This window comes from Crassostrea angulata, chromosome 7, assembly GCF_025612915.1.
Source record: "Crassostrea angulata isolate pt1a10 chromosome 7, ASM2561291v2, whole genome shotgun sequence".
NCBI classification, from domain to species: domain Eukaryota; kingdom Metazoa; phylum Mollusca; class Bivalvia; order Ostreida; family Ostreidae; genus Magallana; species Magallana angulata.
Window position 1 is genome coordinate 42,407,761 of NC_069117.1, and position 274,880 is coordinate 42,682,640.

Consider the following 274,880-nt stretch of genomic DNA (forward strand, 5'->3'; position numbering starts at 1 on the left):
AGGATTTTTGGGTAGCATGCATGCAATTTCATCTATTTAATTTGAAACGATTTAGTAAACTGGTACGTACTGTAATAATTATAGTTTGATGCCCAAGTTTTCCTATTTCATCAAGTTAATCAAGCTTGATTTTCAAGAGAATTTGAGAAATTTGAATCATTTCATTATGAGGATCCTGCCGCCAATTTACGTCGATTAATTTCTCAAAAGTCCCCATTGTTTGGTTATCGCGAAATGTGTATGTCTATGTCTATTAATGGATGATTAGGAAATTGAGCCTTCTTATAAAAAAAAAACTTCTCTTATGGACACAATTGTTGTACCATAATCACATAAAGTGAGGTCTCTGGGCCGGAACAGGAAATGTTCAATAGATCTGCAGAACTCGACTCCCAATGAAATAACCCATTACCACTTCGCATCGAGTTTCTTTTGTGTACAATGACTCGCACAATAGAATTGTGTACCTCTCTTCCGTAAAAATAAAAAAATTAATCTCCTAAGCTGACAAACATTATTCTTGTAAGCATGCAGTTTGAACTGAATTTATGAATTTTAAAGTATAATAAGGTTCGTCTTCTGAAATCACATCTCCTATTTTGTGAAAGAGTCAGACTACGGACTTTATAATGTATGGAATATTGATTACACCGAAGGTGAAGGTTAACAGGTATTTTTATCCATGCCTCTTTGTCCTTATCACTATTTTGGCAGTCAAACTAGCTGTTGAAATTTTATTTTCATCAAATAATGTTGTTAGATCCACAGTGAGTACCTATACTCAATATACCATATAGTGTTGTTATTCAAAATATCTAACTAGGTTGTCTCCATTTTATACATTTCCTTTATATATGAATTAACAAATTAAAATAATTTTCTTTTAAATAATATATAAAAAAAATCATTTGGTGTTTTACCTAGTCATTCAGCATAAGAAAAGTTATTAGATATTGAATAGAAATTTGGGTAACCTGATAAAAGGGTGAACCCAAGAACTTGAAACAATTTAATGATTGATGATCTTCATTTCAAACTTAGTGAAATAAAATCTTTCGTATAATTTTTAAAATGTAAAAAGACACGCTATTAGACTACCTGGTTATATAAGATTTACATGTACATGCTTTATAACATATATTATACATTTAATTAAATTTAGCTATAAGTGTAACAATTATGCTATAATTAACATAGAAGTATAATCATAGGAAAACTCTTGTTGAGCATTAGACAATTTTAAAGAAAATTGTCAACTGTACCAGCTAGCAACTATACGTTGGGAAAGACAACTCTCACACCTGAAATAATATTTGATGAAGAGTCATCCTTCTTTAATCTGGACTATCCTTATTATGATTCGAGTCTATTAATGTTGTGTGCTTTTTAAGATTTTAAAATTTTAATTTTTATTAAACTAAAGGGATCAATTACCTGATAATAGATTTTCTTAAAAATAAATGAAGTTGATCCTAGTACATGTATACACAAACCAAAGTTGGAGACTAAATAAAGCTCTTTGTGAATCTCAATGTAGCTAGGTCATAGTTTGAAAGATACCATCTTCAGATCAGTAATAATATTGAATTTAACAAAAGTTCTTCTAATTTTGTATAATACAGGGTTCTTACCATAATAAAACTCAAAGCTCACAGAGGATCACAAAACCTATAAATTCACTTAATTTCGAAACTCCCATGTTGTCTACTATCATGATCTGTATTCAAGATTCTAATTTTTTTTAACTGTCAAACCTTTATCAATATCAGATTTGGTTGAACCAAGAAATACTTCCAAATATCCATAAATTCATGATATAGAGGATAAGTTCATAAAGAAACTGTTGTTTAAGGACTTCCATCTCATGTCAACAAATGCATATATCCATAGTATTTTGAGGTATCAAATGTTCGAGATATTCAAGCTTAATTAACAAAGTTGCATGGGCAAAGTTGCACATCACACTTAGCAAAGTTGGAGAACTCTGTTGCATTTCAAAGGTTCTATAGCGAAAATATGTGTATATGCTTCAGTTTGATCCAAGTCCTTTTCTAGTTTTAACAAGCTAACATTCTTGTCGGTACAATAATACAGTTAAACTTCGGCATTTCAAACTTGGCAGGACTGAGTAAAAACTTCGAGATCTCCGTATTATACCCTAGCTACGCAATTTATATCCAGGAAACTTCATCTCTTTACACAGAATAACAAAGGCACAGAGAATTTTCATACTTTTATTACTTTTTCAGAGTTCAGTTGTATTACCACATCTGATATTTTTTCTAAGCGATGTATTTTTTTTTCCCAATATTAAATACTCTGTTGTACTGAGAAAAAAGAAATGGAACATATAATTTCTGACTGTCTTCCTAATGCTTGTCCCTTTCACAGTCAGAAATACATACTGGGCATTAAAGATAGAGACATTTTCTTTTTAAATTAAAAAATTCATATTTCAAATTTGAGAAATTGCGATTCATGTGATAACATTCTCTACAAGTATCAGCTGTCAACAATGACATATGATATTCGGACAGAGCTAAATATAATTGCAGGCAATTTTTTTTAAGGCTGATTTTAAAAAACATTTAAATTAAAGAATGGCAGTGAAAAAAAATTATTAATCACCGATTACAATCTTGACTTCATGGAGATAGTTAACAGAATATTTTGCAATATTGATGAAAACTTCTTGTTTACACCACTGAATAATAATACTGTAAAAGAAAATTAACATTGCACCAATTAAATTATCCCTGCCTCTATATATTTAAAGCAACTAGTTCCAAGTGCATATATTTTTTCATTTGGCAAACACAAAATTGCAATATTTTTGACTTGTGTCAATCTATACAAAAAAATACTTATGCACTAATTCACATCACAATATTTTTTCCTATACGTACCATACAAATTACATCCATACAATCTACTGGCATGAAATAATATATTCCACACAAAATATATTGCACAAATAATTTTTTTTGGATTTCTGTACAAACTAGAGTAATGTCCCTTGGACCATATCTAAATACACCAAAATACACAACCTTTTTCACTTCTCATCACAGCTAGATTCATCATCATCATGTTTACAGGAATATTACAGTAAACAGCATTTACAGGAATACTGTAATCCTGTAAACAGTGAGCACTATATGTAACTACAGCAATTCAACACACTCTCTGTCTTATATGCCATTTGTTCAACACATATTAATAATAATAATAATCATAATATTCACATCGAGTCACAAAAGCACCAATGCACATCACAAGTAATCACATGGGAGCGACCATGATTGAACATAATTTTTTAAAGCCACAGAAATTTTTAGCAGGAGCTCGTTTTGAACTCTGCCACATCAGGCGAGATGAGGGTTGATCGCAGTGGTCCCAACATAGAATTGTTATTGGTCTGCGAGACACTTCGAAGCTGATGAAGAGCGGACATCAGTTTGGCATTTGCATTGTCCAAAGTTTTAATGCGCCTCTCCTGGGCTTCGATCACCTTTTGCTTCTGTTTCACAATGCTCTGCATTTCTTCTTGGTCATGGCGAAGCTCATCTTCAACATTCATCAACCTATAAAAAGCATTTTGAATTCTATCAAATCAATACAATATTTCAAGTTAATATAAATCGACTCATTATTTACTTTTTTCTCTCTCGTGCAAACACAAAAGGCATGCCAAGAACTTTAAGCTTTTTCATGCAAAGGATAAACATTGTTGATATAAAGCACATCTTAAAACAGGAATTGTATAATATGCAAGCTTTTTTTAGTTGCTATTTGGGGAATACTTAATCTTGGAAAAATCAAACATATCCTCCCATGCAATTAGAACAATGATGTTAACACCAAACTTGTTTAATTGAGGCAGAAATAACTTAAACTGCAAACTTAATTATTATTTTACAGTTGAAAGGGCTTGATGGAAATGAATGAAAAAAAAGTTTTACAGTGCCTGACAAAAGTTTTGATAAAGTACAGTTCAGTAGATGTTTATGAGTTTCAATTCAAATGCAGATCTAGAGTATGATAGGCTGTTTTATTTTGGTGATGTGTGTGGTGATGATGATGAGAGATTACAAGGGATGTGCGTGTAATGGAAGGAAGATTTAAATAGAGACCTGTAATATTGTCACAGAAAGGAAAAACAACAGGAAGTTAGGGAGGGATAGCTGCGCTCTGACATGCAAGCATGACGAGATATATGAAAAACCCAACAATTCCAAACTCTTTTATATGAATCATTTCAGTCAATTGTCTACAGCCATTTTTATTTTAATGTTTTGTGCTCTACCTTTAATCAAAGCGCTGAAAACAGACATACTGATTTGTATGTAGGTTACAATGTACACTTTTGAATACAGATGTACTAAATGAATAAAATTGTTCATGAAGAATTTTGTAAATCTCTATGTAAATCTCTATACAAATGCCAATTTCTCTGATTCAATTACACCAAGACATGAAAGAATAAAGAGAGAGGAGATTATTACAATTATGGGGTATTCAGAGTGTGGAATTGCCGGATAAAAAAATGTGAATAACTAAACGTGACTAAAATTAGTTACCAACACCCAGGCTGTTACTGCCGTCGGACTCGGTTAGTTGAGATCGGAATGGGGCACACCATTAACCAACCTTGTGATAATATTCTTCATTTGGTCGTCTTTTTCTGCTTGCTGTCGACGCATTCGCTCTTCGCTCTCCTCCAATCGAAACTGCCAATCCTCCATCACTTCGTGAGAATCGGCCTCGTGTTTGTACAGCTTTTCCTCCGCAAACTGTAACCTCTGCTGGGCCTCGTACAACTGCTGTTTTAGCAAGGTCACTTCCTGTTCGTACTGAAACAAACACACAGAACAATTAGATAATTTATGTCCTTGCTGATGCAAATAACCATGGGAAATAGTGAAAAGTGAAATCCTAATTAGAAATGTGCGGTAACTTCCGCCTATATCAAAGTTCAAGCTTCTTTGCTCATTTAAACAGTGTTTCATTTTGCCCTTTGTTATTGATGTTCAGAAAATATATAACTTTTTTAAAAAATACATAACATTCAATATATAAATTGAAAAACTAATACAAAAAACATAGAGCCATTTGCTGATACAAGCTGAATGTGAATACATTGAATCATAACAAAACTTATGACAGATTTACCTCTTGTTTTGTTTTTTCTTGCTCACTTATTTTTCTTTGCACTGAACGAATTCCCATATGAACAGCGTTTTGAGGAGAGAGTCGGCGATGCGATGGACTATCTTCCGTCGACCCTTGACCGTCACTCTGACTAGAACTGCAAGACTTTGAGATGACGGAGTCGGTGGCAGTCCGCCTTAAACCATCACCATAGCGATTATATTGCCGTAACTGTGAGAAGTCCATGCTTCCTGTATGAGAAAGTTCACTGGGGCGAGTAGGGGCACGACTTAATGAGTATCCTTGAGTATTTTCATAATTGCTGTTGTGTAAATCGTCAAACACATTAGAGGGACACGAACTGTGAAAGTCAGGCTCTTTTTTGTGAGAAGAGTCTCTGCCATTTGAGTACATTCTGTGTCTCTCCACTTCATTGAGAGATTCAGAGCTGCTGGAACTCGAGAGTTTGGGTGCAAGGTTCCGTAACGGATCACAGGGTTTATCACACACGTTTGGACGACACGGTTTGGGATTTCTACTTCGGACTACACTGGCATCCTCCTCACTGCTTAGGGACCCCGAGCTGGCCGACCCCTGGGTCCCAGGGGAGGGAGTTACACACTGACTAGAACTACTGTAGGATGAGGATGCCATGTGTTTGTATCGGTACATGGGATTGGAGAAAGACAGTGGCTGAAGACTGTTGGATTGGGAAGGTCTGGTGCTTCCTTCCACATTATTGGACGAATCGACGGGAGAACTTGATTGGCTGTAGCCATACGACTGGTATCCAGACGTCACATTGGACACCTGACTAATCGACATCTGACTTCCGTTGATATCATGCTCCAGCTCCATGGATGAGTTTTGGTAGTCGTCATTCAAGAGCGACATGAGGTCAATGTAATCGCCTGAACTCCCTTCAGCTGCGTTCACAATATCGTTCCATTTCTGATTTACACTGTGATGACTGGTGATCGTCTGGGAGTTGGCCGAGACGTTGGACACATTGTCCGTGTGACCGTGCACACGCTTGATTATCACATACTCGTCGTCATTGTCATTATAATCACTCATCGTGCTCTGCCCGCTGCTGAAGTGACTCCCCTGACGCGAATGTCGCGCTCCCAGGACGGGGATGTTCTCATCTTCACCGAACTGACGCAACATGTTGCGCACAATTTCTGTGGGGGAGGATCCAGTCTGAATGCTTCCACTGACATTGTCATATATCTGAGATTTCCTCTTGTTTGGCACTTTAACACTTTTACCGACTTCAGGATCATCTATGGATGAGGTGATCTTACTAAGAATGCTGGGTAATTGACCAAGTTTCATCTTCGCATCCTTAAAAAAAACAAAAATCACAACATATTTTGATTGATCATAATGATAAATTTTATGGCATCCTTAAAGTAAACAAAAATAACTTATTTGACTGATGAAAGGATAAAGTTTATCTGAGGGATCGAGCTTTACATATTGACTCTACTGAAGAGAAATAGAAGTTAATTTGGTCACTGTCTTACTTGATTGGCCTTCTCCAAGTTTTCTGTGAGCAGAATATGAAGAAGAGAGAGCTCCTTGCCCAGATCTATATAACCATCGTAGTCCAATAGATGGTTACCATTGCTGTCACCCTACAGTAAACAATTTACATGTTATTAATGTTATGATACGTAACTATAATATTCGCTGCTATAATAATTTTATTTTAATAACTAATGTTTTTTGCTAAAAAACAACCTGGGAAAGGCCTACATTAAGGCAGCTACTATATATAAAATATTTCTCACATCTGTGATTAAAAAATTAAAGAATACAGATTTTATTGAAAATATAAAATTCAACATTAAAGACATAGAGACAAAGGACATTTTTTTAATTGGGAAAACTAACCGAGATTTGATCCAAGAAATCTTTCATACTCCCGTCATGCTTCTCAATGAAATCATTCATGAACTCCATGTACTCTTCTTTCCCACCAAATCTGCCGAACATAAACAAAAGTGAAAAAATGATTTATTAGAAATTTATACAAAGGAGAGATCCAATACGTCTTCTTGTTTTTTTTAATGTTTTGACAGAAAGGCTGGAAGCACTCACTTGGTACTGTTGGCAAGAGTCTGGATGGTTTTGGCAATGAGGGTCAAATTTCTGGCAGCTTTTTCTGGAGGGAATTCTAGAGAAAAATCAAATATTTATATATAATACACAGGTTTTTTTCTTTCTGACATCATAAAAAATCTTCACTTTCTCTACACAAAAAAAAATTTCTTCTGACATTTGCAGCCATTTTATTCCAATGCAGTTTATTTCAAGCATTTTGCACCCTGAACATTAGATTTTTAAAAACCATGGCTCCTTTAAAACTTAAGAAACAGAGAAGGGAGCAACATACCTTGGATGAGATTAAAGAGACTAGGTGATAAGATGGCAGGGCAGAGAAACCGTAGGAATATGGAGCCGCAGATCAACGTATCTCCACATTCTGTTTTTCCATTGTTGTCGCACCTTGATCGGAAGCTGGCAAAAACTTCTCGCAACTCACTGAAATAATCAAAGAACTTAATTATTTGCAAGTGTGATACAAAGAGAATATTGTCATCCTATTAAAGAATATACATTTTAGCATGCAATGAAATCTCTGTAATTTCCATTTTTAAAATAATAATAGATGCAAACCTCGGAAAGTAGCAAGAAGAGCTAATGATTTTGGTCCACACCATATTACAGTACATGTCCAAAAGCTGTTGATGATTGTCAATGTTGGCGGGGTTGGTCAGTTTCCCTGGGTCCACCTCACAGTCATCCTCAGTATTAACCATGGTGAGGACAAAGTCCCCCAGAGTATCTCTCAAATACTATAAATAAACCATAATATTGTACTTTAATCTCAGTCAAGTGTCCCCAGTATAACCATTGTGAGCACAAATAAATTACACAAAGTAAAACCTGTCATGATTTTTTCCAGCAAATATTAATAGACTGTGTGTCTTAACATCGACTTTACAGGTACTTTTCTTTTTAATTTAAAAATATATGTACTGATAAGGGGCAAAGTTTTGTAATTAGATTGAACTACAGTATACAAAAGGCTTAATTGAAATTTTCTTCCCACAGCTTTTTCACACATATGCATTTTTTTTTTTTGACTTTGAATACCAACCTTTTCTCCCACTAATTTCATATAGGCTTCCATTGCCTTGGTACCAATACTGTTCCCTCTGAATGTTAAATGCTGATTATCTGTCAATAGACACATTATAACCTTGTTAGCGTCCTCAGAATGAAATAACAACTTTGTTATAGAACTAGCGGCAGCTTATCCTCCATTTACATCATTTTTCTTCAAACATTATCTCTTTATAGTAATGTATGTGTATGTATTTCGTGGTGACCATCCTTTATTTGTAAAGTGTATTTGTGTATTGTTTCCAATTTTAGAAAGATCTAGAGATGCCGTTGCAAATTACAGACAAATTATGGCTCCAAAGAGATTAGCACCAACTCACGGTGCAGGCTTTTGTTTGAAGCTTCAGCAACTACAATATGTATTTCCAAGAACAAACAACTTTCCATGTTTCAGTTGTTCAGTTTTAGAGTGGCAGGGAGAGTAAAGCTGCCATAATTTACCCGACAGAATGGAGTCTGGCACGGCATACCTTGTTTAAGCACCTCTCCAATGATTACTTCAGTCAGGAACTCCTTGGCTTTGTCAAGCTTCTGCATGATGTGGACTAGCGTGGAGGCAATGTCCTCCTTGTCGCGTACACTCACAAGACTCTCCATGACCTCGCACAGCGTATAGTAGTCCGTCGTCAGATACTACATTTAACAAAATTTTCACATTTTTTTATGAAACGTTTACAACTTCATAATGTTTTTACTGGAAAATTAATGAAACAATAAAGATTATCTTTTGTAATCTGCTTAACTTGGCTGTAATAATACTTTGACAGCTGTTTTTTTTCTTGCAAATTGGCAAAATACATGTAATTGACATCAACATATATCTATGCCTCTGGCTGAATTGTAGTACGTAAGGATAATGCTTTGATAATATACATACACCAAATGACAACCAGCCCTGTCTGTACCTGTGTGAAATCTTGGTATAAATCTTTCGGGAGTATGTGAACTGTCTGATATCGCAATCTGAGGCGGACTAATGGAAGATCACCCTTGCTCTCCTTTCCTGTTTTGCCGACAGTTCCAGAACTTGCAGTGAACCACTTCTCAACAAACTGTCGGCCATTTATTTCTTCTACGGGTATATTAATATATCCTGCAATAATTCAGAAAATAATTTTCCTTAAGATACCCTGATAACACGACTCGATTCATTCTTACATATGAAACTATACATTTCATCCCCCCCCCCCCATCTCTTTCAAAATTTATATCAAGCAGTTTTTAAATAAACTGATATTTGATTTTATTAAATCTTTTGAACTTGTGACTATATAATTCAAAACAACATGAACACTATCATTTTCTTGTCAATTTCACCTGCCAGTGTTTTTTTTGTACCAGATAACCCTAGATGATTAATCAGAGAGATCTGTATTCTGACAACAGATATCTCCTCTGGCCCTGTTATAGCTAGGCTGCTTTATCATACCTATTTTAGTATTTTTGTCCTTTTTCTTCTTCTTTAGGTCTGCCTCTCTGTATAAATTTACAGTCACTATTTGCACTGGGTCCAAATTACTGACAAAGAAAAATTTTCATTAATTTTTTTTTCTAACACAATTTGAATTTATGGCTGCCAATAATAAGCATTTGCTCAGGTGACGGCAAAATATTTCATGACGAAGTAAAGTGTCTGCAATATTCCCTTACTTGAATTCAAAATGTTCACCCCAGAACAGCATGTCTGACTTTGTCTTGCTGGATGTGCGTGCATATAGAGTCTGATCAAGGCATATCTCACAATAATATCTGCAGAATTAAAGAAAACAAAAATTCAACTGAAAGCATGGTGAAAAATCATGTGAGCATTTTGATGGTGTATTACAAAGCATGTTTTAATTAAGGAGTAATGTAGTGCATAATATAAGCCATTTAATCAAGTTATGTATTCTTAATTTGAAGATGTGGATAAATTATACTGGCTTGTAATCTGTAACAACACCTTTGATTTTGTTCTCAGTTCTGTTATCTAAATGTTATGTTTCCCCTCTTCTCAACACAAGAAATCTAGGTACATTTAAAAACTCAGTCCAAAGCCAATCTCTCTCTCTCTCTCTCTCTCTCTCTCTCTCTCTCTTGCCCTTTCAAATCTTTGATTGCCCTTTATATCAGTTTTATAATGGTCTGCCATACATCATATATATGTTTCAATAGGTCAACGGGTTTTTTCAAGTACCATCAGCTTCTTTGGGTTTCCTGTCTACACTGACGGTAAACATGTTAGAAACATCCCTCTCTTACTGAACCAGCTAAGCCCTCCGTAGCACAGTATGACTGTTGTTGATGAATAATTAACGTAAACAATGTTAGATAAAATACATGCTCAGGTGAACCCACTTCCTCTATAGACCGATCGAGTGACTCACTCTCCGTACATGACTTTTTTTCTCTCTCTCTCCCTTTAAATACCTATTGTTTCTGCCAGATATTTTAGGACAAGATAACAGTTAGACCCTAACAGATCAAACGAGTCATGATTTCTGAGCTCTGGTTGTCATCTCAAAATGCCCCGCAGTAAGCCCTAACCTCTATAGCTAAATTGCGAGAGAGGGCGTAATTGTTATGATAAATTTTAAAAGGTTTCTGTGTCTCAACATCAACAAAGCCATAGGAAGGTTTTTAAGCCGTTAAATACATATATCCTCCATAATCTTTGACGGCTCAACTTTCTGAGAGGAAATTGTACCAGGTGCCTCACAAACTCATTAATCCAATAGTTTTATTTTGGTATCACCATCTTTTTTTTCCCCTTCAAAGTCTTCCTCCACACAGCATAATCATAGATCAACGCGTTTCCTTTTTCCCCCTTAAATGTTGCCTGTTCATATCCATTTTCATCTCCATCATCTTATTACAATCTTAAATTCGGCTTTAAATTATCTCTTTAGGAGTTCATATTAACATATCAGGTATCAATCTTCCACCGGTACATATTAACAAAATGAATACATCAAAAAAACATTTCCTGCTTTATACAACGAACATTTGGGGTCAGCCATTAGAATGACTTTGTGACACTGTGTAAATGAAAAATACGTGAACTTACCGTTTTTTACATGGTACATTTTTGGCCTCCTTAATCCACAGCTTTAGTGAATTGTCCGTCCTCCGCATATTCTCTTGATTTGGCTGAACTGTTTTTCTCAAACTGTAAAACACCATCATAATTTTACTCCATCAAATGAAAGCATATAGCTACCACTCGGTCAAAAGTTGTACATTTGATTCAACTTTAAGACACACGGATACTGTCCAAACTCCAAATGAAACACGGAGGAGGCTTTTTATATAATTGCCGTGAATGAATCAAAGGATGTTTTTGAGGTGTCCTAAATGTTCTGAAGGAACTGATTAATGACAGGAGTGCTATTGCGCGATATGAATTAATTGAACTTCCAACATTATCATAATAATAGTGTCAGTAGGTTCCACTTGACAGCCGGGCTAGCTTAATCCATTAAAGGTTGTAAACTCGCTAATGGAAATGGGAAACATTTTCATTCTTGTTTGTAAGTTCCAGTAATGGGATTAATTGATTTCTAAAACATTGATAAGGAGGAATGGATTTTTATGGCTACAAGTGGTATATATGGTTAAAATGTCAATAAAAGCATGAAATGATTTTACTAGAGTGAATCATTTGAGTGTATGTAATTATGACCTTGAAAGGGTCTTGAATTTCGCACCATGAGCAATAATATACGCTGTACACGAGTAAGGTTACCTACATCCCACAAGGTGACCTTTATCAAAAATAGCGATCGCCATGAAAACTGCACGATGCCAATTAGGTGTCACCTTTGAAATATTTTTTATCAGATTAATTCAAATTCCTTTCCCGCACAACCCTATCATATTCCCTTTATCCAATATTGGCATAGTTCAAACCTACACCATATCATATAATTTGAGACAATGTGTCACCCCCCCCCCCCCCCCATCATCAATATACAACATGCAAAATAAAAATTCTCTTACCTTCCAAGCCATTTCTGTCTTTCCTCGGATGTCCGACAGGAAATATATTTGCTTCCATGACTGGTGGCCACTTGGAAACAGTGCTCCTTGCCCAGAACACTGTTGTGTAGGGGCTTCACATCTATGTCCTGGGAAGTCAGGTCGATAGAATGCATGGTCACTGAACTGGTCAGCAGAGATTCATGGGATCTCGAGGAACGAATCCGCGAATTAATGATGTTCCTGAAAGGATATACAAGCACGTCAAAAATAATGTCCACCCTCTCCCTCCAGTTCTCGCTGTTTCGCTCCCGCCAAGAGTCGGGATTGGGGCTGCTATTTGCGGGAACACTCAAAAATCGCTGAAAAATGGCCATGCTTGACTCTGGCCTTCTGTTATCATATAGTCAATTAAGATTAACTTCGGCAAAAATCAATAACAAAAACACAGGCAATATGGGAAAATCTGATTCCAATGTTTGAACATGGATGTTTACACAGTAATCCACAGTTGTTCTCTCCAAGAATATTCATGCAAGATCCTTGTAACCATCAGAAAACTCATTCACTAGCGGTTTTCCCCAGCATGCAAAATCAATAACTATGTTGCATGTTCCACATCATTGTCTTTTTTTTTGTTTTCAGTTTCTTTAGATTTTTTTCGAGCTCTAACTGCATGTAGCCAATAAGATCAAGAGATTTTTCAACTAACGATTGAACGGAGTCATTAGCACAACTGTTTACCCATGTGACTTTGCATATTAGTAGGTACGGTGTAGGTGTGCCGGAGAATACAGCTAATTACCATCAATATTTAATAACGGGGAAAGGTGAACACTGAGCTAGTGACACTGTGAACAAGAGGCTTGCTTTCATTCAATTCCACCTAACAAGGTCCATCTTTTCCCAGGCCGTTAATCCCCCTTGTTTTTATGATGCTGGCGGCAGACTTATCTAGCTTTTCCCACTGATACAGATAAAAAAAAAACTTTTTTTTTCATCTGGCAATAAATTCAATCCATCCTTTCCTCTGATTAAGACACTTGATGTAACACAATACAAGACTAGAACTGGTGCGAAATAATAAACATTGGATCATCAGGGCAGGAGGAAATATCCGAGCACTTTCAACGAGATTTCAAATAAAGTTATGTATCCCGACCTTTTAACCATACATAATAATCATGGCCAGAATGAAACTGAAAATCATTCAAATCACAGGAAAAAGAGTGCAGGAGACTATGATCTTCCTCAATTAAAAATGTACCAACGAGAGCTATCTCAACTGAATGCTAATACATGTACTAGGAACACTACGACACACACTTCACTTCCATGTAAATACGCTCACACTAACACAAAAAAAATCATGTGTGAATTAAGAGTAAAAGAATGACTTAGAAATCAGTGTTCAGCATGGCAGAAATCCAGCTTACATTATACGCCATAGACTCTCCCATTGTGAATCAGACAGACAAAAGTTCCCTAAAGCCATGAAAGCAGTTACGAGATTCGCTTGGAGAATATTTCACAAATCGGTCTGGACTGCGATGGAACGTCCAATCTACACTAAGCACGAACTAGTGATAGAAGACAGGACTAGATGAGTCAGTTTGATCTCTTTTATTTTTGGCCTACGTTATTGGGATCAGTGACCAGACAGTACGGATAACACATCCATTATTCACAGGACAAAATATAAAAAAATGCGGAACACACAAATCACAATCGTGGTGTAGAGCTCTCAATATGTATCTCCTCTCAGCTCAAATTCCATACGAACACCTCGAAGAAACGAAACAAATCTCGATAGTTTAAAATCCGAAACCTGATCTCAATGTCATATCTTAGATAAATTTACACAGCAGTATGTCCTTCATACAAAGTGTCTCATATATTAGACACCGCACCATATGACTACAGATAAATTTTGATAAATTCATAAACCAATTAAGATGTATTATACTGAGAGTTACTGTACATGAAAACCGTAACTGTCCACAAACAGGAAAACCATTAAAGACTGAATTAAAAATCCATCATCATTATGACACACAAAATGAAGGGGAAACAGAATGGTTCTACACACAAGATCCGAAGTAAACTATATGATCTTGCAACACACATCTGCTCTTCTCCCTCAAAACCTTGTATTTTCTAGTCATTGCACACTCTGTCATTCAGAGCTTTTATGTTTTTGGCATAAAATATCGTAGCCAGGCCAAGAATATGGCAGATTCATGACATGTTCACAAAGAAAAGAATCCACTAAGACTTAGGTACGCTTATTAATGGAAGTCAGGTTTTGTCATTACTCGGGGCACATTTTCTCACATTATTCACTGAGTGAGACAATCATGGCCATGGATATTAATCAACATGTGAAACATCTAGTTTTTCAAAAAACTTCTTCAAAAATTATCAACATAAGTGCAAAAAACAATTAGGAAATTCCTGTAATTACCATATAACAGCTGATGGATCTTAGAGAAATCATTTTGTATCAAATTGCAAATTTATCTGCTAAAAACCTAATGATGAAAAAAGAGTGAAAAATTGCTTTAAAAATGAAAATAGCTCTTACCGTTTAAGAAACTCTGTGTAGGCAAGAGAATTACAAACATTCATTGTACATAAATACTGGTATAATAATTTCCAAACATTGTTGTAATCAACTGTCAAAGCAAGTCAACAATCAACATATAGTGGTCAAAGTTTTCCTTCGGAAGCTGACTGCTCTATATTTATTCAACAAACTGCATCCTGAATTAAGGTCCTTTGGTTATGTAAGATGGACAATTCACTCCACACCACTGAATGACAACCTAATCTGCTTATGTACATTATAATACTCTAATCCTGTAGGACCACCATGAAGTATTTAATACACAAAATAAAGAAAATATGTAACCGCCATTATAGAAAGTTTGGCCCCCTGGTGCATCGCTAGTACTGTGTTTACTGGACCGTGAAGAAGAGCCCCGCCAGAAAGACCACGATTTCACGGCTCAAATATACCTTACAGACAAAGTTTGACATATGAACTCAATACAGCATGACTAAGATGACAACAAATTAAGTAAACAATGTAGCAAATCAATAAAATTACTCCTGAAATATGTATTCATTTACTTAAAGCTGTTTCAATATTTTTTTAGATTAATGAGAAAGATAATTAAAGTCTTGATTTGTTTTCACTCTTTTTCCATAAAATAAGTTAAAATTGACATAGGTATTTAAAGGCTTAATAGATCGATGTAACTTTAATCGCATTTTCTGTGTTATTAGTCATTTATTTTTTTGTGTGATCAATTCATTTTTAAATCTCCTGTGTACCGGGCTGACACGATGACCTAATTAGAAAAGCATCTCTCAATCTATAGGACCACTCACTGCTTTGATGTACTCTGTGTATGTATAAACACATGATTATATGTACTAAACAATTCAAGCACAAGTACCTGATAAAAAGTTTGTAAAGGGCACTTTCTAAGTAGAAACCTACTTTCTCACAAATAAATGAAATGTTAAGCTTGAAAAAAAAAGCATGCTTCAAGAACAATTGTAATTATCCCTACCTCCACATTATTTTGTCCTTAAAAATCTCCAAAGATTCACTGCCAGCAGTGAGAAAAGAAAATCACACAATGTTACACATTTTCACTGTCTGGAAAAAAAAATGAAGGCATCCTATTCTTAAGTTCAATGGCTTTCTTGGGATGTTGCCTGCCTTGCCTTTGAGGAATAATAATGACTATATAGCTACATCCCACAATGAGAGAGAGAGAGAGACTAAGCATCCTGTCCAGAAATAAACACAGTGGATGTGTGTTTACACCTGCCCTTCAATAGAGTAAATCATCTCTTCCAAGGTGCCAGCCCCATCCTAATTGTGGCTACATTACAAGATGCAGACTTTGCTGAGATCAGAACATTTTTTTATGATAGTAAATGCAGAAGTATCTCTTTTTTTTACTTTCTTTTCTTGCGAGTAAGGTGGAAGCAATAAGTTGCATCATTATGTCAGAGGGAATCTGTATTTATATACAGGCAGAAGAGGGAACATCTGTCTGAAATGGAGCTTCCGCCAAAGAACTTGGGAGAAAAAAAAGTATGAGATGACAGAGAAAGAAAACTGAACCCTCCCCTTCCCCCTCCCAACCACCTGTCTGACATTGCATAGTGTGATACACAGCCTCATCCAATCAGAACCCACTGTCAATTCAAAAGCTAGTAACCCTTCACAATAAAAAATTGTAAATAATGAACAATAACTGCCATCAAATCTCAAATTTTCTTACTTGTTTTTCCTTTTCCTCACTAGAGTGTCCATTTTTTCTGCTAAGCTCTTACGACGGTTGGTCATGATTATAGAAAAATGACTGATCAACCTATTAACACCTGAGCACACCTGCCCTTCCTCTATACCTCCAGCTACCTGGCGCTTTACCTTCCATCTGACCACTCATTCACTAACTACACCTGACAAGCTCGGCCCAGCTGTAATGGCCTTGACACCTTTTAAACTTTGTCAATAAATAAGGCTGCCGTTTATAATAGTGTGCTGCAGAATTATGTAGCCCCCATTGTACAATATGTCAGTTCTTTCATTGTGTCATTTCTTAGGGCAGTATTTCAGCAATGTAATTAATGACCATTGGGGCATTCTAACAAATTAACACTTCCAGGTATCCCTAAAATAACACATGTTAAGCTTTCAATTAACTTTCTAAACAGAACTAGAAAAGTTGTTGATACAAACTGGTTAGGTTCACTTAGTGACCACAGAAATACACAGAGCTTAGACTACCAAACTATGGGAAAATACAGGTATTTTTACATCTATCGGAGTCAATCGAGTAGTTGTATACATTGACTGTAATGTATATCAAAACATCTTGTTATTTTTCTCTAAACTGTTTGAATATGGCCATTTGAAAAGTTTAAATTGGAAAGGGAAGCAATAATAATTAAATTAAAATGGGCAAAATACCAATAAAATATCACAGACAATTTTAAAATTAGGAGAAAATCTCAATTTCTCTGCAATGAGCATTCTGAGCAACTGAATTTAAAAGATATGACTAGAAAATAAAGTTTTCCTTGAAAAAAAAAATGTTTATCAACACATACATTTCGTTGTATATCAATACATACCTTACTACACTCTTAAAGGAGGAATTTGGCATGGCTTCTTTAGAACAGTTCAAAAATATAATGTCTTTTGTTCCTCTATTAAAGTCACCCCAAAAATTAGGAGTATATCAAAACAATGATGGCTCCCTTCATGCTGTCATCCTTTACAAAATATGTTACGACACACCGAGAGGAAGAGAATTTATATGCGAGCAGAGACAAACAGGAATTAACAGATAGTGCACGATGATGATGAGCTAAGCGGCAATCACATGGAAAATATGTATCAATAATGTGCACTGAAACTCGCTTAACACTTAAGTGGTTCACACCGAGAAGAACAGTGACGCCTTTCTGAAGTACTAAAGGCCAAACAAGGAGAAAATGGTACTATTGGGCAATACATGCATCGGAAATCAGAAAAAGGTCATGAAATGATGACACTAAACAGAGATTGGAAGTAGGAAATGATGATCGACACTTTCAGTTCTTAACACACAAAAACCTCAACTTAACCGAGAAAAGAACGTAATTTACCACATTTGTTTACTCACCCCTGATAAAACAAACCCTGTTTACGAGCATTCGTTCAGTTAGGAAATCCAGAGTTCTCTATAAAGCATGCGTAGCAATTACATGCATGTATGATGCACTTTTTACAATGACACACTTAAAACGAAACCAAGAGGAATGAAAAATTAGAAAAAGCATGGGCATAAATACCATGTTTGTTGATTTTCTGCAGTTACAATGGTACATTTACACACGCTAAAAATATATACATTATATTTACATATTCTTATGAAGCTTACTATAAGTATTAAGGTTTTTAAAGTCTGAAAATGGGAAAAAATTATGAATATTATGTAATATCATCCTTTTTTTAGTAATTAATATATTCATCTAATCTCTAGCTAACACTTATTGTATGAAGTACCATGCAGCACCAATTGTAATTTATAAAACCCAGTCGGAACTCTCTCAACATTTCATCCTGATCTTATTCAGTCAAAATATGATTTTTTGTAGAATAATGGGGGTTGACCAATTAAGTTAGTAGAAATTTTATTATTTTATGAGCTATATATGATGATCATGTCTAAATTAGTTAGCATGCAACATAACTAAAGCCAGCCAAACTAAACTTGAAAAGCTAGTCCATTTGTGCAACCAAGGAGGCAAAAATAAGCTACTCACAAACTACTTTTCTGTTCAGAAAGTTCGCTTTGGCTGTCAACATTAATTTCCCGATTGCGTTTGCGACTTAAACGTCCCAGACTCATGGTTCTCTTCAACGAATTGACGAAGGTGTTGCTATATAAATACAAAATCAACGTGCATCAAAATAAAAACATTAAGCACAGAGTATATTAAAAAAAAAAAAACAACAACAATAATGGATAATGAAGCAACAAGCATTACGGTACAGAAAGAAAAAAAACGGATCCCCAAACAGAAGCACAAGTAAATCCGAGAGTATAAACTACACTAACAGTTTGTGAGTGTCTGTCGTAATAATAAGCAAAATAATGTGTATACAGTATAGCATAAAGGAAAAACAAAAATCTGCACAACAAAAAACCACAAAATAACTTAGTGTGATAAACGTCTTACTCCATGATTGCAGCAAGTATTACAACAAAGCCACCACCATCAACCAACTTTTGTGCCCAGTATGTTAAATGTTTGTGCATGAAATATAGGTGCATGAGGTCATTTCACCAGTCCGGAAACTTTTCAAGTGGCTCTACATTCTCCTAACAAGTAGCTGCTTTGTATAAGGGAGTACAATAGCGGAGGTATCCCTTGATAATTGTTGACCTTCACTTGGTATTAGTGAAAGGCGTTGCTCAAGTTGCATTATTTTAGAAGAGACTATATACTGTTTTGACCAAAAAGGATCATGACTTTTCATGACTTTGGGTTTTAGTTATTTTTATTTATAACATTACCACACTCATGCAATCAGAAATTGCTACATATTTATAAGAATTAGGCATATCCAAGTATTAGTTGACAGAACCAAAACAATACAGCCATTTAGACTGTCCAAGTCTCGATGACCCATCGATGTGTATGCAACACAATGGTTATTTGTGTATGCATAACGAGAAGACAAATTTATTGGACAGAGCAAGGTAACGAGACATGATTATTATATCAGAAACATGACAAGGCAAAAACATGAGGGGGCCGGGGCACACCAGAGTCAGGATGACCTAGCACCAACCACTGCAGGGACAAAGTACCTGCAGAGTGTCATTAACATCAATACACTGTCTGATTCATAGCAGACATGTAGAACTTATACACTACAGCAGAAATGTAACTATAAACTGATCTTTATCATATGTAAGTAATGGCTGAACAGGTGGTGTAGATCAAAAATACACTACATCTCTATAAACCAAATACTTGAAAGTACTTGCATGTAATATCAAGCTGATCAAGGTATATTGACAAAATATGGCCAGGCATGATGATAAACCATTGATCTGCAAAGATCTGAGAGATTAAATACTCTCCCCATAATGGGCATGATTAAGGTAAGAGTATAGGGATACAAGTCAGTATCAGGAACAGTTAAAAGGTCCCCTAGATCTCGACTAATGGCCCATCAATTTAGTTCAGATTGGTGGTCAAGATTAAAATCAATTCTGTATTATACGGCAAATCGGTCATTACTGGCCATCTCTGATTTACAAACTGGTAAATGATCATGCAGCCCTGACCAAGTATTCCCATACTCTCTCCATCTCCTATTTCTTCTTCTATTTCCAGCAACAGAAACATGTCTCCGATTTCATTTTCATTGCATCAATGAAACAAGTACACCTCTGTTCTGTCTCCAATAATAAACCTAAGGAGGTTGGTCAAGTACAATTGGTGTGGGTGTCAAGGGGTCCTTTTCTCCTCAGCCAGGCAGTGACACTGACAGATGTACAAATAGCCTCTTACCTAGGTTAGACTGTGTGTCCATTTGCCAGGTAATTGTGGACCGATTTGTGCACTTCACCAAATCTCCACCGGACTTGTGTCTCCACCTTTGAAGCAGAAACTTTGCACAAATCTAGCGGCCATCAACAGAAAATATGACTATCTGAATGGGGTCTCAATTCACTGTGATACATAAAAGAGGAAGATTCTTGTCCCCGCTTAAAGAATAAATCTGTCAGGTCATCCCTCGAAAGATATGAGATATGTGTACACAACAACACTTAGAATAAGGCCTTTATTTCAAGTCTTTGTAATCAGGAACAAATAAAGCTATTCTATAATAGCTGTTTTTAAAAACATTGGATATATGCACAAAACAACACCCACTTCTATAATTGAGGCACTTCTGAAGTTTTGGTATACATGGAGTAATTTGGAGTTGCGTGTTGGGTACCGATGTTTCCAACTTCCCTTTTGGCAGTTACTTCTTTTTACCCCCACAATATAAAACATGTTAAACAGCTTAAAAGATATGGTAGAAAAGGGATGCAGCTGCAGTGGTGACATAACTTGAATTATCCAGAAGGAAACTTTTGCCTATACATGTACAAAACTTTTTTTAAAAAGGGACATACCATACACATGCATTATTTTCAGGTTTAATTTTTCTGTTTTTTTAATGCCAACAATGATTAACTTGGTCGTTTTTAATCATTCACCAAAATTTGAATCCATTACTCAAAATACAAGAAAGATACAAGGTTTCGCATTAAAATCCGGATAAAAAGAAATCATTATCTGAGTTTAGATTCTGTTCAAATGATAAACTAACATCAAACAGAAGCTGAGGTGGAGAAAGTCAGCGAACTCTTGGCCTGATGTAAGAGAAACTGGAACTATCTGTAAACCTCAACCCCAGATTGATAAACAAAACTTCTGACTGAAACTAACCCCTGCCCCCTTGATTTGTGCCCTGTTAAGAGATTTCGCTGTATACAATACAGTAATAAAGCCTGTCAAACCAAAGGATATTTCATTACTCTCCGATTTCTGTCTGCCAGAAACACATGGTACAGACTACATTGCAGGGCCAATCAATCAAAGAACTCCGGAGTTTGATACAAAACACCTTTTATTCAATGGTACAATTAAAAATGTAGGCCCAGAGATCAAAAAACTCTCCACATGAGTTCTCTTTAGAGAGGACTTCTTGCCAAAACAGTTTCCTTTGTGTGGTGATTAATATGTCAGTTCTCTCAAACCCTTTCATCCTGCTTTTTTTTTTGTAGCTCGATTGGTCCACAAAAACGTTCTTACTGTTTATATTCAGACTTTTACCTTTCTTACTTCTTTATGACAGTACACCACGGGGGATTAATGAATGCAACGGTATAAAAGTTTCTTTTTATATCAAGTGTGGGCAGGGTTCCAAACAGAGGAAAGAAACAAGCGGGACATGAATATATGTTTGAGTGACAAACTTGATGTTAATTTGTGCTCTAGCTGTTGCTTTATAACGATTGCACAAGGAAATGAAAAACTATAACTATACATGTTAATCCGTGCTCCACATCTCATTCCAATATAGAGCAAAATATGGTAATTTAAGGCGGAAGTATTGTTCTAATGAATGTATAGGAAACACCAGGCAAGTTTTGAAATTGAAACTTTCCATAAGCTTGATAGCAAATTGAAAACATGCAAGGATAAAAGTAGAAGGAAATTGCCTAGGTCAGGAAGTTAGCCAATGCTAGGGCTTGTGAGTAATCAGTGGTTTCACAATATTTGTCAAACTTGTGTCAATACAGAACCCAAGTAAATGGAATCCTGAGGCAACATGCAAATAATCTCTGTGTTCACAGGTATCAAATCCAGAGGGCAGCATTCCAGCGATGTCCAGCGTACATTGCACCTGAGGTACCTAAAGTTTCATGGGGGAGGGGGGGGGGGGGTAAAAAAAATCCCCCCTCCTAATTTACAAAAACTCTCTCATTATACAAATATGGCATGCTTTATCAGCTGTTTTGCAAAAATCATACCCTGACATTCCAGAGATGTCGAAAGTACATTGCAACTGAGGTCCCTAAAGTTCAATGGGGGGGGGGGGGTGTTAAAATCCTATTTTACAATGATAGAATGCTCATTATAAAAAGAAAATACACCATATTATGTTTCAGAAAAAAAAATCATATTACAGCAACACTCTTCCAGAGGTGCCCAGGGTATATTGCACCTGAGGTTCCTCATAAATGTTTTAAAAAAAGGGGGGATGTTAAAATCACCCCTGTCCTGATGTACAAAAAAGCTGCTCACTTTTTACAAATACCGGTATTACAGGCATTATCAGCTGCTTCATAAAAACATTCCAGAGGTGCCCAGGGTACATAGCATATGGTCATGTTTAAAGGACTAAAACCCCCCCCCCCCCCACCTCTCCCCCCCCCCCCCCCCCCCCCCCCAAATCACTGTCCAGCATACTAAGTATAGCAAAACTGTCTTATTACGCAAATCATAGCAGGCTTAATAGCTGTTTTACATCACTTATTCATAAAAATTAAAGGCAATGATGAATCATACCGCATGTAATGGAATCTAACTCTGTGAAAGAGAGAGAGACAGAGACTAGATCTGTAAAGTCAATTACTATTTCATATCATCAAATCATGCATCTGTTGCAAGGTTTCCCCTTAAGCTGATGCATCAGTAATTGGCCAAGGTCTAGAAAGCTCTCTCTCTCTCTCTCATGAGCTATGCAAATTGAGTTTCCCAAGGCTTCAACTGTTAGCATGCACCATATTGTACTGAACATAATTCCTCCTCAACAATGGCTTCAATATTTAATTATCTCTGAATAAATTAAGTCAACAACGCTCCTCTCCAAATAAAGGAATTCCACATCAACCCAGTGCATGTCTATGCGTAATCCTTTTCAGAGAAGCTCAGCTAGCATATATCCACAATACTTATATATGGATGTCTTTCTTTTGATGGATTCAAGCATGTATACTTATACTTTACATAGTACTTATTTAGCATGATCGAATCATCAAACATTCCTTCAATCTCTAGATAAAATCCAAAAAAAAATTCGATATCAAATTCCAACACCCCCCTTTCCCTCCTTGATTCATGCATAATAAACTCCCATTATCAGATTTATCACTTTTCCAGCCTGTCCTAATCTCCTTATCCCTCCAAGCTATAATTAGACTGATAAGCAGGGCTTGAGATGGTGCAGGGAGAACTATTGTTTTCCATGGCACATGGCATTGATTTTTTTTCCCTATCCATGAACTTCCAATTGGCGGTTCTTTTACACCGCCACATGCTACTGTGTCTTTAATCAATGACATTCCATTATCAATGTCCAACATGTTTCTCAGTTGTTAGAGGTTTTTTTTTTTAAGTTCAACAGTTCCACTATTTCAAAGAAATTAAGATATGCAGCTATAGTTGTGTGTGTGAGTAAGATACACAGATAAACAGAATATTTAGCATTGCCAATATCTGGCCTCAACAAGTGTATATATAAATATGTACACACAACCACTGTTTAAAAAGATTCTGCATGCAAGAAGCCTTACCTCACACTTGTCCTTTTGACCCATGGTCAGTGGTACTGATGAGCTAGTCTCTATGTAAAAATACTACTCAAGTCTTTTGTGAATAAAGCTCAAGGGAAAAAAGACACTGTACTGTTGAACTCAATACTCAATCAATATAAAACACTTCCCTTAGCATTCTCAAACTGGTTCAGTCCACCAATTGAAATCAATTTGATGGCTCAGTCTATTACTTACTATAGAGGGGTTGAAGGGTTATGCTATTTTTTTATGCATTCTCCCCCCACTATCAGCAAGTTGAGAATTCTCTACAAGCGGTTTCACACAGATTAACTTTCTGAACGGATTAGAAGAAACCAGCATTCGGAGAAATTAACTTATGATTATGGCAGCGATAAATGATTAACGAGAAGATAAACACATTAATTCATTTTTTGTGTATCAATTTAAATAATCCTCTCCAGTTAATCTGGAAAATATGCCAAACTTGAAGATAAATGATTAACGAGAAGACAAACACATTAATTCATTTTTTGTGTATCAATTTAAATAATCCTCTCCAGTTAATCTGGAAAATATGCCAAACATGAAAGCTGTTAAGTTCTAGCTGTGTACCCAAACTGATTGCAAAGACAAAGGTCGATTCTACGTGACCAGGAGAATATTTTGACTTGGAAATTTTGAATTGCGATCAATATAATATGGCCTTTACATATCTCTTTAAATCTGAATTTTTTTAGAAACTTAAACAGTTATTGCATGATTCCAACTTAAATTCATCCTGAAAACAGCCTATTAAAATATTCCTTTAGTGATATTTCATTTCATGAAGAAGTATGTACCGGTAAATACCACACTGTCAGGCACCTTAAGTATAAATTCTCTCTCTCTCTCTCCTGTTTTTTGGGGGCCCACACTCCTAATGATATAATAAAATTGCAAGACCTTTTTTTTTTCGTCCACTAAGAATAGGACCCCCCTCTTCCCCCCCCCCCCCCCCCCAAAAAAAAGAATAAAAATCTAATTTTGATGTTTTATAAATTTTTCTAGCAATCTTTACATGATATCTTGAGTCCACTGACATAGGCACCTTAACTTATGGCTATACTCTTTTCTATTCACTTTGAGCATCAAGGAGCACCAATGTACATATATGCTAAGGACTAATTAGTACTCTAATTTTCTGTACCTTAAACTTACTGCCACCACCACCCCTTTTTCAAACAAAAATTTTTGTTATTTAAAACCCAAAAAACTTGGAGCATAAAGTTTTTGATTACTGATTACTGGTTGGTGTTTAACTTCAGGGTTTAAATTATATAGTCATACAAAATATATATCAGACAATTTAGAGGTCCACCCATTTACATAAACAACTCATCTATATGCATGCACGGATCTAGAGAGGGGGTTGGGCCCTCCCTTCTGAAAAATTCAAATTTATTGATTTCACACAAAAATTAAGGTTCCCTTGCACTGCCTCCCTCCCCCCCCCCATATTTTCTAGCTATTGAATAGATCAATATAAGTTTATAAGTGCACTTCTTACACTCCTTGTATATTATATAATATACAAAATTTGTTTAAAGTACGTCATTTTGTTTCGTAAATAGAAAGTTCATGGAGTGCAAAATTTAAAATAGGTTGAGCATCCTTCGGTAAAAGTATATATTTTTATGACACATATCTTAAAACAAAAAAGATGACGGTTGGACGGTAGGAAGTACATCTGTACTTCCTCTCAAACCTCGATCACCTCATCCATCAAGAGTGCATCAGTCCTCCTTTGTGACTTTGTCCATTTTATCGATTCAACAAAAGCAACTCTTGAAAACTTGTCACGAGATAATGACATCACAGTAATAGGTACTGATATATTTATTTATGAATTTTAATGGGTTTGGCTGCATGATCTTGAGTCATTATCTAAATTAAGAAAAAAATATACACATATGATGTAATATTATATAAATGGACACAAAATAATGTTGAATGAATTCGGCTCATTTAGTTTTGATATGATTGATTGATTGATTGATTGATTGATATGACTATTTTGGTTTTGTTCTTTCAGTTCGCATTATTTTTTTTTATGCTGAAAGTATTTGATAATCTAGCTATGTTGTAATTTGATGATCATTTCTGAAACAAACTACTTACCCAAAGTTTCTAAATATATATTTATTTCAGCTTAATAACAGATTTTAACCACTAAATCAAACAAGCTACATGAATAGTCATTGTAATGAAGAAGAATTCAAACAATTCTGCCGCAGAGGAGAAAAAAAAAAAAATCATCTACACTATCTGGCAGTGTCAGCTGTCACGATTCTCATCTTTACTACTGAAAATTAATTGACCACCTCCCCTAATGACCTCTTTCTAAACCTTTAGCGTATAAAAGTTGAAGTGGCCCTTGAAATGAAGATCATAGCAATTGTGTAGGAAAGAAAGACTCAGACACCAACGGAAACCCTCCGTTCAACGACAGAAACCTTTGTTCAGTGGCATGGACAAGAAAGCTAGACCATCAGCAGACGTTATAAGGCAGACCTGAAGGAGGTTTTTCCTAAAAACAGTTTGTATTTTTTTTATGATTGCCGTTAAAGTGGACGAAGATGCTTTAATCACCTTCTGCATCAGTGAACAGCTTACCGGTACATACAGCATTTTATATACATGCGCCGTATACACCAACACAAGTTGTTATCTGCCTAATTGTGTACCGATATCTAAAACAAACCCCTGGTCATCTGCATCATTTCAAAATGCTGGCGATGAAGCCAGAACCATCCAGTCATTTTTCAGGAAGAACATTCGTACTGAGCTTCCTCCAAGTGTCATGCTCTTAGACGGATGTTTTACAACAGTTTCTGGAACTCTGACAGGTTGTAGGTAAAGAGAGATAACTCTGCAACACTCTGTCTTTCCAACTACTTACGATTCATTGCTGTCCATCACGTGTGACGCTGACCTCTTCCGATTGTCCAGTTTGGTCACGCTTTTTGTTCTTTTCAGATTGCTGGATTTAAACCCCTTCTTCATAAAGAAGTTCTAAAAAATGAAATATTTTAAAAAAATGTTTTTTAATTTTTCGGAATTAATTTATCTAAATAATATATATTTTATGTCAGATATTAGCTTTCTTAACACATTTTTAATTACAGAAAAAGCAAAAATTCAAATATAAACATGTTGGCAGTTCGTCATGCAAGCAACATTTTACAGTCAGATTTCATGCTGCATAGGAATTTGCAGCTGAATCAGCTAACAGATAAATGAAACACATTGTTCCATGAACTGGCACTGAACTTATTGCTCCATCTAATTCAATTAACTTTATCAGCCTCAGGAAGAACCTGGCAGTGTCTAATGCTAGCTCCAAGAAGTGCATGAGGATCCCAGTGACACGTGTTAGGTGAATACACTAAGAATATAAACTATGCCTGATAATATTTTTTGCCTAAATAATTGTCAAGATCAACCCCCCAATCCCCCCCCCCCCATCCACCCCAAATTTTAATCCTATTGTTTTGAGCAAAATATAAAATTTCAAACATTGAATTAAATGACACAAAGGATCAGGAATTTCACCAATCTGCAATGTTTTGGGAACAAATCCCCCATGAAACTTTTCAAAAATTGGCAATATACTATTATATTTTCAGAATCCATGCCATTCTATGCTTTTGTACTTAATTTTTGACAAAAGAAACTCTTCCATAAACTACCGGTAATGCTTTATTCTAATAACCAGTTTTGCTCTTCATTTAGAAGTTCTGATAATTTGAATGGGGAGATGTCAAGGAGTGATGTGGATGACACTTACGGCGATCTTGGAGGGAGTGGAACTGGTGTCCATGGCGTCTGCACGGAGATCTATCGAGGATGAGGACACCAGCGGCTCACTTCCTCTTCTGTCCGACAGCTTCTCATAGGAAGTATCTATAAAAAAAAAAAACGTTGACCCATCAAACACCATTTTTTTTTTTTATAAATTGCTGTTGATAAAAGGGTGTATAGCATTCTCATAGGACGAATCTGTTGGGAAAAAAAACACTGACACCTTAAAAACTTTAATTCTTAAAGATATACAAATACATTACTTGTATACATGTACCTATATAACCCAAATGGAATTTAACATGGTCAAAGTTATCCACATAGATCACAATCCCGAATGTCTACTCTCTAGGAATAGAAACTTTAAAATAGATCTGTGTATAACTATTTTTTCCCACAAGGAAAATATTTTGATTTGTCCTGGATGAGGACTCCTCTCATCAGTTTGCGAGCGTATTCTAAGAAAATAATCTTACATCTTAGTTGATGGCCCTTGACTCTGATGACCCTTCACTCAATGAAAATTCTCACTGTGTATTCTAGATATCTAAGGAACATCCTAGTAAATGGATTTCCCTCAAATACATTTTAGAGAAATATCTCTGAGGAGCATAACTTTCTTGTCCAAATAAAAAATAAGAAAATTGGTTTCTACCCTTAAATTTTGACACGCAACTATGGTATGCTGAAATTGCATGGATTTTTTCATGATTCAGGCTATCTCAATGCAAACCCAGTTTATTGTGTACAAAAGGGTCATTGTGCCATAAAAGTACAATTCCATTTTCTTCAAAAATTCTTTAGTGGGGTATATTTCAACCATGCACTTACCGGTAATAAATGCAGGTTGAAATTCATCAACATTTATCAACAATGTATTTTACTTTTAACAATTTTTGGGGTGGGGGTGGGGGTATAAGGGTAGCAGTGGTGGGGGATTAGGGGTTGGAACAAAATCTATATATATAACAAGTTCTTAAAACCCACAAGTTATGCATGGGAATGTTGAGCTACTACTACAGGGTTGCCTGATCCTCTCATTATTCACAGGCTTTACCAATGGAATTCAATTCCTAATTGTCCAATTACAAACAGCATATTTAGTGGCAGCTAAGCTAGGGCAAGTGATAGGAGATATTCCTAAGGAGATATTCCTGTGAATATGCAGAGCAGATCAGGGGGAGATGGGACACTTTCTCCCAGGGTATGAGTCACCAACGTATAGATCAATACGACTTCCTGGCTATTTGTGTGGAGATACGGAGAGAAGACTCAATCCCAGCTTCCTCCCGATACCAATTCTACGATTAAACAAGTGGTTTGTCCCCACTGAAAAAAGGTTAATCCACAAATACGATCAAGTTTGTTTATACCTCTGGGTATCAAATGGTAATTAAGTTGAGTTTTCTTTTTTAGGAGGGAGGATAAAAGTGATCAATTGAAATCCTGATTTTTTCTTTTTTTTTTTTTTTCTTGCTCTATGAAAATTTGCTTACTGATGCATCAAGTCAGAAATACCAATGGATCTAGGTTTTTGTTATTCTACTGTGAACCATGCAATAATGATATACTTTAATTGACTGAATGACCACTGAGTTTCTGTCATATATCTCTAGTTGAGCATGCTTGATGTACATGCATACACTGTGTTTTCATTCCACATTCTGTTCTTCAAAGATTCACCCAGTTTAAAGTATAATTTAACTACAAGTACTTCATATCCAACAACTTTTTCACAATCTAAACTTGAAGTGTTTAAATTTTGAGAAAAGGACAAACAAACAGATGTCATAACAATCAAAATGTCAACTTCAGCAAACTTCATAATAATTTAAAACAATTCAGGTCTGCATAAGATATTGTTTTTTCTTATAAAAGAAACTTGATTTTTGGAAGTTATTAAAAATTGACACTGATAAGAACACTTAACCCCCCCCCCCCCCCACAAAAAAAAAAAACTTGGGGGTGTATAATACACATGCTTTTTTTTCAATGAAAATTTTTTAGGATTACTAACTTCAAAAATTCCCATTTAACAAGTTCCCACTCATACGGTAATAAACTGTACATTTATTTTAATTTGGATTGTTTAAAAGAGGATATGATGGATGCAATGTAGTTTTTCCTTAATATTCATTTCTATAAAAAGAAATTGCATGAGCTGATGTTTTAGTGGGATATTTAAGTGTATTGTACTGAATATGTAGAATCACGAAAAAAAAAAGGCGTGAACAGATTTCACTAATGCACTTATTGTAAAAGTCATATTTAAGATGACATCTTAGATATTTTAAAATAAGGAAGCAAGACAACTGGGAAACACTCAATTGAGCTGGTAATATTTACATCACTTAATCCCATTTAAACATTTTTCTTTTAATTTTGATTTTTTTCCTGGGATCGAAAGAGAAAATGTTATGTCCTGATAATTTTGTCATCAGTTCAACTTCTAGCTGATCTATTAAACTCATTATTTAGAAAAAAGGACAATTATGTACCAATAGACACAAAGTATATTGACTATGTGTTTCAAACTTTAATCTCCAGATGACTAACGCAACATATATTGATTTTTTCAAAAGTCACTGACATCTTAATTACATGAAATTAACTTTATTTGAAGCTACTTTCAGCATATTTACAGTCTTACCAGTATATTAATGAAAATTTAAAATATTATTCAAGGCTGTGTAAAACTGCATTACCACCTCCCCCCCCCCCCCCCAACAAAAAAAAATTTCCTTGCATATTTTGCTACCTATAGCTATATTGTCTAATTCTCAGGATAACATTAACATATTACCATTGTGTTGACAACTGGTATCTGTAGCACTCTGACTTGAAAACACAAGGGTATACATGTACCACATGGAAATACCTTAGGGTCCCTCACTGTAGGCCCCTGAATGATGAAACGCTTCTATACAAGGCCTACCTTGATTATAGCCAAAAGAGATATCCCCTATCCCTCGGTCCTCCATCACATCCTCTAAAGACCCAGTAACTTTAGTCTCATTCTCACTGTTTGTCTGTCTATCCTCATACTCATCCTGGCTATCTCGAGACAAATCCTCGCCATTGAATTTTTTGTATTTCCTCCCAAAAATTCTAAACTTTCGTTTTTTCTTATCTCCTTCAGAATTGCAGCAGCAGCACAAATATTCCATTTCACCCCCCTACTTTTCAGCAAAATGAGAAAAAATTTGACGACTGTCCTAATAAAGATATTTCTGATATGTTCAATGATGAGGTTGACCCTTTACGATTGATCACCATAGATCATATGGATTTGTCTCAAAAGAGCTTGCTAAATGCGACCACTTTCCCCGCAATGCTCAACAGAAGCAAACATCAGTCCATAACTTGTTCCACTAATAGTAGTAGCAAAAGTAGCACAATGCCAAATCATTGATCAAATGGAAAAATAAAATATCCATGGATAAAAGTGTGATTCACCAGCTATGAAGCTTCACGTAAAGAAAATAACAAGATTATTCGGTGGTAGTGCCCTGGCATATTACAAAGGAATAGAAAAGTGATCCAAGAGTAGCACATCTATTCATCATCTTTAATCCAACATAAAACTGGCGACAGAGCAATGCACCCGTTTTTTACGCTTTTTACGCTACACTGTCAAGTTTTTTTTTCTTTTCGGTGTGACGACAATCTCCTTTTTGTAAAAAGGTGCAGTGACCACGGATAGGTATTTTACAATCAGCTATTACCGGTAGATTGTAAATCCAAAATGACGCCCAAAAAAAAGTTCAAGGAGATATAAAACTATCAATAATGTGTGGGTTTTTTGTCGTTTTTAATGATAATCCTCAGTCAAAATTGCTCTTTTTTTTCCATCGATATTTCCCTCATTTACAGTTAAGACATCCTATTTATCAACAAATAGAGCTTCCACAACACATACACTGTATATGTAGTTTTATTTTAAGCCACAAATGACAAATTTACACTTTCCATGAGAATAAAAATTAATGAACTTATTTCCTCGTATCTCAACTCCCACTGAAAAATTCATTCACACACTGATCAATACAGACATACTACATGTATAGATCCCGAACAACGCAATATTTTAAACGATGTCACTCTCATACGAAGCGTTAATACGTAAACTTCCTTCAGGTGATTTCTCATCCTCATAGGAAAGTGTTATTTCATTTCCTGTATTTTTCCTCTCAATTCATTTACCCATTTAATCAGAAGATACAATGTTTACCCCAGTAATCACTCTGTGTTGAAGTGTTTAAAGCGAGCAGGATGAAAGTCAAATATTTACGAAAATCAATAGACACTAAGAGATAGGGATCTCTTTGAAATAAACAAAGAAATTTTAAAACTAGACTGGCATCAAAATGCGTATTTAATGAAAAATCAAAAGAATCTATGAAAAACACAGCAAGTCAACAATAGAATAGAGACATTCATCCAGATTATCCCTGTATTTTGTGTTATCTGTATAAATCTTAGGTTAAACCAACTGTTGCTTCATCCCAAAGCTTGTTCAATATAAATAGCTTTTCAATACGCTTTTAATCCCCAAACCCCATTCAATTATCTTTTCACATTCAGTTTTAGGGGTTTCTATAATCAATTATCATTTTTTCATAATTTGTTTTTTCTGACACACATTAAGATATCTCATTTTTTTTTTAAATACTTTCACAATTTTGTAAAGTTTGAAAATATTTTAAGTTCAAATTTTTAAATTCGATCAGAAAATGAAGAAAAATCTTAAAAAGATCGACAGGAATGGATAAAACAGATGTGAGCTTTTAGTCATCCCAGTACACAGCCATTGATTGTTAGAACAAGTTGTTGTCCTCATCCATCTGTTTGACGCTAATCAGTCGGAACTGTGCAGGTAACACAATGCCACGGAGACAAAATCAATTTCTAATTGGTGTTCAATTTCTGATAATTGAGGGGTTAATGGTCATTTTATTACACTAAAGCCAATAGAATGAAGTGAAGGGTTCAATGATCTAAGTCTATAATGGTTCAATTCAACCCCATGCTGCATTCATGTGAATTTTATTTCATTAACCAACGTACCTGAAATATGAGTAATTTCCCCTGGTGAATACAATAATACAATTAATTGACACCATCCTGGATCACTGATTTAAAAGTCAAAGAACTTTCATAGTCTACAAATTCTTTTGATGTTACGAGAGAGACACTTGCGCAAATAATGCCAACATATGTACCATACATGAAATGGTTATTAATAATTCAGTTTGAGAAATAAAAATGTGTTATAGAAACACATTTGACTACCCAGAATATTAATCCCTCTAAATGGATAAAAATATATATAGGACTTAAAAAATCATTCTATTATGTGACATTGGGATACTTTTAACAAAAGTATTTTGAAGTATTAACCTATAAATGAAAACAAAAATGTCTTTTTTTACCAAAGTATATCAGTTTTAAACCTTTATATGTTTGCAAAGTTTGAAGGGAAAAAAAAGCATTGCGTTTCACCTACCCCACAACTCCCTGAGAAAGCGTATAATCCACATGACCAGCTCCCGTGGTCACTCAAAGCACAAACAACACACTCCTGTCTGAGATAAAAGATATTTCTGTCCTCTGTTTCCCTGATATCACATCCGATCCATTATATAGAGATCTTCCAAGGATGATACACAAATGAATATAAATGATTCAGATCTGGCACTGCTCCTGATAGACTTTCATCTTTTTTTTCTTTTTCTTCCAGTTTCCTTTTTTTCTCTCTCTCCTGTGTCATTCATACACTTTTACCTTAGGTGAACTTGTACTAAAGAGACTGGCTTGTTCTGTTTGCTAAACCCCATTCGGATGACTGTACATTATTTTTCTACTCATTGTTCGATAAGATCTTTAACTTATTTACATTTCTGAAACAAATCTACCTTTTCTCCTACTCAATAAACAAAACCGTCAATACACAAGAAGAATAAGCTATGCGGGGTAAATCTGTCGGCTAATTGGATTATTGTCAAGATTAACCAAAAAAGTTTACGCCACTGTTTACAAAGGATTACAATGGGTAGGCGCCTTACTCCTTCACGCTAACTTATTTGACAAAGGAAAACAAAAACAAAAAGAAAAAAAAAGACCGAACAACTGTATCAAAAAATAGATTTGACTATGACCAATGCATGGTGTTGTTACCACAAGGTCTGGAGAATTCGAATAAGCTTTATAACGTATATGATGATAGGATCTTCAGAACATGCAGGTATAATCAAGAAGAGGAATCTGGAAAGGTTCGAGTGGTGTGGAGCTCATCCAGGCATGTAATTCCATGTCATTAAGGAGGTTCCTATCTCCTCCGTCCTGATACCATCTCCTCAATGTCTCCTCTTGGGGGAAGGGGATTTCCACATCCCTCAAAACCGATTATTTCTCCCTTTGGTGCTGGCCATCAATTGGACAAACTCAGCATGTTGGAACCTTTTTCGGAGTACTGGGTATATTTCAGTTTGTTACCTTTTTTATATAATCCATTCTGTAACAGTATCCTTTTAATAAAATATCAAACGTTTTGTCTACTTTGAAGAAAATGTCCTGTCACATACAAGCAAAAAACATGAACTTCCTTTGAGACAGAATGACAGACAGCAATCCTCTACAGGAAGCAAACTCAATCAAGTCACTGTCTCCAAAAGGTGCCGGTCTCCTCAAACTATGCCAGTCTTCATTTGCAAATCTTCAATTAACATTTGTTTTTCTTTCTCTTGTTGATGTTCCTTCAGCTTTTTAATTTACACCTTTGCTGACAAGCATCGACTATCAGGTGCAAAATATGACTTCTAGCCCATGGAAGAGTGTGTGTGGCACAATAAGTCTTCAAGAAACAAATTGAAGTCTATCTAGACGTAGGAGTGTTCAAACCAACCAGTGGCAGCTAGATGATGAATGGAAGACCCTTAGATCAATCAGGAAAGTATACTTATCCAATACAGGTGAAAAGTGCAAAAACATGAAAGGGGCCAGAGAAGGGGGGGAGGTCTTCAGAGATAAGACGACTGACATGGGTTTACTTTTACGTACATGTGCAGATTATCTTCATGATTCATGGGAAAACATTACACTTTACTCGTGAGGATACTCACACATTGGCCAGAGAATGCATGTTTATATATTCAGATAAAAGGAGACTTTCCCCTGACCCCCCCAGGGTTGCCCCATGCAATGATGTGCAGATGGTTGCAGCCAGATGTCCATTGATTAGACACAGGGATTGTTCTGATTGAAAAAACACATCTTTTCACTTGACCCTTCCTCTTTTTTCTGTTTGCTTCCATTATTATCTTATACATGACAATGCTCTTTCCAATTACGCATTCAAAATTTTTCAGTTTCAGAAAATTTGATGGGGAACGAGTTCTTCTTTTATTCTTTTTAAATACTGCATGGTTATATAATTTTGGAAAGGGGGACGGTGGGCGGAAAGTTGAAAGGGAAAATCATGTGAGAGCTTTGTTTGCTTGAAAAATCAAATAATTATTGATAGTGGCTCCATTTGTTTATTGTTTATCAAAATAGTTTTTTGAGGTTTATGGAAATCAAGCGATGTTAAAGAAAATACTACAGCACTGTATGAATGGACCCACTTAAAGACATTTTTTAGCCTTTTAGATATGCAGAAGCATCACAGAAAGTTTCTGGAGGTTTTGACAATGAACCCTCTTAGAGAGATTTTTTAGCTTTTTTAAAATGCAGCAAACATCATAGAAAGTTTTGACTACACTTTGTGAATGGACCCTCTTTAGAGACAGCTTGTAGACAGTTGTGGTGATCTATGAAGAGATTGATTGACAGTAAGCAGCAGCACCCCCCCCCCTCCCCCTCCCCCTCTCCCTCCACCAGATGCTCCCCGTCTGGTCAGAATCATGGTAGACCTATGATGTCCATCTGCTACTATCATTGCCTCTTGTTTTCCTTCAGTACATTAGAACCTCATTCAAAATAAACAGTAACAGCTTCTATAGACTTTAATGCACTATCCTAACTGTTTCCATAATTTATTCTCTCTATCTTTGAAATTGATCTTTGTTTCCTCTGCTAGTCTTGCTGTCACAATAAATTTTCTACTTCTTTAGCAGCTACTTCTAAAGTATTGTAAGATTTTCTCTTATCAGCAGCCAGTAATGTAACTTACATCTATTCAGCTACAGATACTAATTAGCATCTGATAAGAGGAACTATTATTCATTATCAGGGAACTATACTGCGTATCTTCAGTCATTTACCCCCCCCTCACTTCCCTGATCAGTAGTTCTCACTTACTTTCAATTACTCCGAGTGCAGTACTGTCTATCTTTACAGTATATTCTGGGTGTGAGTTAATATAAGCATAGAATGTGTCCAAATCATAAAAAAATGTAAGTCAAATGGTGTATAATTCTGGGAGGAGATCCCACTGATCACATTAAACACAATGTTGACATTTAAAAAAATGTCAAAATTCAATTCATAATTAAAATTCACCCCAAAATTTTCCCTCCCAAATCCTTAAGATTCTATGTATCAGTGAAAATTGTTTTAAAAAACACTGTGGCAGGGAATAGCTGGATAATTTGCATTATCATATCACAATATTTCATATTATAGAGCAATGAACTTCAGCATAAAAATAATCCAGTTGATATATGACTGTGCCAGATCCCCTGTGGGTTAACTATCCTTATAATCTTTTTTCAAATAAACTTGATTGCTGCATCTTCTAAGACGACTGAGGTATATGCTCTTAGCTATATAATGTTGATAATGACAGATGCTCGTATGCAAACATTCATGAATTTATGCGTCTTGTTAACATTGATGAATGATTCTTTGTTTTTAACATACCGGTACTAAATAACTACCACATAAAACTAAAAAAAAAATTATTATTGATAACGAATACATGCAATGAGAATTACATATTACGTGCAGTTTTATATACTGTAGATACCTTATAGTACCCAGGAACTTTAATCTTTTCCAGGATTCTGCGAATTTGAATATAATATCACAAGCACCAAATTTGTTACACCTTCATGTAGTTCACAAAAGGCAGCAAAATAAAATTTGCAAAATTTGCCTTTTGAGATTTATTCCTCACATTTAATAAGGAATCTACAGTACTAAAAAATCTTGAATCTTTTAAGAAATGAAGCATACACCTTTCAGCTGAATAAGGCAGCTATAGCTGAAACTTATTAAAGTTGGAAAAACAGATACATTAGATTAGGTTATGAGAGGGTAAGTATATTGCAGTTACATGGGAAATACCTACTCTTAAACCTTCGCAACATAGGTCTTCGTTTGGAGGCAGAGTCATAGAAGTCAGAACCATTTGACAGGTCTACAAAAGGAAGACAGAAGGAAAAACATAAAGGAGTGAATGACAAACTACAGACAAAAAAGACACACAAGTACACAGGCAGAGGGGAATACATGCATCACAGAAAAAAAAAAGACGTAGAGTTGCTTCCCTTTGTCTACAATAGATTTTTTTTTAAAAGCAACAAAAAGAAGATTTTAAGAAATCTAAAAAGATACTTACCTTTTCTATCAGTAACGTAATGTATAATTCTGCTCATTTTATCGTTTTCATTTCATAAGCAAACAGCTAAAATATATCACTAAAACTACTGCGGCTAAATAATACAAGCTTCGATCTAAATGTTCACAATGTGGACCTAGAAGCACCGACAGAGTTTTGCTTTGACAAGCAAAAACAGGAATACTTTGGTTAAAAGATAAAAGTCACTTAGTTCAGATACAATCTAAAAACACAAAGTAAAAAAAAGGAGAAGATGGAAATTAAGCAAGGGTCCAATTTCAAATCTATTATGTCACTGCAATGCTTGGGTACCCCATGTTAAGTTAATCACTTTCACTGCCTTCTCGCGTGTCTTAAAATCTCTTTATTCCTACGATTTATTTCAACATACATTGTCTTTATCTTTTTTTTTCTGTAGATTAATTTTTCTCCTTCAAGAAAACATTTGTTGCGTGCACTAAAACACAATGTGGTATTTTTCATTAAAAGTTAAATGGTATATATATATATATATATATATGAAGCCCCTTTCATTGTATTGCGAACTTATTCAATGTACACCAATTAGAATTTTTTTCTCATGATCGAATCGGAAACCTGACTCACTGTTCTCATGCTACATATGAAATTATTACGAGTTTAGGCGAATTTAAGTTTAAATATCTATTAATTACAAATTTCACTGCTTGTACACCTGAACGTGCAGGTGTTACATTATCACCGATGTGGACAGTCAAACAAAGATCGAATGACTGGGAATTTCAGCCTGTTTCTCCCCCATCTAGATTGATCTCTGATAATTATAATGCTTGAATTTCCCATACAGTTTTTACATGCATGGCTCTCTTTCACATATTTTCCCTTTACACAAATGGGGTACACCCCATTTTTTTTTATTCGGCACACCTTCAGAGTATTACCAGCATGTCTCATTTCTTTGAAAATTTTATTGCATTTGCATTCAATTAATTCATTAGGACCAAAACGCTGTTACCCGGCTATGTAATTATACAAATAAACTGCATACTTTATTGAGTTCTGCTTCAAACAAAAGCAAAATGTGAAAAAAAAATTCTTATATTCCCATATTCACTAAATTGTTTCTGACAAATGATAACAAGAAAAAAAATTCCATCCATAGGTGAGTCTGTAAGAAAGATTATCCGAGGTACAAGTCTTAATAAATCTTACATGTGCAGAAAAATCAATTTTATGTTTATCCCTTCAATTATTGTACAGAATTGTGAAGGCCGGGCCGCGCCCGCCCGCCAAGCCCTGATAATGTACCACCCCTACCTCCACCTCTACCCTGATTTAGTTATCTCTATCAGCACTGACAGCCCATATATCAAACAAATGACATAATTCCATTGTGCAAATTGTTCAGCTGTTGACCCTCCATTGCTGTGAAACAAAACCTTCCCAGCTTTCACCCTCATATCTAGGGTATGATATAATAATCATATTCATAATTCACTGTTAGTGACAATTATGAAATATTTTTGAAAGACCCACCTTGTCTGGCTGTCTTCATTTCTCAGGTTATATAATGACTTCACCTTTGTATTTAACGACTTACCTATTTTCTTTGCTTGCTATCATAAACCTCATTTCATTAAGGTGTGTATACTTTAAAACAAACCAATAAATCATTTTTACTCTGAGAGAGAAACTAAACCTTCAATACTTTTTATGTAGGTCGAACACACCTTGCAAAATTTACCTGCCACAGATTATAATCAAGACAGGTACAAAATAAATATGGCGCTACTGTCCACTAGAAACATACATAAACACAGTCTCACTGAGATTACAAAATTTCTGATACAACCTTTAAATTAACAGACCTATAATGATGTTATTAGCCAATGTATCTGCATGGCTGTGCATTGTGTACATGTAACTGGTATTAAATACAGTTAATTTGTAAAAATTGTATAGTAGGACTAAAGTTCATGCTTATGGAACAACCCACATAATATCTTTAACATTGATATCAAATCGGGGGAAGCAGGACACAAACTTCCCAAATAAAAGAAAAATGCATTGTCACCGAGTTAAGATTACGAGCAAAACAAACTTCTAGTACGGTAACTTCCCCGAAATCCAGATTTTTTTGCTTGTGTCAATTAATCAACGCTTAAAATTGGGAAGTGCAAGAGATAATCTTACAGATTAATTGAACAAAATACATCACGCTCAATGAAGACATCTGATAGGTACCGTATCTTTGTTCTGACGACATCCGGATTTAAAACATAATCCATCAGAGCCATGTTGCACTATATCCACTTTTGAGACTTTGTGAACTCCCAAACAAAGTCAGGAGGATGTAAAGATCTAGTACCCGTTTACCTTTCTTTTGTATGTTACACTTCAAATGGCCAGTGAACCATTTTTGTGATAATCACAAATTCTGCATGAAAAAATATTATATATGACACAATATTCTTAACAAATAACAACAGTATATCCGACTGTTGGAAATGTGGACTTTTTTGCAAAGACTTCATGACCCATAAGATATGGACCCCCCCCCCCCCCCAAAAAAAAAAAAGTCATTAGCGGGGCCATTTTTGTGATATTTACAAATATACTACATCATAACTCAGGATTTATAAATAGCATGATTGTCACGACATAACTTTGCAAATTTTTAAGGCAATGACTTCATATAACACATGATATATGGACCCCAACTTTCTGTTTCAACATATAATAACTGTTTATGTATTTCATATGATGATAACATTTCAAAAAAAAGTTCTAACTTTTTAAAGTTCATACTAGAGTGAGCTTAGAATTTAAAATTTAAAAGATAAAAGGTGCATGACATCATCATTACCTTTTAGTGTTGATATTAAACATCCAAGCTCCAAGTAGAATTATGAGTCTCCAACATCAGACCCCAGATAACACTAATCTCCTCAAACTTGTCCTGAATTAGACTCTATTTACCTGAGTGACACACATATATTTTTTTCCAAGTTTAGGAAATCACCACACGTAGGCGTTTGTTGTCAGTTCAAAATATGTTATAGAATCGTTACGGTCCCTGCATGCTCTAGTTTTGTCTCAGTCAGGTATATATACAAGGGTATGCGCTGCCGATCTTAAATTACCAGGTATAGACTCGACGTAAGAGACATAATGCTTTGTAATACATGTCAACAAAGGTCCAAGATTACATATAACTCTTGCCTGTAGCTAGCTTATCTTTGATCCTGTGACCACATGATATATCCACATATTAGCTTTGACAGACAATCATGCACCATATATATGAATAAAACCTAAAACAATGCTCACCTTTTCTTCATTATTTCAGGTGACAATTAATTCATAAATTCTCTGTATTTGATAGGTACTCAATCATCGCAAATATCATCTTAATTGAGTACAAACAAAACTGAACTGTACAATACACTGCTAGTGGACTCTCTATGAAAGATTAAGAACTGGTAGCCTTTATCCTTGCTTATCCTTTCTTATCCCGAAAAAATCCCAAGCAGTTCCTAATCTGACTAATGATCAATGAATCAAATTTCTTTTGACAGTCCCGCTTTTATAGATTCCCATTAAAATGACCACATTCTCAAACCGTATAAACCACCCCATTTAACTGAATAAACATTATTACTTACCAAAGCAAAATTAAACTTCAGTAGGTATGTGGACATCATTATCTATATAATACCCAGGTTTGGCATTTCGGCAACAAGGTGGGAAAAAAATTTTCATTGAAAAACTGGCCGCACCAAGGCTTCAAATGACCAATGATTGTTTGAACTTTACATACGTGGTCGAAAAATAATGGGTCTAAAATCAAGACTGCAATAAATATTCAAAGTTCAAAGTGGTCTTTTCAAATGAAAACTTGTTTATCCGTGACTGATGTCACACCTTTTGATCTTCCATATCCTGTGGTTCCAATAATGTGATAATGAATCTCCTTGACACAGTCGGAAAAACTGTTGAGATTGTAATACCAATCAAAAATGAACCACTTAAACGGTCTTTTGTGAATTTTTATCATTTTATTTCAAAAACTTTCTTTGGAGTTCTTGGGCTACGATATTGCACATAATTACAAATAAACTTTCACTTATTGAATTGCCGGACCCAAACACTACTTAGACAAAGACAGAATAGCGAGAATTATTTTCAACGCTCCCCGTTGTCCAAATTTCTTTAATATACAAATACTTATCAGTTCTAAGCACCTACTCTAAATTGGGAATGTAAACTCTTTAATGGTTTCAATAATTCCAAAGGCCCTGTTGAGGGTCAAAAGATACAAAATATTAAATTTTCAAACAGAAACATTTCACCCCCTGATATCCTAGAGCCAAGGGTATGCGACAGGGATTGTGTCAATTACAAATATCTCATGGACCTTACTGTGTTATCAAGTTTCTTAAATTATTATCTGAAGTACATATCAGGATTATGAACACCCATCAGGGATTTTGAACAATCTTGATAAAACATTGTAGAATATGACTTACCAAATCTGCCTGCAGAGTATAATTCAGTGTGTAGAGTATAAAATTTGTAGAGCAAGATTGTCAAAAACAAAAGAATATTTTTGTGATTTTGTGAATGTATATCACCCCCCCCCCCCACCCCCTCTATCTACGACTGACATCGGATTAACAACAGCCCTTATTTCTGAGGAACAAACCATCCTTGTACAATTAATTCAAAGAGATGGCCATCTTGGCTTCTGAGGCTTTCTGCACCCATTTGATATTTTGCAATATTTCCATTAGCTTTCAAACCAATTCATGCTGACATCAAAAAATGACTGTATGCAATAGATTGTCAGATGCCTGTACAAATCTCCGAGTATTCCGGGAAGAATCTACCAATTTGTCACAAGCCCACGCTTAATTGTTGTAGTAAATCAGCCCTTAACTGATGGGAGAGGTATTATCTCCATTTTCCAGCATACATCTGGCAAAACTGCAGCTAAAAAACCCTCAGAGCATCTAATGTTGCTTTATACATATTGCTTCACTCATTCCCCTTGGTTTGATTGTATTCACAAAAAAGTATTTTTTTGTTGCATTTCCTAACAGTAAATATGCTTCACATATGTGCTGCATGAACTAAATAAATATGTAACAGCATTTTTTACATTATAATAAATAAGAATATACGAGATTCTTCAAAAGCCAAAAGTGTTGTTAAATATTTGCAGCTACTCCCTCCTCCCCCCCCCCTCAAAAAAAAAAGAGAAAAAACAAGATATCTGTGAGCCAATGCTCACTAGTGATACCCCCGCTCTGATGTGAATATGCAAAATAAGCAAAGTCGACATTTAACAGAAAGCTGGCATCCGATTGGTACAGAAATATATCCCACAATATGGCATGCCTAAACAAATAGTGTGTTAAAATTTCAAGCATCTGCGATAAATAGCTGCTGAGAAATCTTTGAGGAAAATTTGTTTGAAAATTTTGGCTAAAATAAACAAAGTACTCATTTAACAGGAAGATGATGTCCGATTGGTAAAAAAATATATCCCACAATATGGCATGCCTTAAAAAACACTGTGTAAAAATTTCAAGCATCTCCGATAAATAGCTGCTGAGAAATCTTTGACGAAAATTTGTTTGAATATTTTGGCTAAAAGTAAACAAAGTCATTATTTAACAGGAAGTTGACATCTGATTGATACAAAAATATATCCCACAATATGGCATGCCTAAACAAACACTGTGTACAAATTTCAAGCATCTCCAAAAATAGCTGCTGAGAAATCTTTGATGAAAATTTGTTTGAAAATTTTGGCTAAAAATAAACAAAGTCGTCATTTAACAGGAAGTTGACGTCCGATTGGTACAAAAATACATCCCATGATATAGCATGCCTATACAAATACTGTGTAAAAATTTCAAGCATCTGCGATAAACAGTTGCTGAGAATTCTTTGACAGAAATTTGTTTGAAAAGTTTTGCTAAAAATAAACAAAGTTGTCATTAAACAGGAAGTTGACGTCTGATTGGTACAAAAATATATCCCACGATATAGCATGCCTATACAAATACTGTGTAAAAATTTCAAGCATATGCGGTAAACAGTTGCTGAGAATTCTTTGACGGAAATTTGTTTGAAAAGTTTTGTTAAAAATAAACAAAGTCGTCATTTAACAGGAAGTTGACGTCTGATTGGTACAAAAATATATCCCACGATATGGCATGCCTATACAAATACTGTGTAAAAATTTCAAGCATCTGCGATAAACAGTTGCTGAGAAATCTTTGACGAAAATTTGTTTGAAAATTTTGGTTAAAAAATAAGCAAAGTCGTCATTTAACAGGAAGTTGACGTCCGATTGGTACAAAAATATATCCCACGATATGGCATGCCTTAAGGTTCCTCGACACATCAAAATTTTATTTTATGGATCGATAGAGAATCTTTTTTGAAACATGATTCCACAAAACAGAGATCAATATCGGCTTTCAGTTATTTTATACGAATTTTTTTGTATTTTTTCAGTGAAATAGGAAAAACTGTTTGGCAGACAAACAGAATATATTAGAGCTTTAAACTTGTTGTCAATTAATGTGTAATATAATTATAAATAAATTCATGCCAAAGATCGTTTGGTCAAGTGTTTAATTTTTTAATTAAAAAAATATTTCTGAAAATCAAAATTGTAATTCTTTAATATCTTTTTAATCTATGGATAAAATTTTAAAAATAACATATAGTCACATAAACTATTTACTAAACAATGATATTTTACAAAGAAATTGAAATGAAAATGCGAAATTTTGGAAAAATTGCTATTTATCAAATTTTAACCGATCCCGATTGAAAAAAAACTGATCCTGATCAGAATTATTTTAAAATTTAAATTTCACAAATAAACTGCAGTTTTTTTCTAAGTAATTGATATAAATTATAAAGTTAGTAAATGACGAAACCATTTCACAGCTAAACAACCTGAAATTTTTGCAAAATTCTGATTCATTCTAACTTTATGTGATTTCGTTCGGGATCAGTTTAATTACAATCGGGATCGGTTCGATTTTAAAATTTTCCATTTTTTCTTTAATTTAACTATTTGGTTTCAATTTCTTGTTGAAATATGATTGTACAGCAATTGTTAAATGCGAGTAACAGTTTATCTGCAGTTTTTATCCATAGATTTAAAAAATATCTACAATCCTTTTTTTTCATTTTCATAAATATTTTTTGTACAAAAATATTTCAAAGTTTATCTGGCCGTTTTTGATATATATTTATAGATAATTGCATTGTGCATTAATTGATAACAAATTTTTCGCTCTAATATATCTTGTTCGCAGCTAAAACGATGTTTCCGGTTTCTATCAAAATATACAAAAAAAATCATATAAAATAATCAGAGGCCGATATAGGTGTAATTTTTGTATAATCATTTCTCAAAAATGATTCTTCATCGATCCATCAAATAATGCATTGGTGTGTCGAGCCACCTTAACAAACACTGTGTTAAAATTTCAAGCATCTGCGATAAATAGTTGCTGAGATAAATGCGACAGAAATTTTTGTTACGGACGGACAGACAGACGGACAGACAGACAGACAGACAGACAGACGGACGGACAGACAGACACACAAGGGTAAAACAGTATACCCCCTCTCCTTCGGAGCGGGGGTATAAATATAAAAAACATAAACTCACCAACAATTTTAATACTTCTTAATATGCTTCAAGGGAAAAAATAACTATCAAAAGATCAACTTTTCTCAGCTCAAGTTCCATAGTACCAACACTGGATATTAAATAAACAGGACATCAAGAATGTAATGAGATCCCCCTCCTTCCCTTACCCCCAATCCTATCCTGGGTGTTTGTTTTTTTTCACATTGTTCTCTAGCACTTGCCCTATCCTTCATTTACCAATACCAGTACTACTTTTGAGGTATTTTCAAAGATCTTGAACCTTTCAACGGAAACTTTTCGACAGAGTCAACAAAAAGTTTGAAATATTTGGCCACCAGAATTGCGGAAACCTTTTGTATGCTCAAGCACTTAGCCTTAATATTATTTCACCCACACCAGCTTCGCACGAAGAAGTGAAATATTTATTTCCTGTAATTTTGTTCACCTTTGAGCACAGCGTTTTTATTCAGGTATACAAAGGTAGAATTTCACACTTTGATATTACCACCTGTGATCACCCACCCCTGTGTGATCCATTTGTTTAACATTCCAAGAGAGGTCACTTTGCAATATGTTAAACGGTAAATTAGTTTTAATGACCTACATTAAACTATGAGTAACCCTATCTCTCATCACTGATTCATAGTGCATTTTTTTTTGTGTATTTCATTAAATTAAATGAGTAATTTGACTATAATATATGTCTAATAATTGATTCATCATAATGTGTTTATTGTACACGTGCATATACCACGTATTTACAGGACTAAAGGCGCATTTGTATTTCAGGGATGAGTTAAATACTAACAATTAATAAAAAAAAAAACAAATCAAAATTTTCCTTATACACTTTAGGATGGGGAGGGGGCTTATATTGGGTTATTGCAGTTTGAAACTATTTGCAAGGAATCCACTTTCTCAAATTTCATTGGTGGATTATTAATTTCTACTCCTGTTTAAAGTTAACTTTTTTAATTGGCAAGGCCTCATAAATTGAGTTCCTTCATTTATGAATAGACACCACAGTGTGGAGAGGAACAGGTATGGATAGGTACAAGTAAATTAAAGCTAAGAATTGCTTATTAATAATTAAATTAAGCCAAAAATTAGAACGTATGGCAACTGAATGGTAACTTAGCTACAAATCTTATATAAACAAGTGAAATCATGTTCAGTATGACATGTATTACATCTAAAACTTCGGAATTTCATGAATACCAGTAAAGATTTCTTGGCAAATTCATACAGACATATAAAAGTATATTTGACATGGCAGTATCTGTGTATCTTGTCATGAAATCATAGAGGCCCCTCGAAGAATCTGTCCCTTCATTTTCAATCTTTTTTGGCTTTTAATCGTAACTCGATCTGCCAATAATTTTTTACGTACCAGAAGTTTATACATGCAAAAGCAATTAAAAATGCATGCTGAAATTTCCCATGAAACAGCATCAAATGCATTAATTACCTTATCCAAGTTTGGATAAGGTTTAGACCTTACAGCTTAGTTCATGTTAAATTTACGCATAACATTTAAACCAATAAAGTTCATATAGAAATATGAAAAAAGTGACCCTATGTATTAAAGATCCAAGCCATTTTTACATGTTATGATTTATGTATAAACCTAAGCAGTATCTTTTTTATGATTATGATAACAAATTCTTACCCTCTTCTGCAGCACTAGATAAAATCTCGTAAGACCGACTACGATTTTTCATTTTCATCGGCATTTTGGTCTGTTAAGATTCAGACACTATCAGGACTAAACTGATGAAGAAAAATGACCAAGGAGCAATTTCCGTCAACCATCGGAAGGCACCAAGAGAAGTTACGGGACAACTTCCTGTATCGTTAAGTCACCCTGTTTACAGCAGCCATTACAACTTGTCATTCCGAACATAGGGATTTTGTCTTAACATAATCTTGCTAGCCTGGCCCGCCCTTAAATCTGCACTTTTACTTCTTACTGTAAATATATACTTAACTAGCTATTGAACTGCTAAGTGAAACTTATGAAGTGGAAGCTGTGTGTTGTCATGCACTTCAAAGTCAATTAAAAAAGTACATTTTATACCAAGATCATGTATATAAAACTGAGACCGTATTTGATAAACAGGATCTACTTATTGAGATGCGGTGACCGTGTAAACAATCCCTACAGATGGTCTATAGCTACGTGTAATAGTTATGAAGTGTTGCTATCTTTAACTCTCTTCTACATGATCCTTCTTATTTATCATTGTTAACATCTCATGAACAACATTTTTTTAATGGTCTAGCTCCCAAGTCCGCCTAAGGGTAATTCAACAATAATGGACTATACTAACTAAGTCACTAATGACCTTCACAGTTTACCTATCAACCTGAGCTAATTAAAATAATTGAATTTTTTGTGAGACATATCTTACAATGGAATTTGCAAGAACTGTATAATTCAATAAATACTGAAAATCATTTCTACCACATTTATCAAAGGTCTTTTTTATCTTCGTGCATCTTGCCTATACTGGTAAGTAAAATACTCAATATTATATTTTACTCTTCTAAAGAAAATAAGGTAAAGGATAATCAAGATCACCGTATATGTCAAGGTCAAATTTTCAAATGAATCCACAAGCAGATCTTTACACAAAAGTTATGCTTGGCCATGTTTTTCCCCATAGAGATGATAAATGGGTAACCAAAACAATACTCTGTACTTAATACATCATAAAAACTACAGGGAGAAAAATCAAAACCATTAAAGACGGTATACACATGCTTGATTCCAATTTAACACTTAGCAGTTCTAAAGGTATTCATTATTAGGACATTATGCAGTGAGGGGCAACAACAAGTGAGATACCTGTAGATTCTCAGTTTGATTTCCCTGTGGAAGTGAGACACAAATATTAAAAGGGAGCTCATTTTGTGTTTTTGAGGGGAGGATGGCTCGAGATCTGCAAACAAGATGATCTAGCAGGCATTGCTAATAGGCTGCCATGATCTAGCTCAGTATATATTACTCTCGCAGCCTCCTTAAAGATGCTTGTAAGATGTGACTCACCTGGCATGCTGTCGTTGAAGGTGTCCAGTATAGGGGATCTGCTGAACTTGTCCAATGGACAGGACACTGAAAAAATCAAAGTACTGATAAGATCCAAGAGAAAATGTTGAATTTAGAAATTATATATCTTTGAAACTATTTTTAGCAGCATAATTTTTAACGACAATAAATAAATATATGTAATGTTGTGAATCTTTTCCTGAAAGCTGTTGATTATAAACAAGTATGATATATATTAAGATTGTTTGATATATGGAAGAGTGTAAAAAGACAAGTCAGGATCAAGGTCAAAGTATGCAAAAAGAAAAAGTTTTAAAACAATTTCAATTTGCTAATACAGTGTATATATAATGAAGGAAATACAAATTTTGTAAAATATTCTTCTCCTTCTTTTAAGTCACACAGAAAATACTAATGCCAAATAAATATGCATATGTATGATTTGGAAATCAGTTGGATCAAGATCTCAGCATGTAGAGCAATTTACACATGAAAAAAAGAAACTGATTTAAAATAAGAAACCCACCCACACACTTATATTTTCAATCAATGTTGATTCAACGATAATGATTAAACATTAAGTCTACTAGCTGTTTTAACAAATTCTGCATCTTTTGATTTTGAATTCATCCTATTTTCAGAATCCTTGTTTTATTTTGATGTAGTAGCTAGCGGAGTCTATCTAATCTAAATATACTAGCTACATGCTCTAATCATTTATAAATCAACTGAATCCATTTCTTCTTCTGCAATCAGAAATCTTTCAATGTCACCTCCAAAAATGATGTATATTTATGAGAGAGAAGAAACCTGAAAACAAGTCTATTACATAAAACAAATCATGTAAGAGTAAAAAAAAAATGGCTAGCTATTTGGAAAGAAGCGTAAGCATTCAAAAATCATTAACGTGCTTCCATCACAGAAACACAGTGTCTGTTCTTAATTACTAGGTAACAACTCAATTTTCGTGGCATGTCTAATATTATCACATTGAATGGTTTTTTAGATGAATTATTCAATTAGCAGCTTTCCGTGCATTTCTTTAACATTCAACACATGGTAAATTGCAACTGTCTGTCAATTCTAACTTTCAGAGATAAATGGATCATTTGAATTCTGTAATGATAGAAAAACCAAAGGAGTATATGTGTATATAAAAGAGCTGCAGGGTCCATTAAAATCCAAGTTGTATGGTAGGTTTTGTGGAGAATATGACTCATTATTTACAGTTTCTTGCAGTAAGTGAAAGGTATTTGGAAGCCAAAACTTCGATTTCTTGGATGACTGATAAAAGTTCTGTATAGCATTTGGGATAAGGAAAAAAAAACCAAACCAATATAGCCCTTAGTTTTTCAGCATAGAAAAAAATTATCTTTGGCATAAAACCATAGAATAAAACTCTAATTAATACAAAGTAAACATTTGTGAAAAAAAACCTCAAGTCGATGAAATGAAAATGTATTGATGATATATTGCATAACTTAAGCCTGCTAGACATTCTAATTGATTCAGTCTTTGGAATAACTTTTATGTAAACTTAATTAACTCTGAAAAAGACCTTTCAATTAAATGTCAACTCGCTTTTCTTCATAAAACATCAAATCTTGTCTGACTGAGATGCATTATAGATTTTTTAGATGAGATAAAGAGGTTCTAATTATATATATGTATTGATTTTAAATCTCTGAAGCATATATACGTACCCAAGTCAAGAGACTGTGTCAACTTGTACTTCTTAGATCGAGTAAAAAACATTTTTGGATGTGTAAATGTCCACAGCGATTATCCTTTAGAACTACTACACATCAACATAAAAAGAACTTATTTCCACAGAGTTGATCGAGAGAGATTAGCAGCCTGCAGTTCTCCATTTTGGTCCTGTTGTCCAGCTTAGTGCTATGGATTGAGAGTTACAGTATTTACTCATTATGTTTTAGTTCTCACCCAGGTGTTCAAAGTTTCCTCCAGCAACAAAAGGCTCAAAGTCCTAGGCAAACAGAAAACTCCAGCCCCAAAATAAAACAGCTTCCTGTAAATTCTGGAATATTTTACCGTTATGTCCCCAGTCTGTCGATATGTTACACATTCAAACGCACACACTGCTCAATTTAAGTCCTACTTCAGGTACAACAGTTGCAGAGCAAAAACTTCAAAACATCATTTTTCAATGGTTGTTCACAAGGAGATAGACCCTTAGCTGTTCAATTGGCAACATCTGTATATAAATACAAAAGCATCATTCAGTTTGAAGCAATACTGGCATTTCACCGGCATTTCACTGCATCCCACTTCCAACCGACATCAAATGTCAAAATGCACAATTTTTAATTGTTTTCCTCATAATCGTGTAGTGTCATGTTCAAGTGTTTGCATAATTATTATTCAATTTTGTTCGGTGGTAAATAATCTCCCTTCTCCGTCTGCATACAAATGATACAATTTTTTCAGTATTTTTTTACGTTTATCAAACTTTGTACGCACGCAACAGCACTAAAAGCTGTGATCGGTTGTAATGAAACTCACACCGTCTCTGATAAGTGATCCTTATAATCTCACAACAAACCCTCACAGAAACGAAATGAACTCAGCTAATTCATCAACAAACAAAAAACAATGTCTGCTGTCTCACAGTTGTTTTGATGTAAACACTGATTGTATTGGTTTTGAAAATTGATCTTTCTGTCTTCAAACTTTCTTTATAAATCTAATTCACTTGAATTCTTTTGTTGAAATGGTTTTCAATTTCACAATAGGGTTTTTAAGGCAATTGTACAGATAGAAAATAGTAAAATTTTGCCCTATTTAATTGTTATTTTTTCTCTAAGACATTAATTATTTTCTCTTTCAGTTGGAACATTTGAGACAAACTTCATTATTATTAAATAGTCTGCACAGATAAACAGAGCTTTTAACCATTCGTTTACTTGGATTTGAACTTAGATAAACCCTAAAAACTTAACAAAAGGATCAAATTACTACAACTAAATCAAATGACGCATACTAATCTCCAAAGTTCTAACTCAAGCTTTGCAAACAAAAATATCCTCTCTTTTATTCTTATCTTTCCCTAATTCCATCATGAAACCAAGAAAATAACTTTTGCCACAAAGTAAAGAAAAATCGTGATCTACAAGCACACAGAATATACAGCTTATATAACATGAAAGACTACATGTCACTTCTCTACAACACTAAAGGTTAATTCAGCACATTTATCCAAGTATGCATGAACATCTATGAATAAATCCGACACACTTCGAATGTTGACAGAAAGTATATATCCAATTCACTGCTACAGCTTTCCATCAAAATGTCACACCAGGGAAGTCAAAATATTCGATTTGTTTATCTCTCTATTTTTTTCAAACTTACACATCAAAAGTTTTCCTTCTTACACATTAAAAAAACTTCCTGCCTTTGCAACTCTCTTATCTACAGAGAGAGAGGGTTCCTTTTTTGACTCCACCCTGGTCCTAATGCATGACTGCGGATAATGCTCCCATTGTCAATTATACCTCTGCTGTGAAATTTGTCATTCAGATTTTGGATGCCGTCTATTTTGTTTACTTGTCACACAACAGATCCACAAAAGACCCATCCATTGTCCCAGTGTCTCGCGGATCACCTCTGGAGACCCTGATTTGTATCAATTTCCTGCTAATGACCCAAATTTACACAGGTAGATCAAAATTCTTGCACTCTATTTCACTTTCATGTCAGCAAATGAGTAGAGAAATTTTACACCTATTTCTCCTCTAATAACTTAATTATATACCATTGACTTCATGCTTTTCGGTTTTTATAATGATCTCTTAAAATAATGTAGCCAGAGGGTATAAAAATTAGCAGTTGTAAATAAATGTGAAATAACGGTACTGACAATTGCAGACAGAACGACAGACATTGCATTTCAAATACAATATACCAGTAACTAGAAAACTATCCAGTTTACTTATCACGTAATAGCAAGTTTGTGAGCCTGAGTAGAAATTTTCTTGAACAATAAATTTTGCACAAGAAAGATCAAATCTTTTAAGATACATATTTGACAATAAAGACATTGATCATTCCATAAGTGAAATCTAAGCCATGATTACTGGTGAGTCTAGTTATTTTATTGTATGTGTGTAAAATTATGTGCAGATATCCCCCCCCCCCCAACAGAAAACTCAATTTTATTGATTTTTGTTTGTTTGATGAAAAACAAATTTAAAGTCTCAGACGCAAGTTCTGAAAACTTAAAATGCACTTTTCTCAATTTTATTAAATATTACCTAATCCCTCAGACCCTCCCCCAACCCCTGGGGAAAAAAATAATTTCGAGATCCACACATGAAGATGAAGATGGGACATTAACAACTTACAACACAGACCTCAACACATTAGTAGAGGACTACTGTCATTTGATACTATTTGTACTATCTAAAGGTAAAACGATGACCATCGTGTCATTCAACCATGTACAGAATGAACGATTCTGTCATAATTAAGATATACGTTTTTGTGTGATATTTTCATGTATAATAATTGAAATAGAGATATTAACCGCCATGCCATATGATGAATAAAATGAGACATGACATGACTCTTAGAGAATGAAGGACTATATTAAATCATAAATTTCAGTATGTGAGTGAAAAATAAGATCATGTGTGATGTAGTCAATTTACATTGAATAAATGATCTTATTTTATATAGAGAAAGATAGGACCAAGTATCATGTGATCTTTCAGGGTTCAATAGAGGAATACTGAATGTCCTCAGATCAATCCAGCCATTAGTTACCTAGGAATCATGTGTCTTATGTTCATGTTAACTCAAATTTTAACAGAGGGAAACCTGAACCATCAATCAAGAGACTACCATTATAGTACTAGCTGGTACATGTATCATGAGGTTCTTCGAGATAGTCAACAAACCCCATCCCTTCCATGTGGCCATGTATTGCATTGTGATCACCTTAAAAAAGGATAATACATAAGTACTAATGTTTTTAGAATCTTCATCAAATAAAAAAAAAGAGAGAAGAATATGATTTAGATCAGAAGATAAAGATGGCCTATTGTAGCAAACAATAGTTATGAGTCCAAAAGCTTCCTCGAATCATGATAGAGACAATCAAAGTGAATCACATGTGGGTTACCAACGATAAAGATGACCATACTGGTATGGAGGTGCCCATGCAGTGACTATTTAATATGTTACTGAGTGCTGGCAAACTATTTTAATCATCACGAACACATACCAACACAAACCTTTGTATTTTGATAATACATGTACCGGGTATTGGATTTCTTTTCCGAGCCCTGGATACTTGTGACCAATTACAAGATTTATATCAAACAAGAAGCACCAAAAAGACCTCATTTTCCAGTTTGCTGTTTGATATTAGACATTTCCTTTGGATATAAATATAAAATCAAACATTTTCTTTGTGCAGAACTGCTGAGTATATACCCTTCCTAGGGAAGTATTTTTAAACTTCAATAAACATTTAATAGGTCAATGGCCAATAGTTGAAAAGAGAGGGTTATGGGCAAATTTTGGTCAATTTCATTCATTCAAAAGGAACATATTTTGTTGTAATGTTTACATGAGTCTGGCCCATGAAGTGAGATCACAGAATTTTAGCAGAGAGGCTATAAGATATAGCAATTCCTATACTAAGAGAAGGAGGGAACATTCTTTGACCTAAAATATGACATTTATTACTGGCTTACAAAAAATCTGAGAAAAATGCGGAAAGAGAAACATAAGTGAGCAATTATGGATAAAACTTCTTACATACAAAAAATATATAGGCACAAAAAATGAGAAAAATATGTTCCAATAAATAAGAGAAAAAGAGAAAGTGCTAATTAAGAGAGAGTGTTTACAATTTCAAAAAAAGCATCTGGGCCCAAGATGTGCAGAATTAAGACATCTTAGTGCTCTTAAAAAGATCTTTGAAATCATTCAATACTGTCAAGACTCTTTGAGAAAAGGGTAAAAAAGCCAAAAATCGTGACCAAAGAAAACTGCAATGACAACATATATTGAGATACTGAGGAAGATACAGGGAAAGTATACACTAAATGAGAAGAGGAATTATAATACATGTACTACATCGAGCTGCAAACCTCCAAAGAACTGCGTAAGTCTTTGAAGTCGTCTAGCGGGCTTTGGCGAAGACCTTTCGATGTAAAACAGTTCCTCTGCACTCTGACAGTTACGCACTAGGGAAAAGCATCGAACAGAAAACCACTTGTTAAAGAACTGGCATCAAAAAACTTTGGTTAATTTTGTTAGTTAATTAGCTGAGTGGCTCACTTTTAAACATTATCATCCATTTTTTTGTCTCCTTAATAACTGGCTAATTTTCTTAAATGGTTATTTTTTTATTTTTTTTTTAATCATGCAAATTTCCCTTTAAAAAATAGATTTAAATCATGCATTCCCAACATGGTACCAAAGAGGAACAGAAATATTAGGAATCTATGCTGCAAAGCCACCGTAATGCTGTAATGCTGCATGGTTTTAGTCCATTAGTGTGTTTACAACTGTAAGTTTAAGACATCGCTTACTGCAGGCCTGTGGAGGATGCAACAAATGCTCATCCTGATGTTGTCTGGCATTTTCTTGGATGCTCTTCAGAGTTTCAAATCCCCATCTCTTGTCAAATTCCTGTTTCCCATCATCTAATCTCTTTTTCCTCAGGACCACTAAACCAGGCAATTCGTCTGCTCCCTATGATACATCAAAAGAGAGCATCATGTGTCAAGAAAGATAACTCTAAATTTTTGCTTATTTTTTTCACATATAAAGGAGCATAATTAGGCACTAGTTACCTCCTCCTGTTTGTGGAATGTCAATGTCTTGACGTCCTCCCTCAGCACACAGAAGGAGGGCTCCCATGGAATGGGTGGTGCAGTGGTTCCAAAGAACCGTAATTTTTCGGTCTGATCTTGGGAAGCATCTGAAATTAAATCAAAAGAAATAATCTTATTAGCCACAAGCTTTGTTTTAGTTAATTTCAATAGGTAATATAGCTGGACGCAAGACAAAAAGATACTTTGATCGAAGAAAAAATAATGGAAAGATCATAAATGTACTGTGTGGAATTTACTAACAGTGTTTTGACCACCATGAAGAATGATAATAAAACTTTTACTATCTCTTAACTTAAATTGGCCCTAAAACTTTATTAAAAGTTCAATGTTTAAAAATTGACATATTTCCTTCACTGGCGCCATGTCCCTTGTATTCCGGTACAATAGTAAATAAATACATTTATATGTTTATTGTAAGTAAATCAAAATAAACTTTGATATCAATTTTAAGGAAACGTAAAATAAAAATAGATGACATATTAGAAATAGAAATAAATGCACAATTTCTCATTCAATACATTTTCAGGACAAGTTTTGCGATGGAATTATTAATTATGCTTAAGAAAAATATTATTTACTTTATATATATCATCATTAAAATTATATCATATGTATTCTGATTTGAATTTTTCAATAATGAGTATCTATCATGTCACATACATGCATGTATATGTACTTGCAATTTCATTAAAATACCATTTTCAGAGAAAATCCATATCAGGCACATTCTTGGGTTATATAAAACAAAAATAATTTTGTTCTATCATTAGCAATCTTAGAAATGACTGTTCTTCCCAGATACATAATTACTAACTCTGCAGCTAGCAAGATGAGGTAAAATTTTACTATTTATGGGTACACATATACATTGTACATGAATGTGTTTCTTTAAAGTATATATTTGAAGTTGCAAATTACTTATAATATTAATGTAATAAAAAACAGGCAGATCTTTTTTCTCTATTTTCATGTAAAACCTTGCAGTAAGACAAATTTGCTATAAAAATCTCTCTCTCTCTCTCTCTCTCTCTCTCTCTCTCTCTGTTTTAATCTGTTTTGAATTTACATAACAAAATGAAAAAAAAGAAATAATTATCTAATTTAAATGTCAGAGACAATTAAGATGTTTTATTTGCGTTGTTGTGCTTCATATTTTGCTTGCACTATTTATTTTCAATTCATAAGACCATATAAAATTTTAGTGTTTATATATGCACCTGATAATGATGTCTGCTACTCGATCTCTTGGGATCTGAATTATAGACAGCTTTTGCAACTTTGCATAGTGCATTATAGTACAAACAATCGGCATCTACATCTGATAAATTTATTTATACCCACAGATCAATGACCATAGATCAATGATTCTTTTGTGAGAATAATTGATCCGAAGATTTCTATACAGAGGTGTCATTAATCACCGGGCTGTATTTATGACTACATCCAATGGCTGTCACAGCTAGAACCGGGCAACATATTGTCCATGCATTGTCACTTCGCTGTCCGTTCTCTCATTATATCTTTACCTTTACCAAGGTTGTTCATTATACAAAATCGGTACAAAACATGTTTACAACTTATCCCAATTTTTTTTTCATTAAATTTCCAATTACATGCATTCCCTCTTGTAACTGTACATCATTCTAGCCTATAAACAGGTAGTTATAGCCAACATATACAAGGGAGTCCATCATTTATTATGCTTTGCAAGTCAATTTCAGAAGGGATTAAGACTTTCATGATGCAATATTTCATTTCAAAAGAAGCATAAACCATCTCGATTTGCAATATCACATTTTACTCTGTCATTAAATCAAGATCATTTTGACAGAAGACTTCTGTGCATCTACAAAAACTTTTCTAATAATCTCAAAGTACTCTGTCATTTTCATTGGCACACTAAAAGCGTGCACAGCCTTAAACTATAATCAGAAATCAATTACTGCATGCTGCATTTATAGAATATAATTCAGAAAATGGTAAAATAAATTTGTGTCTGCATGTACTTAGAACCATTTTAACAAGACCTTGGACTTTTAGTAGGGCCTAGCTAGCTATCTAATTCTTGCGTCAAAACAAGTTAAAAATGACGCAGTTTTCAAGCGAAATATGCACCAATTGCTGTGATAGTTTTAGCTCAAAAGCAAAACAAATCTTGTTGATTTCAAAGAGCCATGGCTGAGTGGCCAGTAATGAAATAGATAGGCCTACGTCACATTGTTGTTTTTCACAACTACCCAAAGTCCAAACTCTTGTTAAAATGGTTCTAGTTTTCAGGAATACATATATGTGATATTTCAATTCATTATAAGCTTGTTTGCTATAAGCATGTTTTTTTTGTAGAGTTTGTGATTGATTGTTTGATGTTTGACATCCCATTCAGATCATTTTCATTCAAAATTACCCTTGTAAGCAGGGACCATCATTTTCAATTTGCCTAATATCATTTCATTGGGGAGCAATTTCTTTGACATATTGTCCAGCTTAATTTTGAATTCCATCATCTGATGACTTCAAACTCCTCATCAGAAGAAGTGTATGCATGCAGGAAAAAACTGGTAGGGATTTAGTTATACGAGAGATCAAAGCGTCCAAAGGCTGAAAAAGAAAATCCCATAATTGTGCTTGAATTCTTTGTATATACCGGTAATTACATTGTTTCAATCATACACACTTCTAATGACATTTCCATGTAGAGATAAAAATCAAAGGCTCAGATGTGATTTTCCTTACTTACTGGAAAATCGTTTGAAAACTCTCAATCCATTTACCAGAACAAAGTATGTGTCTGCTACCCACAGGCAATGTGCTAGACTTTTGCAGAACTTGCCTTCTATGACACATATATTTTAAGTGATTATAAAAATTCACAAACATGAAAGCAACTAATTTTGACCAGAGTAATTTGCAATTACACTAGACAGATCTACAAATATATGTCATCTTCCTGAAAAAAAATCTTCTCAGTTCAGAAAATCAGGATGAAACAAACTTAATCTCAAAATAGCAATATTAACTTGTCAGATCCTTGTAAAGCTTGCTAAATACCAGTATGACACATTTTTTTAATTCGATGAAAGATAAAAAAAAACTAAACCAAAAACGCAATTGTCTCAGAGTAAGTTCTTCCATACAGATCTACAAATATACAATTTTCCCCAAGGATCTGAAATCAATTAAAGGACTAGAGACAAGAGTCGCAGAGCAAGAGATCTGCGTAATTACTGCAGCTATTGCTTTTATGACAATATAATCTGAATTAGAGGCCAGATTGTACTGGCAAAAGCGCCCTCTGTTAACAGATAAAAGACATTTTGTGTCCCCAAGGACAAAAAAGTGTAATCAACTTTTTGGCTACTGACAATAGGAAAACAAAACAGTATTAAAAACTGGAGAGAGAGAGAGAGAGAGAGAGAGAGAGAGAGGGGGGAAGAAGAACCCTTTGAATCAGTTTTTCAAAACCTGATTCAGCTAAACTGCAAGCTTTGAGATCAGTGGAACTTTGGGTAATTAGTTGATTATTTAATGCACATGCACTACATTTTAATCAATCAATATGAAAGGTACTGCATGCATTGATGCACAGTATGATTGAGCACTTAGGTATTTTATATATTAATAATTTAGTACAGATCAAGCAAAAATAGAGCTTATAAAGAAATCCTAGCTAGCTGCTGAATTTTAAGTATTTGGAATATGGGGGAATCAATATCATGAAATATCCAAGGTGAAAAAACAATTTCCTAAGAAAAATCCATTTCTTTAACTATCAACAAATTTTGTTCATGCCGCCATTGAAACACATCAAAAATGTGTTGAAACCAACTTTGAAACAAATTTACAACCATTAGTGTACAAAAACAAAAATCCCAGTAAAACAAATGAATCCATTTTATTTGCAGAACTGAGATCATTTGTGGTTATCTGAATTTCAGATCATACAAACTGGTGAAAAACATTTCTTTGAAATTGATTTTCAAGTGCATTGTGGTATAAATTTTTTTGTAACTACGCTTTCAACATTTTTGCCACACTTTTGAATGTATTAATAGTTTCTATCCATAGGTCAGATCAATCAGAAAAGGACAATAAATGCTCTTATTTGGATGAAAATGGCATCTTGTGTCCCAGGAGATGGCTTGGTAGGACTTCATTGTGGTTCAAGAGTTGATAGAAATCAAACTAATCACATCGACAAAATCAACTACCAACTACGTACCCCACACGCTATGCTTCTGTGGCTAAATTAATCAAGAAATGAATTGAATGAGCTCTGGAACTTATCTTCAAATAGCGGTGAAGGTCTCTCTCTCTCTCTCTCTCTCTCTCTCTCTCTCTCTCTCTCTCTCTCTCTCTCTCTGTTTGTCTGTCTTTCTATCTGTGTCTGTCTGTCTGTGTCTGTCTCTCTCTTTGTCTGTCTGTCTGTCTGTCTCTCTCTCTGTTTGTCTGTCTTTCTATCTGTGTCTGTCTGTCTGTCTGTCTCTGTCTCTCTCTCTCTCAGATGGAAAGGAAAAATGGCTTTTTTAAAATCATCATATCAGTATCTATTACCAGTAAACTGAATGAAACAAAAAGTAAATATTCTGACAGTGTACATTGTAGATAAGCTAAAGGGTCAAATAATTGCTTACAACATATATATGTATATATCTTTATATATAAAGATAAACTAATATAAAGTCAAATTGTTTATCTTCTATCATATCACAACTACTAAAAACATTTCACAAAACTGGATAGGAAAGTTATCTGTAATTGTCAAGTCATACTGTTACAGAAAAGCTTTCTAATGGGAGATGTTCATTACAACTGATAGTAAAAAAATGTGGCAGACATACGCACATTCTTCTTTGAAGAATTTTTTTAAAATTCAGGGTTCAAACAAATTTTTTGTGTAAACACTGATTTTTATGAATTGTGCCGCTAAAAATCGTTGACCTGTTAATTAGGAAACGTTTCATCAATAGTATCTTTTTACAACTCCACAATTTTCTGAGATTAACAGTTTCCTGTTTAAAGAATCTTCTTGGTTTTATTTTAAAAAGACAGTATTAAAGGGCTTGGGGTAAAATGCTGACAATGGACCCTCCACTTTGGAGGGTCCATAGTGGAGGGGGTAGAGCTTGGTGTGTCAATTTTAATTTAGAGTCTCTTTGATCTGCCATTCCAATTTCGTCATGCACCTAATAGCTAAAACATTGTGAAATAAAAAAAAAATAAAAGGGAGGTCCTAACATTTAATGAATTTGGCAACTTCAGATGAACTTTATCAGGATACATAAATTACTCTGTGTTTCGGTAACAATTATTCTGAGTCCAATGAGACAGTGAACAGGAAGTTAACACACCTCAACGTTGAGAGATTATTTTTTTCCCTGAGTAACAAATGTTAAAAAATTAATAGTAAAAAAAATGCTATGGATGTGGACAATTATTTACAGACAAATTAAGAAAACCACCCAATGATCTTGTTCTCAAACAGTATGATTATCGGAAATATCTGAGTCCGAATTCCAAGTCATCAAGAAAGTCAGCTTCGTTGCAAAATACGTATTAACAATGCAGTTGTTGTCAGAGACAATGTCCAGTGTTAAAAATGTCTCGCCATGTCATAGTGCATTCAGAAATTTCAGCACAATTATCTTCAGGACATAGGGACATTTAAAGGAAATGTAATATAACAATAAATTATAAAAATAATTTTTACAAGACTTACACTTTTGTAGAATAAAATTCATAAGCTGTTATAAATTTTAAACATTTTGTCCATAATAATAATAATGCAATATAATGCAGCTGTAATATTTTTGCAACATACATCTTGTGCAGAACTAATGAACAATATGTACTTTTAAAATATCTAGCACCTAAATGAAAGTGCCACCATTCATCATCGTCAATTAGGGGAGAGAAGTTTTATGTGATTGTGTTTAAGTCATATAAATAAAACAATGTGCCCCATTCCGTTTCTGATAACATAATTGGTTAGACAGATTAAACGGACTCTGAATTAAGACTGACACACCAAGCTCCACCCCCTCTACTATGGACCCTCCAAAGTGGAGGGTCCATCGTCAGCATATTACCCCAAGCCGTATTAAAGAACACAATTCCCTTAAACAATGTTAAAAGCTCATTCACCGTAACTATTGTCTATTCTCTCAATAAATATTGGTACCTCAATATTGGGGGAATTATGGTACATATACCCTTTTACATGGGAGATAACTCTCATTAGGTTAAATGATTTAAACTCCCTTTGTAAAATTGCCCAGATAAAGACTAAATGGATGCAAAAATTGTTGCTATGCAGAAACTGTCTGCATTATAACTGTAATTCAGACATTTTATAAAAAATCATTATGATCATTAAAGCAATATTTTATATAAGGAGTGGAGAAGGTTGAAGCACCTTAAGAGGTTTGAATCAACAGTGATGTTTCAGCTTATCAAAATACAGCAAAGGTACTTCAAATAATGGCATAATAATCATTGTTTCAGATAAATATTTATCACTATTTCCTGTTAGCTAGGTGCTCTGGATTTTTGCATTGCTATATACCAGCCCTGTCTCAATTTCAATGCATTTGTGTGTCGTCAATTACCAGGGCGATTTCTCTTTTAAATTGGTCTTCATCTCAAATGTGTCATTCTGGTTATCACAAAATACAGTGAATACACTATAATGCGCAATACACGTCCATGAAGTGTTGGAGACAGCATGTACCATCCTGACACTGTTACCATCATACTATGTGATCAGTTTGGCAACCTCTTTATAAACATCAACATGTTACATGTGCGGAAACTAACAGATATCGTCTTCCTGTGTACTAGGACTAAATATAACAATTTATCCTTCCTGGAGAATCCTTCATGTGTAAAAATAACACATGCTACCTTTATCATCCTAAAATCATTCAGTGTTCAATATTTTAGTCAGAAATCTTGAACATCTGTGATCTTCAATGTTTGACAATGTCCACTATTCCTTTTAACATGAAGATTTTTATTAGAAAGCAAGTAAGAAGGTGATTTATTAGAAATCGGAAGGTTGGCAAACAACTTGACCTCAATACCCACCCTGTGGGTGAGGGTTATTATGAGGTCCTAAGGGGTCTCTCACCTCATGAGAAGATTCCATAAAACAGACGTTAAAGAACAAACAACGATAAGCCATGATGTGTCATCACTTTCTTCAAGGACTTAATACATCTTAAAATATCCTAAACCACTTGATTTTGATTTGAAAATATAAAGAAAAATTTACTTGTTCAAATGTTCAAGAAATTAAAATTTTAGCTACCAGTAGAAAATTATCTTTTTACTTGCAAAAGCAGAAGTCTTTTACAAAATAGTCTATCACTATTAAAACTGACCACCTATCATTATAAATATATACCATAGCTATTTGTGCCGCCTACAGTTCGGCATTTACAAACACTATATGCATACACATTATATGCCTATAAAATATGATTGCACTTAACCCCTGTTACCTGAGTTAAGTAAAAAAAAAAATCTTTAAGGTTTTATATTTATGAAGAGTAACAATCTCTCTCTCTCTCTTTCTCTCTCGATCGAGATAAGACTTTTCCCTTTGAATTTAAAAAACAACAAATCTAAGTCACCATCAATTTGTTAAATTTTAAAAAGCACATGTTTTTCCTGGTCTTTTTATCTTAATTGTGAATCATCTTGATTTAAAAAAAAGGAAATACAGCTGCTCTTGGTGTCTTTAGTTGGACAGGAAGTAATGTTTTCATGTTGCTCAGAGATCCAACAGGTTTTTTTTTTTTAATTACTTTAGAGTTATTAATTAGCAAACACACTCAACTCGCCATCACTGTGTAATGTTAAAAACAAGGTTACTTTAAAGTTTCGTTTTTTTAAGCGAATTTTCAGTTTTTACAACTTTTTAACGATAAGCAAGCTGTTGCATTTAATGTTCAGAGTAAGCATGGTAACACGAATATCGATGGTGCTACATGTACAACCTTGAATCAGAAAATCGTTTAAGTTTTAAAGAGGATTTTAAATAATGAAAAAAAGTGGACCTACCCCAGGTCATAAGCCATCCCTCTATTCTCTGGGGTCCTCCTCCACCATCAGCAAGTCCAGTGTCATCCGACATTTCGGTTGCTATTTTTTTCTCTTGCTCTCTCTCTCTCTCTCTCTCTCTATAAAATTTCTTCAGTTAAAAATAACACTTGAAGATCGAACATAGACCGAACAACCACAGATCAGCTCAAATTAAAATCCGTAAAAAAAAAACATGTTTCCTGTAAACACAAATTTTTCCACTTTTCAAGCACACATCCGTCTATTTGCCCGCAAACGGTGAACACACATATAAAACCACGACAGTCCCTCTTCGCCTGTCACTCATTCCGCGTAGGCGAGATATAGATTGTAAAAATATTTCCACAGAGGTGTTCGATTATCTATTCACGTGCATTTTTTAATCGTTTGATGGCCACACGTTTTCTACAATCTTTTTTTCATTTTCTCTCTTTTATCGAATTGAAATCGATTAAAATCTTAAAAAGTTATTTTTAAATGTGAATACATGCGCATTCGGTTTTATCATTTTAGTAAACAACGGTGTTCCTGTGTTGTAATTCTTCCGCATTTTTAGACGTCAGGTTGACACGAATTATATAATATAGGTCATTAATCAGTAAACTACGCATGTCCCGAGTACCCTTGTATGTACCGGTAACGCTTAGTTCATCCTATAACGGGATATCCACTGGTGTACATTGATTTTTACCTGTAGGTGCTACCTGGATGATCCCAGAATAAATCTGTGCAATTAAACAACAAAAACCCAATTTTTTTTTTAATCCTTTTCTGTTATATTTCTAAATAGAATTCGCACAAGTATCCTTGTGATGGAAAATAATATAAAGGTTTTGTGCGCACAAGTATCCTTGTGATGGAAAATAATATAAAGGTTTTGTGCAGGCAGGTGGCATTGTTTTTTGTTTGAAATGGGGGGGGGGGGCTGCCTTATCCAAAAAATCTTGACAAGAAAAAAAAAAGTCGAATTCGCATACTAGTATCATGAAAATATTCATTCGTGTTAGGGGAAGCGGGCGTATATAATACCAAAAACTTCAATTTCACTGTTAATATTCTTATTTTTACTTCATTTTTTTTTTTACATGCACCCAAAACAATAGGGGAGCAAGCTCCATTTTTATAAGTAAATTTAAGAAAACTGTTTGCTGCGAGAAGAAATTTGCATGGGGGGGGGGGGGTATTATATATTTTATCTGGTCAGCGACATAAATGTAGATATAGTGTATCAATCGTTTCATGTTCAATCAATATTTAGTTTGGAAAATGATACTCTTACCGTTTCTTGAACTCTAGATAAATAAGTCACCGTTTTTTTTTTCATTATTTCCCAAACAAGTCAATATGTACTGATCACAAGAAACTGACACTTGACGTTTTGAAAGCCAAAAGTGAAAGGAAAAAATTTGGTCAATATTCTAACGAAAAGTTGGCTTTTGTTGTCTATATATAACACCCGTTTTTGCTTTATGTTCGAAAATATATGCTAAGTGCTATAACACCATGCATTAACCAAACTTTAAAGTCCTAATCCGTGCGGAGGGGGGGGGGGGGGTGTTTACTCGCAGTTTCAATTTTGATGTTAGTTTTTTATTTTCTTTCAGTAATTTCAGCCCCCGCCCTTACCTGGTCATCCCCCACAAATTGGCCACGATGCTACATGTACGTACCTGTGATAAACAGTATACCAATGTACATTCTTTAATAATCTATTATTTATATAATGACAACACATATCTCAAGATTGTTTGATAATTGTCGTTTTAACACCAATATGATATGTACATGTATATATCTGTAAAGAAAATAAGAAAGTTGAAATTCCCCATAAAAAGTTTTTCAACTCTCACCTTTTGACAGACACGTTATTGTATATTTAAACATTGTAAATATATTTAACGTAATGAATTATTCTTATTCATTAAGCCAAAGGCGTTGAGTGTTGTCCATTTTGAACACCCCTTCCACAATGCTTTTTGATCCCCTCAAAACTTATAGTTTGAGACTGTTACTTCGAGCTAAAATGACTTGATATATTACACACGCACAAAACTATATATAGTTGATGTAACACATACAGCCCCTCTCTCTCTCTCTCTCTCTCTCTCTCTCTCTCTCTCTCCACCATGATCTATATTAGATCATCCACTTGTATAAAAAGTTTATATTATACCCAAACTAAGTTAATTAATGATTAAGGGCCTAAAATATATTTGGCTTAATTTAATTTCATCGTTGTATTGGGTTTAATTTTTGTTGTTTTTATTTATTTTTTAGAAATGTTATGAAAAAATATGCAAATCAGACACACGTGGGAGTAAAGTTTCCGGAATTAAGATGTTCGTTACCCGAGGAAACGTATTGAGTTTCATTTGCTCATACTGAAAGAACCAACACCCCCCCCCCCCCCCCCTAACTTTCGTTTGCTGAAGAAAGAACGATAACTCTAATTGACAATGCAGGCAATGGAAGCATTAGTGATGTAAACGGTAACTCTTGCAGTCTTATTTTGATTCACTGCGCAGTACCATCATTACGCCGAATTTTCTTATACTTTCTTGCTACAACTGTCGATCAACACAGAAGATAAGATAAAGCAACCTTTATTCAGGCATCCCAAATGTTTGTACAGCAGATTCCTTGCAAAAACCTAACGTTAGAGCCAGTCCCAGTGGATTAAAACAAAGACAAGTGCATGAGAAAATGGAACATAAGCGGTACGTAGCTTTAAGTAATTACAGTACTTAAATATTATATCAATTTTTTATTTGAAGTTTCAGTAGAGCTTGACCCTTAAATCCCCATAAATATGTTGTAGGCACCTTGATTTTTGTAAGGTGTCAATGGCCTATCAAGATAGCTTGGTGATAGCTAGCTGTTGTTTTTTGGAATTAAATAGATTTTACGGTCTGTCAAAGAAAAGATTTCAAACTTGATAGATCTAACACTGGAGTGTAAGAATTAACATTTCTGCAGAATACTTCTGTATTCATTTTATTCAGTGGGTGTTTAAAATTGTAAAACATTCCTAGAATTGGCCTAAATTTTCTAAAAAAAAAGTTGCCAGTTTCGAAGTGTATCTATTTATTAAGGCATACATAGTATATAGTTGTACATAAATGCACTTAAAATCCATTTTATGTCATAAGATGAGACATTTAGGGTTTAGAATTACTGTACACAGAATTCCCATTGTAAATAAAGACTGCATCATCTAAATGGAATTTAGTATATTATAAATAATTAATTGAATTAAATAAAGAATAATTAATTTTAATTAGTATTAAATATTTGATAAACAAAAAAATGACAGCTCACACAATAATATAGATTTTTAACATTGAAGATGATGAACGGAATAAATTTTTGACGTCAAGGAGACTTTGATCTGGTCAACAAATTGCATGTACATTAGTCCTTTGATCATATAATATATACTATAACAACATTCAGTTATACGTATATATTACATATTACTCAAGCATTAGTATGGGTGGTCAGTATTGCGTGTCACATCAGTACTTAGTCAAACACAGACTAGTTACACCATCATTGATGTAATCAAGCCAAATCTTGTCAACAGATCACTAAGATCAGAGATCCTGTGGCCAAATTAGAACTTCTTCTTTTTAAAAATGTCTACCGTTGAAAAACTGTTATCCTGTTAAAATTTAGCCTGAAGGGTTTTCAAAATAATGATTCACTTGAAGAGTTTTACAACAGTATATTTCAGCCCAGGTAAACATTTTGTCAGGTATGGCTCTGTGCATTTTCCAGTGACGAGCTAAATTCGCCTTTAGTTTTGTCTTGCCTACCATACTTTATAGCAAGCGGTGTATTAGCTAGCTAGGTTAAAGTGATGGAAGCGAATTGGTCTTGTCAGGTCAGAGTTATCAGCCAGTGACTTATGGAGGCCTCTCAGACAATGGAGTTGTTCCCCAGAAGTATATTCGCCAAGACTTTGAGTGGATAAAATTCTTTTCAGCGGAGTTTATATTGTTTACATTGCGTGATATTCCTCTTCAAAGGATTTTAAGTGGGGTGTTTCGTTTTATACAAATTCTTCATAGCATGACAAGGTAAATTTTATTTTAGAAATCCATTTAGAAGAGGTAAATTGACTTAGTACGGTATTAATTCTTTATTGGATTTGATATCTGTCTCAGAAGGAGATTTGAAATTTACAGAAATTGCATCTTAATTCCTATTTAATTGGATAATCATTGAAGATGAGTCATTACAGTTGGAAAGATCTACTTGTCGCTTGATTCTCCAAATTTCTTTGTTGTGAACAGCTAATTTAAATCTGATTCAACAAATTTCCATGAACCAAACCATCTAGTGCGTCTCATTTCACAAAGAGGATGTCGATTCCAGTGTCAATGTAATTTTCGTGCGGACATAATTTATTATTTTTGTTATTAGAGGAAGTAAAATCTAATGAAATACATGCAATTAATCAATGCTGGTAGGTATGTGAAACTTAATTTTTAATTGTTTATGAAATCGCATGAATTATTGTTTGAAATTCACTCTTATAATCATTTCTGATGGAGATTTTGTGCACTAATTGACAGTAATTGTACACTGTTTCAAATTAATTTACAGTAACAAATAAGTCCTTAAGACATTAGCTTATCTGTAAATGCACATATTAATGAGTAACCCCTGTAATTAATGCTGTAAAGATATTGGACTTGCATTGGTGCGAGATATATTCTGTACAAATTCGTGTTTTACCTCAAGGCAATATGCATAAATACTTTAAGGGCATGAACAATTCCTTTTAGTTGCCTTCTAAAAATACAGTGTGTGACAACAATTCTCAAGCGGCACAATGTATCGTGCAGAAGATCGGATAAGTACATTGTTCATTGGTTGTCACTGAAATACATGTCTATATAAAACTATTTTTTATTCTCAAGGAAATTAGTTTAGAGCATTATCATTTTTATATTGACAACATTTGACACCTATTCATAGCCATAAGAAAGAAGGTCTGCCATTGCAGACTATATTGGATTTTTCTATAACCTTCTTAGTTTTGGGTCAACAATTCATACAGATTTGATAAGAAACATTTAAAAGGTCATTTTTTCCGTTTCAACCCCATTTTGTTCTTTTAAGGCCACTGTGTAATGGATCAAAGATGACATTTATTGATTTATGGACATATTTTAGATTGTGTGGTATGATGTCTTGAATCAATCCTTGTCTTCGAAACAAGGAAAAAATGCACTTAATGGGGACAAAATCAAAAGTTCGGAGGAATCCGAGATAGGCGATTGAGAAATTTATGTATATATACAAACTTTTATGATACCTCCCAGCCATGTTAGATCTTAACACCTGCCCTTATGTGTATTCATGAAGTAAAACTTCTCTCTCCTTCTTAAACATACCTTGTAGGGAATCTCTGCCCATTACACAACATAATGACAGGGTACTTTCATAGGGCAAGAAAGAGAGCAAGGTGTTAAATTCTGGGTCGATCATTATATGGATAGACGGAATGTTAATTACAATGAAAATGCTGAATGGAATTCTCGAGCTATAGCTCTTGTCTTCATAAGACATTAGCTGTTGGTGAGGTGTTTTTCTAAACAAAATAAAGGTGTCCTTCATGTTTTTTTTTGTCCTTCATGTAAAAGCATGTGGTGACTCTAAATCTTGTGATGGCCCTAGATGTTGAATGTTGTGGCTAGTTGTACATCAGTTTTTTATGTGTGACAGACTAGCTGGTCTAGATATGGAGTATATCATATATAAGACATGGCAAAGCCATTTATATGCCATTATCTTCAAAGGAGTAGTAAAACTATATGGTAATAGTATGTTCTAATATACCTCATCAGATCCATATTGTTTTATTACCATGTCTTAATCATAGCTAGGGTCCATTGGTTTTAATTCGCAGAAATTCAGCATTATGGGCATGGATATCGACATGTGCAGAAATTAATGTTTGGTACCACGTTAATTAATAATTCATCATTGATATTTTATTTACAGGTAGATTATGCAAATAGTGAGCAAGATGGAGTCAAACAGTGAGAGCAACATTGAGGAAAAATCCTCAGACAAAGAAAAGGTAGCAAGCAACGACGTGGATTTTAATGAGAATTTGTCTAAACAGTGTAACGGAAATACCATGACAGATGTCAATAAAAACATTGCAAAGAGTGAAAGCCTAGAACTCAGTGACAACGCAACAACAATGTTGAAACAAAATAAAAGTGAAGGTGATCTGAGCGAGACCAGTGAAAACTGTGAGCTTCATATTTCCGAGGGTTCCGACGTTGAATGTGAAAAGACTGAAGATGACAAAGACTCGGTAAAACCGAATGGAGAAGACAAAGTGAAAACTGATTCTAATGTCTCTGATCAAAATGATATCAAAGAAACAGAGAATGTTGATTTAGATATGGCAGGCAACAATAGCCAGGAAACTGGCAAGGAAAACAAAGTTCATCAGGCATTGGACGCATCTGATATCGGTGTCGAGGAAGGAACTGAAGATACCAAAGACAAACAAAGTGAAAGTGCTAACAAACCTATCGACATGGAGGTCCCTGTTGATGGAAGTGGTGAAAGTCCAGCAGACGACAAAATGCATCTTCAGGAGGAAAATGCAGAAATGAACTCAAGTGAAAACGAGTTATTAGAGCCGTGCAAGGAAAAAATAAGTGAGACGTGCTCAGCTGAGTCATCACCTGATGAGTCTGGTGAAAACTCAAAGGAGTCCGTGAAAGGTGAAGATACAAACAGTGTTTGTCATCAGAACAGTGAGAGCAATGATGAAGTTGCTTCAAAGCATGTTGAAGAAGAATCTGATGATAAAGGACAAGATAAAAAAGAAAATGATACTGATAAAAAGCATAAGGGAGAAAAATTAGAGAGTGATCATGGTAATAGTGACTCATCCAATGAGAATGGTAGTGAAAGCATTCCAGACTCAACAGAGAGTGAAAAGGACTTAAAGGTTGAATGTGATGCACTGGACAATGAGGATTCTAAACTTGAAAACATTTCTGAATCAGAAAATAAAGATGACAAGTCCAGGGAACATTCTAAAGATATCACTGAAAGTGGTTCTAGTGTAGATCCAGAGTCCAGTTTAATTCAGTCATCAGACAATGTGGATGAAAATGTCATTGAATCACAAAGTAAAAATGACCAGTCAGGGGAACATTCTAATGAAATCAATGAAAGTGGTTCAAGTGTGGATCCAGAGTCCAGATCTGAAATGACCCAGCCATCAGATGTGGATGTGGATGATTCTGAAGGTAAAAATGACCAGTCTGATGAACACTCTAATGACAAAAGTGAAAGTGGTTCTTGTGTAGATCCAGAGTCCAGATCTGAATTGACCCAGCCATCAGATGTGGATGTGGATGATTCTGAAGGTAAAAATGACCAGTCTGATGAACACACTAATGACAAAAGTGAAAGTGGTTCTTGTGTAGATCCAGAGTCCAGATCTGAAACAACACAGTCATCAGACAATGTGGATGATTCAGAAGGAAAAAATGACCAGTCTGATGAACACTCTAATGACAAAAGTGAAAGTGGTTCTAGTGTAGATCCAGAGTCCAGATCTGAAACAACACAGTCATCAGACAATGTGGATGATTCAGAAGGTAAAAATGACCAGTCTGATGAACACTCTAATGACAAAAGTGAAAGTGGTTCTAGTGTAGATCCAGAGTCCAGATCTGAAACAACACAGTTATCAGACAATGTGGGTGTTGAGCCTAATGATATCTCTGACAGTATTTTGAAAGAGAATGCCTCTAAAGACTCTGAAAACAGCCTTGAATACACAAATGGTGACAGTGAGAGTGCACAAAGGGAAAGCGAATCAATAATTGAAGCAAAAAAGGATATTGGTACTGAAGTAGACACAAATCTGTCTGAGAGTTCTACCAGTGTCAAGCAAAAGATAAATGATGACATTTCCAAAGAAAATCAAACACTGGATAGTGATCAGCAAGTCCTAGAAATGCAAAGTGCAGATAACCAAGAAACAGAGGTCTCCAATGTTGACAGATCCCAAAATGATGGTGTCATTTCTGAAACAAACCAAGCAGATGCACGAGAGAATGATATTTCAGAAGAGAGTGCAAGTACAGAAATTAATGCTACACAATCTGAAACTGTCACAGAAGTTTTGAGTGAAAATGATGATAATGGTTATGATGAAACATCCAAAGTAGAGAGAAAAGTAATAGACAATGATCAGTCAGTTCAAACTGATGAAAGAGAACTGGAGACTTCATCAACACAAACAGTGATGAAAGAATCAAAAGACCAAAGCAGTGAAACACCTGCCAAAGAAGTTGGCTCAATGGAAACTCAGACTATTGACCAAAAGGTCCAGTGTGAGCACAAAGAGACTGAAACCGATGTTACAGAACATGTTCAGAAGACTGAAGTGTGTGATAAGGAAACCTCTATATCTCAACCTGAGAGTGCAGAGCAATCAGTCCAAACAGAAGCAGAAAACCTGAACAGTGTTCAGGAAGAAGAAGTGCTAGAGGATGAGGAGGAGGAGGAGAAAGAAGAAGATGCAGAAGCATCAAAACAACCTACCCAGACACCTTCCACAGAGCAAGCAACTCAAACAGATCTACAAGAATCCGTTTCTATGATGATCCAAACAGACAACCAAAAACCCACAGAGAAAGAACAGGCGGTATGTACTTTACATTCTTAAGTAACTTCAGTCTGGGTCTTTCCCTTCATTCTCTTGTTTTTTTGCGTCTTTAGCAAGACCTTGGTTTGGTCTTGCACTGAGTTTCCCTCAATGAAATCTCTTGTGGAATACACATTAACCCATGTCACCCTTGTTTGTTGGGGAACAATGTGATTCATTTTTTAGGCAGTATGTTTGGTAGCCAAAAAGTCTGCTTGTCCTTTGATCCAGAAAGAGGCACGAAGCGGTACAGGGGTGATGAAAAATTGTCTTCTGTGTGATTTCCTACAAATCATCAACGTGACCTGGATCTGTTCATTAATATGTTTGTACTGATTAGTTTTTAATGGTTTTCAAGGGCATGCTGCCACACAAGTCTGGTCTGTTGAAAACACAAATAGACCCCCTTTAGGTAAATTATTAAATTCAAAAGAAAACAGATTTATCTGTGTCATGAAAGGTGTATCATCTGTCGACCTAAATTCTCTGGGGTTTTTTTTTAGAGGGGGGTGGTTTACTTCCAAATAAGGTGTGTTCATTATCGTTGCAAAATCATAGTTCTTCAAGGACATGGATTTAGTATGAAAACATATCAAATGATAAAATGTTCTTTAAATTCTTTAGAAAATCTTCCCACATGCCTTTATGCAAAAACGACCCCCAAACAAACAAGAGTTTTAACTATCCAATAACTGTCAAAATGTTTTCCTCTTCAGAAAACAAGTGGGTTCAGAGATATTTTAAAGTACAGGTTCTGAAATGCAATCCATGTCATAAGAAGAGTCAAAATAATTGGTGATGTTGTGTTATCTCAAACTCTCAGTTAATTTTTGAAGAAAAAAAAAATTAAGGTTAAAAAAATTCCTGTCAGAATATATTAGACTTTCTGTTTGATGTTGTGTGTCATAGAGTAAGACTTTGACAAGGTACTTCTTTGTTGCATTGAACAGTGTATTGTTTTATTTGAAAATTTGCTGTGAAAATGACTCATTTTGCTGAATGTCTTTGACAGTCAGTTGTTTTGCTAAATGTAATATTCTTTGACAGTCAGTTGTTTTGCTAATTTTATCTTTGACAGTCAGTCAATGACTCATTTTGCTAAATATCTTTGACATTGAATTGTTTTGCTAAATATCTTTGACAGTGAGTTGGTTTGCTAAATGTTTCTTTGCTAAATGTATCTTTGACAGTGAGTTGTTTTGCTAAATGTATCTTTGACAGTGAGTCAGTGACTCATTTTGCTAAATGTATCTTTGACAGTCAGTTGTTTTGCTAAATGTATCTTTGACAGTGAGTCAGTAACTCATTTTGCTAAATATCTTTGACGGTGAGTTGTTTTGCTAAATGTATCTTTGACAGTTAGTTGTTATGCTAAATATCTTTGACAGTTAGTTGTTTAGCTAAATGTATCTGTGACAGTGAGTCAGTAACTCATTTTGCTAAATGTCTTTGACTTAGAGTTGCTTTGGTTAATTTCTTTGAAAGTGAGTTACATCACTAGCTATTGTGGACATCAAACTTCATTAAGATGGTGTCTTTGTTAGTGAATACCGGTACCAGAATCTCTGATAAAGTTCTTTGATTTCAAATATTTTCGACAAATTTTGACAACATTGAGGGAGGAAATTGAAGGTTTGAAAAGGTATCCCACATCATGAATTGATTAAAATCAGAATAAAAGATTTGTAATTACCACGGTAATTAAAAAACTGGTATTTAATTTTTAAATGAACTTTATTGAGGCCATTAAAAAATAGGAAAAAAAATTAAGAAAGGATGAATCATTTTGGCTAATTTTCAGACCTGGTGGCTTTAAAGTACATGTACCATATATACATTACATTTTATATCATTGAAAGTTAAATGTCTTAGAGAAATATCATCTCTCAAAATTAAATCCCCTTGATGTGGGAAACAAACATGCATGATGCGTAGCAATGTCAAATGTGATATAAACAAACAATTTTTTATCACATGTACCAGTAAACATTATTTTTATGAGTTTATAGCACAATTCATCCTTGAATGCTACCATAATTTCCATATTACTCACGTTTTTCTTCGAAGCACTCTCTGAACTCTGATATTTCAAAATGTTTATCCAAAAAAAGGTTGAATGCCTGAATTTATTCAACAGTTTTTGTTTGTCTTCTGTTTACTTAACACCTATGTAAGAGTGCAGTAGAATATTGACACCTCTAACTTGGGGGAGATGATTTTAGGCACAGGATTTAATCCTGATCAATGTCAGAATGCTGCCTGTTTTCCCACTGTTTTCGACAACGGAAATGCTCAGGTTTCTCTTAATATGGCACATTGTAGAGCTTTGTCCGCAGTTTTTTATGCTAGATTCAGGATCTGCTACATGTCTGTTTGAAGCACAGGGTTCTACATTTACGGCTTCACAATGAATTGTAGCTCACTGTTGAAATGATACAGATATCTTACGTCTGAGAGATAGTGAGCCTTCTCTGAGTGAAGGATGGTATATTTTGTCAGCCAGGGTTAGAAATTCAGTGAGTGAAAGCACGTCAGTGTGTTTGGAATCTATTTCTGTAATCACCAATGAATTGATTATAATCTAGAAGCATTACATCATTGACAGTTAAAACACAATCTTTAATTATTTTACTGGTATTCATAAAGAATTTATGGTAATAATAATAAGTAAAACTCATGCCAGAACTTCATCTTTTGTTTGTCCTTCCATGTTTTCAGTGTTTTTGGATGAAGTAGTACAGCATCCCAGACAAAGATGAACCTATGTTTTGATAGCAAATGTCAAGGACTTATTGTTAAAGGTCAATGCCACTCAGAATTTGGAGTGCTGAAGTGCAAACGTTGCAATTTTTCCAATAAGTACATTTTTTTGTGCTCTTTGGTAATTGATATAATCTTGCTGCACATTGTTTTCTCCATCTCCCAATGACAGATCATGCTGTGGTGTGATTTCAGTAGGATGATGTCTGGCAAAGCTCAGTGACTCACTGCCTTGTGTGTGCAAGGGGCTGGTTCCAGGTTTTTTGTTTGCTACTCAGATAAATGAAATCTTTTGTTGTTCAAGAAAGTATATATTTGTGGGTGTCCCAACACTAAAGGTACGTAATGTAGCAGTTTAGGTTTCAAAATAACTTAACACAATGTACACACAAACAAAAGGTTTGATGGCAGTTTAAGATGGCAGAGTTTGGGGGTATATTGATGATATCATGGGGAGTAATTGAAGTGAGCTAGCACACAATGTAGATATTATCTACGTCAGCAGTGAGCTCACAGTCTCTCCCTTAGAGTGGTACATGGGAGTCAGACACCGGAAACTATGAATGGTAGCTAGTAGAAGTCATGCCAGCCAGAGAGGGGACATGTATGAAGGTATTTAATAATATATCAAAGACTTTGGCCAAAGTTTCTTGCTCTTTTCCAAACTGATTGGAGGTAATATATTTGGTACAAAAATCAAAATTTTAAAGTGGCCAATTTTTTTTTACTTTGCTGACAGAGCCCATGCAGTTCTGTTACTTGGCCAAAGATACATGAAAGCACTGATTGAATATCTCTTATGTAAAGATCGACATACTTGTGTTTTTCATAACTAACTAAATTATAAGGTAAAGGTGCAATTGTGCATATATACTGTCTGTAAACTATAGTGGAGACATGGGCTCAGTTCCTCTTTTAACTGACTGTAGACATGCCATGTTTGATAGTTGATATCTTCATGATTCACCTCTCCTCCCCCAGACATTGGTAACAGATTGAAACACTGAAAAAGGTAGTTTCTCTTCGGGCATTGACACAGATGGGATGAGTGAGTTTGAATTTTTGAGTTGATTTTTACCTGAGGTACTGAGGTCCTTCTTTGTTCATGTCACATATCGTTTAAAATGATAATTTGGAAATGTTCAAGGCTATAGGTATTTGACTTGTTTCAAATGTGTCAGTAAATTTAGTCTATTTTATCATCTAAAACATCTGGACACAAAAAAGAACTTTTTAAATGATATTGACGTCAAATCTATATAAATAAATATATTAAAAGCATAGGGAATTAAAGCCGTGGGTCTGTTTTCATAGGTTTAAACTACCATTTTAATAGATTTTGAGAATTTTCTTCTTTTTTTTAGGATTTCAAATTATTCGAAGATATTCATAAATGACCAAAATGTTGATATTGTTTACATAATGCCTGTTAATCTAAAATTCAGAATGGCTAATTTCAAATTGAAATGCAAATTTAAGCACATGAAAGACCAAGATAATGAATATGAAAATTGTGACCCAAAATTTTGCCAGACATGGTGTCACCACATGCTAATGCACTTCTCCATTAAACACTGGCTCCAACATAGGTGTATACAGGTATTAGCTATAGGTACAAAAAAGGTGCAGGTCATTCATCTGAACACTTCTGGCTCTTTTTGACTTGTCGTGACATATATATGGTCATTTTGTTGATTGGGGACATCTTGGATACAGCAGAGTCATCATTGGAGAGAGGAAGTGAAGAGTACACTGTCTGACGTCTGGGAAACACGACTGAGTGACCACTTGACCACCCCCCAAAACCACCGAGTGGGGAAAATCGGAGCCAAAGGAAGCCACACAATGATTTGGCATGTTAACATTATGACAGCTTTGAAGAGGCTCTTGACCTGTAAGGCTAACTGATGCATATATACATTTACATGAGGCTCCTCTGTAAAGCTTCTTCCATTAAAGTGTTTTTATAGCATGGAAATATAACTTTGAATTAAAATTGGGGAAATAATGAAAAAAAAGACAATTATGTACCGGTATATTGAGAACTTTGAATGAAAGGAGAAAATTTCCTGCATGGAAGTCCACACTTTAATGTCCATCAACTTCCACTTATTTGGGAAAACCTCAATTGGTACATAACAGGAAGTTACTACAGATACACCAGTAAATGTTATCATGGACACTAGCTGATGCATGGTTCTTCTGGACTGTGACAATAAAGGAATATTATCTAATCTTTTGGGGCTTGGGGAGTATGAATTTGCATCTCCTTTGGTAACCAAACAATCAGCTCAGTTATAATAATTTGGTTTTTGGTCCTTAATATTGGCCTACTTTACTTCTGGTAAGCCATGGAGTGTTGGTTACAAATCATTGCTTCTAGTTCATTTAATTTGCAAAGATATTTTCAGCAGTTTTGAATGTATCTGCTAATTTGTATGGTTTAAGTTTTTTTAGTCTCAACAAAAGCTGTTTTCAAGGGTGGCAGACAGTAATTTCCTTTTTATTGAAGTGTTTAAAAGGTTTAAATACAGTCTGTGTGACCCCCTCCCCTTCCACTTTTTTATCCCAAATGAAGCAAGGTCATTAAAAAATACACACTATTACACTGCGGTAACCTTAAATTGTCTAAGTTTCTCAGGGTCTGCATCATTAGCCATGTCAAATTGTAATGATGTGAAAAGCCCCTTTTCTTGTTGTTCATTATACTAATGATTTTTTCTTTCTATTCATTTGTTGCTTTTTCTTTTGAATGTCAAGTTTTCACACTTTTTTTTTTTCTGTTTTTTTAAATATTTAATTGGAAGACACTTATATGTAGGCCAATGTCTAAGATGACAGATGATCCATATGAATAGAGATAGACATAAAAAAAATACTGAAATATAATGGTGATCTACAAAATTTTGAGAGGTGTAAAATTATTTTAACTTGGTTGCATGTAGATGTATCCTGCATATCCTTCATATGATTTAGTTAAAGCAAGAAAAGTCTTAACTAGCCCCACCCTTCACCCCCTCTCTACTCCACCCTTTGATATTCACCTTGCAGATATTTTTGATATATCCCAGAATTTGATTTGTACATTCATTGTTGTTAATACTGCCCCCTCCCTTATCATTTCAACAGTTTACAAAGTGATTGGGACTTATCATATTGAACCATGGGATGAACAAATTGCCCTGGAGAGGCTTGTTTATAAAAACAGTGGTTTAAACACAGGAACATATGTTAATAAACAATCTGGGAAGTGGCAGTCTTTTATATGGTCTTAATGACAAAATGACATACTATGTCACACCAAGAAAGAAAACCTCGAGTTGACCCAACCCTTACTTATTCATAGTAGGTTGATATACTAAGTATAATAAATTGTAAAGAGAGATAAAATGAAGTAATGATAGCTTCGGGGATGGCATCAGTTAGGGCCAAACTGTGGTATACTTATATATATAGACAGAGATATAATTACATGTGTAAATATATATGAAGAGCTCCCATCTGTTTATTACAAGGCAGTGTACACAAACGTGAGACCTAAAATACATAAATGTTAATTACTTCATCGCGAGTCATCGCGTTCTCTTAATTCTTTATTCTTAATTTAAAAAACCACATAACGTAGTGTAAGCTCCTTAGTGTTTTTCAATTCTTTGGGAGAGAACCATCGGTCACAAACATCCTCTGGTTTGGGGCATTATAATGATCGCAGTGACCCCGGTGCCTTATTCATGAATTTATACAAAAACAGTTTTAGCGGTCAGATTTGACGATGTGGGAAGAAAAGGGCCGCTTATTAGGAAGTATTTACCCAGTGGCTTTATAACAGAATACCGACCGTTCTCTCTTCAAACCAATACTACTGTGTGTGTGTGTTTGCTACTCAAACATTCTAGTGACTAGGTTCAATTATCGATAGGCTTGTGTGTAGTGTGCTTGGATCGAGCAAGACCTTTTCTTTACCTGGACTAGCTGGCATAGAGTGATATTATGCTTTGGTAAAGGTGAGAGATTGTTACCGGTTGCTTGACTGTCGGACGACTTACCATAGCGTATTAAACAGAAGACGGAAATTATAGATGAATTATGATTATACAGTGTGCTGTTTCAATATCTGCTGATCATAGTGAACTTTCATTGTCAAGGATGAAAAAGGAGTTAGTTCAGTGAGGATATTCAGTATGAGAGGATTTATTACGTGATTTTTCTTTTTCTTCTCAAAATGGAAATGAATGACAAGGTTAGATTCAATGAATTTGTTTAATGAGGCAGAAAAAGAAAATCTATTTAGCTTATAACACACTGGTTAAGAGAAGTGCTGAATATATTTGTAATACAATCTATGGATATATTGGCAGTAAAATTCAGGTTTTGGATCAGGAAACGACTTGATCAATGTTTCGGCTTGTTTCATTTACATATATTGATCAAATGATTTAACTGTTGCCTTCTGGCAATGATAAGTAGATTCGCCAAACATTTTGTTCATATTTGTATTGTTAATGCAAGTGTTCTGAGGTTGCCACTACATTTAATTGTAAAGGTAAATTGATTGTGAGGATCAAAAAGGTCATTTTATGTTCTTATATTAGAGAGAGAAAGAGAGAGAGCTTGGAGGGGATTGTTCCACGTAGTAATCACAAAGGAAAATTCTTTTCAATATCAAAAGGGTATTAAAAAAATTTATGTCTGATATAAAGTGGATCCAGAGTATGTGTCAGCAAAATTAATATACGTCAGTCACATTGCTTCCTAGATAGTACATTTAGTGGAACAAAGATCTCTCACTTTGGTAAGTGGATTATATACCCCTAGAAAAGCATTAATAACTCTCTCTCTCTCTCTCTCTCTCTCTCTCTCTCTCTCTCTCTCTCTCTCTCTCTCTCTCTCTCTCTCTCTCTCTCCTGTCAGAGGATGATCTCATTACAGAAATTTCATTTAAAATCACAAACATATCAATGAGGGCCCAAATGAACAAGAAAAAAGTCAGTGTTTACATTGAATCATGCTTTCTTTCACCTAGTGCCCTAGTAAATTAGCAGACTAGTTCGTTAAGCAGTCAATGGGGACATGTGTCTCCTTGACTTCTATCACATTCTTCCTAATGACCGGCAAATCTTTGGTCTGTTAAGTGGCTCCAGAGAAGCGGGCACTCAGAGTTTTTGGACTGTTAATGCTTTTATGGCAATCAGACAAATTAGGGTCCAACAAGAATAGGGTCAGTAGTTACCACTAACAGTGCAAACCTTACAAACTGAGATTGCATGCAGGCTGGCTGAAGCATTTACAATGTTTGAACAGTCTGAAAATCAAACATAGCAGGGAGGTTACACCTTCTGGGGCATTTGTAGAACTTGGAAAAACTATTTTGGAATTCATGCAAAGCAATAGAAGATTGTAGTACCTTAAGTATAACAAATGCAGAGAAACATGTGTTGTCTGCAATGGTGCTATAGTGCAATCTCTCTCTTAAATCGGTGAGAACTTCAGAAAATGTAAAGTTCATTAGAATGCATGCACCTGTAGCTGCAATAATGAAAGTATCGCCTTTTACTTGGTGCTTGGTTCAGGTGTAGCAAAGATTTATTGACTGGTTTCATTCTTATAATGAAGGCAGGAAATGGTGTTGGCATATATAAAGGACATGTATAAATTGTTATTGGTTTTATAGAATAAATATTGTATTTAGGGTGGTCCAAAATCTAGATTCTACATTGGAGGCCAATGATTAGTATCATATTTTACTACATAATTTGGGTGTATTTAAAAGTCAATCAATTTCAATGATTACATTATCTCCCTGTAGCAGCAGTGTGTTACACTGTTAATCAAACAATAGGTCTTTGACTTTGTTTTCATATTTCCTGATGCAGTATTAGTGAGGGACTCTCTGTCAGGTATTAGAGAGGATAATTGTGATTAAGCACCGGACTTATCTCGGAAAGCAAATCCTGCATGCAACAGGCCAGTCTCATTGTGATTGATGGGCCGTGTTGCTAGGTAATTAGAAATCTTCAGTCTCCTTCCTGTTTTGATCATTTCTGTTTTTGGTGGCTTCTTTCTTTGATCCAGTTATGCAAACAAACACTTCTCTTCTTGTTCATTTTTTATTTATTTTTTACGTAAAAGCACATGATCATGACAGTGATTTTTTGCATAAAATTAAACTTGCTTCCTTGTGGTTTGTAAACTTGTTAATCTTGGTCAAATATTCGGTGTTTTATGTGCTGCGTATAGCACTCCTCTGCCTAAATGAAAGTTTATATATTCTTTGTATTAAAAAACAAAAACAAATTAGGTTTAAGTAAAAAAAGTTGGAATTGTGTTTGAAGAAGGAAATTCTAGTGTCAGAACAAGACTTTGTTTGAGAGGGACTGAGGGATCCTCTATCATACTCTGACAGGCCAGTTCGTTTTATGTTCCGAAGTTCTTTATTGCCATAGGATGACCCAATGTGACCCTCCGGTAACTAGAGCGAGGGTGATTAGTAACATATTAATTATCATAATGGATGTTCCGAGCAATAAAACTACTGGATAAGGTGACCTTTACTCTAATATGATAGGTGTAAAGAAAAACCAGGTACTTAATACTGTGTGTTGTTACTCAGCACTTTTGGAAAACCATCTGTTTTAGTCGTGGCAGCTTGGTATTGGCTACTGTACATATATCGTAGGGTTAGGATACAGTAAACACACCAAAAAAAGTCATTTGTCTCCATAGAAAACAGATCTTGACATCATGTGTCTCATTAAGCTTTGTAGATTCAGGTGTTTCAGTGTTTTCTTTCTAAACATTGAAAGTTTCTTGCTTCCATGTGCTTTAAAGACATTTATGGACACAATTCGCAAGAGACTTTTAGTCAGATTTTTAACCTTTTACCCTAGTCTTTAAGTCTTTTTGAGTGTGGTGGACTACTTGGGTATTATGTAAACACATTATTTCCTTGAACATGTTTATAGATCTCTGTAAGAAAATTATGTTATTGTAAATGTTGAACTCTGATTAGAAAAAGTTCAAACATGGTCTGGCAGTTATGTTTAGTTATAAATTTAAATCCACTTAACTCCTTTTATGTTGAATCAAAGAGAGACTGGAAATTGTCCAAATTCTGTAGATCTTTTAACTGTTACCCATATTGATTACATAGCGGTTTGTAGTCCCTTAATCTTCTGTATTTCATTCCGGAGACGTTCTGTTTGCATTTCATCAATACATGTGAACTTGGTGACTGTTTAAATTTATTTTGGGATATCTTATAAAATTTGTGCATAATTGGAAATAGAACATAGAAGACTCTATTGATTGTAAGGGTAAGGTGTTTTCAAAAAGATTGCCGATTTCTATAAATTGTATTATATTGATTGAAATTTGGTGTAATCTTTAAATATTGTTGTATTTAAATGTAACATTACAGATGTTAGAATCACTGTTGTATGACGCAGATTATATGATCCAGAAATAACAGGAAGTGCAGATGTAACACCTCAATTCATTCCAAGATGGTTTTTGTTTTTGTTCCGCAATATTTTGTCTTTCCATCCGCACTGAAATATTTATCTGATTGCGCTATTGATGATGAATGTCGGCAATGTAATAATAATTACGGGAGATCAATACTACAAAGCCTCATGTCAAAAACAATAACGTAACAGTTGTAATCGCGATTGGTGGGCCCTCTGCATATTGATTGGACGAGAGTCTTATCATGAATAATGTAACAATACAGGTGCTTTATTCAGGGGAGTTGAACGGTGGTGCAGTTTTGAGGGGTAGGTCACGATTTTCTAACACCCCAGTTACTCATTCCTTTTATCTTTATGGCAGCAATTAAGAAATACCCCGTGTCATTTGTGGTTCGGATTTGGGAGGTCTTAAGGGGAATTCCTAGCTGTGACCATGCAGTCTTTGTAAGGGGAAGTAACTTGATTATGGGACTGTTATACAAAGGAGTCCGTATTTCTGGGTAGCTTTTTTTCCCCTCTCTTTGATGTGGTTTAATTGATTGATCCTCATGCTACCAGGTTAAACTATTTTTATCCGAAGTATAACGTGACACACACAGAGGTTACCATAACAACCTACACCCTTTGTGAAAGATTCCGTGTTATTTTTCTTAAATTTCTTTATGTATTGGGTGGCAAGATAATTGCTATGAAAATTTAGGCCACATACTTTCAAGAATCTCCTTGGGTATTTTTTTCTTCGAATAGTGACATTTTTTACACTGCATGCATGCTCTGAGTCTCTTTGTGTTTTTTACTTCATTATCTTTTGTTTCACAATAATATTCGTAATGACATAATTTTCCTCAGCAAGCCAAATTAGGGATGTATGTACCTCATTTTTGCTGGGTCTTTTTCCTATTATCTGGTCATTGCAAGTATAAAAAATAAAAATGTCATGTTGGATATTATATAATACACTGTAGTATCTTTCTTACGAAAAAGATAATAATCTTAAAAATCTGTAACACTTCCTCTTGGGGGGTTCATTTCAGTTGAGGGGGTAAGATTTAAAAACCCATTGAAAATATATATATTTACAGTGTGCACAGGGCTGGAAAGGGGTTTCTTTTCACAATAACAATAAATCAACTTTCTCAGTAATCAAGTGGAAATAAAACACAAAAAGCCTTGAGTTCAATGTTCACCAAATCTCTGTTACAAATTACCTACATTTCTCTACGTTTTGAGATCAAATGCTTGGAGCTTAGGCATGTATCTATGATCTGATTTAATTACCACACCGCTGTGTTTAAACATTGTTCAATGTTTCAGATATTTGTTTTTGTTTTTTCCTTTTACTTCAGGCCAAATGTTTTTTTTTTATGGACATCATGTGGTTCTGATCAAATTTCACATTAGCAAACAAAAAAATTAGGAAGCTTTACTGTCTATTGTCTGGTCTTAAACATCAAGGAAACAGAAATAGAGAGAAAGAGAGAGAGAGAGAAAGACTACATGATAATATCTATAACATTCAATTTCATGGTCCAACAAATGCGACCCTGTTTTCAACATTGACATTACATAGCAGTTTCTTTTGCTTTATTTACTTCTACTAAACAAAGAGTAAGGGCTTCTTACAGGATCTGAGCCTTTCTACCTTGTAGTTCAGATTGATTTTTCAATATCAGTGGCTTTTATTGTAGAAAGTAACGTTACCTACGTCACACGGAGTAATAATGGGTTTTTTAGCATCGTCGTATTTATGAAAAAACTGACAGTGATTTTTCCCACTCATTATAACATGATTTCTTAATCTAGGGGATATTAAATATTGATTGTTCGTACGGTGGTGAGTGTTTTATCAAATATAAGGCTCTCTCTCCGTCTATTATGATACTGATATTGATGTATCAGTGAATTGGATTGCTACTTTATTGCGATGATCATTTTGTATGATTTATTTTCAGCTGGAAGACGAAACAGACATGCTGAAGGATGAGCTGAGTGAAGCCAAGAAAATGATCCGCGACCTGCAAGCTGAGCTGGCCAAGAGCAAGGCCAGCAGTAACTACATGGTGACCACGCTCAAGTGTCAGTTGAAGAAGAGCCACGAATCGCAGCAGGCCCAGCGGTGCCAGTCGGACCGACAGATGGGCGAGGTGCTGGCTCATCTTCTCTACCTGGAAGGACAGTTAAAGAAGGACAAAACTCATATCAAATTTCTATTAAGACAGAAGGACGACATCATTCAAAAACAGAAGTGTGACATTGAGGAGTTAAAGAATACGAACCAAAGGTTGATCGAAGCGGTCAGGGAACACTATGCAAGAAAAGGGAAGAACGGACTGTCGAAGGAACACAGTGAAAGCTTACAGAACGCTGAGGCAGAGGTGCCGTGTAGTCCAAAAGTGAAAGTGAAAAACAGGGGTGCGTTCGGTTCGGTGAAGGACATTATATGGAAACATCGAAGCAGCTTAGATCTATCAGAAGCAGGTATGGAAATTCAGGGGAATCTTAAGAAAGATCGACAGTATAGCAGTCAGGAGAATCTATTTTCATTGGGCAGGAGAAGCAAAGAAGCAAGAGAAAGCAGAGACAAAAAGTGTAAAAGCATCGCTGGCTACCCCGATCATTCTTTGGAATATCTTATTCCGGAGGAAGCGGAACTGCGTGATATTTCTTTGCATGGAAGTGCTTCGTCCCTGAAAAAGGGTCAAAAGAGTGGACGGAACGTCAGTTGGGGAAGTGATAAAAGTGATGTGAATAATTCTTACGACAGTAATGGCCATCTCATGGTATCCCCGATGATGTCAGCGGGATCCATGCCAATGCTAAATAAAAATTCAAACTTGGATCTAGTGACAAAAGATCGGCCTCATTCCATCTCCAGCATCGAAAGTTTGTCTCGCGAGAACTGTTCCTCTCTTCCTGGGACCCCGAAAATGGAAGAAAAAGTACCGCATCCAGTGCCACAAGAATCTTCAAATCCATTCAAAAACCTCAAGACTATCCTGAAGCGGAAAGGAAGTAAAATGAAAAACAAGAAACGCACGGTTTCACTCTCGAACAGTGCCAATCCGGAATACGAGGAAGCTATGAAGAAACATTTTGAAAAGTATGAGATGTCATAACTCTGGTTCATTTGGTATAAGGGTACCTGTTCAGCATCATTGTGCATTATTCTTCTATTTACATTACTTTCTATAAACTCTAGTCTATCAGAAAAAAAGCAATGAATACATTTAATTATATGTGTAAGAAACTGGAATCAACATAATGAAAGGTTTCAATTTTTATTTTTTCTTTGCGTTACTTTTTGTGTCAAGTTTAATTAATGCTGATTTATATGCTACTTTTCGTTTCAATAGATCCACAATTTGCTGGGTAGAATTTTTTTGGTTCTTATTTCTCTGATGCTCCATCGTTATGGCAAATACTCTAAAGCTACTCCACTCTACATTAGTGTTCATGTAGTTTATAATTGTACGATATACAGGGCTATTTTTGCCCTATTTTGGCTCTACTATTCTCCCTAGTTGTCATTTTGAACCATATTGTGATTGAAAACAGTAAACTATATCTCTCCTCTTTAAATGAAACTTTGTGAAGGCAAAATTGAAACAGGGCAAAATCTTTTGGTGTAATTGTGCAAAAAAATTGGGGTCAAGGTATTCTTTTTTGAGAAGTGGCCTTCATCCAATGCCTGTCCACTTCTCAGAAGAGAATAGGGGCAAGGGTACCTTTGTATAGAGTACAGCTTCCCAAATCAGATCAGACATTCTTCCCCCCCCCCCCCCACACCCCCCCCCCCCTTACCCCCTCTGTATTGTTTATACTGAACATGTACAATAATTTTATTTTAATGTAATTTTTCAGAATTTATATTATAAACAATAAATTACTGACTTCCATGTACTTTAATATATTACTGGGTTGGGGGGGGGGGGGGGTACTAATATGTTTTGGTTCCCATGCAGTAAGTAAATTGTTTACTTAAAACTTCAGAAGTGTTCAACAAAAATGTACATAAAACCAAGGAATAATACCACACTGTATACACCTACTGGAGTGATATCATAAGAGGGGGCTTGCTCATTCAACGCATTTAAAAACACCAAAACCTACCACAGAAGTGTTGATAGTTTAAACATATACGTGTAAACTTTTTTTTTGAATTGTGTGTTTATATACACTTTGATGGTATACATTCAATGACTTTTAAAATTTAGGACTAGAAAAAACCCTTTAAACTCCTCCAGCCAGTAAATCCCAACACATTTAGAATATATCACTCTTATAAATTTCAAAGCCAACATATGTCAATTTTTTCACACTTTAATATCTTAATTGTGTTTTTGTAAATGTTTTTTTTTTTTCAAAATCTAAGAGTGAATTACTTTAATGTTTAAAATACACGTTAAGTATATAAAAGTTTATCGCAAACATTCAAACCTAAAACTAAATATTGATCGATACATTTATTTCATATATGGCTTTAATAAAAATGTTTGATTTTATTCAAATAGAGACAAATTTAAGGAAACTGATTTATTTGGGTTTTGAAAAATTTCCTGTTCATGTATTAGAAATATCTTCCTTGGTTACTGACAGTCAAATGCGCTCTGTGACCCCTTTTATATCAACCAACAAAATATATCATGCATGTTTAAATTTCTCGTTAATTAAAAGTGAAATTCATATTTACTGGAGAGACCCCAACAAAAATTTAAACAGCTGTTCTGCTTTGTTAGACAGAATTTGTCAAATTTATCAAGTTGTTCAAACATTTTTTTTTGGTGATATGATAAATGGCAGAAAGTATAGAGATGTAAGTTTCTGTGGTTTAAATTGTATTTTTTTGTTAAGAAAATCTAATTTTATGTTTGACTTTTCTCCTGTACCACTGGAATGTTAGAATATGAAGGTCTTCAAGTTGACATTCCTGATTTCTAAATGTCTTTGTAAACCAGAAAGGTGCTAGCGTGTTCATTAAGATATTCCTGGATTACGGATGACAAGAATTTAATTCGGTTTTTTATTTTCTTCTACAATGGATTACGTATATATATGCTTGTTACGACATTGTACATGTATATGTGATTGTTATATGCTTTGTTTCTTAATTTTTTTGACTTTGAGCTTATTAGTGCCTGCACACAGGATTTTGCTGTGGTGAAAAATTGTTTTGTACAGTTATATATCTATATACATGCATAATGAATTCATGCATACATAAACCAGATCTTCTCTCTCGTACAATCTTCGTTTTGTTTTAACGTTTCCTCGACTAGGAATATTCATTAAGCCGTAACAGCTTAATTTGCACAATGATTCATCGGGCCTCTTAAAAAATGTTGGCATTAAAAATCAACGAGCGCAAAGAACTGTATGTGTATTAGATATATGTTTAAAATGTTTGAATGAGCTAGTACTTAATGGGTCCTATATATTTCTACAACACCACGCATTAACTTGGTTTTAATTGAGAAATATATGACTTGGATGTTCCGCCCTTCATTACTTAGGATACACTTCACTTTTAGTACTGGTTATAAGCATACAAAAAAAGTACTGCATATAAGATCAGAGTAAATGCTTGTACTTTTGAGGCACTCTTCTTGCAGTTTGCTGATAAAACTTTTGATAGTGAAATGCATCAAACAACTGCATACATAATTTTCTCTGAACCTCTCCACTTGTGCATGAGAAAAAAGAATTTCTGTCTGTCCATCTTCAGGGTTGTTTGCAACTGTTTCCATGATATAGATTTCACCTGCATGAAAAATAACCTGTCATATATTTATTCTAGTTTAAATGTCCCATTGTTTCAAACAAATATTTCTCATAGTTAGATCTAGATTAAATATACATGTGCTAAATTTATAAACGTGCATATTTTGAAATCAAGATTAGGCCCAACATGAATTGGTTTAAAATCAAAGCATAGCCTGGTATGAGCAATCTGTCTGTAATCTGTCTGCAGGGTTTACCAGTAGTTGTGTACGGTTCGCTGTTGAACAGGTGATCTCGCAAAGCAGGTGTGATACTAAACACAAACAATTTGTAAGGTCCCAATCCCCTAGCCAATAGTCATATTCTACTCCCCTTTGCAAGATGAATCGAGTTCATGCAATTTATGATTGATGTTTTAAAATAGCAATGCTCTTATAGCTTTAATAACGCATACTCTGTGGACATTTTTAAAATCAAACAATTTATATGACAGAGAGTGAAAGGCAAAACTTGTTATGCAAATCTTGTTCAATTGTGTTTTTCTATATAACAATGGCGAAACATTAACCAGAAAGAGTACTAGTGATCTTGAAAAATAAAGAAGCGACTCTGACGGGATCAAGGGGACAAAACAGCGCTATAATGAATTAAACATTTAGAAACGCTGCGTGTCAAAAACAATTAACAAGAAACAGATACACAGACTGCATCAGAGACTTTGTTTTTTTTAAAATGTAATCTTGGCAACCCTTTATACCATTTATTATCAAAATAAATGTATAAACCCCTCCTATTGGTTGATGTTTGAACCAGAGTCGTTCATTTTATCTCGAGGAAAATTACTTGAGACGAAGTGACAAACACCTGCATATATCAGGGTCTTTACACATTGCACGTTTTAATTACACAAACTTAAACTTGCAGATAACAAGAGGTGTGGCCAAATTAACAACCAATTCAACGACTTCTTCCCAAAAAAAACATTAATGAGCCCCGACCTTCTTAAATCACCACAACCACAAAGTACATGTACGCGGCAGTACTAAAATCCCAGAAGGCTTTGTAAACTTCCTCCCACAAGATGTTTTTTTTTTCCCTAGGGACTTTGGAATTAAGACATTTGGGTGGGTCTGGACCCATAGGGAAGTGATAGGGCGCCTCATTAACCCCCCCCAGAGAATAATTAATCTGTGAAAGTCATCACTCACACTTAATCTATTCATCAGATTCTGTTTTATGTAAATCAGTCTTGTGATTGATAGTGGAGAAAGCACCAATATGTTATGTTTTTGTTTTTTAACAACCAAACACAATGTAACCACAATACACATGTATTGCTGTATAGTTCTTGCAGAATGTTGCATAATAATACAATAAGTACCGGTATACCATTCCAATTCCTTCTGTGGTTATACAATGACAGTGCCATTATCATCATTTTAAATACCCCAAAGACTTAGAAAATTAATTAATAAAAAGCCTTGACCTGAAATAACATGCACCATGAAATTTAATGCAGTACTGAGGTTGAACAGGCATTTGTTTCTCCCCATAGTACTACATGTATTACATTAATGGTTGGATGGGGGCCATAATCGCAGTGGTTTCAAAAATGAGCTAGTCGTGCTTACCAGAAGAAACGCTCAATAGGATGAATACAGTTTTCAGCACAAACATTATTAAGTTGCCCAAAATAAAAATAAAAAATTATAGTTAAGTTTCTTTCTTTGAAACTTTGAGAATATTATACCGCCTTGTTCTAAAAATAGAATATGAATGAAAAGATTTTGGTATCAAGTTTATGAAATGTACGTTTAAGAGTGGTGTTCAGGTTTCAATTTAATCAGAGAAGAGGTCAATGTTTTACTAGGACAGGAAACTATCTATCTATCCCTCACTTCCCAGTAGTAAATGTTAGTATGCATCCGGCATAGCAAAATCTAGACGTGTCAGTATGACACAATTGTCACACCTGCAGGCAAGTTTAAAGTATTACAAGTCAAAGTGAATTCATCAAAATAGAGAGATGCGTGCTAAAAAATCTGCTCAACTACATGCGAAACCTTTGAAATTTGAAGAAGAACAAAAATTTAAAAGTCCAAGGTTAAAAATTCTAATGAAATTTGATATACCCCTATGAAACTCAAACTTAAATTTGATTTGTAAATCACGTATACTGTGTAAAGTTAGATTGGTGTCTGCAAGAAGTTGGTGAAACTTTTAAATGAATTTAGATATTTACTGTTAAAGTCAAAGAACCATAACTTTGCTGAAAGTGTATGACTGTATAAAACTAGCCAATTCATCTTGAAAAAAATCTGTTAATAAGCAAAGAAAATTACATATTCAAATTACAAATTAAAATTACACCCATGTATCATGATGGAATAATGAAAAGAGGCGAACATAAAGATGCCACTTTGGCAGTTTTATAGTGCAGCATAAACATTTCACTTGCACTATTACATTTAAACGACTTAAGGAAGATTTCTCAAAAAAAATTGTGGATGGCATTCCAAACTTACAAAAAACAACTTATTTATTCAATTCAACCCCTCACAACATTTAAACAAAGTAAAAAAAACTTAATATTGAAGTTGAGATTCTAACAATGATTTATTATCTTAAAATTGAACACATTAATTTTTTGACTCATCAATCAAGTGTACAATGATTTGTTATTCCACACCATGAGAGTCTCTTATCAGTCTCTACTTTGTTTTGTTGGAACTATTTTCTATCCGTTCAGGTCTACAGAGGAGCTGGTGTAGGTACACTCATGAGCGGTGAGTCGAGCTGTTCCTGCGGAGTTGCTGGACTTGGCTGCCAGGCATTGATTTTGTCTGTCAGTTGTTGGTAAATAGTGTGAACACATTCACTGTGCTGTCAATGGCAATGGAGAAAAATTGTGAACTTGGGTCATACAGTGATTCATCACTAACAGAAAAAGACAAGTACTGGCACATCATCGGAAACCCAAGGCCAGTCTAACACACACATTGACTGTTGGCCAACTCCCTTAAATTTTCTTGGTTTTCATGACATTCTGATATTTATTATTCTTAATCAATCAACAAATGAAAAAGGGAAGATATTTAATTTTTAGAGTTGAAAAATAAATGGAAATCAAAGTATGAAAACATGCAGATGTTAATAGATGCTTGAGGAAAGATGACACAATTGGAAGGATTTACTTCACAGAGATGGTCTGAAGCCAATCAAAATTCCAATCAAAAAGAAAAATTCAGCTAGGCGGCCCAGAGTCATTAAGTATGTGCAAGACTGGTCATAGGTATCTGATAATTGACCAGTATAACAATATGAATTTAATCACACTGCTATTTGTAAGCTATAAAACAGGGAATATAACTCTATATCATAAAGAATATTCTACCTCATTGTTGGGCAGTGTGCCATCCAAGATGGCCTGCAGTCGACCCTGTGGAACTTTGGGGTGTATGTACCACAGCAGACGAAGAAGATGACGGAAAACATTTTCTCTAGATATGCCAGGCTAGAGGATAAACAATGAATGAAGTTAATATGTGTCATACTGCTATACTAAATCAAAATTCTATCTTTAATTATTTCCAACCAGCTGATTATACTTGCTAGAACATACTGATTGGACCTTGCATACTGGTATATATTTTAATATTACTTTTAGGTAATCATTTCTTTTTTTTTTCTTGATTTCTTCTTTTTTATCTTAAGTAAAAAGATGACAAAATTCTTATTGTAAAGAAAAAATGTTCACAAGTACAACTGTTTGAGCAGCTATGACACTCTTTTTTGGGACATTAAAAATGCAATTAAAATGAATACTCATTAATCAGTTTAATTGTTACGTCTTAATTATCCAAAGATTAGAACCAAATAAATGTTTTTCAACCTGTGTATATGCATATGTACGTACAAGGAGATAATCATCAAACACAACACTGCAGAAATCGTCGTGAGCGAATTCATCAGACATGGCGATGAGGAATGAGATGAGAGAGTGCAGAAAGGTATCTTCGTAAGCACGCTCGTTTTCACAATGTACAAGAACGGGGATAATGTTACACGCTGCCACCCTGTCCTTCATCCTGGTCACCTGGTTCAAGAGGAGAAAAGAGGACATTTTAAAAATTCTTGATATCTGTCTTATGTAAGGGAACTAACTCTAAGATAAATGCATAAAGTCAAGACTATTCATTGTTATTTCCTATCTAAATTTGTTTAAAAATAAAGGTGAATTTTTTTTTTCACCTGCAAAGAATAGTAGAGAGTTGTGAAGCTGGCTATGGGATTCTCTTTAACAAAAGTCAGAAACAGATCAGAGGGAGGGGTGGCACTAAGGGGTGGCTCCTCCGGTAGCTTGGCCGACAGGACCCGTGTGTGGTCCTCCACCATTAGCGAAGATATCATGGGCAAGAACTTGGTGAACAGTGATGATTCCTAAATACAGGAAGAAAAGATGGCTTTCATTTACATTTTTAAATATCATTTCAATGATAAAATATTAGGTCAGCTTGGTTCGGTATAATAAAAACTCTCTTGAAATTCTAATAATATTTGGAATTTACTTGAAGAAAAAAAGGTTTAAAAGTCTCATACTCTTTCTATTTATCTGGTGTTTTTTACTATTGTGTTAAAATTTTTAACTAAATTCAACCATTGACATTACTGGCACATATCTTCAAGCTTATTTGAATAAACAATCAACTGCAGTTGAGAAAACTCACAAAACGTGTGAATTGCAATGCTGCCAGCTCAAATATAGTAGCAAGATTACAAACTTTGATTATTGCTTGTGTTTAATCAGATAGTATCCAACATTTTCCAGCAAATTTCTACAGGTGCACAAAAGTAAGTCCTACCAATTTTGGTTCCCTAAAGAGCTGGCTGTCAATCATGTCCCAAGACCCTAGACCAAGTCCCATCATCCTCACCAGCAACACAATCTCAGAGCTATCCTGAAATTGGAAGAATCACTTACTAAGGGACATTTCGGTACCTTATAAGTCACACAAACTTTTGTGAACTGAATGTTAAAAATAAAATCAATGAAATATTTAGTAATACAGACTTTTATAATATTTTCAAAATGTTGGATGAAGTACAGTTTACATGTAATTTGATTTTCTTTGTTAATTCAAGAGATAAAGACAAAATAAAACTTATGATATTCATCATTTGTTAAAAGTTAAGCTTCTAAATGCATACCCTTGGCAAAGACTCATTATTTAAACAGTGCTGCAAGTTCCTCATCATCGAGAGCCCAACTGTATTCATGGAGAATGGGTCACACAGCACCATGGAAAGATCCCTAAAACACCCATATTTTTCAAAACTTTACACAAATGATAATAGTTCATGAAACAAAAACATTTTCTCAATTTTTACAGAGAATAATATAGTTATACCAAAACAGAAGTTTCATACTGTATTTATTTCACTTTTTACAATGACTACAGTATTCATTTATTACCCAAGAACAAATTCCTGTCCTCTTCTGATTCCATCCAAAAAGCCTTGCAACTCTCTGGATCTCTTACTGTCAATGAATTTATCTCTAATGCATGCATCAACACACCAAGTAAACTTATGACAGGGGTCTATAGAACAGATGTCATTAACTTCCTGGTCATGAAGAGCCATCAGAAGTTCTGCTCTTAGAGTACAGTAATGCATATTTCTTGTTCTTAGAAAAAGAGTTCTCAAAAACTGCAAAACCATATCATACAATTTGACATTTTTGCCGACCATATCGGCAAGTCTTTGAACTACTTCACTCTGTCTTCTTAATTTTGGAGATGCAAGGTAAAATGTCTGAGCACTATTTTCATGCGAGAACAGGGAATTTTCTTTTTCTTTGATATATTGTGACAACAAAGGTGAAACTTCGTCTCCAAATAGCGCCTGATTGTCCGACCAAATTTGTCTTTTCACTTCTGTAGCTGCTTCTGCATATAATTCCTTATCGTCCAGAATCTTCTCTAAGTATTCATCCTTAATTTGGGGGAGATGTTTAAGGATTGCCATAACTACTGGTCTTAAACTCTTCACCTTTATCACTGGGAAACTTTTCTCCAATAAACTCTCCAGTTTTTTGTACCTTTCTTCATTATCCCCAGATGCTACGTCCGATATCTGCTGGACTAGTCTTTCCCGTAACTCTTCAAGAACCGAAGAATGGAAATCAAGTCGCTTTATATCATGCAAGTCCACGAAAGGTAACGCAGGCCTTAGCGATGGCAATAATATGCCATTGTCAGTTTGAAATTCCTCTATCGCTGCAAGTGGGTCAGCACAGTTTGTTAACGACTCGCGGAGAAATTCTCCACCAGGTATTCCGAGCTCTTCCAAACCAGCCATTGTTTGGGAAATGTTATCAAAATTAATTCACTGAATTTTCTTGGGCATTGGCAGCATTTCATTCAGATTCTTCCACTTTCGATATCATGCAAATTCGCGATTTTTAGTACCTCTGATTTTAACTTTAACATCTAAAGAGTTCTTGGTAAGGGACGTCACTCCTATGAAATACCTTTATTACCGACGTTTTCTCTCTCTCTCTCTCTCTCTCTCTCTCTCTCTCTCTCTCTCTCTCTCTCTCTCTTGTATGTTTAATCAGAATAAAAAAAAATACATAAGATTCAAATTTCTTTTGTTATAGGTGCTGATTAGAATTGTGATAAAGGGGATGGGGAGTCGATTGGGGGGATTCGTTATTAGCACAGACCTTTTTTCAATAAGATTATATTAAGGTATTGAATTTTAATCATCTTATTTCGATTTTTTTTTTATTTGATAATTCTATTGCAATGCATTTCTTAACTTTAATGTATAAGCTGATTCAATAAGTTCGATTGTATTCCTCGTAAGAATCAAAGAATGAATCCATAAATAAATATATACTTTGAGAAAAAAGGAGAATTTTTTTTTTAAACATCTGTTCTATGACATTTTTAGCGGCAAGTCCTCAGTTGAAATTTTTATCAGTTTAAATTAAAATGCTTTACAAAATTGATATGCTTTAAACAAATTCGTAGATTTTCAAAGTCAACCAACTCTCTCTCTCTCTCTCTCTCTCTCTCTCTCTCCAGCAAACAGAATCACTAGTACCATATTGAATTCAATACAGTTTGACAAAAGGATGTAGCTCTCACATGGGAAAGAAGAGAGAGGAATACAAAGAAAAACTGCCCTTTTCCAATTTTTTTTGCAAGTGCAACAACATATCTATATACATGTATTCTGTTTTACCTATACAATAAAACGCATTTTTTTTTGGGGGGGGGGGGGTTCATGCAGACTTGATGGAAGCATTGCATTGGAAATAGTACATAACTTGCGTCAAAAAGAATTAGTATACGATAAATATTTTTTGTAAAATTGTTCATGGAAAACATTGTAGATTTGACATGCACAAATACCATATGCATGGTAAGATTCCGTTTAATTTTTTTTTCCTTAAAAAAAATAACAATTTAAAACATGTTATATGATTCCACAGAGTTTGGCATGAAACTAGAATGCAATATGAACATACATGCATTTCGCTTTGGTTTAAGGATTACTGATGTCGAAAAACAGGCATTTTGTTGCATACAACATTTTCTGGATACACCTAGCTAGCAAAGGCATCAAAATGGATAGTTGGAAATTACGCAGAAGTAAAATGAGTTGACGCTATCTGCTCTTAAATTGCTTTGAAATACATTTCACTAGCATTGAAAAAAATGTCATTTTTAATCTTTTGTTTGATTTGGTTTACATACATGTATTATGTAAAAATTATAATAGAAATTATTAAACACTCGTGATTTTTTGCTATGTCAGTAAAAATGTTTTGGACAGAAACCCCAAAACATTACGGAATGTCAAAGTTTGGATTTGACTAACCATGGAGAATTAGTCTTCATGTTTATCTACATTCTAGGAGAATTGCATTTTATTTAATACACATGTATGCAACTCATGTCAGTCGGCAGACACCTCATTTTTTATTTACCAATGTATTTTTTCTCTCTCCTTTTCCTTCAACAAATGTTCATCCCAAAGTCCCATAAATCTGCTTGCTATCTTGTATTCTTGCTTGCTTCTGTTATGGGCGTTGAACCTCTTTTTACAATTTACAGAGCTTTTACCAATGACTCTGTCACTCAAACAGATTTTGTTGTTGTTTCTCTGTCTCCATTCTGGCCCCAAAATTATAAATGTGAAACATTTGCTACATTCTGATATCTATCTCAGACAAGTTTTCATTGCTCGTTCTTTTTCCATTGCAATTGTGTGGCTGTTTTGTCAGAAAGATATTTTTTTTCAGGGAAAAAATTGATAGCCTTTTGGAACAAAAAATCGTAAATGAAATCATTTATTGGTGGGAAAAATTAGGCGTTTTTACGAAAGCCCATTGAGCTCATTTTCGTAGGTAAAAAAAATATTTTTTTCGCGAATAAACGCGAAACTTTCGCGATTTAACGCGTAAGTTTCGCAAATAAACGCGAAACTTTCGCGAATAAACGCGAAACTTTTGCGATATAACGCGTAACTTTCGCGAATAAACGCGAAACTTTCGCGATATAACGCGTTACTTTCGCGAATAAACGCGTAACTTTCGCGAATAAACGCGTAACTTTCGCAATTAAACGCGAAACTTAAATATAAATATTGTTACTTCATAGAAGAAACCCTATGAAGAATAATTACTGAAAACAAATATATTAATTTAAATAAAGCAAAATAATATTATATAAAGATGTAAATGAATTAGATTTAACCTTATACAAATTAACATAAATTCAAACGTAGGAAATCTTTAAAATCTTAGTACTGATTTTCAAAGAGCATACTGCATCGTGCTTCTCGCATTGTAATGGGTGCTGTATTATTAAAAATGGGGCAGCAACATATTTTAATTATAACCATTTTAATTCGAATTAAACGTTTAATTAGGTATCATTTTAGAATTTAATTGATATCATTGTTTAAAACGTTATGATATATATTATATCGCTGCAAGATAACTTAACGTCTAGTTTTATATCAGAGAGATAAGTCAAGCTGTGAATTGAAATTTTCAAGCTTTTGTTCAAATCTAGATGACGTAAATTCGTCCACCAAATTTATCACATATATCATTTAAAAATTAATACTAAGATTTAAAAGGTTTGTGACGGTTAAATTTATATCAATTTTATAAGAAAAAGATCATCAATGAATGCCTGTTCGAACACAGGGTCGGCGAACAACTGAAAATCGTAATATGATGCTCAAACTTATTATCTACTTTGGACATATAACATATAAAAATGTTATGATAAAGTTTTATCAGATTTATTAATATCTATATGCCAAAAAGATAATTTTGTCTTCATAAATCAACGTAACAAGGATATTATAATAATGATGAATAATAAGTATTTATTATATAAAACTTAAAATGTGTTTGTTTTCCATCGTTTTTCTTCATATGGGTTCTGTATGAAATGACAATATTTATATAATAGTTTCGCATTATTTCGCGAAACTTACGCGTTTATTCGCGAAACTAACGCGTTTATTCGCGAAAGTTACGCGTTATATCGCGAAAGTTTCGCGTTTATTTGCGAAAGTTTCGCGTTATATCGCGAAAGTTTCGCGTTTATTCGCGAAAGTTACGCGTTTATTCGCGAAAAAAATATTTTTTTTACCTACGAAAATGAGCTCAATGGGCTTTCGTACGTTTTGACATCTAAAACACACTGTTCGATTTTTTTCTTCGGCATGGTCAAAGTGTCACTTGTATGTTTCTGAAGCAAGTGGCCCAAGTGTCACTTTGTCGTCCATTTAAAGAAAGGTACGTCTTTCCTCTCTTTTGACAAGAGAGATAACCCTTTTTGAAAACGAATGAACAAAAAGTATTTAGCTTACTAACAAATTTCAAGCAAAATTAAATTGAGTTGAAGTTGAAATACGGTAGCAATGAAAAAAAGGTTATAAAATGACAGAATAAATAAGTCAACAATAATACAATGTCGTGTAATGTTACGAAACGATTCGACGTTCTACTGAAATTGAGCTGGGATGGGAGAGTTGAAATATACGGTGTCTACACAGGTAAATGTGTGTACCTGTGTTTTTCACGTGCCCATTTGTACTGATATGTAATATTTACCTATTACAACGAGAAACCATCTTCATAATGGCTGTAGTCTAATTTATCACCGTGTTAAAACTGCGGAGGTGTAAATTTCACGTTATATTGGCCCATATAACTGCATCTGTCATCCTGATTTAATTTTATGAATGTAATGGTGACGTAATTAAAGGTCTTACACACATGTTGCATAACAGTATTTTAACTGTCTGTTCACATAGTGCTGACTGAAGACCGAACAATCCCATATAGTCTACACTCCTGCCCAAATCATGGAAAGGTAAGGACTTCATTTTTATTTTTTTCTTCTATCGATAATATGATATATACAGATAATAAATACGTGGATAAGATTAGATTAACTATACATGCGATAAGCTGTCAATGTCAGACCCCTCTCCCCTCAATAATCAGGTGATTTACAGAGATCCTGACCCCCATAATGCTTTATCAAGCCATCAGTCTTTGGAGGGTTTTTTTTTTACTTCTTTTATTAAAAACCTTGTAAACATTGACCCCCATAACTTTGTCACTGATATCGGGGGTAATTCTCTAAGTAACCGCTTGGTAATCAAACAACTAAACCATCGACAGTTATTCACTTCTTGTAAAGCAACATTCCTTCAGTTTATGGATTTTTTGCTATTGTTGAAACATCTGATGAGATTAACATGGGTTGGAAATGTACCATATCGCATACACAAAATCATCCCTAAATCCTTTCTCTCTGAATTCTACCAGTCAACATTTGGTGTGCAAACTCATGGAAGTGTGTTATGTACAGAACTTTATAGGACTAATGTGCGTTTGTTCGTTTGTTTGACTGGACAGAGCAAAGAGTGGAAAGTAGCATGTGTTATAGGAAATTCCCAACACAGACTTTGGAGTTTTGTGCCTAGTGTCAATAGAAGATGTTTGTTTAGCTGAAAGTTGGACACAACGATACATTAGCCCAACTTCTTATCTTGTTTACTTTCAATATCTAGCACTAAATTTATGAAGTTTAAGAAAATATTTGCCTCTTCAAAAGCCTTCTTTAATGGCAGAGACCTTTGAAGAGTTGTTCAGTGTATGTCAAAAAAAAGAAGGAAAAAAGTAAATGACCGAATATGCCTTTTATTCCCACAGCAAATGTCATTTTAAGAAGTTTTATTCAGGTGGGAAATATTGCTGCCCTTTAAACTTTATGAAAAATAATGGTAGAACATTTCGACCAAATAACATCTTTGATAACGAAAAACTTTTTTGTCGATTTTAAGTTTGAGATGGGTGTAAATTCAAAAAAATTCTTATACTTTGCAAAGACATTTGTAGTGAAGAGATTCTATTACTGAGGAGAAATCAATGGGAGATACCTCCCTTTTAAAAATCCGTCAAAAACTTCAATTCACACATTTTGAGAATAACAAAAAGTTGAGGTGTGATAGGCGGCCTCTGAATTTCGCGACTCTGCATTGACAAAGTGACAACAAAATCATAGCTTATTGCTGTCTGGAAGCGGGGACAATATTCACCTGTTTAGAATGATGACCCAGAGGCCATGCTTTTTTGTACCCAACTTGTACACCATCCAGGAGTTGCAAGCAGAGAGATTTTATCTGGAGCAAGCCATAGATAGACTAGAGAAGCGGTAAAGTACTGGTTGGACTATTTGATAAGTCTTATAAGCATTGATTGAATCTTAAACTTGGGTCACTCATATAATTGCAAATGTCCTAGATATGGTAGATGGCACATTGTTGCTTTGATTGTCAAAGGTACTGCTGAAAAGATGAGCAATGTGTATTTTATCAGGAATTATGAAAAAAGATATTCTGCTCATCAAATATGAATTCTTTTTTGTATATAGTCTCTTATGCTTGTAATGTATAGTATTTAAAGTGATACTGGTGTTTGCAACTAACAAAGCAAAGCTCTTGGGCAAAAAACCTAGATAAGGTCACTTTTGATCCCTCTACCTTCTTTTCCTTCTTCATTTTTCTTTTGTAGTCAGAGATCAAAAGTAAATGCAGCTAGTGTGGGTAATATGGCCCTGGAGCCTGCTGTGGTCATTGATAGAAGATAAGTAGAAAATGACCATTATCTGGATTTAGACTACTTCATAACCACTTAAGATTACATATGGCTTGAACACGGTATAAGGTAGCCTCTACAACCATTGTGATTCCATAAATCTAGTAACTTTTAGCTCTTCATAGAAAAAGGATCCTCCCCTGTATATATAGTATGTAATACAATTATTTTGTCAGTCTGCCATATTCTCGCATGAATACACCTTCTATTAATCAAGAAACCAAATGACCCTTTTTTTTGTGGTGGTCACTAGGACACAGATTTATTTTATTTCCAGCCACAAATTTTTTTTATTCCCCTATCTCACTATAGTTCTTTAATGATCCTTCAGTCTGAAAAGGCTCGAATTTCACAGTCCAATAGAAACCCCGGGAAAACTTGTTGATGGGATGTTTATTGGGGAAGCGATTATTGAAAGTCGCTTGTTATCATACAGAGGTGAGGACACTTGTTGTGAGATTGAAGGAATTATTATTCAATTTAACAGTATTACAGTCCAGAAATGCCAAAACTTGGCCAATAGTTGGCTGGTAAAATCTTTATAGTGCCAATGTTATCAGCGAAATGCTAGTTCCTGCTTGGAGCCCTCGCTATTTGATAGTCGTAAGTCCTGTATTGCTTTGATAATTGGGAAATAGTTATATCAAAGCAAACAATATTAATTTCCGCATTTCAGTAATGGGCCACCAGGTCTTATTCCAAAAGGAAGAAATGTTTTTATCCAGGTTGAAATAGAAGAAGAGGGAGCAATTTAATATTTGTGGTTTGATCAAATTACGGGTACCTTTCATATACTAGTAAGTAAGTGTCCATTTGAGCATTTGCGAAATATGGTAAATATGTTTTGTCATCAAATAAATCAGTATTTAATTAACATACTTTTCAATGAAAGTAGAAAAAAAATAATTTGAAATTCATACTTATATGTACATGTAATTCATTCAATTCCTTATTTATGATATAATCCATTGGTACTTTGCTAAGTTTCTGATCAAGTCCCTCATGGATGTGAAATTTGTCAAGACAATTATGACCACTTGGCCAGTGGTCAACTCAGATTACTCTCCCCTGGGAGGTGGTTTTGATATTACCTCATTCCCATATGTATGTTAACATTCATATAAAGGTGTCAGAGGTGATGTCAAAAAAATGTATATGTTACGGCCCCTGTGGGTCGGTTTTGCTTGTACCTATTTTCTGACTTGAGGACAGTTAAGCTGATGCAAATGTTTATAATACAAGAGTCTTTTGGTTGTTTGGAACAAAGATGACATTCTACTTTTACTACCGATTGATTCCAACCTGATTTACCTTTTGATGTGTTTAGTGTATCTAAATTGAAACCTCTCTACATGTATGTAAACATGCCTGCACCCTTTCAATGCTTCTTTGATGTTGTTAAATCTATCTCAGTGTACTCAGGAAAGGAGGGAGGGGGAAGCAGCATTCATTTGATTGACATCATTAATTTATGAGCACTTTCATCACGTTTTTTTTATGGAGATTAAAATATGATGAGATACCTTTAAAATTCTTGGCTGGAGACAATTAAACAATCTTATTCTTATCACCGGGACTATCAGACATGTTTATTGGAGGCAGGCTGGGGACTTGCTTGTGACTGATAAGGCCTGCAGATTACATAATGCAATCCAATGAACATGCACTGGGGGGAAAAAAGCAAAGAAAAAGGAAATGCCTGACTCAAAAGAAATTAGCGTTAAACAAGTAAACAAAGTCTAAATCTTTTGGAGTTCATTAAAGAAATATATAACATTGGATACTACATAAACAATTGGGAATGCTGAACATCACGTGCAGTAAATTGCAACATGAAGGCGATATCGTCAGATTTATAGTTAGGATGTGCACTTGTCGAGAGCTATTGCTGGAAGGACAAGCTAGGTTTTCTTCACTAGATGAATGATGAATTCCAGCAGAGTTTGTCATAATGTCGTTTGATTTGGAGATTGTCGTATTTGGTGCAGAGTCCACAGGATTTTTTTCAAGTGCATCATCATTCAACTTTCTTTCCATTAAGATAAAGTATGAAAAATAAGTTCATTTCATAATATTGATTATTTTTTTTAGAAATCTAAGCTGTATGTGAGAATTTAGTTTATAAATGTATAAGCTACAGAAATGTTTTTATTCAGTTAGTGAGCTCTTATATTTTGAGTGATCTGAACATATTTGACTACTACTGGTAGCTTTGTAACATAGTATGTATAACATGATGCACCCCTTATTCTAAATCCTTGCATGGTCTTACGGTATATTGAAGAGATTATGTGTATATGGCTCTCTAAGATCTTTAATTAGTAACCGAAACATAATTCAATAGAACATGGTTTTATGGTGACACATGTTTTGTTTATTGCTCTTAAAAAGTCATAAAAACGCTTATCTTTTAAAGATACATGAATAGGCACTTCATCTGCTAATGAATAACATCTTTGAACTGGGTTACTGAGGCCCTTAGTAAGCTTGCTTTGGAGTTTCCCGCGGAAAGTGAGCTACCTAACGAAAGGGCTGGGAATCATCTAGCATGTTGAAATCATTCACAACCATTAAATATTTATGAAGCTGATGGTCTTAAGACTCCTGTATATGAATTGGGGTGTTTGAAGAAGAAAATTGTCTGGCCTCTAAGACAGCTGCTCTGGACACACTAAAACAGTTGTAAATACTCTGACAGAAGCCAGGTGTGACACAAAAGTGAAGAGATTCCTTCGGAAAAAAGAGTTTATTTTAATGCATTTTTAATTGTGTAACTTGAGTGGGACTTTTTGCTTTGATAAAGCCTTTTTCTTTTGCAGCGAGTTTCTTCAAAACATCGCAACTTCATGAGTTTCTTTCGATTTGTACTCAGAAAGAATATTGAGTGCTCAAAACAAGAACTTTTGAAGTTTCTGTGCTGAAGTAAAAAGGTTTTAATAAGTATTGCACCATTAACTTAATACTTGAGCAGATTGGTTACACGTACGAAATGAATCGAAGTTTGAGATTTATGCACTATTTTATTTTGAGTCACGACAATATTTACTTCATGCCATTTTGCATGTACGCGTCTAAGGGGGGTGCCTGCCATTTTGATGGCATATGATATAACAAATTTTATAATTTTCTTCTTTATCTTAATTCAGTCTTGTAAAATAACAATTTACATTTTTCACCTTGGAGAACTTGAAGATTAGCTTCGTTTTTGCGTGCAATGTTAATGTGAAGGAGTTTCCATCCGTTCTCATGTGGTACAGAATACTTCCACATTTTATTAGAAATAAATGAAGCTGAGAAGTTTTTTGTTTATCTTCTGAACTTAGGCAGGCTAATTTGTGGGTGGGTAAGATTGACACATTTAATTTGATGATGAACACATGCACTCAACCCTTTTCGAGTTTATATAAGCAACATCTCGACCTAACAGGGTTAATCATAGGCACATGACAGGCATAAAACGACTCCCGACTAAAAGGCTTTGAAGTCTTTTGAAATTTATTCCATTTGTGTGCAAGTAATTTGCATGAAATATGTGCAGTTTCAGATGGAAATTGGAGATACCATTTGCAATGAATTGAAAATTTTCAACAGAACTTTTGATGTGTATACATGACATTTTTATCTAAATTTCTGTCATAAGTAGACCAGCCTGATAAGTATTTAAATTTCCATTCAGTTTACGGAGGAAGCTCTCTTGATTGATTGCCCTAAAGTGAATAATGTTGAATTTGATAACTTTTTGTTATTCTCTGCTCCGATTTTGAGTACTGGTAATAATTCTGTTATTTGCCAAACCAAAAGGGACAAAAAGTGCATGGGAAAGGACCTTGATTTGCATTGAAGCTTGTGAGATATCAAAAGTTTTTCAAAAAAAACCCTACGTGAAATTGTGAACATTTAGATAGGGAAGGAAGTCTCACGACTGATGTAATTTTTTTATCAAACCAATGTGTTTCCATGTTTCCTCTGTGTATAATAGTGACAGTTCTAGGAAATATGCATTGCAATAGGTGAGAACTGATGGGGATTTTCATGCAGACTGGTCTTTCGTGAGCAGCAAAGATGCACATCTGTCTGCGTGTTGCATTGCGAGGAAATTGCATAAAAGCACTTTTGTTTTGCTTATCTGGATAAGTGACAGAGCAATTACAGACTTTTTAAGCTTAAAAATTAGATTACTGATACCAAGTGTATTCCTTCTTCAAAAAATCCTGGAGGCAGAAAAGAAAATGCCTTTTTCCGTATACTGGTAGGCTGCTTAAAGGGAAGATTTTTGTCTTATATTATGTTAATATTCGCCGAGCTGTCAGGATTTAAGATATCCCTTTGTTTAATGGTGTGTAAAAATGGCTCTACATCGTCGATCAACAAAGGGAATATTTCACATTGAATCATTGATGTACGGATTCTATCTCTGATATGAACACCTTTCCATCATATAAAATCCGTTGCAAATAAAAACTGAACTAAAAGCTAAGTGGAAAGCAAACAGTCCGGAACAGATCTTGAAGGAACCACAAAAAAAGGGGGGTCCACTGAATTTAGGGAGCCTATAAATAGAAAGCATGTTGGAAATGGACTCCAATGGAAACTGTGAGGTGAAGGAGTTCCGGAAAGGTCATTTATCCGTTCCTGTTCCGTGCCTGGATACCTTTACTTTTGACTGGGGAGGAGGGTATGGGTAAGGATCAACCCTGTTCTTTTTATAATGTTTTAATTTTTTGTTTAAATCAAGGTCAATATTCTCCATAACAGTTGAGAAATACCTTAAATATATTCATTTTATACAGCCTTGGAAATGGAACCTTGAATTTTTGTTTTTGAAAAAAATTGTACTTACAAAAAATTGCTCATAAGAAAAATGTTCAACAAAATCAATTTTTTTTAAATGCATCTAAGGTGTATAAATATATGGCATGTTTTGTGAAAAGAAATTAATAATTATTCATATTGTAATGTTAAATGTATCTCTAAAGAAAGCTTCCAGTTTTGCAGAAACTAAAAGTGAAAAATAAATGCAAGAAAGCTTTTCTTTGCCCATGGAAATTTTCTCTTATAATCCTTACTTGAATTGATAACCCCATGTCACCCCTGTTTGCATAAGGTTCAATCATTACTTATCAAGTGGACTATCAAGTTTTGTTCAATTATCTTATACATGGCTCCATGCCTCACAGAAAGCCATGCTCCAGTTCAAGGAAAATGGTGCAGTTTGCACTGAATGGATCGCTATCTGAGGGATATTTGGGAACTGAGTACTTTATTACTGTTATTGTTATGAACTATGATGGCTTTAACAGACCTACTTTTGAAATTGTACGTGTGTGGAAAAATCTTTGAAAATGTGTGATTCAACCAAATATTTCAATGACCATTATAAGTTACACATTGCTGAATGATGACGTTCCTGCAATCATGAAAACTAGTATTCTATGTAGGTTATGCCTGTCCACTTCTCAAAAGAGAAGAGAAAACTATTAATAGCAGATTTTTTAATGATGGAGTGAAGTAGAATGTATTTATGGTACATTAGTTTGCTTTAGCAATGAGAGGTACATCTATTCACCTTTATTGGTAGGAACTAAATCAAATGATAACATTTTTATTTGATAAATGAAAAATAAAAGCAGTTACCCGGTACCCACCAATGTGCATGCATGCATTTTAATCTGTTAAATATTTTTTGTATAAATCAATGCTATTACCCAGTAGTTTTAAAAGTTGCCCTCCTTGAAAACAGAAAGAGATCCATAAGTTTTTTGAATTGCACTCTAATAAAAAAAATTTGAATTCTTTTTTATTTGTCATCAACCCAGCAAAGTGCAAGCATTTGGATCCATTATCTTTATATATATATGAATGCTTAAGTTATATAAGTTGAGACAACTTATATAACTTAGCATCAAAAAGGAAAAAGTGCTATAAATTTTTTTAGAAATACATTCAAATTGAATAAAATCTTTTGAAAATTCTAAAATTTTAGCACTTATCTTCTTTTAAATGTCAGAGAAATTGGAAGCTGTAAACTATTAGATTATTTATAGATTGAAATGATTGCTGTTTTATTTGATTTTATCCATCCATGCCATGTGGAAGGTAAAAACGTCTTCCTCTGTGATTATAACATTCGGAGGAAGACGACTGTTAAGGTCAATCATGTGTCACCGCTAATCATGGGCATGGATATGTTTTTTTCCTGACGATTTTGCATCTCATTCACAGAAGTCAACAGCTGCATGCTTGAAAAATGGCTCAAAAACTTCAAATACTGAAGCATGTGTTTTCAAATGATTGAGGTTTTCATTTAAAAGTATATGAAATAAAAAATTTCCATTGTGGTGTAAAGAGAGAGAGAGAGAGAGAGAGAGAGAGAGAGAGAGAGAGATAACACTGATTTTACAAGTTTATCAAAGGAGCATTTTTTACCCAGAGTATATACCTGATTTGATTGGAGTTAAATGCTACCAAATTCCAGGCACACAGAAATTAATTAGGTAATAAAATAATAGGGGCATTAATTCGGCATTAGGTAAATAAAATGTCAGAGATTTATAGCTTTTTTGCATGAGTAGACCTTTCACGGGCTGTGTTATTACCCTCCCGCTATTATCTGCCAATCCGCAGCTTCTGGGGCTTGAACATCTACAGCAGTTAGCGACCAGGCATAATACATCTGTCAGCGGCATCTCCTGCGGAAGCCTCCCAGAAAACAACAGTTTGTAACGCAAAGAGGAACAAAACTCTTAAACTAAACCTCCAACGACAAAAAGTTCACTTTCAGTGAAGATACATGTGTCTGATTTTTTTCCCTTTAGCAAGTTTTTTAAAAATAAAAAAAGGGGTTTAATTTCTTAATTTCAATAAAGATTAACTAATAAAGTTAAGATTATTTTATTTTTAATTTTTTGTAGAACATTTTTGAGAGAAAACGTTTTTCATAGAGGAAAGCTAACAAGATTCTTAATTAATATACAATTTAAAATGTCAAATGCTGAACAAGGCATATTTTTAAAACAGATTTATAACCATTTGGTGGCCTGTATATTAAATACATGTAGGTTATGGTTAACCCAGTAACCCAAAGAATGTAAGTTTTTGAAATATGAATGCAAAGTCTTTTATATATCCCTGTACATTAATATCGTACTGTTCGTAATCAGAGATGATATTTTGGCTGATTGCGAGCCTCGTGACATGACCTTTGGTGTAGTTTTTTACATTGAATTGCTCGGTGGAGTTTTTCTCTCTTTTGTCACCTGCTGGTCTCGCTCGTAAGGTGTGCTTGAGCTCTAATTGTAACCATTCTGGATGTTAATCCAAACGTGACAGCAAATTTGACAATGTCAACTATAAGAAAGAACAAGGACTGAATAAGAGGATAGTTTTTTTGTACTGTCTGCATGTTTCGGGTGATATTTTAAAACACAAGTCTGCGTTATTGACAGTCTTGAAAAAGAAGTGTATATATATGCCAAAGGTAAGTTTGAAATAGATTTGGTTTGATGCTGATTTTGGTGGATAGCATTGGCGAAGATAGAAATGTCTTGATATAGAGCAAGATTTTTTATAATTGATTGGCCTTATTGTAGGTAAATCTTGATTTAGTGCACAAAAGTCATCATGATTTTTCAATTGTTGTGTTTAGAGGACTGTTTTCAATTTTTTTTTTTTTTTTACTAGCTGATTTTACTAATCAATCTTTATATTTTAAAATTGCCAATCTGTATTGCTTTTTAATTGTCAAATTAAGACATAAACAAATTTGTTTCGCTTCACCAGATAAATGTCTGCCATGTTAAACTTCACAGAGATTGTGTATTCATTCAGAATTTATGGAGGTCGAACCTCTTTGCAGTGTTTGCCTTCCATATCACAGAAAAGCTCTTTGTTTTTGCTCAATCATTCATGCTTTTTATCAACACCTTAAAAAAATCCATTCAATACATAATTACATGTGTTTAGTTGAAAAAGCAGACAGCCACGCATGCAATATTTTATTGATAAGAACATGAGCCTTCATTTGTAGCTGCAATTTTTGGAATTAATGATTGTCGTATGTTCCGTGATAGATATTGTAATATGGTTCGTAACATTCTAAATATAGACCGATAACGTTTAATACATGCAATGAAGTTTATGAAGGTGTCAGGTTTTGTAACTTGAGTCTACAAAAGATAGGACTGTCTGCTCAATCCCATTTTTTTAGTCACTTTATGTATTATTATTCTCCATTTTAATAAAAGTTGCAAAATACCTCCCATACCTGACATCATGGCATATCAGCATTTAGTTCTTTATCAGCTGAAGGTAAGAGAAGTTTTGATAACCATTACTTTGTAAGATGGGAGATATATAGTAAATCTAGTAGTGAGATATTTGCCATAGTGAAGAGGTGACTGTCAGTTCTATGCATTGTAGGTTCTAAATGGTTTTAACTCAAATATATCATTTGCATCTGTCTGTGAAATAGTAGAAGAATCTTTAATATCTAAATTTTTCTTTTATTTTCTACAAATTAACAATATACGTTGAATAATTTGACCAATGATATTTTGATATTATGATATTTTGTCAGTGGTGATAAGTTTTTTAGTTGAATGATTAGATAGTATCAAATTGATGATCAAATTGAGGGGGGGGGGGGGGATGCCCCTCCCGACCATCGCAAAATTTAAGTTTTATTTTAAACTTACTTAAAAAATGTCTCCGACCCTCGCGAAATTATCCCTTGGACGCACCGGGACTAAATTTCTGAATTTTCACATGATGATATTGACATGTATCCTTTTATTGGTCGAATTTAAGGCATGTCTGTGTGGGATACAGAATATTAAAGGTCGAAGTATGTGTTAGCTGTTACTTATAGTTTACCTGGCCAGTTAACCCTTAGATTTTTAATACAAGTAAGTTCAAATAATATTTTGTTGGAAAAGCAGTTTGTTGAGTTTAGGGAGATTTTATATATGAATAAAGATCAACATGTACATTTTGCAAAGAGTCAGTCTGATGAAATTTTGAGGCTTGCTGCTTCAATTGTACAAATTCATTCTAAAAGAGGACATAGGTCACAAACTTTTGTAGCAACCAGAAACCATCTGGTCCAAAGAATTTTCACAGTCAGAGTTCAAAGTGATATTTGTAATGGGTGTTTTAAATGTTTCCTAATGCAATTCAGTGTAACATGCATGTAATCCAATTTAGAAAGTAAAAACAGACTAAATGGAAATGTACTTGAGACGTAAGGTGCTTATACATATGTTTGAGTTAAATCTACTTTTGTTTGGTGGTTCGCCCATGTATATATGTATAGTCTTTGTCGAGAGTAAATATTATTGATTTCATTCACAGTCTGGATATCTAACTTGGATTTCGAAGTTCAGTGTTCATATTTTGACATCTGTGAACTTTTCTATTCAAATATGACATGTAGATTCATAAATTTTTAACTTGGTTTAAGTAAATGCGATCAATTTTATGGATTTTATTAATTCACTGAATGTTCGGTTGAAGTCATAATGGCTGGTGTCTGCTACATGGATTAATTTGTAGACATGTAAGTAAAATTGATTTTTAGTTTAGTGTGCAATACGTTTTTCAACTGTTAATTAACGCGCTTGTCCTTGAGTTGCACTTGATTTGGGCAGGAAAAATACATTTAATTGAAAGTTCTGTGCAGTTGTATAATTGATAGACCATACACCTGAAAAGTGTGTACTGGTATACACAGATATAGAACACCTGAGAACTACTTGACTTCACTTGTATATCATATTACATAGAAACATATTTAAAATGTGTTTATTCTGCTTTCAATTAGGATTTGTGTATTGAATAACAAGAAATGGAAATTTAGTCCACGTTAATACTATACTACTAGGCAAAGCAGAGTTTTATAGTGAGGGTGTATTGATAGATTCTCCTGTTTCTACCTGCATTACTGTGTAAATGATCAGAAGTTGGACTAACAGCTGTCTGTTTCAGTAATCCTACACTCTCCTACTGTTGGTCTGGCCTTTTGTTGACAGTATTGTGTGTGTAATTGCAGCTCTGTCAGATATTGACAAAAGTGTTTATTATGCAACTGTCAACTTGAAAATGCAAACATTTCAAGATTCGTACATGTATTGACTCTGCCTATTAATTTAATGCCCTTGACTTTAACCGACCTCACTTTATAATGCAACCTGGAGGTACACATTTGTAAATTATTATGTCGTTTTAAAGAGTTCTGAAATATCTGGTAAAAAACAGGAATAGCAGAATAATTCTACTTTCGAAAAACACTATGGCAATTAGGTAAGACTTAAAGCACCGCTTGCGTTTAGGTACCTTAAGTAATAAATGGTAAGGAATCTTTTTCTTTTGTGATGTGCTAATTGGTTTCATCTAGTCTATGCAGAATTATGCTTTGAAAATTTCATAATGACCTATAAGCATTAGTAGTGCATTGAGTTGTTGATTTTGTTGCATTTGATGGAGGGGTTTATAAATTAATGATAAACAGATTTCACATCTAATTGATGGTACCTTTTGGAAAAGTAATGTGTGTTTGTAAGTTTAATGAGAAGGAGGTGATCTTATAGATGTATTTTATACAGAACTGAGTCAGCTTTGATAAATCTCAAAAGTGAGGGCAAGCTAGTGTTTGTAGGTACATCTGGAAGGTGTATACAGTTGATTCCAGGTAGGTCAGACTCTTTCATTTTATTTGTGTACGTTGGGGGCTGGAGAATGTGCAATGCACATTTAAAAGTTTTGGGAGAAGAAGGTGACCATAGATGTTAAAATGTCAGCTTAATTCACACCTTAATGAGGGCAGTTCCTGTATTAGTTCATTTCTGTCATTGTTTTTTTTTTGGGGGGGGGGGGGTGGGGGGTGGTGCAAAATCAAATGTATATCTGGACGCAGAGGTAGATTTGATATGTAATTAAGTCAGGAGTACATAAGTAAGTATTATGGTCCATTGCTTCAGGGGAGGGAACTGGCCCACAAAACAAGAGGAGGGACATGAAACATGTGGCCAAATCTATTGATTACTGGCATTCCAAGCAGCCCCCATCTGTTGTGCGCTCTGACAGGCCGTATGTATCAACAGATTCAGTCTCATAATGATCCCCTGTGTCCATCAATCCTAAACTTTACAAATTAAAATGGGTGAGTATGATCGTATGATCAGTATGCTTTATCTTATATATTAATAACACTTCTCAGATTTTTTTTTCTTCAGGTTTGAGGTGATCAACTGCAATGGTTGATAACTTTTCAAAAATCTGTAAAGAAAATTCACAAATTCATTAATGCTTATCGCTGTTTTCCAGAATTAGGGTTTTCCACCCTTTTCAAAACTTTGAAATTTTTTATTATATTAGTCAATTTCCTGTATGATGCATGGTTGTGGGTTTTTTGTGTTTTTTACTGATTTGAATCTCAGAAAATTTGAGTTTTTTTGTGTGTATAACTTTGTTGCCTGCTGTTTTCATGCAGGTTAAACATAGTTTTAAATATTAGGTTATAATTCAAAGTCCCTGTGATCTTTGATTTTTAAAGACAGTTTCTCTGTTTTATTGATTTCCATTATTGGATCAATAACTTTGTAACACCTGTTAGTTGTTTTCCTCTTAATTGTGCAATGTTCAAGTAAAGCACAAATAAATTTCTTGAGTAACTTCTTTTAATATCCACGATTTTTGATAACAAGGTGATTAAACTCACAGTCAGTCGAACAGCATCCTAAAAATATGATATTCCACCAAAAAAAAAAAAAAAAAAAATAGTTACTCATCTTTTTAAGTTTTATAAGATATTTTTTGATTTTTTTTTATCAATTCACACTGACAGGTGGTTGATATTACCCTGGCATGGTGCTTTATGATAGGTGGGAGTTTGTCATTAAAATGTTCAGGTATCGCGGAGGATTGAAGTAGAGGCTTACTGGGATCTGTGCTATATCAGGGGGATACTACCCACTATCTGACCGTCGGAGCTGTGTCTTGGCACTGATTAAGAAGCTCTCGGAGATTTATATAAATTATCAGGGGCCTCCTCCGTAAACAGGATGCTGGGTCGATCCTCTTGAAGATTTTTTTATTCGTTTTAATCTGGAGAAAAAAAAGCCTAGAAGAAATTTTTTTTTTTTAAAATGGTGTTCAATGCAAACTCGAGTATTGAATGCTATATCTCTTAACTTTTGAACTGGTATTGGCAGATCAATTCTTAATGTTTTTTATTTTTTGACATTGAGGATAATGAATATGACGACTCAACGTCATGGAAACATTGATAAGGAGTGGTCCATGACAAAAAATGTTATGTCAGAGAAGATGGAGGATATTTTTTTTCAAACCGATTTCTTTGTCTTCCTTTATAAGATTAATTGGATTTGGAAGCTTGGAGTTATGTTTTTCAATAAGATTTTTGAATCTTAATTGTCCATTAATCAATATTTACTTTGCACAGAGTCCCGAGTTTTATTTGTTAGAATGGACAGGTTGTCAGAATTATAGATTTCAGAACTTCGTTAAGTTGCAGTCAGATTGGGCAGTATAAATGAATTTCGCAGATGTTAGTTAGCCAGATTTTCTCTGTACAATTTTGGTTTAAAGTTAATTGTATTACATATGTATTTAGCTATAATCTGTCATAGTGCTAAATGAATAAATGTAAATAAATGTTGATTTAAAAAACAAAATAACCATCTACCAGAATATACAGATCACGAATTACAAATAATTGACAGCAGGATGGATAGGTATTCAGACCATTAAAGACAATAGATGGATAAGACTGAAACTGATTTGTTTGTTCATATATAAGGAAGTTATATACACGTATCGGTAAGTCTCAAACCTGATATGTCCCATACTACATTATAAATTGGTATGGTTTATGCAGAAACAGATGGGTTGGCATCATTGGAGGTAGAAATTCTTTACACAGTCAGAAATATGAACTAAATATTTACAATCTTCTTTGTTCGTGTTTATTAAGACATAGCTAAGGTAAATTCCTTCGTTTGTTACTGTCCATGAGGTCTGTTATCATATTAGCTTGTTGTCCAATTACTTATGATGGTTCCATAAATTTGCTCCAATAGGCCATTACCCTTTGTCACAGGGGTGCAATAGACATTGCAAAGGTTACGATCAATTAGGACTGGTCTTTGTATTGTCACAAGATTTGTGATAAACCTTGACTTAAATGGCCTTCTTTTGAAGTTTGATGGATATGTTGTGCCCTCTGTATATGTGTATTGTGTGTGTTTTCAGAAGAGAAGAAGTTTGAATGAACATTTTATGAAGTTCGACACATTTCATTTAACGGTGTCTTAAGATCTATGGATCTGGCCGATCAAAAAAAGATAAGGGATATTTATATATATTTTTAAGTATAATTTTCTAAATCCTTGAAAAAAGTTATCAATCTGTTCCGCCGGCAGCATTAAAGAAATGTAGAGGAAATACATGATGCAATCAGCCGAAGAAATATTGGGAATTAAAGATTATTTCATTTGATGCCGTTATGCACCCTGGGGTGGTGCTGTTTTGGAAACCTGTCTGAATTGATGACTGATGATCTCAGATGATAATCCAAAGATCAGATTGGGAGGAATCTTTTTTGAGGAATCTCTGCCTTTACCTACAACCCAATCTGTATCTCCTGTCACTGATAATCAACCAACGCAGAAATTCTGTCTTTTTCTGGAGATTTTTTTCTTTCCTTCATTTTAAGCAACCGTGAAGCCTAGTAAATTTTCACAGCGAGGCATATGAAGTGATTAAATAATTCTAGGGATTCGTTATTCAGAAAATGATGTCAAGCATTTTGGTGAGGAGATGTATTATTTGACAAAGCATAATTTATTTGTGCAAGAAGTGGTGGCAAAAGTAAATATTTGGAATGGTTGAGGATTGATGGGACGATGTTGGATGTTAAGCATGGATCCTGGAACACGATACACCTACTGTTTTCCTTGTGTGGACATCAGGGGAATTTAATTATAGTAGAAAGTATCGTTAATGATGCAAGATTAGTTGCTTAATAAATCATTGAAAAAGAAAATGGACATTCAGAGAAAAGGAAGGCGAAGGTTGGAAGAAATAGAACAAAGTTTGCTAAGGTATGAGGACAAGCAGAGAAATTAATTAAGAGAATTTGTTGTTTAAAGGCTAATATAAAGTGTAACTCTGTCTTTTTATGGTCAAAGATATCTGGCTGGAATTTTTAAAATGTGAAGTGCTATGGTATGGTGATCGTGAGAGGGATTCAGGCAATTTGTTGTCATTAATGCTGATATTACCGGTAGTAGTTATGATGTCTTTTAATTAATGGTCCAAGGTATCTGCCATGACTGGAAAATTTAAAATACCAGTACATGTATTTTTTATAAAGCAAACCTCTAAGTTCTATGATTTTTTCCACAGCTGTATTAATTAATTTTTGCAATTACTTGATAATTTAAGTAGAGCACCAAAGTTATAATTTGCTTTTTACTCCTTGCTATTGGCTGTGTTTTTTATTTTTAATTGACATATAACACATTTGATTACGAATTTATACTTGCTAAATGTACTTGCTAGTATAATATGTTGTGTACCGTTATGTAACATTACAAGGAAATATATAGACTGTGATATTGATTTTTATGAAATAAGACTAAAAATAATAGTTCCGTATAAATTGTTCTGATTCAACATGTAGATGTAATATAAAACTTCATATATGCATGAACCTGGCATTTACACACAAAAAACCAAAAGCAAAACTAGCTTTGCCATCTGTTGATGTGTCATCAAACCTAAATCCTATATACTGTATATGAATTGTAGCTACAGATACTGAAACTGAAAGGTGTTATCGTAATGGTTGGGTGATGTTTTATCAGTTTGTGGAGTCTTAGATTTCTAGATCTTTGACTGTGATTTGTCTAAATGAAATGAAAAAACTTGACAGTAATTTGCTCTCTAATTTGTTTTGGATTTGTCTTGGAAAGTGACGGTTATAGATTTGTCTTGAAGCTACTCGTGTTTGTCTGTGTTATATGTCTTGTGGAGTGGACAGAGTTTAAATCTCATAATCTGTCTTATGACCTGTGTTGTTTTTGAGTGGCAAAATTTGACATAATCTGTAGCTGTTATGTCTTTGAGTGTTTATAAACTTTGACTCTTTCTTCGTCTTTGAGTACCATAGACAAAATATGACTCTGTCTTGGAATGGGCAGAGTTTGGTCAAGTTTCCTTGGAATATGATTACGACTGTCTCTGTCCGTCTTGTTGAACCCTGTCTTATAAGGCATAGACAAATTTAAATTTGACAGAATCATTGTCTTGTAGAGCAGCATTGGACCTATTTTGTTTCTGTTTTTTTAGAACTAGGTATCTGATAAGAACAAAGCTTGTCTGATTTTTTCCCCAGAATTGTCTTGGAGAGAAAACATTTGAAGAACTCTGTCTCTGTTTTGTAGAAATGGTTTGGTATGACAATTTAAGTTTGACTAAATTTTGTTTTTTTCTTTTGTAGAATTGTCTTGGAGAGGCAACAGGTGATGGCCAGTAAACACATCCCCATAGACACCTGGCTGGAGGCCCTGGGTATGAAAGAGTACGAGGGGGTGTTCAGGGATTTCCACGGAGTAGAGGTAGCTAGGTCTTCACATATTAAAAAAAGATATAGATTTAACCCTCTTCCAGATAGTGGAAATTTTTTCGATGTCATATCATAAAGTATACTTAATATTTTATCAGTTGCTTGCTCTATCAGTCTGGGAAGTATCAAAACATTGCAGACACCTCATTTAAAATAGGTGGGGTCTTAATAAATGTCCAGGGGAAATATTTTTGAATGATACATAGCCAGTGGTATTCCCAAATGTTCAGAGAGAGAGAGAACAAGAGAGAGAGGGAGTTTTGATGAAGAATATCTTAATCATTCAATTATTTTCTAAAATTCTTAAAGGATCTGCTGAACTTGACAGAGGCAGATGTCAGGAATCTTGGGCTGAAAAATAGTGCTCACCGAGCCAAAATAATCTCCAGTCTGCGCATATTGAAAGAAAAATATGAAAGAGGTATTTATTAGACTGATAAAGGCAATCATTATTCTAATTATCTCCTTATATTCCACTTTCATGACATAACATTTGGGTTTTTTTCAAATTTTTGTTTAAACAGGTTATCGCAAGCCCAGGGTTATACAGAGAAGTCACAGTGCTTCTGCACAGTAAGTAGAGTTATTCCCCTTTTCAGCACATTCTCACAGATATATGCATGAATATTCAAAGTAATATACAAAAAAAATCAGAAGTGATTGAATGTGTCATTTATCATGTAGAAACGAGGAAATGAACATATATATGGGGGTTAGGAAATGAGTAGTAACAGAGCCGTGTTGACACTGTACAAATGACTAATTAACTCCTAATTAATGCATCAATAGTTCAATAAATTAATCACTCACTGCATGACAGCTGGTGGTGACAGAGCTTTGTACATTACTGCTGTATACCTGTTAGTGGTCAGGTGTAAATACCAGGTAAGTCTTGTTCCCTCGACCCTCTCCCGTGTATTGTGATGCATTAATTACCTGAAAGATGTTTTTCTTTATTTGTTCCATGGTTTTTGTTGGTTTCTTCCATTTGTATAACAATTTCTGTACATGTAGAGGTCGTAGATGGGCCAGCATGGCTACTCTACCAGTGTCCGTTCCCAGTATCCAAATTCAGTGAGTAAAAATGAGCTCTCTCTATGAAGAGCTTAATTATTGTTTGGATGTACGTGAATTTCATTTATTGATTTGGATTTTATTTTTTTGAGCACTTGTTTGAAATGAAAATGTGTGTTTGGATTTTATTTTGAATTGTGAAGAAAGTTCAATGTTTGTTGCATGAGTTTGTGAAATTTTACATCACTTTTTTCTCTTTTATGTTTTTCTTAAGATTGTGACATGTGTGTTTTTTTTCTCTCAAGTTTTTATGTTCACTGTCTTAAGTTTTTTGATTTTAAATAAATTAAACTTTGAGTACTTTTATGAATACTTTTCAGAATATAAATATAAAAATTTGTTTACTGATTTGTGACAATATTATACAGTCAACAATATTTGAATCATTTAATTCCCCACAAAAGGACATGTACTTCAAACATCTCCATAACTAGTAAATCTGTTTTTACTTTAAATACAGAAAGTACATGAAAGGACATGCTTGTTGACTTATTCACGTTCCCAGGAAGTACTTTAGTAGAGTTGTAATCACTGTGCGTGTGCCTGTGGTCGACGAACATAGGTCCCCATCCCTGGTACTGGCTATGACCAATTACCCAAAATGACCACAAAATACCTACCAACTTATACCAAAGTTATATAAAAAGATATACACTATTACAAAACTTGAATATTATTCAGAAAATAGTAAAGATTAAGATTATTCTTTATATGTAAAAATGCCACACTTGATATTGTAAGTATATGAATTTAATCTACCGGGTATTCAATTTTCTAGCACTATAAGGGATATAGCCGAAAAGGAACATGATAATTTGCAGAAACAGTTTTAGTTTCTATTACGGTTAACATGCAATATGTTAAATAAATCCAGCTAAGAAGGAAATAGAATTGAATGGTACATTTGTTTCTTCAATTGGAATACCATATCTAGTTTCAGAATCTGTTCACTTCTTATTCCCGAACGAAGAATGGGCTTTATTCTCGGCCAACTAGACCATAAAATTTTTTGTGTGACAGGAATATCAAATTTTTCTTAATTTACTTTGGGTTATTTTGAAAAGAAAGCCCAAAATTATGCTGTTTAGGCAGTCATTTAAAAATTCCATGTCATTTAAAGAAGTAATTAGCCCCAAGGTCTGCGGTATCTTAGACGTAGGGTGATTTTATGCAACATACAGGAGAATATACCTGTGGTATATACATGGGTGTTACAGACCTATGCATGCAGATAACCCGAGCTATTTACACGAGTGTTATACTTCAGTTTGGAGTGTTTGTACGGCCATCTTCTGAACCATGTCATTACAATGTGACACATTCCTTTCGCAATCTTAAGGTAACATTTCGCGTTCTCTTAAAAACATGTATAGTCTTTATCAAGGGATGTCAGATATAATGGGATTAACTCTTGAATGGGTAAGAATGGGACAGTACTACTAGTACTTAATTCAGTTATACTGTGTACCTTGAGGGGGTTTTAATTAATGCCCTGTGGAATGTCCAAGTATACTACTAAGCTGCTATGTATAGTGACATAATTACTGTAATTTCACACTTGATGGCTAATTAGTGTACAGAGCTGACCCTGGACTTAATTGTTTTTCTTTTATCATTGATACTACATGCAAATGACCCAAGGTAAGGCATACAGGTGAAAACTCTTGATAGGCAGGGGTCGTCAAATCTTCAATGTCAATAAGCTTTAGATCTTTTTGGTCAAAACTAGATCATGCAGAAAATGCATTCAGAAAAGTCAGCCTTGATTTATACACAGGTAATCAGAGAAAGGTGGTGTGTTGAGGTTTTCAGTGCTTTGAGATATGGGAGAATAAGAGATTCATTTTACACTGATTTAATGTGTTAATATTTCTCCCGTGATTATCAGTAGCCAGGCCTCTCCTTCAAGTGTTTATTTATCATTCGAGGATAATCTTAGTGACAAGAGATTGATGACATATTTTCTGTTTGGTAAGGTTATGTTCTATGATTGATAAGACCTGAGAATCGAGTAACGCAGGCATAATTTTCTCTCATTCTCCCTCTTTCTCTTCCTTAGGCTCTCCTGTTCACCCAGTAACAACAACTACTTTCCGGACTATCAAGTGGTGAATATATCTCCTGAGAGATTAGAGCACGATTTGATAAGTGAACTGCAAGCAGACCCATCGGAACTAAGACACTGGCCCTGGTACCATGGGAGTGTAAGTCGACAACACGCTGAGAAAACTCTGTCCCACAATGGTGACTTCTTAGTGAGGGACTGTATGTCACAGCCTGGAGACTTTGTTTTAAGCTGTTGTTGGAAAAGTGCTCGTTTACATTTCATTATAAACTCTCAAGTGACCGAGAAGAACAATCATATTCCCGAGATTACTTATTCGTTGGAGGACGATAGGTTTTGTTCCGTGCAGGACCTCGTTCAATTTTACATGTCCCACAGGAAATGTGTGACTAAAACATCCGGAGTGTTACTTTTGAATCCCATTGGAAGAACAATGCCGTTGAGTTACTACGACACTAAGTATGGCTTTGCCGGAGCAATTCCTTCCGGAGGTTTGCACGCTCAAGGTCACAGTCCTGGTGAAAAAAGAAGTCCGTACCACTCGCCTCACACATCTCCGAAAGTGAGTCCCCGTTTACAGAGGCGACCGGTGAGGGCTGGGAGTCAGCCAATACTCAAAACGGACCATGTGCCCAATGTGACAGGTGGACAGATCGATAGATGTGAGAGTACGCCAAGTATCAAACAGCAATTGTCGCCGAATCCTGTATATCCGGGAGGTCTCCCGTTTCATGTTCAGCACCAGCGATCAGGAAGTGAACCTTCGATTGCATCACCTAATGAAAACATGTCCCAGAATTCTTCTTCAAAGTCCCAATATTTGTCTGTGCAACCAAGAATGGCCCCCTCTACATCGGACAGCCATCTCAACAAACCCCCACCTCCCAAACCAAGCAGGATCCCCTCTGTCAAATACATTGGGAAGGACCGTCCGAAAATTACTGTCAGGAATAAGCAGCTGTATGAAGATGATGACAGGGATTATTCTGACTATTCTCAGGTAAAAGAACCCCCTAGCTGGCTCACTCAATGTCAGCCCCCAAACTACAGCGGGAACTTAAACACAAATCACCAATCATCGAACAGTGAAAGTGATTATGACAATAATTTCAATAATGTTCATTTTGAAAACAAATATGCCAAAGACCATCCAGAGACTCTGACGATAGAGTTGCCGGAGAAAATCAGGAAAAAGGTTCCTGGTTCGCGGATGTCTGTGCTAGAAGCCAGGGACTATGCTGAAATTCCTCCATCTCCCCTCACCCCTAAAGGGAAACAGATCCAAGTGTTAGGGGAGGAGGAAGATTTTAATGTAGAGATGAGGAAAAAAACATTGAAGTTGCCAGAAATGGAATCTCACATGAGTCTGAAACCAAATGAATTTAATTCTTCGTTATTTCACTCGGACAACAAACCTCTGGAGCCCTCTGTGCTTCTGAAGGTGAAGGAAGTCCTGTTGGAGAATAATACTCAGTGCCTGGCCGAACACATCACAAAGGTGGACCTAGATTACCTGAAAGTCCTGAACGAGGCAGATCTGGGATTGGGAGTGGTATCAGGATTAGAGCTACTCACCCTCCCTCAAGGGAAACAACTCCGGCAAGACATCATTGAGAGGTATGTTTGATTGATGAAGACAATACCTATGTTAATTTCTCAGACACCAAGTTGTTTTGATAGATTAATATGTTATTAATGTATTGAAAAGAGGAAAATCCCAGTTTTTCAAATCAAGAAAAGATTAAGTTATAGTAGTATTCTTTTCAAATCTTGCAATGAAAATAAAATACCAATCCCCGCCCTCTGCTCTACATTTTAACAACTGGCACATTTTAAAAGTTTTGACCTTCGAAACTACAAAATATTAATTTGTCTTAATGAAGACAATTTGTCTTGGCTAAAAAAAGGAATAATTTTATATGCAGTATTAAAAAACTGTAAAAACCATATAGAGACATTTTAACGCTTAATTAAACTGTACAGTGAATGTTTTATAAATGCATGTATGAAAAATTAATTTGTAGGCAGAACAAAACAAAGTCATCAAATTTTATATGTCTCTTCCGAACATAGGTGCTATTGCATGAAAGTGTTTGTGATGGTGACGACTTTGACCTGCGGAAAAGTCACGGAGCGTGCCAAAATGTTGAGTCAGTGGATACAGATTGCCGTGGACCTGAGGACGACTTTTGGAAACTTGTTTGGCTTCGCAAGTGTTATGGAGGGTCTCACATCAGAACATGTAAGGAGCTGAAAGGCTTTTTTTGAAGTAGCTCAATAGCTATTTTAAGTAGATTCAAAGTTTGTCAACATTCCCTCCTTTCATTTAATGAATACTTTTCTTATTTATTAAGGAATTACCGTAAATATATTTCTCATTCTACTTTTATGACACATAGAAATTAATTCTTGTATTTGCACTTTTAGAGAGCCCTCATTTTATAAATCTTTTGATGTTAAGACAAGTTACCGGTTATTTGAAACCACGAAACAAACCTTTCATGTTAAAGGATGATGCAAACTAGTGAGCAGAATTTTTCGTGAATCATTTACGTAGGAAGTACTGTAAGATTTCAAGTGTTGTTAGGCATTCAAAGCCTATAAATAGCTTTTTGTACTTATATTTTGATCTACGTTTTTTTGACAGATTACCCGACTACGAGACACCTGGTTAATACTACGTCGGAACCACACTAGCAGTGCCTTCCAGTTCGACACGAAACTCAAGTCAGCGTACAAATCGTTAATGGACGGTAGTGGACTCCTACCGCTTCAGAACGTGTCCATCCCTGACATCGCACCCTTAGTTTTTCTACTGGAGCGGGACGAGTCCAGTCTGACAGATTACCTCCCCTGGGAATTATCTGATCAGAACAGTGGGTTGGATATCTTACTGATACATTTAGATACTGCAAGACTCATCACCGCTCAGTGTGGACTTTATAAAGTGACAGCAGAAAACGTGATGAAAACTGTGAAATTCGAGGACCTTATATCCGACGTCTTTCAGACAGAGTTTCATCTGAGGATTTTATGGGGAGCAAAAGGAGCGACTGTGGAGAGAACGGAAAGACAGAAAAAATACGAACAATTACTGGCCGTCCTGTCGAACCGGGCGGAAGCCCCAGAGGATGATGGGACTGCTGTTTAAAGAATTCCCGCTGTTAACGAATTAACAAAACATTTATCAGTTGCCTGGAATCCTTACTTGCTTATCATCCAAAGAAAATTTATGCAGCAAATATTACTTTGTTAGATGATATGTATATTGTATAATTATATACATTTTTAATAAATTGTAACACAATATTCTGATTTATTTCTTTTATTATACGCATTTTAGATGTTGATATTTGAATTATGTGGTTAAAGTCTTCAGTACTTCTGAAAACATTCATGTTCCATAAATATGGACCATATTTATTTTTTGAAAAATTAATGCATGTTTAGTGAACATGTATGCAAAATTTTACTTATGAACTACCGGGTATATCTCTTTTTGCAATACAAAAACCTTTACACAAGTAGAATTTGGTACCCAGAAGTCAACATTTTTGTTGTTTATAATTACACAAATATATTATCATCAATTTATAATGGTTCAAAATCAAGCCCTGTTTGACTAATCCATTGCCTTATAAGGCATAAGGAGGTTGCATTATAATGTGAAAAAATACACATTTAAACAATAGAATGCTTTCTTTGATGATCGATTCATGTGTGTTTTGTAAAAAAATTTCTGCAATGACCTCTACCTTCATAACCTGCCTGAATCATCAAAGAAAGCATTTTATTGTTTAAATTTACATCTTTTTTAACATTGATAAATTGATTGAAAAAGTAAGAAGAATTAACTTAATAATTTGTTAATCATCATAATTATTTTGTGCAGCTTGTGATTTTTCATAAATTTCTGAAGGTTTTGACAAATCGATAAACTGCTTAGAACTGGATTGTGTAGATTTCAGTCCTGTCAGTATCTACCTGTATAGCTGTAAATTAATCTTCTTTAATAAATGAAGGAAATCATCAATAGTGGATGTAAATATATGACCATGAATGATACAGAACAAGATTAGGATGTAGACACAATTCTTAATTCCTTCTTCTTTATGTTATCAATGTTCACAAGAAGTATTTGCCCAATGAAATCGAAAGAAAATGAAGTGCAAAATAATGTTTGTTAAAATACTTACATACCTCTATATGCATTACCTGTAGCCCATGTCAGCTGTCCATATTTTGATAAATGAACAAATATTACCCTGACAATGGATAATAAAATCAACAAAAACAGGTGCATTTTGAAGGTCAAATACCATACCAGTAATTAAAAACAGCAGGGAAAACTATAACTTATATACAAGCTCTACATATACTGTTAAAATATCTTAACGTCTGCAAAGATTTATCTATGGTCACTGCACTGTTTCCAAATACCAAAGGTTGTTGCATATATACAGTAATACATGAAGCCTTGTATCAACCTCAAGTTTTTCAGCGACAAGCAAAACAAGAGCTGGTATATTAATCTAAGGGAGTTAATTGTATGCATGGTCTCAAATTATATAACTTGCAGTTTACTGAATTTAATTACATTGTACTTGTAAGTTTTTCAGTGACAAGCAGTTTAATAAGAGCATCACTTGCAGTTTACTGTGGGAACATTTTCAGCAATATACCGGTAATAATGATGTTATGATATTCACTGTTTGGAGTTTCTTTCATTTTACATGTATATACACTGTATAGTAGATATTTTAAAAGTATTGAAACTAAGCAGGCTGGATGGCTGTGGTCATTTTACAGAATATAGAAGAGTTCTGTTTAACAGTTTTAAAAAAGATATGGGAAACATTTTAAAGTGAAAATATGAGAAATTTTTCTTTACTATAAATACCCCCCTGGTATCAGTTTACAGCTGAACAGATCGCTTTTTATTTAAGGTAGATCTGATGGTTAAATTGTTGACCACCAAGCTCCTTAAATATTGATATTTATTTATTTTCATCTTCTTCTTTTTAATTTTACAGTATACATGTACCGTACATATTGATTCATTTGAACTAGAATGAAGAACTAACACATAATGTAGAATACAACTCCTTAACGAAAACAAAAACAACTTCAAAACAAAAACCACTTTACAGGACAGAGGTGTTGATTCATCTAACTGCGTCAGATAACAATTTTATTTATTAAACACAGGAAAATGTCAGAGGAAACCTATCCCAATCGTCATTGTTTACAATGAGAACATTTTCCGCAGTTCTGTTTTTCTTTCACCCATACTAAGAGATGGAAAATCAGAAAATTTTGGGACGAAAAAATGACAGAAAGTCCGGAGCGTATTCTATAACACCAAAAAATTCTAGCTACCAATAGTCTACTCCTTTTAGTAGGAGCACCATAAAAAGTTCCCACAATATTGATTTTTGGGAGTTGATTTTAAATCAACTCTCCTATGCAGTTACTCTGACAAACCGAAAGTGAAACAGTGTTTGGACCTAAGCACAAATCCTCACTGCTGACAAGATTTAGTTCTTGAAAATAATCGATAAATTCGATGTAATGTATCTTGAAGCATTGGTTTTTAAGAAACTTATTTATGAATACCTTGAAAATAGTCAGATGTTAAATAGTAGGAACAATTTAGATATTTTTTGCAGTTGTATGTATTCATACGCCAGAGTTCAATAAAGTCTCGTTCAACCATCGGCTGTCTCCGTAAATTTCCGACAAGCAGAGAGTCATTCTATATTTAGAGGTCGCGTCATCAAGCTATCACGTGACCTGGTGTACACATTCTTTTGTTTGTTAGAGATTAACAGAGACAGCCGTGCATCTGGTTGAACGAGACTAGAGATCATTATTGCTTGGATCCATACAATTTTTTGAATATTTCGATTACTTATACATAGGCTGATGGAATCAATTCTATCTTTAATCATTACACAACACGATTCATAAGGGGTTTTTCTCAATATTCTTGTTGGAAAAGTCCGAAAATTCATATTATATAAAAATGTGCGTAATTCAAAGACAGATTATAAACTAATTGCCAAGCAAAGTAACATATCGTTGATTTTAAAATGAATAATAATCGATAAAATCAACTCCCGTCAGTACTTCAATACTTTGATTTTTATAGTAAGGTACCAATTCAGAGGCTTTTTGAAAGTCTTGACACTTTTCCACATATCAAAAAAAGACACACAAATATAAAATGGTAGGATTTATTGATAACATGTACTACTACATGTACAGTACTAGGTACAAAAACAATCATAATAATACATACTAACAGTATTGTTCAGTAATACAGCAGTTTAATGCAAAATAGCGGCTAGCCACCAAATTCTGTTTATATAACATATTCAAATTTTTGCAACATCAGGGTATGTCCTTTCTTTGAAATTCATTATTGTAAAAATAATGCCGTTTGTATGGGGTCAAACAAGTTATTCTTAAAATGAGTATACCTGAAGTTTTTGTTAATTGATGAGTGGTTAATCATGACCCCACATTTTTTAAAAAGATGCATCGACGGAACAAACATTGACACTACAAACTGCATGCAATCTACACTGTATAATGTATAAGATACTTTACTGGTTTTTATTTTTTTTACATTCAATTGAAATTTTAAAAAATCAACCTGTAATAGTCATAAGGAGGTACAGTAATACATTGAGCATTTCAAATAAGGCAAAGTTCTCAACCTGTTAAAATTGTGAAAAAACACAAATCTTTAAAAAAAAAAAACCAAATTTCTATCAAGAACGCATTTCTATTGGTCATTACATATGATGAAGCGTAGTAATAAAACAACTCAGATTTTATAAAACAAACTCAAAAATTTAAAAATATCTGAATGTAATCTGTGATTAATATACAAACTTGATGGTCATAAAAAGTATTTCTGATTGTTTAAAAGCAGTCACTCAAAAAGTTTCCTGTCGAAATAGAATACGCAAATGTTGCATCATATATGCTGCACACAGTTAATGAGAAAGGACATTACAGTCACATTTCCTCTACCGGTAATTTTGGATCAATAGGACACTACATTGCCACACTTTTTACATTTTTGAATCCGTTTCATCTGACTAGATGACATTTTCTTTGTGTGCTTGATGATGCTATATGAAAAGTTACACTGATATGAAAGTACACAACATAGATAATAGTATTAAATATAAAGTATTTATTTACATATACACGTACACGAAGAAACATGTACCTATATATATACGCAAGCTGCCAACATTTCATTACAGCCCAACAAATTATTATTTTTTAATTAACTTTATTTTGTACAGTATCTTATAACCAAGATAACTACCAGTATTCATAATGATATCAAAGATTATTCAGCGTATGGATGGTGATATATCATTTACTTCAAAAGTTACATAAGGATTAAATCAGGGGAGATAATGTCCTAAATCTACACACATCAACTCGTGTCTAGATGTCTTGATGGAGATGTAATACAACAGGTTTGTAGGCCTTTCTACAATGGCGCGGACTTCTTCATCCAGTCCAGCCTCTTATCTTCTTGTTGCAGCCTTGATGTTCTAAAAAACACAATTCAAGATATTGAATGTGAGCACTAAAATCTAGGAATTAGGAACTACAGCATGTAAAGTTAACAAATATGTAGTGATTAGTTTGTCAAGCAGGCATTGCCACATTGTTTGTCTTGACAAGGGTAATGACCCAATTTTGAAATTCTGTAGAAAAAAAAAAAAATTGAGTGATTTCCCTTTTCACACCTTGCAATAATGTTAATCTGGATCCCCATGACATGTTTTTTGACCCAAGAGATTAAAGAAGATATTTTTTCTTCGGCAAGACAGTAGTCAAAAGTTTGTACACCTATTGGAAGCAGTCTCGTTGTGAATTTAGCCTTTGATTTTCGTGAGTTTATTAATATAAACTCTTAATGAACCTTCTGAAGTTCAAACTTTATATCTAAAATTCTGTTCATTTCAACATGACCATGAAAAGTTGACTGTACTCTTAACATCTGGAAATCTAATACCAATACACTACAGAACATTACATCATCCATGCAGTATTAAAATGTATAATAACTCAATAACAAAATAAATGACGAAATAGTCTCGCAAAACACCAGATAAACTTATTAATCATGAATATGATTGAGGCCAATTGGTCTGGCAACATTTCTCTACATGTTTACTATGAAATTAAAAATGGCATCTGTTGAAAATGGTCACCTTCTGCCAGAATAATATTTACTGTTTACAAGTAAATATAATGACATGATTAAAATATGTTTATGAATATGCATGTTTATGAGTATGCAATAATACATGTGTTATTTTCATGGAATTTTAATATTGAACACATAATGATTGTAAATATATTTGTTTATCCTAGGGATTTGTAATAAACAGCTGAGAAAAATTCACAGGAATATTAAGATCATGATAACCCATCAGACAAACAAGTTTACAACTATGCAAAGAAGGTATATATTTCAAACAGCCACTTACACTTTATGGTGTGCTATGAAGTTAAAAATAACCATTTATTTTCATTTATTTTTACTGTGAAAATAAATGGTTATTTTTAACTTTATGGTGTGCTATGAAGTTAAAAATAACCATTTATTTTCACAGTAAAAATATTCAAAATTTGGAAGATATTAAAGTTAACCATACAGAAACAAATGAATGCTAGTGATTTTTTTTATATTTATTTTATCGCCCTCATCAAAATTACCATTCAGTGGAAAACAAAGGTAAATTTGTCAATAGACAATCTGTATGTGAATCTAACACACTTTCATATGTTGCAAAGAGTGTTTGAAAAAATATATATTTCTAAGGCAAAATTAGCAATAAATGCAGTAATAAAATATTCAAAGAATATAATGGGGTATCAAATATTTCCACAAGCTGTGTGTAACAAAATGGTCGTTCTTTGTATATTGCAATCTTTTCCATGTAAGAAACTGTAGCTCTATCTTCTTTCCATCAGAATTTCCCTGAAAGGCTACAACTCTTCAGCTACTTTTGAGCTCATTGAAAATATATATTTATTGCAAACACTAACTTATTCCAATCTAAAGCCACTAAAACAGACTTTTACAAAGCAGACTACATGACCCTTACTTTAAAATTGAAAGGGAACATACTGTAGATTCCATACTTTACACAAGTACGGTACTCAATTCTGTGATTCAAATGTTTTGCATCCAATCGAGATTTTATTTAGTTTACATCTGTCAAAAAAGTTCAGTTAAAGATTTTAAAATTTGCAAATGTGCTTCTAACAATTTTTTTTTTGTGAATATTAATTCCTCACATTTATTAGGAGTCTTCAGTAATAATGCCAAAAAAAAAACCACATCTAATTTTTCACGTTATCACAAGAAAGCAAAAATATAATCGAATGAAAAAAAAGATGTATAAAAAATATTTTATACTAATAGTGGCTTTCCACACTGATTCTACCAGCATCACCATTTTGCGAGTTTAGCACAGTGAGTAAGCATTCAAGGTTTCTAATAACTCGAGAGTTTACTACAGGTACACAGGTCTAAAGGAATCCTATAGCTCTTATATCTTATATATAGGTAATTAGGTATACAATAAAATATGTTCAAATCAAATCCTATAGCTCTACACGACACCTTACAACTTCCATTTTAAAAAAAAAGGATTCTCTTGCTAGTTTTGTAGTATCCTTCATGTTTGTTGGCATAAATTTAAGTCAAATTGTGTTTTGTTGATGTGAAACCTCAACGACAATGGGGCATCTAATTGCGATAGGTGTCGCGTTCCTTACTTTCATCGTCTTATTAAACAAAATATGCACAACTTGGTGTTAAAAGAATAATTAAAAACTACAGTTAAATACAAGAAAAAAAAATATTTAAGCCAGATACAGATCTAACGAATCCTATGCAAAAAAAAAAAAAATCCTATGAACTTACCTTAGCCATATTCTAAATTAAATTTACGTATAAAGAGAATAAGTGAAGAAATAACACATTCACAAACTTAATTCTAAAGCAAGAACTCCATGACACCCTACAATACCTGAGGACTTTTAATAAGGGGAGACAAAAGGCTGCTATTCTTCACCTCTTTAATTAAGCCCATTCAATTTCATAATTGGCAAAATTAACTGATTGAAATAAATCTAAAGAAAGCCTCTTTAATTAAGTAATAACCTCTCTTCACTTCATATTGAAAGCCCTGGGCTTGTTTATATCTTTTTTGGGGCATGTGTTACCTTGGTGATGTTGATTCCGGTCAGGTTCTCCACCACATGTGGCATCTTCTCCATCAGGGTCAGGACCTCTCCGGAGAGCTTGGCAGCGCCCACGTCTCCCTTACCGCTTGACACCATGGTGATCTTGCTGGTCTGGCACAGCGGGGCGGAGATCTCGGCAGCGATCTGTTGAATGGAAAGAAAACATATAAATCTCAATAAAAAAGATGAAGTTGTTCTTGTTTAAATATATCCATAGAACCATATCTACTTTTACATAACACCCAGCATTTGTCTAACCCCAAAACCTCTTAAATATTCATCTGAATATAACTCAGCCGATTCAGTTTTATTTGTATTTTCATGTTTAGATATTCATACTTCTACAAACCACATTTCCTTATTTTATTTGATAAGCTTCGTTATAACTTGATTGAGCATCATTTGACAAGTAGGGGAGTAAAAAAATACAATGAACAGTGTACAAAGCAGTGCACTTCAACAGAAGCGCACACTTTTTGTACAGTATAACACGCTTATAACGAAGTGCCAGGGGCAGGCAATTTTGGTTCGTTATAAGCCCCATTTGTTATATTCGTCAAGTTTACAACATGTAATAAAGTCACAGGGAATGAAAATCTCTTTGCTGTAAGCGTCAATTCATTATAAGCTTGTTCTCTATAAACGTGTTTTACTGCACTCTGACAAAAGTCATACAACAGTACCTTTGGCAATGTTTCCAAGATCATGTCAACCATGGCGGCATCCTGGTAGTCCTTCCAGGCATCAGCCTTCTTGGCCATCTGTTCTGCCTCGGCCTTAGCCTTGGCCTCCACAGCGAAGGCCTCTGCCTCTCCCTTCACCTAAAATTTACATTAATTGAAAGGTTAGAGGTTGTATGGAACTTACATTATACTAAAATTTTAACTGGCCATTTTCACTTTATTAATCATAACATATTTGTTCATAAAATTCCATGTTCATGCTTAATTTATTATTATTAACAGATATGGGTAACCCTATATCCAAGATATTTGACTTTTAAAAAATTTGAATTCTTATTTTGCTCAGCCATCTCTAAGGAGACTGGTGTATACATAATAGGTCTTAATGTCTGTAGCATGTACAGACTACCACCAGTCTTGCGTCATTAGCAAACATTGCCACACCTGTGCTTAAACAGTCTACACAAGTGCAATCAGAATTCATATGGTGCAGGTGTGCATAAAACACCTCACTCTTACACAATAAATAATTAAAAGAGTCTGTGTAATAGCTAATCAGCAATAATTATGAAAGTTAAATAATTATTGTAATAATATATTTGTAAAATGACCTATATTTTTGTGAGAGACTGAGAAGGCAGCTAGCATATGATTATGAATACCTACTTCTAATTTAGAGTGATTTATGTGAACAAGTAATTTTCAAAGGATTATTTTAGGTTACTTTTGTTTTCTTCTACGTATTACATGTATATCAATATTTTAAACATTTGTTGTATTGTTGTATTTGCTAATCAAGAAGGGAACAATTTTTCAGTGCAATTGCGTAAAGAGAAGCTGACTCTTGTAATACACGTGTATCTTCAATTGATATTAAGCACTGATTGAGCATATGAAAAATTCCGTTGTAGTGTTCATGCATTATCAATGAGTTAATTTAAAGCTTTGATCTGAGAATATGCACTTGAGTTTCCTTTGAGTTGTCATTCATAACAATAAACACTTGTTTCACCTTGATGGACTCTGCTTCAGCCTCAGCCTCCAAAATGACTCGGGTTCTGAAAATATAATTAATGACGACAGATGAATATCACAAATTCATATAAGTTCTGACTCAAATAATAGTACACCATGTATCATTACAAGTTACGTCGAATTAACATTTAAGAGGGCTTGATGGTTGTGGCCATTTTTTTAGACTGTATCTATCTCCTTCAGAAGAAGAGCTCTATATGAAAATATAGTAAAATGCTCAAATTTTAAAGGTAAAATATATGGATTTTCTTTACTCTCTTTACCAACTAATAGCTTAAAGCTAAACAAATCACATCTTAAAATTTAGTTAGATCTGATCAATTTGTTGACCATTCAACCTACTCACGAAGGAGCTGATATTGAAACAATATCAATCTCCACAGTTGTTCGATTGGAATTGGTGAACTGTTACATACCTGTTTGCCTCGGCGATTTTCTCTAGCCTGTACTTCTCAGCATCGGCAGGTTTGCGTACTGTTGCCTCCAGTTCTCTCTCACGGCGTGTGATTTCCTGTTCCTGCAGCTGAATCTGCTGGGTTCTCTCAATGACCTTAACCTGCATGTCTTCCTCTTTGATTGCTTGTTTGGTTTTTGCAGCCTAAAAATAAAATAGATGTTTGTTATGTAAATTCTTTATTTACTATAAACAAGTATGAAAATTCAGTCACTTGTTAACAGTACATGTATCTTTCAGGAGATACTTTTCTACATTGCCTGATGTTTTTATTTATGATTTAACTGTTAAAAAAAAACATAGTGAAATGAGCCCTAGTAAAAACATGGCTGATTAAGCCACTAATCCTGACAAATTAACTATAAATCCATTATCCAGATATGTTGGATTGAACCAATTATCCAGACTGGTCTTTTATCCAGCATTTTTAAGCACACACAATTACCTGCAGATCGTATGCGAGGTCTGACTGGGCTTTCTTGGTGTGGATTTCCATGTCGTATGCAGCCTTCTTCAGCTCGAAATCTCTCTGTGATTTTGCAATGTCGATATCAGTGGAATACCTGGCAGCCAATCTCTTCTCCTCTGCATTAGCTTCCTTCAATGAAATAAATTGTAAATGTCAAATTCCCATTTCATTCATTCACATCATCAATAGCCCAAGTAAATGTACATTTTTTTATCTCGAAATGAGTACCCATTATCATTTTGAATATAGTTATCATTCATACAAAATCGTTACAAATTAGCAATACAAATCTATACTTGTATTTTTCTTCTTTTACTTGCAACAGGGAATACTCTGTATGTTACAAACACACTTCTGGAAATTCTGGACATAACCCTGACCTAAGCTTCTATAAATCATTGCTTATAATTTCCTTTCATAGAAAATCATGATTGTATGCTGTAAACCAACTTTAACTGGCTTGCGAGAAATACTCATAATGTTCCCGAGAGCCTTGTCTCAGTGAATATTTGTGAACAATTCCTTTTTTATATGATTGTTATAACAACACTGGTATTAGCAAGGCTTAGTCGCCAACACTGGACATTTGGTCATTGCGAACCAGTCCATTGGAAGTACATCGTGAAATAAAGTTGTCACAAATAACAGATGGTTTAAAGTCATTGGTTTTTTCTTTTCTTTTTTTTTTTTTTTGGGGGGGGGGGGGGGAGGGACTTCTGTCAACATAAAAACAGTTTCTCTCTTTACTGGAGTTATTACCCACCCTGATTCCTGCCTCCATTCTAGCCTCCGCCTCTCCCATGCGGGCATCTCTCTTGACCGTAGCAGTCTGGGCCATACCCAGGTATTTCAGGTAGCCCTGGAAACAAGACCAATGGTTAACACAGGCATCTACATCACATCCAATATATACGCCTTGTCATAAATAAGCTAAATCATACACAGTTATCTTTTTTTGGAAATTTGTTATTGGTGTGTATATTAAGCGCAGATAATTTATTATATTTTGTGCCACTTGTCAAATCCACTTTCATTATTGATAATATAGAAGAAAACAACATGGCTTTGATGAGAAAAAAAAATAATCATTTACTGTGAGTTGGTTCTATATGATGACCATAAATCAATCTTTCACCATGCGGAAACAAACAGATAAGGAATAAGTTACATGTTACTACGCATTCATTGATATATGTATATTATTTTCCATGGCGAAACAAGAAACCTAACAAACCCTAGAAGGAAAACTGTTGTTAATCTATGGGACTGGCAATATCCACAATAATAAATTGCAAAAGCAAATCAACAGAAAATCAAATCTTGACAGTCTATCAATGATATAGTTGCTACATATGAGTACATGGATACCAATGAGGGAAAATTGTTCAAGCAAAGGTGTTAATACTAAATAGGAAAGTGTATAAATTGCAGTCAAATTCCTTTACAGAAAAGAGTTTACAAAAGTAACAAAACAATATAACGGAAAACTTTTAAGGTGTGTGATGGCAGACCATCTCTTGAGCCTTTTCTAAGCATAGTGTTTAGGGATGCAATTATCTCAGTTAAAGCCCTCTACCTACTGTTGAGGCCACCTTTGTAAAATGTTTACAAGCCCATCTTTTGAAGGTCTGATGAAAATGTACCAGCTAGTCTTTTACTTCAATAAATCTTCTGAGCTGGGCACCATTCTTCTTTTTTTTTTTTTAAATTAAAGAAATTTTTATAAATTTGAAGTATGGTGGTATGGAACACCTGTTGAAATTAATGTGGGTAAAATTTCATTATCATCAAAACACTTTCACCGGTTTAGAGTTTTGTAATACTTGAACAAAATATGTTTTGAAAATTTTTGGAAGGGTAAAAATTATAAAAGCCTCAGCGGGATTCGGACTCATATGACTTAGATTTGTTTTTAACGTTCTAACCCATTGCACTATGCTGTTAGAAAACAATTTTGGGATAGATTTTCTTTTATAAAGTTAAACTTGATTTTATTGTTTATTTCAATAGGAACTATGTCACAATATGGAGGTGTCCCATACCACCTTAACTTTTCTCCTAACTCCTATGATCCCACATCCCTACCCAAAGTTTTAAACACTAAGGTTCAAGAAAGAGCATCGAAGCAGTTTTTCAAAGATGGCCTCTGCATGTTTTTGATGACAAACAACAGATATTTTATATTTTAACTTTTTTCTACAGTGTTGGTTGCAAATCAAGAACATGAGTACTGTACAATAGATCAGCCAACTTAAAACTCAAAAGCAGTACACTATACAGTAAAACTCGTTTAGTACGAACATGGATATAGCAAATTCTCGGATATAGCAAGTTTTTTTTTTTAATCCCCTGTAAAATTCTTAACAAATTTTTGCAAAATTTTACGGTTATAACAAATTCAAATATAACAAATTTATGGATATAGCGAACTGATTTTGAGTCCCGTAGAAATGAATAATAGCGAAGTTTAACACTTTTATAACGAAGTTCTTAACAGTTGAAAAAGTTTGCACTACAATTCAGCATAATAGTTTGAATAAATTAATTTACATGTAAATTTTTCAATTCTTAATCCAATTATTAAAGGTATCAAGGTAATGTATTTTTATTTTGAGCCTTAATTAGCAAATATTATAGTCTTGCTAAAGAAAACATGTATATAGTGAATTCGCTATAGTTATTATTACGAATTTGTTATACAGCTATAACTAATTACGGATATAATGAAGAATATCCCTGGTCCCTAGGACTTCAATATAACCGAGTTTTACTGTAGTTATAAATGTCAACATTCTATAAACAAAAAGGCCCGTGGACCAAATACACACTATGGTTTCATCATTATTCGTCGATTCAAAATTTATCTCAACTAAAGGTCAACTTTTATGCCTTAATTAGCCATACTAAATTGCATTTCTTGAATTTATTATTAAAATGGGCAGAAGAATGATGTAGCATTTGAAGAAATATACCTATATCAAATAATTACATTACACATGGATATTTTGTACAATACGTTATTAAAATTCTTAACTGAATTGTGCTTGATGCCTAAGAAGATTAATGAAACCACTGCAGCTCACCCGACAATGTAATCACTTCACACATACATGAATGATGTGTGGATTTAGTTCACAGAAATTTTGAAACCCTCATTTTCAAGTATTTCTCTCAGTTAATACCAGAAACTAGATGTACCATTCAGGGTTGTCTCTAAGACCCGGGAGGTGGGGAATTTCCCCGCCTAAAGTGACATAATTACCCGGCTATTTTTTTCATTTTAAACACAATCTATCTATTAGCTAGACCTCCAGATCCCCTTCTACTTTTTTATTTCTCCCTTCTACATCAATTTTTAGAGACAACCCTGACCATTACTGTCACCAACGATGACCAAGCTAGTCGATTCCCAAAGTTCTACTTCCAACTTGCATGTATATCAATCAAACATGAAGTATTGAGTTTAAAAGACATATTGTTTTTGTCTTATATGCAAGATTTGAAACCAATAAATACCGGGTAGAATATTGAGGAAACATTGGTAAAAACGTTAGATGATTACCTTTGTTAACATTTAAAAACAGCACTGAAAATCGTGCAAACAAATTTTCTGTTTGTAGTTTATACTTTCAATTCCAAAACAAATCAATGTCTATAACAAGTGCCTAAAAATTATATCTCCACAATTTTCCAAGATCCACAAATCAAGTTCAATAACCTAAACTAAGTTTTCATACAAAACTAGAAGTACCCGTAGTACTGCCAATTCATAAAAACAAATTCTGCAGGGAAGTCTTTAAATTAATGTTATTGTCTACAATGTACATTTTGTAGACATCCATCAACTTTTTTTCATTTTCATTGCCTTTCAATCCGATCCATGAAGTTTTAATAATCCTGACCCCTTAATCTGCGACAGACAACTTTTGATCAAACTCAGACAAGTCTTAAAAAAGTAAAACATCAATTTATAAATACATGTGATTCCGTCGACGTGTTTCCAACCTTCAAAAGAGGAAATCATGGAACAAATTATTCTAAAAAGTCTATCAATTTCTAATATGTATATAATCATTTAGAATAGTATTGTGTAATGACTTTGGATAGAAATGTATTTCTCAAAGCTCATCATATCATAATTCTAAATCTGGATTTCATTTATTCCTTTAATTGAAGAAAAGTTTAAAACTACTCCCTTGGAAAGCAAAAATAAATTTTGAATTAAAAAAAATTGTAATTCAGAACATATCTTCAAAATTCACAAATCTGTTTTTAAGATAATATCACTTTTTAGTAACGGTAACAAGAAAATGACACAGGAGGATAAAATCATGAAAGAAATGAACATGATAAAATGAATATGAACAATTTTTAAGATATTTCAATAAAAGTACAGTTTATACCACCTCATTGGATGCTTTGGATGATAACTTCATTCTCATAGAGGCATTAATTAACAATGATTTTGCCATTCATGAGATAAAAAGCATGAAAAACACTCAGAATGTTCACCAGACTAATCAAAGGCCAAAAAAAAAAATTGTGCGTTTCTGCGCATAATGGTCATTCCACTAGCCCCAATTCTTTTTCTCCAAGCTCTTTTACTCTTATCAAAATTTGAAGAGTCACCCTCTCTTTGGTAAAGTAACAAATTTTTGTTTGAAAACTGTAATACTAGTAGATGTTACACGCAAGCCTTTACTTGACTACAAATGATATATTGGTAAGCTACGTACATGCCAATAACTGTTGATGCAGTGTGTTCATTGTAAGAAATTTGCATTTGATTCAGACAATACAGTAAGCATGAGATTTGATATTTAGACAAATCTAGATCTTATATTTAAGTTATCTAAAATCCCTACTTTCTTCTTTGAACATTGCAAATAAAAAAAGATGTGCATGCATCTATCAGATCATAAACAGCACTTCCATAGCTACTCAATTTACTTCAAAACTTTTGATTTACTGTAAATATTTCATAAAAAGGGCAATTAAACATTTCATTTATATACTATGACCGTGTGAAAAATTGAAATGAAATATCCAACCTACCAAGCATATTTTTTCTGCATATTGTTTCTTTTGGCCTAATCATGATTAGTTTCTTAAGCTGAAAATATGACGCTGCACCTACTACTTAATTGTTGTAGATCGGCTTGATAACGTCAAAATAAGGCTTGAAACAAATACATTACTCACTCCAAATCAACACTCCTTGGGTAGGTGTAAATAACAACAATCAGAAAATCCTATTATAATCAGTACATCCTCCCCAATCCTTTAAAAATATGCAATCGAAAATTGCATTTCTCTGTGTGCAAACTTTGTCCACACAAGGACTCGACACCATTGATGGCACAATAGTTTTGGAGGAGCGACGTTATGATTTGGGCCAACACTTTGTGGAGAGATTTACCCTTTTAAGCCTTGTTAATTTCAAGTTAATTGTTTCCATAATTTTTCGTCAAGAGTGAGTGAGACTGTAAGGATTCTAAACAAACCATTAGATATTTATGTTAATTAAAGGCCCAAATGGCCAGTGAAAAAAGATTCTTTCTGCCACATTTGACCAAGCACACAAAGTAATTGAGAGAAGAATTTGAAAGCATGTTAAGTACGGTAGCCTTACGGGTAACATGTAAGCTATAAAGTTTCAAATCAATCAATATCCCGTCGTTATATCGATTATTAACCTGAAATCAATGCACATCTTAGTTTTCACACAAAGTCACTTCCTGTTTCTGATAATCATTCTCATTTTTTTTTTCAAAAGGAATGGGTTAATTAAAGGGGTACACAACAAACATGCTGAGAAATATTCCACAGTACTTGATATGGTTCTATCTGACAAATAAAAGAGAAACGCAGAGCAAGATATAAACACGATTATAACCACGAATCAGATATTGTTGTTTGTATTTCTATTATTGACGATTACAATGTTATATATGAATCTGTAAATCACAACCACAATTAACTGTAGGATGGACGAATAATATAATAATTAATGTGTTAATTAATAATAATTACGTATCTCAAAATATTCAATATCTGACCACGTACTGATAATACCCAGTCCGAACTGTTCGATTCATTTTCATCATCGTCCTGATTGAAAAGAATATTCTTAGTTAAAATGAAAAGGCTAGCATTTAAGAATGGGCTTGGGATCTTTCATCTTTGCATGTATTTGAATGTCTCCAAAACTGAAGTTTTTTTTGAAATTTTAATCAACTTTGGTATGATATCCAAGTAATTTCTTCAAATACTGTACACAAGAGACTATTAGAGAGATTTGTTGTACAAAATACTGCAGTCCTGACCTGACTTTATAGAATGAATCTGAACTTAAAACAATGCTCTCAACAAATTATATACTTGTACAGAAGGGCAATGTAGCAGAAATTGATTTACTGTCAAGAAATGAAAAGGATATAGAAGACACGTATTCAGTTATCAGACATGTTAGCTGTTCAAACAGTTATCAACCATTTAAGCTGTCTGCTAGAACAGTTATTAACCATACAAACTGTCTGCTAGAACAGTTATTAACCATACAAGCTGTCTGCTCCGGTGCTTGAACCAACACACCTGCGAGTAATTGGACACAACTGGTATGTCACAAACTAAACGAAAACATTGTCAAGGAATTGGAGGATTTCAAAATCAAGTTATCAGTAACATGTAACTTCCACTGGAGTCTAACAGAGCTCTATCAAATAACTCATTTCCGACCTAAACTATAACAAAAATATGAAATCACAAACTCAGGACACATTCTACTTCAAGCCACTATGATTCTCAAGGGAAGAAAAAAGCTATTCAATAAATAAAAAAAAAATAATAATAAAAGCTGGGAAATCTAAATCTGTCCAATGCGACAACAGAGCATTCATTCCTCATAGTTACACTGTAGGGTTCCTGTAATCCACATAGACGAAGCATAAAGTAACAGCCAGCCATGAGATCAGTTATAAAAAAGCACACATTTAGAACAAAAATTATTATCATGTGTGTCTAATGTTAACTTGCAGCTAGAAGCTGATGGAAGACTTGAACTGTATAGAGGATGGGGGTGGGGGGAGGGACTGTTACCTTGTCGTCTCTAATGTCCTTGAGGGTGTAGGACACCACGCAGATGCCCATGTTGACCAGATCAGAGGACGCCACCTCGAACACCGCCTTCGAAAACTTCTTACGATCCTTGTAGATTTCCTATATACAAACACATAAATATCAGATACTGATAAAGTCAATGCACAAGTGTTTTCAATAACACTCACAACCCCCATTAACAACAGTTGAATAATTAAAGTCATTCGAGCATGTTTTAATGTTTTACATGCACTACGATGTGGAAAAATTTTTTTGGCATGAAGTTTACCACCAAAATTTCTAAAAAAAATTTCATTACCAACAGTTTTAATGCTTTTTTTTAAATTTTCTTTACATATTATTTTTTATTCCCCCTCTTTTCAAAGGCATTACCAGTAGTTTTCATTCAAACAGCAACATTCTTGTGAACCTTGCATTTACAATATATATTACATTGATTCACAACATTACCTCTACTGTCATATTTCCCATAATGGCTCTCTGATGACCTTCAAGTGTCTCCAAGGCCACCCGCTCAATGTCGTGATTCGTTTTACCCAAAAACAATTCACAAGCCGATTCCAGCATCTCTTTGCTTGAGCCTTGAATCTTCACCTATACATTTTAAACACATGATTTTATTATACAAAAAAACATCATGAACAGGTTTATTAAAAGTTTAATCAGAATTTAAAACATCTAAATAACTTTAAAAAATTAGAAAGACTTTGAAAATAAATTGAACAGGTTAAATGAAGGTTTATATGAGATAGATTCTATATATCTATATTTGCATTTAAATTCCGAGTTTAGAAAGCCAGAAATGATTTCAAATTGTGCTTCCTGAATATGAATTATATGATCTCATTTTCCTTTATTATATGGTTTGTGCCTTTGATGTATTATTTTTTTACCTGGGCAATCCCTGTTACTGAAACGGCCACACCAAGCTGTGTATACACATTAGGACTTTCAATCTGCAGGGTCATTGTATTTAGAGAAAGTCTGAAAATAATTTTCATACAACACAAAATAATTCAATCCTTTGTTCATTTGTTCAGTAATTTTCTAACAGTACATGAAAAGTATAGCATATTAAAATGGCTGTCTTATTGGCAAAGCCAATTTATAGCATAAATACCTCTATCAATGTGATAAAAAAAAAATAGTTGTTGTTAAATTTACATTTACTATTCTTTCCAAAACTATGTTTTTGCAATCAAAAAATTTATGAAAATTTAACATCAAAATCCTACCATGCCAAGTACATGTATACCAGATTTAAAAGTTGAAACAATGGCTGTATGGAAAGGTTCTATTATTCAGAGTCAATGGTAAAAATAAATTTGATAAGGCATGTAAGATTGTCAGTGTAAATTAAGTTTAACCCCCCCCCCCCAACCTATCCGCCTCCCCAAAGAAAAAAATAATGCATGTATTAAACTCAAGAATCACTCCCAAGTGATTGGGAACTTATGGGGACTTTAAGAAATTGAAGTTCAAGTAAATGTGACTAAAATCAATACAATATGGTACAACTTCAAAATCTATAATAACCGTATTTCACAATAAAAGAATTGCATACTTTTGTAATTTCTGGATGACGGGCCACACAAACACTCGGCCACCAGGAATAAATGTTGACCCCGAATGACAACATCCTGAAAAGAAAATTACATGTACGTATAATATTATGCGATCAACATGAAAACATATTTCTTTTCTTTATACCGTCAATTTATCATTATAAACCATAATTTCATGGATCACGTTTAACCATCAATTTGAAAATTCAGGTATTTTTTTCTATTAATGTCATACAGATATTAGATATGTGTATCAATCGAACGCATGCATTGTCATTACTTTTAAAGAAGCTCAAAGATACTAAGAATGTAAAAGGTTTTAATGGATTGGAAGATGTTTAGAACAGAAGGAATTTGGCACAGCTAGTTGGCAAGATATGACAATGTGGGTCGGGAGCAGTTCCATTAGAGGAGGCCCAGATGACAAACCCCTCATGTTTGGTATCATATTTTTGACCTCCTAGGCCAACAAGAAATATAGTGCTTTTTCAAATGTCTACCAATATAAACTGCCAAACTTAACTGGATAGTGCCTGAGTTTTTTCTTAATTTTATTTTGACAAATATCTTAAAGAGATTGATTAAGACCTGTGACTCCCTGCCATTATAGGTTCTTACCAGTAAGTCACCTCACCTAACCTCTTTGTGTCCGCTGGCACATAAGGCTCATCTTACCAGTAAGTACCAACAGTTTAAACCTCTGTTTGTCATGTTTGTTTTGCTATACATTAACAGTTTGCGTTTGAATGAGGCCAAATCTTATTATTTCTACCCAAGATATTGTGATGAAATTTCTTGTACATGTACTTAGTTTTACTTCCTATCAATAATTTTAAGGTCAAAAAAAATATTTACTTACAACCCTGATTTTCTATGGGGTTGTGTCAAAAAATAACAATATCTGCTATGATCTTGTGGGAATTTGCTGAAAATGCACTTAATTTTCTCATATTCCCAATATTTTCTTTATATCTGCCTAACAGCTTTATAGATTTTTTTTTCTTTCTAATATATGACAATTAACTGTTGCAAAAAGTCTCCTAATGGTGAATTTTTCAAAAATGTTTGCCTCCTGGTTTGGTCCAGCTAGGGGTTATATCAAAGTTGATTTTTTTTACCCACAATTTGGCATATTGTGATATATCAATCTAACCCTTTCCAGTTGGGATTACAATACATAGACCAAAAGGGTGCAGTGTATTTCAATCTCGTATATACCTGGTAAGGATTTTGATTTAATTAACTTACAAGATCGAATACAGACAAAATTTAGGCGAGAATCTCACAAAATACAAGATTTTTCATTAAGCAGGGGTTTTATTCGATGGATGTGAACTTTTGACAAATCTTAATATATCTTACTGTTAATTATATTTTAAATATATTGCCATTGTCTCACTGAATTTGGTCCGGATTGAGCACAGGTACAATTTGAAAGGGGAAGTGATTTCACACATACAAAATTGTAGGTATCAACTGCATATTTTTATCACTGAATATGCTGCTGCAATGCTACCATTATGTACAGTATGGAAACCATCATTTTGATAAATGTATTCATATATTAGCATAATTCTTATCAGTTATAAGTAAATCTAAATACTACAGTGTACTGTACATTTCACCATTTAATTAAGAACATTATCACAGCAATGATTGGGGTTCTTCATTGTGACTGCTGTAGCACCAGGGACGTTAATACGTGATAATTTAATAAGTAGGCCACAGCACACCAAATACAATAATATCCGTGTGCAAGTTTCCGGTCTGCGTTTAATTAGTGTGACCTAGCCCCAACTCTCGGACCTGCACGTAAATGCAATATTTTTAAGATACTTAACAACGACAAACATTTGTTTCCTGGTAAATGACATAGGAAAAATTCATATTCACATGGGACCATTCGGCTACATGAGATATGCGCATTTGTTTTGAAATTATTGACTGTCACTGAGGCCAATTTAAATGTCCATTATTATCATTTTTCATATCAATTGCAACTTCTAATCAATGCAATTCGGAGATAAGTTATAAATTTACCTGAAACGACCATAACTTCGTTCGGACCACACGTCTCGAACCCCATCTTTGCTGTTGAAAACTGCCTTTCGAAATATTACTTCTCGTACTCTTTCGCAATGGTCGGCCGTCTTCCTGTTTAGACATTCGGGGTGAATGTTTTCTTGAGTTTTGATTGGTCAGTAGACAAAATTAAGCAACCCAAGCTGAAGATGTCGAAATTTGATATCCGTGGGTGTGGTTGCTGCACATCCCATTGTCGGCAACAGTGTCAATCCCTCCAATAAACACAGGAACATATTTTAAAGGAGTTTGTGACTGTATGTGTATGTTTGTGAGTGTGTGTGTGTGTGTGGGGGGAGGGGGGGGTGTTATACTATATATTTATTTATTTATTCACCAATCAAGGGCCCTCAGGGGGCATATACATTCTTAAAAAAAAAATAATAATAATATCATGATTATAACAAATAATGAATGAAATACTGCTCACAATGTCCAGGCAACAATATGCAAAATGTTTCATTAATACAATGAAATATATGTATAGGATTTACACATCAGTGAATACAACAGCTATATACAGAAACAAAGTGGCCTGAAAACAGAGAGTACCAAGGGACGGTGCCTGCACAGTCAATTAGACTGGTCTACTTGTAATCAAAGTGTTCAAGCCAGTATGCTTATACATAACATAGCCCCCCCCCCCCCCAACCAAAGTAAATGATTAATGCTATTTGGTACCGCCTGCAGGGAGGCAGGCAGGAGTTACCTTCTCTTGCACATAGATTTATCTGCCCTTGATTATTTATATTCAATCGTTCTTGAATTAGTCGCGAACTTTTGACTCTTCTTTAAAGGAAGATAGAAATCATAAAGATGTAAAAAGCGGCATGGTTGTGAAATGTGTTGGCAGCGTGCATGCTGCTAAGCAGCTAATTACTAAATATGAAATAGATAGCCAGTCCCGCTTTTGTATAGCTCGTGAATCTAAAGGTTTTAGTAAGATCGGTAAGTAAGTTCAGTGTACTATAGGCCTGTAAGTACAAGTCTATATTATAGGGACATTGGGGCCTACACGTTGTCTTTCGCTACAGATAGTTCGATACGTTTTGTGTTTAAGACTTCATAGTAAGTTATAATAAACTGTGCGATTATTTGTTCATGTTGTTATGAGTAATCAGAAACCCTTGGCTAGCGAAGATGGTTTTTCAAAGGTGTTAACTAGGAAGTATAATATTACTTATAAATGGTAGTGAACAATAGAAAATCAATAACTTTCTGATATAAAATACAGTTTTTAAAGATATATTATACAATGAATCAGGAGAATTGTACTTTTATTAATAAAAAGAACATGAAGATTGACATGTTTGTCTTTTTATATACATGTAGAAAATTAATAGTTATGATATTTTTGATAATGTCAAAATCTTTTTCCCAAAAGATCCCAATACAAAAGGTGGTGTCAAAATCTTTTGGGAAGTGGTGGACGCAAGCAGAGGCCATGCACTGCCTTTTGATGGAACCCCTTTTACCATCTTGGGGTTCCAAGTAAGACAGTGCATGCACGGTCCAGATCGTCACAAAAAAAAGTCTATACAGGTCAGGCTTAATTTCCCTTTTTGATACAGTTAAAATAGAAATCATGTTGAATAAAATTGGCAGTCTGAAAGGACTATGTGCGGTATGGTCAAATAATTGCCCCCGATTTCAACCAATTTTTAAATAGTTTCGTATGAAAATGAAATCTTCACAAATCATTGTAAAGAGGATACCTATAACTTTAATCTTGATTTTAGTCATCATTGCTCACCCGCTGTTTATCTATGAGGTCACTTAAATGACCTAATTCCCACAAATTTGCAAACAAATGAAAATATTCTCATTTTTGCACAATATTTTGCATTCGGAAGTATAGAGCGCAGGTCTGCTCAAGTGCGATTTTAACATATGTTTTTCTTCAGATAGTTATACATATTATTAATACTAAAAAATGGTACTTGAGCAAGCCTGCGCTCGATGTTTCCCAGTCGAAAAACCATCGGAAAACACCCATATTTTGCTACAAGACATCAATTTATCAAAATAATGCAATATTCATGACGTCATTTCTACATTATGACGTCACTGTGGTGATAACCTTTTACACCTTTATTTCTAATATGATTTTAACTATCTTTCACCTTATTTTAAAGCTCTTTCTAAAACTTTGATTTTGGGGGGCAAAAATTGCATAAAACCGCACTTAGTCCTTTGTATGAAGAAATAGGTAGGCAATATTTTTTTAAATAATTTTTAGGAAACCTCTGCTGTGAGACAATTGTTGCAGCCCACCAAGAAAATGAATTGCCCAGCCTCTATTCATGTAAAGGCTGTTCTGAAATTTCCTGAGTTTAAGGTAAGTATTAATGTAAAATATTTCTCATGATCAAATGTGTATCATGCAAATTGATAAGAAATTTCCTGAGTTTAAGGTAAGTATTAATGTAAAATATTTCTCATGATCAATTGTGTATCATGCAAATTGATAAGTTTTGTAATGTGTTCTTTCATACTGGTAAATATTTACTGTGGTAGATCCCAAACCTGAATTTCTAATTAGGTGCTTCTAATTGAGCTACCTATGTTGGTAACACAGGTTTGTAAAACAAACTTGTAAAAAATGAAAAGCATTACTATGACTTGTAGATTTAAATGAATCTGAAATAATTGGTAACATTGATATTTTCCAGATTGAAGGAAATGATTCAGCTTGGAGGAGAAAACAGCTATCAAAACTCCTCCGCCAGAGGTTGTCTGAGGAAGGACCTCTTGTGAAAAACCTGGAAATTCACATCACCTTACCTGACCCAGGAGATCACAGAAATCATTTAACTGGAGAGGTGAAAGTCTATTCATCACTTAAACATTAATTTTGTTTAAAGACTATGTTTGATATGGTAAAATATGTACCTTCTTACCCCCTCCCCTTGGCCATTTTAACTTAAAAATAAATAGCATAGTATCAAAATAAAAAGTTCATGAAGCAATGCATAGGATGTCTATCACATTCATTGTGCAATTAGTTGTTATTGTCCAATAATTTTTTGATAAAATGTCAGCAAAATATTGGCTAATTCCTGCAAGTTTGAAAAATTGAAATATTGTAATTTTTCCTTTTACTTTTATATATTATATTAAATAACTCATTCCAGCTCACCTTGACTGTAAATATATGTAATCCATCTAGTATACACTTTATCATTTTACTCACTTTATAATGATAGATAGATATTGTTATATAACAGTAACTTGATGCAAAGGGTTGGATCACGTCGAGATGCCAGGCGTGGATCAGATCAGATCAAAGTAGATGCGAAGAATCAAGTTTGTTCTGATTTTAAAGATTAAGAGAGATAAAGTTTAAGAGTTTAATTAATTAGTTTAAGAGAATGGTGATACGGAATCAGAAACTCATACTTGCATAGCGTGGAATCCAGAAAATCGGATCACTTTCTGTAAAATTGACATCATGAAAGCAAAATTCATGGGTATATAATAAAAATTGTTACCATAAGCCTGAATAATCTTATATGAACTTTTTTTATTTTACCTCAATCTTTATAATGTTTAGTATGAAATGTTTGTAGATTTCAGGACAAAGCCAACCTTTAGATGAAGCTGTTATCTCTAAAATTCATGGCTTGGTACATGATGGTGTCAGAAGTATTGATGAGATGAAGAGACACTTGCGTCTCTTTGTCCAAGAGCACATTCAAACAGAGGATACCATAATTTCAGAGTTGAACAGAAGATACTATCCCACAAACAAAGACATAAGAAACCATATGTACAGGGCACTTCGATTTTGTCAGTAAGTAATATACTGGTCACTTATTTTTCGTATAATATTGAGAACCATATATGATTATTTGCCCAGCCACTACCAGTAATTAAAAGAAAGTTACATATGTAAGTGTGTATGAGTGTGATAACCTGTACAGTTTTATAAAAAAATCCCCAACTTATTTTATTATACTTTCATGTTAAATACTGATATCTGATTGGTTAAGATGCAGTTGATAATCCGTTCTATTACCCTCAGCATTAGCAACACACTTGGCAACGGGTAACACAACAAATTGTTACATGCGCGTAAACTATGCGCGTACGGTTCGCCATAGAAATGTCATTCAGATATAAAAGCAGTTAAGTGTTCTTTAAAATTAAGACATTCAGTATAATAAAATAAATAGTGCCTGTTTAGGAGGGTAAGAGTTGAAATTGACATCCTTAAAAAACCATTGTCAACCTCCGCTTCACGTCGGTTGACAATAGTTTTCTCGGGGTGTCAAATACAACTCTTACCCTCCTAAACAGGCACTATTTATATAATGTTACAAATGCAATAGTCCTGCTGGTTTGAAAACCAGCGCCAGATAGCTTATATGGTAGAGCTCCAGACTAGAGATTCAGCAGTCTCTTGTTAAGGAGGCCAACTTAAATTTTCATTGGGTATGTTTGTGCGCATTCTTGTAAAATACAGACTGGTGTATTTATACTTTTATGAATTTTTATTGGTATCATTAATAAAATTGAATACAATAAATGAGAAACAGATATAAATGAAAAAAAATTTTAAGCAAAATTTTATTTTGTAAACAATTTTTTCATTGTATGGTAGGTGTCAGCAATGCCATTGTGTTTTTATGACGTTATGATAAAACACTTTGTAGGAATACGTTAAAAGAATACAATAAAGGAATAATCTTGTGGGTATTTTTTTTAATTTTTGAATAAATCTATTTTACCAATCTACATTTGTAATACTCCAAATATATAGCAAAACTTGGTGCATTTAAATACTTTGAGATGACCCCCACTAAAAACCAGATAATAGAATGTAGTATTTTTTTGCATATAAGGTAGAAAATGATATTACAAATCACATATTACAATTTGAGAAAAAAAGCTATTGTAGTATTGTCAATTTCCTAAGTATTCTTACAGTAAACATACTTTGAGATGACCCGTAAAAAGAACCAGATGGTCTATTTTCTTGAACTTCGCATGTGGTTAAAAATAAAGAGTTTTACTAAAGTTGTTTTTCCTCAAAAATTATATTTTATTATACAGGGCACTATAAAAATTAATTATTATTTTATATTTATTATGTATGTATATGGTGTGCATGTGTGCGCTGCGACACACTTGAATGTATCTTACAATGATATTTATTTGATTTAACACATCCAAAAATGTATTTAATTTCAATAATATTGTACATATATTAGGTTTTCAACTGAAGATCAAGAAAATATTCAGCACATGGTAAAGGAGTGGGAGGCTGCCAACCCTGCTGATCACTTTTATTATAGGCCACAGTAAGTAAATCATGTTTTAGGAATCATCAAATCTGTTGATAAATTGATCTTTGACGTCCTCATTTGATGTTCCCAAAACATTTATATTAATTAAATTTAAAATGAAACACATTTTTTAAAGGAAAAATTGCACAATTTTGTTTTCAGTGGATTTGTTTTCACTGCTGGATACATGATCAATATATATGAGATAATAAAGCATTAAAGAAAAAATATATTTAGAAGTATTGAATTAGTTCTAGATACGATAATAATTAGGGCCCCACAAGGATTTGCAGGTGCCCTATTGTAATCACTCTGTCTGTCTGTCTGTCACTCTTCCATCCACAAATTTTCTGTTTTTTTCTAATAACTTTACTTTTTTTATGGTTGCCCAATCAAGTTCAAATTTGGTATGGTAGTTCAGTAGTCAGAAATACATATTTTGATGCTAAGTTTGGTTCTCTATGTCTTCTGGTTTGGAGCTGGGGTGATGGGGTAGATTCCTCATGTATACTAGGAAGGCTGTGCAATATTTGTCCTTTGGGATTAATTAACCTTCCACAGTAAGAAAATCCTAAGCTTTATCTTTATCTGTCACATTGAGATTAATTACTGCACTGCCTGTGTCTGCAAATGAACTTTGTTTTGAAGTTAAGGTCAATTTTGAATAATGTGTAGTATTGTGTACATTCTTTGAAATATGGATTTAGAATATAATATTCATACTTTATTTTGGTTAAAATACCATACACAATGATTTATGATAATTTATTGAATTCTAAAATCAAGATATATATTAATTAAGATATCCTTTTTCACTATTTTATTTTTTAATTAATTTTTTTTCTGCCTTAATGCTGTTAATTTTAACAGGTAATCAGATAATAACCCCATTCTGTCATTTCTGAAAAAAAAATTCTTATTGTAAATTTAGAAGAAAAGGATGAGAGAGCAGAACAATAAACCCCCTGGGATTAATTATTTTGCCTGCTGCAGAAAATTTAGAGGCTTATCTCTATCTGTCATATGAAGATTAATGAACACCTTTGTCTGCAACTGATGTTTGTTTTGAAGTTGAGGTCAACCCTGGGTGATACAATGTATTTGCATTCACTGAAGGCTTGCATTTTATAAATCACCTGTTTAAATCTTTTTTAAATACACATTTAGTTTAGTGTTTTTATAAGACATGAGGTTATCCCTGTTTTATGCAGATACAAGGTTTTAGACATTCAGGAATTATCTTGAAATTTTAAAAATACAGTTGTTACTTATAATTTTCATATTTTTTTTTTAAATGTAATCAAATTCAACTCTCATTCCATGAGCTGCACCATTATATTTTTACCCCTCAGTTTAACACTTTAATTGTTGGATGAAAATCATATCCAACTACAAATCATGAGATCCTATATATTGCAGTTCTTTACATCTTATGCCGGGCATTTATTTTTCATCATTGTTGATATAAAGAGGATGGAATCCAAAGTTTTTTTCACTTCTGTATATTAATTGTCATAGCAGGGCCCTTCCTGACTGGTCAGTTTTCTAGTTAAGTTTGGTAAAGGTTAGTAATTCTTATGAAGAATGAAATGTGAAATTGAATTGTTAATTTGATCATTCAAGAAAATCTGCTTTGTACTCATCTGCAATGCCTGCATGTCGAACCTTTTACAGTAAAACTCATTTAGTAAGAACACAGGTAAAGCGAATTCTCTAATTTAGCAAAAAAATTTGAGTTCAATTCACATTCTGATAATTAAAAGTATCAAAGAAATGGCATGTTTTTTTTTTTATTTTAAGCCCCAATTAGCAAAATTATAGTCTGGTGAAAGAAAACATGTACATGTATATAGTGAATTTGCTATAGTTATTATAACAAATCCGACTACAGATATAATCATTGGTCCCTAGGACTTCGCTATAACCTAGTTTTATACTGTATTACCATGATTATACCCCCATTCCCTTGTGTGTGCTTGTGTCTGTAACAAAGATTTCTCAGCAAATATTAATTGCAGCTGTTTGCAATTGAAATGTGTTAACTAACTTTTTGTTAAGCTTGCCATATGTAGGATTTATTTTTTAACAAATGATACGTCATCTTCCTGTAAAATGCTTCAGAGCGGGGTTATCAACAACAGTCAGAGCATTTACTCACAGAATTGTCTTGTTGTTTCAGGTTTGCAGGGGAGGATAAAGAATTGAATGGAGTAGACTCTAGATCTACAGCGACATCCAAGTCATTGCTTTTTGTTCATCAGTCTAGCTGGCAACAAGATCTTCTCATGAAATATGGAGATGAAATCTGTTTGCTTGATGCCACTTACAACACCTCCAAATATGACATCCCTCTTTTTTTTCTCTGTGTGAACACAAATGTAGGATATTCCATCGTTGCTTCATCTGTTGTTGCCAATGAGAACAGAGAGAACATAAAAGAAGGACTGCAGATGGTGAAGGAATGGAATCCAGAATGGAATCCCAAATACTTCATGACGGACTTCGACGAGCGGGAGATTTGGGCAATTGAAAATACCTTTAAAGGTAGCTATCTCGTAAACATGTTTTACTGCACGAAAACATAAAAGAAACCTCATTTTAAATGTCTTTATGCAATATTACTCAGTTTTTTTAAAAAGTAGCACTGATTTGATTGAAAACATGAAGGAATCTTTTTTACATGCAATACATTGATATATTAAATGATTCAATGAAATATTCATTATGTCAAATGAAGATTGATTCCAGAAACATTACACAGACTATTTATTTTTTCCAGATTGTGAGAGTTTACTCTGTGATTTTCACAGGGAGCAGGCATGGACCAGGTGGATGAAAGATGGGAAACATGGTCTAACTACTGTCCAAATGGAAGTTCTTGAACTGTAAGTTTATCTTAGTTGGTACATATATGATTACATCAACATTAAGGTATATTTATATTTGTTTGCTAAATCATATTTTTGTATTATTGTAGGCTCAGGAAAATAGCCCATTCAGCTACCGAGAATGAGTTTCATGGTCATGTGCAGAATCTTAAATTTTCAACTCACTGGAAAGAAAGTACTTTGTTACAGAAATGGTTCGAAGGGAAATGGCTGAAAAATGCAAAGGTAATTCAGCTCCTACAAATATTATCATTTATACAATTTTTATACAATGCAGAGTATATGTGATCATTGTTACAAGTGAATTAAAATACTGGTACATGATTTGATTAGAGTTATTGATATCTTGTGAAGAAAGAACCTACTCTTTGGTTAATAATGTTTTAACAATTAAATTAGATAGTTAATTAAAGTACGTTGAGAGAGATATCGAAATAGTTATGTCAGATGCCCAGATGGGGTTAGTAAAAAAATCATTGATAACATGATCACATAATATATTAAATAAACAATCATAAAATACAATTATGTACCATGGAATATATATATGTAACTCTTATTAAACATTGTTTCAGAGGTGGGTGTGGTGTTTTCGGAGCTCGCGATTAAATACTCGAGTCACAACCACAAATGGGTTAGAGAGACAACACCAAGAGTTTAAGAAAACATACTTGGCCAAATACAGAGATGGATCTCTTTCTTCAACCTTGTCTGTGTTGATTTCGAATTATTTGCCAGAATCACACAAACGGTAAAAGATTTCCTTAATTCTACATATATGAATTTTAAAATTAAAAAAATTGTTTACTAAGAACAGGTCAATTAATACGAAAATTACCATTGTTAGCTAATTGCTGTCGTAGCATTATATGCAGATACTATTAACTCATGTAAAAACATTATTTCAATAGTTAAATGTCAATTTTTAACCTTTTAACAATCATGATTAATAATTGTGTGTGTGTGTGTGTGTGTGTGTGTGTGTGTGTGTGTATATATATATATATATATATATATATAGTTTCTAAGCTAAATTACCTTATGACATATGAGGTATTATTGACATTTCACAGTATGACATATTTAGGCTCATTTTTTACTTATCAATTGTAGGATTTTAATGAAATTCTTTATGGTTCAATGTAATTGTTAATTGAAAAATTGAAATTAAAAAAAACAATTTGTTTCTCTATTTTGTTAATTACTGGTATAAGTTTTTTAAAAATTATTTTTGTATTGCATTATAGATACATTCAGTACAATATTCAGAGCTTGGGGGAGTACAAGAAATACTCAGCTCATATTCCTGAATTTTTGGGCAACAGGCCAAAATTCTTCTTGGAACATTGCATGAAACGAATTCCACCAAAATGTCCATATCTGCCTGTTACTGCAATAACATCTTTGCCAAGTGGAGAATTTCGTGTCCCTAGTTCTGATGGTAAGAACTTCTACATTTTGGATTTGGAGAGAAGAATGCCAAGCTGCTCATGCCCAGATTGGAGTAAATGCCACCTTCCCTGTAAACACATGCTCAGCATCTTCTTTCATTTCCCTGGCCATAGTTGGGAGTTTTTACACCCAGATTATACAGAATGTCCACACTTCAAAGTAGATAGAGATATCCTTAAACAAGCTATAGAGGTTTCTCCACCAAGAAGTTCTAGACCAAGGACTGATGAAATTGATAATACTGATTTTGAGGCAGATAGAGAAGCAGAAAATGATATACCAAGAGCAAAGTCAAGTACATGTACCAAATCAAATTTAAGACTGAACTGTATTCAATTGTTAAAAAACATCTCATCTTCCATATATCTTGTCCCCGATCAAGAACAGCTGGTTCATGTATATAAAAGTCTGCAAGACAGTTGGACTTCTATGCAGAAATTGGTCCCCAAGCATAAAGGTCTTCCAGTGAGAACAACTTCTTTGATGGTAAAAAGATTGCAGACAAAAAAATACCGATCCCTTCCATCAAGAAGAAAGAGAAGGAAAAAACATAAACCTCAGGGGACGAAGAGTAGAAGAGGTATTAAAATTTTTATATCATGATGTAAATGTAATATGTACCTCCTAGCATTTTTTGAAGAGAAAAACTTAATTCAAGCTAGAATAATTTTCTCTAATGGCTAATGTCCAAAAGGTATTAATATAGCAAATTTCAAGATTAAACACATTATACAGTTTTATAGTGAATAGTGAATATTAGCTAAAGTGAATTTAGTATATACCTGGTAACAGCAATCTTTATTAAATTTCTATAACTATACACTTGTTGAAAGAATAATTTGTATGTTTAAACTATGTATAAATATTTAGTTTTATATGAACCTGCAGTGCAAGAAGAAATTCTGATAGGAACAGAATCTGCAGAAGATCCAGAATTATATGGGCAGAGTGTTACTGATGGAGGAACTGAAAACCCACATTGCAGTGAGTATTTTTAACCGGGTTTACCAAAGGAAAAATCCGGTTATTGAAATGGTGAATATAGTGGGCGGGCAGCTGCCAAAAGGGTACCCTTATTTAATAGTGTTGCACATCTTGTATGATTTAATAACTTCAAATAATTATACATTATTTTAAAAAAAAATGTCAATCTCAACCATAGTGCCCCAGATAGTATTTTGCTTAAAATGAAGCCTGTTTAACTATTGGTCTCATGTGTAAATGTCATTAAATGCCATTTTGTTGTACTAAATCAATGTATTGAGCATCATTCAGCATTGAGTTGCTAGGCATGCAGTCATCAAGCAAACTTTACACAAAGGTACCGGTAATATAATATAAAGCATGTCAATCATATCTGGTCATTAGGGCTTGCTCTGCGGACAACCTATTAAGAGATCAGTCTGTCCATTTGAGATATACATGTATTGCCCAGAGCATATCTTCTCTCCCTTTGGCCCAATCTGGATCATACATCACCCAAAGGGTGCCTTTGGTCAAAGTGTGCAGTGATTTGATGGATGTTTGTAGGTCAAGGGTCAAGGTCATATTGGACCACAGAAAAAATCCTAGAGCATTTATACTCTCCACTTAGTGTTCTTTGGCTCCTACTTCACATAAACAGAGCTGTTGGGTAAAGATTTTGCAGTACCCTTGAACAAAGTTTAAAAATCAAATGTGAAGGTCATAGCAGATATCTTTATAACCCAGTTACAGACCATGAATTATTTCCCATTTGCTTAATCATGCTCAAATTGATAAAAGTACTTAAAGTATAAAGGGGTAATGTGTTCTCTTTCTATGTTAAGGTCAAAGTAAAATTCTCTGAAATGCTTTTCATCCTATTGTCCATTATTTGAGTGATCACCATTTCAATGATGTCTAGTTTTATTTGTAATGAATAGGAGAAGAACTGTAGGTTAAGGGGATATAAATAAGAATATATATAATTTGAGACTTATAAACAATTGTAGATGTATATTTAATAGGAAAGAATGAATGAACATATTAATGCAAATGAATGAAAATACATAGCTGGACCAGAATTTGAACTAGGACCCAGCAGCTCTAGTCAGGAGATCTATCACTGAGCTACCCTGGCTGTTATGAATTGATCAAATAGCCCTACTTCTAAATATCTTATTTTGTAATGATCACTTCCTTTTATTTTGAATGAGTATCATATTTTCTTAGCAGAATCAAATTGCAGTAACATGTTAACATCTATTTAATGATGCCTAAATAAATGTCAATTAAATCCCAGTTAAAAGGAATGTGGGATAATTACATGTGAAATGGTATTAGAATTGGACCTGAGCTCAAATTATTACATATTTTATTACACAGAGAATTCACGAGGAACACAAACTATATATAAGTTGAGAAATATTCTTTAAAAAAAATATTATTTTAAAAGGTTTTGACTCCAGCGTTCCTGCTGAAAATGCCGCCGTGGACAATAGTCTTGGTAAGAAATTAAAATGAAAAGAATGTTTGAAGTAATACACACAGAAAGACAAATGAAAAATGTGTGTGTCCTTTACATTTGTAAAGTGAATGTGTTTTATAATGAAAAAAGACTAGTTTGAGTACTAAACAATACAATTTTACTTCTCAGTTGAGGATATTTGGGCTCAAAAACCAGTGGGTCATCTGTGTAGCAAGATAGGACCATACAAACTGAGTGACAGGTCCTTTTACTGTTTAAAAACCATGCTCCCAGATGAGGTAGAGTATTAAAATTGATATTTTTTTGGTTATGAATTAATGTATTATATTATCAGTATGAAGCTTTATTTTTTTTTATTGAAAGACTGAAACAAATGCCAAATTAGACATTTTCTCCTGCAACTGATACATACATTTCAGATAATTGATGCATATACATATCTGCTTGCATCATCACAAGAGGTAACTGTTACTGGTTTTTTATTAATGTTTTGATAATTTCACAATTTTGGTAGCTGACAATAATATAACACTGCTTGTAACATGGCGTTTGATTGGATAGAAAAATTAGTTAAGTTTGAGTATAACCTGGATTGCATGTCACAAGAAACGTCTAATTGCACCAATGTCAAAAATGTATTAATCCGCCTGGCGTAACGTTTGAATTTAAACAGATTAGTATCATTTTTAAAAGTATAACGCTCTCAATTTGTACAGTAAATTACAGAAGAAATGAACTCAATATCTATCCAAATTATACTCATTGAACCTGGGTTGTAGCAATTTAAACTTTTTTATAAAGCGTAAATTGACCCAACATTATAAGGCTATACTCATAAAATTTGGGTACACATTGAGTTCATTTCTTAAATAACTTGACTTAAGAAAGGGTAGCAATCATAGGTTATTGCATATGTTGCTTAGAACCAGAATATATACTCTGTCCCAAGATATTTATGCAATCGTATATTATTTAAAAGAAATAAACATTAATTGTTTTAAATAATTATTTTTAAAAACTACCAGATTTGTTGATATTGTATAATTTTTCAGTATCTTTAATCCTTCCTTATAAAGGCATTTCACATGCCTTATTCACCCATCTTTGATATTTTTCATAGAGCAAGCATGTGTATCATATCAATTGCACACTCATGACTGCAATATTCAATGGAAATGCTGAACTGCACAATTACCTTGCTGAGGTAAGAAAATACACAAAATTATTTATATAATTTGAAAAAAAAAAAAAGATTTAGAATTTGCATCATATGACACTTAATAGCAATAGATGTTATTGTTTAATGGTGTAATTAAGAAATTAATGCTAAAACTTATATAAATAATCAAGATATTTTGACGTGTTTGTTTACTCGAAGTGTTGTACTTTTTAGCTTAGTTGAGCTGCTTTTTTTTTGTTTATTTGATTTTGCATTTTTTTTATACTATTCTCTCTGTCAATTATTAAGGTAAGAAAATTTATAACAATATACTTTTCAAACCTGTCCTATTTTTTATTGAAGGTGCCAAAGTTGGATGACTTTGATGTGCTATGTGGAGCAGTTAATGAAGGATCTTGTCACTGGTGCCTTGTTGTGGGTTATATTCATCATTACTTTGAATTCATGCATTGCTTTTATAAATGGCATGGAGGGGGATTTATTGAGAATTCAAATATACATGTAGCAGAATTTGTTAGGTTTTCCTGCAAATTCAAAAAGTTATTGAAAGAGATTTTCAAATGGAATTCAACATTGATTGGCTGTTTGAAATTTTACAATTAACATTATACAATGTACATGTAAAGAGGACAAATATGGCTCATACTTGAAGATAGATAATCAATATAACTAAAACACATAAAAGGATATCCTGGTATTTTTTGCTCTAGCTGCTTTAAGTGTAATATTACATGAATACAGTGAGGAGCAATATAATAAAAACCAAGATAACGTTTGGAAAATTTTATTCCGGCCTGTATTCAGTGTCACAAGATTATGTTGTAGTACATCATGCCAAAGGATCAGATCCTATACTACTTAAATCCACTTGGAGAATCATCGTACCGATTACTGCGAATTGAAGAAAAGTGGAAGTAAGTTCCCTTTTTTGTTGATCATACAATTTTAGATATGATGTATGAAATCATGTATTGCTAATTTCATCGTACATGTACATATACTGGTATATCTACCAACACTTCCTCATTTCTTTAGAAACTTGTTATTTGGAAGAGAAAATTTAGGCATATCAGAGAATCCAACAGAGTGGTTTGTCCATAGCAAAAAGCATGCTCGTCAAACAGATTCCACATCATGCGGTGTTTTTGTCTTAAAGGTATTTTACTGTGGTATAGTGTAATCACAATGACCACCCATCTTTGTGCATTTGTAGACTATTTCTAGTTCTAAGAATAAAAGCAAACCATTGATTATTCTGAAAATTTGCACATTTCTTCTATAATTTACAATGTCAATACATTTTATAAAGTACTTTGCATTTGTAATTTGTAAGATTTGACACAATTTCACAAAGTATTTTTTTAATTACCGATTATATTTTTCTGCATGCAGCTTTAGCCATGACTAAACTTAAATCTTTGGTCATGTGAAAGGTCAAATAACCTTCACGAAGAACCAGAGTCTTAAATAGGATGTTTTAATTATCAACAAATTCCATTAAATTTGTGTAACAAATATATTGCACATTTTTTCTTTTGTTGGTTCTAGTTCCTTGAATGTATGCTTGCCGGGGAGGAGAATTTAGATATTGATATTACAGGAAGAATATTGGACACAAGAAAGTCCATTGGACAAGTTCTTTTAAAAAACAGTGGTAAATGAAGAACGTCAGGAATAATGTTAATTTAATATGATGATGTTATTACAAAAATATAACATAATTTAAGCCCTGTCTTAAACTAACATTTTAATGATTAAGCTCAAAGTACTTTCGTTGCTTTTATTAGAACTTACTGGTAATTATAAGTGCATTTCAAATAGGATAAAGTAGTACGTAAATTCAATGCAAATTAACAAACTTATACCTTTTATCTTTTTTCACAGATGATTTAGAACAGTATTGCAGATATTGTTATACAAAAGAGTCTGAAGAAAGAGGGGCACTGGTATTTAAACAAATAAAAATGATAATTAATGGTCCTCTACACCCTCTGGAAAAGTTTGTCATAGAAATTAATCCAATTTTTTAACATCCTTTCCAGATATGAAATTCAATCATGCATTTGACTTCAAAATAATGGAAATCATGTTCAATTTTAAACAAGAAACAAATTTTAAAAATATTCATAAAAATAAAAGTTCCTGCTATATTTGAACTCGGGACCTGTGGGTTAGTAGACCTAAGCTATACCCACTGTGCGACAAAGATAGCTAGATACCCAATTTTAGTGACGTAAACAGTTTTACAATGAATTGAAATCGGCATGTTATGACGTAATGTCCTAAAAAGTAAAAGTCATAGGGTGTTGAGGACTCTTTAAGTTCACCAGCCAAACTACATATGAATATAAAACTTTTTTTTTTCAAATGTGTGTGAATTTTGATCAAATACTATTAAAAACAAGATTAAACCAATGAAATTATTTGAAACGATTAGATCAATAAATTTATATATGCAGGTACATATCTCTCTCTCTCTCTCTCTCTCCCTCTCTCTCTCTCTCTCTCTCTCTCTCTCTCTCTCTCTCTCTGTATAAATATTTAAAGCTTTCTTTTTTAGGTTTGCTGTAGGCAATGCACTGGATCCAAATATTTCCATGTCAAATGTGAATGTTCCTTGCATCCTGCTGCAAAAGGAAATAATGGCCAGAACAATGTATTATTTTTTCTTTTGAGCATGTATAAACCGTTATTATATAATTTAGTGTAGTGATTATCATTATATACTATCATAACTTTTTTGAGGGATAAAAAATGATATACTTACTTGGACTCAATTTCATATGTTTCAGTTTAAGTCCATGCAATCATAAAAGGGCAAACTTAGATTTTATAATGGAGTATATATTAATTTAATAGAAATGTATAATGCAATGCTTATTGTTTTGTTTTCTTTATTTCAGTCTAGTATGGAATACCAGTTGAGAAAAAATCCCACTAAGGTAGTTATGTATAATAAATATACATGTACTAGTAGTTCAATTGTTTACAAAGTTGTGCAATAATTGAGGACATACATGTAACAAATAGATGATAGGATCTCTTTACTTTACCCTGCGATTGCTTTCAGAAAAAAAAGAGAAGTTCATATATATATTCTGACTTAAAAGGAAGGTATAAACAGTTTATGCATGCTGAAGTTTTTGTTTTAAAAAAATATATGTTTTTTAATTTTGATTTGAAAACTTTATTTTTTAAGTTTACATGTAACTTTACCTTTTGACATCACTGAGAGTGGGTTGTGATGTGTTTTAGAATTAAATTCACTCAATGTGAAAACTTTTTCTAATATTAAATTGAAACTTTATTTACTTTTAAAGTGGCTAAACTTTAATTTCACCAGTTTCTTAAATCAGCAGAACAAAAACGCAAATCATTAATATGAACAAAAGCTCTGTACTGTAAGATATTTTGCAGTTCATAAGTCCCAATCACTGAGCTATGAAGATATTCAACCAAATAAATTATGATGCAAACAATTTTTTATTTAGCAAGCAGCTGCCAAATAAATGCATTTAGTGATATTTTCCTCCCTTTCCTTCATTATTTTTATTATTGATTTTATTGAGTTAATATCATTATTAATCATTTGTAAAGAAACTTCATTGGCATCCTTTAAGAATTTATCATTTTTATGCCCTGTCAATAACCAGTATTAAAGCTGCTTGCAGGTTCGATTTTTTTGTTATTACAGTATCAAATAATTTTCCATACAAACCCTTTGTCTTAGAAAGTTATGGACATTCTCATGCATATTTACACCAGCAAAATCGGTCTCCTTTCAAAGTTAGAAATATTCAAATTAAATAAAATAATTCCTTTTTGGGCAAAGGAAATAACAATTAAACCAAAATGCATCAGGGGAATATTTAGAAAAGGGAGTCATTTGGTTTTGTCCCCCAAATGATTGGAGTTATTCAACCAGCATGCTCTGCATCGATTGTAAAGAAATCAAACTTAAGGTGGAATAACACATCGTCATAAAATGGCTGACCTCTGGTCGAAATGACATTTTGTTTTATGAAAAGGACTTTATTGTCTGCAACTTATAACTTACCTCATAGCCAAGTGGATAAAGTGTCGGGCTTGTGATCGGTACATACTGAGTTCGAATCCCGCAGTGGCTTTTGTTGTTACTTACTTTTTTTTATATATTCATTTTTTATCCCCAAAATGCAAATTTTTTCGCTTATTTGACACACACACACACATATATATATATATATATATATATATATATATATATATATAGTTTATTTATCATTATATCTTTCATAATCAAACAATTTACAGTTAATTTGAGTGACTTTTTTCAGGTGAGTTATTCCACCTTAAAAGATATTTGCAAACAAAACGTACTCAGGTATAATTGTAATTTGCCTGAAAATTACAACCTTTATTAATAGCGATGTCAAAGTCGTAGTACAACCATACCTGTCTCGATGTCAGGGGTGAATTTTAACATGAGGCAAAATAACACGATACCCTTTAATGTTGTGTATTTTATTAAAAAAATTGTACATATTTTTTTTCATTGAAATTTGGCTTAATTGACTTGGAAAACTACTGCAATGTCTATTATTATACATATTCTTAGCATAACCAAATATCTTTTAAAAGTGTGCACAAAATTTGATATAAAATCGGACCAAGCAACTTTAAAAGTGCATGCACGTAAAAAGTTGATGTGAAATTTCGATAAGAACAAGAAAAATAAATTCATGTGATGACTAACTATATTACTACCTTAATTTTTAATCCGATCTCTGAAATGAAATTTGTCATTTAGATATACATGTACCTCAAGTCAACAGTCAAGAAACTTGCCAGATACTACGTCATCTCCAAAACAGCCATTGGACCATAGTCTTTCATGGCTTTATGACAGTGTGCATGCTTACGTTAGTATATTGATTTGTAGTATATATATAATTTCAGATAAAAGCATCATCCATAATGAAGTTAAAAGACATTTGTATATTTTGAAGATGTCAATCAGTACTGCTGTTTAAAGATTTAATCTATAAGAATCTTTATTACACATGTACATGGGTTTTCATTTTAGACTGAACAATGTAAAAGACTTGTCAATGCATTATGTCGATTAAGTCCAGGAAGGGACTTAATGAAAGGAGCTTCAACAGTCTCAGGCCACAAGATATCGGTGTTGGTATGTAAAATAAGTCTGGTAGAATTTTCCGAAGTTATGCTGATCAATATACCATCTACACCGTATATTATGAGATATCTATGAATTAAATTTCAGTTTGAGAATCACATCAAGGCAAAGCTTACAGAGGTTATTAGATTGAAAGATGGAAGATCAAGGTGAGTACATGCACTGTGAAATTACAATCCGGTATTATTAAGTATTATATAAAATACTTAATAAATCTGATCCAAACATAATTTAATCAATAAGCCATTTTGCTAATTTGCTTTTATACCTATATAAATACATGTATGTATTTAAATATATGTTAAGTAATATTTGTTGTAAAATCACTTCTATCCATGCAAAATACTAATACTGAGCTAGGTTTTGCTTTATACATGTATATATGTCAAAATTTGTTTTTTACATAAAGCAAGAGATCCTCGTTGGTTTGTTTGTGGAAAAATGAATTTTTTTTCCACTTATTTGCAAGCAAGATAATGAATTGGTATTGTTATGTAATTGCAAGCTGTTATGAACCACATTGGCGGCATGTAAGATGGATTAAACGGCAGCCACTTAATGAGCATCTAGAGATGAGGAATTCTGAAAAGGGAATTGAGGAAAGAAGTAAACTTTTTGGAAAGGTATGGTGCTAAATCACTTAACAATTTATATATGTACAAACACAAATTACTCTCTCTCTCTCTCTCTCTCTCTCTCTCTCTCTCTTTGAATACAAACTGTGGTTAATGGTTATATTTTAAATATATATCTAACTTTTTCAATCAGGGTTGGAAAGAATTATATGCATTGGTTTTGGAAGAGTTTGGAGTCTTCAAGCCAAAAACAATAATGTAAGTTATCTATAGCGTAATGTACAAGGATCATCAAATAAAATTTAAAAAGCATTAGAAGTAGTTTTAATAATGTCATTTAAGTGTATTTAATGCTTACAATGCTTCAGTAACCCATTGCCATTAGTTAATCAAACTTTGAGCTGTGTTTACACATATACATGCATGTTTCTTTATTAATGCATATTTGACTGCACCAGCTTTACCACCATTAACACTTACAGTACCGATCAGATCCAGCCTAGCACCAGAGTAAACCCCAACTAAACCCCAGGTTTACTTGGGGTTTATTAGGAATTGCTTGTGGGTTCAGTTGAATGGACTGAAGTGTGAAGCAGACCAGTCTTTTATCTTACCATCTTGTGATTCCTGTCCCTTGTATATTCCTAATACATATGTAGTGTCTGCTTTCAGGGGTATACTTCTGATTGGGGTCTACTCTCTGTGTCATCTCAGGGTTTACTTTGGGTTTACTCTGGGTCCACTTTAATAAACCCGAAGTGCACAAACCCAGAAATTTAGTCAGAGTTTACTTTCTGTTAGGTTGGGTCTGATCGGTACTAATATATGTTAACAAATTAACTTATGGACATTTTCCATCACATACAGTTGTATTTATTGAAGTGTCATTCAAGAATCTTAAATATTTATTCTAATGTCATTGAAATTGCATTTATTTTATTTTGCTATTTCAGAAGAATTGGTTATTGCCATGGCCACTATTTATCCATGAAGGAAGACAAAAATGAGCCACTCATGGCTACTCTAGAGGATGAGTAAGTGTTGATTTTGATGGTGCTCCTGGTCTACTCTAGTAATAAACATATCAGGTTGTCCTTCTGTGTATATATCTCCCTGCTTTTGGTTTCTTGAAGATGTGAATTTTATGAATCGGAAATTTCCAAGAGCACGTTTAACCCCCTCCCCCTCTAGATCCAGATTTAAATGGCAAATGATAAAGATATGATGTCTGTGAAATAAAATTTGTATTAGATCAAGATTGACTTCAATGTTACACAGTATAAGGCAGAACAATTATGTGAACATAGATAAGTGTATATTTATATATAATAATAACACATATTTACATATAATAATTCTTTATGAATGAATGTTATGATGTGGAATCAGATTTATTCCAAATATACAAGTTCATCATATTTGTTTTTATGTTTTAGGATGGGACAAAATATGAATGAAGGTGTTCGCTATTTCAAAGACGTTTTGTTTGTTGAGTCAGAGATTTTCGTTGCCTCCCTTGTTTGGAATTTGACATTATTGGAAGCTGAACGTCGTCTTTACCCTATAAATTAATTTATGTTATACGTGTATTTGTAAAGATAATATATTTGTAAAGATAATGTTGATTGCTCACTCCAATTTATATGTTGTATATGTATTGGTAATGTCAATTTGTAACTATTGTGCTGTATTGATTGTATTTTATTTAAACATTTATTGAAAAAAACCTTGTTTTAAATCAACCATGAATATCTATGATCACTGGAAGTTAGACCAGTGGTAGTATTATAGGAATTTTACTTTTCTATTTTGAATATGATAATATAAATACAAGATATCATCAAAAATAGAATAAAATTTGATTCATTAAATGAGAACCATAATTCATTATGTTGTGGACCATATAAAAGAAAACAATTCTTTGTCCGAATTTCCTGTCAGCTTTATACTATGAAATGTATATTATGTTATGTATGGTAATATATTTGAAACATGAATAAATGATGATAATCAATATGTTTATATTGGGGTATCAAATTTACTCAGAGAGAATACTGTAGTCGATTAATCAGAGGCTTTAGTTAAGCGATAATCGAGATGATTTATTTAAATTTTTAATACATCCACTTATTTTTCACTTTGTGGGGTAGTTCCATATATTTCGCGGATTCCCTGAAAATCGCCGTAAACAGACTGTTTCCCTGTGAAAAGATGCGTCGGTTCGATGAACTGATACACACCTATTCGGAACCCTTAGTAATTTTTGTTAACATGGTTAACCAAAGGAAAAAAATCCCAAATATTGCGAACAAAATCATGAATATTATTAAGGTCAAGATCTAGTAAATGAAAGGTGCCATAAAAATTCTTTTAATGATGCTTCATAACTGTTACAATATCTTTGTTTCATAGGGTGTACCGGGTCTTAAATTTTTGGTAAACACGATTCAAAATCATGTTTTATACAACCGTTTTCTATGAAATATGTAGGATAAAAGTAACAGATCTCGGATTTTTGTCCATTTTTGACTAATGAAATATATCTAAAATGCCTACAGTCTCTCCAAGAACGGCATTAAACAGGCTCTTGACTTCCTCTTTAAAATGATGTCAAATTGAATATAGGTATCGGGATTACTTTTCCCGTCATTTAATATAGAATGTCAAAATATTGTTTAATTTTCTATATAATTCCTTCAAAGCCGTAAATTACGGGAAAAGATTAATCAAATCGATTATGACGTCATAATGGTTCTAGCACCGAAAGGTCAGCATGGAATCATTTACTACATCTTGCCTACGTCACTATGGTGGCATATCTCTGCCCCTTGTGTGCAAGTTATTTTTAAATTAATTATGTCGATATGCAAGATAAATATGTTGATATGCAAGATAGTTATGTCAAAATGCAAAATAACTATGTTGACATGCAAGAAAACTACAATCAAATAAGAGTTATAAAAATCTCAAATATCGCCCACATGTGACATCCAAGATGCTAGATACGCTACTTATTGATGTCAACATGCACCTTATTTATGTTAACATGCAACTTCTACATGTCTACATGCAACTTATTTATGTCGACATGCAACTTGGTTATGTTGACATGCAAGATAGATATGTTGACATGCAACATATTTATGTTGACATGCAACTTAGTTATGTTGACATACAACTTATAAGTTGCATGTCAACACATTCATCTCGCATGTAAACATAACTAAGTTGCATGTCAACATATTCATCTCGCATGTCAACATAAAAAAGATACCATCTAGTATCTTGGATGTCACAGGTGGGCGATATTTTGAGATTTTGTATAATTCTTATCTGATTCCAATTTTCTTGCATGTCAACATAATTATGTTGCATGTTAACATAATTATCTTGCATGTCAACATATTTGTCTTGCATGTCGACATATTTGATAGAAAAATAATTTGCACACAAGGGGCAGAGATATGCCACCATAACGTCACAATACGACACGCGTGCAATTCAATTTTATTTACTTAGACGTTATATTAATTAATTGTAATTTGTTGAATACACGAAGAATTATGTTAACTTGAACTTTTTATGATTGATTGCATCGGTATAATAAAACAGTTAAAGGATACTATAACCGCCTGGATTGTACCGTATGGGGTATTTTCCGTACCGGGCGATTAGTAGGAAATTAGCTCAACACTCGCTGTATTTTCCACATTTATTCCAGTTAATAACATAATCATATAAACAGTTACTATCCACTCCGTACACCTAGCTTTTTAATAATTCTAACTTAATGTTAACCTACATATCACAGTGACGGAAAACGTAACGGTTTAGACGGACGATTTGTATCTTTACTCTTAACCTCTAACTATCGAACTCTATTAAATAGATTAACTTACAATCATCTCTAAAACATATAATATTATTTTACTGGCGTGACCCTCTAAATAATTGACATGTATAAATCATCCAATCAGAGAATATATTTCTTGATCCCTAACTGACCATTGTCCAGGTAAACGCCCATTTATTCACCTGCGTTAATCCGCTAATTGTTATGTAATTGCATTAACTCTATTAGTGTCAAACACACATTTCGTAGCTGAAACCATTGTCCTTCAATGCTGCCTTTCTAATAAGTATCTTTCCTAAAGCTACACTTAATTATTTTGATGTCCTATTTCTTTGTTACAATTAAAACGTTTGATAAACATTAATTTACATTCTATCACATCAGAGTCAGGAGGAATTTCACGATAATTAAGAACAGTAAATAACGTTAATTTACCAACAAGCTAAAACTATAGAGAATGTTCGCCACATGTAAAATATATATTTTACCTGGTGATAGATACCATTGGGGGAGTCAGTAAGATTCCAGTTCCCCTCAAGCAAATGTATTTCCCCCGGCTTAGCCTCGGGAAATACACTTGCTCTCAGGGAACTGGAATCTTTTTTACTCCCTCAATGGTATTCTTTAATTGTATACTGTCCTTTTCAAATAAACAGTGATAAAGTAATGCTATGGTCACATACATCGTGTCTTTACATCTGGTGATGTGGGACATTCATATGTTAATATTAATGTACGTAAAAGTACATGATAATAAAAATACTTTCATCGGTTTAGAATTTTAAAATTGATATACCGTGAAATCATTTTTATTCATGGAAGTTAGTGTTCATGTGAAGCCACATTTATTTTCTGGTTCATGGGGACGTAATTTCGTTTGTAGCAAGTCCGGTATAATTTTAATACACATTTAACAAATGCTGGTATATATACGTTCGTGGGAATGTAAATTCATGGGCTAACCACTAAAGCCACAAACATTGGCCCCTACGAACAATGATGATTTCACAGTATAAAATTTACAGTACATATTTGTCTTAACGAATATGTTTTAAAGTCTTTCGGAAAGGTAAAAATAATTAAAGCTCAGACAAGATTCGAACTCATGACTTACAAACTCGTAGTTCACGCTCTAATCTATTGCGTTACGCTGTATGGTAACATTGTAAGGAATAAAATATTTAGAAAACTTTACTTGATTTTATTGATAAATTCGATGTGAAGTACTCACAATATGTAGGTGCCCCTATCACTTTAAAGGTCAGTGGTCATAAACTCACATGGACTATATACATTTATTTGAAAAAAATACGAAGACTTATAATTTGTAACCAGAAAAAAAATAGCAATGATTTCAATCGATTTGAATTGAAAAGTAATTCATTAACTCTAGTTTATCTAAGAAAAATTAAAAACTGCAAAAATGCGATAAACTTTGTGCCACTTAAACCATCAAATGTGGGAAGTAATTTTTCTAAAAATGGGACACATATCTAAACAATATCTGTTTATAATAACGTACAATAAACCAATGCCCTGTATCATGTATCGTTATTTAGACCACCACCCTTGCAACAGGTACCGTACTATAAACCACCTCCATGCAACATCACCGCCCTGCAACAGGTACGGTACTATAGATCACCGCCCTGCAACAGGTACCGTACTAGAGATCATCTCCCTGCAACAGGTACCGTACTATAGATCACCTCCCTGCAACAGGTACCGTACTATAAACCACCTCCCTGCAACAGGTACCGTACTATAGATCACCGCCCTGCAACAGGTACCGTAATATAGATCACCTCCCTGCAACAGGTACCGTACTATAGATCACCGCCCTGCAACAGGTACCGTAATATAGATCACCTCCCTGCAACAGGTACCGTACTGTAGATGCAGGGATGTGGTCTATATTACTGTACCTGTTGCAGGGCGGTGATCTATAGTATGGTACCTGTTGCAGGGAGGTGGTCTATAAGTACAGTACCTGATGCAGGGAGATGGTCTATAGTACGGTACCTGTTGCAGGGAGGTGGTCTATAAGTACAGTACCTGATGCAGGGGTATGGTCTATAGTACGGTACCTGTTGCAGTGCGGTGATCTATAGTACGGTACCTGTTGCAGGGAGGTGGTGTATTGTATGGTACCTGATGCAGGGAGTTGGTCTATATTACGGTACCTGATGCAGGGAGCTGATTTATAGTACGGTGCATGATGCAGGGAGGTGGTCTATAGTATGGTACCTGTTGCAGGGAGGTGGTCTATAGAATGGTACCTGTTGCAGGGAGGTGGTCTATAAGTACAGTACCTGATGCAGGGAGATGGTCTATAGTACGGTACCTGTTACAGGGAGGTGGTCTATAAGTACAGTACCTGATGCAGTGAGATGGTCTATAGTACGGTACCTGTTGCAGGGCGGTGATCTATAGTACGGTACCTGTTGCAGGGAGGTGGTCAATAGTACGGTACCTGATGCAGGGGGTAGTCTATGGTATGGTACCTGATGCAGCGCGGTGATATATATAATGGGACCTGATGCAGGGCGGTGATCAATAGTATGGTACCTGTTGCAGGGAGGTGGTCTTTATTACGGTACCTGATGCAGGGAGCTGATTTATAGTATGGTGCATGATGCAGGGAGGTGGTCTATAGTATGGTACCTGTTGCAGGGCGGTGATCTATAGTATGGTACCTGTTGCAGGGAGGTGGTCTATAGTATGGTTCATGTTGCAGGGCGGTGATCTATAGTATGGTACCTGTTGCAGGGAGGTGGTCTATAGTATGGTTCATGTTGCAGGGCGGTGATCTATAGTATGGTTCCTGTTGCAGGGAGGTGGTCTATATTACGGTACCTGTTGCAGGGCGGTGATCTATAGTACGGTACCTGTTGCAGGGCGGTGATCTATAGTACGGTACCTGTTGCAGGGAGGTGGTCAATAAGTACAGTACCTGATGCAGTGAGATGGTCTATAGTACGGTACCTGTTGCAGGGAGGTAGTGTATAGTATGGTACCTGATGCAGGGAGGTGGTCTATATTACGGTACCTGTTGCAGGACGGTGATGGTGATCTATAGTACGGTACCTGATCGAATGGGTAGTCTATAGTATGGTACCTGTTGCAGGGAGGTGGTCTTTATTACGGTACCTGAGGCAGGGAGCTGATTTATAGTATGGTACTTGTTGCAGGGAGGTTGTCTATAAGTACGGTACCTGTTGCAGGGAGGTGGTCTATAAGTACGGTACCTGAAGCAGGGAGTTGGTCTATAGTACGGTACCTGTTGCAGGTAGGTGGTCTATAGTATGGTACCTGTTGCAGGGAGGTGGTCTATAGTATGGTACCTGTTACAGGGAGGTGGTCTATATTACGGCACCTGTTGCAGGGCGGTGATCTATAGTACGGTACCTGTTGCAGAGAGGTGGTCTATAAGTACAGTACCTGATGCAGTGAGATGGTCTATAGTACGGTACCTGTTGCAGGGCGGTGATCTATAGTACGGTACCTGTTGCAGGGAGGTGGTGTATAGTATGGTACCTGATGCAGGGAGGTGGTCTATATTACGGTACCTGTTGCAGGGCGATGATCTATAATACGGTTCCTGTTGCAGGGAGGTGGTCTATAGTATGGTACCTGATGCAGGGAGGTGGTCTATAGTATGGTACCTGTTGCAGGGCGGTGATCTATAGTATGGTACCTGTTGCAGGGAGGTGGTCTATATTACGGTACCTGTTGCAGGGCGGTGATCTATAGTATGGTACCTGTTGCAGGGCGGTGATCTAAAGTATGGTACCTGTTGCAGGGAGGTGGTGTACATTACGGTACCTGTTGCAGGGCGGTGATCTATAGTATGGTACCTGTTGCAGGGAGGTGGTCTATAGTATGGTACCTGTTGCAGGGCGGTGATCTATAGTATGGTACCTGTTGCAGGGAGGTGGTGTATATTACGGTACCTGTTGCAGGGCGATGATCTATAGTATGGTACCTGTTGCAGGGCGGTGATCTATAGTATGGTACCTGTTGCAGGGAGGTGGTCTGTAAGTACAGTACCTGATGCAGGGAGGTGGTGTATATTACGGTACCTGTTGCAGGGCGGTGATCTATAGTACGGTACCTGTTGCAGGTAGGTGGTCTATAGTATGGTACCTGTTGCAGGGCGGTGATCTATAGTACGGTACCTGAAGCAGGGCGGTGGTCTATATTACGGTACCTGTTGCAGGGCGGTGATCTATAGTACGGTACCTGATGCAGGGCGGTGATCTATAGTATGGTACCTGTTGCAGGGAGGTGGTCTATATTACGGTACCTGTTGCAGGGCGGTGATCTATAGTATGGTTCCTGATGCAGGGCGGTGATCTATAGTATGGTACCTGTTGCAGGGAGGTGGTGTATATTACGGTACCTGTTGCAGGGCGGTGATCTATAGTACGGTACCTGTTGCAGGTAGGTGGTCTATAGTATGGTACCTGTTGCAGGGCGGTGATCTATAGTACGGTACCTGAAGCAGGGCGGTGGTCTATATAACGGTACCTGTTGCAGGGCGGTGATCTATAGTACGGTACCTGATGCAGGGCGGTGATCTATAGTATGGTACCTGTTGCAGGGAGGTGGTCTATATTACGGTACCTGTTGCAGGGCGGTGATCTATAGTATGGTTCCTGATGCAGGGCGGTGATCTATAGTATGGTTCCTGATGCAGGGAGGTGATCTATAGTATGGTTCCTGATGCAGGGCGGTGATCTATAGTACGGTACCTGATGCAGGGCGGTGATCTATAGTATGGTACCTGTTGCAGGGAGGTGGTCTATATTACGGTACCTGTTGCAGGGCGGTGATCTATAGTACGGTACCTGATGCAGGGCGGTGATCTATATTACGGTACCTGTTGCAGGGCGGTGATCTATATTACGGTACCTGTTGCAGGGCGGTGATCTATAGTATGGTTCCTGATGCAGGGCGGTGATCTATAGTACGGTACCTGTTGCAGGGAGGTGGTCTATAGTATGGTACCTGTTGCAGGGCGGTGATCTATAGTATGGTACCTGTTGCAGGGCGGTGATCTATAGTATGGTACCTGATGCAGGGCGGTGATCTATAGTATGGTACCTGTTGCAGGGCGGTGATCTATAGTATGGTACCTGTTGCAGGGCGGTGATCTATAGTACGGTACCTGTTGCAGGGAGGTGGTCTATAGTATGGTACCTGTTGCAGGGCGGTGATCTATAGTATGGTACCTGTTGCAGGGAGGTGGTGTATAGTATGGTACCTGATGCAGGGAGGTGGTCTATATTACGGTACCTGTTGCAGGACGGTGATGGTGATCTATAGTACGGTACCTGATGCAGGGGGTAGTCTATAGTATGGTACCTGTTGCAGGGAGGTTGTCTATAAGTATGGTACCTGAAGCAGGGAGTTGGTCTATAGTATGGTACCTGATGCAGGGGGTAGTCTATGGTATGGTACCTGATGCAGCGCGGTAATCTATATAATGGTACCTGATGCAGGGCGGTGATCAATAATATGGTACCTGTTGCAGGGAGGTGGTCTATATTACGGTACCTGATGCAGGGAGCTGATTTATAGTATGGTACCTGTTGCACGGAGGTGGTCTATAGTATGGTACCTGGTGCAGGGCGGTGATCTATAGTACAGTACCTGTTGCAGGGCGGTGATCTATAGTATGGTGCATGATGCAGGGAGGTGGTCTATAGTATGGTGCCTGTTGCAGGGAGGTGATCTATAGTATGGTACCTGTTGCAGGGCGGTGATATATAGTACGGTACCTGATGCAGGGAGGTGGTCTATAGTATGGTACCTGTTGCACGGAGGTGGTCTATAGTATGGTTCCTGTTGCAGGACGGTGATCTATAGTATGGTACCTGTTGCAGGGAGGTGGTGTATATAGCACGGAACGTGTTGTAGGGAGATGGTCTAAAGTATGTATGATACCTGTTGCAGAGCGGTGATCTATTGTGCGGTACCTTTTTTTCAGGGTGTTGTCTATTGTACGGTACCTGTTGAAGGGCGGTGATCTAATATAATAGCAGGGTAGAACATTAAATAATTCAAAAATATCTTTTTTGTCAAGCACTTTATCAAAACCTTAAAATTGTATAATTATAATAAAGTGTTATAATTATATTTTGTCTGTCCCAAGTCTGAAAATGTGAGGATTTCCCCCTATATTGTTTTCTTTGGTATCTGGTAAAGAAAACCCTTAGTAAACATCTCAAACATACACCAGTATACTATCCGCACGCTAGATTGACGTTCCTCCTTCTTATTCAAATAAAACAATGACCTACATTTTTACTTAATTGATAAGTTATGTTTATAATGAAAGTCTTATTGACAATTTTTTATAATGTTTCCAAATCGGCAGCTCTGCTTGAAACTTCTTTTTAAAGGATAAATTTCAATTTCAATTTCGGTGTTCAAAAGGAGCGAGATCGTAGTGTTTAGAAAATTTTGCAATGTAATCTACTGATACACTTTACAATTACACGTTTTTATAACTGACAGTTGGCTAATGAAAATTAAAACCGGAGATCGGGTTTTAAAAAAAGCATAAAAGGATACACATTCTATTCCCATACTTTTCCGCATTTTACATAAGGAAAATTTTACAAAATGATAATTTACAAAAATGTCCTTCTATTTACCATTTTTTTTCTCTAGATTAACATGTAGATGTGAAATATATAATTTAATTTAAGTATTATTTTATTCAAGTATAAAGATACATTGTCTGCTGTTCAATCCATTTCAATGATTGAAATGGATTGAACAGCAAGCATAATGCCTATTTATTATGGAGGGTAATCGTGTTCAAAAATCCAGACATGTAAACTTGTAAATCCGAATATGCAATCGTGTTGATGTGTGAACCTGAGCATGAATATGTGTAATTCTGATCGAGTAACCTATAAAACTCGGGCGTAAACACGTGTAAGATTTGACTCAGTTCCTTCGCATGATGCACATTTTGCAACTTTATTGTTTACAGTAGTTAATTAAACCTTCAACTTTGCACACTTTCAATCCGTTGTTTCTGCGTTCGTAACTCCAGGTTCGGCAATATCACATCTGACATGATACAAATTGACAAATGTAAAGTCTACAAGTTTGTCGAATTTTGACATGACCTTATATGGCAACTGCCTTGCTGCGGGAAAAGGCATGCCGTAACCGCCGGACCGGAATGAACGAAAATTAAACATAATATTCAGCTTAACTGTTGCAATAAGCTTTTACTAAACGACACCTTTTCTATCGAAAACACCGGTGTTATTTTTAGAAAAAAAAAATTGAGGTATGATTGAAACTGGACCAAACAGGAAGAGGTTCATGTAGAAAAAAAATCGTTGCCGATGTGACGAATGCGCTAATTTCCGTAATATAATTCTCATGGAATTATTAAAGGAAATGCCTTATATCTTATATCTCTAAAAAAAAAAATGACATGTAATTTAAACTGGAATATAAGTAAATGCGTACTCTTTTCTAGAAATGAGACGGATCAAGAAATTTCCTAAGGGGGTAAATATATTTTGAGCGGCATGGGGTTCGAAGACCGCCGTGAGGTCCCATGTAACTCCATTGCTCTGAATTCTAAGAATTTTGAGAGTGAATTTTTTACCGGTTTTCCGACTATTGAAATAGTAAAAATTGCAGACGGGTGAATGGTTGTCAAAAAGGTACCCTTATTGTACCGATAACTCCTCGAACAGTTTTCAAGATAGGAAGTTGTTCTTTTGCAGATAATTTATACGTATATCAGAAGTATGCAAATTGCTAGGATTTTGATTTCTGATAATTTATAAAAATATCAGCTGTTGAACTTAGTCATTTTTGGGCAAAAACATTGCATATAGAGTACCCCATTTTTACTCTTGTTATTTTTCTGAAATAGTTAGAATAAACGACCTGCAAGGATTTGGTAATTTTTCGCGGAAAAATTTATGTTACTTTACATGTATTTATACTTTTTATTGTTGTGTAAGTAAAAGATAAATAATAACACAATCTTCAATAATAATTAAAAAAAACTAGCGCATATTTTTTGTGCGCCGTAAATTGAAGTTTTACTATGGGAGGCACTGTAGCTCAAAGATCGTCCATCTGTATTTTTAGACAGGGAGCTACAGACCTGCAGCTAGTTCACAAGTGGCTGTAAAGCTGTATTATACTAGCTCTCCAGAAAATTTTCATCAGCCAACTTCACAAAGTGAGTCTGTATTGAACCGACATTCAGGACGTCATACTCAATCCCGTAATAATTGCTTAAAATAATTTTTAAAAAATGTCAATTTTTACCTGCATGATAGGTTTTTTTCCCTATATATTGCCGACAATGCAAAGAAACATTTCTTAAAATAATTTATACACATTTTAATTTCACGACATGCAGTTAACCTTATATTTGGAATTTTTATTCATTTTTTTAAAGAGGGTGTCGCTTCTTATGTCTCATATTACCGGGTAATCACAATCTCAAAACCAATGTCTTTAAATAGTTTGTTTTTCTTATCGATGACTTTGCAACTCAGCTGACGGACCCCGTGTAATTTTTCGCGTGGGGGGTCTTGTCACAACTTTTTGGTTGCGATAAGGATGCATTTGGAGATATTTTCTAATTCAGCCGAGGCCTATACTTTAACAATTTGTTGCATGTACTCTAATAACAGTGGCGTCGGAAGCAAATTGAAAGGGGGGGGGGAGGGGCTAAACTAATCATGAAAAATATTGACAAAAGTTCCCATAATCATGAAAATTCTAATCCGTGGGGGAGGGTATACCAATAACTCCAATCTTACCTGCCCAATTTTCCCCCCAAATCATGAAATTCCTAATCCGTGATGGTGGTGGTTGGGGGGGGGGGGTGTGCTAGTATACCTACTATGACTCTAATTTTCAATATCACTATTAATATTTCATTCTCTTTAAGGTCTTTTAAGGAACAATTTTGTTTGTTGCGAGGAAAAAGTAGGGGGGGGGGTGAATCCTCCATGTTGCTATGTTCCTAATGGTTAGGTCTTACTTGGCAAAAAAGTGGGGGGGGGGGGCTAAGTTCCCCCCCCCTTTAGACCCCCTCCCGGTTCAGACGCCTATGAATAAAAATGCGTATATATCTTTATACACGTGTATTTAAACAAAGTCATTAAATGTAATTTTTTTCAGTTCTAAGAGGATATCTGAAGCCGATCGAATTTTTTACTCGCATCTTTTATACATTCTCTTGATAAAATGTACACCAATCTCATAATTTAATTTTCCGAAAAATAATACTCTATGAAATGTTGTTATCCAGAGATAATATGAATATAGGCTTGCCTAATATTTTTTTTCTATTTATTCCGTCCCTATTCCGGCGATTACGGCATGCCTTTACCTGCAGCTAACCTTTTTTTATCAGTGACGTCACTGTTTCCATATAAAGTCATGTCAAAATTCGACAAACTTGTAGACTTTACATTTGTCAATTTGTATCATGTCAGATGTGCTATTGCCGAGCCTGAAGTTACGAATGCAGAAACTACGGATTGAAAGTGTGCAAAGTTGAAGGTTTAATTAACTAATGTAAACAATAAAGTTGCAAAATGTGCATAATGCGAAGGAACTGAGTCAAATCTTACACGTGTTTACGCCCGAGTTTTATAGGTTACTCGATCAGAATTACACATATTCATGCTCAGGTTCACACATCAACACGATTGCATTTTCGGATTTACAAGTTTACATGTCTGGATTTTTGAACACGATTACCCTCCATAATTTATGTTCTCTCCTGTACTAGTCAAGGTATTATATGAGTAATTATATAATTTTATATAAGATCTATACATATATATTGCAACTGAATTTTGTATAATAGATTAATATTATAAATAGCATTGGAAGGAGATACAATGCGAAAAAAATTAACAAAACATGTGAAAAAAATACGATTGATATGCTTAGCCATTACAGAACTAATATGTGTACGAGTTAATATGTAACCGTTTGTAAGCGAGATAACTCATACCAGCATATGGAAAGATAACTCCTGCCTGCCTCCCTGTAGGCGGTACCGGATAGTCACACTGCGTAATAAATCTGTATATATAATTATAACCATTATATTCCACCTTTAAGAATCATTTCACTGAGTTGTACAAGTACTTGTAGATCTTCATTTGTCATAAGCCAGTAAAATTTTTGGTTATTGTCCATATATTGAAAATTTTTACAAGAGTCATTAGCTAATTTGTACAGAGTATCTCTTAATGCCTTATTATGATCACATGAGAATAAAAAATGTTTTTCGTCATCCACTGATTTGACATTACATCTATTACAGTATCTTTCTTGTCGTGGAATGTCTTGATATCGTCCTCTTTCAATATTAAGTCTATGAGCGGAAATGCGAAAACGAGTTAAACTTCTCCTCTGCTCAAAATTTTTAAGTAAGCTTAGGTAGTTCTCTTGGCCAAAATTTTGCTTAAAAGTGCTGTAGCAACTTAGTTTTTTGTCAGCGTGTATAGTGAATTTAGAATTCCATTCTTTAATAAAATATTTAAATAGATAGTCTCTAAGTGCTCTTTTGAATTTTTGTTTTGTTACCGACAGTAAATTGTTTGTGCCATCAATGCTGTTTGTTAAAACATGAATTGAGCCATACCAGGAGGGAGTATTTTGTTGAAACAACTGTTTTGATTCACAATAAGCATTATACAAAAGTGGAAATGATTGACTTTGATTCTCAAGTCTGTACCAATAACTTAACATAGATCTTATGATATCAAAATGTAAGGGAAATCTTCCCAATTCAGATAGAACAGCAAAGTTTGTTGCAGATTTATGTACACCAAGTATCGATTTGCAAAACTTAAGATGCAATTTGTCGCAAAGTGTGCTGGAATAAATTTTGTCCATTGTACAACCAAAATGAATTTTTTTAGCAAATGGATTAAAATACCCCCAAATTTCTGCTCCGTACATTAAAATAGGTTTAATAGTATAATCAAAAATATGAATTGTGGTTTTGATGTCTGGATTCATAGAAATAAAGTCCTTTTTGAGTTTGAAAAATGATTTTAAGGCTTTTTGATAAAGCTGCTTTTGAGCAAAGGAGAATGAGCCTGAGGAACAAAATGACACACCTAAGTATTTGTATTCAGAGACACATTCAAGTTCAACATCAGCAAAGTTAAATTTGGATTTAGAGAGCCTGCCTGCTTTATTGAAAACTATTATCTTGGTTTTGGATGTATTAATATTGAGACACCAATCATTGCAGTATTTTTGCAAGATATTAAGCTTTTGTTGCAAACCATCTGCTGATGAAGATAATAAAATTATATCGTCCGCATACATCAAGCAATTGATTGGATTTGAGTTTAAAAACACAGGATCAGCAGACAAGTGCAAGTATTTCGGGAGATCATTAATGAAAATCTTAAATAAGTTGGGACTAAGATTGTCACCCTGTTTTACACCCATTTTTATTGGGAAAAAGTCTGTGATGTTATGATCTAGTCTGATACAAGATTTGCTTGATGAATACATACTTTTGATAGTGTTATAAAAGTTTGTTCCTACACCAATTTTGAGGAGTTTAATTTTAATTCCTGTATGAATGACTGTGTCAAAAGCTTTTTGGAAATCAACAAAACAGGCATACACTCTACCATCCTTAGTACTACAATACTTATCAATAATAGTCTTAAGAATATACATATGATCTGACGTTCTTGCTTTTCTAGTAAATCCAATCTGACAGTCGTCAATAATGTGATACTTTTCCAAAAATTTATCTAGCCGAATATCCAATATTTTATTAAAGAGCTTCCCAATTGCATTTGTAACAGTAATGCCTCTATAATTATTTGGGTCAGAAATATCATTACTTTTGTGGATAGGTGTAATGTAACCTGAAGACCAAAGTTTGGGATAATATCCGAAAGTAAGACAGCCATTAAATAACTTGTGTAGAGATGGTAATAAAACAGTTTGACCACATTTAATCATGTAGTTAGAGATATTGTCTAAACCAGGAGCTTCCCACTTTTTAGTTTTGAAATAGCATTTGATATTTCAGCTATCGATATGTGACTGTCAAGTTCAGTGAAACATTTTTCTTTTTCCAGTTCTGTAAGGATATTTTCTAGTTGTATTAAGCGTTGGGTGAACTTGGGTTTTGGTATGTTTAAATTTTGGAAGTGGGAGACCCAAGTTGGTGGGTCAACTGCTTCTGAGACATTATCTCTTTCAATACCTCGTATCTTGTCAATTAATTTCCAATAAGATCTAGGATTTTCTTCATGTAGGGTTTCCAACTTTTTAAGAATGGATTGCTTGTACTGACGACATTTGTATTTTCTTGACTTTTTATATTCTCTGTATAGTTTATAAAAGTGATTTTTCACGGAGGGGTCTTTAGGATATTTTGAGTAAATCTTTCCATAGTTAAGTAAATTTCTCCTCATGGAAATCAAATCAGAATCAAACCATTTTTGACCTTTTTTCTTTGTCTTGCGAGTAATTTTGCATTTTTTTAAAAGATTTGTCAGCTGTATGAATAATAATATTTGATAGTTCGGCTGAAGCGTTATCAATTGACTCATAAGAATGAAGATTTTCCCCTTTTGTAAGATTTTGTAATCTTTTCTGAATGTCCTCAGAATTGAGGGCAGCTGCGAAACGAGCAGATGATTCCTCAGACCATATATATCTAGAGGGTACATGAGATGACTTAACACATTTGTTTTCAGGTTTAAAACAGAACCTAGCTGATAGTGACCATTGTAACAGACAGTGACAGTCAGACAATGTGGGCAAAAAATCAGATACCCCAAAATACAGTATTTGATTCAGAATGTTTTCTGATATCAGAACATAGTCAACTGTGCTACATCCATTAGGTGTAAAACAGGTATAGCTACCAATTGTGTCTCCAAAAGTACGACCATTAAGTATTCTCAGTTGATTTGATACACAAAGATCTAATAAATCCCTGCCTCGGTTATCTAATTTAGAGTCCATATTATGGCGACTGAGAATTTGTTTGTCAACAATGTAATTTGAATGAAGAGGAATGTAGCCATTGTCATCATTTACAATAAAATCTGGTTCTGTAGAGACTCTGGCATTAAAATCGCCACATAGTAAAATATTGCCTAAATTTTGGTAATGAGTTATATCTTTTTCAATACAGTCAAGAATGTTATGGTCGATACCTTTGGAGTAAGATGAATTTTCTGGAGGGTCATATACCATGCAAATATCTTGATCAAAATTGAAAAATTCTTTTTCTAACTTAATCCACTGAAAGTCAGATTTTGTATTTTTCAAAATCTTAATATGTGGTTTGAATTCAATTCTGCATAGCATTGCTAGACCTCCAAATGTTCTATTGTTATGCTTGGATGCAGATCTACAAACAAAATGACAATAGTAGTTTCCAATCTTATGAATGCCTTGGTCATGACCTACATGTGTTTCTGCCAGAAAGATGACATCAAATTTTTCAATTTGTTTGAGAAAAATTGCATCGTTTAACTTGTTATATGACTTGCTCATAAGGCCCCCTACATTCCAGAAGCCCATTTTGATTGATGAATAAACAAAAGATTAACTCATTGTCAATAGAACAAGAATTTAAACTACAGTCCTATTTAAAGGATGAGGGAAAAAGAAATTAATAATAATAATTAATAAATGAAGAAAAGAAAAGGTGGGCTTGTCTTCGAACTAAATTAAATCAATCGACATATCGTACAGAATTATTTTTACATACATGTAACTAAAATTTAATGCACAACATATAATGACAAATTATAGCTGCAAAACGTTAAATATATATAGCACCTAAGCCACAGATCATTAAGTTAATGGCACATGTACATGCATAAAAGAATAGTGATTGGAAGTCCGTCGCACCAAGGAATGTTGCAAGAATGAAGCATTCATTATTGAAATGATGAAAATTAATGATTATGCGTAGCTGATGGCTTCATGTACGCTATAGGAGGAGTTGGTAAGGGCAATCGGTGTCTACAGCTATATTTTCACCACATGGAAATGCTGTTTATTCCATATTTCTTATTCTTAACATTTTTAAGTGGTACCGGTGTGTAGATAATTATATATGGCAAGATAGTCAAAATTGAGAAATTTTCCATTCCAGAATTCTAACATGTGTGGAGTGCTTAAACTCCGGAACCCAGGGCAGGAGCCACGGCCACAGCGGGAGGGGGGGGGGGGGTCAATGTATGTGAACAAGGGGGATTTGGAGAACAAGAGAAAGGCCAGCCGTCTTATTTCAGTGAGTATGAAGCTGTAGTCTGCAATGTAGACCCCATTAGTATGTCAAATTTATCAGTGATATTGTAGCTCATTGGAGATTTCCTGTGTGCTTTGTTTGGCTTTAGTTTTCATTGCAATATTGCTAGTCTTTGTGCTCATTATATAACCTATCATATAATCTGTCATTCACTAAAGTTATTAATTTACTATACTGGTAGTTTGAAACTAATATCTGTTTAAATATTTTTTTCAGGTGGACAAGAAAATATTGTGGCCCTCCTGTTTTGTTTGAAGATTTTCAGTTTTAAAGAAAAATTTGACATAACTCTGAAAACTAACAATGCATACTAGGTTTAATAATTTTGGTCCAAGTTTACATAATTTATGCTCAGGGTTTAAAAATTTCAGGAAACCAATTACAGCACAGTTACGTCAAATGCTTTAAAAGAGCTTTTTAGAGATCAAATTTAAAGCAAAATTTGACGTAACTCTGTGCTAGCTGTAATTGGTTTCCTGGAAATTTTTAAACAACATAAATTATGTAAACTTGGGCCAAAATTATTAAACCTATGCAATGTTAGTTTTCAGTGTTTTTGCTTCATTAATCTTAACTTAAACATGCTGCAAGTTTGTTTCTGTTTTACTACAATTGTATTGCCTGTGATTAATTCTACTATCAAAATTCAGTTATATAATACAAAATGGACCTTGATCTTGAGCAAGATCATAATTCTGAAAAGGTTGTTGAAAATATATAAGATCCTTTGTAAATCACTGGTGACCTCGACTTCGTCTTTTACAAAAAAAAACTTTGGTTTTCTCGAGAGGACGATACCCCAGTATACCCTAGCTAACCTTTTCTTGTATATGACAAGAAATGGAGAAACACAGGGAACAAGCATGTTTTAACATTAATTTCAATGTAACCATAAATAAAGATTTCTTTATTTATGGTTACATTGAAATTAATGTTAAAACGGGCTTGGCCCCTGTGTGGAGAAACAGAGTTTGAGGACCATTTGGGTTTTATTTAGTCTGTAGTAAAATTAATAAATGGACCATCTTTGACCCAAACCCTTACTGTAATTACGGATTGCCACTCTTTGGGTGCAATGTAAACCAGGTTGGTCCAAGAGAGAGAAAATGTATATAATATCAAACTGGCCTCGGGACCACCAGCATGCAAGTTCAAGTTCTTTATTCCAAGAGACAAATATCACATATGTACGAAAGACGAACAGGGCCACATAAAAAATATTTTTATCTCGTAATTACGAGAAAAGATCTCGTTAGTATGAGTTAATTATCTCGTTATTACGAGAAAAAATCTCGTTATTACGAGAAAAGATCTCGTTATTACGAGTTAATTATCTCGTTATTACGAGAAAAGATAGCGTTATTACTATAAAAGATCTATATAAATTGGTGCGTTTCTGAAAAGAATTCGACTGGATCGCCCTTTCAGTCTATCTTTTTCATTCCAGAAACATTGATTCAATTTTGATTGATATTTAAAAATAACAACGATCATTATTCATTAATTTCTACAGATCAAAATGATTGGATTTGACATTTTATCCTATCTGAATAGGAAAGAACTTCATGTAATATTACTATTCAACTTATATATATATTATAATCCCACTCCGAAGTAAATACCAGGTAAACCTATAATCGTAAAAACACAATTCTATTAGTTACAGATATCTTTAGTGACTATATATAGTTTCAGTCATGGATATGGATATACAGAATTTACCGAATTTGTGTTTTATATGTTCATACACAACCTACATGTATATTGAAAATAACTGATTTTGTATAATAACATATTGGAGTCTGAAAATAAATTACACGTATCCTTCTTAATTATTGATAAATAATTCAATGAATTTACTAATCAACCTGCTTTGCTACTTCTTCTGAAATTTCTTTAAAACTGCTTGGTCCGATTTTATATCAAATTATGCGTACGCTTTTAAACGATGATTATGCTAAGTATGTGTATATCAACAGACATTGCAGTAGTTCATACACTTTACATAAAAGGAATAGAATAATGATTCGTGCCATTTTAGAAAGATCTTTTCTCGTAATAACGAGATAATTAACTCGTAATAACAAGATCTTTTCTCGTAATAACGAGATCTTTTCTCGTAATTACGAAAAAATTATCTCGTTATAACGAGATCTTTTCTCGTAATAACGAGATCTTTTCTCGTACGTAATAACAAAATCTTTTCTCGTAAAATTTTACGAGATCTTTTCTCGTAATAACGAGATAATTAACTCGTTATAACGAGATCTTTTGTCGTATTAACGAGATAATTAACTCGTAAAAACGAGATCTTTTCTCGTAATTACGAGATAAAAAATATTTTTTTTTAAGTAGCCCTATTCGTTTTTCGTACATATGTTATACATCTGAACATATACATATTTTAAATAAAGTAAGATATACAAAGTGTTCATAATCAATTTTGATTATTCACATTAAGAGTTCGATGCTTGTTTGCATAATATAAATATTAACCTACATGTAAATTACACAGTTCTTTAGTATTGGAGTTAGATAGTAACTGTATAACTTTATAGACACTTGGTTTTCGGGAGTAGTCTTTTAAATATACATGTACTTTTCTCTTAAACTACGAAGTGATAGACAAACAAGTAAAAAGTGGAATCCATCTTCAATTTCATTTAAGTTGAAAAACTCAAATGTAAAAATCTCAGCGTTGTTGGCCCCAGTCCTTGTATCAGCTTGAGAAGCTGGAAACAGCCTGGGGAAAGCCACTGATCTTATATTTTAAAAAGTTGATTTACTTTAAATGCAAAGCTATATTGTTCGAGTAAACTCACTTAATTTAGATTACTTGATGCGTATGCACTACCGGTATTTGTCGTAATTTTGTAAGAAAATGTTTAAAAACAAAACGGTGGAAAAAAAATCAAATTGACTGCGATAAAGACTTTATTATAATGAACAAATTAATATCTAAATGGTCCAGTATCATGATTTAAATAACTTTTTTATCATCTCATTGTCCTAATGATGCCTATACGAATTAAGGCCGTCATTTTGTATAACAGTACCCACAAAATATACGTACATGTATAATATTTTCATACGTTGAGGCATTTAGGATGATATATTTTGAACAATACCATAATATGTGACAGAGTGTGTACGTGACCATCTTTGAATTGGAACTTTTAAAGTATCCTGCGCGTAGCATCGTTTTTAAAGCGGGGAGGAAGGGGCAAATTTATTCTAAATCTTGAAGAAAAAATGATATATACCCCTTATATTCCAAATTGTACTACCTTAAAACGCCAAGTTTAATCCCCTTCTTGTAGCGATAAGGCTCTGACTTTTTCACGGTTCGATTCATTTCGCTGTTCAGACCTCAGTTGAGTGAACGCGCATCTTATTTCGCAATTGAAGTATCTATGGTCCCGCTAAAATTATTACATACAAAGCAATTCCTCGGAAGGAACAAGAAAACATCCGTGAGCCAATGCTTACTAGTAAATACAGCAGTTCTTATAGGCAAAGTCGACATTTAACAGGAACTCAACGTCTGATTGGTAAAAAAATTAGATTCCACTAAATAGCATGCCTATACAAAGAGTGTGTTAAAATTTCAAATTTCTGCGATGAATAATTGCTGAGAAATCTTTGACGAAAATTTGTTTGAAAATCTAGGCTACAAATAAACAAAGCTAGTCGTCAATTAACGCGAAGTTGACTTCCGATTGGTACAAATGATAGAGAACATTTTAGCACCACTGACAAGGATATTATCATTTTTTAATAAATCTGAATATATTTATCAAGAAACTGATAAACTGAATCTTATTCCTAAAGTTTATATATATATATATATATATATATATATATATATATATATATATATATATATATATATATATATATATATATATATATATATATATATATATATATATTTATATATATATCTAGTTCGTTATTAAAGAATCCTGTTCAGGGTTATAAATCATGCGCTTGTCTCACGTCCAAGTCTGCTTGATATAGTTAATACAAGTATCTCATTACCAGTTGTGTGGCATGCCTGCTGAATAAATATTCAAGTACCTAGAGATAACATTACGCAGCCTATGTTGTTGATATTTTGTTTCCAATATTCCAACTTTTATATAATATATAACATCATTGAATTATAAATGTCTTGAATTTTCAGATTAAATATCATTGTGGTTTTTATCCTGTTGTGAAATCCTTGCAAGAGATTTGATTTTGGGAAGAAAAATATAACATATAACGTTACATCTATTATACTGTATATATTTTATGTCTTTCAATAATTATTTGCTTTGTGAACTTTATGATGAAATTTGATTAATAAGTGTACAGGATTATTCCGCCTTTTTTACATACATGTATATGTATTTGTCAAGTAACAATAAGCTACTATTTACATTCTATAATTAAAATTTCGAATATTCACAAAATTAACATCTTCGTTAATTGGCCATCTCCAGCGACTTCAGGTGCAAACTTCAATGCAAGAACCGATTCAGTACGAAACATTTTGTGTAAAACGTTGTAAGCTCATTTGAGAATAAAATTGTTCGCTTTATTAGCCATATCGACACTTGCTTTAACAATAGAAAGTGTATTCCTTGGTACAATGCTACAAAGTTGAAATTTTCATTACAGAAACATGTGCCTGTGATATAAACATCAAAAATAAACTTCGAACGTACATATCCTACTTTCTACACAAGTTTAGATTAATGAGTCTGCATAAATAATGATCAATATATATATATGATTTGATATTCTGGGGAAAAGATCAAAGGTCATCCCATGGTGACAATGTCCATGGATATATTTTGGAAAGAGTGTAACGAGAACATGGCGCAATATAATGACGAGAATAACAATAGAGTTCTTCCGAATTTTCTCGTAGGAAGGCGGCGATGATGCCAAACCCGCTTCTGGTTAACAGCAGAGTGTCACACCGCGTTAAGATTTCATGCTCGATAAAAGCCTTTTGCTGACCGTTGCAAAGATCACCACTCCTTGAAATATCCATATGAGTGATGGGCCCCGGTACCTCTAGAAGAAAATCTTGAAACTTTTGGCGCGCTAAATTCTTTACATCTGCAGAATCCGTTGCTATAAATAGTTTGTGGTTTGAAGTTTTGTATTTGGACAAAAAGTCAAAGATCAGTTGAACATCTTTCTCTTTGATATCGGTAGAATCATCTGTGGGTAGAGTCTTGCTCCTTCCCTGACGCACATGCGCACAAACCAACTTCTTGTTTTGTACCTTTATAGTGAAAAAATCCTCAATGCTACTTTTGACCGAATCCGTATGACGCAGTAACATACGCAATATTGACCTGTAGATGTCTGGTCTTGGTGTCTGTAGAAGCCATGGCAACATCTCACCAACGCGTGGTCTCTCAGAAAACTCATTGATAAAATCCCAGTTTCCACGAAAATAAACTACTTCCGCTTTGTGAACCGATTCAAAATTGCCGCTTCGAAAATGGTTCCTGGCAATTTTCACTCCCGAACTTGCGTAAAAATTTTGTGAAGTTAGATCTTTCAGTTCAGATTGCTTCAATTTCCAAGTGACGAGGTTTTCAGCAAAAGATTTGTTGAAATTGCAAGGATAATTATCCATGATTCTGAATTGACGTTTCGTAATTAAAGACAGAATGTATGAAGAGACTATGGTCTTCATTCGATCGCTCCATCCACCGCATCGGCTGCCTCGCGACGCCCCAGTACACGTGTAGATGACATACTTATTCGGCGCTAGATCTTGGCGCATAAATTGGGAGTAGTTTTGCGACGATTCTTTTTCCATCAACTCGCACCTCCTTCCTTTTCGTTGCGATGTTGCTAGCTGATGTTGCTGTTTTGTTGACGATGTCTCAGAGTGGATCAGTTGAAAGGAATATAACATGACCAAGAATATTACGAAAAGACATACCCACTGTAATGAAATATAAAACAACCAAATTATAATTATCCGACCAAATATTGATATATTTTTTTTAAAAGTCATATACACCGATGTCAGTTTTTGATAACATAGAAACACTTGTTCTGCATGCATGGTTGGTGGGGTGGGAAGGCAAGGTTAGATAATTTAAGATAATCAATCTATTCACAAGTAGAATACATGTATTCGTTTATTTGATAGAAAGTCTTAGGATTAAGAAAACAGTATATTTTTCCGTTTTTCTTGTCACTATGCATCTTCCCATTTCTAAACCTGATAAACTCCAAATGTGTTTTCTTAATCCAAACTTTATTCCTATATCATTGGTCGAACTAGCACGCTTTTAAGTGTAGGCCATACACGCTGCACGTCATCATTTTATCCGCTCTGCCATTAAACTTTCCTAAATCAATTAAAAATTAAACAGGACTGTGTGCATAAATTGCTATCAATAGACATTATGGATATATCCCCGAACTGAATTTTGGGCTTTTTTATCACTCGTGTATAAATATCAAAATGCATGTAAGAACAAAATAATGCAACATGATAATATCATTAAATACGTCTTTTTTGGTACTTGTAAAATTGAAAAGATACAATGTATATTGTAAAATGCAAAAGAAGCATAATGCACGTACATGTAGTTTGATATGGAAAATTAGACCCTAGAGCTAGAGTATATGAATCATAATAAAGTTAATATAGCAAGTTTGTTATTCATAACGGACCAAATAATCTAACATACCCGTGCTAAAGATATTGGCCTCCACATCCTACGCGCATAGATTTGTTTGTGTTTGTACAAACCCCGATCACTGACCACACGTAACGCGGTGGATGTTTCCCTGGGGGCACGGGCTTATTAAGTGTTACATGCATGAGAAACAGGAAGAGGTGCATTACATAACTGATGATTTTTTTAAATATGTTGTATCTGATGGAAATCTACCATTTCTATATGAAGCCACCGAAGTTCTTTGTGAAAGAAAAAACCAAGATAAACACATCAATAATTATGGTAGAAAATTATTAGAATTATGTAAGTAATCAGGTCTACGAATTGTTAGTGGTTGACATCCTGTGGATGTACCTGGTGACTATACTTTTTTCTGTTATAGAGGAAATAGTGTTAATAATTATCTGTTGACCGAAAGTTCATTGGTTTTAGTATAGGCCAGTTTTCTACTGGTATATTTAATATTTTTTCTGACCATTCACCAATAAGATTTACTATCAATGGTATTTGCTTAGAAACACACCTGCATAGAACGAGTGTATCTTCGGGTAGAACTTATAGCAAATCAGTAACGTGGATCGATGACAATGCGGAATTTATATCTTGACTGAAATTACACGAAATCAAAATTTTCTACTCGGTGAATTAGATATTGATTTCAAAAAATCTTCAGATCTCAATACTTGTATCAACAATATATATATTCATTTCACCAATCAAAGGCCCTCAGGGGGCATATACATTAAAAAAAAAAAATAATAATGATATCATGATTATAACAAATAATGAATGAAATAACAGCTCACAATATTTGCAGTACATGTATATTGAATGACTGTGTCTTACCTAATACATGGATGTTATAGTATCCAAAGCACAACATACCATACATAAAAATCACGCATGTGGGAATATGAAACACGACAAACTCTTGTTTGACAAAACTTGTAAAAAAACTGTTAAAAGAATACAAAGGGCTACTCCATACATACAATAATGAAAAATCATATGAAAACAAAGAAACACTTTTAGCTGCCAAGAAAAAATACCAAAAATACATGAAAAAATCAAAATATAAATACAAACGATATGAGGGGGACATGTTTGATTTTTTGAGAAAACACAATCCAAAACACTTTTACAGTTTATTCTCTAAGGGGAAAAGCAAGTCTGGTAAATGTAGCCTAACGAATGACGACTTCCAAGCATATTTTAAAAGACTTATTGAAGGTAACAGCGTTGACCACATAGAAAGTACTTGTGACTCTGTGAATTATAATGCCGTATATGAAGAATAAGATAAAGAAATTACCTATGATGAAATTAGTAAGGCTATTAAAAAACTAAAATGTAACAAAAGTTGTAGTGAGGACTACATTGTAAATGAGTTATTTATAAGATGTAATGTTATTTTGATGCCTGTGTTACATAAACTTTTTAACAAAATACTAATGTCAGGTTTATTCCCTGATCTGTGGACAAAAAGTTGTATTGTACCAGTACACAAAAAAGGTGACATTGATGATGTAAACAACTACAGGGGTATCTCTATTTTCAGTTGTTTTGGAAAACTATTTACAAGTGTTTTAAATAATAGAATCCTAGAATGGGATAACAAATACAATATTTTGACTGATGCTCAGTTTGGGTTTCGACCAGGACTTAGTACAGTAGATGCTATATTTGTTTTGCAATCACTTATTAGCAAAACTCTATGTAACAAAAACGTCTATATTGTTGTTTTGTGGATTTTCAAAAGGCATTTGACTCTATTAACAGATGCAAGTTATGGGGTAAAATATATAAAGTGTAGAATAATGTGAAATCATGTGTCAAATATGGTGGTGTTTTAAGTGATTACTTTAGTAATGACATGGGTCTTATGCAAGGTGAAGTGTTATCACCACTACTTTTTGCTTTTTATGTTAACGATTTTGAGATAAACTTTATAAAAAACAATTGTCAATCCATTGAACTACAAATGATTAATATTTTCCTGCTAATGTTTGCAGATGACATGGTATTGATTGCTGAAACCCCTGCTGGGTTACAGGGTATGTAAAATAACTTAATGAATATACTATAGAATGGGATCTGAATGTAAATGTATCTAAAACCAAGGTTGTCATTTTTAGAAATGGTGGGAAAATGTCAGATCTTGAAAGCTGGTCATACAATTAACAAAAACTAGAAGTTGTGAATACTTTTAAGTATTTTGGTATGTTATTTAACTTCAATGGAAAATTTTTACAAACACAAAAATATTAGCAGATCAAGGACGGAAAGCACTTTTTGCAATATCAAACACTATGAAAAATTATTCTTTTAATGTTGAAACTCAATGTTCTGTATTTGATACGTATGTACATAGTATTCTTTCGTATGCCTGTGAAATTTGGGGTTTCCACAAAGCACCCGATATAGAAAAGGTACATCTCAATTTTTGTAAGAGAATTCTTGGGGTCAACAAAAAAAAACTACAAATAATTTAGTGTATTATGAACTGGGTAGATTTCCTTTGTATATTAGAAGAAAGCTACGAATTTTCAAATATTGGTTAAAAATTAAAAATACAAAAAACATTATCTTGAAGGAGGCATACGAAAGCATGCTTGTCAATAACGATAACTGGATGGTTTCCATACAAAGTGAGTTGTCTAGCATGGGTCTAAAATATTTGTTTTCGAAACTTGTTCAAATCATTGTAAAACCTACAAGATAATTGAGTGTAGAATATTGAATATTTATAAACAAAGTTTGATGTCATCTTTTTCGACATCTTCGAAGAGTAGGTTATGTCAATACCTTGTGGATAATTTTTGTTTGCAAACTTATCTTAGGAGACCGATTAATTATATTTCAAAAAAAATTATTAGTATTTTTCGAACTTCATCACACTCTTTAAATATTGCAAAAGGTCGACACAACAAGGTGCCAAGAAATGAAAGATTTTGCAATCATTGTAATAAAAAAGATTTAGAAGATGAGTTCCACTTTATACTCATATGTCCTTTTTACGCTGAATTTCGAAAGAAATATATAAAGAATTTTTATTACAAAAAACCAAGTATTTTTAAGCTAGCAAAACTTTTAAGTGTTAACAATACAAAGGCACTCAATAATCTAGGAAAATATTTGTCTATATAGCGCTTTCAAAATGAGAGCGCAGCATTGTAATAACACTACAGTTTAAGCTACTTATCATACATTAATGTCCATTCATATTTTAAGAATTGTACATGATTATATTGTCTTAATATGTCCACTCACTTACTGCACATTGCACATTTGTATATAATTTTATATGTATTATAATTAATTTTGTATTACGATGAGTTGTAAAGCTCAAGGATAATAAATTGAATAGAACATAAGCCACGATCTTACTCGTATTATAACAATGATATATGTTTTTATTTTACGCATGCTCTAAAAAATCATGTGATAAAATTAATATTCAATTGGCATTTGTAGATTTATAAAAGATCGCAAGTTAATTAATCTTATAATTATGTGTGCTTAATTCAATCGGTAAAACTGGAAGAGACTTAATTTTAAAGAGGGTATATATAAACGAAGCAGACGGCGAGGAGGTATTGATGCAGCAGCATTCATGGTCTGAGACAGGGATGTGTACACAAGGTATATATATAATATTAGTGGCAACACATTGCAAATTAATTGAACCTGATAAATCGCGCAATGATACTATAACGTTGCAATGTTGCATGAGACACGTTGAACCATATAATTAATTGTTGAAAGTAAGTGAAATCACCTAAATTACTATTATTAATACACATCAGTACGTTAGCTTAAAGAAGCAGCCTAATGGTCTCATATATATCGAAATTTGAGTCTGACATGCACAATGAATTTTTCTTGCAGATCGTAATTTTCCTTAGGTTGCTTAATCAATCGATACATGGGGTGTAAATTTTATTTTCTGTCATTTTCTACTGAGCTGTGAATTACAATCAATTTTCGTGAGAAATAGAGGGAATAATACTTGGTGGATGTAAATATAACATTTTAAACATATGCTTGCATATACAAAACTTTTAAATGATCTAAAATTATTATAGCTCTTCCATAAAAAATGGCCGCAAGTAACTTGTAAAATGCTACAATAACCTGCGAAACGGCGAATGGATAATGCCAATACTAGTAGAATATCATGCAATTCCTTTTTGATATTTGGTGAAAGAGTAAGGCAGAAAGAGACAGAACGGCGCATTTAATTAAAAAAAAGCAGACTCGAAAAATTTTCTTCGGTATTTCTGTACTACTCAATAAATGTATGAAAATTACAAATTTCTCCTTGAAACCACTCTCATTATTTCATTAAAATCAATAATTATATATTACCCATAGATATATGCATCGCAACATTTTCGGGGTTCCGCCTTCTATGGGCTTGCGAAGATTCTCTTGCACATGTTTGTTGATAGAAATATGTTTTTTCTACTTCGTTGTTCAAAGTTTAAAAAATACATGTAACCTGATTTTTTTTGTAAGCACGTATTTTGCGTTTTTAATATATTATCATAGGAGTCGCTACAAACTAAATTCAATTTGTAAGTGAGTCCCCGTTAGGGGTTATTTTACATATTTATGTCTGTTTATTTTAAATGAACTAAAATTGGTACATTTATAGATTATCGAGAATGTGATGATGTGTTCCGTTTAGAGAGTCCCTTTTACCTCGTCTTCCATGATGACCGTAGTCAGGCGAAAATCTTGTAGTTTTCAGCACATGTCGATTACTGTCAATAAAAATCCACGTGGTACAAATAAACGATATATAAGATTAATCCGGTTTGTACGACTCGTAAATTTCCGAAAGCTCATAATTACATTAATTAGGTATTTGAAAGAGACTCTTATGTACTTCAACAGTCACAATCAACGCTATTTCTTATTTCCTAAGGATACAATGGGTAAGTTAAACACATGTTTTTTTTTTCAGCTGTACTTTCTCTTTAACACCCTCACGAAGCCGAATTTCAGCCAGGTAAGTTATATATTGCTCATACATCTACAATTCATTTACGTACACAGTGCAGTTCCTCTCGTTTGAGTTTTAAAAAGTTTTTTTCTTGACCCGGGAGATTAATTTAACTTTCTGACCCCGGAGCCATCAATCTTATTTTAAAAAAGATCTTTGATCCGACACTTTCACAATATATGTACCCACATGAAATGATCTATGATGGATGCATTTGCATCTCTAGGCATGCATGTATTATAGAGCCTATATATCATTACTGATTAATTTTATAATTTTGTACATTTCTTATTTTAAAAATGGCGACATCAATCAACCAAACTGGGGCGTACAAGGCGTTGCATATCTCCCACTCGGAGCAATGAAGACGAAAGAATTTCAATTCAAATTAGAATATCAATTTTTGACTTGTATATATTGTTTTCAATATTGTGCTTTTATTCTATAAACACGACAGGTATTGGTTTCCAATTTAAGCTGCACATCGTTTTTTGCCTAAATCTTGGATCATTCACTGTTTTTAATTGCAAAATTAGGCATGAATGGGTCCTGACTCCATCCCAAAAGTACTTTTATTTGAAGAATAAGTTTATTTTGATTTTTATTCTTGGTTTATTAAAATGGAGTCTAGAGTCTACCATAATGGGTCAAATTTGTGATTTTTACCAAAACCGTTTTACTTTATTTATTATTGTCAAAGATTTAAATTTATTCACCCGCACTCTTATGTGTCAACGTAGCTCGGTGTGATAGGCGGAGGCTCGTAGTCCATCCTTCTCCATGGAGAAGGTGTTCAAATTGTATAGACGGCGTTTTATTTTTAATTCATTTGCCTTTAAGTAAAAGGTGTTCTACTTTTTTATTGATTATGAGAAAAATATATAATACCATTTATATAATGACAACAATTACGTAATGTTCATGTTCTGTATATACAATGTCGGATAAAAATCATGAAATTAGCGCTAGCACAGTTATGAAATCATGTTGTAATGACTAAAATGATATTCAAATAAAACAAAGGAGATAAATACCAAGTACATGTATTACCTGGGTACGGGGACTTTGTCAGGCCTTGTACGCTCTTGTCCTTTGCACTTTAGAACAGTAAATGATCACGAATTTGCATAAAACGCTGTGCAGGTTAATTTGAAACCCATATCTGTTGTGTTTACAGAATGAAAACATATCACACCTCACAGCCTACTCAATATTCAGGGTCATGAACCCTGGGGAGCATTCATTATTGTCCCCAAGAGAGACAACTCTTGAAAACGTGCATTAACTATAGTCCGTTTCTTAATCTTATTAAAATAAATAAATTGAGAAAAGTTTTCAAAGTATTTTAATTATAAATAATACATATAACAATGATTAAAAGCATGAAAAAGGCATGAAAGAAGTACATTTATTTATCAAATATAGTAGGCTGGTACATGTACCTGGTGAATATTAACTGTATATTGCTTGTAGGTACATGTATAAATCTACACAACTACATTCAATTAATACACTGTGTTATGTAAACTGAAAAAAATACACAGGTCGCAAGAGATCTTTTTTAAAATGAATTTTCTTAAAATGAAAAATAAATTAATGAAATTGCATATATCATTCTAAAAAAAAAAAAATCATAATACTAATAGTCACATAGTTCAACATAAATAAAGTGATACATTAGATGGATAGGATATAATGTACAGCAATTTAAGATTAAGATGTCATTTTTCATATGAAAGGTAGTTAAAACTCCATACCATTTAAACAATGAAAAGGTTGCAGAAGGCCAATTTGTATCTAGTTGAATATAATGAAAATAAATTAATGACCTTGTATACATCATTTTAAGAAAATAAGTAATAAACATGCTGTTCAAGAAACTAAAATGATATATTATAGGAATCAATAGGATATACTGTACAGCAATTTTAATTATATATTGGATTTGTTTCCAAACATTGGAATAAAGGGAAAAAAACCTTTTATAACTTATTTAGATTAAATAATATTCTTAAAAAATATCAATATTTGTATTTCATGGCTAAAACTGAATATTTTTCTGTCGATTTCTTCTGTTCATGAACAAGACCTATACTTTTATCAGACACTTTTATATATATTATGTCCATTTCCCATTGTAACTAAGTATTTTTGTTCTGTTTGTATACAAAAGAGTATATTAAAAAAATTTGTATAAAATAGTAAGGCTAAATTCCAATTTAAAAAAAAATGGCTGTTTCCAAAAATGTTACATGTATATGAATATGTTATATAAAAACATATGTTAGATGGATGGGTAGGAAAAATACAAATTAAGTGCACTCGATAAAAAGTTTGCTGGTATTCATTATGTGAACACAATTCATCCAGTAACATTTAAAGTTATGCAACATAAATAAGAATGTTATGAATGATGTGTATAGAACAAATTCTTCTGTAGTTGGCTCCATAAATCTTGAAAAGATGGTGTGAGTTGGTAAAAAGGCAGAATAAGGTTCCATTCTAATCCTCATGCATTCCATTCAAGAAATATTCATTAATGTAATGGTCTGGAAACTAAAATAGAATAAACATAAAGTGTTAAGAGAATTACATGTAATTTTTGCAAACATTGTGCACTCATCAAATACTTACATGTATATATTCAATGAAGTTATTTATGGAATGTGCAATTACTAACAATGTAATCTTTTCTAATATTGTACATACATGTATTACATCATTTTGCCACTAATTTAAAACCCATCTGACAGTTTCTTTTTGTTATATATATACAGCGTCAAAAGATAGTTGCATCATGTGCATGTACTTTCAGTAATTTTAAAAGCCATAAAAACATTTTAGTACTACAAAACACTTTAAATTTGTCAAATAATTTTACAAATGAAATACGGTATGTACTAATATGCCAGTAAGTCACAAGTGATATATACTTTTTAAAGCAGTACAATGTATCACTTCCCTTATATGACAACATCAGGAAACCTGGCTCAATCAATTCTGCACACACATGATAAATGTAATGAATGTGTAACTTCAATGGTGTAACTTCAAAGATATTTAGATATCCAGTGGACAGAAAGATATTAGATATATTGAACAAAGATCAAAGTCATAAACACTTATGTAACACTTATGTAACATATGATTGTCTGTATGAGTTTCAACTATCAACATTCTATGTACACCAAAATATGATTGCGTCAATAACAAAAACTAATCTGAAAAACATATTTCCAGCATAAGAAATTCATGGCATTTCTGCAAATCCCATTTTCTCAGAGAGTGTTAAACATCTTTTAAAGTTTATAATATTTTCAAACTCCTGGTATTCCTTTCAGAGGTTCCCACCCCTTAAATTACAGATAACCCACCCCTTAAAATACAGATAATCAAGCAGATTTGCAACAAGATGCCCATATAAACCTTTCCCTTTTACACAAGACATTGTAGCTATTCAGATGACCTTGCTTGGCTTTCAATCAGCTTAAACCAAATATATCTACAGATGGAAGACAAGTTGTAAGTTTATTACATGACAAAGAAGTACCTTCTGGGCTTCAGCAGACATGACTGGGTCATTAGCAATATCAAATTGACAATATTTTCTATATTCCCGATCTTCAGATCATCTGGAAGCTGCAGGTAAATCTATAGATTAGAAGAAAAAAGATACACTAGCTATCATTACAAAGCTAAATGCTGTCTTTATCAAAACAAAAGGGTGTGTCCTAGATTACACTTTTTTATGGGCACATGCAGTATCTGAGACATGGTCAAAACATTACCATGATAACAGCTATAACAACGCATTAAGTGGGAAATGACATATAACTATAAAATTTGTTATGGCTTTTCATACTCTCTCTCTCTCTCTCTCTCTCTCTCTCTCTCTCTCCATGATCTCTCTCAACATCTTTGTCAGCAATATTTCTAGTGCAATGTGGCATTATTGAAATATATATATGGTTCATGGAAGCAAGGCAATCAATAACAATTACATGTACACTGTAATTACACACACACTCTCTCTCTCTCTCTCTCTCTCTCTCTCTCTCTCTCTCTCTGAGTCTATCTCTCTCTCTCATACTCTCAATTGTATAATGTTATATTTACATAAAAAATGCAGACCCTTGAATCATAAACACTCTCATCGTTAATAGATAAATAAGACATAAAGTTAACAGTTTGAATGAGATACAGATATCAAAACCACATGTACAGTGTACATTGTACGTGTCGAGGAAATTCTGTATGGAAATGACTGAAAGCATGATTGACACAAACTCAATATTCTAGGAAAAACATACAATATTTTTTTAACGTATGATGCGTAACAATATGTGTAAAAACTGACTATAATACACCTGCATACATATTTCATACTAAAACATGTCTTTCAAGTCACATTTCACAACGACCATTAATTATCGACATTTTTGTAGCATGTATACTAGACTTAATGCATTGTAGGCTTTTAAAATAGTTTTTGGGTAGTTTAACAATGTAAGTAAGCATGTTCTTACCGACGAATGACTACTCCTTAGCACGTTTTAGATTGTTGACTGCTGTTCAGACTGTTTCATGCTGAACAATATTATACGAGATAAGGCTAATCACCCCAAACTTCGACTTCACATTAATAAACATTAAATAATTTAAAAGCTTGCCGATATAAGAAACAAAAACTTTTACTTACTTTTTCCATTTAAACTCCTCTCTCGATTTTCACGAGTATGAGACTGGTCTCGTTAAAATCCCGAGATATACGAAGTTTTGACTTTCTCGGTTTTTTTCATTCTTTCGTGAATATAAAAACCAGAAAGGTTCCGATTATGCTAATAAGGCTGTGAGGTGTGCATATGTTTAACTCACATCATGACTTGTATACTGTAAACAATGCTTACAAGCCAAAAATTAGTATTTTAACTGAAATTGAAAACTGTTCATCTTTATTGCTCCAAGTGGGGGATATAAAACGCCTTGTACGCCCCTGTCCTTTACTAGGGTCCGACTTCAAAACCACATTATATTGGCTATAATGATGATAATAACAATCGTTATATAATGGTAGTTGTAGAGTGTTTCGGAGATATTCTGAATTATAGAAGAGTCCGTGCAAACTTTTTGATATGATTAATATGTCGTCCACATTGATATGCGTGCTATTGGTGATGAAAGCTCTGAGAGAGAGAGAGAGAGAGAGAGAGAGAGAGAGAGAGAGAGAGAGAGAGAGAGAGAGAGTGTGTGTGTGTGTGTGTGTGTGTGTGTGTGTGTGTGTGTGTGTGTGTGTGTGTGTGTGTACATACACTGTATAAACCATGCATGTTATACTGAGGTCAATTGAAATGATTAGTTTCACAAAAAATGAAAAAAAATTACAACCCCCCCTTAAATTAACCATATTTACATAACAATTTTTCACATATATACTCTCTGGCTTTCATATTCCTTATATCTACATTTTTCAACAGCATATATTTCTTGGTTAAAAGATTTTCTGTCATCGCATTTTTCAATGCATGTATATTATGTATTGGATTACATTTATATTTATATTTACATGAAAAATATATTGCCTCATGATAAGAGCTACCAAGTTAAAAAAAATTCATAAATTTATCTATTTTCATATTTTTCTAAAAGAACTGATTGTATATCAAATGGAGTTAAAATTTCAAACTGCACCAAAATCTAAATTTTCACATCACACCACATTTCTTTTACAATATCATATTTAAGTGATCAATAGTTTTATCATATATTTTACCAAAGATGCATACATCAGACTATGTTTTTTTTTTTTACATTAAAAAGATATGTATTTGTAGAAACAATCCTATGAAGTATTCGAAAGATCTTTTTGGGAGTTGATTTTTATCAACTCTCCTATGCAGTTACTCTGGCAAACCGAAAGTGAAACAGTGTTTGGACCTAAGCACAAATCATCACAGCTGACAAGACTAAGTTCTTGAAAACAATAGAAAAAATTTCGATGTAATATATGCTGAAGCATTGTTTTTCAAGGAAACTTATCTATAAACACTTTGAAAATATTTAACTTTTATATACTACGAACAATTTAGATATTTTTGTAGTCTCATGTATTCCTACGCCAGAGTTAATATAGTCTCGTTCAACCAGACGCTCGGCTGTCTCCGTAAATCTGCGACAGGCAGAGAGGGGGCTCTCTTGCTTGTCGGATATTACCGGAGACAGTCGAGCGTCTAGTTAAACGAGACTAGAGTTCAATAGTGCTTGGATCCATAGAATTTTTAAAATTGTTTCGATAACTAATACATACTAGTGATTGAAATCTATCTTTAAATATTACACAACATGATTCATATGGATTTTCTCGAAATTCTTGTCGGATAAGTCAAAAAATTCATATAATAAAAAAGTGCGTAATTCAAATACAAACTAGAAACTAATTTCCATGCAAGATAAATTGATTTTAAAATAAATGATAATCGATAAAATCAACTCCCGCCAGTACTTCAGTACTTTGATTTTTAATTAGACCTGCACAGGCGAGGGTGGTAGACGGAACAGCTGTCTTACTTATTGTTTCCGTAACGGAGAACGCGGTACATTAATAAAGCCATCTGGAATTATAATTATGATTGTTGGCGACCTGCCGCATTTAATATCTTTTCAAACCTTTGTTGGCATTTCAAAAAATAGAACACAAAAGTGTTATATCTTTTATTTATTTATCTAATTTTACCTGCTGTAGACAAAGCTGCAGACAAAATTAATGACAGAGAGACTTAATTGCAAATGTTAAACAAGCGAAAATAAGAAAAATCTCCGTCAAAAAATCATAATGATGATCAATTAGAGCTGTTAATTTATGAAATGTGGGTTTAAAATGCATAGGATAAGCTTCGACAATTAATAATAACCAGACTGAAAAATTTTAGGGGAAAACGCGTACAAAATATTGCTGGTCGTAGTCAAAAGGAATTTTTAAGTCTGATCTCTTATCTTTTCAATAAATTCTTTTAGACTGACTAAAAATCGCCATTCTTTCTTCTTACACAGAACTCTGAACATCAGAAACTCTTGATTTTGGAAGATGATGAACATACGCATGCGTGCTTTAAAATTCTTATGGTCTCCAAATTCATGCAGGGAATCTAGCCAGCATAATACCCGCTAATTGAAACGTCAAAGAAAGCATTTTATTTAACGCGACTTATTTTTTCAATTTGACCTTCATTGTTCTAATTTTGCTATTATAATACGTCGCTATCATAAAAATTTTAAAATCCACAGTGGGATTCGAACTCATGACCAATAGGGCGAATTTATTGATAAAAAAAAACTAATTCGAGTTTAGGTTTTTGGTTTGATAATAGTTTGATATCTGTTTGAAACCAGTTGGGTGGTTTGATAGTTTAGCACTAACTGGAAAGTTAGTTTAGAAAAATGGCTGTCATTGCACTCGCATACCCACTGGATTTGTTCTTGGAATTTGAAGATCATTTTTTAACTCATCTGCATTTGCATGAAAGTCTTTATTCTCTAGTAAACAGTGCAGACAAATTTTTTTCCTGGCAATACCCACATATTAGGGTATTCTTCGAACCTATTGCAAAATTGGCTTTTAACACCAAATCAATAATATGGAAAAGTGAATGCTGCTATGAAAAACTATTAATATTCATTTTTCTATACGTATATCAATAGAGATCATTTGGTTCACTCACGGCTTTTGAAACAAGTTAAAAATGACACTGGTTTCAAGTGAAATATGCACTAATTACGTGGTCTTAGCTCAAAAGCCAGACAAATTTTGTTGATTTTAAAGAACCGTGGTTGAGTGGCCAGCAATGAAATAGACAGGCGAACTTATTACATGCATTCCAATGTGTACTAAAATAAGATGTTATGAGCAGAACTTTCAATGAATTCTTTTTTTTTTCATCAATCACTTTGAAAGTTTTTCCTTTGCCTGTTGTAAATTTCAAAGGGTAATTCTCAGTGTTTGTATTAATGGTATCGCTCTCTTCCACATTATTATTTTCGTCAGTACTATATGTACTATCATAGATCCTTTGAGATACATATGTTTAACGTTAAGAAGATAACCATATGCTTCGCTGAGTTCATTCTTTGACACATTTGAGTATCAACAACTCTCTTTCGAACACCTCTCTTTCCGCCATCTTGAAAGGATTTAAAACTCCCGAAACCGCACTCGGAGGTGGTTTTAGGTTTCCTGAAAACTTGTTTCAATTTAAAGCCAATAAGTACAAAAACTAGTTTTGCAAATAAATGAAAAGTTTGCAAAACCGAATTAAAACCTAAACTAGTTTTTGATCAATAAATTCGCCCATAGTTTCGTAGTGAACCCCCTAGCCCACTGCGCCACTCTGTTGTGTAACAATTAATAAAAAGAGACTATTCATAAAAGTACACTTAATTTAATTACGCTTATTTTTGGGAGTTGATTTTAATCAACTCTCCTATGCAGTTACTCTGGCAAACTGGAAATTAAACGTTGTTTGGACCTAAGCACAAATCATCAACGCTGGCAAAACTCAGTTCTTAAAAATAATCGGTAAAGTTGATGTTATGTATTCCAAAGCATTGCTGTTCAAGGAAAATTATTTAAAAATACCTTGAAAATAGATTTTGAATAGTACGAACAATTCAGATATTTTTGTAGTCGTATGTATTTCTTTGATTCTGTGATCAGCTTTGGGCGATTACATTTGATTCCATAAGAGACGTCCGGCAAATGTCACTAATTGCGCGCGCATTAAAGCTATTTTGCGCGTACATTACAACTTGATCTAATTCCGAAGTAGCATTCCTTTCAGGATGCTGGATGGTCAACAGATAAACTATCAGATCTACTTTCAAATTTTAGACATGATATATTTTAGATGTTATATATTTTCGATATGCATACTTGCTTAAGGTGCTCACTACACCTTAAAGTAGTGTCTCAAATCAGCAGAAAATTACTTGATTATGATAGAAAGCACGATGGATAAGTAATATACGTCAAAAAGGCGAAAAAAATGTGCAATTTTAGATAAAAAATGATATTTTCAAAAATGTCATTCATTAAACAAGAACAAAATCCACAGGCGGATTCGAACTCATGACCTGCGCTTCACAAGCGGCAATTGGTTTTTGGAACGCAGTTCGCAATTGAATAAGGAACAGTTCGCGATTCAAAATTTAGAAATCAGATTTGGGGCTCGAAATTTTCATGGGCATCCAAGGGGGGTATACCACTGGCACCGTGAACATTTGGTAAAATGGTCTTCTCTACTTTTTGAGATTTTGGCTTTTTTGCAATTGAAAAGTGAACTGCGTTATAGAACACAATTCGCAATTCAAAATTTAGAATTCATATCCTGGGCCTGAAACTTTCAGGGTATTCCACTGGTGGTATACTATTAATTACCACCCTAAAAATATGGTGAAGTGGTCAAAATTTATAATTCATATTTGGGGCTCGAAATTTTCAGGGGCATTTACTGGTGGTATACCACTGCCACTGTGAAAATTTGGTGAAGTGGTCTTCTTTAGTTTTTGGGATTTTGACTTTTTCGTAATTGAATAGTGAACTGCGTTCTAGAACGCAATTCGCAATTCAAAATTTTAAATTCATATATTGGGCTAGAAATTTTCAGGGACATTTACTGGTGGTATACCACTGCCACTGTGAAAATTTGGTGAAGTGGTCTTCTTTAGTTTTTGGGATTTTGGCTTTTTCGTAATTGGATAGTGAACTGCATTCTAGAACGCAGTTCGCAATTCAAAATTTTAAATTCTTATTTGGGGCCTGAAATTTTCTGGGTCATCTACTGGTGGTATACCATTACCACTGTGAAAATATGGTGAAGTGGTCATCTCTACGTTTTAAGATTCTGGCTTATATGCAATTGAAAAGTGAACTGCGTTCTAGAACGCAGTTCGCAATTCCAAACTTAGAATTCATATTTGGGTCCTGAAAGTTTCTGGGTAATCTACCTGTGGTATACTAATACCACCCTGAAAATTTGGTGAAGTGGTCTTCTCTGGTTTTTAGATTCGAGCTTTTTCGCAATTGAAAAGTGAACTGCGTTTTAGAACGCAGTTCGCATATTCAAAATTTAGAATTCATATTTTGGGGCTGAAATTTTCAGGGTCATCTACTGGTAGTATACCACTACCACTGTAAAATATGGTCATGTGGTCATCATTAAGCTTATCGCCCCCCCCCCCCCCCAACTCATTAAAGACTATGCGAAATTGAAAAGTGAACAGTGTTCTAGAACGCAGTTTGATGTTCAAAATTTAGAATTCATATTTGGAGTATGACATTTTCAGGGTCATCTAATAGTGGTTTACCATTTCCACCATAAATATATGGTAATGTGGTCATCTCTAGATTTTGAGATATGAACCCCTGAAAAATCAACTATTTATTATTTTGGGATTTTGAACATCGGGCTCGAAAACATCGAGGGCCCCTACCCTTGACCCTGCAAGTTTATAAACCGTGGATCTTACACATACACTAATATTGAATATTTCCAACTATATATATAATATTTATATATGAGTAATTGTGCTACTGTTAAGGGTGGTATTTACTTTGGGTTCAATCCATCAAATTTTGATTGTTATAAAGAACAATGCCATGAAAGATATTTGTTCTAAACACAAAAATGAAATAAAATATTCTTGGCATAACATTCGATATTCTTTTACTTTATTATGGAATAAGGCTCAAACAAAAATGGACTTAAAGCAAAAGAGAGGAAATTTTGACTAAATTTTGCAGATTTTGTTTTCTGTTAAAACATTTTTGACAGTACTTCACTATTAAAAGTTCAACTTTAATACTTAAGTCAATGTCATCTTGCCTGTATTTTGTTGGTATTATCTCACATAATCATTAAGATAACCACATGTCACGCAATGCAAGAAATATATAGAAAAATGCTTAATAACGATAAAAGGCATCGTATCTTAAAATTTTTATCATTGACCCCATATTAATTTTATACCCGCAAAATAATACCAATATTGGTAGTTTAATTCAATTAATGTTTTTGTATTTCATCATCCAATTTTTTGTTTAATTGAATAAATTGAAAACCAGAAGAGGAAGTTCGAGCAGGAATATTTAAAAAAAAATATAGGTTAAAAATTAATATTGATAATGAATAGGCTAGCTTAAAATTATTTGATTGCACTTGGTAAGACTATTTTTAAGGGTTGTCACTCACCGTTTGTTGCTGTTACTTTTGACTTTTAACAATTAAAGTACTTTATCTACAATGTCTCAGTCCACCCAACTAAATTTGGAAACAGTGTACGGTGAGGGTTAACCTGCAATAGACAGGTCTCTCATGCAGGGGGGAGGGGCAATGACTGTCATCCACTTGCACCACGGATACTGGGTACAAGTACCTATCTTTGGCTCGGAGAGAACTTTAATGGACGGATGTGGTCAATCGGTTATATTCGGCGTCAACTAGAAACCTATTCAAAATAGTGTATTCTTTTTTGATCGAGATATCATAAATGAAAATAATTTTACTATTACGCAAATATTAAAAACTTATCATATCTTTAATTTTTCAATAAATTTATATTAAACTCATTTGAAATACATACATGTGTTTAACGTTTTTAACTGACATTGATCAATTTAGCCTATAAATCGACTGTAATGTAATTGATACCAGAAATTCTACAAATTATACAAATATATAAGATAGATATGCGAATAAAGCATTTCCAGCAAACATAGGAGACAAGGAAGAATTGAGTGTAAATAGACGCGGATCCAGAAATATTTTAAAAGAAAAGTGAGGGGTGATGTGAATTTTAAATGTATGAAGTACATGTTCGCTTGCAGGGTTTTTCAGAGGGAGTGGGATTTGGGGCTGCATAGAAATTCCAGCTTGTTTAGGAGGTCCAATTAGTGAAGCATTCAGGGTCTCCAATTTTTTTTTTTAGATTTGAATTTGTAAAAACGAAACCGTGAAATAAGCATCTGCATTAGTGTTCCCCAACTTCTTGAAAACCGACATTACATCCAAAAGTTGCACAAACATATTTACAGCAAACCCTTATTGATGTAAAATGTATATATATATATGTTGTTAAGAAATTTCTTACATGCCTGGTAGATTTTCTTTTTCCTTTCTCTTCCTCTCTGTTTATTTTTTGAGGGAAGGGTTTTCAAAAGGATTGGTAGGGATTGAGGTGTAGCACCCCCTTCAAAATCCGCAACTCTAAAAACCATTTAAATATGAAATGGATACAATACGATAAACCAGGATTGTTAATCATACCATGGACTAATCACATCTGATGATAACACGAAACAATCCCCCCCAAACAACTGACGTAAAAAAATTCAAATGATCTCGTCAGTTTTACAAAATGGAAAAGTCTCTCACTCAACATAATGTATTTCATCTCATTTTATAAGTCCCTAAAGCGAGCAAATACCAGCAAAAACACAAAACAAAAATTGGGAATTATATACCCTCAGTCTTGTTTTGACGTGAACCCTCCGAAAAAAAAACTTGTTAAGAAAACATCGATGATTCCAAGCCCAATGTTTAAAACCCCATTATTATGTTTTATAAATGGAGACCCGAATTTCAATAACTAGAGATGACCACTTCACCATATGTTCATAGTGGTAATCGTATACCATTAGTAGATGACCGTAGAAATTTCAGACCCCAAATATGAATTCTAAATATTGAATTGCGAACTGCGTTCTAGAACGCAGTTCACTCTTCAATTGCAAATTAACCAGAATCTTAAAAATTAGAGATGACCACTTCACCATATTTTCAGGGTGGTAATGGTATACTACCAGAAGATGACCTTGAAAATTTCAGGCCCCAAATATGAATTCAAAATTTTGAATTGCGAACTGCCTTCTAGAACACAGTTCACTATTCAATTACATATAAGCCCGATTCTCAAAAACTATAGATAACTGCATATCCATATTTTCACAGTGGTAGTGTTATACAACTAGTAGATGACTCTGAAAATTTCGGGCCCCAAATATGAATATTAAATTTTGAATTGCGAACTGCGTTCTAGAACGCAGTTTGCTATTCAATTGCATATAAGCCCAATTCTCAAAAACTATAGATAACAGCATCACCATATTTCCACAGTGGTATTGTTATAAGAGTAGTAGATGACCCTGAAAATTTCGGTCCCCAAATATGAATTTTAAATTTTCAATTTCGAACTGCATTCTAGAACACAGTTCGCTATTCAATTTCGAAAATCCATAATCTCAAAAAAATAGAGAAGACTACTTCACCAAATGTTCACGGTGGCAGTGGTATACCACGAGTAAATGCCCCTGAAAATTTAGAGCCCCAAATATGAATTTTGAATTTTGAATTGCAAACTGCCTTCTAGCTCGCAGTTCACTATTCAATTACATATAAACCCGATTCTCAAAAACTATAGATAACTGCATCACCATATTTCCGCAGTGGTAGCAATATACGACTAGTAGATGACCCGAAAATTTCAAGCCCCTAATATGAATATTAAATTTTGAATCGCGAATAAAAGGCAATTCAAAATTTGAATTCATACTTGGGGCCCGCTTGCCTTATATGCAATTGAATAGTGAACTGCGTTCTATAAAACGCAGTTCGCAATTCAAAATTTAGAATTCATACTTGGGGCCCGCTTGCCTTATATGCAATTGAATAGTGAACTGCGTTCTATAGAATGCAGTTCGCAATTCAAAATTTAGAATTCAAATTTGGGGCCCGCTTGCCTTATATGCAATTGAATAGTGAACTGCGTTCTATAGAACGCAGTTCGCAATTCAAAATTTAGAATTCAAATTTGGGGCCCGCTTGCCTTATATGCAATTGAATAGTGAACTGCGTTCTATAGAACGCAGTTCGCAATTCAAAATTTAGAATTCATATTTGGGGCCCGCTTGCCTTATATGCAATTGAATAGTGAACTGCGTTCTATAGAACGCAGTTCGCAATTTAAAATTTAGAATTCATATTTGGGACCCGCTTGCCTTATATGCAATTGAATAGTGAACTGCGTTCTATAGAACGCAGTTTGCAATTCAAAATTGAGAATTCATATTTGGACCCGCTTGCCTTATATGCAATTGAATAGTGAACTGCGTTCTATAGAACGCAGTTCGCAATTCAAAATTTAGAATTCATATTTGGGGCCCGCTTGCCTTATTTGCAATTGAATAGTGAACTGCGTTCTATCTAGAACAATTCAAAATTTAGAATTCATACTTGGGGCCCGCTTGCCTTATATGCAATTGAATAGTGAACTGCGTTCTATAGAACGCAGTTTGCAATTCAAAATTGAGAATTCATATTTGGACCCGCTTGCCTTATATGCAATTGAATAGTGAACTGCGTTCTATCTAGAACGCAGTTCGCAATTCAAAATTTAGAATTCATATTTGAGGCCCGCTTGCCTTATATGCAATTGAATAGTGAACTGCGTTCTATCTAGAACGCATTTTGCAATTCAAATTTAGAATTCATATTTGGGTAGTTTTTAGCTCACCGAAACGAAGTCGGGGGGAGCTTATGCTATACCCTCGGCGTCGGCGTCGGTGTCGGCGTCCGAACCTGGTTAAAGTTTTTGTTGCAGGTCCTGTATCTAAGTTATTACTTGTCCTATCTTGTCCTATCTTCACCAAACTTGCATGGATGATGCATCTTGACCTACTCATGGACTTGAAAGACCTGAATGCTGAATCAGGGCCATGAGTTTCAGATGCTGGAGGAGGTTAAGGTTTTTGGAGCAAGTTAGAGTTTTTGGTGCAGGTGCAGGTGCCCTTTGATAGCAATTTGTAGGTTTACCAAACTTGCATGGATGGTGCATCTTATGATACTGATGCATCAGACATGCTTTAATGCTGAATCTGAGCCTTAGGTTTCAGATGCTGGATGAGGTTAAGGTTTTTAGAGCTGGTTAACGTTTTTGGAGCAGGTGCCCTTTGATGATTATATCTTAGTTATTACTGGTCCTAACTTCACTAAACTTGCATAGATGGTGCGTCTTATGATACTGATATACCTGGCAGGCTTGAATGCTGAATCTGAGCCATAGGTTTCAGATGCTGGATGAGGTTAAGGTTTTTAGAGCTGGTTAACGTTTTTGGAGCAGGTGCCCTTTGATGATTATATCTTAGTTATTACTGGTCCTAACTTCACTAAATTTGCATAGATGGTGCGTCTTATGATACTGATATACCTGGCAGGCTTGAATGCTGAATCTGAGCCATAGGTTTCAGATGCTGGATGAGGTTAAGGTTTTAAGAGCTGGTTAAAGTTTTTGGAGCAGTGGCCCTTTGATGATTATATCTTAGTTATTACTGGTCCTAACTTCACCAAACTTGCATAGATGGTGTGTCGTATGATACTGATGCCTCTGACAGGAAGGAATGCCGAATCTGAGCCATAAGTTTCGGATGCTGGATGAGTTTAAGGTTTTTAGAGCTGGTTAAAGTTTTGGAGCAGGTGCCCTTTGATGATTATAACTTAGTTATCACTGGTCTTAACTTCACCAAACTTATATGGATGGTGCGTCTTATAATACTGATGCACCTGACAGGCATGAATGCTGAATCTGAGCCTTAGGTTTCGGATGCTGAAGGAGGTTAAGGTTTTAAGAGTTTGTTAAAGTTTTTGGAGCAGGTGCCCTCTGATGATTATATCTTAGTTATTACTGGTCCTAACTTCATAAAACTTGCATGGATGATACGTCTTATGATACTGATGCATCTGGCAGGCTTGAATGCTGAATCTGAGGCGTATGTTTCGGATGCTGGATGAGATTTGTTTTTTTGGAACAGGTCACAAATTTTATAGATAATAGCTTGCATAGTTGATTTAACTATAATATAAATGAACTGCAGAGGTAGCTTCAGATGCAGATCTCCATTATCAAAGTTGCTAAAAAAAACTATCCTATCTAAAACCTGCTTGATAGATGTTTTCGTTGTTAAATGATATAATATGATTCCTATGATATAGTATTGTATGATATAATACACTATTGTTTTATATGATACAATATTATATCATATATTATATTGTAAAAAGTTATATGATACGATATGATATTGTATCAATTTTTTTTGTACATTATGATATGATATTGTATTGTGATATTGTTATGTATAGTATTGTTTATTATGATACAATATTGTATAATATGATATTGTATAATATCACATATATTATATTTTATCACATGCTATTTCATATGATATTGCAACATAATATAGTATCATATGATATGATATTGTATAATATATATCATATCATATGATACGATATTGTATAAAATGAGATTGGTTTATATAATATATTATTATATCAATATATGAAAATGTATTATATGATATTGTATAATGTGATATTGTATCATATAATACAATAAAGTATACTATGATATTGTATGATATAATATAGTACTATATCACATGATATTGTATCAATTGATATGATACAATGTTGTAGCTAATTTTATTGTATCATATGATACAATATCCTACATTGTATTAAATATGATACAATATCATACAATGCAATATCATGCTATAATATTATACAGAATAATATTGTGATGCATTATGTGATATGATATTGTATCATATATTATTATAATGTATCATATCATATCAATATCATAATATATTATGATATTGTATTATGTAATCAAATACAATAATGTATAACAAGATACAATGTCATATCATATGTTACAATATCATATTTCATCATTATTTATTACAGTATTTTATTGTAATATACGATATATATTGTATTGGTATCAAAGGATGCAATATAGTATTTTATATTATCGTATTGATAAACATTGTATCATATAATACCCTATGAAATGAACATATGATTATTATACAATTTTTATTATATGATATTGTTATACGATATTTTGTCAAAAGAGTATCCATGTATATCCAAGATCATTAACTATGATTTTCAAATAATATGATAAAGGTGGTCTCATAAAGGTGATTCCTCAAAAAGGTGATCCCTCGTCTCGGTGAGCTTTGTAATCTGTTATTACCTATGTTTAAGAATCGGGCTTATATGCAATTGAATAGTGAACTGCGTTCTATCTAGAAAGCAATTCGCAAATCAAAATTTAGAATTCATATTCGGAACCTGAATTTTTCAGGGGCATCTACTAGTGGTATTTCACTACCACTGTGAAAATATGGTGATGCAGTTATCTATAGTTTCTGAGAATCGGGCTTATATGCAATTGAATACTGTAGTTTCATTGATATTCAAGGGCATCAATTTTCGTGGATAAAGTGAAAATCACAATATCAAGTATACGTAAATTAGTGGCCAATGAACCTATCAATACAAAATGTTAATTAAAATTGCACTTCAATGAATATTTAATTTCGTGGATCAACTAAACAATGATCCACGAAATTCATATCCTTATCTAGTGACACACTAGTAACTATATTTTTATTCATATGCACTGATAATAAATGAAAATAATATATATATTTCAAAGTACATTTTATTTTTTTTTTATCCATGCTTGCGTGCATGCATATTTCAGCATGCGCAGTCTAATATTTCCGGACACGACTTCCTACTAGACTGTGAAACTTGTTAACGTGTTAAGCAAACGTGTTAAGCAAAGTTGTGTTAGCGCGACGGCGTGTTGTGCAAAGTTGTGTTAGCGCGACGGCGTGTTGTGTAAAGTTGCGTTAGCGCGACGGTGTGTTGTGTACATGTGTTAGCGCAATGTCTCGTTTATCTGAACGCGATGTCGCGCTAATGCAAATGACCCTATCCGGACACCATACAGATCTCAAAAACTATAGATTACTGCATCACCAAATTTCACAGTGGTAGTGAAATACCACTAGTAGATGCCCCTGAAAATTTCGGGCCCCAAAAATGAATTGCGAACTGCGTTCTAGAACGCAGTTCACTATTCAATTGCATATAAGGCAAGCGGGCCCCAAATATAAATTCTAAATTTTGAATCGCGAACTGCATTCTAGATAGAACGCAGTTCACTATTCAATTGCATATAAGGCAATCGGGCCCCAAATATGAATTCTAGATTTTGAATTGCGAACTGCGTTCTAGATAGAACGCAGTTCCCCAAGTATGAATTCTACATTTTGAATTGCAAACTGCGTTCTAGATAGAACGCAGTTCACTATTCAATTGCATATAAGGCAAGCGGGCCCCAAATATGAATTCTAAATTTTGAATTGCGAACTGCGTTCTAGATAGAACGCAGTTCACTATTCAACAATTTGAATTGCGAACTGCGTTCTAGATAGAACGCAGTTCACTATTCAATTGCATATAAGGCAAGCGGGCCCCAAGTATGAATTCTAAATTTTGAATTGCGAACTGCGTTCTATAGAACGAAGTTCACTATTCAATTGCATATAAGGCAAGCGGGCCCCAAGTATGAATTCTAAATTTTGAATTGCGAACTACGTTCTATAGAACGCAGTTCACTATTCAATTGCATATAAGGCAAGCGGGCCCCAAATATGAATTCTAAATTTTGAATTGCGAACTGCGTTCAATAGAACGCAGTTCACTATTCAATTGCATATAAGGCAAGCGGGCCCCAAATATGAATTCTAAATTTTGAATTCCGAACTGAGTTCTATAGAACGCAGTTCACTATTCAATTGCATATAAGGCAAGCGGGCCCCAAATATGAATTCTAAATTTTGAATTGCGAACTGCGTTCTATAGAACGCAGTTCACTATTCAATTGCATATAAGGCAAGCGGGCCCCAAAATTTAATTCTAAATTTTGAATTGCGAACTGCGTTCTATAGAACGCAGTTCACTATTTAATTGCATATAAGGCAAGCGGGCCCCAAATATGAATTCTAAATTTTGAATTGCGAACTGCGTTCTATAGAACGCAGTTCACTATTCAATTGCATATAAGGCAAGCGGGCCCCAAATATGAATTCTAAATTTTGAATTGCGAACTGCGTTCTATAGAACGCAGTTCACTATTCAATTGCATATAAGGCAAGCGGGCCCCAAATATGAATTCTAAATTTTGAATTGCGAACTGCTTTCTATAGAACGCAGTTCACTATTCAATTGCATATAAGGCAAGCGGGCCCCAAATATGAATTCTAAATTTTGAATTGCGAACTGCGTTCTATAGAACGCTGTTCACTATTCAATTGCATATAAGGCAAGCGGGCCCCAAATATGAATTCTAAATTTTGAATTGCGAACTGCGTTCTATAGAACGCAGTATATTCAATTGCATATAAGGCAGGCGGGCCCCAAATATGAATTCTAAATTTTGAATTGCGAACTGCGTTCTATAGAACGCAGTTCACTATTCAATTGCAGATAAGGCAAGCGGGCCCCAAGTATGAATTCTAAATTTTGAATTGCGAACTGCGTTCTATAGAACGCAGTTCACTATTCAATTGCATATAAGGCAAGCGGGCCCCAAATATGAATTCTAAATTTTGAATTGCGAACTGCGTTCTATAGAACGCAGTTCACTATTCAATCGCACTAAATTTTTAATTGCGAACTGCGTTCTATAGAACGCAGTTCACTATTCAATTGCGAACTGCGAACTGCGAACTGCGTTCTAAAAACCGATTGCCCATATTAGCTCGATTCTCAAAAACTATAAATAAGTGAATCGCCATATTTTCACAGTGCTAGTGTTATATTACTAGGAGATGACCCTGAAAATATCGGGCCCTAAATATGAATTTCGAAATTATAAATTTCGAATTGCGAACTGCGTTCTAGAAAAGACAAAATGTCAAAAAATAGAGAAGACCACTTCACCAAATTTTCACGGTGGCAGTGGTATACCACCAATAAATGCCCCTGAAAATTTCGGGCCCCAAATATGAATTTTTAATTTTGAATTGCGAACTGCGTTCTAGAACGCAGTTCACTATTCAGTTCCATATAAGCTCGATTCTCAAAAACTATAGATAACTGCATCACCATTGATTGCCTTCACAAGCCTGATACTTTAACCACTTAGCTATTACGATATACATGGATTGATACAAACAGTTTAACAAAACATTTAAATCGTCATCTTGTGACGTAGTGTCTTAAAAAGGATAAGTTTCGGTGTAGTGAAGTACCTTAAAGAGAAAGAACAGGGCATTAATCGCTCGGCCTTTTCCAAAAAAAAAAAATCGAATTGACGGCAAAGGCCGAGCAATGGTCCGATTGTACAGGGCATATTATTAAAAAACCGACTTGAAAAAATTTCTGATCGGGTATTTTTGTAGTTACTCATAAATGTATAAACTTCCACAAATTTCTCCATTGAATCAATTTAATTATTTCATTGAAATTAATAATTATTTATGGTCCAGAGAAAAACATGGATCACTGACAACACTAAATGATAATTAATGATAGAAATATCATATCTAAAATTTTAAGGAAATTGTGCTGATCATCCAGCTTCCTTATCTGCATTCGAAACTTGCGTAACATATCGCGTTAAAATAAATCAACTAAACAAATTATTATAAATATCAAAATTGAAATTGCATAACGTTGTTATTTTGTGAATTCAAAACAATATTTGGTTTTAAGCATTATTTAAAAACGGATAGTCCGATGGTTAATCAAATTACATGCATATAGACGCTGTAAACAAAGTTCTTCTTTTAAACATATAAAAACTACATAATCCACGATGAAAACCCGAATAGAGTCTGAATATAAAAGCGATCTACTAGCATTTAGCCCCAAAACGCCCGCAGTAAAAAAAAACCTCGCACCATTACATATTTCTTTTAGCTTTGCCAATGCCAGATCACTCTCAAAAACGTCCATCAACAAAAGTAAAAGATCAAAGTACTGAAAGAACTGATGGGAGTTGATTTTATTTTGATCAGTAGCTTTAGTCAAAAGTAGCATACTTTGACGACGGTAAGATATCCTAGAATGTATTAGAAAGTGGTACTAACTGTTTAAATTTTCCTCGAAGCGATACTTCACACCGCCATTTTCCGTGGAACAAATCATTTGCGTATCACGTAGTCTATAATAACAGTTCTAGATAATGTTAATGAAATAGGTAAAAAGTGGGAAGCTGGTTTTTATCCAACTTATAATTTTCCTTTGTAGAAAAAATTAATTTCATAGTTTTTTTTTTAAATTTTGAGTTAGTTCATGGAACAATAAATCATAACTCCCATCAAAAGGTAAATCTCAATGGTTGCAAAAAACATCAATTTTGGGTTAAATCTCTTTAAATTAGGCTATGAATTGTTTTTAAAACTTAAGATAAAAGGAGAGAGAGAGAGAGAGAGAGAGAGAGAGAGAGAGAGAGAGAGAGAGAGACAGAGAGAGAGAGAGAGAGAGAGACTTAAATGAACATTGTAGTTGTTAATTGACACAAATAAATGTATGTTGTTTGTGACATTTGGTATATCCGATTGGATTTTCCATTCCTACTCCAAGTTATGTAACTGTAATTAATTACTATGAAATGTCATAGCTGTCTTATGGTCAAGGTCGTATAATATGGTATATCTTTTATGTGCAATGGTAATATCACTATATGTTGTGGTAACATCAGTGTATATACTGCTCACATTGATATAAACTTTGAAGTATTCATTATTGCAGAGAAGAAAAATAACGTTTAAAAATGTTTCACAGGAGGAACAGCCAATTAGAATAATGACAATGTTCCTACGCCGACAGTACGGCCGTACTTTGGATTGCGTAAATAACAAGTACTCGACTAATGTATACTTAACTTTATCAATTTACCATCAACATGCTGAAATATTTATTCGATCGGGTAAGGATATGACGTAATAAAGCGTAAACTACGACAAACCTTGATGTAGCATATGGATTATAACCTTTGAATATTTTTGAATCGGGCCTATTGAAAATATTTTGACATTTTGTGTGATATACCGATATAAGTTAACTTTAAAATGTCACAGACTGTTGTCTAGTGATTACTGATTACACATTCAAATGACGTCACAATTTTCACAACAATTTTAATATATAATTCACGTGTAATGCCACATTTCTGGTATTCCACACATTCATCAAACGTATCCATTAATACTATTTCAATAACATGCAAAAAGTGATAGAAAAATTGCTGAGGATAGAATATTAATTACATTTAAAAATCATACAAAAAGGTAATGACGTCACTCTGCTAAATGGATCATAGGTCCCATCTTTATTTAGTTGCGTACATGTAGTTACATTAAAAAAATAATGAGAACCAATACTCCGATCATTCCACCGAAAGTCAGTATTATACATCGGATTTAATTTTGTGTTTTACCAAGAGACAAAATTTGAAATGCGATCGTACACATGAATAAATTAGTTGAAATGTATCGTAAATTTTTCGCAGATTCTGCATTGCGTCGCTTTCCAGGATGACCATGCTTAAATGGGTTAACAACAAATCCGCCATCTTCTATATGAATTTATTTCAATAAGAGATATGTTTAGATCGATGTCTGACATTTTATTTCCATTCGTTTTAAACGTCAATAAAAATCGTATATCATATCTGCTTGTTTCATTCAACAACCATACCATATTTTATTTTGTAAATGTACAGAAAATGATATTTCCTCTAATAATGATTTTTTTCTCCTATGATACAGTAATGCTTTGTTCGCATTGAATTCATTTCCGTTTACTTTAAGACATTAAGGTGGAATAACACATTATCACAAAATGGCTGACAGCTGATCGAAATGACATTTCGTTTTATTAAAAGGATTTTATGAACTGAAACAGAAAACTTACTCCATAGCCGGGTGGATAAAGTGTCGAACATGTGATCCGTCCATCCCGAGTTCGAATCCCGCATGGGCTTTTGTTGTTACTTTCTGAAATCATTATTTTAGATATTCATTTTTTATCCCCAAACTGCAAATTTTTCGCTTATTTGACATTTGTACAGTTTATTTAGCATTATATCTTTTATTATCAAAATATTTCCTGTTAATTTGACTGACTTTTTCTAGGTGTGTTATTCCACCATTACAGAATGGCAGGACGCGTGAGAAATGGATCTGCGACATTGTCACTCAGTCGGGCTACGATCACTTACCTTAGAGACTTGACAGTTTCTCTGATGTTTAAAAATAGTCACAGCCAACGCTTTGATTCCAGTTCTATAATACACACAGTGAGAATCTGTGTGTCAGAAACCGACTCTTGTATCTATGCAATATGTACAAATATCATGAAAATTCCCAATTGGTAACAAATTTGTATTAGGCTACATGTAAGTTTTTATTTTTATATTTTATCGTTATATTCTTGTGTTTATTTCATACAGGAACTTGATATCACAGGATCATTTGAAGAAAAGATGTATTTATTTGTATGAAAGTTACATAAGGGCGGCGATTTATTGTAGAGTAATGTTTAAACTTTTGTTGTATTCATTATTGTTTATTTTTTTTTTTAAGTTAAAACCCCATATAAGTATCAGGAGGAAATTAAGGTGGTATGGGACACTTCCATATTATGACGTACTTCCTATCAAGTAAAGAATAAAATCAAGTATACAACTATATATTTTTTTCTTTTCCAAAAGTCATACTAGTAGAACCATTTCAACAAGACCTTGGACTTTCGTTAGGACGTAACTATCTATTTCTTGTGTCAAAACAAGTTAAAAATGTCGCTTAAGTTTCAAGTGAAATATACACAGATTGCCTGGTCTTAGCTAAATAACCAGACAAATCTGTTGATTTCACAGAGCTATGTCTGAGTGACCAACAATGAGTTAGACAGGCCTCCGTCACTTTGCCATTTGACACAACTACCCATAGTAAGCCCTTATTAAAATGGTTTTAAATAACAACGTAGCGCAGTGGGTTAGAGCGTTAACTACGGATCTGTAAGTCGAATCCCGCTGAGGCTTTTATAACTTTAACCTTTCCAAAAAATTAAATCATATTTTGGTCAGTTATTGTAAAATGTGAAAATTCTAAACTGGGAAAGTATTTTAATCATACTGTTCTTTTATCCACATTAATATCGACAGGTGTCCCATACCACATTAAGTAAGACAGCTATTGTACAATATTGTCATTCCTGCTGTGCTTTGTTTAACCACATACATTTCATTTGTTAAAATAATGTGCTGCAGGAAGGACTTGTATAGAAAAGAAACCGAAGAGAAAGACAGTTTTTGATATTTCCTTGACATTCTAAAATTGCGGATACTGGGTCATTCATTTTTTTCTTCATGAATCTATGAGTTTAATACTAGTAGTCTACAGTAAAACTAGATCATGTGAGGATCGGGGGGGGGGGGGGGGAGGGGGGGGGATGGTTCTGGAATGTTCAGACCTGTTTGGTTCATATTAACAATAGTAAACTTATCATAAACTTTAGTAATGGAACGGATCCTTCTTCCCTCTGTTTATTTTCTCACTCGTTTCGCTCCTCCGAAACTAAATCTTATCTTGTCTAATTCAGTAAACCACAAAGAATAAAGGCAGATTTAATTGATGCGTTTATTGCAAGATCGCATTCGGTATAATTGCGTAAATTACGTTACAGTTCATTAAAACTTTACATAACGTAAATATACAAACATGCTTGCAATGTATTGGGCGGACAGTAAGGGGTACAAGTCCTGACATTCTTGTAACGAACGTCGCAATGACTAAAACGACTCCTGTAAAACTATCTATACTACGCTACGAGTCACTCGTGCATGACGAAATTACTAATAATAGAATGATAAATTCTTGCAACGCCGCAAAATCAAACTTTTTCTCAACAAATGATTGTAGAGAGGATACCAATAAATCTCCTTCATATTTTTAAGTCTTCAAAATAAGTCTGTAGCTGCGCAGTTCGACAGCTGTTCTGAATGATTAAAAAGGCATTGTCCTGTTCTTGTATGCATACTTTTCAAACAAAATGGCATGTAGGATTTATATTTAATGCTTTTATATCTTTTGGCAACATTTTTGGTCAGTTTTGGACAGAAACAAGCCAGTTCAAGAAATGTTTACATTCTTATTCTCAAATGTACAAGATGGCCACACATCCTCCTTAATCGGTCTTAAATTGAAGTGCGACGTAGTCTCCATACGGAATTCGAAACCAGCGCTTAAAGGCTGAGCACCAAAGTTATTACACAAATTATAAGAATGCTTATCAACTTGTTTGTTTAGGTGGCGGAGAGTTCGCACCAAGTCGTAAAGTCTGACATTAAACCGAGAATATCATTGACTTTATGCATTAGTTATTCCCATAAGCATCCGCTGGCTCCTTCAAAAAGTATTTTTAGTTTGTTTTCTTATCTCTCTCGCTTTCATGAAACTAAAATGGGAGACCGTTTAGAAAATGTAAGAAGAGAAAAGAAGTTTATCATCAAAACCAACCATAAAGTTTTAACATCTATAGGTACTCTCTACTTTTCAACCCGCAGGAGATGTACGGTGGTGATGTACTAAGTGGTTTTCTTGGAGAGTCAGAGACATTCCGTCACTAAAACAAGAAATTGATGGTACATTATACCTGCCAAAGACGTAATGTTTTGATGTCATTCAGCTACATGTAGGTTCTGAGCCAATTTCACTTAACGATACATAATGGGAACAAATTATTTGAATGCTATCATAGTCGTGAAATAATAATTGCATCTCTGTCTGGTGATCTTTGAATTCAGACAATATCTTTATAGTTGATTCTAGTCAAGATAAGTATAAATATACACAGTTGCTCGACGTAGTATAAGTCTTCATCGTTTCTAAAAATTCTGATTTAAGTAAAGTTTGACAGTTTAGGGCAAAACAACATTTAACATTCTATGATATCAAATAAACATTAAAAAATTTAGTAATCAATAGAAATATTCATATATGTAAAAAGCAATACTTGTTATTTTAATTTCCGCCACTCTCTTCTTAAAGAATGGGGAAGCCCCCCCCCCCCCCCCCCCCGTATCCAGTTTTTAAAAAAATTGTACATTTATTTCGATCATAAATTAGTTAACTTGATCTAAAGCAAAACTTCGATGAACTGATTAAACTACCGTTTTTTTATGGTTTATTTGATGGCGTGTTGAACGAATGAGGTGTTATTATTCACGTTCGGTTTCCAGGGATACAAATCGTATACAATTTGAAAACAGTGATTGCCTTTATTAAGATCGTAACTTATTTTCTTTTGTAATCATGCTGTCATTACTTATCAAATGTATACTTCAATATGATTATCAATTCAAAATCTTTTGAGATAGGGAAAGTTATGAGGTTTCCAATTACGCAAACAAGGATAGTACGTAAATAGCAACCAGAAAAAATATTTTTTTGCGTTTTTCACCAAGACTGCGATGTTTTAAACAGAAACAATTGACCATACAACGACTAAATAAATTCGATCTATATACCAATTAATGCTACATTTGTATAGTGTGTATTTCTGAGGAGATGTTAAAAAGCAACTACGTATATGTAAGTCAAAACCTACCCAAACTAACCCATGACGTTTTATTGTTAATCGTTATATACACCCCCTGCGAATATGTTCGGAATGTTTTCTTTATCGTTGCTAGGTACGTAATAAATCCATAGGTGCTCGGATGAAAGTTCACGAGACTTCATTGAGATTTGTTCAGTTCCTGTGAAATTTCGAGCGGAAGTATAAGTGTTCGGATAATATTCTCAAAATACGTAAGTACTGGTCATTTTTCATAACATATCCTACTTCTATTTATGTTAAAACATGAAAATCTATTTAGATATATGTCTTATTTCATCATCTAGAGATTATTTAAACTAAACGATGATATTTAGAACAGAGTTATCGTTCGTGTTCAACCACTCTGCACTTGGTTGAAAGTATAAACATTGGTTTGCTTAATAAAATGCCATGTTTGAAGATTTTGGCATGCAATACCATGCTTTTAAAAAACTTAAAAGTTTTGTCTGTTTTATATGAAAACTTAATATATCGAGCTATTTTAAAGGAACATTTTGCATAAAGCATTATAGTCTGTTTCACCTTTGATGCTATTACTAGGTCAGACGCGGATCAAAAACTATTCCTAAAAGGGGGATCGCTACATGTACTAAGCATGTTAATTGTTGCAATAGCAGAAAAAACCTATAATTTATATTGTCATATTTATTTCTAGAACTCATCTTATCCACCAAGGTTTAAAATCAATAAACTCTAAATTTTATATTTGACTACAAGTACCTAAAGATTCTAGGAAATAGACTATAAACAAGGGGCACGATTTTTACTGCGAAACTAAAAGGGTCAAATAAAACCACGTGGTTTAAATTTAAATGACAATAACATTCGCAGGGGTGATATACATGTATATACAAAATAGAAAAAGATCACACCAGAGGAATATTACACAAGGATACAGCGGTGCATTGATGTTCGAAGTCCATTGTGAGCCTTTGTAAACGCCCAATCAATAATTTCTACGGGGGAAAAAATATTAACCCACCATATGCCTGATATTTAGAGCGCAGAAAAGGTATCAATTTTACATGAATTTGAAAATTGTGCCATCATTTTCAGTATTTCAGAATATAACTAATTTGTTGATACAAGCAAGAGAAAATTTCAATAGATTTACTCAGGATAATGTATGATTTGAATCTAGAAAAAAAATACAACTACAAAAAATGTGTATATTATATACATCATTTAGCGATATTCTTTTACCTTCTTGCCGAAATTGTCGAGTTATATGTATACAAGGTGCATATTGCTAAGAAAGGAGGTTTGGCATGCTTAGAGTTCAAACCCCAGCCGGGGGGGAGGTGAATTCAGTAGGTAGTGCTTTATACATACATATGCGCGCGCGCAACGGTAAATTTTATCACTCAATTATATAATTATGAACCACCAAACACGCACACGCCCCACACACCATATGCTATGACATACTATATATATATGTACTTAAGTTATTCTAAGGAAAGGAAAAGGTGGTAAAAACAAACATGTGATAATACTTATTGACATCAGCAATCGAGCCATTGCGGTAAATACAACCGCGATCACCGCGAGGAAAACAGCAGAGAAAACTCGCTATTGATTTGAAAGTGAAACCACGCTTTATAGAAAAGTATCCTCCAACAGTATTAGGAGGCCACAGTCGCGCAAGCGCTCTCCAAGGGAGAGTGGATTTTTATTCTTTTTAAAGTGTGTAATAGAGGAACTGGCCACAGATTGCGATATATCCGTCAAAGGGTAAGTTCCTTTTTTCCCTACTTTTGTGTTTTGAATATAAGAGCTTTCGGCTCTGTATCATGTTCGCGGGGTTTATTTGTGCAGAACTTTACTGGTTTTAAAGAATTCCCAATATGAAAAAAGTTATCAGTATAAATATATGTTTTTAGAATTTGCAGTAATTTTTGAAACTATTAAAGTGAACACATTGTGGATATCTCTTCTATTTTATTATGGAAAAAATATTTATACAATGCAGTGGTTCTAAAATTTTTAAAACTAGGTCTGTTTTAAATAAAAATACATTTAAAAAATTACAAACAAACAAAAACGCAGAAAAGTTCATATCTAATATCTATTAATTATAGTAAAAAATAAATAAGAAAAAAAATAAGAAAACAAATCACAGTTTTATATGCTCATAATTCTTTTTTTTAATTGAAAAAGATTGTATTAAACATCATTGAACAAGAAAAATAAAATGAAGAAACTCTTATATGTCAAGAATCACAGTATGTTCAATGCAAAAAAGTAAATCTACATGCATTTTGGAGCGATATTATATTTCCTCAAATCAAATAAATGATAAAAACGTGGACACTAATTAAGAATTGATTAAACAAAAGGATTCGAACTTACAGCCTAACATCTATGGAAAGATGAGATTTGCCTCCAACAATCTATGAATACGATTCTTAATTACATTGGTACACCGCTGTTATATCTCTTTTTAACATACAATTTGAGAAAAAGCTGAATCAACAAAGCTCGTCTACGAATTGACAACATAATCCCCCAAATTCTTAGTTTATTTGTATTCTTATTTGCAATGTATTTATACCTGTAGGTATTTCATCGTCTTAGCCAATGACGAGAAATCAAGATATGCATGCAAAGTGCACTGGCATTATAGTTTCTACCGATAATTAATTAATATTCACCTCTGTAGTGAATCATCACCGTGACGCAAAAAGGTGCAAATTCTAATTTGTCAAATCCTGTTGTTTGTTTGTTTTTTTTTTAAATCTAAAATTTACCTAATTCTTTACCTACCTTTACTACGAAAAAAAAAAACAACCAACATTCTTAAATGTCAACTTTCAATTATTAAAATACATTATGAGTTTCATTAATAGAAAGTTGAGTCATTTATTAAAAAATATTTTTTCAGTTAATAACTTTAATTTGCATGGTATTTTTAACTCATTTTAGAGATTACCATATCGGTTAAGTCAATTTTTGACCTCTAGTACTTTAACAGTTATAATGTATGAATGTATGTAATATACAGGGTTTTTCCCACCCCGCCGCCCCTTCTACACTTGCAAACTGTTTCACCCCATAATGAATTCGCCCAGATTCAGTTAGAAATGGATACTCTTAATGCAAATTATGATATAAATGATCATTAGTCACCCTATGTTAGATAACACACCTGTTAGTCTCAGGTGCAAAAGTTTTGATTTGGTAATTTGTAATAACATGTAATACATTGTCTGTATACTTACATTTATATAACTTTTATTTATACATGTATGTGAAGTTTTGGATTGTGTTTTGTTTACTGTCACTTATTATTAATTGTAAAAAGTGACCAATTAAACTTTTTAAGGGTGTCACTGTTTTATGAGTAGAAGATAGACTGGTATTAAAATTGTTTAGAATTCGCCCAGTCTTAAAGAGGTGAACGGTACGAAATTAAATCGGGTCCGTCTATTTCTTTTTATACAGTTCTGTAAAATAATGGCTGCATCACAGTAATACACTTCTAATAAATCATTACGGAGAAAAGTACACATGTCTTTTACAAGTCTCTTTACATCAATATATACAATTTAGAAAACAACATAAAAATTATGGAGTTTTAAAATAAACGTACTTATTCTGTCTGTCAGTCTGTCTGTCTCTCTCTCTCTCTCTCTCTAAAATTTTGAAGGCAATAAATCATGTGCAATTTAGTTTGAATAATTTAAACACTTTAAAGCTGTAGCCCCTACAGCCCCTTTTTTTAAGGAAAGCGTTGCACAATAGCAGCATGAAAAGTGTGTATCAAGGAAAAGTGATATCTCGGTCAACTTTTTATATTAATATATACATGCCCATTAATCACTCAAGTAATTGAATAGTTTCCCGCCTACGTTAAAGCTTCGCGTTTCCTATTGAAACCTGTCATTTGTACCTTTAAGCCCAGTTACCAAACCATCACATTCAAGATATCAATTCAATGGTAAAAGACCTTTGTGTAAACTACACCTCGTGGAGGAGACTGGATTTGCCCTTATTGTTGTATGCTTGTTAGGTCATCACACATTTTTTTACATGCTGTAAAAATGCGAGGTTACAAGTACCTTTTACAGAATACTAGTTTATTCATTTACATGCTGTGCTAGTGATAGGGAAAGACAGGCCCCCCCTCCCCCCTTACGAGTAGGGATTTTACCTGCTGCAAAAAGTGAGACTTACTATTGGTGCATATTATTACTGTATTTTTTGGGGGGCTGTGCAAATGATGAAGTCAGGTTTTTTTTGCATTCTGTAAATACTGTTAAAGTGCACCTTTACATTGCTCTTTCAATATTTATTACTAAGCAAGTGATGAAATTAATCCCTTCACGTGCTGTTATACCGCTCGTGAACTGGACAGCGCGCGTCAATCTAAAAATTCCCGATTCTCTCCATCAACCAGCGGGTTATGGTTCCTGTGGTTCTATTGACCCCTTGACTGATTTTATACTTGTATCTCAATATTACGCATATTTCCCGCTGTCCATCGCTATACAAACGACAGGTCACCGCTTCAAATGTATTGGTCTCCTTTGATTACGGGGATCATCTAATCCCATCATTAAGGATATTCACAGTCTGCAGAGGATACACTCACATCATGACCTCATTACATTTCCTTGTTCATGTAAAGGAAGTCAGTGATAACAATGGTGGTCCAAGTAGCGCAGTGGACAACTCACTTCTCTCACCTGGGTTTGATCCCCTTGATTTATAGTGGTTGTATGTGAAAGGGTAAATGGTGGTTGCCCGCTTGAATACATAGGTTTTCTAAGGGTACTCGGGTTCTCTCCAACATAAATACCCCCCCCCCCCCCGTCTCGCTAACCGCATACCATGCAACATGAGATATTTACATGTACATGTATATATAAATTGTAGAACTTGTTTATCAAAAGTTGTAAATTATAAAGCTCAAAACCATCAGTTCAGTGATAACGAAATATAACTTATCTTTGTACATTTATTGATTTCGTGAACATAATATTTCTATGCAATAAACTAGACATACTGAATGAGAATTATATCAATCAAAAGCCTATTAGCATTTCATCTGTTAAACACATGTTATTGTTGTTACAAACAACGCGTAGCGTTCATCTTGCAACAATGTTAGCATCACAGATTGTATTGGAGAAATAATTACGATGTCACCTGAGGCAGAAAAAATGAAGGTTCTGACCTTACCATAAAAAAGCAAAGATTTCGATTCGTTCTACCCACTGAAAAAAAAACCCCAAATTAATTCAAGTATAAAGGATAATAGGAACCCTTCACCCCATTTGGTGATTTGTTTGTTTACTTATTTATTTAATTGCGTCACACAAATAATGAACAATTCACGTTTCCTGGTTACCATCAATTTAACGAATAATACATGTACTTTAAAGAAAACACAACTACGTAGTTGAATCGATTTAATACTGACCACTTAGGTTTCCCAAAGATTCATAATTTCATAAAATCTTCTGTAAACGTGCTTAATCATATTTCATATTTTAAAACCACTAGCCTATAGCTATAACCTGATAAAATCTTCTGTAAACGTGCTTAATCATATTTCATATTTTAAAACCACTAGCCTATAGCTATAACCTGATAACGTTAAACTATGACGAAGCCCAGAAAGGTTATTATCCCAAGAAAGCAAAACTTTTTGATATATATATATATATATATATATATATATATATATATATATATATATATATATATATATCTCCAAAGATAGCAAAAAGTGTTAGACGATGACACAAGTGTTGAGGTGAAGACATGCGTATACAAAGACCTTCTTAACCAATAAATAGCAATATACGAGCCAAATTGCATGCATTGCTGAACGGTAGGATCTAGTTCTAGTTCAGCATACAGAAGAAAATTGCATGAGGAGTAGACATTAAACCCCCTTTTAAAAACAAGTAAGCATCTTTTAAAGAATTCTGAATTATGATTGCTGTAGAATTGTTAAGATTTTTTTGTCCAAAAAAAAAAAAAAAAGAATTCTAAATTTAAATTGTTATAGATTTGTTAAGATTAAATTTTTTTTATTAAGATTGTTCTATAGATTTGTTTCGATTAAAAAAAAAATTCTGAATAATGAATTTTGTAGATTTGTTAATTAAAGATTTAAAAATATAAACTAGTATATATAATGGATAAAGATATGAGAAAAGCAATTGTAAGGAATGTAATGGTCGGGTATTCGAAAAAATTATGTTTCAGCAAACAAAGGCAACATTCGTTATTTAAAGCACTCCTCCCACGATAACCAAAATGTATTTTTTCTCTCGAATCATTTGTTTAAAATCAATATTAAAACTATAATTGTTAATATTTGGCATCAGAAATAATAATGTTAATGTTAACACGTTGGGGGGTATTTGGAATATACAGCATTATTACAGCGATCATGACTGATGATCTGACTTACAAAATCCCATGCAGAATTGATTTGCAACAGAGAGAGAGAGAGAGAGAGAGAGAGAGAGCAGCAGGGTAAAATGTATATTACCTTTATGCACTGTCGTCGATAATTATACATTAGTGTCATTAGCTTACAGAAACATAAATGGGCCTACATGACTGGTTTGGGTAAAGAAAATGCTTCCTCACAAATGAGTAAAATGAGTAGGCATAAGGTTGGTTCAAGTTCAGATGATCAACTGTTGTAATGAGTGCATGTAGTTCTGTCGTGTCATGTGTTGAACGGTTCAAACACTGAACCGTACTCCAAACCATGAACCGTACTCCAAACCATGAACCGATCAGGCACTAATTCATTTATTAATTGTAAATAAAACTTACGAGGTAAATGAACTTGAGACAAACGTTTAAAACAAAGTTATACTTTCTTCGTGCTTGGGTAAAAAATACAAAGCACAAAAGGCTTGACGCAATTTTTCTGCCTTTATATCATATTTACTCCGTTACTGGAATCCAATATGAGTGTAATGAAACGCCTCTAACATATTACACAATATGCTGATTATATACGTGCGAATGGTCAGATTCTGCCTTGAGGCATCAGTTTGAAAAATAAACCACAAGTAAAATATATTGCATTCTTTATTGCCAATATTTTGGATGAATAATAACTACAAGTCGATTGACGCTTAACACGAGTCATTTTTTTTTCCGGGAAATGTTACATGTTACTAGAAGCTGTTTTCCAAACATCCCAGCATTTTACAAAAAAAAAATTGTCTTCAGTAAATGCGATTTAAGTATTTGAATCAGGAAGGAAAAAACTGGCCTAAAATAAAAAGAATAGGTCAAAGGTCACTTAATTATTAATCTATCTTTTTTCTTTTCCTTTAACGCTGAATTGTGTCATGCAAAGAAAATGACGATTGATAAAATGAACATATTTCTTTTCTACTAAAAATGGTTTTAATACGACAAACAGCAGTGTAGCAAAAACAGGTGTATTCTGATGAAACGACCTTGTTCCAGTAATTTAATTACTTTCACAAAGAAGTGTGATTTAACACTATCTATCTCACGTTTATCTCAAGTTTATCTCAATTTTAATTTCATATGCGTCCATATACAATAATTATAATGTCTTATTACCATATGGGGGTGGGCAAAATGAAATTTTGGAAACGTGATAAAATCGTGTTTGACAAAAAAATAAAATTAAAAAAAAACTCCCACCAAATATTAAAGTTTTGTTCATTTTATTCTTTTTATTTTAAAGATGATGAACTGGGGCCTGACAGTTATGCTTTTGGCGGCACTTACCTGTGTGTTTAAGTGCGAGGACGGATCCGATGCTGAGGGATGGATAGTTGAGAGTACAGACTATAACTCACAAGTCAGTTTACTACAAAAGCTCATAGAAAGTGAAATGAACAAAGAACGGAGACAAAAACAATTCGAGGAGGAGATGGCCCGACTCTATATGGATTCCTCTCCTTCGGAGCTACGACCTGTTCCACGGAAGAAAAGTTACCTCTGGTTCCGATCGAAATCGAGCGCAAATCCCGTTCAAACTGTACAAACACGTGTGTCAATCGGACAGTCCCTTCACCCGCCACCGGAGGAAACTAACAAACCCAAAGGCTTGTTTCGGTATGGCAAAAAATGAGTGATGCATTAAGAAAACTTTATTTATGTATTTTTCATGGTCTGAAGGTAATCAAATATATGATGGAAGCGCATTGCTTTTTGATAAATACCCCGCCGCACAAAGAATGAATTTACGCCGGAGTTCAATAAACCCGTCTCTGATGTACACTATGCGATTCTTTGTCCAAAAATTATTACAAAAAATGTTAGAATCAAATTTCTTATTATTGAATTCTTCGTTACAAATATTCAAAACGAATGGGATGAAGTCATCGTGTTAAATGTTTTCATCGAGTTTTGAGAATTTGTTTTCATAAAAATAAGCTCTTGTTCAATAATTGTTGGGAGATATTTCCGGGTTGAACTGTTTAATAACTCAAATCTGTTTTGTCAGTGGTAAACAATCATTATCTAAATGTATGTGACAACAATATATAGAACAACTAATGAATGTTTTTTTCATGTTTATTTTGAAAATACTACAACAAATTAAAATTTTCTGAATAATTTTACAAATTATTTGTTGTTTTGTTCAGTTATGGATTCAAATGAAATAAACAATCTGCTATCAAATGATTTTCAGAAACTTTATTAGAACGCTTCAGAAAATGTCACAATCAATTGCTTATTATATCTGCTAAACCAGTGCATGCAGATATCAAAGTGCAAATTTTTTGGAGCTTTCTGAGATGAATCTAATCTATTGATTGCTGAAAAAATAATTTTGACTGGAGGTACCCTTTAAACGAATGTTCTACATATTCGTTTTTTGAAGATACTTGGGCCATAAAAGGAATTGAACAAACATAAAAGATCTCGGCATGTGTTATCAAAGTGTTCCTTTACCTCAATATTCAGGTAATAGTATTCTCAATAAAAAACTAACTGATACACGTATCACTGACCAAATGCCAGGTTTAAAAATGAAGTTATAATCCTTTTAAAAAAGTGTTTCCTATGGCGAAGTACAATGCAAATGTCCGCCATAGTGGAAGTTTAAGCTTATAACTATAATTACTGAAAATACACATTTCAAAAATTATTGTAAATATTGAAAATGTAAAACACCAAAAGGACTCGAACTTTGGACCATCTGACGCATTTCAGAAAGCTAATTAACAGATGACAGCAGAGGGAAAATGAATACACGTCTCGTAAAAGTTTTAGCTTACAGAGTGGTTTTTGTTGGTCAGGGCGGTAAAGATTGCTGTATGCACGTCATTAATTACATTATAGACATAATGACTAGGAGTTCTTACAATTTTGAGATAATTTTTATGACGTAATGTTAACAATTTGACTGTTACTTTACTTCTTCATATATATCCAAAAGATCTTCGTCACAAGCGCCACTGACGACTGACACTTTAATCCCGACCACGACTTCTCGGGCATTTCCGGTATAAAAACATCCAATGATTAAGTCGCTTCCCATCAATTTAAGTGTCTAATTTGTGATTTAATTGAGATTCATAATTGAAATTAAGAAGCTTTGCTCAAATCCCAACAGATATCCATAGGCGTTCCCTATTTCATCCTTACTGATGTACTATAAAAAACAACAAGGCTTGCAACTCGCCGCCATTTTATGCTACTGGCGGAGTGACTGAAGTATATAGATAGGCTTGTTTCAAACGACTCTTCTTTTTTTTTTATTCCTGTTTGGACATATTAAAAATGGTGTCTAGAAATACCTTAAATATGCATGACGCTAACTTTGACCACTTCCAGCCGAGGTAAAACAGATCAAAATGGCAAAAGTTGTACTATGATTTTATAGGGAAGAATTACAAATTTAAAATAATCTGATTAAAATGGAGAGCACCTTTGCAGATACCCAAAAAGAAAAAAAAGTAGGGGGAGGGGGGTCTTATTGTACTCCGTAATACATCAGAGGCCCGAGAAGTTGGGTTTAACTTTATTCCCTCGACTAAACAATATATCTTTATCGTGTCAATATCTACCGGTACACGAGGGCATATGCGTAAGAAATCATCTCATTCACTTCAAGTCTTGTTGAAGCTTTTCTTCACCATCGGCTCATGATATACACCAAAGCAGCAATTTCTGACGTAAAGCGCACGTTAATTATAATATGATATGATCTATTTCTGCCTAAATTGGATTCTTACCAGAGTATATTTGTTCGAACACACTAAAAGCGAGCGCTTTATCGATCGAATGATTGAGATAGAACCATTTTAACAAGAGCTTGGACTTTGAGTAGTTGTTTCAAACTGCATTGTGACGTAGGCCTGTCCATTTCATTGCTGGCACAACAGCTACGGCTCTTTGAAATCAACATGATTTGTCTGGCTTTTGAGCTAAGACTACGCAATCGATGCGTATTTTGCCTGAAACCAGCGTCATTTTAAATTGTTATGACGCAAGAAATGGATGGTTACATCCTACTGAAGGTCAGGCCGTGTTAAAATGGTTCTATATGTACTTTAAAGTTCGTGCAAAAAACAAAAAACAAAAAAACCCAGATAAGTGTTAATTATTCAAAACTTTAACAAGTTTGTCCATGCGTTTGGTTCACGTGATATTGGAGAAAGGAGTGAATTTTAAAATAAATTTCGTTTACAGACTCTGACGTTCGTTCACTAGAAATCATTTAAGATATTAAGACTGTTTCATCGCGAAATCTGTGTATTCATCTAATATTTCACAAAATGAATTAATTTAAAATTATAGGTTTGGACAGTTCAACAGATTGAACACACACACGGCTTATACCAGAACCAATGTGATACAATTTTCTGTATATTCATGCATTTGACACAAAGACATCTGATTAAAAGTAAGAGAGAAATGTTCAGAAGCAATGTTTTTCTCTTTTTGTTTTAGTTGGGATATTCTTATTCTCAGGCATAGCCTACATCCACTTCTCTTCGCAAGCCCTAATACATTGTATTTTGACTCTGGAAAACGTGTAAATGTCGTAACCGAAGACGGTCTATGCTTTGACCCATGTTTCGACTCCAAAGCGTAGGCCGTCTTCGGTTCCGACATTTTTACTTTTTCCAAAATCAAAATATGAGGGCATGCAAAGAGAAGTGGTTGTATGCTGAGCCTGTCCACTTCTCAAAAGAGAATAGGATATCTTTAAAGAATCACGTCATATTCTCGCGCATATTTTGAAAAAAAAAAAAAACAAACACTGGCGTACCATTAAATTGCTATAATTTGCGTGTTTTTCTCAATTTTTTTTCAGTTTTTAATTCAATTTCATTTTGTCACTCAGTCATGGCTCTTTGGAATCATTAAGTTAGATTTGTCTGGCTTTTGAACTATGATTACATGTACACAATTTCTGTATATTTCATTTGTTAAACTTGCTTTGACGCAAGAAAAAGATAGTTACATTATATTAAAAGTCCAAGGTCTTGTTAAAATGGTTCTATCTATAGAACAAATCAATTGGTGGGGGTCAGAATTTGTGTTACTTTAAAAGCGATGATTTTACTTGATGTCAGAAAATCAATTTAACTTCAATGTAAAATTCTAAAGAAAATATTCACATATGAGGTGAAAAAGAAATTTGCTTTTTTCAAAACATATTATTGTTTGTTCATTTATTCTAAAAAAAACAAAACAATGATAGGAAAGTGTAATGAATTCACTTTGTTTTCTCAACTATAAAATAAAAGTCATTGGATGTTACTGAGGGGAGCTGGCCGTGGAAAATCCCAACATCTAAATGCTAAGTCTCGACAGAAAGAAAACATATTTAATTCTATATAATCCTTAAAGATCAGCGAGCATCCACCTTTAAAATCATTAACCTACCTAACTGTCTATATAGAATTTCAGCGTTTTAAATATTTTTAAAAAGAATCTTGTAGTTGATCCGGCAAAGTCCACATTTAAAACAGCAGTGTCAATCTTGCCAGATAAATTGCACCGATTAGACGTTCAAATTGTCGCTTCAGAGTCAATCCCGAATCCTGTCAAATCCCACACATCAATGTGCATATGTTCAGGCCTGTATTAGGATGCATTTTCCCTTATAAACCATACAGTTTGGTTGCAAATCGTTATCAGAACTAATCAGTGCTCCGAACACCATACAATCCTTGCCTAATTAATTCTATCTAGATTTTTTTATTGCTTATAGCAGTTCGGGATGGGTTGGTTGTGTTATCAAAATAGCTATTTTATAAATGAGCATGTCTGATATATAATAATTAGTATATTCCATTTACTAAAGAGTTCAATTTGGAGAGCAATGATTTATTGAGTACAGACTGTTGCTCTTTTATTAGATTAAACCAAAGCCTGGCATGTGTCCTATATACCGGTACAATATGTACAATCATATAGTAAATATGTTTCTAGCAACTTTTCCCGATTTGACGCATCAACATTCAATAAAACAACAATTATTCTATTGCAGACTGTTACAATAGAACATTTAACTCAACATTATCTAGAACATGTTTTTGTATCGTACAAATGTGTTCTTTCATTACTCTTCCCGTGACTTTTTTGCGTTCCTTCAACTTTTTCGTTCTTATTAGATTATTACCCGTGAAACTAAAGGGAACTATATCTTTATCGCTTTCCAAACCTTTTTTGTTATGGCTTGGTAATTGATTTAAAACTTGCTTTGCAGCTTTATAGTGAATCAAGAAACTACAAATCAAGTTCGAGTCTTTTTAGTGCTGTTTTAACAATAGCTTAGACTTTCGGTGGGATGTTACTATTTTGTTTGCCAACCAAAACAAGCTGTCAAATATTGACCTCCTTTCTTCAAAATCGCTATAAGAAGCTCATTGATATTAACAGACTTTAAAAACTGGAAAGTGAAGTAGAGCAAATGTCATTGCGTTCGAAGTAGTCATACCTATTAGCCAATGGCAGGACAGTTAACCATAAACGCATTCACCAAATCGGAGTATGTCACGAACTGCCAAAAGTCCAAGCTCTTAATAAAACGGCTCTAAAATTAAACAACAGGTGATGAAGAAGTTAACTTTAATTATTTCTAATAATCGGCATTGCATTGTAGTAGTTTCTCCTAGCATTCATAGTATTGATGTACAAAGTGTTCACTATACAAACGTTGCACAGGCCTAGGGTAACGCGTAATTCTGCTCCCTATAAAAATCAAACCTAAGTCGAAGCGGGTATGGTTGTATTAAGACTTTGGTGTATGCTGAAATAACGTAAGCTAGCTTTATTTTTAATTTTTAATAAATGATAAACCTACGTATTACAATATCAAATGTGCTTTATCAATCCGTAAAAATTAATGGCCAAATTGCATGAAACTCATTCAACGTATTTAAGAAACATATTCTCTTGTGTGTTAACATATGTTATAAATTTATACTCATACTATGCCTTTATAGTCTGTCCCAAGTTATTGCTTCCATCAATTTTTGATGATTTTTAATAAAAATACACATAACTGTTAAAGAAATACAATTAAAATCGATGAAAGGGAATATATCCAAGATATCTTCATTGAACAATTATCCCTTTTCACTCATAAAATTTCACAGGAACGAAAAAAATTTCTTACGGAGATTTATAATGGGATATGTTTACATCTGTTCTCCATTCGGAAGTACTCGGGATACCTCGCGTAATTTTTTAACGTTATCATCCAGGCTTATTATTACAGACAATGAAGACAAGTGTAAAGTTCATTAATTGTTTTATTCTATATATTTTGGCGATTAGGGCCACGACCTACATAATATAATCTATATAAAATTCACATATGTATTTTTTGTATACAAAGTTACAACATATTTACCCTTATAATCCTTATCCTTATAACATATTGACCCTTATAATCCTTATCCTTATAACCTTATAAACCTTATCCTTATAGAAGTTTTATAATACTTATAAACTATGACAACATTCATACTGGTACTGGGTGAGCAGATACTCAGCAGAAGTTGTAAGCTATCTAAATTAGATAAAATGCGTCTCGAATAAGCGCCAAATGGTTGTCTATTGAAAAGACAACCACCGCCAACAAAGTTTGGTGGAATGAGAGACGCTTAACATATATATGTATTTATACTTAAGTAGGTGTGGCCACAAGCAAAGTCAAACTACTTAATAATTTTTTCTGGAAAACTCATTCGTTGCAAAGCCCTTTGTAAGTTAAAATACACAATTAATTGGACAGATGAACGCCATCACTACGAAACATCTCTTTTGCACGCCGCGTGATTTCTGGGTATTTAATGAAGGACCCACCATTGACCGAGACTAAACGATTCATAAAATTGTTAAGTCTAAGTCTGTAATTGTAGATTGCATAATTGCGCGAAAATGGTAATAGTAATGGGGTTTTGCCTATATCATTAGCACCACAGTGAATAACTAAGATTTCTGGAGGAGATTCATACCTTAATAAAAGCTTTACTTTTGGAATAATGTCGAACCAATTCATTCCTCCTTTACCTTGCCAAAAAATACTGTAATTATGTCTTTCTAATCCCAAATTCACACCATCTATGGAGTTTTTGGCGTAGAAGAATGCCCATTTCATAATCGATGAACCAATGATCCAAACAACTTTTCCACTACCTATATAAAATATTAGAAATGACTCTAGACATTACTGAAGTCTAATATAATTCTGAAAAGCATTGGAACTCCATTTACCTTGTTTTTTAATTTCTGATTCTGAATGCCCGTAAGAGAAACTATCTGAAGCCGCTCCAATACGGAAGGAATGAGATTTGTAACGAGATTTTGGAAGACCGGCAATTTCTAGAGATTTATTTAATATTGAGCAAAATTGAAATCTTGTAAGGGGACTGCCGTTCAAGTGCATTAATAGCTGACCACTAACATTTGGTCTGATTAACAGATATTTTTTCAACCATAATACAGGACATATAGAGTTTTTTGCTGGCTCCAACGTTATCAATACTCCCTTTCCTGACTAATCAGTTTTAGAGAAAGGAATTTTTAACTCTATGTAATCCTCCCCGATTTGTGATTTGTTTTAAATTCAAAATGTTCAATACGAATGATTTGATTTTTGCCATTTGAATTAGCAGTAAATTCACCAACTCGAAGGAAACCATGATACGCCAAAGAAAATGCCGATGAAAAAAGGATAGTCTCAAACTTTGACGAGCATACTAATGATGTCACATTAATAAGTTTTTTGAATGTTTTTTGTAATCTGGCCTGGGGGCCATAAAACTTAGACGAACTCGCTTTTGATCTCAGTCTCACTTTTACAAAAGGAATGTATAGTGGAAAAGTGAGACTGAGATCGAAAGTGAGCTCGTCTAAGTTTTATGGCCCCGGGGCCGGAAGTCTGCAATCTTTTGAATGTTTTGACCTTTTGTTCCTTTCCAGTAATTTTCTAACTAAAAAATTTTGAGAGTTGTCCGAGGCTCCTACTAGTTTGTATTTAAAACCAATACTGGATATATAAGAAGAAACAGTAGCATGGGCTAAACCTTTAAGCGAAAGATGAGCAATAAAACTGCAAATGTGTGAAACAGGGGGAGGCCAAATTAAATTGAGTTCGTATAACATACCTGAATTGCTCAAAACTTCTTAGACTAGATGAGTAAGAATTTTTTGTGTTTGGTGCTATTGAATTAAGCGTTAAGCGTTTTATTTCAGCTTCGAGATCTTTTCTATATTTCTTCTGGTTTTGTTAAACTCTGGAAGCATCCTCTCTGCCACGGATGACACAACACCCTCCAGGTCCGTGGTGGTACTTGGTCCAGCTCGTCCATGATTCGGCGCAGTTTCCTGGGCTTTATCCGGGCCCACCGCATTGCATTTTCTTTTTACTCCCGGTAGTATTGCTTTCCCGGAAAATTTCCTTTTGGCGTTTGACGTCCTTACCCCTTCCTCAAGGGAGTGCGATTTCTGCCTCGGTTGCATCGAATCAGCTAGGAGTATAAACAGAACGACATAATGTATGGTATGCCATTACGCGCAAAAAATTATGGCGCTAAACATGAGTCAAGCCAAAATATAATATTGCTATAAAAATTTGATTTATTTTATATTCTAAATAAATCTTTTTAATGGCTGAGCAGTGCAAAATCTCCGTAGACTTTCAATTTTTGGGATGTGTATTGAAACCTGAAGCGGTAGAGGGGGTGTTTCAAAACAGATAATCTGGACATTTTTCATATTAGTGGATGAACGTAGTTTGAGCACAAAGGCATTAAATTTTACTATTATTGAAATATCAAGCAAAACGTGGTGGAAGCAAAAACTCGGGACAGAGTATAGTTATGTGTAACACTTGTTGACTCAAAACTGTATTTTCAAATCCGTATATGATATGCAAATTTACATTTAATTTACTTATTGTAATGTATGGAACTGTTGGAACTGTGGAACACTTGATAAGGGGTTTCATCCCCCCCCCATTTTAGACTACAAAGAGTGTAGTGTTTATAATATGTGAATAATTGTAAACTAATGGGCTGTATTGCCCAAGGTTGAATAAAAATATATATATTTTTTACAAATTTTTCAGAAGTTCGTTTGTGCTTAAATCCAAAAAATAAGATCAAACAGCTTAAAATTTGCAATCCCCCCCCCCCCAAAAAAAAAGAAGAAAGAAAATTACAATTATTTTCGAAGAAAATATTCATTATTATGCATATAATATGCCATTAGTTGTTTATTACCTTCTTTGGTGATTGGGTATGTGAAACATAAAAGACAATTTATTACAAATGAAAGACGCCTGAAAGTTAATGGTCTCTTTTTCATTTCGCAATACATAGGAAAATTTTAATTCTTTGTTAAGTTTCATAACGAATTGTACCTTCTAAAATTCTCTTGTTTTCTTGTTGACAAGTTTTACAATAACCGTGCATTCAGGATAGGATACAATAGTTGAACTGTGTTTTGAAATACTAGTACACCAGAAAAAAGAATCATAGACAATCAAAGCAGACGCAAGATGATCGTAAATAAAAAATACAGAATGGCAGTCGTGATAATACATAGTCAAATAAAACCCAAATCTGTGAATGTTTTTGTCAAAACTGGGATAATGATTTTATCTTATTTTCGATTTCATTATTAGTGAAGGAAATTATTTAGTCGTAATTTCCGTTTAAGATTGAGGGCGTGTTAGATATATTGATATCAATTTTGATTAAGAGAGAGAGAGAGAGAGAGAGAGAGAGAGAGAGAGAGAGAGAGAGAAAAAGAAAGAGAGAGAGAGAGAGAGAGAGAGAGAGAGAGGTAACTACTCTTTTGAATGCACGTGTTTCTTTAATCTCGGCACATTAATCCAATAAAGATTTTGTTTGAATTTTATTTCTTTTTTGAATCTATACACTTGTAGGTTGACTATTATTATTCTGCATGATATGCAATTAACCTTTATAAAACTGTTTACATTTTTATCTTATCATTAGGTGTTGTAGATACATGTAAATGCATGATTATACAATTATTTAATGCTTGAGCAGTCAATAGACCAGAATATTTTTCCCGAGGTGCAGGGAACAGCTCAATATGATCTATTGCCCGAGGCCAACGGCCGAGGGCAATAGATCATACTGAGCTGTTCCCTGTACCAAGGGAAAAAATTCTGGTCTATTGACTGTTCAAGCATTAAATAATTGTTTTATTACCTAATTCCTTTTTTAGTTTTCGGGGTTTACAATTTGCATATTGCAGATGGTTTTCGTGCCATTATGTAATATACTAAGATTTTTTTTTCATCTTTTACATGCACAAAACCTGTTGCATGCATTACAACATCTCAATTTAATATTAGTTTACACAAAGAAGGGGGAGTCTTCAACCCATTAGTTTTTAAATAGTCCTTTACCTTATATGAGGCTTTAAAACTGTTGATTATTTGATGTATTGAATTTGGTTTCACCAAGTACTAAAAACAGCGTCTATGTAAAGGAATATTCATTCCCTGAGAACTATCGAAAGAATGTAACATTAACATAACCGCGTTCTGAAATACGTTGCCGGTCCAATAGATCGCAGTCTATTGACCGGCGGTCTAATAGATCGCAGTCTATTGACCGGCAGTTCAAAATAGACGCAAATATTTAATTTGTAATAAAACAACAAAATCCCTTTGATTAGGTAATAACATTTTTTATTTTACCCCAATTATGCCTTCAGCTTTTCTATATTTTACCTGAAGCTGTCCAATAAGAAGAACAATATTGGACAGCCACAGGTAACTTATTGGACGCTGCGTATGGTAAGAGGTGATTTACTGGACCGGGATTGACTAATTAGCTTAGTATTCTAGAGTATAGCTTTTGCAGAAAGATGACTTGCCAATACAGTCTCGGTTAATCCGGATATATTTTTGTTGTATATACTTTTACAGAGGGCATTTAGCGAAGTCAGGGCTGCCCGTTTGTCATGTTTGCTACCTACACTATCTCATATCGACAGAAAAATAATACTGATCATATTCCTATCATAGATCATGAATATTTTTTTTTTAAACAATATGCTTCGCCTCGGGAAATAAGCTTGCTCGGGGGATTCTGGAATCTTGCTGGCTCCATCCATGGTATAGCTGCAGGACTGTAGCCCCCGGTCTGAAAAAATTCGGATGGACGACCTGGGAGCTACAGTGCCTCCCATAGTAAAAAACTGCAATTTACGGCGCACAAAAAATTGCGCTAGTTTTGGACTTATTAACCTTATTTTCATACAAATTCTGTACAAATCTTTGATCCCAAAAAATTCCTCGGACATTTTACTACAGATATCGTCACTTCACTTACTTCTGATAGTCTTTTGAACACCATCACCAGCCCTGTAAATTAAAGAGGTGCAAGTTTGTTTACATTTAAAAATGGCGACTCTCGATCTCGACGTAAATTAGCATCCTTCTTTTTCCGAGGTCGGTTATCATGTTTAAGAGAAGATCTGAGGCAAGTGTAGTGACGATATCAGTAGTAAATTTGCTGAAGAATTTAATGGTACTTATTATTTTTACAGAATTTGTATGAAAATAAGGTTAATAAGTCCAAAACTAGCGCAATTTTTTGTGCGCCGTAAACTGCAGTTTTTAACTATGGGAGGCACTGTAGCTCCCAGGACGTCCATCCGAATTTTTTCAGACCGGGAGCTACAGTCCTGCAGCTATCCATGGTACAGCTGTTTTGTTTTACCGATACAAAATACAATGTATTTTAATAATTCATATAAATTTACATGTAATTTTTGTTTAACGCGCTCTCTGATTGGTTGAAAAAAATTACCTTTAATCGTTTGAAGAATCTTGACTGCTAGAAGTAAAAAAAAAAGTATCAGGTAGGCCACACCAATATTTTTTTTGTTCGTCGGACCCCGCACGCTCGTATTTAAATAAAACTACACAAATAACATCATTATTAATTACCCTCATGCAGGAAATTCTGCGCTGTTTTCTGTTTTATTTCCGCTCTATTTTTCGAAATTCAAAGAGTTTTAATTTATAAATCAGAAACAAGAAGAAAAAATATACTGTGGAATCATTAAATTTTGTGGGGGCCAATTTTCGTGGATGACTTAAATTTTACAGGTACGCGGGGACGTAATTTCGTGTATCTTTTTTTCACTGGACGTCCGACGAACAAGAAATTTTATTGGTGTGGCCTTAGCCAGAACGTTATGTTTGAAAGTAATAATGTTATTTTATACAAGCAAGTAGCATCGTTTTTGAAAGTGTGTGTGTGTGTGTGGGGGGGGGGGGGGGGCAGGTAGCATCGTTTTTGAAAGTGGGGGGGGGGGGGGCAGGCAGACTCATCCAAAAAAAAGGAAGCAAAAAAGAAAAAGAAAAGGGGGATTACAACTTTTCCAAACCGTGAAAATCCTAATCCGTGGAAGGAGGGGGGAGCGTACTATACCTTTAACTTCAATTTACCTTATTTTCTTTTCCAACAAAGTTGGAGGGGGCAACTCAAAGTTAATTCAGCATTTTATATGTAAATTTAAGAATTTAAGAAAAATGCATGCTTACTGTAAAAAAAAATACGTGTCTAATTATTTAAACAATAAGATGCTTTCTTTGGTGATTCATTCGGGATATGAAGGTAGCGCCATTGCAGTTTTTTTTGTGCAATGATCGCTACCTTCATAACCTGCATGAATAACTAAAGAAAGCATTTCATTTTTTATATTAACATCGTTCTTTTAGCTAATCAATAAATTGATCGTGAAAAGTAAGTAAAATTCACTAAATTACTGTTAATGTACATAAGTACGTTAGCTAAAAGAAACAGCCAAATCGTCTCCTGTGAGACTTTGAGTCTGACATCATCATTATTATTTTGTGAAGTCCGTGATTTTTATTAGGTAGTTGTAGGTCTCGGCCAATCGATTAAGAGGGCGTGTCAATTTCAGTCCTGTCAATTTCTTGTCATGCAGTTTCAGCCGCTGTAGATTTCGACCAATCGATAAACAGGGCGTGTAGATTTCAGTCTGGCTGTTTCTATAGAGCTATGAATTAACTATAATTTTTCGTAGGAAATAGAGGGTATAATACTTGGTAGATGTAAATATATTCAAATTGCCAGGGTTTTCTTTAAATCTACCATTCTATTATTAACGAGGACGAGTATAGTTCGATGGGCTTGACTTTGCGCATTTTTTAAATTTTCATGCAGCCATAGGTTTTGAAAGTTATAACTTTCTTTTTTAATGTGTTTTTATACAAGATTTATATCATATTTAACGTTTATTAGTTGAGAAATAGTGGTTTTATGACTTTAATAGGGTAAAATGGAGCTTACGCGTCAAGTTTCCAGATATTGTAAACTATGCATAAAGCCGAAGAAAATTTATGAATCGCTCATTTATTCAAAGCGGCGATGAATTTCAAAAAAAATAATAATTAATTAAAAGAGCATTAAGAGAAACATTAGTATTCAAAAGATTTTTTTTTGTTCAAAATTTGTTTTCATGAGCCCAAATTCATTTTTAAAATATCCCTGGATTGAACCACGAGGTAAACATTTTTTAAAATACCATTTTATGTTGACTTTTTATAATCGTTTTCACATATTTCATGTATAGAAAAAGAAATTACAAGTATCTCTAGGGCAGAAATACAAATGTATAATTATGCGGGAACTGTGAAAATTTAGCCCTTTTTTGGAAAAAACAAATTCCAATAAATTCCTAAAGAGTCCATTGTAAAAACTAATAACTTTCGAGACGACTCCCAAGCAAGGAAATCGGGGAGGTAAAAAAAGATCTATAAAAATAATTGATTGAGAAGTTAAACTTCAGGTAAGAAATTTCATAAAAAAATATCTAGGGCTCAAATAATTCTTGTATAATTAAAAAAAAATAGTAGACGTATAATAATATTCAATAACAATTTGTTGTTGGGATAAGATATGGTCTATTGTAAACATTAACATACAATATTAATATTCATAAAACCATAACATTTTACTGTATATTTCCTCGAACAACAATTAATAGCCACACAAATGTTGTTATACACAAATCATCCAAACAAGACGCTGGCGATGGCTTGGTCATATCCTGTACATGCCCCCCCCCCCCCCCCCCACCACCCCAACTCACTGCCTAGGGTCGCCTTAAGATGGACACCCCAGGGAAAAAGGAGGCCTGACCATAGAGACAGCACCTAGAGTAGCTGCAGACCAAGCCAGGTGGAAATCCCTTGTAGACGCCTCAAACATCTGACGATTGAGTGAGTGGGTAATTGTTTCTTTTCAATTTACATTGATTGAAGAAAGGCTTTATACAAATGACCACTCATGACAATACTGTGAAAAAATTACAATTTTGGCATGGGGAAAAGAAAAAAATGGTTAACATGTTGGAATACACCTGTAAATGACATATCTGGCGAATTGTTGTTACATATAGTGAGATGTAAACGGTTGTGTGTTTTTTCCTGAACGGGTTGTTAATTGATCTCTTGCACAAAGATATATTCGAACACCATAAGACAGAATAGAGGGAATAACCGAGTTCAGGAAGGCTTACTCAAATGGCTCAGTGCTTGTTATTCATAGAATACACCAAATACTGTAGACATCTTTTAAAGCTGCTTGGTCCGATTTTATATCAAATTTTATACTCGCTTTTAAACGATGGCTATGCCTAGTATATGTATAAAAATAGACATTACAGTAGTTTTACCCGTCAATTATGCCAAATTTCAATGAAGAAAAATACGTACAAAATTTGCTAACAAAACAAAACGACATTAAAAGGTGCCGCGTTATTTCGTCTCATGTTAAATTTCACCCCTGACTACGAGTCGGGTATGGTTGCATTACGAATTTGACATCGCTCTAAATAAAGGTCGAAATAATCAGACAAATTACAAATAAACATGTGTACGTTTTGTTAGCCAATATTTCTAAAGTCTGCTTTCTTTACAATCGATGCAGAGCATGTGGGTCGAATAGCCCCAATCATTCGGGGGACGAAATTATGCAGTTTCCTTTTCTAAACATTCCCGTGATGCATTTTGGTTTGTTTTTTCGTTTGCCCAAAGATAAATTATTTTTATTTACTTTGAATATTTCTAACTTTGAAAGGAGACTGATTCTGCTGGTGTAAATAGGGGAAAGTCCATAACTTTCTAAGATAAATGATTTGTATGAAAAAAATGTTGATACTGTAATTACAAAAAAATCGGACCAAGCAGCTTTAATTTTCTCATGTGCGGATCGGGGGGGGGGGGGGTGTTCCGTATTTCTTTAAATGCCATTATAAAATTACCAAAAATATGACTCAGACACCCACCGGCAAACTCAAATAAATGTCGGACCCCCCCCCCTCCCCTGGAAAAATTGTCTGGATCCGCGCATGTTTCTATATGTATTTCTATTAATATTATTTACACTAATTTACACTGTACGCATTCATATGATGGTATATTCATGTATTTTGTGATGACTTCAATGAGATGCAATCCATTTAAACATTAATGGACTAGACTGTCTATTTGCAGGCAAGAATAAAAAACATTAGCTTCAACTGTACGGAGATTTTCGCTACCTTTCTTAGCGACAATTTACGTAATAAATAAACTCTATTTCTTTAGTGGACGTATAAAATTAACTTTATTTCTTCTAATGATGATTCAGTTTGCTTCCTTGTGTATATCTTGGCGCTTATCCTTTCGCCAATAGTGCTGTGTCATTTTCGCCAGATTCCTGTTGGTATTTCAAACTGATTATCCGATATGGATTATTTTTAAATGAACTCGTAAATTTCGAAGTTACCTTATCTCAATACTGTTTCCCTTTATTCTTTCTATTTTGCCACGTTTTCACTGCAAATATCTTAGATTAAACGCTAAGTTTCCTTATGCTGTTAACTGGTGTAATTTTTGTGTAATAAAATTTCAAGGAAAATGGATCGAGTTATAAAGATGGCGGGAAAAAGGCATAACCATCTGACAATATTTCCTTCCATTTCATTAGCTGTCAAAACCGATTCTCGTTTAGATGAATCAAGTGTTCCAGGAATACAATGTCTCGGTTGTAAAGTGTGGTTTACTAGTTAATAATGACTCCCAAGTAACTTTTTATAAGGGCGATACGGAAACTATCTTCATAAAACCCTTGTTGATATCATAGTATAGAAGCTATGATGTTGTAACCGAACCCGACGTCAAACTAACAACGCGCACGGGTTATAGACTATTGTAAAAACGTGTCGTTCTTTTAGAAGATTATTTAGCTTTCCTGCACGAATGTCCCCATTTCCGTTCGACCAGAAATAAATGTCGGGGGAGAAAATAAGATATAATTGTTAATTCTCCATTGGAACCGGCCTGAAAAGCAACTGGATAAATTGAACGGGAATTTAATTTAAGATCCCCTTTCATGTGACTCGACAGTGAAATGAGAATTAAGCACATATTATTAGAAAAAGAAATTGCTCAAATAATTTCTTATTTCCCTCGTCTTTCTTGTTCTTCTTTATTCTGTCAGATTATTAAAAAAAATGAATTTACGCAACAAAACATTACTTTTGTCATAAAAGGGAGGGGAGGGGGGTGTGAGGGACAAAACCGTGTAGGCCCATTTTACTCATTTTGAAGTTTTTGTTATTACTTCGATTGATCAGCAGAAGACATCCATATTAATTAATACAAACTCCCACTAACATACGTCAATCTTTAGGGTTAATAAATTATGCATATACAGTTCATTTATGACTCACCGAATTTAACGGAGATAATATAAAATTGGAGGGTGCGGCTTAACCCTTTTTGAATGTTTCTAGTAAAAGAAATCAATTTGAAAAAAAAACCGCTAAAAGAAATTCATTGAAAAAAAAATCTCTTTTCTTTTGTTTTTTTCCCCCTAGCATGCCCCTCAATTATCCTTGCATATTAATAGTACACGTTATTGAATTATACCTTGAATGATCAAAGTGTTCTGGTAATTGTCTGACATGCTGTCAAGCTGAGTGAAAGGCACATTATAGAAATCATATACCTAAACGCAAAAATCGATAAGGGACATCTTTCACTGAATTACCATGGAATATCATCACTGTCCGGAAATCCATGTATGGTATTAAACGGGTTTCTTAGATTCGCCTCCGTAATTATACCTCCATATAACATACTCTTATTTCTATTCGAAAAACCAACGAGATTATCATGTGCACTTATTAACCATAAAATATGAGCATGTATGTATCGCGTGTGAACTACGTATTTCCTTGCTGTAGATTTTTTTTTGTCATAATAATTTTGCAGTAGGAAGAAATTTATGATTGCAAACTGAAATTGTCATCAACTTTGCAACAATAAAAACTGCTACAGTGAAGTCATGATCGGGTTCCGTAATTGTATAACATTTGTTTGTGGCTATATGTATATGGGTAGTCTGAAATATCTGACGCTTTCCTGGCTTTTTAACAATTTTGATATTTTACTTGCCAGGAAATAGTCAGAACCAGCCACATTACGAAAACTGGAAATTCGGAGCGTCCAACTGGAGGCGGCATTCTCGGCTTAATTTTAATAATCATTTATCAAAACTCGCCAATATACCTTTTAATATAGAAGTAATGTCGTTTTATTAATTAGCCGTGAGTTAAACATTTGATTCGACTCTCAAATATTTAATATCGAGCAGAGAAAGCCACCTCAAAATCGTTGAATACTAGTATATTTAGCCAGGAAAACGTCAGATATTTTGAACTAATATACGAATGTGCAATACTCTCCCAGTATCGTATGTAAGTATGATTAATATTTCACAAATTCGGTTTCTTACCAATTTGAAAATAAACATTTTATTATGTATATAACCACTTCAGCTGTAAATGCAAACAAAGATCTAAAAAAGCAGCTATGATCTCTTACGTATAGCACGCAAACCGTCTCTTGGCGCAGAAACGTGAAAATTCTAAAAATGTCTTTTACAACCATTTTAACAGGAGCCTGGACTTTGGGTAGTTGTGTCAAAGAGCGATGTGACGTAGCCCTGTCTATTTCATTGCTAGCCACTCAGCCATGGCTCTTTGAAATCAATAAGATTTGTCTGGCTTTTGAGCTAAGACTGTGCATATTTCACTTCAAACCAGTGTCATTTTAAACTTGATTTGATTCAAGAAGAAGATAATTAAATTTTACCGAAAGTCCAAGGTCTTGTTAAAATGGTTCTATGTAGTGTCGATTGATCATCATCTTAAAAAAATCTCTAGGTTCATTGGGAAAACGGCCGCATTTTAAGATGCTGCACAGCGACTTTCTCAAGGGAGTAATTGAAATTCGTTCATAAATTTACCAGATTATGGAGTAAGACAGTTTGTGCAAGACCCGGCCATGTTTATTGCCATCTATACCACAATCCCATGCAGTCAATTGAGAAATATACGTCCAAAATTCAAGTTTCCGTCGTTTACCACAAAACATTATTTTAAACTCGTATTTGTTTCTAGATATTTATCTTTGACGACTTATGTAGAGATTTGTATTAGCTAAGTGATACGTGATAGCAGAATTGGTGAAGAAATACTAACGTATCTTTAAATCATTCTGAAACTTTTAAAAATGTATATTTCTGCCCCTAAACTCCGTCTACAGCGTAGAAGTTTTGAAATATATGTAATTGATTAAATATTACGATATTTTGATAATTTATGTAATACCAATGGTAATAAAATAATGAAATTAGAATAACAGTTCAATTTTAAACCCTAACGGTATTCTGAGAATGAGTTGACGTTCGTCTTTTGTTGAAAAAAAAAGCAATGTTGGTTCTCTTTGAGATTTTAACAGGAAACAAGCCGTTAAACAAAAAACCAAATATCAGAAATTGACAGAAGTTCAGGGAGACAAATAACAGGCATTGTATCAGACCTCGTTTGCTTCTCAAATGGTGTCATGATTTTTGTTTGGAAAATGAATGGGAATACCATGGTGATGATCTATACAAGGCGTACCAATTTAACTGGACACCATTCTTCATAATATTTCATTGACTGCTAGTATTTGAAAATGAAATAACGTAAGAAAGCGAGGTAATTCCAAGATGGGCACGCATTTTAAAAATCCATCAGTAAGTCTATTTGATTAACTGAGTATTATCTTTGGATATGATAAAAAAATTAAAGAACTTTAATAATTTTTAAATTCAATTATTTTTTTTGTATTTAGATATGTTTTCTATACTGAAATAATGGTGATTCCATAAAGAAGGTCTTACCAAAACATTAACAGAGCCGTTTCTCTCTCTCTCTCTCTCTCTCTCTCTCTCTCTCTCTCTCTCTCTCTCTCTCTCTCTCTCCAAAGTTTCAAGGAACATAAATAGCATTATCATCACCATTATACAATGAAGCATAATAGCGTTGTTTGTATTTTATGAAATAACCAATTGTACCAATGCAAAATTAATCAAAGTATTGCAAATGATTGTCAGGAATTGACCTGTCCAAAATGTATTAGCATACTAGTATTCGGTCGGAAATATGACTGACAACCTTCTCAATGCATTCTAAGAAAAATAACCCTTTCGGAGTTTTCTATAATTTATTCATTTATTACATGGAGAACTTCTTACTGTTCTCGAAACTGTTATATTTACCACCGGGCTTGGTTGCCTGATAATGTAGTTTTTGTATCATTTATTTCTAAAGACAAACATGATATAAACTGATAATTTAAAATAAAATGTACTCTTCTCATCTAATCTACTATGTAAATGGATACTTCGTAAACTAATTTACTGTTTTTATGCAACCATTTAAAAGCAATTATTATTTGAGATGCATTTGTGTTCATCTAAATAAGAATGAAAAATTAATGCTTATATTCACATTAAATTTTTCGTAATTTGTATGATTAATTTACGTATCGTTGTTTTGTAAATTCATAATTTACATTGTCAATGTACATAAAACAGCCACTAATCGCGCTATTAAAGAACGATTCAAAATGAGAAATTAAAGAATTTGAAAAAAGTGAAAGAAATTTTGAGTGAAAACTTATTACAAAAACATTTGTTTCACAAGTTATTAGTCTGTAATAAGATATATGTGAACGTGACTAAATCAATTTAAAAAGTTTATCAAATCCATGCAATGGTTTTAAAATCTTTTCAAATGCAAAATAGCCTGTGAAATATGAACGTCACAGATTTGCAATCCATATCGAAGGGAAATGTACACTGAATGTAAATATGTATCTTTGTCTCTCTCCTCTAATGGAATTTGATTTCGTGCTCAATATGATAGTATCCTGATTCGGTTTTCGGTTTCCCCATTAAACATAGCTGGATGCTTTCTACCGTTTGTTTCCCGAAATATGTGGAATGCCTCTAGATCTCTCCATAGCAAGACGGATTAATGATTTTTGGTCTTGAAGTTCGCGTCTACAACAAATAAAAAAATTATTTAGATTGTGTAAGTGTAATAAGTTACATATATAATATAGGTAACAACCTTAATACGCTAAATTGTACTTATCATAAATGTATGAATATGTATTTACAGTAACTATACAGAACTATTATTGTTGATTACACATCACATTGATTACACATCTTATTGCTATATATAAAACCCTTTTTAGGGTACAAGTATCTTGGTATCAAATACAAACAAAAGTTCATGAATATACGTTGAAGTTTAAAGTAGTTTCCCTTCTGCGGGTCCTGAATTTCAGATTGGTAGAAGCCTGGAAGGAGTCGTTAATTGTACACTTTCTGGCTGTATAATAAGGTTGAATTGCATTTAAAATTTAAAAAGATTAGATTATACATCGACATTTGAATGGAGCAATATCAGCACAATACATGAATACCGCATTTTTTAAAGCTTGTTGTTTGAGGGAATCTTGCAGATGGTGACATGTGGTGAAAACCTGTCATCTGTGGTCTGTATGCAGTCCTTAGAGAGCGATCCTCTAACGTTATCAGTAAGAACTTTTAAAAAATACGTCACCTTAATGATTCGAAATTTCGGGATAATGAACTCGTTATTACGAGATACTAACTTGTTATCATAATTTTTTTTAACATTAAAAAAATTGGCTTTCGTATGGTGTATGTGTATAAGTACTTTTGAGGTCTTCTAGTCACTGGTTCTCTTCCAGTGTTGCAAACAAAACTCTTTTATGGTCAAACAGATCCAACCCTGATACAGTAAGACGTGGAGGAACGAAGACTTCGACTGACTGTGGAATCTGTCAAGGGCAGACTTACACCTAAGTAATTTTAAAAAAATCACAGAATAACAAAAAAGTCCAGACACTTGACGTTTTTTTCTTCTCTTTACATATAGAGATGATTTTAAATAAAAGCCTTGATAATGAATATAACACTGATGATCATCTTTGCTAGCCAAGGATATTTAGTCCATTCCGCTCCCAATAATTTATTTTATAGAAAGTGGGGTGGACCATAAAACATTTGGCTAGTGATTTTGACTGATGGTATGGGAAATTGCCTGAGTTTTTTGGTAGAGCTACTTTGGGTATGTTCTTGTTGTTCTTAGTAAAATGAAATTTTAACGTACGAGAGAGTTGGATGGTCTTTGACAATTTTAACAGTTAATCTCAAAAGAGAATTTTTTTATAAAATTGTATGAACCGAAATTTAATATATGTATGGAACTTTTCTTTGCTAAATAATTGTTTATGTCTTCAATCATATCTAAAAGTCTAAGGTAGATCTTATTAGGAATTTATTGACTATTCAAGCCTCTAGAAACACAATAACATCTACGTGTCTGTCGATAAATACAATGCAGAGAGAGAGAGAGAGAGAGAGAGAGAGAGAGAGAGAGAGAGAGAGAGAGAGAGAGAGAGAGAGAGAGATAACTCTGAAACACTCTGTTTATCCTTTAAATCGTAGAGACCCAGCGTCAGATGACGTGTCTCTATTGATTCCATCATGGAGGATAGACTTCTATCCCTTGCTTGTATTGTCTCCTGAATCGCCCTGATATTCTGTTTGATCTAAAAAAAAATTCACAGGGGCTGGCTCAGGCAATCGACACTCCCAGTGCCTCCACCCGTACACACCTCACAGCCTTATTAGCATAATCGGAACCTTTCTGGTTTTTATATTCACGAAAGAATGACAAAACCCGAGAAAGTCAAAACTTCGTATATCTCGGGATTTTAACGAGACCAGTCTAATACTCGTGAAAATCGAGAGAGGAGTTTAAATGGAAAAAGTAAGTAAAAGTTTTTGTTTCTTATATTGGCAAGCTTTTAAATTATTTAAAGTTGCAGAACAATTGTTTATTAATGTGAAGTCGAAGTTTGGGGTGATTAGCCTCATCTCGTTAAATTTTGTTCAGCATGAAACAGTCTGAACAGCCATCCTCGATTTTGTCAACAATCTATAACGTGCTAAGGAGTAGTCATTCGTCGGTAAGAACATACTTACTTACATTGTTAAACTACTCAAAAACTCTTTTAAAAGCCCACAATGCATTAAGTCTAGTACACATGTTACAAAAATGTCGATAATTAATGGTCGTTGTGAAATGTGACTTGAAAGACATGTTTTAGTATGAAATGTGTATGCAGGTGTATTATAGCACAGGCACCTGAATTTTTATCAATCAGTCGCTTAATAAGTCATATATCGAAAAATTCTACCCCTACTATATATAAATACATATATAGTAGGGGTAGAATTTTTCGATATATGACTTATTAAGCGACTGATTGATAAAAATTCAGGTGCCATTTATATATAGTAGGGGTAGAATTTTTCGATATATGACTTATTAAGCGACTGATTGATAAAAATTCAGGTGCCTGGATTATAGTCAGTTTTTACACATATTGTTACGTAGCATACGTTAAAAAAAATATTGTATGTTTTTCCTAGAATATTGAGTTTGTGTCAATCATGCTTTCAGTCATTTCCATACAGAATTTCCTCGACATGTACAATGTACACTGTACATGTGGTTTTGATATCTGTATCTCATTTAAACTGTTAACTTTATGTCTTATTTATCTATTAACGATGAGAGTGTTTATGAATCAAGGGTCTGCATTTGTTATGTAAATATAACATTATACGATTGAGAGTATGAGAGAGAGAGAGAGAGAGAGAGAGAGAGAGAGAGAGAGAGAGAGAGTAATTACAGTGTACATGTAATTGTTATTGATTGCCTTGCTTCCATGAACCATATATATATTTCAATAATGCCACATTGCACTAGAAATATTGCTGACAAAGATGTTGAGAGAGATCATGGAGAGAGAGAGAGAGAGAGAGAGAGAGAGAGAGAGAGAGAGAGAGAGAGAAAAGCCATAACAAATTTTATAGTTATATGTCATTTTCCACTAAATGAGTTGTTATAGCTGTTATCATGGTAATGCTTTGACCATGTCTCAGATACTGCATGTGCCCATAAAAAAGTGTAATCTAGGACACACCCTTTTGTTTTGAGATAGCCAGTGTATCTTTTTTCTTCTAATCTACAGATTTACCTGCGGCTTCCAGATGATCTGAAGATCAGGAATATAGAAAATATTGTCAATTTGATATTGCCAATGACCCAGTCACGTCTGCTGAAGCCCAGAAGGTACTTCTTTGTCATGTAATAAACTTACAACTTGTCTTCCATATGTAGATATATTTGGTTTAAGCTGATTGAAAGCCAAGCAAACTTTAAGAGATGTGTTTTACACTCTCTGAGAAAATGGGATTTGCAGTAATCCCATGAATTTCTTATGCTGGAAATATGTTTTTCAGATTACCGGTAGTTTTTGTTATTGACGCAATCATATTTTGGTGTACATAGAATGTTGATAGTTGAAACTCATACAGACAATCATATGTTACATAAGTGTTAAATAAGTGTTTATGACTTTGATCTTTGTTCAATATATTTAATATCTTTCTGTCCACTGGATATCTAAATATCTTTGAAGTTACACCATTGAAGTTACACATTCATTACATTTATCATGTGTGTGCAGAATTGATTGAGCCAGGTTTCCTGATGTTGTCATATAAGTGATACATTGTACTGCTTTAAAAAGTACCCGGTATATATCACTTGTGACTTTCTGGTATATTAGTACATATTTCATTTGTAAAATCATTTGACAAATTTAAAGTGTTTTGTAGTACTGAAATGTTTTTATGGCTTTTGAAATTACTGAAAGTACATGCACATGATGCAACTATCTTTTGACGCTGTATATATAACAAAAAGAAACTGTCAGCTTGGTTTAAAATTAGTGGCAAAATGATGTAATACATGTACTATGTACAATATTAGAAAAGATTACATTGTTAGTAATTGCACATTCCATAAATAACTTCATTGAATATATACATGTAAGTATTTGATGAATGCACAATGTTTGCAAAAATTACATGTAATTCTCTAAACACTTTATGTTTATTCTATTTTAGTTTCCAGACCATGACATTAATGAATATTTCTTGAATGGAATGCATGAGGATTAGAATGGAACCTTATTCTGCCCTTTTACCAACCATCTTTTCAAGATTTATGGAGCCAACTACAGAAGAATTTGATCTATACACATCATTCATAACATTCTTATTTATGTTGCATAACTTTAAATGTTACTGGATGAATTGTGTTCACATAATGAATACCAGCAAACTTTTTATCAAGTGCACTTAATTTGTATTTTTCCTACCCATCCATCTAACATATGTTTTTATATAACATATTCATATACATGTAACATTTTTGGAAACAGCTATTTTTTTAAATTGGAATTTAGCCTTACTATTTTATACAAGTTTTTTTTAAAGGGACTTGGACACGATTTTAGATCAAAATTTTGTTTTCAATTTCTTTATGCATAAAATGATTTACTTGCACATTTTGTATAATTGACCATAATTTGAATGTTAGAAGTCAAGTTATAAGAGAGATACAGGGGTAAGAATTTATTGTTATGTAAACAAAGCTCAAGTCTTATGTTTGTTTATAAATAATATAAAGTATGAAATTACCTCTCTTTTGAGAAAATGATTCATAGAAAAGAAGGTAAACTGATTCGATGTGATCATAAATGATATTATTAATAGAAAAAAGCAACATTTGAATGAAACTTACACCAATAAAACACATATGTAAATAATAACAAGACTCGCGCTTTGTTTACAAAACAAAGAATATTTAATTCTTTATCTTTCTTTTAACTCAGTATTTGACTTTCAAATTTTGACAAAGCATTAAAAATACCCATATCAACCATTCTAAATATTGAAAATGGAAATATAAAATTTTGAATTTTAAGCTCAAATCGTGTCTAAGTCCCTTTTATACACTCTTTTGTATACAAACAGAACAAAAATACTTAGTTACAATGGAAAATGGACATAATATATATAAAAGTGTCTGATAAAAGTATATAGGTCTTGTTCATGAGCAGAAGAAATTGACAGAAAAATATTCAGTTTTAGCCATGAAATACAAATATTAATATTTTTAGGTCACCTGAGTCACTCAGGTGACCTATTGCAATTGGTCTTCGTCCGTCGTCGTGCGTTGTGCGTCGTGCGTCTGTGCGTCGTGCGTCGTGCGTTAACAATTTTACATTTTTGACTTCTTCTTGAAAACTACCAGGCCAATCGTTACCGTTTTTGGTGTAAAGCATCTCTATGGTAAGAAGAATCTAAATTGTGAAATTCATGGCTCTACCACCCCTATGGTGCCACGGGCGGGGCCAAATATGCAAAAAAAAGCCAAATTTTCAAAAATCTTCTTCTCTACTCCCACGCATGTGAGGAAAAAACTAAATGCATGGTTATGTTGTCCATGAAGCCCTCTACCAAAATTGTGAAATTTATGGCCCCTGGGTCCGGGGTTCTGGCTCTAGGGTGGGGCCAATGTGGCCATATAGTAAAAATGTATTAAATCTTAGAAAATCTTCTTCTCTATTATCATATATATTTGTCAACAACTAAATGCATGATTATGATGTCCATGAAGCCCTCAACCTAAATTGTGAAGTTCATGACCCCTTGGTCAGGGGTTCAGGCTCTAGGGTTGGGCCAATATGGCCATATAGTAAAAATGTATTAAATCTTAGAAAATCTTCTTCTCTACCCCCATATATATTTGTTAAAAACTAAATGCATGATTATGATGTCCATGAAGCCCTCAACCTAAATTGTGAAGTTCATGACCCCTTGGTCAGGGGTTCAGGCTCTAGGGTTGGGCCAATATGGCCATATAGTAAAAATGTATTAAATCTTAGAAAATCTTCTTCTCTACCCCCATATATATTTGTTAAAAACTAAATGCATGATTATGATGTCCATGAAGCCCTCTACCAAAATTGTGAAATTCATGACCCCTTGGTCAGGGGTTCAGGCTCTAGGGTTGGGCCAATATGGCCATATAGTAAAAATGTATTAAATCTTAGAAAATCTTCTTCTCTACCCCCATATATATTTGTTAAAAACTAAATGCATGATTATGATGTCCATGAAGCCCTCAACCTAAATTGTGAAGTTCATGACCCCTTGGTCAGGGGTTCAGGCTCTAGGGTTGGGCCAATATGGCCATATAGTAAAAATGTATTAAATCTTAGAAAATCTTCTTCTCTACCCCCATATATATTTGTTAAAAACTAAATGCATGATTATGATGTCCATGAAGCCCTCTACCAAAATTGTGAAATTCATGACCCCTGGGTCAGGGGTTCAGGCTCTAGGGTGAGGCCAATATGGCCAAATAGTAAAAATGTATTAAATCTTAGAAAATCTTCTTCTCTACTCCCATATAAATTTGTTAAAAATTAAATGCATTGTTATGATGTCCATGAGGTCCTCTACCAAAATTGTGAAATTCATGACCCCTGGGTCAGGGGTTCAGGCTCTAGGGTGGGGCCAATATGGCCATATAGTAAAAAAAATTTAAATCTTAAAAAATCTTCTTCTCTACTCCCACACATGTGAGCAAAAAACTGAATACATGGTTATGATGTCCATGAGGGCCTCTACTAAAATTGTGAAATTCATGACCCCTTTGTTAGGTGTTCAGGCTCTAGGGTTGGGCCAATATGGCCATATAGTAAAAATGTTTTAAATCTTAAAAAATCTTCTCTACTCCTACACATGTGGGCAAAAAAATAAATACATGGTTATGATATCCACAATCTCCTTGACCTAAATTGTGAAATTCATGGCCCCTGAGTCAGGGGTTCAAAACATGAAGGGGGGGGGGGGGGGCGCAATATGGCAATATAGTGTTAATGCATATAATGTTTAAACATTTTCTTCTCTATTCTCACACATCTGTATAAAAAAACTGACTAATAATTATGTTTACCAGGAAGTCCTCTACTGAAATTTTAATTTTCATGTCCCCTCAAGGATGGGTTTTGACTCTAGGGCAGGGCCAAAATGGATGTATAGATGTTAATGCATATAACGTTAAAAAATTATTTTCTTTACTCCCACACACCTGAAAGGAAAACTGAATTCATGATTTTGTTGACCAGATCTTTTAGTTTTTCACCAAAATAATAGGTTTCACAGTTCTTTTTGAAACGTGGTTGTCATTACAAATTTATAATTTTTCTATGAAAAATGAAACCTAATTAATTAGATGCATATATGAGACTCCATGACAAGTTTGTGTATGGGATATATGCTACTCAGGTGACCGTTAAGGCCAATTGGCCTCTTGTTTAAGAATATTATTTAATCTAAATAAGTTATAAAAGTTTTTTTTCCTTTATTCCAATGTTTGGAAACAAATCCAATATATAATTAAAATTGCTGTACAGTATATCCTATTGATTCCTATAATATATCACTTTAGTTTCTTGAACAGCATGTCTATTACCTTTTTTTCTTAAAATGATGTATGTACAAGGTCATTAATTTATTTTCATTATATTCAACTAGATACAAATAGGCCTTCTGCAACCTTTTCATTGTTTAAATGGTATGGAGTTTTAATTACCTTTCATATGAAAAATGACATCTAAATCTAAAATTGCTGTACATTATATCCTATCCATCTAATGTATTACTTTATTTATGTTGAACTTCGTGTCTATTAGTATTATGATTTTTTTTTAGAATGATATATGCAATTTCATTAACTTATTTTTCATTTTAAGAAAATTCATTTTAAAAAAGATCTCTTACAACCTGTGTATTTTTTTTTCAGTTTACATAACACAGTGTATTAATTGAATGTAGTTGTGTAGATTTATGCATGTACCTACAAGCAATATACATTTAATATTCACCAGGTACATGTACCAGCCTATATTTGATAATTAAATGTACTTCTTTCATGCCTTTTTCATGCCTTTTACTCATTGTTATATGTATTATTTATAATTAAAATACTTTGAAAACTTTTCTCAATTTATTTATTTTAATAAGATTAAGGAAAGAACTATAGTTAATGCACGTTTTCAAGAGTCTCTCTTGGGGACAATAATGAATGCTCCCCAGGGTTCATGACCCTGAATATTATGTAGGCTGTGAGGTGTGCCGTAGCGACTTATCATTTAATGGGAGCATCGATTAACTGATTTTTATCAAGGGCTGTTCACATAGCCTTAATAACATTATGACAAAGAATTAATAAGTTAAAATAAAAAAAAGAGCCCTATCAGTTATAATACTTTTCCCTAAGGTTGTTGCAGATAAAATTAAAGTTTAAAAGAAATAGAATGCGATTAAAATCTTTTTTTTTTTTTTGTCTTTACCTTCAACGTTATACACAGAGCAATGTAAAATGTATAAGATCATAAAGTGAATTCAAAATGGTTACATAGAAAAATATAGCTATTTCACTGTTTTTAAGGGATGAATTCTCATTGATGTAAGAAACTGCCTCCTTCAAACAAAGTTTATTTGATGTAACATCATGGGTCGGAAATTTTCTTCAAAATTTCCATTTCAGATTTTTGTTTCAAAGAGGCATAATTTTGAAATCTTGTTTTTAGAAAAAAAAAACCCACATAAAATACCATATGAATAGAATATGAATTTCTATTGACGAAGAGAAAAAAGAAAAAAGAAGTAATTAATTGATGAATTTCACTCCATCGTGAGTATTCCATTGAAAAATAATTGTTTTGGCTGTTTGCTTTCTTTTGTACTTTACTTATGTAAATATATTTCAATTATTTTTCATTACGACCATTAGAATTAAAATATGTCAAGAATATTCAGGTGAAAGGTCACGCTGTTTTAGAAGGACTTAGACACGATTTAAGATTAAAATGTTACTTTTTCTTATCTATGTGTAAAATGGTTTACATGTACTTACGCATTTTGAATGTTTGACCAAAATTTGAATGTGTTAAGTCAAGTGATAAGAGAACTGCAGAGGTAAAAAAAATTCATTGTTATGTAAAAAAGCTTGAGTCTTAAATTTGGTTACGAATAACGTAAAGTATGAAATTACCATTTATTTGACAAACTGATTCAATGTGTTCATAAATACAGCTGTAATATTATCAACAGAAAAAAGCATAATTTGTTTGAAAGTTATACCAAGAAAACACATGTAAACAATAACAAAGCTCGAGCTTTGTTTACAAAACACAGAATTTCAAACTCTGTTACTTGCTTGTAACTCAATTTTTGATTTTCAAATTTTGACAAAGCATTGAAAAATACCTATATTAACCATTCTTAACATTGAAAATCGAAAAATAAAATGTGAGAAGTTTGAGCTCAAATCGTGTGTAAGTCCCTTTAAAAGAGTTTCCGAAATAAAATGTTTAATTATGAAAACTTCAAATCCAGAAGTTTCGTTAAAACCTCCAAAACTTACCTCTATATATGTAATTTGAATAGCTAAAAAATAATGTTTATTGTTCCCTGTGCCACCCCCACCCCCCCCCCCCCCCCCCCCCACTGTCTTTTTCTTTTTATTCTCTCTTTAGCAAATAGAGATTTTTAGATTTATAACTTCCTGTTAAACTCTTCCACGAAATAAAAAAAATACCTAGTTTTTCTTTTGGTTCCGTTGAAAGAAAATAACAGTTAAATTCCCTAGCTTATTTCACCTCAGGGACATTCTTATTCGTTAAATACCTCATGTATGAATTACAAAGAATTGGTTTATATATAAAAATAGTTGTTTGAGATGTTGAATAGATAATGCATTTAAAAGCTAAATATTTATGTAACAAGAGACATATCGGCCAAATCGCTCGCCTAAGCACATTGCAGATTGCTTTTTGTAGCAATCTACTTGGAGCGGATCAAAGATCTAATTTCAATTAGATTGCTCTCTCTCTCTTTCTCTCTCTCTCTCGTTCGTTATATTCGTATGGTAAATTTAGTACAAAAGGGGTCCATTATCGGTCTATGGTTTTTGGTTGCTTTGACTATTTAAGAAATGACCTCAATGTCTACCCAAGTTATACGAGTATCTTTATAATCCGCGAAGCGAAGCGGATTATAATCAAAGAAAAATGTTTTATGTCTTCAAAAAATATCACATATGACTCTTACTCTAATATGTAAAGTAAGTCATAGACTGTCGTGTTAGGCGCGTTTTTATCGAGACTATAATATATTCGGAAAATTTCGGAATTTTTCATTCTTTTCAAAACAATGAATCGGGATCGGTATGCGGGATATGCTAAAGACCTGAAATACAAAATGATATATTTGAATATCTATGTGCTGCGTCAAATAAAATGACTTTATGTGTGTATTTATTAATTTGTCATCTGCAATGCGGTAGAAAAATATCATGAAATGACATCCAAATCAATTATTTAAGCAAAAATAGGAAAACACTGAAAATTTGAATTGACATGAAAATTTGAGCTAACCTGATTTATTTTTTATTCTTTTGAGAACCTTGTGTAACTAAATACCCATGATTATCTTCATAAACTGAAGTGTAGATACATGTAAGATTTATAATTCCATTTAGGAAAAAAATTATCCGGCCTTTTTTTAACAGATTCTACCGGATGAGCATGATCTTACATGCACCTTTAAAATAATCCATTTCTATTTTATTACGTGGCCCCTTGAAATCATATAAACTAATGCATTAAGTTTTAATTCAATACAATTCAACATCAAAATATCAAATTAGTTTGAAATACATAATCTTCAAGAAAATAAAGATGAGTTGATACTTCATACTATGGCAATGATCATACAATTACCATAAGAAATGCTTTCAGTAACGAACTCGATTCTTAATCATTAATAATAGTAAAATGTTAAACTTCAAAACATGTGGCTGAAAATATATTAAAATTAACCATAAAAATTAGAACAACCAACTCGTTATTTTCTTCTTTGTGGTGTTTTTGTTATGTTAACAACCAATTGTGATTTACACAACGATTACATTTTTGCGGCCCATTTGACGCTTGCTTCAATATTATTTCTGGCGTGCGACCAGTTCTCGCCGAGTACCATTTCTCGCCAGTACATTGTGACGTCATTTTATCAACACATAAAATTATAAACGAAAAATGTATAGTCATTAGTATTCTACATTAAACATATAAACGATGCTAAAAATATTAAAGGCTTATTAAACCAAGAAATAATTTAAAAATATTTTCAAATGCGAAATAACGTGTAAAATATAAACGTAACATATTTCCAATCCATACTGAAGAGAAATATACACTGAATGTAGACATGTATCCTGTTTTTCTCCTCTAATAGAATCTGATTTCGTGATCAATATGATAGTACCCCGATTCAGTTTTAGGTTTCTGCATTGAACACAGCTGAATACTTTCTATCGTTTGTCGTCCAAAGTATGTGGATTGCATCCCATCATAGCATGAGGGATCAATTGTCTGCGAGTCTGCAATGAATCAAAATAAAGATTATTGAGATTGTGTATGATTAATAAGCTACGTGTAAGGTAACGGAGTAATACGCAATTGATGCTTATCATACATGTATATATCATTATTGTTCATAACACATCCTACTGCTACATATAAAACCTTTTTAAAACTACAAAAAGGTCTTTTTGTATGAGTACATAAATACGTTAAAGTTTGAAGTAGTTTCCCCTATGTGGGTCATGAATTACAGAATGGTAGAAGCCTGGAACATTTCATTGTTGTATAAAAAGGTTGTATTGCATTTAAGGTATCCGATCCATAATAGCCTCAGATTCAATGAATTTGTGTGCATAACAGATATGTATCGGCTTAACACTCAGTATACTTGAACATAATGTTCCTATTTAAGTATCAATATGTAAGTGTGGAATGTGTCCTAATTAATGACCTTTTCCTTTTTTTGAAGAGTTGTCCCCCTTCGCTTTTATTCTATAAAAATTAATTCTACAAAAATCGACATGGTATAAAATTCATTTCAATAGTTTTTGTTTTCCTATTGATAAAATACATCTTTCCACCAAAGAGTTTTTTAATACTCCTAGTAATTACTTTTTTATCTTAAAAAATGCGCTTGTCTCCATAGACCTTAATGCAATCTTCATTAATTAATTACTGCTTAGTTAATAATATTTTTGAAAATTTCTCTCGGTTAATCTTTTTCTACTCTTAAATGCTTTAAATGAATATCAAAGTATTAAATACATTATGAATATTCAAGGTTGGAAAAATTTGGTCCTAATATGGATCGGATACCTTATTAAATAAAAATCATATTGATTGAATTATACATCGACGTTTGAATAGAATTTATGCATAATCAGCGCAATACACCCGATTCTTTTTACAGCTTACTGCGTTTGGGAATCTTGCAAATGGTGACATGTGGTGAAAATCTGTCATCTGTGGTCCGAATGCCGTCCCTAGAGAGCGACCCTCTTACGTTATCCGTAAGAACTAAATATAAGGCATGGAAAATTCTTTTAGTAATAACATAAAGCTACTTTCAAGACATTTCATAAAGAAAAACATTAAAAGAAATCTTGACACAACTATTGTGTCCTTCATTTTAGGACACGTTTTTGTTTTTTTAAATTACCTACTCCAGTATGGCCTTTTCAAATATCTGAATTTAAAAAAGAATGATAAACCTTTAGTTGATAAACTGTTCCAATTGAACGACGTAACAACACAAGTTACACTGGACACTTTTGACGATTCGATAGGCGAAGGATAAGATCAATAGTATTCCCGAACTATTAATCTTCCGAGTTTGTAAGTCACGAAAACGCTCTCCAAAAGCTATCAAGTAACGAAGGAAGTTGTAGTTTATTTGGTAATCAAGATATTTCCGAATTGTATTACGTCTCGCACAGTGGAAATACATGTATTTTTTGTTCTGCAATGATCGCTACATAGGCGTCAGAACCCGGGGTGGTAGCCCCCCTCCCCACTTCTTCTGCAAACTTTAACAGAACCATACCCCGCCCCGATTTTTTTCTTATCAAGATTTTTTATAAGTCTAGCCCCCCCCCCCCTTTCCATTTTTGTTCTGACGCCACAGCTCTACCTCCTTAACCCGCATGGATCATCAAAGAAAGCATTCTATTGTTTATTTACATCTTTCTTTTATTGTAAATTAATGAATTGGCACGAACCTTGTTTACATGACAAAGAATTGTGAGCCTTGTATCTGGCTCATATCTCTAACCCTGACTCTCAATTTTCACATGATCATAAGAAATACATTCCTAAAGCATTGTAACTAATAAAAACAGTAAAATTGAATTTTGACCCAAATCGTGACCATGGCCTTTTATAGCAAATTAATGAATTAATCGTAAAGAGTAAATGATATTGACTAAATTATTGTTAAACTATCATAATAATGTACATCAGTACGTTAGATAAAAGAAATAGTCAAGTCTTTTTTATGGAAGTTTGAGTCTGACTTCATCGTGATTATTTCGTGCAGTCAGTGATTTTTCTTAGGTTGCTGAAGGTTTCAGCCGATCGATAAACTGGTAAGAACTGGATTCTGTAGACTTCAACCCTGTCAATTTATATATTAAAATTAATTTCTGTAAGAAAAAGAGGGTTTAACATGGATGTAAATATTAAAATAAAACGTTGTCTTTTTAAAGGTGATAGGGATATATGTGTATGGTAATTTTTTGTTTGATTTAGAGTTGTAAAAATCACAATCTTGTTTTATACAGTCGCGCAAAAATGTCCTACTTCATGATGTTTCTCGTTTTATTTTCATTCGTTTGGATCCATCAATATTATATCATTTTTATTTATCTATTTATTTTTCTATCAATGTACATACTGATATATGTTTTTCATCGGCGCAAGTTCACTGTTGATGTCTGATTTTAAACTTTTTGAGTTTATATACAGAATCTATCAACAAGTATATCCATTAAGCTTGTTTACGCTCGGATCTAGAAAGGGGTGAGGCAGACCCTCCTCCCCCTAAAAAATTCAAAGTTATTAATAGTCCTCGCCCCAAACCTATATATCCATCGGACCACACCCCTACCCTTGGATTTGCGCATAAGACCTACATATAAACTTTGGTGTATATATTTACTTTTGAGGTCCTCTAGCCCCTCGCTGTCGTCCAGTGCCGCAAACAAGACTTTATCATTAGAATGTCCTAACTTTGAAACAGTAAGACGTGGGGGAACAAAGTTTTCTGACCTCAACCGTGTTTGGAATCTGTCCAGGGCAGCCTTACACCTATATAAATAAACAAAATCTGTTAAAATACTAAGTCCAGATACACAAAGTTTTTATTCATTTTATTTCTACCTTTACACATGTAAGTCAACTCCGTATTTCAAAAAAAATAAAAGCTTTGATAATTAACATCATATATATATATATATATATATATATATATATATATATATATATATATATATATATATATATGTATGGAAAATTATAATCGACTGAGTTTGTGGAAGAGCTCTGGGGCATTTTTTTTTTTGTCTTTAGCAAAATGAAATTCTAGCAGGCATGTAGCAAACGTGAAAATGTAAATGTACCGGCTCTTTATCATCATATAAAAATATAAACGATTAATGAAGTATATTGGCCATGTCAGGTCACTTAAGAACGAGGGATGGATGGGTATCGCCATTTTGACATATTTAATCTCACTTAAGAGCGTAAGGGATTAATATAAAAATGTAGGGAAAACGAAGTTTTAAAGTTTATACATATACGGAACATTTCTTTCTTAAATAAGAGAGAGAGAGAGAGAGAGAGAGAGAGAGAGAGAGAGGTTACTTTGAAACACTCCGCGCGTCATCAAAATAGTAAAGACCAAGCGTCAGGTGAAGCGTTTCTATTGATTCCATTCTGGAGGAAAGACTTCCATCCCTTGCTTGTATTGTCTCCTGAATCGTCCTGATATTCTGTTTGATCTAGAAAAATTCACAGGGGCAGGCTCAAACCCTGGACGTTCCCGATGCCCCCACTTGTAGCGACTTATCATTTAACAGGAGCATCGATTACAAAGACTTAATTACATTATGAAAAAGAATTAATTTGTTAAATAAAATTAAATAGAGCACTGTCAGTAGTCATAATTTTTCCCGAAAGTGTTGCACATAAAAATAAAGTATAAAAGAAATAGAATGCGATGATTTTTTTTTTCTTTACCTGCAACGTTATTTATATAGAGCAATGTAAATTATATCGGAAACCTTCTTATCAACTAGTATAAGACCATAGAATGAATTTTAAATTGGTTACACAGAAAAATATAGATATTCCACGGATTTTAGAGGGATGAATTCTCATTAATGTAAGAAACCGCCTCCTTGAAGCAAAGTTTTTTTGATGAAAACATCACTGGGTTGGAAGTTTTCTTCAAAGGTTTTATTTCAGATTTTTGTTTGTAAGAGGCATGATTTTTAAAATCAAACTTTAAGGGGGAAAAATGAATACTATATGAATAGAATATAGGTTTCTATTAGCAAAAAATAAATAAAATAAAATAAAAACATAACAAAAACAAGATACAAAGAAGAAGAAAACTGTCATTAATTGATAAATTTCACCCCAAAGTGAGTATTTCATTAAAATAATTGTTTTGGTTGTTTGTCTTCTTTTGTACTTTACTTATATAAATATATTTTTTAGATGAAAGGACACGCTGTTTTAGAGTGACTTAAACACGATTTGAGATCAAAATGTTAATTTTTTATTTCCTATGTGTAAAATGGTATAATTCTTACAACTTTACTTAATGTTAGAAGTCAGGTTATAAAAGGGATACAGAGATTTAAAAAATTCATTGTTTTATAAACAATACTTGTTTACAAACAGCGTAAAGAATGGAATTACTATTTAATCGACAAACTGATTTGATGTGTTCATAAATGCAGCAGTAATATTATTAACAGAAGAAAGCAAAATTCATTTGAAACTAATACCAATAAAACACATGTGTAAACAATAACAATGCTCGAGCTTTGTTTACAAAACGAAGAATTTTAAACTCCGTTTCTTGCTTATAACTCAATATTTGACTTTCAAGTGTTGATAAAGCAATAAAAATATCTTATTCTTAACATCAAAAATGGGAAAATATTATAAAATTTGAAATTTTGAGCTCAAATCGTGTCAAGTCCCTTTCAAAGAGTTTCAGAAATAAAATGTTTGATATCAAAAAATCAAATACCCCCCCCCCCAAAAAAAACCCCGCAAAAACAAAAAAACCCCACAAAAAACTTACCTCTTTATCTGTTATTTGAATAGCTAAAAAATAATTAAGTTTACGTGGTCCCTGTGCCATTTCCCCCACTGTTCTTTTCTTTATATTCTCTCTTAGCAAACTTTTCAGATTTATAACTTCCTGTAAAACTCTTCCACAAAATAAAAAAAACTAGTTTTTCTTTCGGTTCCGTTGAATTAGGTGAATTTCTTATTCGTTAAATACCTCAGGTATGAATTATAAAGAATGGGTTTACATATTATCTAAACTAGTTTTTCGAGATGTTGAAAAAATAATACATTTAAAAGCCACACATTTAACAAGAGGCACATGGGCCAAATCGCTAACCTAAAAACAATGTCCCTTCGATCTACTTGAAATTAGATACTAGTGTCTTTTATTAATTTTCAATCTAAAGTAATGATTACACGACAAATTAATTTGTCATGTAATCATTTTCAACTTTAGATTGAAAATTAATAAAAGACACTAGTATTTGATCCACTCCAAGTACATTTAAATCGCTTTTTGTAGCGAACTGCTTGGAGCAGATCAAAGATCTAATTTCAATTTAGATTGCTCTCTCTCTCTCTGTCTCTGTCTCTCTCTCTCTCTCTCTCTCTCGTCATTCGTATGGTAAATTTAGTTCAGAAGGAGTCCATAATTGGTGTATGGATTTTGGCTGCTTGGACTATTCAAATATGCTTAACATGTTTCAAATTTGTTGAAACCTAGATGCTTTGCAATGATACAAATTCAAGTTGCTTACGGAGTCCAGATGATCAACATACACCAGATCCATCTCACATCTTATATTATTTTTCTTTAAGGTAGAAACTATTATTTAGTGAAGAAAAATTCCATATATTTCAACTTAATTTTAAGGACCCATTGCAGATAACAAAAGAAATGACCTACAGGGAAGATGGATTTCCGGGAAAAATTCACTTTTTAAAATCAGTGTGTTTGTTATTTTTTATCGTACATATTTCTAAATTTTTCGAATTTGCATGATGAACCTATCATATAGCTCTTGCATTTTTATTATTTATCTTCAAAATTGGCGAAAACAGCATTTTCTCAGTAAAATAGTATATTTCTGCACGGTTTTTGGCCTAGATATCTTTCAGGACCGGTGTTATATAGTGCCTTTTCCCCTTAGCCATCTTTCCCCCCGGAAAAATGGCTATATAGCAGTTCTTCCCCCCCGGAAAAGTGGCTATATAGCAGTTTTTCCCCCACGGAAAGCTGACTATATAGTGGATTTTCCCCCATTTTTACTTTCCGGCCATGTTTATTGCGGACCATTCGTGACAATAATTTGCAATAACTGATATGATATCAATTTCTCACAAAAAAGGATAATTATGGCATTTATTAATACATAGAATAAAATACATGGTTTTCCAACCCTAAATATGAACTAAGGCATGCGCCTTCATAACATGCAAGTGTCATCATCGTTTATTTCACCTGTTCTGACCCCTTTTTGGAACACCTTTCACACGGATTTCGGCGGAATACCTCGAATCTTTTTCATCTAATCGATGCTTACCTACAGTTTTGACTTCGACGTTATGAACACGTGAGAACACATTTGAGTGAAAATACGCCGGTTTGGAAATCCAATTTCCCAACGTATTACCATCAAAGTATAAGCTTCTCCCAGGAAACTAACTGACCAATCTTGACTTAATTTCGTAGAGGAAGGGAATAAAAAGTGGAAATGTATTACTCCGTTCGTCCAAAACGCTATCAATTTTAAATAAATACCGTTAGAATTGACGATCTTAAAAACAGTTATATATTTCTTCTTCTAAATATCAAACGGGGGACAGGATGCAATGATATGATGAGAAACTGAAATGTTTTAGTTTTACTTTGATTGATGGGGTTCTAAATTATGGTTAAGGGGTATTTTAATTATGTATTAAAAGCATGTGTAAAGTTAGTGTTTACAATTTCGTTTTAAAGTTACGCATATTCATATTTTAAGCACATTTCTACGAAACGCGAGATATTATGATGTAAACATTTTAAAAAACAATGAAATGTCTTCACAACCAGAACAATGTCGGTATCTTTGCTGGTTACTTTGGAAAATGTGAAATGGAGCCTGATTATATTGTCACTCACTATTTGCTAATTTTTCCACTTTAAAGTTTGCAAATTGATTTATAAATATAAAATTTTGAAAACGATGCTATATAAATCAAGATATACGATTCAATTACCTAACAAAATCATACTATTTGTTTCATATTTTTGCAATAAAGATTTACCTGTGTACCATATTATTTCTTCGAACAATTAAACAAGGGTAATTTTAAAAAAAACCAAACAAACAAACAAAAAACAACCAACACATATATTGTGATAAGCTGATTTTTTTTTATTAATATAAGCTTGTTCTTCTAATCAACTAACAAGTAAAAAAGTCGTATATGCGCTTAGGTTGGTTATTTATTTTTGATTTTCAGTTTCTCCTTTTATGAATAAAAGTTCATTGATTTATTCATCTAATTATTTATTATATCATTAGTCATTTTATCAATTGATTAAATGTTTTGAAGAATAATGAATTTTACCCGCGTACCTTTTTAAAAAATTTTGTTCGTTAATTTAAAAAAAAGCAGCAGAATCAAACGTAATTTTCAATCATTTTGATAAAGAAATATATGAGTGAGTGTGTATTTCTAAATGATGTTTTTACTTTTAAATGACCGTAAAAATATGTTCATGTGGTCATCTATAGTTTTTGAGATATGGGGCCCTAAAAAATACATATTCTTTATAATTGGATTTCAAACATCGGGCTCGAAAACAACAAAGGCTCCTACCCTGCATGGGGGCTTAAATTTTCGGTATCATCTACTAGTGGTATACCACTATCACTGTGAAAATATGGTTAATTGGTCATCTCTAGAATTTGAGATTCGGGTCATCACTTATAGAACACTATTCAATCATTATAATGGGGTTTTAAACATTGGGCCCTGAAACTTCAAGGGCCCCTACCCTGAGGGCTGAAATTTTCAGAGTCATCTTCAAGTGGTAAACCACTGCCACGATAAAAATATGGTGATATGGTCATCTCTAATTTATGAAACATTGGACCCTAAAGAATATGCACTATAATTATTATAATAGGATTTTAAAATCGGGCTTTGAAACATCGGAAACCAAATTTCTCTAAAACAGAGGTTTAGCCTGGATGAAATTTTCACAAACAGACAAACAGTCTGATAAATTTATCAAGAAATTCTTAAAACATTCTCGTTTAATACAATTTCAGAACACAGAATTATGCATATAAGTGTATAACTTGTAAAACTTTTTTCAATAAATTACCTAAATTAAGTTCTATGTGTAATTCCATTACACACATGTTCAACTTTTAACATTGTCTATAAAAACAATAAATCGGCAAAACGAAACCTGTACAGATGAATGCAGATATACATGTATGCAACCTGAAAGTGTAGAAACATTGATTTTAATCCTTACTGGATTTCCATAAATATTTTTTATAAAATCTGAACCAAAAACGTGAGGGAGAAACCCTACTGTGGGGGAAAAGCTACTATATAGTAGCTTTTCCCCCCGGGGGGGGGGGGGGAGGCTACTATATAGTAGGTTTTCCGGGGGAAAAAGCTACTATGGGGGAAAACTGCTATACAACACCGGCCCATGCCCCTAAAACAATCTTAGATATTTTGATAGGTTTTGTTCCAAGGGTCGAATTTTGCCAAAAAATAAAAAATAAAAAAATATAAAAACGATAAAAATATCGATCGGAAACTGATTTCTACCATAATGGCCTATATTTACAACTGAAAGTCTATATATGTCCTAGATAGCTCAGTAGCTTAAAGCGCTGGCCATATCATACTTGATGCTTTTTGTGCCCGGGTTCAATTCAATCTGTGAGCATACTTTTTCTTTTTAAAATTAACGGCATTTGTAAACACTGTTTAGTTTTTCATGCAGAATTGTGCATTTTGAATATTAAACGATCTTTTTTCTTAATTGCACACTTGCTCTTTGAATTAAAGATATCGATGGAAAATGTACATACTTCACAACATGTAAAAGCAATCAACCGGAAATATACCCTAGTGTAAGCACGCTTTGTTTGAGAACAAGAATCATTTACTCTGTGTTACTCGAGACAGGTGCCAAGTAAAATCAAAGTACTGAAGTGAGTTGATTTTATCGATTATTATTTATTTTAAAATCAACGATATGTTATTTTGCATAGCATGTAGTTTCTTATATGTATTTGAATTGCGCACATTTTTTATAATATGAATTCATAGACTTTTTCGACAATAATTTCGAGAAAACCCCATATGAATCATGTTGTGTAATACATAAAGATAGAATTAATTCCATAAATCTTCGTATCTGTAATCGAAATATTTCTGAGAAATTGTATGGATCCAAGCAATATTGAACTCTAGTCTAGATAAACCAGAAACTATGCTGTATCCGTTAATCTCCGACAAGCAAGAGAGACTCTCTGCTTTCGGAGATATACGGAAACAGCCGAGCGTCTGGTTGAATTAGACTATATTGAACTCTGGGGTAGTAATACATACGACTACCAAAAATGTCTAAATTCTTCGTACTGTTTGAAATCTGACAATTTTGAAAGTATCTATAAATAAGTGTCCTTGAAAAACAATGCCTCAGAATACATTACATCGAATTTATTGATTATTTTCTACAACTAAGTCTTGTCAGCGGTGGTGACGACTGGTGCTTACCGGTAAGTCCAAACACTGTTTCACTTCCGGTTTGCCCGGGTAACTGCATAGGAGAGCTGATTAAAATCAACTTCCCAAAAATCATGCCGAGCTTGAAACTGTTGCGTTTGTCTTTCCAGAACATCTATAGTAAATAGTGTGAGAAGTACTGCAAAGTAGATGCAGTTCGTTCTTTGCAAAGAACGTGTGCAGTGGTGACTTTTTAAACCAAAAATGCAGGAGGAAAGTTTATGGATTTTAAAAAAAATGGGGATGGGTCAGTTACTAATTTTCGTCTCCTTGCCATTCCGGCTCAGGTACGTCCCCCTATACAAAGTATGCAGCTGTTAATACAGAAAAGTGTTCAGTTGAATGTACAGTGAATAATGACAGTGTTCAAACGCCTCGTAAAATCCTTCTACATCTACAAACATCATGTATCCTGTTATTTCTGTTGTAAAAACTAAGGCGACGTGCATCATTTGTCGCAAGGAGTCAAAGGGTTTCCGACCTTTGAAATCGCGTCACGCGAGACTTTTCATAGTTCTCATATGTCCTTGGTTGTAAATAAACGCATAATAATTAGAATATCGTATTATAGAATGTAAACTGAAAACAAAACTAAAAAAAAAATTCATAAATCATACTACTCGGACAACGACTGTAAAACTTTTTTTCAATCACTATACATTATGAGAACTAGAGCCCAATAGTCTACTGTGTATCGCCTAAAATCAAGATGTGGAACGGAAATTGATATGCTTTTTGTAAAGCTAGAAACCAATACCGGCCCTTTAAGTCAGGTCTAATGTTAGATTAAAGTATTCCTTTGTACGATTCATTATAATCAATGTTGTCAATGTATATGGAACAGCCACGAATAGCGCTGTTTAAATAAATTTTTCATGTTTCATTTAGTCATCAGTATTCAACAATATACATATAAACGAGGCTAAAAAATTTAAAGGCTTATTAAACCAAGCAATAATTTTAAAATCTTTTCAAATGCGGAATAACGTGTAAAAATATAAACGTCACAGATTTCCAATCCCTACCGAAGGGAAATATATATACACTGAATGTAGATATGTATCCTGTTTTTCTCCTCTAATAGAATCTGATTTCGTGATCAATATGATAGTACCCCGATTCAGTTTTGGGTTTCTGCATTGAACACAGCTGAATACTTTCTATCGTTTGTCTTCCAAAGTATGTGGATTGCATCCCATCATAGCATGAGGGATCAATTGTCTTCGAGCCTACAATGGACCAAAATAAAGTTTATTTGATTGTGTATAATTAATAATTTACATGTATAATATAGGGAACAACCTTAATACGCAGATGATGCTTATCATAAATGTATCTGTATATATCATTATTGTTCATAACACATCCCCTTGCTACATATAAAACCCTTTTAAAGCTACAACAAGATCTTTTTGTATCATATACAGTTAAAAGTACATAAATATGTTCAAGTTTTGATTAGTTTCCTCTATGTTGGTCATAAATTTACAGAATGGTAGTAGGCTGGAAGGAGTCGTGATTTTTTTTTTACATTTTCTTGTTGTATAATAAGGTTGCATTGCATTTAGATAAAATTTATATTGATTGGATTATGCATCGACGTTTGAATGGAATATATGCATTATCAGCACAATATACCCCATTTTTTTTTATAAGCTTACTGTTTCTGGGAATCTTGCAGATGGTGACATGTGGTGAAAACCTGTTATCTGTGGTCCGAATGCCGTCCCTAGAGAGCGACCCTCTTACGTCATCCGTAAGAACTAAATATAAAGACCGTCACATTTAATGCATGGAAAATTCTTTTAGTGATAAAATAGAGCTAGTTTTACGACATTTCATTTAGAAAAACAATAAAAGAAATCTTGACACAACTATTGTGTCCTTCATCTTAGGGCACGAGTTTTTTATTTTAAATTACCTACTCCAGTATGGCCTTTTCAAATTTCTGAATTCAAAAAAGAAAGATAAATCTATATAGTTGATAAACTGTTCCAACTGAACGACGTAACCACATAACGTTAAGTTACACTGGACACTTTTGACGATTCGACGGGCGAAGGCGAAGATCGATAGTACTCACGAACTATGATCTATCAATCTTCCGAGTTCGTAAGTCACGAAAACGCTGCTTTCCTCTCCAGACCTCCCCCCCCCCCCCCCTGGAAATGTCAAATTTATTAAATTTACATAATAAATATCCCGAAAATAGGCCTCGCTCCTCACGGCCAACCTAAATATCACTTTGATCCCACCCCCACCCCCCTCCTTTGAAAAAAATCTTGATCCGTGCAGGAGACTTATTTTAAACTTTGGTGTATCTATTTACTTTTTAAGTCTTCTAGCCCCTCGTTGTCTTCCAGTGCCGCGAACAAGACTTTATTATAAAAATGGCCCAACTTTAAAACAGTAAGACGTGGGGGAGCAAAGTTTTCTGACCTCAACTGTCCGTGGAATCTGTCCAGGGCAGCCTTACACCTATATATAAGTAAATAAAATACGAAGCCGAAATGAAGTTTTTCTTCATTTTCTTTTTATACATACATGCATGTAAATAAATTACGTGACTTAAGATTTAAATTGATAATTAATATCATAGTATGGGGGATTAATATGGCCTGAGTTTGTGGGAGAGCTTTTGGGTATTTCCTTATTGTCTTTATAGTAAAACTGGATTTTTTAAAAGCAGGCATGTAACAAATGATAAAGGGGAAATGTACCTGTTCATTATCATTTATAGGAAATAAACGTTTAATGAAGTCAATTGGCCATCCACTTTTTGCCAGGTCACTTGAGAACAAGGGCTTGATGGGTATTGCCATTTTTGACATATTTGATATCTGTCATGTTGTAAATTTTGAATTTACCGGATGGCAGTAAATACAAAATTTACAAGTTGTCGTGTTGTAAATTTTAATTTACTGCCACCCAGAAAATTCAAAATTTACAACATGACATATATTTGAAGAGTTTTACATAAAAATGAAGGAAAAAATGAAATTTTAAAGCTAAATATTAGGAACATTTCTTTGCTAAAGAGAGAGAGAGAGAGAGAGAGAGAGAGAGAGAGAGAGAGAGAGAGAGAGAGAGAGAGAGAGAGATTACCGTGAAACACTCCGTGCATCTTTGAAATAGTAGAGACCCAGCGTCAGATGAAGTGTCTCTACTGATTCCATCATGGAGGATAGACTTCTATCCCTCGCTTGCACTGTCTTCTGAATCGCCCTGACATTTTGTTTGATCTACAAAAATCCACAGGGGCTAGCTCAGACTCTCCACATCCCCGATGCTCCCACGCGACATAATACCGTTTATCCGGTAATTTTCGCGATGATTCAATTCATGCTTTTTTCGTGATCACTTTTTCATCGCAAATTAATCAGTACCCAGAAATTATATCCGGCATTGTGTGGTGTAGTTAACTTTCAAAATTACAAAAAAGAAATTACTGACACAAATATTTTTTCCCGCTATTTTTGCCAAATTTGTGATACGTGAAAAAAAACCTCCGGATATACGGTATATTGCAAGTTAGCGGGAGCATCGATTATTTTAATCATTTTTGCAGGGAGTGGTTACATAGCCTACATTTCGACAAAAAATTATTTAGTTTTACGAAAATAAATACAGCCCTGTCACTAATACAAAAAATCCCAAAAACATGAATACCCCAAAAACATGTAATTCTATCGATATCAAAAGAAAAAAGAAAAAGAAAATTCTGATCAAAAAATTTTTTTGGAAAGACAAACTTACAGATTCGTATTCAACGCTGCGACCCATTGCGCTACGCCATTAGGTAACAATTTTGGGAGAAAAACATTTTATGAAATTGTCATGTTGTAAATTTTTAATTTACAGGGTGGCAGTAAATACAAAATTTACCAATATGGAGGTGGGCCATACCACCTAGAGTTTCTTCATACCTCATTGTGTCTAGTTCAGTCGAGTTGACCGAATATTTGAGAACGACATCTTTGATTAGGTTCGAATCCAGGAACGTTTGGTATTTTTTGGTATGATTTTTTAAATCGAATGAAAAAGAAATGTAACGAAAATACTGAAATTAATGAATGTCTGAATAAAGTTATTTTTCAATCTTATATTTGGCATGTGTGCTTAATTTTGTCTAACGTTACTTACTTAGTAAGAACCTTCTTATAAGCATGAATTTTAACGAGAAATTTCAAAACAACGCACGCATCAATGAAGAAAGTTAGTGGGTCATTTTTATAAAGAAAATTTATCATTTTCAAGATACATGTATATGTCATTAAAATCAAAAGTTCGTACAAAAAAGTATGGATTATCGACGATTTAATTATATAGGTAGATGAAAATACTAGTACATGCTGACAACTTTAATCCACGTGTTTATGTAAACTAATTAGCGGTTATTTATATACGCAATGATTATAATTGCAATCAAGAGCTAATCAGATTTTTTATAAAGGGCCAAAATCAAATTTATTCATGTAGCTCTGAAAAAAAAACCCAACATATTTTAAACATGTTGGCTTGTAGAAATCAAATTCTCTTTTGTAAACATCAAAATACCGAAAATATGGTCATCTACTTGAATGCATCCATAAAGATTGAATGGCGGTTGCCGTGTTCGATAAAAATGCACGCAAAATGTTGTGTACTTTCATATGCAGGACAAATACAGTCATCTAGGTAGCGGTGTCATTACTTAGAGAGGGCTCTTTATGCATAAGAGTATTAAAGGTCCCTTTCACATTAAGGGAATAATTCCGCTTTTTATATTAAGTGTGTCGTAAGCTTTCTCTGTGGAAAGAAATATTATACGCTCTGACTTTATGAGGATGTTATTAATTTTTGTCACTCCACTCCACTATGTGAACGATGAAAATCAACAAATTCTTATTTGATAGATAGAACCCTTTTATCAACAGAAAAGCATTCATTTTGATATTAGTTCCACGCCCCTTACTGATTATTTATATCGAGAAATACATGTATGTAAAATCATTAAAGAGGGGATGAGTATAGACTTATATGTAAAAATCAGATATTTTAATTTTCTTTCGTCACAGAAATAAAACTACTTTATTTTCCTTCGTCACAGAAATAAAATATGATTCCCGCTAAAACATTTTTGTTTAATTAAAATTATTAAATATTTATGAATAAAGAATTGAGCCTAGATGTAAAGCCTTTCAAAGTATATGGCAAAACCCTCAGAGTCATTGCGTGTAAAAAAAACTATATTAATAAAAAAAAAAATGGATTAATTGGCGAATTTCACCACATTATGAGTATTTTGTTTAAAAAAAAATGATTGTTTAGGTTTTTTTTCTAATACATCTTTTTTTTCAATACGATCATCAACTTTATAAAATATGTCAAGGATGAAGAATTTTATTTTAGGTAATTGGTCACGCTGTTTTAAAACAATTTCAGAAATATAAGGTTTTAATAATCAAAACATAAAATCAAAGAAATAGGATTAAAAAAATAACCACCCCAAAATCTCACCTCTTCGTTTGTTATTTGAATAGCAAGAAAATAATTCGGGTTTCTTGTTCCCTGTGCCATTTCCCCCACTGTCCTCCTCTCTTAACAAACTTTTTAGAATAAAATCTAAATGTTAAAATCTTCCACGAAATAAAAACAAGTTTTCCTTTCGGTTCCGTTGAAAGAAAAAAGATAGTTAAATGAGGAAGTATTTACACTCTTTTATCTTTCCCTATTGAGTTCACCTCAGCTAAATTTCTTGTTCGTTAAAAACATAATGTAAAAATTATAAAGAATTGATTTTCACATATCTAAATGAGTCTTTTCAGATGTTGAATAAATAATGAACTAAATGCTAAATATTAGCAATGAATGTTTAACAAGAGGCCAACGGGCTAACTCGCTCACCTGAGATCATTCTAGTGTTCCATTCTAAATAATTGAAACTCTAAACTCAGGTGTAGGGTGGGAAAGAGTAAAATTTAAATGGTTTTTTCTGTTTATTCGTACAGAAAATTTCATACAAGAGGAGCTTCGTTATTGGTCGATGGATCTTGGTTGCTCAGACTATTTAAATATGCTGAACATGATTCAAAGTTGAAAACCTAGATGCTAGTACCAGGTTTTAAAGAGGTATAAAGGGTCCTTTTCCATCATTTCGCCAAATTAAAACCGACGTGTTTGAACGGAAAGTACATGTTACTAAGATACAGGTACATTCACATTATGTCTTAGTCGAAATTTCGGACAAGCCCCTCCTCCCCCCCCCCCCTTCCCAACTTTAAAAAATGATGCTACGGGCCTGTGACTTTAAAAAGGTCTGATGTTTGCAAAACCAATCACCTAAAATAAAATTTTTCATCCTTGAATTATTCTGTATACATGCATCTTTAAACAAAGCTCTTTTTCTAAAGAAGATAAGCATAGTCTAAAAATGGCGACGGAAGCTGGGTGGCCAACATATTCTAGATATGATTAAAGCCATGAACTATTATTTGGTATAGAAAAGTGCCATATATTATGGCTTCAAAATTTGAAAATCCATGTATTACTATCTCTATACCGGGCTCTTTTTTTTTTTATAAGTGTAGACCAAACGAGTCTAATATAGCTATCAACATTCATCCTTCTGAATGATTTTTTTATCATTCAATCAACGTTAAGATAGTTAATGATTGTTGAACAGCATGACCTATCTGTTTCTGCTACCCTTAGTATTTCAAAGACTTTTTTTCATAATAATAGAATACATGTATTTCAAATTTTAAAACAAGAGGCCCATGGGGCCACATCGCTCACCTGAGCAACAATGGGCGTTCAAAAGATATTGTGCCATATGGTCCCTCGGTAGAAAAACAAAAAATAAATATTGTAAAGTATTCGAATTTTACACTTTTTTTGTATACATGTAATCTTTGACATTGTACCTTCATGAAATACTATTTTTTACCAGAATAAGAAAATTCTACGCAAGATATAAAACTAAACATTTGGTAGAGGTATACTGTTAAGTTGTTAACTTCCAAATCCCTATATTTTCGTTCTGCCCCCCCCCCCCCCCCCCCCCACTTTGTAAAGCGATCAAAATATATGAGTGCATATAGGTACATTTTTTTCATCAACTACTCAGTACTTACTAGTTATTGTTTTAAAAAAAAATAATAGTTATTGTTTTTTATTTTAAAAACCCTACATGTATAGATGTGAAGAATAAAATTGTACCTCAATGTGCTCAATTTCTCAAATTAAAAACATTCAAAAATTTTATTTGTCTTCTCCATTATAATTAAATGACTGTTATTTACTTCGCGTACAAACCAGGATAATTTTCCGCTGTGATATTCTTAGGAATAGCGATAATTACTTTATCCCCGCAACAGAAATGTGTCAGAAATATGGAAACTGTTTTAAAGATGTCGTTTTTATTTACTCGTGTCTGAAAAACTATCAAAATTGATGTAGATTTCACATTATTTATTGTATAAAGAGAGGGAGAGTAGATATATACAGAATACTGTGGAATCATTAAATTTCGTGGGGGCCAATTTTCGTGGATGACTTAAATTTTACAGATTCGTGGGGACGTAATTTCGTGTTTTCATATATATCTACAAAAGGGAATATGACTTTATTACCCTAATTCATCAATTCGTGAAGGATGTTATTTCGTGGATGAGAGGTACCCAAGAATTCCACGAAAATTTGAGCCACCACGAAATCTAATGATTTCACAGTATCATTCTTTTATTTTGTTTGTACAAGTATTTAACATACTCTAATTCATAGAGATTTTCTAATGTTCAACCAAAATTTCAGCGTCAATTGTAGAATTATAAGCAAGATACAGAGCTCACAGTTCGCCTAGGTTTGATTCATATTTTGTTCACATGAGTTTATTACATTCAGCTTATGATTTTTAACTTGGTATTTCCTATTCAGCATTTAATATGGAAAAAAAGAATGGCCTAAGATTTTATATTCTTTTATTCACTCAATACCAGTTCACTGGTATTTGAGGTTCAAAATCAGTTTATACAAATGTACACAAACACAGTGAAGGATCACATGTACAGTAGGAGTAATAATGACGAAAAAATGTTAAGTTTACAATACAATAAGATGTTAAAGTTGGTTTCTGAACGAACAGACTTTGAAAATTTTCTCAATAAATATTGACAAATTTTTTACTTTTTTAATCTTTAGTTTTTAAGATCTGTGTACAAACATAGAATTGTGAGCAAATCTCTGTATCTTGCTTATAATTTGAAGCTTAACACTCAAATATGGTT

General features: G+C 33.7%; 9 protein-coding genes and 1 long non-coding RNA gene across 47 annotated transcripts; 4 read left to right on the forward strand and 6 right to left on the reverse strand.

Moving 5' to 3' along the window:
* Nucleotides 1–2,220: 2,220 nt before the first annotated feature.
* Nucleotides 2,221–63,442, reverse strand: LOC128191157 (disabled homolog 2-interacting protein-like). Of its 19 annotated transcripts, none has more exons than XM_052863225.1 (25): nt 62,984–63,440; nt 54,881–55,008; nt 54,617–54,779; nt 54,173–54,268; nt 48,054–48,119; nt 37,072–37,140; nt 27,769–27,884; nt 26,881–26,993; nt 18,637–18,753; nt 18,163–18,207; nt 12,325–12,546; nt 11,393–11,494; nt 9,997–10,095; nt 9,776–9,864; nt 9,252–9,439; nt 8,817–8,979; nt 8,321–8,400; nt 7,837–8,015; nt 7,553–7,701; nt 7,258–7,333; nt 7,051–7,141; nt 6,681–6,791; nt 5,173–6,498; nt 4,651–4,853; nt 2,221–3,584 (listed from the first exon to the last, which is right to left on the reverse strand). In XM_052863225.1, the coding sequence occupies exons 1-25, from the start codon at nt 63,054–63,056 to the stop codon at nt 3,335–3,337; spliced, it is 4,314 nt and encodes a 1,437-aa protein (XP_052719185.1). In that variant the 5' UTR covers nt 63,057–63,440; the 3' UTR covers nt 2,221–3,334. The 19 variants fall into 19 exon arrangements, with proteins under 19 accessions (XP_052719185.1, XP_052719188.1, XP_052719187.1 ...); XM_052863231.1 differs by having other exon boundaries at nt 3,445–3,584; nt 4,581–4,853; nt 62,984–63,442; XM_052863228.1 differs by lacking the exon at nt 54,173–54,268 and having other exon boundaries at nt 62,984–63,439.
* A 2,081-nt stretch (nt 63,443–65,523) lies between these two features.
* On the forward strand, nt 65,524–85,206 carry LOC128157295 (dentin sialophosphoprotein-like). 6 transcript variants are annotated; one of them, XM_052819778.1, is made up of 3 exons: nt 65,524–65,721; nt 69,017–71,699; nt 83,878–85,206. In XM_052819778.1, the coding sequence occupies exons 2-3, from the start codon at nt 69,024–69,026 to the stop codon at nt 85,039–85,041; spliced, it is 3,840 nt and encodes a 1,279-aa protein (XP_052675738.1). In that variant the 5' UTR covers nt 65,524–65,721; nt 69,017–69,023; the 3' UTR covers nt 85,042–85,206. The 6 variants fall into 6 exon arrangements, with proteins under 6 accessions (XP_052675738.1, XP_052675734.1, XP_052675735.1 ...); XM_052819774.1 differs by lacking the exon at nt 65,524–65,721 and adding an exon at nt 66,553–67,083; XM_052819775.1 differs by lacking the exon at nt 65,524–65,721 and adding an exon at nt 67,098–67,476.
* A 1,091-nt stretch (nt 85,207–86,297) lies between these two features.
* On the reverse strand, nt 86,298–94,133 carry LOC128157298 (negative elongation factor B-like). Its single transcript, XM_052819791.1, has 7 exons — nt 93,117–94,133; nt 92,852–92,954; nt 92,506–92,601; nt 91,895–92,083; nt 91,560–91,739; nt 91,038–91,157; nt 86,298–90,526 (listed from the first exon to the last, which is right to left on the reverse strand). The coding sequence occupies exons 1-7, from the start codon at nt 94,001–94,003 to the stop codon at nt 90,395–90,397; spliced, it is 1,707 nt and encodes a 568-aa protein (XP_052675751.1). The 5' UTR covers nt 94,004–94,133; the 3' UTR covers nt 86,298–90,394.
* Nucleotides 94,134–97,920: 3,787 nt separating this feature from the next.
* LOC128157296 (breast cancer anti-estrogen resistance protein 3 homolog) lies at nt 97,921–121,933 on the forward strand. 10 transcript variants are annotated; one of them, XM_052819786.1, is made up of 8 exons: nt 97,921–98,049; nt 115,360–115,477; nt 115,795–115,906; nt 116,010–116,058; nt 116,500–116,559; nt 118,619–120,241; nt 120,698–120,866; nt 121,272–121,933. In XM_052819786.1, the coding sequence occupies exons 1-8, from the start codon at nt 98,042–98,044 to the stop codon at nt 121,773–121,775; spliced, it is 2,643 nt and encodes an 880-aa protein (XP_052675746.1). In that variant the 5' UTR covers nt 97,921–98,041; the 3' UTR covers nt 121,776–121,933. The 10 variants fall into 10 exon arrangements, with proteins under 10 accessions (XP_052675746.1, XP_052675741.1, XP_052675749.1 ...); XM_052819781.1 differs by lacking the exon at nt 97,921–98,049 and adding an exon at nt 99,178–99,399; XM_052819789.1 differs by lacking the exon at nt 97,921–98,049 and adding an exon at nt 100,527–100,639.
* A 2,913-nt stretch (nt 121,934–124,846) lies between these two features.
* Nucleotides 124,847–142,441, reverse strand: LOC128192712 (flotillin-1-like). Of its 4 annotated transcripts, none has more exons than XM_052865613.1 (13): nt 142,283–142,441; nt 140,242–140,317; nt 139,571–139,661; nt 139,128–139,271; nt 138,657–138,776; nt 135,537–135,563; nt 132,322–132,417; nt 131,535–131,687; nt 131,052–131,233; nt 130,613–130,658; nt 129,601–129,738; nt 128,897–129,061; nt 124,847–126,204 (listed from the first exon to the last, which is right to left on the reverse strand). In XM_052865613.1, exons 1-13 carry the CDS (start codon nt 142,326–142,328, stop codon nt 126,178–126,180), a joined length of 1,311 nt encoding a protein of 436 aa, XP_052721573.1. In that variant the 5' UTR covers nt 142,329–142,441; the 3' UTR covers nt 124,847–126,177. The 4 variants fall into 4 exon arrangements, with proteins under 4 accessions (XP_052721573.1, XP_052721574.1, XP_052721575.1 ...); XM_052865614.1 differs by lacking the exon at nt 135,537–135,563 and adding an exon at nt 137,391–137,405; XM_052865615.1 differs by lacking the exon at nt 135,537–135,563 and adding an exon at nt 138,471–138,482.
* A 1,309-nt stretch (nt 142,442–143,750) lies between these two features.
* Nucleotides 143,751–163,325, forward strand: LOC128192714 (uncharacterized). The gene is made up of 30 exons (XM_052865617.1): nt 143,751–143,866; nt 144,564–144,662; nt 144,997–145,146; nt 145,894–146,117; nt 147,538–147,627; nt 149,792–150,156; nt 150,392–150,497; nt 150,590–150,725; nt 151,076–151,251; nt 151,748–152,532; nt 152,841–152,936; nt 154,369–154,419; nt 154,570–154,679; nt 154,821–154,862; nt 155,522–155,605; nt 155,924–155,995; nt 156,407–156,495; nt 156,617–156,737; nt 157,130–157,235; nt 157,466–157,527; nt 158,142–158,237; nt 158,485–158,523; nt 158,652–158,695; nt 160,371–160,482; nt 160,647–160,751; nt 160,848–160,909; nt 161,266–161,383; nt 161,529–161,593; nt 162,289–162,369; nt 162,772–163,325. The coding sequence occupies exons 1-30, from the start codon at nt 143,828–143,830 to the stop codon at nt 162,905–162,907; spliced, it is 3,861 nt and encodes a 1,286-aa protein (XP_052721577.1). The 5' UTR covers nt 143,751–143,827; the 3' UTR covers nt 162,908–163,325.
* A 20,493-nt stretch (nt 163,326–183,818) lies between these two features.
* Nucleotides 183,819–190,998, reverse strand: LOC128191488 (uncharacterized). 3 transcript variants are annotated; one of them, XM_052863586.1, is made up of 2 exons: nt 190,920–190,998; nt 183,819–185,467 (listed from the first exon to the last, which is right to left on the reverse strand). In XM_052863586.1, exons 1-2 carry the CDS (start codon nt 190,929–190,931, stop codon nt 184,313–184,315), a joined length of 1,167 nt encoding a protein of 388 aa, XP_052719546.1. In that variant the 5' UTR covers nt 190,932–190,998; the 3' UTR covers nt 183,819–184,312. The 3 variants fall into 3 exon arrangements, with proteins under 3 accessions (XP_052719546.1, XP_052719545.1, XP_052719547.1); XM_052863585.1 differs by lacking the exon at nt 190,920–190,998 and adding an exon at nt 186,225–186,507; XM_052863587.1 differs by lacking the exon at nt 190,920–190,998 and adding an exon at nt 185,750–186,173.
* Nucleotides 190,999–219,086: 28,088 nt separating this feature from the next.
* Nucleotides 219,087–226,349, forward strand: LOC128155611 (uncharacterized). Its single transcript, XR_008239623.1, has 2 exons — nt 219,087–219,500; nt 225,463–226,349. It is a non-coding gene; the product is annotated as an uncharacterized LOC128155611 (long non-coding RNA).
* Nucleotides 226,350–255,747: 29,398 nt separating this feature from the next.
* On the reverse strand, nt 255,748–262,129 carry LOC128156963 (A-kinase anchor protein 7-like). Its single transcript, XM_052819305.1, has 5 exons — nt 261,857–262,129; nt 260,404–260,540; nt 259,700–259,848; nt 257,959–258,060; nt 255,748–257,060 (listed from the first exon to the last, which is right to left on the reverse strand). Exons 1-5 carry the CDS (start codon nt 261,914–261,916, stop codon nt 256,909–256,911), a joined length of 600 nt encoding a protein of 199 aa, XP_052675265.1. The 5' UTR covers nt 261,917–262,129; the 3' UTR covers nt 255,748–256,908.
* A 4,400-nt stretch (nt 262,130–266,529) lies between these two features.
* On the reverse strand, nt 266,530–272,276 carry LOC128156961 (A-kinase anchor protein 7-like). The gene is made up of 5 exons (XM_052819304.1): nt 272,113–272,276; nt 269,719–269,855; nt 268,943–269,091; nt 268,275–268,376; nt 266,530–267,842 (listed from the first exon to the last, which is right to left on the reverse strand). The coding sequence occupies exons 1-5, from the start codon at nt 272,170–272,172 to the stop codon at nt 267,691–267,693; spliced, it is 600 nt and encodes a 199-aa protein (XP_052675264.1). The 5' UTR covers nt 272,173–272,276; the 3' UTR covers nt 266,530–267,690.
* Nucleotides 272,277–274,880: the final 2,604 nt, after the last annotated feature.

What these genes read in the sequence shown, in the direction of transcription:
- LOC128191488 (XM_052863585.1), bottom strand. Translation starts at nt 186,251, where the DNA reads ATGTGGAGGCCAATATCTTTAGCACGG. An exon ending in GGCCAATATCTTTAGCACGG is followed by an intron (nt 185,468 to 186,224) that starts GTATGTTAGATT and finishes ATTTCATTACAG; the next exon opens with TGGGTATGTCTTTTCGTAAT.
- LOC128192712 (XM_052865613.1), bottom strand. Translation starts at nt 142,328, where the DNA reads ATGGGGTTCGAGACGTGTGGTCCGAACGAAGTTATGGTCGTTTCAG. An exon ending in GTCATCCAGAAATTACAAAA is followed by an intron (nt 139,662 to 140,241) that starts GTATGCAATTCT and finishes AATTATTTTCAG; the next exon opens with ACTTTCTCTAAATACAATGA. An exon ending in GAATGGAGGCAGGAATCAGG is followed by an intron (nt 131,688 to 132,321) that starts GTGGGTAATAAC and finishes ATTTCATTGAAG; the next exon opens with GAAGCTAATGCAGAGGAGAA.
- LOC128156961 (XM_052819304.1), bottom strand. Translation starts at nt 272,172, where the DNA reads ATGGCACAGGGAACAAGAAACCCGAATTATTTTCTTGCTATTCAAATA. An exon ending in GGGGCTAGAAGACTTAAAAA is followed by an intron (nt 268,377 to 268,942) that starts GTAAATAGATAC and finishes CTTTATATTTAG; the next exon opens with TTCTTACGGATGACGTAAGA. An exon ending in CTGCAAGATTCCCAGAAACA is followed by an intron (nt 267,843 to 268,274) that starts GTAAGCTTATAA and finishes GGTCCATTGTAG; the next exon opens with GCTCGAAGACAATTGATCCC.
- LOC128191157 (XM_052863225.1), bottom strand. Translation starts at nt 63,056, where the DNA reads ATGTCGGATGACACTGGACTTGCTGATGGTGGAGGAGGACCCCAGAGA. An exon ending in GGGATGGCTTATGACCTGGG is followed by an intron (nt 55,009 to 62,983) that starts GTAGGTCCACTT and finishes ATTTAATTTCAG; the next exon opens with ATGCTTCCCAAGATCAGACC. An exon ending in GTGATGGACAGCAATGAATC is followed by an intron (nt 18,754 to 26,880) that starts GTAAGTAGTTGG and finishes GTATTTATATAG; the next exon opens with CAACACCTTCGTCAATTCGT.
- LOC128192714 (XM_052865617.1), top strand. Translation starts at nt 143,828, where the DNA reads ATGCACGGTCCAGATCGTCACAAAAAAAAGTCTATACAG. An exon ending in CGCCGTGGACAATAGTCTTG is followed by an intron (nt 154,420 to 154,569) that starts GTAAGAAATTAA and finishes TTTACTTCTCAG; the next exon opens with TTGAGGATATTTGGGCTCAA. An exon ending in GAAGTAAACTTTTTGGAAAG is followed by an intron (nt 161,384 to 161,528) that starts GTATGGTGCTAA and finishes TTTTTCAATCAG; the next exon opens with GGTTGGAAAGAATTATATGC.
- LOC128157296 (XM_052819780.1), top strand. Translation starts at nt 104,408, where the DNA reads ATGTTGGAAATGGACTCCAATGGAAACTGTGAGGTGAAGGAGTTCCGG. An exon ending in GAAAGAAAAATATGAAAGAG is followed by an intron (nt 115,907 to 116,009) that starts GTATTTATTAGA and finishes TTGTTTAAACAG; the next exon opens with GTTATCGCAAGCCCAGGGTT. An exon ending in GTTCCCAGTATCCAAATTCA is followed by an intron (nt 116,560 to 118,618) that starts GTGAGTAAAAAT and finishes TCTCTTCCTTAG; the next exon opens with GCTCTCCTGTTCACCCAGTA.
- LOC128157295 (XM_052819778.1), top strand. Translation starts at nt 69,024, where the DNA reads ATGCAAATAGTGAGCAAGATGGAGTCAAACAGTGAGAGCAACATTGAG. An exon ending in CCACAGAGAAAGAACAGGCG is followed by an intron (nt 71,700 to 83,877) that starts GTATGTACTTTA and finishes ATTTATTTTCAG; the next exon opens with CTGGAAGACGAAACAGACAT.
- LOC128156963 (XM_052819305.1), bottom strand. Translation starts at nt 261,916, where the DNA reads ATGGCACAGGGACCACGTAAACTTAATTATTTTTTAGCTATTCAAATA. An exon ending in TTCAAATAACAGATAAAGAG is followed by an intron (nt 260,541 to 261,856) that starts GTAAGTTTTTTG and finishes GAATTTTTCTAG; the next exon opens with ATCAAACAGAATATCAGGAC. An exon ending in GACGCGCGGAGTGTTTCAAA is followed by an intron (nt 259,849 to 260,403) that starts GTAACCTCTCTC and finishes TTATTTATATAG; the next exon opens with GTGTAAGGCTGCCCTGGACA.
- LOC128157298 (XM_052819791.1), bottom strand. Translation starts at nt 94,003, where the DNA reads ATGGCTGGTTTGGAAGAGCTCGGAATACCTGGTGGAGAATTTCTCCGC. An exon ending in ATAATGAGTCTTTGCCAAGG is followed by an intron (nt 92,602 to 92,851) that starts GTATGCATTTAG and finishes TTCCAATTTCAG; the next exon opens with GATAGCTCTGAGATTGTGTT. An exon ending in GCACACTGCCCAACAATGAG is followed by an intron (nt 90,527 to 91,037) that starts GTAGAATATTCT and finishes TGCCATTGACAG; the next exon opens with CACAGTGAATGTGTTCACAC.